This window comes from Patella vulgata, chromosome 4 (assembly GCF_932274485.2).
Source record: "Patella vulgata chromosome 4, xgPatVulg1.2, whole genome shotgun sequence".
Classification (NCBI taxonomy): Eukaryota; Metazoa; Mollusca; class Gastropoda; family Patellidae; genus Patella; species Patella vulgata.
The window spans coordinates 21,371,968-21,609,875 of record NC_065882.2 but is presented as its reverse complement, the minus strand read 5'-3'; the positions used below and the strand labels follow the sequence as shown (position 1 = coordinate 21,609,875).

The 237,908-nt window shown below is 33.8% G+C and overlaps 5 protein-coding genes and 1 long non-coding RNA gene across 17 annotated transcripts; 3 read left to right on the top strand and 3 right to left on the bottom strand.

Annotated features, from left to right (window-relative positions):
• Positions 1 to 35,604: 35,604 nt before the first annotated feature.
• Positions 35,605 to 37,301, top strand: LOC126818383 (uncharacterized). Its single transcript, XR_007679216.1, has 3 exons — positions 35,605 to 35,765; positions 36,577 to 36,737; positions 37,172 to 37,301. It is a non-coding gene; the product is annotated as an uncharacterized LOC126818383 (long non-coding RNA).
• A 13,163-nt stretch (positions 37,302 to 50,464) lies between these two features.
• LOC126819335 (brefeldin A-inhibited guanine nucleotide-exchange protein 1) lies at positions 50,465 to 88,707 on the bottom strand. 4 transcript variants are annotated; one of them, XM_050547311.2, is made up of 40 exons: positions 88,344 to 88,707; positions 87,508 to 87,538; positions 85,745 to 85,898; positions 84,846 to 84,992; positions 83,060 to 83,239; positions 81,986 to 82,093; positions 81,533 to 81,611; positions 81,086 to 81,154; positions 78,541 to 78,684; positions 75,655 to 75,823; positions 75,015 to 75,249; positions 74,479 to 74,578; positions 74,234 to 74,356; positions 73,910 to 74,035; positions 73,445 to 73,634; positions 73,165 to 73,276; positions 72,832 to 72,866; positions 72,462 to 72,632; positions 71,111 to 71,195; positions 69,866 to 70,031; positions 68,918 to 69,072; positions 65,996 to 66,124; positions 65,111 to 65,269; positions 64,835 to 64,961; positions 64,297 to 64,443; positions 62,850 to 63,019; positions 62,289 to 62,440; positions 61,422 to 61,594; positions 60,873 to 61,033; positions 60,529 to 60,659; positions 59,884 to 60,013; positions 59,279 to 59,414; positions 58,746 to 58,884; positions 58,315 to 58,417; positions 57,671 to 57,797; positions 57,077 to 57,219; positions 56,635 to 56,812; positions 56,205 to 56,343; positions 55,845 to 55,962; positions 50,465 to 55,124 (listed from the first exon to the last, which is right to left on the bottom strand). In XM_050547311.2, the coding sequence occupies exons 1-40, from the start codon at positions 88,438 to 88,440 to the stop codon at positions 54,987 to 54,989; spliced, it is 5,376 nt and encodes a 1,791-aa protein (XP_050403268.1). In that variant the 5' UTR covers positions 88,441 to 88,707; the 3' UTR covers positions 50,465 to 54,986. The 4 variants fall into 4 exon arrangements, with proteins under 4 accessions (XP_050403268.1, XP_050403271.1, XP_050403270.1 ...); XM_050547314.2 differs by having other exon boundaries at positions 82,058 to 82,093; XM_050547313.2 differs by having other exon boundaries at positions 85,745 to 85,886.
• A 534-nt stretch (positions 88,708 to 89,241) lies between these two features.
• Positions 89,242 to 98,974, top strand: LOC126819337 (COP9 signalosome complex subunit 5). The gene is made up of 8 exons (XM_050547319.2): positions 89,242 to 89,402; positions 92,081 to 92,315; positions 94,591 to 94,719; positions 95,028 to 95,093; positions 95,666 to 95,751; positions 96,360 to 96,471; positions 98,161 to 98,306; positions 98,457 to 98,974. The coding sequence occupies exons 1-8, from the start codon at positions 89,281 to 89,283 to the stop codon at positions 98,542 to 98,544; spliced, it is 984 nt and encodes a 327-aa protein (XP_050403276.1). The 5' UTR covers positions 89,242 to 89,280; the 3' UTR covers positions 98,545 to 98,974.
• A 3,796-nt stretch (positions 98,975 to 102,770) lies between these two features.
• Positions 102,771 to 128,526, bottom strand: LOC126819336 (uncharacterized). Its single transcript, XM_050547318.2, has 19 exons — positions 128,373 to 128,526; positions 126,781 to 127,077; positions 122,551 to 122,825; positions 121,066 to 121,143; positions 120,524 to 120,618; positions 117,978 to 118,115; positions 117,458 to 117,578; positions 115,941 to 116,008; positions 114,837 to 114,912; positions 114,075 to 114,180; positions 112,587 to 112,680; positions 112,072 to 112,216; positions 111,651 to 111,725; positions 111,085 to 111,315; positions 110,541 to 110,609; positions 109,301 to 109,384; positions 108,886 to 108,999; positions 108,312 to 108,368; positions 102,771 to 107,874 (listed from the first exon to the last, which is right to left on the bottom strand). The coding sequence occupies exons 1-19, from the start codon at positions 128,485 to 128,487 to the stop codon at positions 107,392 to 107,394; spliced, it is 2,721 nt and encodes a 906-aa protein (XP_050403275.2). The 5' UTR covers positions 128,488 to 128,526; the 3' UTR covers positions 102,771 to 107,391.
• A 2,520-nt stretch (positions 128,527 to 131,046) lies between these two features.
• Positions 131,047 to 156,283, bottom strand: LOC126819334 (membrane progestin receptor beta). 2 transcript variants are annotated; one of them, XM_050547309.2, is made up of 3 exons: positions 156,143 to 156,283; positions 147,748 to 147,838; positions 131,047 to 140,942 (listed from the first exon to the last, which is right to left on the bottom strand). In XM_050547309.2, exon 3 carries the CDS (start codon positions 140,929 to 140,931, stop codon positions 139,921 to 139,923), a length of 1,011 nt encoding a protein of 336 aa, XP_050403266.1. In that variant the 5' UTR covers positions 140,932 to 140,942; positions 147,748 to 147,838; positions 156,143 to 156,283; the 3' UTR covers positions 131,047 to 139,920. The 2 variants fall into 2 exon arrangements, with proteins under 2 accessions (XP_050403266.1, XP_050403265.1); XM_050547308.2 differs by lacking the exon at positions 147,748 to 147,838 and having other exon boundaries at positions 156,143 to 156,281.
• A 3,465-nt stretch (positions 156,284 to 159,748) lies between these two features.
• Positions 159,749 to 236,769, top strand: LOC126817852 (focal adhesion kinase 1). Of its 8 annotated transcripts, none has more exons than XM_056100061.1 (30): positions 159,749 to 160,034; positions 190,450 to 190,656; positions 197,344 to 197,519; positions 198,464 to 198,551; positions 198,859 to 198,938; positions 200,514 to 200,631; positions 200,810 to 200,950; positions 202,117 to 202,194; positions 202,444 to 202,657; positions 206,588 to 206,674; positions 211,144 to 211,174; positions 218,857 to 218,912; positions 219,744 to 219,800; positions 222,892 to 222,930; positions 224,155 to 224,252; positions 224,433 to 224,517; positions 224,695 to 224,798; positions 224,977 to 225,092; positions 225,369 to 225,469; positions 226,109 to 226,198; positions 226,352 to 226,556; positions 226,819 to 226,898; positions 227,256 to 227,440; positions 227,772 to 228,047; positions 231,723 to 231,845; positions 232,218 to 232,350; positions 233,190 to 233,245; positions 233,426 to 233,551; positions 233,663 to 233,743; positions 233,964 to 236,769. In XM_056100061.1, the coding sequence occupies exons 2-30, from the start codon at positions 190,576 to 190,578 to the stop codon at positions 234,165 to 234,167; spliced, it is 3,309 nt and encodes a 1,102-aa protein (XP_055956036.1). In that variant the 5' UTR covers positions 159,749 to 160,034; positions 190,450 to 190,575; the 3' UTR covers positions 234,168 to 236,769. The 8 variants fall into 8 exon arrangements, with proteins under 8 accessions (XP_055956036.1, XP_055956029.1, XP_055956030.1 ...); XM_056100054.1 differs by lacking the exon at positions 159,749 to 160,034 and adding an exon at positions 170,306 to 171,095; XM_056100059.1 differs by lacking the exon at positions 159,749 to 160,034 and adding an exon at positions 173,294 to 173,450.
• The last annotated feature ends 1,139 nt before the right edge of the window (positions 236,770 to 237,908 follow it).

Sequence of the window (237,908 nt, the reverse complement as noted above, 5' to 3'; positions counted from 1 at the left end):
TATAACAGACTTCCTTTTGGTCTTTGTAATTCTCCCGCGACGTTTCAGAGGCTTTTAGAAGATTGCTTAGGAGATCTTCATTTGACGATATGTGTAGTGTATATTGATGATTTGATTATTTTTGCAGATTCATTCGAGGAGCATCTACAGCGCTTAAATAAGGTTTTAGAGCGTTTACGTCAGTGTAATTTAAAATTAGCACCTGATAAATGTAGTTTCTTTAAAAGACGTGTAAACTATGTTGGACATGTTATCTCCGAAGCGGGTATTGAACCAGATCCAGAGAAAATTGAGGTGATCCAAAAATGGCCACGCCCATTGAATTCTGTCGAGGTAAGAAAATTTCTTGGATTTGCTGGTTATTATCGTCGTTTTGTGAAAGATTTTTCGAAAATATCAAAACCTTTATCTATTTTGATGCCCACAACGGGTAAGAAAAATAAAAGTAATGTTTCCGTCAAGTGGAAGTGGGATATTGAGCAGGAAAATGCATTCTGTGAATTAAAGGATCATTTGTGTAGTTCTCCAATTCTTACAAGCTGTGACTATACGTTACCATTCGTTTTACATATTGACGCTTGTCAAACTGGTCTGGGTGCAGTTCTTTATCAGAAACGAGATAATTTATTGAAAGTTGTGGCTTACGCGAGCAGAAGTGTGAATAAATCGGAACAAAATTATTCTGCTCATAAATTGGAATTTTTAGGGTTAAAATGGGCCGTTACAGAAAAGTTTCATGATTATTTGTATGGGAACAAGTTTGTGGTGTATACCGACAATAATCCATTAACCTATATTTTGACTTCCGCTAAATTAGATGCAACAGGTCATAGATGGCTCGCCGCTCTTTCTGCGTATGATTTTGAAATAAAATACAGACCCGGGAAAAATAATTTGGACGCCGATTTATTGTCAAGATTACATAAAGAATCGGAATATATTTCACATGAACAGGTACATGTAATTTGTAATTCTATTCAGCCGAGTAATTATGCCGAATGTTTAAGTATATCACCAGAATTAGTGCCGGAGGTAAATTTAGGTCTAAATGGTATGACACCACGTGATTGGAGAAAGGAACAAGCAAAAGATGCCTCTATATTGTCTATTCTTAAATATTTAAGGTCGGGAATAAAGCCATTTGACAAGGAGTTCAACAAAGAGGTCCAAGTATTATGTCGTCGTTTAGAACACTTAAAGCTGAAACAGGGAGTTTTATATCGATCTGTGGAACATGAAGGGGAGATAATTGAACAACTCGTACTTCCATGTCATTATAGGAAATTAGCATTTCAGGCTCTTCACGATGATCTTGGTCACATGGGTAGAGATAGAACTATGGTATTAATGAGGGAACGATTTTATTGGCCTGGTATGGCAAGTGATGTTGAACTTTGGATCAAGAATTGTGAACGTTGTTTGAGACGAAAATCTCCTACAAATATCCGAGCCCCTTTGGTGAATATAGAAACTACTCACCCCCTTGAAGTTGTTGCGATGGATTTTCTAACACTAGAACCATCTAAAGGTAATTATCAGTATATTCTAGTTATTACAGATCTGTTCACAAAATATGCTCAAGCAATACCTACACGGAATATGACAGCTCGCACAACGGCTGAAGTATTTTTCAATAATTTTATAGTTCATTATGGTTTACCAAGTCGGATACATTCTGATCAAGGAGCTAATTTTGAGAGTAAAATTATTAAAGAATTATGTAGTTTAGTAGGTATGGATAAATCCCGCACCACAGCTTATCACCCGATGGGTAATGGGCAGTGTGAAAGATTTAATCGGACACTTTTGAATATGCTGGGTACACTTACGCCGGAGAAGAAAAATGATTGGAAAATACAAGTAGCACCTCTTGTACATGCATATAATTGCACACGACATGAAACCACTGGATTTTCACCTTTCTATTTAATGTTTGGACGCCACCCTCGTCTTCCAATAGATTTAGCGTTTGGAGTGAGTCGAGAAGTGTCTAATGTGTCATTACATTCGTATGTAAAAGCGTTAAAGGAACGGTTACAACGTTCTTATGAATTAGCGATTAAATCATCAGAGAATTGTAAAGAAAAACAGAAGACAAAATATGATCGGAAAGTTAAAGGTATTCGTCTTGATATTGGTGATCGTGTTTTAGTACGTACTTTAGCGTTTCAGGGAAAACACAAATTAGCTGATCGATGGGAACCTGGCGTTTACATTGTTGAGGATCAACCTAATTTGGAAATTCCTGTTTTTGTGGTCAGACCAGAGTCTGGGCGTGGACGATCGCGTACTTTACATCGAAATAATTTGTTATCAATCAATAGCGTTGAACCCGTGTATTTTCCGACTCCAAAACCGAGAAAGCGAAAAATAGTAATTGAGTCTAAAGTAGCTGCGGAGAAATGTGTTGAATTAGATTCAAGTTCTGATGAAGAATTTAGTTATGTGGAAGCCAATGATCCTGTAAATGAGAATTACCCGGAGGTTATTCTTACGGGAGGAGGGGAAGGTGATCATGAAATTATCGAGGATATTGTTGAGGGGGATCACAATACCGAGATATTTCATGGGGCATCTAATGACGCATCTGTAAGTAATGAAAATACTGAGGTAAAATCAATTGAAGTTAATGTTTCAGGTGACGCCGTAGATAATAATCCAAGTCCTCTACCGGCAGATGTATCTATTGAAACAAGACCTCGCCGAACATGTAACCAACCTCAATGGATGCAGAGTGGTGATTTTGTTATGGCTCAAATTAATAATCCGTCAGATTGGTATGAGAAAGCTAACTATATTCATTCATTACATCTTTCAGGTTCTTTAAGCAAAATGGCTCCAGAGGTTAGTACGGCATTGTTGTCGTTAATTACTGGTAAGTAAATGACGGGACGTCATTTTTACGGTGGGGGGAAGTATGTAACAGGGTCATATTTTGGGACTCTGTCAATTAATGTTGGTGAAGAATGTCCTGATCAGTGTCTTGATTGTTGGAAGTTTTTAATAAGTGAGTTTATAGTTTTGGTTGTGAGATAATGTAAATTCATTAAAATGTTTTGGGGGATGGATTTTCAGTTGTATGGGTCTGGAATTGTATTGTCCGGATTATGGTGTTTTATTTTAGTGGTTGAAATGTCTTAGTTCTTATATGGGTTTACTTTTAATATTTTTTGGTATAGTTGAAAGGATAACTCGTTGGACTCTTTATAGTTCTGAAGGTGGTCTCTTTCTGAAATATTGTTTATCAGGTGATTAGTAATTCTTTGTCCTGGTTGGTTATTCAGAAGTTTAGCTGGGATAAAACTAAATTACACGCATGCATCAGTACCACATGTTACAGATTTAGTGAAGGTCAATACCGGCTCTTTTCCACAAATGGGTAAGCTATTTAATTTAACTTTCTTGTAATAGATGACTGCAAGTGGACTGTGAGTTTCATGAGTGTTTGATATATAATTATATATGTAATTCAAATACTGTAAGGTAAAAATTGTAGGATGTGTAGCCAATAGAACTGTTGGTTACGAATATATGGATAATGGCAACTATTGTATTTTCAGGGCCAACTTGTCGAGCATAAATGTATTTTGTGTTATAGTTATGTGTAGTACCAACAGAAATGGTGTTTAATGGTTATGGTGAATTGAAATACATCTAGATCGACCAACATCGACTACGCGCTTACGCGTTTCATTTAATTGTTTTTAAACTGTATCATGTGTCATTTGTGGATTATATAAACTTATTTAAACCTTATCGTGTTGTCAATCAAGAAATCTATTTTCCCGAACTAAGCAGGTTCAATCTATCAACTTTACCACACCATTGCAGGTGATGGAAAGGGTAGGTCTGCAATATTATTTAACCCACATTGTGTGGAGTAAACATAAGAAGATTTATTTGCATAGACTACAATTTATAGAGTAAAGTTAGTCTGATTTATTAGGTTATCCATGTCTTGTTACGAATCTTTTAAGGTCGGCCATCATCAATCACTGCGGTCGTTAGTCATGCAAACGTATGTCCGGTCGCGTGTGGCTTATTATTATCGCCTAATTTCTGCATCTCATTAGCATCATATACCAAAATTAAAATACACACAGATGCGTGCCGGTTTTATAAGGATTAATCTGTGCCGACATGTATTCATTTATAATGCCTAACCTCAAAGGGATTGGTTAATTTGTTTTCTGAAACGTACCAGGAGCTCATCGCGTGTTCACTTCATGCACGAGCTAGTTAGACATGCATGGGTTAATCAGGAAAAGTGATACATTTTTATATTATATCAATCCCGATTAATACCTCAAGAGAACTTTCTTGAAGCAGCAATCATTATTTAATTCTAGAAAAAAACCTAACGGTTTCGCAAGTTATTAGATATTTGTAGTCGCTCATACGGAAGAGACAGCAATGGGACTAACTATGATAATACTAATTTTAATTTAAAAAACTGCACAAATCCCGTGGTGTAGTTAAATTTGACCATGAGGCTTTTTCTAAAAAAATAAATGTACTTCCCTGATATTGATGAATCCAAAATTTGAAGGGAAGGGGGGGGGGGAGGCTGTCAACGTAGCGAATCAAAATGGAGTTCCGGTGGTGTGTCAACTTTGAAACTAATTAACCAATATTTGCAAATTGCTGCCACCCCCCTCCATGTACACACACATGGCCAGATTAAAGCACTGGTCATATATCCTAATAAATCAGACTAACTTTACTCTATAAATTGTAGTCTATGCCGACTTTAAATAGTTACACTTTATGTGCTGCTTGCGGCTGTTATGTGCAGACGTGACAAAAAAATTGCCTATATCCGGACTGACATGGCTTATATCAGGGCAAATTTGCATTGACATAAAAGGTTACCAGACAATAGTAACCGGATTTTGCTTATATTTGATGAATGGATGGATGTCTGTATAATAGGTCCCATAATATATATTGGCCTAGAGCCCCACAAAACCTCACTCCGGCCCTGCAAACACAAACCAGTTTCGATGGCCCTGTAATTTCAAAGATTTGGCATTTTTGTATTTTATTTAAGACCATTTCCCAGTTCGCCCAGAATTGGATAAAACATTAAGTTATTGAAATGAACAGATATGGAAATTAGTTTAAATCACCAGCTCTCTTATTGATCATTTCAGGTTTCTGATTTTGATATTTTCAATCGAAGGCTTCTATTGTATCCTTTTGGGTTTTTTTTTTTCAAGCATCGCCAATTCAGTTGACAGCAACCTTGTATCGACCGGCGACTTTACAATTTCCGATTTTTTTTACTCTTGGTTTTTATTTTGTTTTTAATCATGGTTTTAGTATTAATGCGATCGCTGGTATTCATTTCATATTCTTAATATCTCGTGTAGGTCAGTTGACCTCCAGTATTCTGTTGAAGTGATTGTCGGGATTCATTTCGCATTCTTTACATCTGCTGCAAAAGTTCAATCTTGAATGATCTTCAGCAGAAAAAAAGGAGAATAAGATTTGATGCTGTTACGACTTCAATCATATTTCGCGTCCTTAGGAATCAAAAGATAGTGGAAAAAAAGATATTTATCAGTCTTATATCAATGAGATCCGCGTCTTTCCTCTTGAGGACAGACATCTTTTATGTTATTCAGTAGTGAAATTATCACTGATAAACAATCGTTGGATTTGAAGAATCGAGAAACCATTACATTTGGCAACATCTCAGATATTCAAGACTCCTATCACTTCTATGGGCAATTCTCTTGAATAAATCTGTAGATTGATGGCGAGATACGTGTATTAGAAAATGCAGCAGTGGGGACAGCATCGTCGATAGTCATGCATTTTATTTTCTAATTGCTTGTTATACAAATGCTGATTACCCCTTTCAGACCGACGGCGACTAACTAATAGTAACTTTCTGCTGTGCGCAAGAACAAGATCAACTGTAATATATAAGATCAACTTCAGTCTAATACTAACTATTCTTGAAAAGATGCTAAAAATTAGTAAAAATCGAGAAACAACTTCACATTTTCAACAATCGCACGAGTCATTTGTAATAACTTTGAAACAACTTTAACGAAAGCCCTGAATAATTATAGGGACCATCTGAATAGAAAAACCAACAATATGACGAGCAATTGTCAAGAGTGTGTTTGAGTACGGTAATTCAGTAGCGATATCTTTACCCCATTACTATCTATTCCTGAAAAATAGTGAAGAAAGTAACCCTGTAGACTGGGCACAGTGAGCCAACGTGGATTATACAAGGACAACGACATTATACATTAACATTTGATCGTATAAATCATGTCTGCATTAAAGAAAGGCCGTGGGTATAAAATACACATGTACGTCAAATCCACGATGGTCAGACCCTTCGTTTCATTTATTTTCTAATTTTTACTACATTCTATAATTGACAAGAGGTTTCAAACAGATTGAGCTAATGCTAAGTTACAACGCGTTACAAAAAGCGTCGTTTTTCCTCCTCTGTCATTCTGGTCAGGATCCAAAAACAGATTTGTGAATACCTCGTTTGACAGAATGGCATGTCTGTACACGGATAGAAAAGTCAAGTTTGAATAATTGATCTGTGGTAAAAATGTTTCAGTTGAGTAGAATCACCAGACGACCAATTAGTTTTCCAGGCGAGATAGATGAGGTCTGTTCGTGGTCACTGGCAATAAAGATCTTTGGTCAACTCTGTGGCATGACCTTTCTCATCTTATACTGGAGATATAAAATGTTTAGTCTTAAAAAGACTGTTCTGTGCAATTGAAAATGACAAGAGAATCATTGTAAAAACACAGGAATTGTTTTCCACAGAACTGTTGTGTTTATTTTACAGTTCCTTGCTTTCTTATTTAAAATAACAACACAGTAATGAAAAAATAGAAATTATTGGGTTCGCAATTTGTGTAAATATATTTACTCAGGAAGGTGAATTGAAATAAAGCAAATGTCAATTGAATGCATAGCTATAGAATATCGCATATTGATTTGTGTTGTCATAATGATAAAAATCCCCTATGTTAGTTTGACAAAACAAGAGAATTTGTCCCAGCATAATAAATCCTAATAATAAAATCAAAATTTTGAAAGGTTTCTTTTTTGGCTGAACGCCATAATAATTTATTGGTTTAAATTTCCAGCCCTGGAGATCAATCAAATAATATAAGGAAAGCGGCGTTTTCTTATTACAGACGGTGAAAATAATTCATGTTGTAACTGACCCGGGCGACGGCAATAGATCCAATATTCGCACTTTCTGAATATTCCCTATAACCTCCCATGTGTATATGTCTTTACAAGACCGAATTCAATCAGCGACCTGCGCCCATTTTGTCGAATTAGAGGTCCGAATCGCCCCCATGACAGGAAAATTAATGATGGCGATTATTGATTTAATCTCATTGATAGCTGATTTATGGTCGACAGGTCTGAGATAATCAACTTATTCAGAAATATGGCGTCTTCTTTCTTTCAATGCTTACAAGAAATTATTTGGGTTTAATGATGGAGGTTTGGGTTGACGTGGGGAGTTATTTGGGCGTAATGCATCTTGAGCGGTCGAATGGTTGATACAGAGTAAAACAAGACATTTAATATAAAATTAACCCATCGAGCTCCCTGAATGTTTTATCTTATATTATTACTAGCAGGATACCCGGCTTCGCTCGGGGGTCATAACTCCGAAACCGGAAGTGGTAGACTAACGCCACCTGGCCTATGTTACTCCCCGGTCCGAGCTACCCCTATACCCCAAATTTCAGACTCGGGGCAGACCTAGTGTAGCCGCCAACCCCGAACAGACCGGCTTCGCTCGGGGGTCATAACTCCGAAACCGGAAGTGGTAGACTAACGCCACCTGGCCTATGTTACTCCCCGGTCCGAGCTACCCCTATACCCCAAATTTCAGACTCGGGGCAGATGTAGCCGCCAACCCCGAACAGACAGACTTCGCTCGGGGGGTCATAATTCCGAAACCGGAAGTGGTAGACTAACGCCACCTGGCCTATGCTACTCCCCGGTCCGAGCTACCCCTATACCCCAAATTTCAGACTCAGGGCAGACCTAGTGTAGCCGCCAACCCCGAACAGACAGACAGACAGACAGACAAACGACGGTCACAAATATATATATAGATACTAATATTTGTGACTGTCGTTTTCCTAGTTATATTAAAAATACATACAATACATTAGATTTATATACAAAGGCGATTTCACTGTTTATTGGTGTTGGTGGCGCTGATGGTCTTCCTTGGGTGGTGCTTCTGGTATTCTGGTATTATTGTTTCTGAAGAAAAAAGAAAATAAATTTGAGGCTCTCGGGAGAGAGCCACATTAGTGTGTTTCCTACTACGGATTGGATTTTCTAAAAAAAATCGTGTTTGTTCCACATCACCGGGTTAGGGCTAGGGATTCTTATATCCAATTGATTTTATTTACTAACGGTTAGGGATAGGATTTGATATATGGTTTGTTTTGGGTCAGGGTGGAGACTGGTCTTATTTAATCTAATTGACTGTGCACTAGGATGTCGTTCAGATTATTTTCGGGTGATTTTCTTGGAGATCAGTATAGTGTTTTCTGATGATTTTGGATTCACTTGCTGCTGTTGCGCTAAATGGAACTACAAAAGGAGCTATTGCGCTAGCCGTATGAATATTCAAACCTAGGGGGGCTGTTGTTTTCAATTTGTCAATCCAGAATTTTTCTCTTGTTAGCCTAAACGTTTTAATTTCTTCTGAAGTTTCAAGGTAGCTCTTGGTCTTTTCTATTGGCGTGACAATGAGATCAGAAATGTCATGATTCGGTTGGTTGAAATGAATTGAGACAGGTTTGTCTTTTTTGGTGACTATGTCTGACCGGTGACCGTTAATTCTTTCCCTAAGTGCATTTTGAGTCTCCCCTATATTGCTTGTCACATTTTCTGCATGAAATTAGATAAATTATGTTTGAACTACTGCATGAAAGTTGGTCTAATATTGGGAATTTTGTGCCAGATGTTTTGTTATGGAAATGGTCGGATATGTTTAAGATTTTGCATGTTTGACATCTTGGATGGCCACAAATTTTGGTTTTAACTGCTGATTGTATATTATTTGTTTCTTTGGCGGCAAGCTCAGCGAGAGTGTTGTTTTGTATACGTCGTAGATAGCGTTTGGAGTATCCACTTTCCCTTAGTTTGCTAAATACCAATGTACATGCTGACTCAAAGTCGGTCTTCTGAGTACATATCCTATGAAAACGGAGAATCTGAGATTTTATGATGCCAGAGAATGTATGTTTTGGGTGAAAGGAGCTTTTGAACAATAATTGATGTGTGTCGGTTTCTTTGAAAAATATTTTAGTTTCCAATTGGCCTGTAATTTGGTGTTGCTACTTTTAAACACGGTAGTATCAAGGAAATCTATGCTGTTATGGCTTACATTTGCGGTTAATTTGACAGATGGATGATGATTGTTCAGAATGTTGAAAAACGTCCAAAATTCGTCTAGTGTGTACGTCCAGACTATGAAAACGTCATCTAAAAACCGCCCATAGAAATCTGGTTTTAATGGACAGAGTGGCAGAACTTCCCTTTCCTACTCCGCCATGAAGAGATTTGCATAACTCGAAGCAAATCGTTTTCCCATCGCAGTTCCGGAAGACTGAAGGTATACTTCCACTTTAAAAGCGAAGTCATTCCTCCTCAGACAAATGTCGAGTAGTTTGAGGATTTCTTCGTCCGGCCAAGATGCTTGCGGGTTCCTAAGAAATGCTTTCCTAACTGCTTCAATACCTGTGTTATTATCAATGTTCGTGTACATGCTTTGTACGTCGATGGATATTAAAATGGTGTGTTCGGGGACTCTTAACTGTTTGATTTTCTGAATGAAATCGTTAGTGTCTTTAAGGTAGGATGGGTGTTGGCATGCTAGGGGTAATAAGAAATGGTCTATATATTGGGCGTCCCTTGGGTATTTTATTAGGTATGAACCATTCTGTTTCTGGATTTTTATGTATTTTTGGTAGTGTATAGAGATGTCTTTGTCGGCAGTCAGATTTATTAAAGTTGCGGTGTCCTTAAAGATGGGTTGGTCTAATTTAGTGTAATGTATAGGATTACTTAATTGTTTTTCTGCCTCTGAGATATAGTCTGCGCGATGCATTATGACACAACACGAGCCTTTGTCGCTTTTCTTAATTATTATGTTTTTGTCTTTTTTAAGGGTGTTTAATGCCGTTTTAGTTGCTCGGTTGAGATTTGGTTTTTGTGATTGTGGTTGAATGGATGATATTTCTATATTCATTTCGTCGAAAGTTTTTAGGATGGCTGGTGATAATGACTTTTTAGGTGGTTTCCATGTGGATTTTGCTGTGAATAATTTTTTACCTCTGCCGGGTTTGTTCCTAAAACAATAAGTCAACGAAAGTGTTCTTTGGAAGCGATCGGTTGCCTGGGTGATGGGGTCTATGGATGTTATTGTGGGGGTTGGGATGAATTTAAGGCCTTTATCAAGAATGTTCATTTCTAGGGGGTTGAGAAGTCTGTCGCTCAAATTGACAACTGTCTGTCCTAAAGACGGCTTAGTGTAAAGGCTATAGGACCTGCAGATTTCGTTCACGTCTCGAGATGTAAACAGGGCTAGCCCTAACCCTGGGAGCATAATCTAGGCGGTACTGGATAACAGTTGGTATCAAAATATTTCGCACAATTTTGATGATCCAGTATTGTGCTTAGGTATTCTATTATCCAGTATCCGGATGTCGAAAAGTTAATTTTACACCAACCGTCCGAATTCGTATATATGGTGGCTGTTAGAATGGACGCTAACAGACACCGTACGTATAACATGAAAGATACAATGCGATAAGATGGTGATTTTATTTCTTTCTTATAGTTTGTATTTAAAAATAAATATCTTTTAGAATAAAACAACCACGGTAGCTAAGTAGTCCATAAGTACACCTATATTATACTACATTGTAAATTCGAGTAAACATACTTCTATATAAAACCCCTTTATTACTCTGTATGTAAATTTAACAACCTTATTGTCTGGGAAGTCGAACAACGGTCAGTATATTATTAAATAATAAGCTCATAATATACTGAACTATAATAATTAATATATTAAAACACTGACTTCAAATGATCCCCGCGTGCATGCTTATTACCAAAAGGTGACATAAATGCGTGAATAAAGTCAGAAATCTGATCACCCTAGCCTAGTGAATTATTCATAGTTTTATATAGCCATGGCAGTAGATGATATTATGATATATAGAGAGTCTATACTATATCAGTGATTGGACGTGTGAATTAACAGCACTGAAGATCGTGGTTCACATAAGGTTCACCACTTCACCACATGGCCAAAGAGCAAAGGTTTGAAGGTTCTTTTCAAATCTGAACCGTCGGAACTAAGCAAAAATATCATACAACACTGTTTTGAAGTGTATAACTTATAGAATAGTTTTTATCACCCAATAACACATTCTACAGTAGATATCGCTTGTGTGATAAATGTCAAAATCTACTGCGCGTTAGATGAGCCCTATCGCTTTACATGAATTTGATCGGTCAATTAAAAAGGAACTACCTTTTTTTTATTTTCATAGAACAATTCACTTTTTTATTTTCATAGAACAATTCACTTTTTTATTAAAAGTAACTTCTTTTTTTTTTATTAAAAATGAACTATTTTTATTTAATTGATATTGATGGAAACACCAGGTCAATATAAAGGACTGCACAATGGTTGAATTGCTGTCAAAAAATGATGTATCACTACGAACTAATGTAATCAGGTTCAGGAAATTGAAATCTATAACAAAGAATTATATTTATCTATCACTCGGCAAACCTCGGCAGATTCCGTTACTCTACATATAATGTAGGGTACATGAATCTGCTGAGGTTTGCCAAGTGATTTATCTATTTAAGTGCATGTAAGAAAAGATTGGTTGATAGATAAATTCTCCTACTCGTCATTTTTTATATCAAAAAAGACTCGTAGGAGATTCTATAACAAATGTTTTTTTAAGTTTCACCCACCAAACAATACAAATAAAGATAACATCGTTGACGGGAGACAGAGGCGCGAAAAATTTTCGTCAGCAAAGTACATATTTGCAGAGTCAAATTGTGATTTTATCGATTATAAATGATCCAGCAAATTTGAAAACCAAATCTTTTTTCAAATTTCGAATGTGAGCGACAGATGAATAGATGATACCTAGGATGGAATCTTGTCCCTACGACAGATCCCCTGTTCTTACGGCCCTGGATAAACGCAACGTTTTCAGCAATGAAACGTTTTGCCAGAAATAGCGACATCTAGATATGAGTTACGATGGGATATCCAAAATCCGATCTGTGATTGCTTACCGGACTACAGAGGAGATATCTATAACACGATTTGCTCTGGCTTAAAACACGCATTATCCCATTATCCCAAACAATCCATTTATTCAGTGCAAGATTTAGAATTTGAATGGAAAATATATAGAAATGAGTTTTTTCTTTTATTCATGTTTTTTTTATTTACCACAGTCTTCATTGCGAAACACTCTTTCGATGTATTGCAGAGTGAATCTTTCTCATAATGAGGTAAATTACTAGAAAAAGGTATAAATTAACGAATGGCACCAATAGACCAAGATTTCCGGTTTTTTTCCTCACATGAGACGTCAGGAGATTCTTCCACGGTAGAGCATGGGACAACCTGGTTAAAACACACATCCTATTTTGTTTCGTTTTTTATAGTTCAAAATTTCGTTTTACTTATCTTTAATAGTATTGTAGGCCCAATCTGTTTCACAGAGGATTACGGAAGTCTTCTAATATCTCTGTAAAAGATGACTACCTTCAACACGTGACGTCTCATCACTCGGCGTCAATCATTGGCTCAATGGCGCCACACTGATCGGCAGTGAATATTCGCTAGGCCGCGACAATCACTGATAAGGATGACATCGATGCGACTTAATGAGCCACAAATATTAACTTTTTTCCTCCGACAAATTAAATTCTAAAACATTATTTTGATGTATTAGAAAAATAAATAAAGACGTTTGATGTATTTGTAGGTAAAAATTATTTCCTATTTAGTGAAAATGGGTATTAAAATGAGTAAAAGGCCCCATTCCGCCCGAACCAGTAAGGTCTTATGTAAACAATGCACGCTCCATTGAGCCAATGATTGACGCCGCGTGATTAAAAGTCACGTGTTGAAGGTAGTCATCTTTTACAGAGATATTAGAAGACTTTCGTAATCCTCTGTGAAACAGATTGCAATGGCGCGTGCATTGTTTACATAAGACGTTACTGGTTCGGGCAGAATGCTGTCTTTTACTCATTTTAATACCCATTTACACTAAATAGGAAATAATTTTTACCTACAAATACGTCAAACGTCTTTATTTATTTTTCTAATACATAAAAAAATGTTTTAGAATTTAATTTGTCGGAGGAAAAAAAGTTAATATCTGTGGCTCATTAAGTCGCATCGATGTCATCGTTATCAGAGATTGTAGTGGCCTAGCGAATATTCACTGCTGATTAGTGTGGTGTAGGCCGTCGAAAGTATAAAAAAAAACGAAACGAAATATAGATCTGTATTTTAATCAGATTGAGCATGAGAAAGCTGTTCTGCTGTGGTTTGCAGGTTACACAGAAATGATCAAAGTTGCCCGTTTCATTTTGCCATATGAGAAATACCTGGAGATCAAAATACATTAAAATAAGTTGGTCAATATATAGTAAACAAATTATATACTTTTCCTGACTTATGTAAGAATGGAAAGAAAACAGATTGCTGCCTTAACCTAATTTCAATTCGATCATATATTCTACAATATAGCCAAGCTGGCACTGAGATGGCATATACAACATGCTGCAATATATTTCACTAAGAATTCACAATTTCATTAGGAAGGGGTTTATCGTTCCATACTGATTTCCCAGGAGATAAGGAAATCAACTGTAAAATAGTTAGTTAAAATAAGACACTGTATTCAACTAGAGAGGTGATACTGTATATAACGCCACCACCATGACTCCTCCCAAGAGAATTGGCCATTATATATCCTCGATATCGTGTTTCGTACATCTAGATTTTCTAGTTGTCTTAAAGAAATTAGAAATCAGAATGATAATGGCCAGATTCTTATAGTTTGTGGACACTGTACATGTCACAATTTTTATCCGATTTCAACGAAACTTGAAATATAGGTTTATCTCTCCAAGATCTCGGTTCCTTTCGATATTGGCATGTATGGACCCAGACTAGCAATTATTTGCCCATTGACTTCAATGTTAAATGTAACATCACATGCTGTAGCCTTTTGCTCAACATTCCGTTGGTTCCAATCTTTATAGGCACAATGTGGACCACATTTGGCAATCTCCGCATCATAATTTTGTAAGGGGGGTGACCGTTTAGTTTTTTTGCTACGGGGATTTGATGTTGACTGGGGTGAAAATCTCACATCCGACACAATGATTGCTCTGCAGAAAGACATTTTACACCCCCTATCCCTCCGCTGTAATATCATCAGTATTACCAAAAACTGCTATGAAATTGCAAATTTGATCCCTTTTCTCCAATTCTAGACCAAAAAGTCAACCAAAAAATGCAGGAAGAGGGGAGAAAAAAATTAAAGGAAAAATTGTCTATTTATAACTTCATGGATTATGACCCCTGATTGTACGATAAATCGCGTGTTTAGGTTGTGGAACCTATAGAGGTCACAATTTGTATCTGATTTTGTTGGAAATTTGAAATGTAAGTTTATAACCCACAGATCTTGGTTACTGTCGATATTCGCGCATATCGGACCGTAACTTCCTGAATTATGGCCCCCTGATTGTACGAAAAATCAAGTTTTTCAGCTTGTGGACCCTATGGAGGTCACAATTTTATTCCGATTTAAAAACCGTTTGAATATATCACCGTTACACCTTAATGGTGGTTGAGTTCAAATTTCGAGGCCGCCGCCCCTAGTACGCAGACAGTGTAAAAATATGGTATATCAAGGTTGTGGACCCTCTAAAGCTCACAATTTTGATCCGATTTTGATGAAACTTGAAATACATGTTTATAACCCAAGGATCTTGGTTCCCTGCGATATTTGCGCATATCGGATCCTAACTTTCTGAATTATGGCCCTTGATTGTATGAAATATCGCGTTTTTAGCTTGTGGTCCCTCAAGTGGTCACAATTATTATCTGATTTAAAAAAAAAATCGAAACCGTTCGAATATGTCACCGTTACACCGTATTGTTGGTTGAGATCGAATTTCTTGAAAATCGGAACAAAACTGCCAGATAAAATGCCCCCCCCCCCGCCAATACCCGTACGCAGATAGTGTTAACATCTGGTATCAAGGTTGTGGACCAGCTAGAGGTCACAAATTTGATCCGATTTTGATGAAACTTGAAATGCAGGTTTAGAACCCCAAGACCTTGGTTCCTGTCGTTATTCGCGCTTTCCTGAATTATGACCCTTGATGTTACGAAAAATCGCTTTTTGTTTAGCTTGTTCTCTATCCATCTCTTGCAAAATGTGGGCGTATCCTGCCTGGCAGCCGCTGGTTTTATTTTGTGTTAAGCAGTCAGCCGTTTCAATCAAAAACTAAATTAAACTTGGTAAACTACCGCTTCGAAAATTAAGTTTAGTAGCATAGTTATTGTCACGTCAATAATCGAAGTGAAATATCAAATCAACCGAGAGCCGCGATGGTTCAGTGCGTAAAGACGCTGCATGGCTCGTTCATCAGGAGAAAGTCCCTTTGGATTTTCCGGCGTTGTTTCCCCTAGAAAGGAACTATGTTTCCCCGTGTCAGTGGTGCAGGACGAAGGACTTGACAAGGGCAGCTGTCGAGTCGTTCGGTGCAGAAAAGTAGGACGTCAAGCCCCATTTCGTTCATCAAATCAACCCTTTTATTAACGGCTTACTATGTGACCATAATTAAGGTGGTTCAGCTGCGTTTATGTAGATGTGTGGTGTTATGCGAGCAATAAGACAAGGGAGGTAACTAAGTTTTTAAAAAAGCAGTATTTGGATGCAGACCGCCAATAATTTTCCCTATTGACTTTAATGTTAATTCTCGTCTCCTTGTCCGGCTCCAACTGTTTCCTAGATATTCGTTGGGCTGAAAGGTTTCCATCACAGGCGGAGCAACAACTGGATAAACCAAAGTTTGCTTGAGCTTGACCAAAATTTGAGAACAAATGCCTGGATTACTTTACTTTATTACATGGCAAAGCAAATAACTTGCTATAGCCAACATAGGTACCTAGAATATATATGGCGATTATTGCACAGCAGATAAGGAATATAAGGGACATAATTATAAAAGAAAAAAATGAATAAGAAACAAAATATATATAAGTAGTTTTAATATATATACACACGTGTCACGAAGATAGTACAAAGTGTTGAATTTCATTTTTGGGTGTTTGATAAATGATTACGTAATTTCATACTTTGGTATACATAGATATTTTCCTAGATAATTGATTATACATTTACGTTTAGTATTCGTTGAAATATTTTTGAATTGCCTAATTAGGAACTTAACCGATATAATTAAAAACAGCCTGACTTTAGACATATTAAAATGAACCTTCATCACATGTAAAGATAAATACTTTTATACGTGCATGTCAACTAAGAAATAAATTTGACGTGGCCCAATGATAAAAACACAGAATGATGCGTGGTATCAGGTGTTCAGGCAAGTTTGCAAGTATAAATAACACAAATCAATAATGCCGAAACTAATGCGATAATAATTTGTGCAATAAATTTTTTTTTTACATATCGATAAAACAAAATAAACTCATTTAAATATTTACCAGATATGCTCCATTTGTAATAATCTAGTACTAGAATGGGGGCATCTTGAAAAATAACATTGAACGGGGAAAATTATATTATTTAAGAAGAGTAATTATTAATTTACTTTGATAAAAAAATAATCTCTTTCTGTGGCTTATAGATGAAATAACACACATTTTCAATATTCCATTTTGGTTGATTTTCTCATATTGGGGATTCTGTGACCCCTTTGACCGGGCATGTTTAGGCACAGTGTTGTTTATTATTAATACAACATTTTGAAGTATACCGATATATATTTGCAAGATTATACCCGTTTGTGTAACATGAGTCTAAGCCTAATCTAAGACCTAACTGCTTGAACGCACATCATTATGAAGAGACAATGGATTCATGGATTGTTGGATTTGTTTGGTTTTTAGCTAATTCTATGGATACAAAAGCACAAGAAAAAATTTATTAGCTACAAGTGTTACAGTCGTGGTATAAACAGTAAGTAAGTCTCAACTTGTTAGGCCTATTTCTTTTATATATATATATTACAGAATATTCACTGCTGATCAGTTTGGCGGTACCACGGTATTGTATGGTAGGGGGTACAGTTAACGATCCCGGTGTTGGCAGAGATAATTCTTCGTGATTTTCTGGCGTGGCTTCCCCCTGTCAGTGGTATAGCACGAGGGGCCTGGCAAGGAACGTCATCTAGTCGTTCTGATGGAACGAAAAAATGAGTTCCCGTTTATTCATTGGCGAGCACGTAAAAGAACCATAAGAGTAGACCGAATAGCACACTTCATGGCGTATGTCCGTTTTCATTAGCCCGTATAGGGCAGAAAAGTAGGACGCTAAACCCCATTAATCATTTCATTTTTATGTGTTATGTGGGCGTATTATGTCGTCGCTCCTGTCCGTCGTGCCGTGCCGTCCGTTCACATTTATTTGTAGACACACTGCAGGACACCAGTTTTATCCGATTATGAGGAAACTTAAAATGTATGTTCATACCCCAAATATCTCGGTTCATTTCGATATTGGCATGTACATGTATCTGGTAGTAACTTCGTGGAGTACAAACATCGCGTTTTTTAGCTTGTGGATCCTCTAGAAGTCAAAATTTTATATTGGTTCCTTTGATCAGGCGTATGTCGGCCATCTTGGATTTCATCAATATTTACCGCTTTGTTAAACTCATGAAATGTTATATTAAAGAACACATAAATAAACGCAAAAATTATAGGAGTAAAATCATCAATTGTCATTTAATACCAAGGCTATGTAGCCTCCAGAGGTCACAGTTTTTATCTTAAATGTTTATATCTCGGTTCCTTTCGATATTGCAATGTATCTGACCGTAACTTCATGGATTATTGTCCCTGACTGTAGGAAAAATCACTTCTTTAGCTTTTGGACAGTCTAGAGGCCACAATATTTATCCAACTTAAAACATATGTTTATATCCCAACGATCTCGGTTTCCTTTCCATATTGGCGCTGATCGGATCGTAACTTCTGGGATAACGGCACGCGATTGTCCAGAAAGTGGAGCTTTTAGCTTGTGGATCCTCTAGCTGATATTTGATATTAAAACCGTTCAAATATGTCACCGTTACACCATAATTACGAATGTCGTGAAAATCGGATCGACACTGCCTCTACAAAATTGCCGCTAATATTTGGAACCTAGAAATAGACACAAATAGGTGGCACCGCACATAATAATGTAATATGAATGTATTAAACTGTTTTACATTCAATCTTTTCTGTTTTTACTATAATCATTTCTAATCAGTTATGTTCGGCGAAATATGCCACAAGTCTCAATCGAACGTCAATCTCTAGCGTCTGGTTATTCCAGTCTACACCGATAGTATTTATTGCACATGCTCGCCAGATAAGAATATGACGTCACCGTTTGACATGACTTGTGGAATATCTCTAGCCTCGTTCTTAGAGTCACTGGCCACATATGGCGCTGAAACGCATTCTGGTACACGATTCGTGTACCAATGGTAAATGTTTATTTTGTCTTAAACATTGGATATCAGAAGTCAATCTTTTCCCGGTAAGATCACAACATCAATGTTGATTTAAATTGACAAATAATTCGTGTTTTCAATGTCGAAGACTTTGGATGACACGGAGTTTTATATTTAGCGACTTTACACAAGTGCTCTTCTTGTCACAATACCACAGTCGTGGGCCCTCCAGATCTTGGATGTGTTTGTTTTTGGTGCGCACCGGACCGTCTGTATATTAAACCAGTTTGAATTCAACGAAGTGTAGGTGGGAAACGTTTATACGCTCCGGACAAACATAATGCCTGACGGTTGTTTGCTTTTAAGTACTCTTCGTCCGACCACTATAAAACGTTAAAACACAAATATTGCGATAAGAATGCAAATGTTTTAAGCGAGAGAGCAGGGGACCCAACGTATTGCAAAGGTGGCTGACAGGAAAATATATACATCATATCCAAAATTTAAATGATTTCATAAAAAAAACCTAACAAAATTATGAATAATTGATATTGTGATATAGCGACGTAATACCGTCAATGAGCAACTCGTATAACTTACCCAACATGTATTTTATACTTTATACGGAAACCGGAATATGCCAGCTTCAACTAAGACGCTATCAACATAAAATGATACTTTTCTACAAAATTTTAAATGGACTAGTTCCTAAATATCTAACCGATATAATCCCACCTCTTGTATCCGCCGACCAACCCTACCGTCTTCGTAACTCAAACCAAATTAAGCAAATAAACTGTAGAACATTACTATACCAGAATTCTTTTTTTCCTTCCTCTGTTAAACAGTGGAATGATCTAAGTCATCAAATAAAAAATTCCAAAACTATTTCTGAATTCAAAACTAAATTAAAATCAGGCATGCGCTTAATCGAAACAAATGCTCACTACTATATAGGCGAAAGACATCTACAGATAATACATTGTAAACTACGAAACTCAAAGAGCGACTTAAACCTTCATAAGTGTTTGATGCACATATCGGAAAATCCCTCATGTTTTTGTGGTCAAGGTGTCGAAGACTGTGAACATTATTTCTTACACTGTCCACTATACAATTCTCAGCGAAAAATCACAATAAATAAATTAGGTTTTGATCATAGGAATATTCAAACAATACTTTTTGGAAACACCGCTATTTCTTTTGATGAAAATTCTTTAATCGTTGAAATCGTACATAATTTTATCAAACTAACTAAACGCTTTAAAACTGCCTAGATCATTACTGAATTTCCCCACCCCCTCCAGTTAGCAGATGAACTCATAAAATTCATAAAACTTGATGAACTAATTTTGGGCCTCGGCATCGTCATCGTCTTATTGAATATCTATCGTTATAATCTACTTGTATATGTACTGTTTATTTCCTTTCTAAGGGATCTTTACCTTCTTTACCTTCTTTTCCTTCACCTTCTGCACTCTGTAAAATATGTTAATCAAATACATCCAGTCGTCCACTTCTGAATGATCACTATTTATGGAAGCGATTTTACATAAGCAGCAATGCTTGTTATTGTATCCATATATTGTATGTTAAATATATCTGTGATTCACTAAGAAATAAAATATTGTTTAAACATGTATTTAATACGTCATGTTTTAATAAATCCTAGACAAAGAATATACTCAAGTGGTAGATATATATTTGGTAATTCCTATAAATTCAATGTAGATTATACAAGATATGCGGTTTCATAATGCAAGCGTTCGGTTTTATTTTGACGTAATATCGCCATTAATATTTATCCAAACGTAACCATTTTTGGATATGATACCTACCACATACCCAACATCAGTTGAAATTTTGAATACATATATGCAAATATTTACAATGCGTTCATACACAATTTTAATACCATTTGTATTTGTATTGCACGAAAAAAGTAATTCCATTTTGCTATTGTCAGAATAGGGTACGACTCAGAAGACAGACAGATCCATTATATAGGCCTTGTTCAGACTTTCTGAAAAGATAAAAGCGTTGTTTCGGAAAGTAAGGCCATGAGAAGGATTGAAAATGTTGTATTGTAACATTTTGAGGACTAGGATTGGCTAGAACACGTTAGGATGAGGACGGATTCCTTTACCCCCATCTTTGGAAGGCTGGGCGTGAGATTTCACCTTCCCAAAGTACATCGATGTCAATCTGTTTCACAGAGAATTACGAGTCTCGTATAATATCTCTGTCATAGATGACTGCCTTAACACGTGCTGTCACAGCACGCGGTGAGAATCATTGGCTGAATGGCGCGCGCATTGTTTACATAAGACATAACTGCTTCGGAGAGAATTTTGCATTTTAGTCAATTTAATACCCATTTACACTAAATCGGAAATAATTTTTACCTACAAATACGTCAAACGCCTTTATTTATTTTTCCAATACAACAAAAAATGTTTTAGAATTTAATTTGTCGCAGGAAAAAAGTTAATATTTCTAGCTCATTAAGCCGCATCAATGTCATCCTTATCAGTGATTGTCGCGGCCAAGCAAATATTCACTGCGGATCAGTGTGCATCGATGTGCTTAACACAGTTTATTTCATGTCACATTCTCCGTAGCACGGGTTTTCCCACCGTTATCTACTGAAGTTGAACACAGTGCAGCGGTGTTTTATAATTAAGAATAGCCAAGGACGATCGCACAAGTCATAAATAATTATTTTGCACTTGTAAGCCCCTGTAAGCCCTAGATTTGCCAGTCACGACCTAATTATAAGTTTTGAAACCGCCGGTATGTAAGAGATAAAAATATTCTTTATTCGCAAACCGTACATAAATACAGAGTAGAATCAGTAACATGTTTACACCAACATAAATATAACCTATATACAAATGAAAAAATGATACCCTTTAAAATATACTCTTCAAAAAAAAGTAGGGGATATTCAGAAACAATACAAAATTAGAGGTAACCAGTGTATGTTAATAACAGGTCAATTGCCTACACATGAACATAAACAGTTCATATGGGCGGGGCGGGGGGGGGGGCTTATCTGGCGGCCCCATTTCACTCGCAAAGAGATACACTGTCAAAAGTGAAAGTGGACGTTTTTGAATAATAATGTAAATATTGGAAACAAGTGGCTATCATATCGTTTTGTGGGAGTATTTATGCAAATCAAAACGACTAGACTGAAGAAAAAGCATATCTGAGTGAATCGACAGAGGTTTGATTGCCTGACATTACGAATTGTTGAAAAAAAAACGAGTCCGTTCTGCCAGTCATGGTGATTCCTCCCCACACCATAACAGACCCACGCCCGAATCTGTCATGCTAGGCCCTTTTTCACGAAAACTTAAAGATACATTATGGGAGATAAGATAAAGAGATGACAGTTCTCGCTATAATAGTTAAAAACTAGATAGTGTGAAAGTAATTTGCTGAAAATTTCAGTCAAATTGATCCACTATGAGCCAAGAAAGAAGCGGGTGAAATGTTTGCAAAGTCTCGGTCATCATTACTAAAATCATTAATATAAACAGCATAGTCTCGATTATCCACTTTTATTGATATAATTATCAATAGCCGTTAGCGGCATATAGGAATCTAATCCAGCCAACATCGAAGGCTAGCCTTGACATCGAGAGTTTATTATGGTCTGGATAAGTTAATTAATGTCTAATTGATAATTTAGATAACATTTCAGGCCTAAAGAAAGACTTGTAAGAAGCAGATTTTGCTCTTGCATAATGCATGTTTAAACTAAGATACAATTATATCGAAATTTTAAGAAATACTGCAATTCGATTGGCTGACCAATATGCAAATTGGATATATGCAAAGTGATTTTACTGGTCAGCCAATCGAATTGCAGTATTTCTTAAAATTCCGATTGTATCTTAGTTTAAATTTCGTGAATAAGGGCCCTGTCTGATGTTAATGTTAGCATGACGCTCATTTACACGCCTCCAAACGCGAGTACGCCTATCGGTGAAATCCATAGTAACTCTGGACTCATCTGAGAACATTACACGCGCCCATCGACGATAACCCCAATTTCTACGCTGCCTACACCATTGATTGACGCCTGTTTGCCATGTGCTGGCGAGTTAATGGAGGTGCAACACGCGGTCGTCGCGCATGCAAATGGGCTGCATGTAGCCGATTTCTTATCGTTTGGGGTGTTACTCGAATTCCTGTAACTTGGTACAAGTTTACAGAAAGCTGATTGGCCGTTTGTCCTCGATTTCGCAGGACCTGTGTACGCATGTATCGATGCTGGGCTTGTGTAGTGGCTCTATCATCAACATTGTGTGTTTGTTGGTACCGGTTCCATAGTCTGCTGATCACAGACTGTGACACATTAAGCATGTTGGCTACTGCTGGCCGTGAAGAACCCATTTGAAGCATGCCAATAGCACGTAGACGGTCATCATGTTGAAGACGTCTCATTGCAAATTAAACGTAACACAATAAAGCAAAGATACGCTAAACAGTAAATCTTATGCAAGGACCGATAGGAAAGCAAACATGGCTAGGATAAATCAGCACGCGGCTGTTTTCATCAAGTGTCAAATTTGACAATGAACCCCTCCCACGTGTATGGCGCAACTGCGTGTCGCACTTGCTGCTCAGTGGTTCTGTTGGGGCGATAAGTTCTTCATCTGTGCACATACTCTCAGAGCATGTCAAGTGTCCATGACTATTTATCATATCACAACCTGCATTGGTATTTGCATCTCAATATCATCTACTTTTTTTGAAGAGTATATAATTAAATTAAGTAGACCTAACAGCTTTACGCTAGTGGATTTATCCTTTAAGACAAATGCTGGTTATGTGACACAGTTAGCAGACATAAAAATAAGCCTTTTCTTGCGTTTATGGTAATCTTGAAATTGAATCGACCACACTACGCTTTGGTGGTTGAAATAAAAAATAAAATTTTCTGTTTCGGCCCGGTTGAGTTCAACGTCAGACATCTTAAGGAAGTGCACGCCTACATTTGATTTGTCAATCCATAGGACAAATCCTACGTGAATACTGGGAGCCACTGTGGCTAGGTGGTTAAGATGCTGGCTCGCTAGCCTGTAGGTCGGGTGTTCGATCCCCGCATTGGCCGAGAAAGTTCATCCAGATTTTCCGGCGTGGTTCCCCCCTTGTCAGTGTTGCAGGACGGGGGCCTGACAATGCCACCTTTTTGTCGTTCGGTATGACGAAAAACCGAGGTCCCGTGTATACATTGGAATGCACGTAAAAGATCCCTTGGCAGTTGGAATTCGATATAAGAGTAGGCGATAGTGCCGCTACCCGGGCAAAATTTCCCTCATAGCACACTGTATGGCGTATGCCCATCTTCATTAGCCCAGTATAGGAGCAGAACAGTAAGACGTTAAACCCCATTTCATTTCATTTCCTACGTGACTAGTGCTTGTTCTAAACTTAAGGATTTATCCGTAGGCCAGAAAATCTATAACCAAGACAAATTCTCCTGTTCACATGAAGGGATTAAGCTCATGGATATAAAACCTCAGAGAATCAAAATACGCAAATACAGGTATAGTTCAGTAGACGACCCAGTAAAACTACTAACTAGCCTATGCCATATTCTGAACCAGCAGAAACCTGTCACTGATCAGCAGAAACCGGTGACTCTCAGCTCAGACAACAAATAACCCCATCAAAACATGATTCCGGTAGCTGACAATGACAAAACTAAGTTTATCAACACAAATACATCCTTTAGGCCACATTTATTATATGAAAATTGATTACAAATCGAAAACCCTACATAATCCTAGTTTTATTTTCATGTATAGTAATGTAGTGTCCCTGAGATCAAGTTAGAGACCATCGTCTGTTATAGCTACGACACTACGGATTATTGTTATTAATTATTCGTATTCTAATGTTCTTCTAGTGCCAAGATTGGTGTACTGGTTTCTTCTATTTATTGACCCGACTAACAGTTTTTTCTTCAGTTATACTGCAGGTTTGTGGTAGTTTGACATATACATATATATCCAATGTTTTCCCTTTTTAAAGAGAGGTTGCGGTGGTGGTGGGCGACAACCTAATTATTGTACGGTTTCTGTCTTACTTTAGAAATAGGAATAGGAATTGAAATATAAGAGACACAATGAAGACGCACCACTGATTTATTAAAGTGGTAGGGATACATAATTCAGCTGAAATGTGAATTTTGGCATGATTGTAGGTTGGACATTTACCGACACATGGGGAATAAACAAAAGAAATCGCGGGAGGGGGCGGGGCGGGGCATAACCGCTTTTCCGTAGAGTGACATGTGTCACAAGGGGTAGAAAAATCAGAAGTTAGTAACGGCGTTAAGTCCGAATTGTTCCATCGTAAGACAGTCTATCACAGACCCCTCGCAGTAGCATAATTACCGGATGATGTGCCGATCTTGACGAGACGTTGGCATGTGTTGCCGTCCAGGACTAGATCTATCTAGTGGACACTATTTGATGGAAACCATAGGCCAATCTCAGGATGGTAACGTCATGGAGGTATCCAAATCTTCAGAAGACGGTTCGGGTACTCCCCCCTCTTGAATTAACATAATGACGCGTTGTCGACATATTGCTGCATCTTCCACAGAATTGTAGGAGTTGGACTGACCATAGCTTTTTTAAAAGCCACATTTAATACCCTATGTCTGTACCATAAAATCGTTGTTTTCAATATTCTTTTGAATTCGTTTGTTTTGTGGTCGTAAATAACATTATTCTCACATGTGATCGTTTTGATCTGATGTTGTTACATTTAGAATTGCAAGAATAAAGCGAATCTCATAAACGAGATTTACAAACATTCAAAGTGAGGCGTTTGCATTGCGTCTCAGTATATGATACAAGAATGACAAATTTTAAATTTTATTTTGAATTTAAAATGTATTGTATATTCCGAATGAACACGTGGTAACATGAGTACCGGAGCTTGAAACATTCTGGCAGTTTTATCGGCCCCAGCTCAGAAATTATCTAAAAATAACCAGGAAAAGATGAGTTATATAAATGCTTTAGTTTATTTTTTCTCAGAGATAGTATCGTGTGTGCTGGATGAAGGGTGCAGAAATGGGGGAGACGTTGTTGTGCGCGTCGGTGGATCATTCAAACTAACTTGCTTGCTGCCAGCCAGCGGTGTGACAGTGGAATTTTCAAAAAACAATACGGTCCTGCTTACTGAGAATAATAGTCGCAACATCACCTTGACGTTGGAAAACGTCACTCGGTCGGATGCTGGGACATATTTCTGTGTAAAAGACAAGAAACCTGTAGTCGGTATTGTGGTTAAAATTGGATGTAAGTTGGGCTTAAACATTTGATTGTATTGTCCATTAGATCGCAAAAAGATTGTATGTGTATTTAAAAGTAATGTTCACGTTCCATCTTTTCTTAACAGTGACGGGTAACTCTCTGTAGGCCTCGCACTTCATAGCTGGTCAATCTCTTCAGAAGTGACTTTGAACATCTAATTACTATCCCTTTATCTGTAAGAATACACAGTTCTTCACATGTCTTTGATGTGCTCCCAATGATATACATTGAGCTTGATTCTCCGCCTCACTCGTTCGTCATGCACTACTAGTCCGGTGGCTGAAGGGGGTAATCGCCACCCGATCTGTGGATTTATGAGACCAAGTTTTTCTAGACCATTTTTTAGTGTAGATTCCGAATCTGGGTGGTGATCAGGCGTTTGAGGGGGCGTTTTCGAGATATAGGGGGTCCAATGTCTACAATGGTGGGGGTGGGGTGGGGCAATGTCATTATGTTGACATAATATATTAATAAAACATAAATTTCTAGTCGTCTGCCCATCTTTATATAAGTGTTCATGATGCCCCTGGACAACTGTTTTGATTTGTTGGGAGGTGGGGGTACCAGGTGTAGGTGTGCGTGTGTGGAGGGCAGGGGGGGGGGGTCATTATGTTGACATAAATGATGTTCATGTTATATATTAATAAAACATAAATTTCTAGGACTGTCCATCTCTAAAGAAGTGTTTATGATGCCCCTGGACAACTATTTGATTTGTGGGGTGGGGGTAGCAGGCGTGTGTGTGGGAATGGGGGGGGGGTAAAATTGGCGGGAAATGAGTTCACGTTGATTTAAATGATGATTTTCTTAGAGCTTGGTACTAAAAACATTGCTTTTTAATTCTTAATTCCACTGCACATCTCTAAATATGTGTATAAGATTACCATTGTATGGGGGAGGGAGGGTAAATGTATTTTGTGGGACAGAAACCACTTCGTTCAAAATTGATCTGAAAAGTGTTTTCTTGAGTTTTGGCTCAGTACCAATATCGTCATTCAAAATATTAAACTATAATGGTACTTTTCGAGAGATCTGGAAATGTACATAAAAAACACATGTTTAGATATTAGTTTATTCTTATAATATGAGCGGGATAGATTTTTTCTTGATTGCTAATCAACAACTCGCATATATCCTTTGGATATGCTTCAGATACCCATTCACATTGTAAATCTTCATTCCAGCCTTGTAGCACAGGGTCATCTTGTTCGATCATTGGTTTTGCAGCTTGTCTCCCTATAGTTGCAACATTATTATTGCGTTTTAAGTGCAGCAAAAGACTACTCAGGCAAGATGGTAATACAGAAAGAAAGTTTTGTTATTTTTCATCACGATTAAAATTCCTCCAGAAGATCTTTCTTCTTGTGTCATCTACTGATGTAAGTCGGGTTTCGCCGTACAAGGTACAAACAATTTTTTCTAAACCAGCAAGTACGTCATCAGAAACACCATTTGTCTACCCCAGCTCTTTAAAAATGGTTAGAAAGTTGGGATTATCTTGAAAAAGAAAGACAGATAGTCATTAACATTGAAAGCATGTACCATAGGGCAAAATATTCTTGACACTTTCAATACTAATCTTCATTGGATCAAAAAATATCAAGATTAGTATTGAAAGTATCGAGAATATCCTAGAACTGACAACCAACACGAGGACACCAAAATATCTTACCTACTCCTCTTCGCATTGCAAATTAATGGAGGTGCTGAAACAAATTGTATTTTGCGTTCTTGCTCTTGCGAAATAGACATCACAATTATTCTCTTCGCAAACGATGATCCAAATATACAAATTTTGATCGATAATGAGACGGGCAAAGGTAGAAAATATCGCGAAAGGCGACTTACATCAGCAGATGACGCAAGAAGAAAAGATTTTCTGGGTGAAAAAATAACAGACCTTTCTTTATTACCATCTTGCCGTATACGTGGTCTTTTGCTGCATTGCTGGAATGAAGATTCGCAATGTAATTGGTTTTTGAAGCATATCCAAAGGATATGCGAGCTGTTGGTCAGCTACAAAGAAAATATTTATCTCGCTCATATGAACTTTTGATTTTGAATCTTCTGATGAAGACAAAAAGAGAAATGGGGTTTAACGTCCACCCGACACAAACTAAGTCATTTCGAGACTAACATATGGTTTTTAATTTTATTTTAATAATTCGCTTGCGCGTAGGTGTCTTTAGCAGTGGGCGGAAACCGGAGGACCCGGAGAAAACCCACGAGGTTGGACTGATGAAGACAAAGAATAAACTAATAACTAAACATATCTCTGAGTCACTGTGTTTTTGATTTACATTTCCAGATCTCTTGAAAAGTACCATTATAATTTGATATTTTGAACGAAAACGTTAACGAGACACCACTTTAAGCTAATTTATGAACGAAATGATTTCTGTCCACAAAAATGTCAACATAATGACCCCCCACCCCCATTGTAGACATTTGACCCCCTATATCTTGAAAACGCCCCCTCAAACGCCTGATCACCACCCAGATTCGGAATCTACAAGTAAAAATGGTCTAGAAAAACTTGGTCTCATAAATTCACAGATCGGGTGGCGATTCCCCCCCCCCCACTTCAGCCACCGGACTATACTGACAAAATAGGAGAAAACACGAGGAACTTTCAAAGACAACATCAGGATCAAAACCGGGACCTTCTGGTTAGTGAGCCTGTGCCAAACCCATGCAATGACCACGATGGTTTCCTGTCTATTTTGGTGGTCTATTGGAATAATACTAGATCTTTGTGTCATCTGGAGAATATCTTCTCTAGGGTTAGGGTTAGGGTTCGGGTTAGGTTTATAAATTTCATGTCAAACGTACAAATTGAAGCTGTAACAACGGTGGATTGTGGCTAAAACTATTCTGAAGGGTTAGGGTTATTGGCAGTTGATATAAATTGTTTCATACTATTATCCCTTTTAATTGTTTATTTCGACCTCCTTTGTGTTACTCGCGTTATATTTTAACTAGGAACTGGTTCCATGCAGCTGGTAATCTTCTTGTTGATGTTCTTCTGCTTATTCTTCCTCTTAGGCGATGTTCTTCAGTAAACGGCCCCAGGACGATCAACCGGAAACTTGGCATGCTTGTTTTCCGGACAATTGACAGCCTTCGATTTTTGATCTAAGGTCACAATTTCAACATCATGGTCAGTTTTTTTGTTAATATAGAACGCTCGGTAATTGTTATCTCTCACAGTTTTTTTGGTGTTTTTTTTGTGTGTAATATATTAATGTTCTATTGGCGTTTTTTTATTTTAATATAGCTATACCAATGATACCTGTTTTAGATAATTGTGTAAATTATGATGGTGAACGGATGGTGTGTGTTTTTGATTTGAAAAGTACCAAAGACAAATTGATCAATCCCAGATTCCAAGTTATTTATCGTGTCGGGTAGGTATTGTCCATAGTATTATCTATAACATTCTAATTTAAAAATACGAATTAGAAGTTAATATTGATCCATTTCAACAAATATTGATGTTGATATTTTACCATGAAGAATGGAATCAAAATTTCTAATATTTAAGACACAATCCACATTTTAAAATCAGTCCAGGAATCGTGTACTCTGTGGTTTTGAACGCCATTTGTAAAGAAAAAACATATTCCACAAGACAATTGCTGATTCACAAACAACAAAGTAATTTTTTGAGAAAAAAAGAGAATGGACTAAGCACTAGTAGGTGCTTAGAAATTACAATAAAAAAAATTAAAAACTGAATGTAAATCACTATTATTATCCCATATTACATTAATATGTGATTTTGGACTCATTTTCACAATTGTACAAAAATATACTTTCTAGTGAGGATGGAATATAGGACAGAAAACAGAATACTTCGGAAATTATGAACTTAAAACGCTTGTTAACTTGTGTGGTGCTAGGGACGATAATACTATTTTCCAGACTCAAGACTCCCTTTCTTCTGATTTTAACATTAAGGGCTCATTTACGTACCCCCCCCCCCCCCATCCCAACCCCACATACTTTCAAATAACCATACCATTTTCCTTGCCTTTCAAACCCGACAAGATGGAAAAAGGGTGTATAAAGAGCTTACCTAGGGGTGGTTTTCCAAAGAATTTTAACAAAGTTTTGCAAATGTTGCCATGTCATGTATCTCTCGTTCAATTCAACTTTTAATACGTCTGCATATCAAAACCCTGATCATAGTCAGATTTTTAAACTTCACTGATTATACACAATCAATTACTGATACGTAACAATCGTTGTTTGATAGTATTACATTTCTTTCCTTCTTATGCTCAAAACAGATTTAATTGCTTTTTATAAGTCTAGAATTCATGTCCAGGTACATTGTCTTCTAGCCACCACCGAAAACTTATAATTGTTCTATGTGACCGATTTTCGTTTCAAAGGGGTTGATCAACTAAATCATATATGGAGGAACCCCCATCAAAATTTTTTTATCGCGTATCAATTTTATGTGGAGTTATTGACCTTTTCATAAACGGTCTATAGGTCAGAGATTTTATTTAGGAACTTGTTGGATTTTTGGGCTATTTATAAGGAACCATCCAATCGAAATTCAGAATCGGTCATCAGTTTTAGTCGGAGTCATATTACACCTGTCAATGAAACCTTGAACTTTGGGAGTTTGATGTTATTTTTACACCACAAGTGTATAAGTTTACGGATCTTTACATCACACCATACACAACATACACTGGCGGCACACACTGACTTTGTCAAACATATTCGGTCTTAATTATCCCAGTCGGAGCAGAACAGTAGGACGTTTAACCCCATTTCATTTCATTTCATTTGTCAAACATTTGAATATATGATATCCAAATATGTGGAGTTAGTGCATTAGGACGCCATAGGGCCAGAATGTGTGCTTAGTAAGTAGCACTAAAACAGGTTTTCTTACTACATTGTACTTCCTTACCATTGTTGTAGGGGATCGCGTGGCTAAGTGGGTAAGACGCTGGCTCGCTAGCCTGGAGGTTGGGTGTTCGATCCCTGCATTGGCTGAGAAAGTTCATCCAGATTTTCCGGCGTGGTTCCCCCCTTGTCAGTGTTGCAGGACGGGGGCCTGACAATGCCACCTTTTTGTCGTTCGGTATGACGAAAAACCGAGGTCCCGTGTATACATTGGCGTGCACGTAAAAGATCCCTTGACAGTTGGAATTCGATATAAGAGTAGGCCGTAGTGCCACTGTCCGGGCGAAATTTTCCTGATAGCACACTGTATGGCGTATGCCCGTCTTCATTAGCCCAGTTCGGAGCCCAACAGTAGGACGTTAAACCCCATTTCATTTCATTTCATTTTTTTACCATTGTTGTAATAGTCCGACACTGTGAAATAAGGTTTAAGTGATTTTCCATCTGAGGATGTTGCCATTATGTACAATAAACCGAACTTTAATCAATCCAACGCTTAAGAAACCCCAGAATATAGAATTATGGTGGAATGTTCTTGTTCCTTAAATTAGCAGCATCACCTTGGATTTGGTATAAAAAAAAAAATTAAATTGGATACCAAATTGGGGTTGTAAACTAGTTATTGTTTCTGGGTCTTTTTGTTTGACTTTTATGTTTGGTTTTGTTGCTTTCTTTCTTTTATTTCGGTTATGTCTAAGCATTTTCTCAATGTAAGGATGCAGAGATGTTTTAATGTATTTATGTAGAAATGCAGAAAGAGTCTGTAATGATACCTATGTTACTGGTCAAACACTAACCTGTATTTGGCAGCGTGGTGGGTCCAATGGATTTCTAAATTTTCTAACCTATGAAATCAGAGTGCACACTACAACGGAAATTGGAAATGCTACGAGTGACACCACTATTGTCAACCCAAATAAATATCGTAAGTCGGCCCATTTCTGTTTTTATTGTTGTTTTCATGTTGTTTGTTTTATTTTGATTGTTGTTTCAGATAAAATAGTATAATTCTTTTTGTGTGTATCTAAATTTAAAACTAGTTCAGTGCACCACTATCTGTGTGCTTCTATCCAAGAATCAATAAAACGTCTCGAAATGGTGTAATGTCATTTATTAATTAAAAAAAACAACAAATAAATGACTTTAACAAAATTACAGTAAAAACATTAGTAAATATGAACATTTAAATCAGCAATAGTTAAAATACATTAATCATGTTGCGATAAATCAGAGGCCCCATTTACGCCAAACGCACCCGAAGCTGGCACACAGCACATAGGATATGGTGTAATGCCATTTATTAATACAAAACCAAAAAAATGACTGTAACAAAATTTTACAGTAAAAACATTAATCAATATGAACATTTAAATCAGCAATAATTAAAATACATTAATCATGTTGCGATAAATCAGAGCCCCCATTTACGCCAGACGCACTCGAAGCTGGCACACAGCACATAGGATTACTAGCCCTACACAGGATTCTGCCAGTCAATAAATATTGGAAAACGATTAGTTGGGAAGTTACACACATCTTAACGACCCATTTCTCTTTTTCAGTGAAACCTCCAGCTATAACCACATTAGAAGCAGCCAGTTTCTTCAATTTTTCAGTATTAATACAATGGAAAAGACCATCCAAACTAGCTTGTCTAGTTGTACCATTACAGTATAATGTAACTATTATTGGTGATAATGGCGATAGGCACCAAGCCGAACAAGTAAAAACGTATTATTAGAATTATTAGGGAATGTTTTTAAAGACTTGATTCGCACTTAAAACTTCTGGTCAACTTTGCCGACGTCAAAAATTGTTACATGTCCTAAATTGTTGTCATCATCTGGTAATTATTTTGAATGCAAAAACCCTGCAACAAAAGCTGAAAAGGGTGCTTAGAGGAGATGACTTAGTACGTCTTCAATAGCGTCGACATGAGAAGAATTTAATATCACAATATCTATTCGTGTTTGTGTGTTTCTTGTGAATTAGACGATTCCAGAGTCTTAAACAGCTACAGCTGGTTGAGGAGGTGACGGTTACGCCTGGGAACTCACAAACTGAGAAGGGCAGCTGGAGTTTTACAGCCTCTGATGGGGGTACAGGAAGTGGGGGGGGACGCATCTGACAATTACAATGCTATAGATGCATACAATTGGATCAACCCACTGTTTACGGCCTGGGTTCTACATTCTGCACATGCACAAACTAATTATTTGTTTTCTATTACAGATGACTGATAACTGTAAGTCCAATCTGACGACAATTGTAGGTAATTTAGTACCCCATTCTAACTACACCATATTAATAACATCCAAACCAAAAGATTCTGGTTATTGGAGTGACGTTTTCTCCACCATCATACAGACTCCAACTTCAGGTACATATTGTTTTTCTGATACAGAACAGAATATAAGAAAACCCTGTACCCAAATCGGCAACTATACAGATTATAGATTGGGTGTCATTTTGAATCATGGTGCTTGCAGGAAAAATATTGTTTATTGGAACATTCGATGTTCTCTCAGTTTATTCAATCAATAGGCCAATTTAAATTTCCCAATGTGTTTGCTACCATACTTAATAAAGATCGTTATTACAGTAAAATAGTACACATTTTTTACTTTTGATATACATACATTTGAATGAGTTTGTTGGATATATATTATGTTGTCTTTTTTTAAATTTGCTAGTACCAAGATCATCACCTAGGATAAGTAATAGTTATTATAGCCAGCATGAATTTGATGACAAATATAGACATGTAGTTATATACTGGAAGGTGAGTGTCTGGGATTTATTGAATATAGTACTTTTAGATTTGACCATTTGTTGAATGTAAATTTTAAAGCAAAAACAATCCTGTAATAAAACCAAGTACTCACCCCTGGAGGTAACGCCAGATGGTTTGATTTTTAAATATGTGTCTTGTGGTTCGGATAGTACTAAACCCTTGAGGATAACGCCGACACAGTGAGTGAGACGTTGGCTAGCTAACCTGGGGGTGTCATGTTCGATCACTGAGTAGTCAGAGAAAGTTCATCGGGATTTCCCGGCGTGATGTAGGACGTAGAATCTGGCGAGGGGCAATATATAGTTGTTCGGATTGGATGGAAGACCGAAGTTCCGTGTACACATTGGCGTGCACGTAAAAGAACCCTTGACAGTTAGAATTCGATATAAGAGCACGCTGTAGCCCAGTCGGAGCAGAATAGAACAATGTCAGATCCCATTTCATTTCATTTGAGGATAACACATGATGCATCTGTGGTTTGTGTTATACGATCGATAGTCTGGTCAAATCGTCCTGTTAGTATAGTTAGTATAAAATCCTCCTAGGAGGAAGTGTGTGTCTTGTTGTACTAAATCCTTTGGCGTAACTCTCAATAGCATGACAAGGGTGTGTCTACTATAGTCGTGATAGTACTAAATCCACCGGAGTAACGCCTGATGTCTGATAAATACATTAGGTTCCGTGTACGTTAGTGCTCCCTGGCAGTTGGCATTCAAACATACATAGGCCTAGTCTGGAACGCTGCTGACCGGGAAATGGTCTCCATCCTGACCCTGCAGAATAGTCCGTCAAGGGCGGATCTAGTAAGGGATGCACCCGCCCCCCCCCCCTTCCTATTTGGATCCATGGTGCGCACTTTAGAACCGGATTCTTGTCTCAGATCACTGGAAATGGCATTTCCGGGCTTCTAGTTTACAAAATTTTCCAGGGGAGGTCACCAGGACCCCCTGTTGTAAGCTTTGTGCCGAAGGTGCACTCAGCGTGCGGCCTAGCCGCCCTTGCACCCCTATCTATAGTCTCTAGATCCGTCCTTGTCCGTTTCCAGAAAAGCGAGAGTTCCGTTCAGGTAAAAGATCACATGTCAGATGTAATTCGAATGTGAGTATAAGCTGAAGCATAACTGACCTGGCAGAATTCTTTTCTCTTGTCTCGCAAATGTATATAAAATGACCATCAAGTTGTTTAGCACTGTAGTTTGTCCCTTTTCTGATCACAACAGCCACATTACAACGATACCACATAAGTCATACACATTGCTAAATGAGCCATTTTTTAAAGCGATAATTTCATATTTTTAAGTTATATTTTTAAAATGTATTAAAATAAAGCCTTAAAATAGATGGTATCTATAAAAAGTCCTACCTTGTTAAAGAATAATCCTATTAATCCTATAATTCACTATTGCCAATTGAGAAATTGGCAAAAATATCATTTTCAACTTCAAATTCAAACGTTTGAAAATAGCTATTCCATGGGGGGAATAGAAAAAACAAGGGGGGTACTTGTGTTATTATTTCCAGGGTGAATGATTTTTAAGTGTGAGAATGATACCTATGATCGTATAATAGTGAGTTGACAACCTATTGAGCAAAAGACATAGAAATAATTATGTTTTGACTTTCTTAGAAAATATGAAATTCTCGCTTTAAGTAGTGTTCAACGTTGTTACATTTAGCCATACAATAAGACAGAAAAGGGTGGAGAAATCAACTTTTATAGAATTGCTCTACAAACATCGTCAGAATCCGATGTAACTGACTATTTGTCGCAAGATGTTGCAGGAACAGCCAAGTCTGTGTTGTTAAATCATAAACTACGATCTGATTACCAATACAAAATCTTTCTACAAGCACAAACTAGTGCTGGTTTATCACAAGCATCCACTTTACTTATACCTCAACTATATAAAAGTAAGTCGTTTTAAAATGACTGTTTTTACCCGAAAGCTATCACGTAGTACCCAATTATAGGGGTTTTATCTGTGTGACGTAAATATATGTTTCAACTTCAGAGCGATGTTAGAATCTCCACCAATGTTTTTCTTACACTGTTCCTGGGCTAACCCTAACGTTCACTGTATAGAGAGGTGGACAAATTATAAAGCCTAGACACAGATTTTTTGCCACTGGCCACGAGGCTGATAAGGAGAATTTACCTAGTCGTTTGGATGGGTTGTAAAATATGGGAGGTCCAGCTGTGTACTCATTTGCGGTTCTTCTTCCCTTAAAGACTCGGGTTCCAATTGGAACGTAGTTGAATCTGGTTCAGAATCAAAGAAGAGTTGCCAGACATGCAACTGCAGCAAATTTCTTGTACGTTGAATGGCACTTGAAAGCTCGAAATAATAATTACCACATTATGTTGACGAGACATTATACCCCATTCCATTCAATTACCTCAACCGTGTTAAAGATTTCACATAGCTAAACATAGGGCCTACTGCCCTCCCCGTCGCCACCCCATCTGGAAGGAATTACATGTTATATCGATCTCTGTGACGATGAATAAAATTGTCTGTAGGTAGCGCACATATGATCTGTCGGTCTTTTTAATTTACGGCAGACCAATGGTCATCGATGTTGATGCAATATCACCGACAATTAATTCATAGTGTACAAGTCTTAATATAGGTGTGAACATATGCAACTTCTAATCATGACTCAGTTTTCAAAGAAGAGTACGGGTAATGAACTGATTTGAACAAATTTATTTTTCACTAAGGTTTGGTAAAGGCTACGATGGTAATAGCTGAAAAAATTAATGTAACAGACTACCTAATATCTTGGAAACAAGATAACAATACTCTAGGTCAAACAAATTTAGTTAAACTACATTACTGTTATGGAAATGTCTTCGAGGGATCCAAAATAGTGAATTGCAAGGTGAGCAAATTAATCTTCAAAACGTATTTTTATATCCCGAGCCAGGCTATTAGTAAGAATACATTTTTGTGCATTGGGGACTGACGAAAATTTATTTTAGATCACACACTATAGACCCTACCAGTCTCAGATTTCAAAAACTTTGTCACTTGTAGTGTTTCACGACTTGTGCAAGTAAAGTGTTTAATCAGTATCTAGACTATGGCACAGTGTACAAAAGGGGGCTTAGAGGGCGCACATTCTTTTAAATTACTCAAATTGAAGCAAGAATAACATTTTTAACTTGATCAAAGAAACGCAAAAGAATGGGGGCCTTGAATGTTGCTAACAGTTGTCGCTTCGTCTTTTGGTACTAATACTGGTTTCATTTAGAACTTTACTTGTTTTGTGAAAATTGCGTTTTAAACATTATACATGTGTGTATCTATATATAGACAGGATTAACAGATATCATAATACCTGATGATGAACACCAATATAGATTAAGATTAAAGACCAAACCTAATTCTCTCTGTGAAGATTGTCGTTGGCAGTTTTCTGTATCCATAGAAACTAAGTCCATAAACAGTGGTATGATATGGTCAAAATGTACATATTTATATAATGGAGGTATGTGAAAACGGCCTGATATAATAATCACGCCGACTTTGGGTTGGAAGACAAGTCCATAGATACATGTTCTTTCATAAATCATAATAATAGTTTGTGTCAATGTATTAGAAACGAACACAATTTTGTGTATATTAGTTTTTACACAAGTCCTTTTATGTTGGAAACTATCTTTGAGGTACACTACTTAACACGTCCTCAAAAAATACTTACACAAAATGGTTTTCACCAATACATGCATCAAGCTTAAGTGAAGCCATGAATGATTCTCCATAGTAATTTTTGAGAATACGAACAAAGTCATGAATTTAATAAATACATACGATATAAAAACTACATAATTTAATATTCAGATGTCGACAGGAAAAAACAAACGTTTTAGACTTACAGATTGATGGAGGCAGATTGTCAATCGTAGGGCATCCTCCTTGTGTGGATGGGAACAATGATTGGGTCTATATTTTAGGATCTAAACATCATTGATTTCAGTCAAAATAAAGAATTAAATTGGGATGAGCTGATGTGATATTTCGGTTATTATTATCAGACTATCTCTCAATGGTCGAATTCAATAATCAACATCAGTAAAACAAAATGTAACAATTATTATTGTATTTGTATCTGAATATGTATTGGCGAAGGGTATCTGAAAGGCTGGAGAATTTTGGCAAATAAATACATAATTTAAAGGGCATTTAGTGATAATATTCACCAAGTTTATAAACTGCAATGTTTCGATGTAAACTGTTAATAAACTTAGTGAATGTTATCTATAAAACTATCTGTATTATTAAATACAAAAACTGCGCGAAATAGTGTGCGATGCTGTAGAAGCATATTGCTGCTGTATGTACTATTTATGATATAGACAGGGATAACATATATTCCACAAAATGTTCGCGGCTAGAATACTTATATTTTTATGATCTTAAATGTGTGCTTGTTTTATTTTTCAGATTCAGCTTCACCGGGATTTGACTCAACTGTTATCGGTCGAACAAGTATAAAGTTAACCTGGACAACCAAATGTAACTTAGATGCAAGATCAGCCAGGCCAATGATGTACCAATTGGTTTATTTTTTCAGTTCAGAACAACACTGTGATAATGGTATTTTAAACAATTTTTGAATTTACAATATTTTTGGAAATTAAGGAAATACAGAATAAGCCCCGGTCCCAGTGACGTCAATAGAATATTTTCCTCTAAAAATCCTGTTAACTAATAATTGTGCCCTCATCTCTTTTTTTCAAGATTCATATTCTTCAAGTTATTCGTATATAGACTATTCACAAAGACATCCTTGTACAAGTATTAAACTATTCACAAAGACATCCTTGTACAAGTATTAAACAAAGTCAAATTCGTTATAGACTTTTAAGAAAAGTATATACAGTAGAACTTGCTCCGGCGTGCACTCCTAATCAGCGAACACTTGCTTCAACGAGCACCCAAAAATCCCCCCCCCCCCCGAGCGATTTTTAAGTAATTTAACCTCTACTAAACACGCACCTGTTCAACGCGTGCAAAGGGCATCACGATTAATTCCCCCCGTAAAAATTCTACTGTTTCAACGGTCACTCCTCTAACGCGGCCAGCGGTCACTATTTTACTAATAAATTCAACAAAACATCGCCCATTCAACGGCCATTGTTGAATGATACCATCTTGTCGTTCTTTCTTTGTAACTCTCCCGCTAATCCCATGAGTAGTAGTTAATTAACTGGACCCCACTGATCAGGTAAAAAGAAATGTAAAAATAACAATCAACCCGGGATTATCTGTTAATTAATCTTTTGTTTTATTAAACGACTAACCTGATCATTGTTTTCACGCGTAACAACACATTATTTGATACTGATTGAATAAAATGAAAGTACCGAGTTTTGTCACAATCATCTAGTATCTCTTTTCCATTGCCACTTTGTTGTTAAACAGACGTTTTGGCGCCCCCTATAATATTACATACAGAGTTACATCCCCTGTAAATCAGTGATAAAATCAGCGATGGTTTTTTGTTCATGTGCTTTTTTTGATAAAATAAAATTAATCCATCGATTTTCTTCTCAAAAATGGATAAATATTATCGAATGCATCACAATGGTAGACAGTAGTATCGAAGGTTGCTACAAAATGACAAGTTTACAGAAGTTATGTTCGAGATTTGAGTAAAGAATTTTCGTTCGGCGCAAGATTCAGCGACGGTCAAATTTATCGATGCAAGTATTAATGTTCGCTGCCAATGCACCCAAGCGTAATTAATTTATGTCAGCACAAAAAGCACCAAGATTTTATTAAGTGGTTGGTTATCGCTAAAATAGTGGGGATGGGAAATACTCAAATTCACGGCATTTTGAAACGCTTTTAGACGCTATGATTCAGTATGATAAAAGTAAAAGAAATATTGGGGGGCCAGAGATCCAGTATTACTAAACAAACATGTATACGCGACTACTTTGAATTCACAACTAGATGTATTGTTATTGTTGTACTACATGAATAAAAACATATATGCAATCTATATCTTTATTTTTTGTGGTAGGGGTTGGGGCAATATAAGATACCTCTAGTCAAAGAGCACCTCCATTAAGCAAACATTTTTAAATTTCCCTTTGGTGCTTGCTTAATACAAGTTCTACTGTAATAAAGTTTGTGTATAGACTATTAAGGCAGACAGATATTCGAAAGTACCAATAAAGACAGATATTCCTTTGAAGATTATTTTCAATAACAAAGATTATCGATATACTGGAAAATAGTACACTGGTTATTAGTAATTTATTTTATATACCCGCACTAATCCATTGATCTCTTATTTTTATATACTCGAATTTATTCTTAAACTTATTGGCTTAGCCTTGGTCCAATTGGCCATTTTTGGTCACTTGATGATGTGAGGTTTAGGGCGAGTATATTTTCAATTGTAGGAAGTATATTAAATATAACAGCTGATCAAGACAAATATGAACAGATGTTGGAAAATCTATCACCAACTACTCTTTATTATGTCTGTATTAGAAGTTTATCCAGAGAAGGCTCTTATAACGACTGGATAGTTGAAAATTTCACGACTAGTTCTAAAGGTAAGATCAGGTTAATATACCATGTTTCATAAAAGAAAATATCCGCATAAATATGAATAGTGGAGTGTTTACGGAAATTAAATGAAATATGGTTTAACTTCCTACTGTTCTGCTTTGGCTGGGTTAATGAAGACGGGGAGTGTTTACAAGTTTCCCACGACGAGACCAGTAACATAATTAATTTAAAACTCTGAAATTTAACAGTGCTTCTCTTTATGATGCCCTGTAAATTTCTCAAAAAAATTCTGGACAGCCGACCCTACTCCTTGTCACGTACATGCGGGGAATCAAAACCATACCACTTTACTCAATGACAGACCTTCTTATTCAATCCGCATGCGTTAACCATTCGGCCACCCAACACCCCGCTCACAGTTCTGCTTCCCGGGACCTGATCTGAGCCCTCACTATGCTCATGGGCTGCCAATGGCCTTCCTGTGCTCCTAATGGTCGAACTATGTCATGCATAAGAATTGTAGTGCACTGTAGGTGGATGTGTGGCCTAGCATGACCCATTACCCACCTAGTGTTCCCCACAATTTAATACGTGGCCTAGCGTGACCCCTGCCCACCTTCTGTTCCCCACAATTTTTATGCTTGACCCTAGAGTTTCCACAATGCTTATGCGTGGCCAACTGGGGGTAAGTGTCAGGGGATGGTTGTTAGGAGGTAATTGTTCACAGGTAATTGTCCTAGAACCACTTCCCCGGACCTCAGTGGAGTTGATGGGTCCCAACAGGTGTTTTATTGTTCAGTGTGCTCAACCTGTGATCCATGCAAGTGAGCATATGAGCACATAAAAGCCATTGGCAGCCCATCAGCACAATGGGGGCTCAGATCGATTCTCAGGAAGCCCTACTGGGACCTGGCACAAAAGCGGGGTCTGGGAAGGCTTGGAGCCCGGGAACCCAATGAGATCCCTAATTTTCCAGTGTTTTGGTATTGAGGGTATATTTGGTAACTAGTGTTGTTTTTTCAGTATTTATTGTCTTTTTGGTATTTAGGGTTTTTCAGATTTTTTTTCGTTGATTAGTATCAAACAATTTTTATTCGGTCTTTTTTCAGCATTTTTAGGGTAATTTATGTACTTTTCGGATTTGTTTCGGTATTTTTCGGTGTTTAGTATTGCCCCGATTTTTCGACTACAAGATCATAAATTGCATTCTATTAAAAATATAGGTTCAATTTATACCAATATTTTCAGAAACACCGTCTAAACAGGATGTGACTGTAATTATAGGTGTCATTATAGGTGTAACGTTAGTTGTTGTAATTTGCTGGTAAGTCAGACTTTCCAATTTATTAATTTGTATATTTTATTTTTTAATGGGTTCGAATGATGTCACAATCTGAGTAATTTCATTTACTTTTTCTGATTGTACACTGCATAGTAATCTAACCACCTTGCTATCATCGCCATTATATATCTCATTTATTGTATACCATTCTTATATCAGTCGTTCAGATGAGAGAAAGAGAAATGGGGTTTAACGTCCACTCAACACAAACTAGGCCATTTCTGGACTTACATACGGTTCAATTTTATTTCAACAATTTGCTTGCGCGTAGTAGGCGACCCTACTCCATGTCACATACAACTGGGGACTCGAAACAAGCCAGTTGACTTAATGACAGACCGTGCTAACATCAATACAGCCAAAAACATATTAGGGTTATAATTATTATTATACGCAATTATGTCGTCACCCTATCCATCGGCACGTCGGTCCATCCGTCAACACCTCTTGGGTTTTCTCCGGGTCCTCATGTTTCCTCCCACTGCTAAAGACCCCTACGCGCAAGCGAATTATTGAAATAAAAAATCGAACCATGTGTTAGTCCCGAAATGACCTAGTTTGTGTTGAGTGGACGTTAAACCCCATTTCTCTCTCTCTCCGTCCGTCAACAGTTGGCTTGTGAACTCGATATAGGCTACAGTTTCCAGCGGAATCTTTTCAAATTTGGTTTCAAGCTTTGGGGCCTATCGATATTCAGCACTCTGCAGTGCGACCTTCCATACCAGAGATACACCCTCTCCCACTCTCCCATGTCGAAAACCTTGTGAACATGATAGAGGCTACAGTTTTTGACAGATTTTTTTCTCAATTTTATTTTGTGAAGCATTGTGGTCATGAGAGCGCACACTCGATCGATAGTCACTGTCTGGGGACTTTTCTTTTCCGAAACATTGTAAACGTGATAGAGGTTGTAGTTTTTAACGGATGTTTTGTAAAATGTTGTGGGAAGCATTGGGGTCATGAGAGGATGAACCTTATCAATATCCATGTTATCCTTTCGGATAAGCTGCATTTGAGATAAAGCTGCTGTTTTGGCATATTTTCACACTTTGCATGGCGATCATTAAACTTGCTTTAATTTTAGGATGTTCATCAAGACTTTAACATAATATTGCCGACTGTATCAAAATGACGACACACTCAGTCACATTCCTTTCCCTTCTTAATATATCTTTTATTAGGAGTATTGTATCCGTTACATCTGGATAATGATTATAGGAATTTATATGGAAAACCAAATTCTTATGAAATTTCAAGTGCTATTGAATAACCATTGAATTTTCCAGTCTCGATATCAGGAACTATTGAATATCCATATCACTATATATAATTAACCATACTTTCGTTTGTTATCCAGGGTTTAATAAAATGGGGGGTCGCGGTGGCTCTGTGAGCTGGAGTTCTCAGGTTCGCTACAGGTGTTGGCCAAGAAAGTTCCTCGGGATTTTCCGACCTGGTTTCTCCTTGTCAGTGGTGCAGGACGAAGGACAAATTCAGATGGGATGAAAAACCGAGGTCCCGTGTCCACATTGACATGCACGTAAAAATAGCCTTGAGAGTTGGAATTTGATATAGGAGTAGGAGTAGGCTTCATTAGCGCTGTCCGGAAACCAGTTTTATTCAAGTTGACATATAATTCATGTCATGTTATCATTGTTACTGATTTTGTTATTATTATTTTTTGTGTGAAATGTATAGGCACTTAATTACTTGGTATCTAATAAACCCCAAAATAACGTAGAATATCTTAACTTTATAACTTCAGCTGTTGCCTAGCTGCAAAAGGAAGGAGTGGATTATATAAGCCTTACAGCATAAAGATAAATCAGGTATGATGACAATGCAAAATATTTTTGATCAGGTCAGTAGGACGTGTTTGATTGAATCCTAATCTGGATTTGTCTATTGAAGGATGGGTGAATTAGATTGTTGGTTTTATTCATACAATGAAGTTTGACCAGAAATAAAATTTAGAAGTGGCTAAATTTAAACAACCCGGTCGTGGATTTGCTCTGATTATTTAAGCAATATTTTACTCAGTACTATACGTAACCTTCATGCTGTATGTCATCCGCGGTATCCCCGTTCTATGGAACGATACCACTTGAAACGATACCACTGGGGATACTGAGGACGCCTATATGTAATCTGCAGTATTACCCATAGTGGAAGCGGACATTAATCGCTATAATACTACATGTACTTATAATTCACATACTAAATTTTGAGTCAATAGTCAAAGAGTTTATATGCTAGCCCTTTTAGAAGCCCCCCCCCCACACACAATGTTTTGCATTGAGTGATGAGATAAACACATTTGTAAACCATGCCGCAATCATATTCCTGACGCAATGGTCCGAGAAATCCATCTCTGACCATTGCTGGATTGAATTCTGATACTTGAGCTTTTGAGGGAGTGTGTCTATTCTTCCAAGTTTCCGTTCAATCAAATCTATCCTAAGTACAGCAACATAACCCTTCCTTTAATCTGGGATCTTCCCTAAAACTTTGGACAGTGATTTAAGGTATTAAAAACGGTGAAAGTATTGTTCGTCTCCAAACAGTATTGTTGACCTTGTAGTCGTTTTGATAGCCTCGTTTGGAGCTCTGTTTTAACCCGAATGATATTGTTACGCAGTTAGGTATTGGTTGTTAATCAGACTATTGACCAGCCATAATTTGGAACATAAATTTTCTTTCATTACGGCATTGTTCAGTGGGATTATGTCTAATCAAACGAGGAGTATGTGCCGCAATAGGTAATTACAAATATAGTTAGGCTTATCCAGGCACCTGTCCAGCCTCGTGGGTTTGCTCCAGGTCTCCCCCCCCCCTCAACTGCTAAAGACCCCTACACGCAAGCGAATTATTGAAATAAAATTGAACCATATATGTTCGTCCTGAAATGAGCTAGTTTGTGTGGAGTGGACGTTAAACCTCATCCCTCTCTCTCGCACAAAATTAAACAGTTTTATTCCCTAATACTGTATTTACACTGGATTTATCCTTCAAGTACCAAAATCATTGATCATTCATTAATGATAAATATATATTTTAATTTTAAGGAACAGATTATGACCAGCTATACGTCAGCAGACGTAGAGATTCCAACAGAGTCGAGAACGTCAACAGTTATGACCAGCTATACACCAGTAGACGTAGAGACGTCAACAGTTATGACCAGCTATACGCCAGTAGAGGAACCTCGTGGAGAACAAGTTCCAGGGACCTCCGATTTTCACCAAAGAAGAGATGTAGGTGAACAGTGACTAAATTTAAACAACTCAGTCTTGGATTTGCTCTGATTATATTTTATTTAGTGTTATTGAGTCAATACATAACCTTCATGCTGTATATCATCCTTGGTATCCCCAGTCTACGGAACGATACCACTGCAGGGATACTGAGGATGCCTATATGTTATCTGCTGTATTAATCGCTATAATACTACATGTACTTTATACTACTACATACTATATTTTGAAGTTAAAAGACTGTGTATATTGGGGGGTTGGATGGCCGAACGGTTAGCATGTGCACGCTGTATCATAAGGCCTGTCATTGAGTCAATTGGCGTGGTTTCGAATCCCCGGTTGTACGTGACAAGGAGTAGGGTCGCCTGTCCAACCTCGTAGGTTTTCTCCTGGTCCTCTGGTTTCCTCCCACTGCTAAAGACCCCAACGCGCAAGCGAATTATTGAAATAAAATCAAACCATATGTTAGTCACGAAATGACCTAGTTTGTGTCGAGTGGACGTTAAACCCCATTTCTCTCTCTCTCTCACTGTGTATATTAAAGGAGAAAACATAGTACCGAAAGTATACAAATCAAATGCCAAAATGTAAAGCAAATAGCCTATTTACATTAAGTTTCAGCTCTAAATTTTGAGCCAATCGTCAAAGAGTTTATATGCTAGCCCTTTGAGAGTCAGAGACTTATTTGTAAAAAGTACCATGGCGCTCCAGATTGTTCTTTGAGACATAAAAAAAAAAGGTTCTAAAAGCCTTTCACACAAAGTTTTATTCCCTAATATTTACCCTGGATTTATCCTTCAAGTACCAAAATCATTGATTATTCATTAATGATAAATTTATATTTTATGTTAAGGAACAGATTCCAACAGAGTCGAAAACTTCATCAACAGGTGTGGCCAACTATATGCAAGTAGGCATAGAGGAACCTTGTGGAGAAAAAGTTCCAGGGACCTCCCATTCTCACCAGGGAAGAGATGTAGGTGAACAGGAAAGACAACATAATCAAATAACAATAGAAACAATTGGAATGAAATCTTATTACGTTGCCAATGGATGTACATCAGATCCCCCAGTGCCCCCCGCTCCAGATTCTCAAGAAATCTAGAAAGAAATTTTTCGCGTCACATAGGTGGTGAGTTGTCGCTAGGGTAAAAAAAAAGTACACGGCATAAAGTAATATTTTCTGTGGAGTAGATCCATTACTGAATACAGAAAAATCAAAATCAAAATCGTCTATTGATATCTTTTCGAATAAATGCATTTTTTCTGAAAATAACCGATAAGTTCATCGTTATCCGTCGGATTTGAGCAATAATCATCAACACACTACAATATTTCATCATAAGTGAGGTAGAGACACAGCTAAAGATTTTTTGTACAGCAATAGACGTTTCCCGCCACAATTCCGTGGAAGTGGAAGCTGCAGGATCATGTGGATATCGAGTGAGTATACCCGCACGCACGCGCATTGAGTCGCCTTAAATTTTCCGGGAAAAATAATCTTGCTGACCAAGCCTGGTGATCGCATATATCATATATCTAGATATCTGATCAGATCTATCTAATCCACTTGTGCTCCTCAAACGAGTCTAAAAACTAGTATCAGTTGACGAATTTCCGTTCAACTGATACTAACTAACTTTCACTTTTCCAATTCAGGATGCCTTACAGCGCATTGGACCACGAGCAAAACAGGAAAAAAGTTTGTCTTTATAGACTTTCTTCCAGTAATGGAATTACACCTACTCTTGGGCGTGACAAATCGACTTTACGACCACCTGGACACTGTGCTAACGGAATCTGGCAATAGTTCTCTGTGCGCTCAAGACTGGGCCCACGCTTTGAGCTTGAAACGACCGGAACTGCATTCTGGGAAATTCAACGGCAACCAGTGCCGCAAGCTTTTGAGTAATATTGACAAATTAGAGGACTTAATGAATGCTGATGGTAATGTTGGGCCGGAGGGGCAGAAAGTCTTGAGCGTGTTACGGGATGAATTTGCACGCGGATTATGAAACATCAATCAACTCTTTCGAGGCGTCGTATTCAAGTCTAGGTGCAAATGTCATTCCGAGAACATCAATGAATCATCTGAAGTATTATGTGACCCAAAATTTGTGTGTTGGCTCATCTTCAAAAGTTAGAAGTGAAAAATCCGACGGATAACGATGAACTTATCGGTTATTTTCAGATTTTGATTTTTCTGTATTCAGTAATGGATCTACTCCACAGAAAATATTACTTTATGCCGTGTACTTTTTTTTGACCCTAGCGACAACTCACCACCTATGTGGCGTGTGACAATTCTTCACACCTAATGCAGCGAGTTAGGTCCTCTTCATGAATCATTATCCCGGTTGGTGCAAAAAGCCAGGACCATATTTCATTTCATTTATACTATTTAAGCGACCGCTCGCTTCACACTGCTCGGACTACTCTAGTGTTTGTTGTGTATGTTTGTTGTGTGATTATGTCATGGTATGTTACTCCCCGTTGCCCGTGAGGCGTGTTTATTCAATTATAAAATGTATCTTATATATCTGATATGCCCAACTGTTAATGTGAATGTATTTTTATTTGTAATCGTCCTTTCTGCAGGTCGAACCGTCTACACTTCTTGGCAGCGGAATAGAGGCTACGTTTTTTTCTGAAACTTTCAGGAAACTTGTATTAATGAACTGTCCATAATTCTTAATTAGCGCAATACAGGTTACCGTGTATTATGACAAGACGTATAAAAGTTGTCTTCGGGTCTGAGTCAATCTGTTTCGCATAGGTACGCTGTGTAAGATCAAATGCCTTCTACATGTGACGTCACATCACACGACGTTGATCATTGGCTCGACAGCGCGTGCATTGTTTACATATGGTGTAGTAGCTAAACCTGTCTGTGCAGAATGGTGCCTTTTACTCATTTTATATACCTTTTTACACTAAATAGGAAATATTTTTTATCCAGATATTCTTCAAACACCATTATTTATTTTTCTAATGCTTCAAAAATATGTTCTAGAATTTAATATGAATATGGAAAAAATTAATTGAGCTAATTAATCCGCACCGATGTCACCCCTCTCAGTGATTATAGTTGCCTAGCGAATATTCACTGCTGATCAGTGTGGTAAAGGCAAAATCACATTCCTGAAGCAATTGCCCAAGAAATCCCTCTCTGGTGATGGCTGGATGATTTCTGATTTAAGGTATTAAAAACGGTATTGTTTACATTGTAGCCGTTTTGACAGCCTCGTTTGTCACACAATTAGTTTTTCTGCATTATTCTGCTATGCACTGGTTGGGCATAATAAATTTCGTGAGTCATGACGTAACGTTATGTAAACATATTTGGAGCTCTGTTTAAACCCGAATGATATTGTTACGTTTGTTGGGTCTTCCCTAAAACTTTGGACAGTGATTTAAGGTATTAAAAATAGTGAAAGTATTGTTGGTCTCCAAACAGTATTGTTTACATTGTAGTCAGTTTTAATAGCCTTGTTTGTCACGCAATTAGTTTTTCTGCAATATTCTATTTTCTGCGACCATGTAACTCCTGTTTTATATAATTTACACTGGTTAACCACCTGTTAAATATCGAATTAATTTTAAGATTTTATTAATCAGATAAAGTACTTTTAAAGTCCAAAGCTGTTCAACTAGTCTCTTGTGGTCAGCACTCTTTTAGTCCTGTTTCTCGAAATCTTAACTCAAGATAAAATCCAAATTTCAATAGATACTTCAATTTTGATTGGCTAAGCACTAAAATCAATCTAATATTATCCAGTCAAATTTCTAAAATTTGGATTTTATCGTTGTTAAAATTTCGTGAAACAGGCCCCAGGTTTTTAACTGACTCTGTATACACTCGTTAACATGTCCATAATCTTGTTGTTTATGATTACATTGTCACTTTGTAAAGTGACCCTGAACATGTTATATGAAAGGGCGCACTATAAATATGCTGTAATAATAATAATACTTGGGCGTAATAAATTTCGTGAGTTATGTGAAAATATTTTGAGCTCAGTTTAAACCCGAGGGGGGTGGACACCGAATGGTTAGCGTGTGCGCACTGTTTCATAAGGTCTGTCATTGAGTCAACTGGCGTGGTTTCGATTCGGTTGTACGTGACAAGGAATTGGGTCGCCTGTCCAACCTCGTGGGTTTTCTCTCCTTCTGTTAAACCCAAATGATATTTTTACGCAGTTAGGTATTGGTTGTTAATCGCAGCAGTCATAATTTGGAACAGAAATTTGCTTTCAATACGACAGTGCTTGAGTGGGATTGAGTCTAATCAAACGAAACACTGGGATGAGTATGACGCAAAATAGTGTACTGATATAAATTTTAATTGAGTTATTTGAAACTAATTGGTGTGGCACATTGTGGTTAAGGGAGGACAAACCGTATAGATTCAGGGACGAACCCTATTCACAATCAGCATTCTCCTACAGTTCTAGAGTTACCCTTGCTCAAGTACATAGCCAAAAACCCATGATCACAATAGAGACTACTGTTTTAACGAATGCATTTCAAATTTGTTGTGAAGTAAAGGTATGTAGAAACATGCGTTGGCGGTTAGATGTGAAAAGCAGTAACTCATAAAAAACTCCCCACATCCAACGTGTGACGCATACTCTCTTCTTGCTTAGTATTGTCTCTGGTTATATTTGTAATTCTCTCCTTCACGCTATGTGTTTTTTTCTTTTAATATCTCAGTAGTTAAGACATTTATCTGTCAGGAACAACAATGCAACAGTTCGTTTTAACATTGTATATCAAGCACTGTATACATAGGTTACAAGCATAGATTACATTAAAAGTCATTATCTACTCTCTCAACGAGTTTACATACGGGCTCTTCCACGACCTAACAGGGCATTCTGAATCCAGATGGTGTCTCTTCAACCTCAACGGTATCTCTCTCAATGCGTGTCTCCTCTCTAAGAATCTACATGGTGTCTAAAAATCGCCCACGGCTCAAGTGTTTTAATCATTGGCAGTGGCCTCGAGACAGCTCCGTAAATTATTTAATTGGACAAATGTTACGTAATTAATTACAATGATTGGTAACTTAGCCTAATGACGTCGATAAACACCCTTATATGGACAGTAGAAACTTTCCACCAGGAGTGTCAGACGTGTTATTTTGATATTAACCCAGAATTAAGTGTTTATGAAATTATAACTGTTTTTTATATATAAACCTATCACTCATTCAATTTGAGTAGGTGAGATATGACTTTTCTACAATATGAAACCAATTAGTCAAGGCCATAGTTATTATTAATTTAAAGAGCAAAAATTCTACCAATCTTACTATATTCCTACCTTTCTTAAGATATTTTGCTCAGTATTATTCATATGCAACACAAATTTTCACCATCGATATTGGAAATGTGGGCGTATCTTGCATGGCAACTGCTAGTATTTATTTTTCTTTTTATTGTCCACTGTGTATAAATTGCGATAAAAAAGTCAACATAATAGTAATAATAATAAATATTTCTTTTATTTCATCATGCTACATACAGTACATGTACATTGTAAATATTATTGGTGAAAGCAATACCGTTAATGGCTGATATCTATTTGATCATGTTCATAACATTAATAGCTTAACACAATAGACCGGGAGCCCAGGGGGTCAACCTAGCTGAAAAGGGTACCAATTTTCTCCTATATGGTATCAATGTATGTATATCTGGTATCATCAGAATGTAAGTCTGTCGGGTTTCTGGTGGTGGGTGTGGTATTCCACGCCCTAATTGCCAAGATCCCTCAGTAGGCTAGATTAGCTCAAAAGTGTACCACACGAAAATCTTACTGCAGTGAACCGTACATTTTCAGGTATTACAAAAACACTCTGACAGACATTTCTAGTGGTGGAGTACCCCTGACAGAGCTATGTAATTGCCAGACATTTGTAGTAGTGGAGTATCCCTGACAAGAGTTATCTAATATTTAGACCAAAGCTAGGCTAGATTAGCTGAAATCTGTACCACCTAAAACAGCCACCACAGGAGTCATGAATGACCACTGCCAGACAGTTTGTGCGGTGGGTTACCCCTAACAGACACGCCCCAAAATGCTACGCCCCCAACTAGGCTAGCTTCGCAGGCACTGTTCCCCGGTTCTAAAAAATTAGATTTTTAGCCAGGATGCGTAGGATACTAATACCTAGCACGTATGGAAGAGGCGATAAACTGTGATTGCAGAAAATTGAATGTTGGGCATAAAACATCTTATGGGGCTAAAAATGCATTTTTGAAAAATAAAATTATTCCTACAACCGCAGTTTATCGCATCTTCCATATGTGCTAGGTATTAGTATTCTACGCATTCTGGCATAAGTTTTAATTTTTTGGACCACAGGAACAGTGCCGACTAATCTATCCTAGTTGGGGGTCGTGTTATTTTGGGCGTGTCTGTTAGGGGCAACCCACCGCAAAACCTGTCTGCCAGTGGTCATTCATGATTCCTGTGGTGGTACTGAAAAACTCCAAAGCTGTTTTAGGTGGTACAGATTTCAGCTAATCTAGCCTAGCTTTGGTCTAAATATTAGATAACTCTTGTCAGGGATACTCCACTACTACAAATGTCTGGCAATTACATAGCTCTGTCAGGGGTACTCCACCACTAGAAATGTCTGTCAGAGTGTTTTTGTAATATCTGAAAATGTACGGTATACTGCAGTAAGATTTTCGTGTGGTACACTTTTGAGCTAATCTAGCCTAGTCGGGGATCATGGCAATTAGAGCGTGGAATACCACACCCACCACCAGAAACCCGGCAGACTTACATTCTGATGATACCAGATATACATACATTGATACCATATAGGGGAAAATTGGTACACTATTCAGCTAGGTTAACCCCCTGGGCTCCTGCTCTACAAATTTAAGAACTCCAAACATAATAAACTAAAGTTCTTTCACTGGAAGGCAAAAGACCATTTAATTTCTGTAATACAGCAACCAAAGCACCTGGCTGGTGGTAATGTGTCAGAATGACAATTGCCCTTTGGATTTAAGAATTGTTAAAATTAAGATTCAGGTTTTGGGAATACTTTTAATTCCATACCAATACTCTGACAGGCGTTACATTCCTGTGAAAATATGATTTACTATGGCGGAAACATACCCAAAATCTATTTTATATTAGAGAAATTAGCCTATAAAAGATGTCTATTATTACAATATTCACCAATTTTTGTACAATTTAAATGATCAACACACCAGTCCCACTCTGTAATGGTTAGTTTGTGTATAAAAGACTGCAGACTGGTAAATGATATTAGGTGACAGCAACTTAACATGCAATGATTTAGATTTACATTAATATACATATCACATTATATTCTAATATAGCCAGTAGTTTATTTTATAACTATCTTAATAATATGTAACCAAATAAATTGAAAAATACCAAAAATTTGTTAAATAAAATCATTATTACAGTCCTTATATGGAATAATTATTACAATCCCCATGTCTAACACACAAAAAAAATTGTTACAATCTCTTTGTTTAATATGAAATAATTATTACAATACCCATATAATTAAGTATGTCTAATCGAATAGCTACTTCAGATTTAAATGCCTACTTCAAAAACTAAAGTTTATGAAAAAAACTTGGATTCTACTTGTAAATAAAATAATAATAAAAAAGTATTGTCAGGCAATTAATGCATAAGCCCACAAGCAGCATTTTGAACGGTAGCTCTTAATTTTTCAGGGGCAATAGCTATGCAAAAAAATTAATTGGAAGTCTGAATATTGATATAATAGGTTTCCTTCTTATTGTTAGCCAAACAATCTCAGCAAGTTTGAAAAAGAAAAACTAATAAATTCCCACCTGTAGACTGAATTTTGGTAGTGTTCCTGTTAAGATTAGCTGGACAATCCCAGGAAGTTTGGAAGAAACCAACACTCAAAAACTCTGATCTATAGTGTTGACAAGAATTGTGGACAGACCTACAGCCAAAGTTGACACCAATTTCTACTTTTAAATATCAAATTTTATGTTAGAATTTTCTAAATTCAATCAAACCAAACATTTGACTAAAATGTTACTAAGAAAACATTCCAAGAATTTGGATAAAAAATGATTTGGAAAAATGTAAGCCAAGCAAGGGTGGATGTTAAGTTGTATATTGGTAGATATAAATGTATGCTACCTAGTTATACTGATTTCTATACAATATATTTCTGTCTTTATTATATATAATAATGGATGGCAATATAGGTTTATTCATACTGAAATACATGTATATCACATCATTGCACCACTTAATTACGACACAAATATTATAGAAATGTGAAAAGCCGATTAAATATGAATATGAAAAATATATGCTGAAAATATAAACACCCATATTTACACAAAAATATCAACACAAACTTAACCCTTTAAACTCTTATGCTAACACAATACTCAACAAAACAAATGAAATATTATAACATAATGAGAGAAATACATGCTACTCTTCTAATATATTCAATAATTTAAAAACAATTAATAATTTTAGTAACAGGGAAAGAAAAGAAAGGAATTATGAATTAAATAACATTTTTAACAGTAATTTAAATTAGTTTAATAAAATACATTGCTGTGTTCATACATTTTTTAATTTCTGTCGGTTAATTTCAGTTTTCCATCCAAAGCAAAGATATAAAATTCTGTAAAAACAAAATTCAATATAGTAGGCATACACACAGTAGATCCCATCTGCATGCCTTTGCTCAGTTTACTGTCTGGGAAAATGAGTCAATTATAAAGGGGAATTGAATACAAAATTATGAAACCCAAAATATTATTGTAGTATAAATGTTTTGCTATTCCATGTGGTTGTTTATGCTTTTCTACATCATGAGTTGTAAACTGCATTGTGTACATATCACAGTTTCAATAAAGAAACCATCTCTATTGTAAGAACGCAATGATATACCATATACATATGTTGGAATGTTGCATCATGCTTAGCTATGAATCTTTATAATTTATAAGAAATGGGTTGCTTTTATTGTAAATTATGTCAGAATCTACATCAGAAATAGTTGCCCAAATAAATTAGAAGCTTTTTTTCCATAAATATTATTTCAGAATAAAGTTTGACAAAAATATATGAACTAGCAGGAAAAGCAGAAAAGAAAAGAATGCACAAGTGTGTTAAGAAGAATGACTAATCTGAATATTAATTGATAATATATTAAATTCAATTTATAATTGATATATTAAGTAAACTATTTATACATTAGATATTTAAAGTAGTATATCTAGATAAATTTGTATATAGAACATATTTACATGTATTATGATACATTATGTTGGTTATTTTATTTTATCCAAGTTCTCTTATTGCCACCATTCTGATCCCTTCGCTGAAATACCTTATAATACCAATCACTATAATACTCTTACATCAACCTTTTATAAATTTAGGCTCTATAATATAATCATACAGTTTTCCATTGAAACCCTTATTGTAATATACAATACTATTCTTATTCTTTAATATTAACACCCCGGATTAAAAATCATATTATACATTCCCAAATTACATATAAAACAGGTACATAGGAATGGGTGATTCTATAGGATACGCTGCAAACAATCTTTTATCGATTTCGATTCATAATTAACTGCGATATTTCCAACTGAAAGATCCAATTTTGTATTTTGATGAACACAAATTAACATACCTTAAAAAAAGCCCTGGTTGAAATACCATGTGTTTCGTAGTGGTAAATATAAAATTTGGACATAAAAATTTAATTTTCCATGTGTATTTCTTTATGTTTTTACAAGTTTCTAAAATTATATAACACTACTGCATCAAAATCGTTATTAACAAGACATGATATAAATTTAGGGACAAATAATTTTGTTTTCGAATCAACACTTTTCTGAATATCAGTGTTATTTCTGAATAAGATATACAAACAAGAATAATATAATTATATGACATAATTAAATATATGAAATAAATAAATGTATACTGTAGGACTTTAACAACAGGATACGATGTTAAATGTTGGACCAACGCGCAGTAAAAATTTCTTCAATATGGATCTCATCTCTAATTTTAGATCAAACATAACAGTTTCACAAAGTAGTGGATAATACACAGCTGCATGAACTCGGAACTAAAACAAATATAAAGACATGAAATTAGACAAATATGTGATGATTATGGTACAATACATAGATATTTTCCTCATCTTCACATTGGGGGATGGGGGGTCGAGTGGTCTAATATGTGAACTTTAGACCATAAGGTCTGTCACAGAGTCAAATGGTGTGGTATCAAGCTCAAGCTTGAATGTGACATGGAGCAGGGTCATCTGCACAACCTCATGTGTTTTTTCCAGGTCCTCCAGTTTCCTCCCACTGCTAAAGATAAATTATTGAAATAAACTTGTACCATATATTAGTCCTGAGATGACCTAGTTTGTGTCAAGTGGACATTACACCCATTTCTCTCTCGCTTTCATCTTCAATAATGGGGGCCTCTCTATGCACCTATTACTGCTAAAGACCAGTTTCATTGAATATTACAAAATGAAACCTTAAATCCTTTGAAAAACCTAGATTTACTGTTCATGAAAGGCTCTACTAAAGTCAAGATTGAGGAACCTATTATTTATGTAAAAATCATAACCAATCTACAGGGAAAAATACATATTTGATTTTTCTTGGTCATTATAAATACCACATTTTCTGATAAAAAATCAGTTTAAAGGATCCAATGATGACCTAATTATTCTTGACTAAATATATCTTTCATAACGTTATTTTCTAGAGACATCTATTTCTGGTACAAAAGGAAGATCTGCATTGCTACAAAGTGTTTTCATTCAACTTACTCTTTGATCAGACATTTTAAGTAAACGTGTTAATAGTAATAACATTAAGCTACTCCATGCTTCCCGATGACTGTCTGATTGTAATGATAGAAAGTATTCTAATGCATCTTGACACACACTGAAATAAATTAATATTAATATTGTTTTATTAATATAAACAATGATATATTTAATATGTGGGAATTTCAATAAAAAGGAGAAATTTGACTAAGATATACTCTCCACAACTTTATCAATTCACAGACATGTTATCATGGATTGCTCTATCCAGTTACTAAATGCCTCCAAAGGGTTATCATCCTTTTCTTCAACCTAACAAAACTGACCTTTCTTACAAGTATATAATCTTAATCAACCTACCCAAGTAATTTTTTCTCGACATCTGGCCAAGCATCTCTTCTAGACTCATCATTATACATACGGAATAAAATACGAAACAAGCATGCTAAACTCTGGGTTTCTTGTTTCAATAGATTTGGTTTGGCTTTACCCTTAAAACCTGTTCACAAATAAAATAGTAGAAAACTGTCAAGCAGATTTGGGGAATTATTTATTTATTTATTATTCTACGTAAAGATCACATTATACATTGAATTCATTAGCATAAAGCTTGCTAAGCCACTGCAGGCTACTTCTGCCCAATCATACATTTCCAAAATATAGTTCGTTTGAACTGGTCAAATGACTACCGGTACTTGTAAATATACATAAATCGTTCTCCATTTAATCCCTACTTTGCATTTGGATAGCGATAAATAAAAAATAAAAATGACATGAATAACTCTTTTACCTGCTTTCCACAGAACATTTCTTTGTTCATGATTTGAGTTAAATTGTTTAGCGAATCTGTGTGATTCTAATAAACAATCTACAAGATGTATTAACTGAGCTGAGTTGAGGAATTGATACATTCCTTGATCTTCGTGTTGTTGACCTGCGTCATAATACGGTGAATCTTCGCTTTCTGCCTATAATAATATAAACAATGTCTTAAACAAAATAAACAGAACAGTCAATTAATGCTTTAATGGATTTTTCCAAATTCATATTAAAGCAATTTGACAATTTTTAGTCAAGAAAAACCCCCCCCAACAAATACCTATTGTTCACAACTTGCTTTCATAAGTTAGGTATGTGATATCATTGGATTGTGACTTTTACAGGGATCATAGTATCCAAATGAGATAAACATTTAAGTAGATTAACCAAGCTAGAATACAAAATTAACATACCTGTGCCAGAGCTAAATTTTCAGCATCTTCTTTTTTACTTGTAGCAGGGAAAAATACGATATTATCTATGGTCTGTATTAATTCTAACTGTACTACACACTTTATTAATAACCCTTGAAATAACTTTACATCAGTAGAGATCTCTATAAATACAAATATCTAATTATTACTATACTAAATTATTAAAGATACATTAGTTAAGAGTTTAATGAAGAGTTGGTCATTCTTGCTATAATAATTCAAAAATAGATGATAAAAAAAGAAAATATTGAAAATTTCATTCAAATTACTTCATTCTCAGCCAAGTTATCATTGTTTGTAGTTTTGACAAGATGTGTGCACAGTGGTAACCAGGGCACTGGTATAATCGGGACTTAGCCTCCAATTCCCATTTTTAAATTAAATTTTTAAATGGCGAACCGTTTTAATCTAGTTAAAAACTTGAGTATCCGAGTCTTGTTTTTTAAATGAATGTCTAATTAATAGTTTATATAACATTTCAGGCCTAAGGAAAAACCTGCAATAGGCAGATTTAGCTCTTGCCAATATGTTGCCAATATTACATGGTCTCCGCAAAACATTCAGGATACTTACTTGAACGAGGTATTTTTGTGTCTCTAGAATCAAGAGATATGATACTATTAACACTAACAATACTATCAGCACGTTTTAATTTATTACTATCCATACTAGAATCCATTGAATTAACTGATCTTGCATCCTACAAGTATATTACAATAAGAAATATTAAATATCAAAAGTTTCAGACAGATCATTGAAGTAAGACAACAACACACTTAACATGTTTGATTTGAATGAAATAAAAGTTTCTAGGAAGGCACAATAATTGTGTTGATTTCAATGTTGTTGTTTTCTAATTTAGAAGTTGTTAACTGTCATCTAAAACAGTGGTGTTCCAAACATTATTTCATCCGCAGACCCCTTGTGAAACTTTACAAATCTGCTGAGGACAACCGCCCCCACTATCTGCATGGGCGAGCCCCAAAGCTATTCGCATTTATCTTAAGGCCCCAATATATTTTCACAGACCCCAGAATGTGAAACACTGATGTAACAGACTGTCAGAAGAAATACATATTGATTTCTAATAACTTTTCAAACGTATATTTGAATATGACAATTTGTGATTAGCTCCATCAAATATATTCTTCTAAAATAAGATTATTAGTTTTTCAGAGATTTTTCTAAACCAACTGAATGGCTCACTTTAAACCTACCCCATTCTCGTGATTATATGTTGCATCATTTTCCATCAGAGTATCTTGTTTTACCAGGTTGGGAGATTCATTAGACTCAGATTCTTGGTGCCATGTTAATAAACTATAAATAAAGCAAAATAATTTTACATAAAACACCATAAGTTAATTCAGAAGTGAAGATTTTACTCTGTTGATTCTGTAAACCAAATAAATTTTAGGTTAGTTTAGGGTCAATTACATTCCTCTGATTACCAACTGTTTTCATTAGGCTACAGGAAGATTTGATGTCACTCATTTCTAACTAGTACTAGTATCATCTACAGCTTGTCTTCATGTAAACTGGCTCAATGATGTGATGTAATTACTGTATAGCTAATCAATTGGACATTTCCTTAACTTCAATCCAACCAGTCAATATAATAATCTATGTGTAATAAATGTACTCTTACCTGTGAGGAATGGTTGATTTAAAGATATCTAACATACAAGAGCATGTTTTATCCCAAACTTCGGATGAAAATTTATTACCATTAGATATGACTAAATTCTCCAAACAGTTGGTTCCTGATCTGGCTAACTGTTCATTATCTAAAATCAGATATAAATCATAAAAGACATGTAGATACCCGTATTGTTTTATATATATCATTTTTTTGCCCCATCCAAATTACTACATATACTGTCATATATCAATATACTGTTTACTATGGTTTCAACCTTATAAGAAAGTAGATATATGTTAACATATATGTTGTAGTTCTTCTGCCTTTTTGAGGAATAGATATTGGACTTCCAACATGGAGATTGTTTTTTCCTTTTGCCTTTCGCCCACATGTGACTGTGTAAACCCCAAGGATACGAATATAGCAATACTTTGCTTATCAATCCCACAGGAATTACTCCTGCCTAGTAAATAAGTGAGAATTCTAAGTAAATTGCTGTAAATTGTAAGTGTCTAATAAGTGTCATAAAGTAGACATACCTTGTTGTACACACCAATGTAACATCTGGTATAATTCTAGTAATAGTATATCATGTAAACTATCATAATACTGGGTAAAAACATCTACTATAGCATATAGAGCATGGTTACATGTTGTTGTCATCCATTCAGATTTCTGAAATAACAAATATATGTTCAATTAACTTCACTTCATATAAAGACCTTGATAGAACTAATATGTTGAGGTAATTTGTTTTACAGCTTTGGTGCAGCATCATGAAAACTATCTCCTACATGTTTTAATTTTGATGATAGAATGCACAGAGTGTTTTGATAATGGGGTCTCAAAGTACGAGTTGGTCAGTATATATACAGTTAGTGAAAGATGAAAGGGTGCACTACCTGTCGACACTGGTATGTTAAAAAAGCCAGTGAAAGGATTTCAAGACAGATGTAATGTGTGATGACTGGATATAATCCTGGCAGCTGATATCTGGAGCTTATACAGTATATGATATAATTAGAAGCAGGTCTATTTGTGTTTTCTAAATATTTAATAATATTTCAATCAGCTGATTTTTGTTGTATGAGGTTCATTGTGTTTATCCATTTATTTAAAACAACCAAATCTACTCATAACTTACCTCACTTTGTTGTTCTGGTAATTTCATATTATCAAATATTCTAAATATAATACGGAATAGATCACGCCACCAATGTTGTTGAAACGTATCACCATAGGTTTTCATTATTTCAAACATCACAGTCAAACCTCTGTATTAAAAAAATTCATATAAAAAACACTAAAGATTTGATAAAATTTTTTAATTTGTAACAAAATAAAAAGTTGAAACAGATTATTACAAAAGAAAAATACATACTGAAAAAAATATACATTTCTATTTAATTCAGATGCCTAAAAACAGAAAGCTGTAGATAATGGGTGGTCTTCTCAGGGAATGTAAAACATATCTCTTTATATTGCCTTAATTACGAAAATTAATGCAAAAATCAATAAAAGTTCAACCTTTCGGTACAACTTTAATGAAAATTTACAATACCACTACATATGATCTATATTTAGATCGTCAATTCATCCATTGGATTTTTGTTTCTCACTACATAATGTCAGCATTTTTTTTTTTTTAAAACAATATTTTTATTCAGGTTGTCTGAATGGGATTGGGGAACAGGCTTTGCCTATGTAAAACCCCTCTCACTACATGTCAGTAGTGAATGTACTGCTATACTAATTCTGTTCAGATGTATTTATAAGAAATGATAGTTACCTTGTTCTAACATCTAATTTACATCTATTTATAACACAGGACAGTTCAAATAGGACGGGGAACCAGCCTTTAACCCAAACTCGATCATCTTCTGGTACATTCATCTCTTCACCAGCATGTTCTCTAAACATCTAATAAAATATGTGTATCATGAATTATTTATATTTAGCGGCAGCACTCAAAGGACTTTAAAAATTCCACACTTAATGTACATACTTTTGATTTGAAGCTAGCCATATCCAAGCTCCATGAGCCAATTTTCCAATTTTTCAATGGATGCTAAGATTGTGTTCCTTATATATACTCCATATTATGTAAATTGGAAAATTATATACTGTACTTACATTGGGTTTTTCAGCCACATATTTAGCACAGTTTCTGATTAATCTAATGGCTTCCATACTAGTATCAGGAAAAGCAGCATTACATGCAAACTCTGATAAACATTTTACAGCATCTTGGAATGAATCAATTATAGCAGTAAAATGCTTTTCAAATATGCTCGCTGAAATATAAAAAAAAACAATCACAAAATTACACATTATCCAAACCTACATGAGATTGTGATGTCTTGAATTACATTTTAGATTTTTGTACAGGCCATTAAAAAATACAAGAAATGTCTGACTTGGAATAAAAAAAAATCTTGATTCAAAAGTAATTTTTCTATCCAAAACCAAAGTGACAGTGCCAGTTTAGTGGCAGAGCCATCTACATCTCAATTTCACAATAAAATATTCTTATATACAAGTTTTCTTTTCTCACATTCATAATTTTCCTCACTGCCTGAGTGAATGCAAACAACAGTGATCATATAAATTGGATTTACAGTAAGGTAGTGGCATTACTGCTTTAATGGTAAGGATTTTAAAATTTTATGAAAGAAAACTTACAGATTATTTTTCCAGTTGTTTGGAAAGCAAGTTCTACGATTCCTTCATCATGATCGGAGGCGGCCAGATGAAAAACACTAAAAATATTTTTCCATCCAGATTTAATATTAGCTGCTTGTGAGTTGACCATCTGAGCAACACAACGTACAACCATATCACGAATAGTTGGAGACCTAAACAATAAAAGATGTATTATGAAAAAGTCTTACATGGAATATTTAAAAATGGTCCAAGTATAAAATACTAAACATACTGATGTATGTGAATTTATTTTTGTTTTGATGGGGTTTTTTGATAATCTTATAACCCATTTGAATAACTGTGAACTATTTCAGGCAGTTTTGAAAATGAGGTGTAAAACTCAATGTAAAAAAGACCACTTTTCTCTAATTTAAAATATCAAGTACCATAGTTTGTTTCCATTTTTGGAGCCACAGTGGCTAAGTGAGTAAAACACTGGCTTGCTAGCCTGGAGGTCGCGGGTTCGATCCCGGTGTTGGCCAAGAAAGTTCATTGGGGTTTTCCGGCGTGGTTTCCCCTTATCAGTGGTGCAGGACGGAGGGCCTGACAAGGAAAGCTGTCTAGTCGTTCAGATGGGACGAAAAACCAAGGTCCTGTGTACACATTGCCATGCACGTAAAATATCCTGTGACAGTAGTAATTAGATATAAAAGTAGGCCGTAGCGCCGCTATCTGGGCCAAATTTCCCTCATAGTACACTGTCTTCATTAGCTCAGTCGGATCAGAACAGTATGACGTTAAACCCCATTTCATTTCATTTCATTTTCATTTTGTTTCCATTTTTGTATAAATAAAAACAAAATTATTTTTAGTATGTAACTTAATGTAAACAGTAAAAATACATACCTGTTTCTCTTCATAATATGTTCAAAAGGTCGTAAAAAGTCTTTCTGAAATCTAAAGTTAGAAAATTCTCCTTTCTCAATGAACTTCATTGATAACTGTCTAATAGAATCCACCGCAAAGAAGGCAATGTCTTCATTAGGATTACAGCCTACCTGTAAATTACAAATACATTATGAAAACTTTAAATTCTTTTTTAAATCAAAGATTGAAAGCAGAAGTTGAACAATAGTACAGGTACCAAACAGAGGTCCATCCATGGATACATTGGCATGTATGTGAAAGAACCTGTCACAGATGGAAATCGAAGAGTACAGGTAGGCAGAAAACGGTTGTCCAGGCAAAATTATCCCACTCACATTGAACACAGTGAAATGAAATTCCTATATTTTAGCCTCTAAATGATTTGAGTATTTTGATGATGAGGTGATAAATTCATACCCATTATAAGCCAGGGTTTTGGGCATTGCTCTTTTTAATATTTTCTCCATTAGCTCTTTATTTTGAAATTGTGACTAGTAATACTCTTTTCTACATAATGTGGTAAATGAATGACAAACTTACTTTGTTGAAATGATCTCCAAGATATTGCCATATACGAGACCACTGTAGCCTGATACGTCCCATATTATAATAGGAGATCTCTACTATCTTCTGTAGACTGAACATTCTAGGATGTGATGAACTGGCTAATTCATCTATTGATACTTGACATAACGCTTTTGTAAACTCAACTACAAAAAGGAAAAGTTACATTACAACACGTCAAAATTGTAGTCCAAAATATTTTACTCATCTTTTTTTATTGTTTTGGTTTTATATGTGGGAGTTAAAATTTTTTTTATACATACTGTGGGATGTGGGGGAGGTAGACAGAAATGCATATAAAAATTAACTTGACTAGTGAAGATCCTTAGACAAAATCAAGTAATATTGCAACACAATCATCTGACAAAAAAAAACCCCACCAAAATAATAATTTGCCTCCCACATCAGATTTTTGGGAAGGATTGTCCAAGAACCAGATATTTTTTTTGCACTGGGGCGTTATTCACCAAAAATTAAACTAAGTATACATAATACAGCCTTGGCTCAGTGTTAAAATCCCAGTACAAATGTTAGCACTTGGCCAATGAAAAGCTGCATTCTTAAAATATTCGCATTTAAGATTTTGTGAATAAGGTCCAGAATATCTTCCTTGCATTTCTTTCCTTTTATTCTTCAATGTAGGCTGTTTTAAATTTGTTATATGTTTTTGACTCCAAGATGCAATATAGGTGCATAGAACTTTACTAAATTCACTTGTACAGTAGAATCTGTATTAAGCAGTAACTCAAGGGAATTTTCATGACTGTTTGCTTAATGGGAACGATCTCTTAACAAAATCTCAGTGCTGATTTCCAGAAAAATTTTACGCACATAAAAATGGAGAAAACATTGATACATCAGTAAATTTGTCCGTTGCTGAAACTCGATAAAGGAATGAAAATTCTATAACTCAAATCACCAATATAAATTCTGTAAACGTGTCATTTTGTACCAATATTATAGTTAGTGCCTACCTTTGTTATTTATTCAATAATATTTATCCATTTTAGTGAAAAAAATCGATGAATTATTTTTATTTTATCAAAAAAGCACATATTGCTGAATTTGTCACTGATTTCCAGGCTGTGTAACTCCTTATGTAATTACAGGGGGTGTTAAAACTTCCGTTTAGCAAAATAGATACTAGATGATTGTGACAAAACTCGGTTTAGACGATACATTTCGTTTATTCAATCAGTATCAAATAATGTTTTGTCACGTGTGAAAACAATCTTCAGGATTTGTCATTTAGAGGAGTGACCGTTTATTAAGGACATGAAAGCAAAGAATTTCTATGGCCACTTACAAGATGCCGCTTACAAGGAGTGGCTGCTTGTACCGATTCTACTGTATCTGCAATAACAGAACAAACTGAACAATAGATATCAATTTGAACTTAGGAAACACAATATTAACTACATACCAATAGCATCACCATCCAGTTTAACTGAACCAGTAAATATTCTATCAACTGCAACAACTACACTCTGTGAACTTGTTTCACCTACTGTTTCATGAAAATGAGCCAATCTTTGACGATCTAGATTCTGTATACCTCCTCTAGCTATAACTGTAAAAGTTATGTAATAATTAAATCTTAGAGTAATGTATACGATAATCTGTAGAAATATACACACATTCACCAATCATAGAAAATTTGACATCATTAAGAAAGCTGCTGAATCCTATATAATTTTAACAAAGAATTTAGAAAACCTGCATCTGTAAAACAATCATCAATTAGGAACACATCCGAATAGTAATCATGATTTTAAATATAAAGTCATTTATTATCATCCAAAATATGTTATATTCGTATACACTGTTATTATTATAATTTTACAGGTGTATAATAAGATAATTTCTTGAAAGGATAAATTCTTTTTGACTCTCAAAAGCCAATATCCGTTTAGTTGAAGTGGCTACTGGATGGCTCTATGGAACCAATTTCTTTAACTTACCTTCTGGATCAAAGGCCTCTATTGGATGTCCTGCTGATGTCTGGCTGGCTTGATTAGATATATATTTAGTCTTAACTCCTGTTCCAATTAACTGAGCCAGTTCCAGTTGTGATATACATCGCAAAATCTGTAAAAAAAAAAAAAAAATATGCAAATCAGCAAAATTAATGCAATTGCAATTTATAGTATCTACCTCAAATTAATTGTCATAGCTGGATGATTAACATAAATATTTAATTGAACATTAATTCTGTAAAAAAAACATTTATTAATTACCTCTAACCAAGATTTTCCCAGATAATTGCCATCTGTATGAGCAACAGATATAAGAGTTTTAATGGTATCTATATTTTTAGATTTCATCTCTGTAATTGGTGTAGCACATGTGAGTAATGTAAATCTTGCTAGGGCTTGTACATAAGCATCTCTCTCTAACTGTAAAACATAAATATACACAACATTATACACATTTTTCTAATTCATAGTTCATGTACAAAATTTATCTGTTTCAGCATATCACTAACCTAGTATAGAATGTTGTATATCATACATTAAATAAAATAAGTTTTTGTTTCATTAGATCTAATAACTATTTAGTACTGTAAGAATTACATTAACTCAACGGTTTTTATTTTTCAGTTTTAACACACTGACTATCTGTCAATTTTAATATTTTAGAAATAATAATGACACACACTCAGATTTTATCTACTATTGTCGTATTCAATTGTAATACTTCAAGGCCTCCCAGGTTCGAATCTTGAGATTTTTCAAACCTGGTTTCGACTTATCAGAAGGCTGAAAAGTAACTTGTTGTCTAGTTGTTCAGATGGTACAAAAAAACTGAGGTCCAGTTGGAATTCAGTGAAGACTGAAGAGTAGGTATCAACATCATCCTCATTAGAACTGCACATAAGACCATAGAAACAAAAATATATGCATGCTAGTCTCAAAATGACAAAAGTATTGTATTGACAAGACGTTCAACTCCATTCATTTTTCCTCTTTTTCCAAATTGGCCAATATAAGTATTAAGACCAAAAAAAACCTTGATCTCAATAATAACTTTACTACAATATGTATCCTTTCAAAAGTAATTCAACAATAATTAGTATAATATATCCTTTCAAAATCAATTCAACAATAATTAGTATAATATACCTCCGCATGAAATATACAAGCTATTCTGATGGCACATCTAATACCATCCAAACAATAAGTAGCTATGTATGAATCATCACTATCCTGTAGACCAATACTGAATGCTGCTAAAAATGGTGTCCATGCCATCTGAAACAATCATAATAATTAATGGTGACTTAAGTAAAAGATAGGTTGCCAGGCAACGAAACATACGCCCACAGCAGCTAAATCGTCCGGGCAGTCAACAAGAGTTGTCGCATATTTTTACTTTCTTCGGTAATGAAACATTTATAATACACTAAAATCTGATTAAGAGCAACAACTCAGAAAACCATTAGAATTTGTTTGGTTTTATAAAGTTCTGCCCCATGCTAACGTTTTGTATACAAAACTTTTAATATCATGGATTTAGCTGTTCCAAGTCATAAAAATTCATTGAAAATCAATATACAGTAGAACTTGTATTAAGCAAGCACCCAAGGGAAATTTAAAAATGCTTGCTTAATGGAGGTGCTCTTTGACTAGAGGTATCTAATATTGCCCCAACCCCTACCACAAAAAATAAAGATATAGATTGCATATATTTTTTTTTATTCATGTAGTATAACAATAACAATACATCTAGTTGTGAATTCAAAGTAGTCGCGTATACATGTTTGTTTAGTAATACTGGATCTCTGGCCCCCCAATATTTCTTTTACTTTCATCATACTGAATCATAGCGTTTCAAAATGCCGTGAATTTGAGTATTTCCCACCCCAACTATTTTAACGATTACGCGACCATTTAATAAAATCTCGGTGCTTTTTGTGCTGACATAAATTAATTACGCTTGGGTGCATTGGGAGCGAACATCAATACTTGCATCGATAAATTTGACCGTCGCTGAATCTTGCACCAAACGAAAATTCTTTACTCAAATCTCGAACATAACTTCTGTAAACTTGTCATTTTGTAGCAACCTTCGATACTACTGTCTACCATTGTAATGCATTCGATAATATTTATCCATTTTTGTGAAGAAAATCGATGAATTAATTTTATTTTATCAAAAAAAGCACATGAACAAAAAAAACATCGCTGATTTTATCACTGATTTACAGGGGATGTAACTCTGTATGTAATATTATAGGGGGCGCTAAAACGTCTGTTTAATAAAAAAAAAAGTGGCAATGGAAAAGAGATACTAGATGATCGTATAAAATAATGTGTCATGACTCGGAAAACAATGACCAGGTTAGACGTTTAATAAAACAAAAGATTAATAAACAGATAATCCCGGGTTGATTGTTATTTTTACATTTCTTTTTACCTGATCAGTGGGGGTCCAGTTAATTAACTACTACTCACTGGATTAGCGGGAGTGTTAAAAAGAAAGAATGACAAGATTCTATCATTCAACAATGGCCGTTGAATGGGCGATGTTTTGTTGAATTTATTAATAAAATAGTGACCGCTAACCGCATTAGAGGAGTGCCCGTTGAAACAGTAGAACTTTTACGGGGGGAATTAATCGTGATGCCCGTTGCACGCGTTGAACAGGTGCGTGTTTAGTAGAGGTTAAATTACTTAAAAATCGCTCGGGGGGATTTTTTGGTGCTCATTGAAGCAAGTGTTCGCTGATTAGGAGTGCACGCCAGAGCAAGTTCTACTGTACTTGTTCGTCTCAAGATCTTAAACTCTGTGTATCAATTTGAAGTCAATCGGACGATAACTTTAGCCTTTAGAGCGTCACAAGATTTTGCAAAGTGACCATGGGCCATAACTTTGGCAGTAATTATCTGAAATCGTTGAAAATCAATAGGATTCTTCTTCTCATGACCTTAAACACTGTGTTATAAATATAAGGTCAATCGGATATTAACTTTGGCCTCTAGAGCATCCACAAGATTTTTTGAATCAAGGACCATAACTCTGGCAGTAATTATAGGAAATCGTTGAAAATCAATAGACTTCTTCGTCTCATGACCTTAAACACTGTGTATAAATTTAAAGTCAATCGGATATTAACTTTGGCCTCTAGAGCGTCCACAAGATTTTTCAAAGTGATCAAGGGCCATAACTCTTGCAGTAATTATCGGAAATCGCTGAAAATCAAAAGGCTTCTTCGTCTCATGACCTTAAACACTGTGTATAAATTTAAAGTCAATCGGATATTAACTTTGGCCTTAAGAGCGTCCACAAGTTTTTTCAAAGTGATCAAAGGCCATAACTCTGGCATTAATTATTGTAAATCGCTGAAAATCAATAGGCTTCTTCGTCTCATGACCTTAAACACTGTGTATAAATTTAAAGTCAATCGGATATTAACTTTAGCCTCTAGAGCGTCCACAAGATTTTTTGAAGTGATCAAGGGTCATAACTCTGGCAGTTTTTATCGGAAATCGCTGAAAATCAATAGGCTTCTTCGTCTTATGACCTTAAACACTGTGTATAAATTTAAAATCAATCGGATATTAACTTTGGCCTCTAGAGCGTCCACAAGATTTTTTTAAGTGATCAAGGGCCATAACTCTGGCAGTAGTTATCGGAAATCGCTGAAAATCAATAGGCTTCTTCATCTCATGACCTTAAACACTGTAAATAAATCTAAAGTCAATTGGATATTAACTTTAGCCTCTAGAGCGTCCACAAGCAATTGTGGACGCCGGACGGACAGGGGCGACGACAATATACGACCACATTTCAATGTGGGCGTATAAAAATTATATGGCTGTATTTCACAAAATTTCACATCTCAATTAAGACCACTCTGCATCCTCCCCCCCACCCCTACTCACACCCCCCCCCCCCAACAACCCATAAATCCTTCAAACCCCAGTGGCTCTATTATATTTTGCATATGATAAAAGCAAAAGGGAACAAACAAATTGCATATATCTACTATCAAAGAATCTAGATTGTTTTGTCTTGAAATCAAATATACTCTGATATACTCACTCTAAACATAGGTCGTACGTGTTCTAAATGCATAGCAATTGTAAAATTCGATTTGACATGACTGACACTCTCCATTAAAGCTTTTGCTGCCTGGGCCATACTCTCCATTTCCATGTTGTATAATAATCGTCTCTGTTTATCACTGGTTATATCTTCTACAAGTAAACAATTATCAGCAATTATAACAAAATAGAAAGATAATTTAAACCTTGTTTTTGATATACGAGGTACTCGATTGAAGCACATAAATCAAAATAGTAAAAATAGATTACAGAGATCTATCATTTTTTTATCTATTTACAAAGCTGAAAGCTTTGGAGGAACTATATTTCTACTAGATATCTCTACTTTAAATATCTGACGAATAATAATACTTTATCATGACACAGGTTACTTCTTGTGTTATGTAAATAATATTTTAAAATCATTTTATGTTCTTGTGAAGGGTTTGGTCATTCTCTTTGATTGTGAGAATTGTTCTGTGCTTTCAGTGGTCAGTTAGTGCTGCACTGCCTATATTAATAGCACTATTATAAATCTTGAACAATAAAACTGAAGAAATGAAATGAAATAGGGTTTAACGTCCTACTGTTCTGCTCCTATGTTGGGCTAATGAAGACGGGCATACGCCATACAGTGTGTTATGAGGAAAATTTTGCCCGGGCAGCGGCACTATTGCCTACTCTTATATCGAATTCCAACTGCCAAGGGATCTTTTACGTGCATTCCAATGTATACACGGGACCTCAGTTTTTCGTCTCATCCAAAGGACTAGACAGCTGTCCTTGTCAGGCCCTCCATCCTGCATCACTGACAAGGGGGAAACACGCCGGAAAATCTGGATGAATTTTCTCGTAAAACTGAAGAGCTAAACAAACCTGCGCCATGAGCATACTATTAGGATGGAATGCGTGCAATATAAATATTCATTATTATTATAATACTTACTGGTTACTTTACTCGGTTTTTGGCCACCAGTTTTCATTTTGATCTCATTACCAGATATTTCATCATAGATAGCAACAAGATAGTCTTCTGGTAAATCTTTACTATCATTTATACCACGATTCATTCTGATATACTGTTCTTTTGTCATCTTATGTTCACGTTTAATCTATAATAAAAATAGGAAGATATGTGAATTCTTGTTAAAACACAACTAAGTAATTTCGAGACAAGCATATGGTAAAACAGAGTAAGAGAGAGAGAGAAATGGGGTGTAACGTCCACTCGACACAAACTGGGTCATTTCGGGACTAACATGTGGTTTTAATTTTATTTCAATAATTCGTTTGCGCGTAGGGGTCTTTAGCAGTGGGAGGAAACTGGAAGACCTGGAGAAAACCCACGAGGTTGGACAGGCGACCCGACTCCTTGTCACGTACAACCGCGGATTCGATACCACGCCAGTTGACTCAATGACAGGCTTTATGATACAGCGCGCAAGTGCTAACCATTCGGCCATCCAACCCCCCCATACAGAGTAAAGAAACCCAAAGAAAACCCAGTAGATCAGGTAGATAACCTTTATATACATACGGGTATACAGATAACCCAAATCAATTTTCGTTCTAGAAAATATAGAGAAGAGAGAGAGAAATGGGGTTTAACGTCCACTCGACACAAACTAGGTCATTTCGGGACTATCATATGGTTAATTTTATTTCATTAATTCACTTGCGCGTAGGGGTCTTTAGCAGTGGGAGGAAACCGGAGGACCCGGAGATAACCCACGAGGTTGGACAGGCGACCCTACTCCTTGTCACGTACAACTGGGGATTCGAAACCACGCCAGTTGACTCAATGACAGGCCGTATGATACAGCAAGCACGTGCTAACCATTCGGCCATCCAACCCCCCCAAATATAGACAATATTAAGGGTGTGTATGATTGAAATGGATACTATTCAATTTTAATTTTGCATTCATTCTTAATTCCACTGCAGTTCATTTTATTTGTGGTCAAAATAAAAATTAAGTTCACAATTCTTCACTACAAGAATAAAACATGAAGTTAACTCCAAGGTGAAAAATTCCAACACTCTAAATATAACAAAAATATTTTAAAGTAAATAAATAAATAAGTAAATAAATAAATGAATCCAGATAAGAATATTCATCTAACAAACATGCCCTTGGTATAAAATACAGGAATCTTAAGAAATCAATGATTAATAAAGATTATAATTTTACCTGTGTACTGTGGAGATCAGTTGTTAACATTATGATAGAATATGCTAACACATAAGCTGTATCAGCACTAGCAAATAACTCAGTACTGTAATATAGAATAATATATAATCAATAACAGTTATAAGTTAAAACATGGTCAATATTTTGAAATCCCGATAAAAATAATCACTGTTTAGGCCGAATTAGTAGATAGCTAACTAGAAATCTGGTGAAAAATATGCATGTACTTTGTATTCTATTTGATTTGATTAGTTACTCTGTTCAAGGGGTTTTTCCCCCCATGTCAGTAATGCAGGACGGAGCAACTGACAAGGACAGCTGTCTAGTCGTTCGGATGGGATGGAAAACCGAGGTCCTGTGTACACATTGGCAGTTGGAATTCAATATAAGAGTTGGTCGTAGTGCCGCTGTCCGGGCAAAATTTCCTTCATAGCACAAAGTATGGTGTATGCCCGTCTTCATTAGCCCAGTTCGGAGCAGAACAGTAGGACGTTAAAACTCCATCTCATTTCATTTCTGTTCAAGGGTTTTAAACATCTTTTAAACCAAACTTTTCCACTTAAAGTATTCAGGGAATGTGGCTGTAATTGATTCAATTCCCTTCGGTTATCTTTTCTCCATAATAAATCATAATATTAAAGCGATCAATAATTAGTAGAAGTATGTAAAGTATATGCCAGAAGTAGCCACATCAAACAGGTCACTGATATGGTTTTTAATAATCAGAAAGTAATACATGCTGAACAGATGTCAGCTTATTGCATGCAACAATTAAACATACATTATGCAAGAGCTAAATCTGCCAATTGCAGGTCTTTCTTTAGGCCTGAAATGTTATCTATATTATTAATTAGACATAAATTAACATATCCAGACCATAATCAACTCTAGATGGTTATGCTAGCCTGCGATCTTTAGTGGATTATGAGCCGATTTACTGCATAACTTTCCTTCACGATTTAACGATTAAATGGATAATCGAGACTATGCTGTTTATCATACTGACTTTAGTAATGATGATCAAGGCTAGGCGGAAATTCAATCGCTTTGTTCTCGGTTCATAGTGAATCAATTTGAACGAAATTTTCAGCAAATTGCCTTTACATTATCTAGTTTTAAACTATTATAGTGAGAGCCGCCAACTCGTTATCGTATCTCTCATACGATTCTAATTCTTATTCAGAAAATGATGCCATAGATTTCTTGTTATTAATGATGGCAAAACACACTGTTCCTCTCAAAACGTCAAAATCTGTTAATAAAAAAAAGTTTAAAACAGTACATTTATTCAATAGCTATCTGAATGGAATCAGAGAATATGCTGTCTTAAAGAAGTCTTAATTAAACTTACTTTTGGTTACATTCACAATAACGTGAAGCAAATTTTTCCATCAATCGATCAATTTTCTGAGCCTCTCCAGGTAATCGGAACCCTTCCAGGAATTTCCTCAAACCAGATACAAAGTCCATCTCACAGAAGTTGATTTGATCAACATAAGCATACATAACTTCTTTATTAAATCTGAAATAAGGATTTAAAATTACCCATTAAATGTCAGTTTTTTAATTTATATTTCACTACAAAGTTGTTTCTAAGCAGATAAAATGTAGTACAAGCTATTTTCACTGTTTCACACAATAGGAATCATTTGATCTGACTCAAAATTCATTTTGAAATGAATTCCTATTTCATATACTTGCAATAATAAAGTTGTTCTTACTTTTCATTTTCTCCAAGGAAATCTCCAATGGCAGTCTGAAAATAAAGGGATATTGATTTAACACTGCACTCTCTGCTGTATTTAAACATTTAAAACAGTGCATTTCTATTATAAGAATATTGGCTGTGGAAACAATATTGCTACTCCACACTACTCTTCTCTCCGTTACCTGCATCAATTTTTTTCCATACTGTTCAACCTTGTAGTGACCCACTTCGGCCCAAATGGAAAGAAAACTAATAAAACTATAGGGCAATTTTAATTACCTAAAACAATATCAAGAATATGTAATTTTAATGTTGGGCTAATCTCAACTTTGCTACTAATACCAACCTTATCTAATCTCTCTTCAGAGTGAAATAACTCTGCAATGTCGTCTGGTGATTTCCCCAGCATGCCTTGTTCTTGTAAATAGGCTAAACCTTTCAAAGGTTTTTTGTGAAATCTAACAAAAGAAACACATGAATTTTAACATAATTTTTAAATGTTCGCTTCATGAAATAAGCCAGAGAAGTTGTTACAAAGCAATAAGTTTCTGAACACACTTGTCTCTTCTTACTGCTGGCCTCAAATAAATAAATCAGAGAAACAAAGAGAGAGAAATCAAACTTACATTTCTATTCCATTCTCCATGATTTCTTTCTGTTGTTTAATCACTTCAAATTGTTCTGGGTTGTCAGTGACATGTACAGCTGTAGATGGTGTACTATTATTAGAACTAAGAGAATTAGAACTACCATAACTAGTCATAGTACCTTTACCAGAATCACTGTCTGTTTCTGTATATGGTTTATTGTCTTGTCCTGAAAATAAAATAAAATACAAATATATCTGTGGTGCACTCTAGAGTCTCGACTAAGCTCATGGCATATAAAGGTGAACAAATGATCTGTTTTTGTCATTATAATCTTATTTTCTGTGCCACAGGACCTGAGATCACTTGATTATAACATAAACAAAAAATGATGCATACGATTTACTTAATACTAGTATTACTATTTGAATATTCTAAGTCATTATTCAAAAACTATTGGAGGTTTGATTAAATTTAAACGATCAAAATAAGCTTGGAACTTACCAAGATTGGATTGTGAATGAGGATTAATATAAAGATCTTTACTCCATTCTACCATACATTTTAATATCGATACCAAACATTCTAATCCTTTTATTCTCATACTCTTTTCTTGGTTTGGTGTAGCTCCTGGAATTTTTTAATTAAATACTTGTATAAGGCAATCAGCATACTTTACTACATCCAGTTAAATGCAATCGATTCATTATTTGGTGTATATTTGTAAACGAAGAGAGAGACTTTATTCAATTTATTGAATTTCTCTGTCTGTGAAAACTCAGATGTTCGTTCAATAGCTGAATTTGGTATTCTTTGATAAATACTTACCAAGTTCCATGGCATGTCTACCTTGCGCTATTTTGGACAGATCATTTACCAGTCGTTCAAATATATTAGCTAATGCTAAATCACAATCATAGTTCAAATATATATCTACAACACACTGGGCATCTAAAAAGAATACAAAAATATATTTCAGTATTCCATAATCAGAGATTATTATATATTTATTATTACATGCTATGCTAAAATCAAATAATAGGTTTTTCCCCAAATATACAATGTGTACTCACCAGCACATATTCTTGTTAGTGCCTGAATAACCATCCATTTATGTTCAAAAGAGCTGCTAGGAGTTTCTAATATATACAAAAATATCTCCTTGAAAAATACCTGAAATAATATCAAATTTGAATATGAATTTATACTAAATTTAAGATAAATTCAATCAAAATATTAATATAAATCTATTGTACACTGTAATACAAATTTATTGTAAACTTTAATACAAATTTATTTGAAACTGTAATACAAATTTATTGTAAACGTTAATACAAATTTATTGTAAACTGTAATACAAATTTATTGTAAACTTTAATACAAATGTATTCTAAACTTTAATACAAATTTATTCTAAATTTTAATACCAATTCATTCTAAACTGTAATACAAATTTATTCTAAACTGTAATACAAATTTATTCTAAATTTTAATACAAATTTATTCTAAACTGTAATATAAATTTATTCTAAACTTTAAAAACCTTTAGTCTAAGTAAGTATACATGAATTATTCTTTATGAATACTTAAACAGAGTGATCTATCATACCTCAATCTGCATTTTCAAGTGTTGTTTAAAGTTGGAGAGAAGAGTTAAGAAAATGGCTAATGACAGCTCAAAAACATCTGGAACAGCACTGACACCATTTTTAGACAATGCTACACAAAGATATTGTTTTATGGCATTAATAAACATCTCATTAGTACGGAACACTGGACCAGCATTCTGCAGTATTGATAACAGAAGCTGTAGTGACAGAATCTTTGAGCGCAATTCATGAGATCTGAAATAAAGGAAAATGGTAACTATATTCAGTTTAAGTTTTTTGAATGTAGAAACAAAGCTAGAAGAGATGTACATGTACATGTATGCACTAGCTAAAGGTTATCACTTAGGGCATACATGAAAATATTTGAAACTACAGTAATGGAGATAAAACCCAAATCTGGACATAGGATGTATATGATACTTAATGCTCATAATGCTGAATGGCTAACATCCTTGGTAATCTTATTGAGTACTGAATCAAATACCACCCCTGCCTTTATTATCTTTATTTTCAAGGAACTTGAAGGAAGTACAACAAAACAATCTCAAAAACTAAATCACAATCTGTATCACAATTTTTTACATTAACATTTAATGGTAGACATTTAGTTAAAGAAACACAACTGCAATAAATTCTTACTTTGGATCAGGTGGGCCATCTGCTAATGGTTTCATGGATAATTTACACAGACTTCGGAACACAAGAAAAGCATCTTTTTGTAAAATATGACTAAATGCTCCATGCATTTGATCTGGACCTTCAGAGACCTCTACATCAATATTATCATCTGATGTCATCCTCGCTAACCCTGTAATCAGAATTTAGGAAATATGATACAAATTAAGGAATATCGGCATAGATTCTTTTAGGATTACTAGAAAAATTAATAATCTCATATTTTTCAATTCAGATCAATGCAAACATTTCTAGTGCATGCTTATTAGTTTCCTGCCTTCATTTCTATATCAAAATACAACAACAGTATGAGCACTTTTAAAAATGAAAAATGAAAATATTTTCAAGAGTCTATAGTATAACTAGAAAAAATGAAACCTAAAACAAGGCTCAAAAGGTATTATTTCTATTTCAATTAAACTTAAACAAGATACTACTATGTAACTATTATTCAAACATTTTATTGTAATCTGTTGAATAAAATACATGTGTGCACATAGAAGCAACAGAAATAGAAATTGAACATCTAACTATTGCTATCTCCACTTAAAGCAATACATATACTAATCCAGCATCAAAGCCTAGCAGTTAGTCTAAATAATGAACATATATCACAATTAATTCTAGAAAAATTTTAAATATATTAATAACAATTATCATAATCTACAGATTTCTAATCTAATTAAAACAGTTTCATTTCATTTATTTTCACCCTACATTTATTCACTTCCAAATCAAGTTTGTCCAGTGACAGTGCACACTCACACTTACAATGTGGGTTTTAAAATTCCCATAATTCCCCACATATCAAAGCTCCATATATCAATACAGACAATTTGATTGGTTAAGAAATTTACATGATCAGAAGACTGTGTTCCCAGAAGGTATTTCAGATGTACGTAAAAAATAAAACGAAATGTAACTGATTAACCTGACGTTCTTATAAAACCATAGTCATGCAAAATATACACAATCAATATACACATTTACTACACAAAAACATTTACTTTGAAACAATGAGGGAATTTTGATTTTAAGATCTCAAATTTTCTTAATACCTTGATCGGTATAAGCTTGAAGATGTTTTAGCATAGAAGAACGAGTTGAAACTAAACACATGATACATAGGAGATAGTAGATGTACAAATTTGAAGATACATGTAGTCAGAAATAAAAACGCAGTAAGTTTAAGTAAGTTATAACTAGATGTAATTTAACTAGATCAAATGTAATGAAGATATTCAAACTAGGCTATTTAAAAAATCAGGAACTTTCTGCACTAACACCAATAAAATCATATTGTCCAAATATTATTAAAGACAGTAATATCATCTGATGACTCCATACATATATATATATATATAGATAGTTCCAAATGAAGAATTGAATAAGATATAAGTAGAGATGAAACAATACATTCCAAGTTGAATTAAATGAAAAAATATCATCTTTCGTCTGTATGTAATTATGATGTCTGCATTGCAACAAGTCCTATATATATGATTAAACATACATTATGCAGGAGCTAAATCTGTCTATTGCAGGTCTTTCTTTAGGCCTGACATGTTAACTAAATTATTAATTAGACATTAATTAACCTATCCAGACCACAATCAACTCTAGATGGCATCGCTAGCCTGCGATCTTTAGTGGATTATTGGTCGATTTACTGCATAACTTTCCTTCACGATTTAACGATTAAATGGATAATTGAGACTATGCTGTTTATCGTACTGACTTTAGTAATGATGATCGGGGCTAGGTGGAAATTTCAATCGCTTAGTTCTTGGTTCATAGAGAATCAATTTGAATGAAATTTTCAGCAAATTGCCTTAACATTATCTAGTTTTTAACTATTATAGTGAGAACTGCCAACTCATTATCGAATCTACTAATATCTTTAATATTAGTAATGAATGACATTGTTAGCCCAAATTTTGACTGAATAATATTATAGACACAGCTAAAGTTAGATACAATTTAAGAAGACACAGAAGGCAATAGCAGGCCCGTAGCTACCGAAAACCCCCTTCAATTGGACACAATATGAAGCCAACGACCACCATGTCCATATCAGTATGGGGCTGGGCACCTTATATAGCTGGGTGACAATGGTTGGGCTGCCCCCCCTTGCCCCCACGCTAGCTACGGGTCTGAATAGTAGGGCGTCAATTACATCTATTTACTGTCAGATACTTTTTTTTAAATAGATAATTAATCAAGAGACAACCTCGGAATAGCTATTTGGAAATAACTTGACTCACTAGAAAGATAAACATTACGCGGTTGTCATTCCCCTGCCAGTAATTACCACACATTGCCAAACCAATCCCAAAAAGTCTACTTCCTTACAAAGTGTATTCCTTTTATTCACTTCCATCATATATAAAACTGATAAAATCTATTTTTCTTTGGTGGATGTTAATAACAGTGATAGGTTAAAAAAAATTATGACTTCCCAGATCTATATGAAATGGAGGCCATTGAAAGTAAAAAAAGATCACATTGATATCTGTACGTATATTCAAAAGCATTTGGCTATGTGCAATATATTAGTTAGGTTATATTGTAAAACAAGAAATTATGAGTTAAATTTTGAACATAAGGAAATCACATGAAGTTCAATATGCATTTATGTTCTGTATATAAGAAAATTATGCCTGAATAGTTACTCCCTAAATCAAACCGTTTCAATTGGAAATTTTTTTTAACACAAATAAATTTGTTGTTTTACATTATAGTATAGATTAGACAGAATGGTAACACATATCTATTATGTAAGCAATAACACAAGACAAGCAAGCAACAGGACAAGCTACTAGGACAAGAAATGTCTTTCATCAATATTACCTCCACCTCTTGTTGGGTCTGAAGGAAGAGGGGTAGTTGGGGTCACAGGGGTTGTTGCCTTTGGGCTTTCTTGTGATGTTTCCTCAGAACTTTTACCCTCTGGAGAGACATTTGAATCTTTAGAAGAAACCTCCTCAGTTTTGGCTAAATAAAAGGGATAAAATGGGACCCATCAATCAATCCAAAAAAAACCAAAAACCAACAGTGGGGCCGATGTTCCCCGCCGTAATCCCAAAATAAATAGATGGTACATATTAATTAATTGCCCATTTATCTTTTTGAAAAGTATCGAGCTATCAAACTGATTAGCTATACTTAGTCTGAACAAAAAATGTTCACAATCGAACTCGGTTAAGGTTTTGAAGTACCTGGTAGAGAAACTATACACTAAGTTTACATCACTCTCCATAAGTTAGAATCAAAGTTGTATTGTCCCAAAGCATCGACCAATGAAATTGCTTAGCTCCGCTTAGCTTTAGTGGAAAATGTTAATCATTTAACTCAGTCAAGACATTCACCTAATAAACATCTACACCAAGTTTAAACATTCTACCTCAAAAGCAGAGTTGTTACGTTCCGAAGTCTTGACTAATCAAATTTCTTATCACTACTTAGCCAAAGCAGAAATTCTCATCATCAAACTTAGTCAAGGTATTGATTTTTAATGAATCTATATGAGTTTCATCACTCTCACCAAAGTTGTCATGTTCCAAAGTCTCAACCAATCAAATTGGTTATCTCTGCTTAGCCTTAGTGGAAAATGCACATGATCGAACACTGTCAAGGCATTCACCTAATAGAGACCTACACAAGAGTTTGAACATTTTACCCTAATCAGAAGGATAGTTATTAATGTTCCAAAGTCTTGACTAACCAGACTGAAGTCTCTACTTACCCACTTAGCCAGCGTGGCTCCTCATTATCGAACTTAGTCAAGGTATTGAAACCATATACCAAGTTCCATCACTCTCACTTAATTAGAACCAAATTTATCGTGTCCCAAAGCATCAACCTATCAAATTGCTTAACCTAATCAGAAAATGCTTATCTCCGAACGGCGAACACCATCAAGACATTCACCTAATAAACAACTATATTCTAGCTCAATTAGAAGGAGAGTTATTGTGTCTCAAAAGTGTGACGGACAGACTCATTTTAACAGTCCCCTGCTTTCTACGAAAGGCAGGGGGCAATAAAGAAATTAAATTAATAAAAAGGAGGATAAGTTTTCTACACTGAATTTCATAAAACTCATTCAATCAAGTGTGGTTAATTTGAATTAAAATGCTTTAATGCTGCAAGGAAATGGTTTTACATGTGCTCACTACATGCTTATTATCAAAATCATCTATATCAATAAATTATTAGTTATCAAAACATAGGTTGCCAAGCAGCAAAACATACGCCCACTAGGACTCATCATGTACATAGGGCCTCTGTGTGCAAATCATTTCAATAATTAGACATTGTTCCTTGCCAGGCTCTCTGTCCAGCACCAGAAATGTCCTGCCCCAAAAAGTTCAAACCAGATTTAAAATGATGGCAGTGATTATTGAAAATCAATAGAGAACCCATATCAATTTCAGACAGATATGAATTATTGTAGCCTTGAGATAAACAGACATGTAACAACAGATGGACGGACAGTGTGACAGCAATATAAGACCACATCAAAATGCAGGCATATAAAAATCATCACAGTGAAAATCATTCTATCACTTTAAAAAAAGAACAAAGATAGGTTGCCAGGCAACGAAACATACGCCCAAAGCAGCTAAATCGTCCGGTAATGAAACATTTATCATACATTAAAATCTGATTAAGAGTAACAACTCATGAAGTAAGTATCAAAAAACCATTAGAATTTGTTTGGTTTTTATAAAGTTCTGTCCCATGCTAACATTTAGTATACGAAACATTTAATATCATGGATTTAGCTGTTCAAGTTATCAAAGTTCACTGAAAATCAACATACTTGTTCATCTCAAGACCTTAAACTCTGTGTATCAATCTGAAGTTAATCGGATGATAACTTTAGCCTCTAGACATCGCAAGATCTTTCAAAGTGATCAAAAGCAATAACTTTGGTTATCGGAAATCGCTAAAAATCAATGATTCTTTGTCTCATGACCTCAAACACTGTGTATAAATTTAAAGTCAATCGGATATTAACTTTAGCCTCTAGAGCATTTACAAGATTTTTTGAAGTGATCAAGGGCCATAACTCTGGCAGTAATTATCAGAAATCGCTGAAAATCAATAGGCTTCTTCGTCTCATGACCTTAAACACTGTATATAAATTTAAATCAATCGGATATTAACTTTAGCCTCTAGAGCATCCACAAGCAATTGTGGACGCCGGACCGCCGGACGGGGGCGACAACAATATACGACAACATTTCAATGTGGGCGTATAAAAACAAAGCCAGATTCACAAGATAACATAGTAATAATATAAATTGTAAAAAAACCTAAAAAAATTACAAAACTGGAATAAATCAAGTGATTAGTTTGTAAATGTGTAATAGTGTAATATATAACTTACCATCTGTCACTTGATCTATTATATCATCTAATATACAGCGTACTATATCTTCACTACTTTCTTCTTCTTCTAAAATATATAATATTATTATAGTAAGAGTATGAGTAGATACCTATATCTGTTGCTCAAATGATAGAAAATATATTCTCGACCTTACAACTGAATACCCTAGTATATTGTTTACAAACACAATGTAACTAAAATCTTCAATTTGAAACTAATAATGGAAACAGAACCAACTACAATAGCAAATTACTATTATTACATGCATTGAAGTAACTATATAAGCACCAGCTTTACGAGATAAGTAGTTAGAATTATGTTGTGCATTCCGATCCATATCCAGACAACCACTTTAAGTTTAATCAAATATTTTTGATGAAGTGATTTCTATATTAATTGTTGTAATGACAACAGGCTCATATTTATTGTAAATAAGAGGCCTACCTTCACCATTCTCAGTTTTTTCTTCACTCTCTCCTTTGTCCTCTTCATCTCCTGTTTTATTGCCATCATCTTCAGTTGTCTGGAATAATTAATCAAAATTTATACACTAAGAATTATATCATATAGAGTTTTTGATAATAATATAGATGATAATTTGTGGTCCATTCTCATATCTTCAATGATATTTTACTCTTAAACATACCTAACAAGAGGCGTCATTAAGTTTGAAAGTATATATAACCTCCAATTTGATCTATATTCCTTAGTATTTATTTTGAGAAATTTTTGTATAATAATGACTCACGAAAAGAAATGTGAATGACAAATGGAGGGACAGACAGGGGGTGACATCAATATAAACTGTGGGTATGTAAAAACTAAAATTGTTCCTGTCAAACTATGTAAATATAACATGTTTAAATTCCTGTTATATTGTCAGACAAACCCATCTACCTTTATTTCATTAGAATCTGGTTCTTTTTCAATATTGATTATAGGTATTTCTGATGTGTCTTTCTCACTTACACTATTTGTCTTCTCTTCTTCCTTTTTATCATTTTCCTTTAAAAAAATATATAGAGAAATCATTACTGAAAAAAATATTTGTAGCTAACCCCTATAGATTTCTAAAGCGCACACGTTATGACCACCCTCCACGCCTGTTCTTGTATGAACTTTCTTAAAAATTACAACAAAATACAATGCCTACTAATTTACATTTCATTTGAACAATTCCTTGAATAGTCGGTGTTCGATCCCTGCATTGGCCGAGAAAGTTCATTCAGATTTTCCGGCGTGGTTTCCCCTGTCAGTGATGCGGAATGGAGGGCCTGCCAAGGACAGCTGTCTAGTCGTTCGGATGGTACAAAAAAACAAGGTCCCGTGTACACATTGACATGCACGTAAAAGATCCCTTGGCAGTTGGAATTCGATATAAGAGTAGGCCGTAGCACCGCTCCCCGAGCAAAATTTCCCTCATAGCACACTGTATGGCGTAAGCCCGCCTTCATTAGCCCAGGTTAGGAGCAGAACAGTAGGACGTTAAACCCCATTTCATTTCATTTCCTTGAATAGTGACTTCTTTTTCACACACAGTAAGCTCAAATATAGTTTCAACCTTCAGTTAATGAAGGTCTAATAGAGAGAGAGAGAAATGGGGTTTAACGTCCACTCGACATAAACTAGGTCTTTACGGGACTAACATATGGTTCAATTTTATTTCCATAATTCGCTTGCGTGTAGGGGTCTTTAGCAGTGGGAGGGCACCAGAGGACCCAGAGAAAACCCACGAGGTTGGACAGGCGACCCTACTCCTTGCCACGTACAACCGGGGAATCGAAACCATGCCAGTTGACTCAATGACAGACTTTATGATACAGCGCGCACATGCTAACCATTCAGCAATCCAACCCCCCTGAAGGTCTAATAATTATCCAGATGTGGCATTTATTTCAAATACACTGATTTCCTTTACTGTACTAATAAATTATAATTTATAAAGAAAAACTGAATTAAAGCATAACTTACAGCTTGTGATTCCATACGAATAAATATTACACTTAACATCTGAGTTAGAGTCGCTTTAGCCGTGGTCTGGTTAACCAGGTTTTTACTAGCAAGATATATATTATAACATGTTCTAACGGTCTGGAGAACAGTGCCTTCATGTATCTCACAATTATTGGATGTTACAACTGTCAACAATGCCTGAGGAGGAAAAACAAAAACAATGAATATTATTAGAAACTAATAAACAATCCATCATGCTGGCAGTTCTGCTGTTTGTAAAAAAATCCCTTACCGTTGGTGATTTTTATTTAAATAACAATTTTTTTTATTATCAATGTTCAATTGTTCATGGTAATGTTTTATGCTTAGACTGTGGTTAATTAATTGTTTGTTTCTCATGACCTGTGTTTGTGAACTATACATGCTACATGAGGTAATTATTCATTATTAATTGAGATGGAATTTAAAATTTTTGAGTTTAATGCTGTTTCTATTTCAGCAATAACTTATGTTGGTTACTTGGTCATTGAAAACCCAACGGTAACCGGCGTTCGCGATTTATTCACATTTAATAAAAATTTCATAAATTAAAATATATGTTGCACAATAGCCGGGGCATCGGAAGACTTGATCATAATAATAGGTCTAAATTATTAGTGATACGCTTCTAAGTTAAATGTTCGTTAATTCATTCATTCTTGGCATTTCATTTCTTTATCTTCCTCTACTTTGACAGGTTACAAAATGACCTGTTCCAATCAGGTTGATAATTTGTTCTGACATAAATGTTTAAAAGCATACCTTTGGATTTTTGAATACAACATAAGTTAGATTATTTAACATGTCAGTCCAAAGAATTTATTACACACGTTTTCGTTTCTCTAACCGTGAAGTAAGATAGTACCAATAACCCGTATGTTAATTGTCTTCAACTTTGACCCCATCGGCACAAGGCATTGTGATAATATAAATACTTATCTTCATCAAAGTATTCACATTTATTAGTATCTTTGTGTCCTTTTGAGACTGTGTTTATAAAGTGTTGTGTTTAATAAAATACCGTGAAGTAGTGTCAATCAGTCGGTAGACTTACCTCGTGATCGAGGCTATCTCATGGCAGCAGTTTTGGAACCGTTGGTCACAGAGTGCTAGTCACGTAAACAAAATATTTTAGCACTAATTTAAAAGACATTTATATCTTTAAGTGAATTTTATTACAATTGACAAGTGCCTTATGAAGTATGTATGTCGTCTTTGGTGAAAGAAAATGCTGCAGGATGACAGATATGATGCAGCTTTTTTTAACTTCCTGTTTCACATATGGACCTGTATATTTTTTTCACATTCTAGCCTACTAGACTTTACTTATCACCTACAATGTCATGTTTATCAATAAATAGTCGATTTTAAAGCGTCAGTTCATTGTTAATATTTGAAGGCAAACAAATATAGTTTTACAAATTTTACAGGACGAATTTGTGACTTCCCTAAATTTAACCAAATAATTATGGGAAGTACGTAATTATTACGGATGAAAATGGACATGCAGGCGGGTCATGCAATACAAACAATTAATTAACTGCGGCCTTATGTAAGAGTAAGTCTGTGTTATAGATAATGTATTACTAATGATGCTGCTAATTTCATACAGACTAAGAGCACAATTTATCTCATTGCAAAAACAAACACAGTTATTTTTTGTTTCTATTTTACTTAATATATTCACTATCACATGTGATCGTTTGTTGTTATGTTGTAAGTTTAGACTTCGATGTAAGGAGAAATTCATTTCCATTCATACTACCTTTATTATCTGCAACTGAACACCTTCATCTGTCTGTGGACCGTTAAAACAACCACATATTGTCTCTACAATCCTATCTATCAACCTTTTATTTGGAGAAGTACTGTCAGGAACATTTCCAGTCAGATGTCCATATGCTATTAATTTCTACAAGATAAAAAACATCTACATTTATTAATCAGCCAATTCATTCACAATGCATTCTTTCAGAAAAAATACAGATAGAAAATGAGTTTTATGGCACTAACTCGAAATCAATGATAGACAATAAATGTAAATTTCAAAAAGATAGGTTAGTAATTGCAACCTATAAAATCATACAGGATGTCATAAAAAAGTGGTATATATTTGAAGGTCATTTCAATGAGATGACAACCCCTTGGGCTTATTAATTTCAACAACAAACTGAGGCTAATATCTCCTGTCTTAATCTCAAATAAATAGATGACACTTATTAATTACTTGCACATCTACACCAAGTTTGTACATTCTATCTCAATTAGAAGCAGAGTGATAGTTTGCATTTTTCTATCTCAATTAGATGTAGAAGGCAGAGCTATTGTGTCCCAAAAAGTATGATGGACAGACACTTGTCAGGCACAAATTCAGGGTTTGTCAGACATAATCCTTATAATGTCTATAATTTGCCTGGCACAGAAATTTCTCTTCTTTCTGCTTTGATTGATATTTGTATGTGAGTGAGAGACAGAGAGGGAGAGAGGAGGAGTGTTTACCTCCCACAAAATGATAATCAATAAAATGTTTCCTAATAAATATGGAATATAATTTGGTAACATAATAATTTAGCAGGAAGCTTCTGTGTAATCACAGCACCCAAACATATAAGTCTAGGCCTATTCTTTTAATAAATCTAAATACATGTACATGTATAAGCATACCTGAAGGCAATCCAAGGCTGTATTTACAATACGAGAACATTTTGATTGACATGCTAATTCAAATGGTAGGAAATATTTATCTGCAGCTACAACTCCCGGACGTTTTGGCTGAGGAAGAGCAGAAGATGATTCAACTTCCGGACTGAAATAAACACTATAATAGTTGTATAATTAGAAATCAATGAAAGCATGCATTATGTAAAAAAAAAATCAATTACAGGGTAGCAAGAGGGGTGGATGGGGTCTAACAAAACTACATGTAAATCATTTCAAGACTTACACATGGTACAATTCTATTTAAATAATTTGCTTGCTCATAGCATAGGGGTCTTTAGCAGTGAGAGGAAAAATGAAGGACACAGAGAAAACCCACAAGGTTAGGCAAGAGAGACCCCACTCCTTGTCATGTACATGTACAAGCTTGGGAATAACCATGCCACTTGTATCAATTAAAGGGAAGCAGTAGTAGATGTATTTTGGTGGATAACACTGGTTAATTTAGAGTGAAAGGCTCTTGCCAACCTTTAACCTAGCCTTGTGCTATTATTGAAGCTCTGTGATACTTTTTCAAACTTTCCGTTTCCATAACCTGTAAGTGCCTGGATAACCCTGTCTATATATTTGCCAATGCTTTATATAGGCTCTGCCTGTTCCCCAATCCCCTCAGTTTCTGAATAAATATGGTTTATATATAAAAAAATGCTTTAGTGCTAAGTAACTGTCACAATTATCAAGTCACTCATACACAACTGAAGATTGTGTGAAGACAGAAATTCCTTGGAGGAATTACCTAACTCATTAAAGCAAATCTAGCGATTTATTCTCCTACATGGGTAAAGTGGTTATATCTTCACATTTGATTAAATATTAAAGTAATGGTAGCTAAGTGTTTAACTCAATATCATTCACAGTCTTCGACATTGAAAACACGAATTATTTGTCAATTTAAATCAACATTGATGTTGTGATCTTACCGGGAAAAGATGGGCTTCTGATATCCAAAATTTATGACAAAATATACATTTTACCATGGTACACAAATCGAGTACCAGAATGTGTTTCAACATCATTTGTTACAAGGGACTCAAAGAACGAGGTTAGCCATATTCCACAAGACATGTCAAGCGGTCATGCCATATTCGTATCTAGAGAGCATGCGCAATAAATACCACCAGTGTAGACTGGAAAAAACAGATACTAGAGATTGCCATTCGATTGATACTTCTCGCGTATTTCGCCGAACACAACTGATTTGAAATTAAAGTAAAAACGGAAATGGTTGAATGTAAATCAGTTTATATACATTCATATCACATTATTATATGTGTCACGACCCATTTGTGTCAATTTCTAGGTCCCAGATATTAGCGATATAGCTCCTATAAACCCCCTTCTATTTGCATATCCTTTGAAATCTGGAACAGCCCTGTTAAACAAACTAGTTAATACAATTCTGTGATGGTAAGTGTGACAAATTGGAACTATAAGCTTCAATATCACAATTCACTGTAGGCATTAAATATCATTGTCTTGATTAACACATCACAAATTTGAGTACCTGTAGCATATATATTGTAATTTGTTACTTCAACAGAATGGTTTAAAATTAATGCACACAAGACGTGTATTTACTTTCTGATATTAGCCAGTTATCTGACAAAGATATATCATTAACATATTTGATTTAACTTTTGGGACAGGTCTAGGGTCTAACTATTCTAAATGTATCAGAGTAATGACTTTTTAATTTGAAATTTACTTACTTTTGTACTTTAGAATCATTCTTCACTTCATCTGAAAATAAATTGTATTTCTAGAAATGAGACATGTATTGACAGTTGACACACAATAATAATTAAAAATCAGAATAAGAAATTTATTGGGATAAATAATACAGTATCCTTAGAAAGTCAAAGTACTATCATTCATTACCTTTTAAATCATGACACTATTATTAATCAGCTTATTAACCAATCAATACTGATGTTGTGGTTTGAAACAGAACATGATTTGGATCAATTTCTTGTGCATGAGATTCAAGTGAAAAAGTACCGTAACACGAAAGTAGGCTATCTATTTTGTTCCCTGTCTCCATATAGAAACCATTCTAGAACAGCCAAGAATTGATTTATCAGGTCGCATCATTATTGTTTTCATTGTAGTTAAGGTTTTAAACGATCCAAATGTTTATTATTATTAGCCCTTTGGAATGATGCTTTTCAACATCCCTCTCATGTAGATTACAGGACTCCATGGTAAAAGGATTCAATACCATGAAACAATGTAAAAATAATTAGATATAGGACTAACTACCTAATAAACGTTCAGTTCTGTAGAGCAATCTTGAAATATTTCAATGACTACAATTTATGGATAGACTATTTGTGCATACACTGAGGATAACGATCGTTAAAACACCGAAATAAATCTGATCATATCAATTGGAGCACTTTTATACACCTCTTTGCAAACTCAAAAACTAGTCACAATAAGTAGTGTAATGTGATTAACTCACTCAAATTGATGTTTGTTACTCGTAAAGTCATTCAAATTACAGGCAATATAGTGTATTATGTCATGTAAGGTCTACCATACTTACCAAGTGCCACCTCACAAGCCTTTTTCAACTGGGAATGATGTGCCTTCTTTATTTCTTTATCAGATAAAATCTTTTCTAAAGCTCTGGTCAAAAACATTTTCTTTCAAGAATTAATTTCACGCTAAACATAAGAAATTGGGTTACATTTTAGCCTAAACGATGTATGTCACACCTCCAATTATTTATTTGTCCACCGCAACATCCGCCATGCTGGAGGTCACGTGACATTTATGTGCATTTTGCAATGGCAATGCAGCATCTTCCCACAATCTAGACCCGTGGACACGATGAACCGTTACATTTACAAGTATAAGTTCAAACCAACTAAAGAGTATTGGTGATTTTCAATCAGTGTAATACATAAATAAAAGACAAGTTCCAAGTTGAAATGTTTTTATTTGCATGTAAAGCTACTAGCAACCGATTCCCAGGTGGCGTTCTGAGATACCAATTTCGTCCCGCGAAGCAGTAATGGGTCGTACGCCATGTGCATTGGGCTAATTTTTGTGCAACTGTTACATAATATAACCCATAGCAAATCCCACATCGTCCTCTGTGATTTAAATAGAAATTCAATAAAATAATATACCGGTAATCAAAACTGAATAGTATGTTTACCTTTGTTTGAAAGGAAAGAGAATACAGCACAAAAATAGGGGTGGGGTGGGGAGTATAAACCAGGATTAATCACATGTAACCAAAATGTTTAATAATATTTTACTGCTTTCAGCTTGTTTTGGTTTTTTTTTTCTTTCTTTCTTTTTTCCTTCTTTCATTCTTCGCACTATTAAATTTCTTCTTTGTCAACCCTTGGGCATATAAATGGCGGTTTACTATTTCAGAGCTGTAACTTTCACGTCGAGAAATAAATGCGGGAATAGTGACTAAGTGAGGAGTTTATTAACGACTGACAGTTTTACTTCCGGTTGTTGACAAGATGGATGCAAGGAATGCACAAAAGTCATGGGAATTGGCAAATAATGTCGAAATTGATGACATTTACCGTTACGATAAGAGACAGCATCAAGATATTCTGACTGCTAAACCATGGGAGAAAGAGTAAGAAATTGTTATGTTAATAATAATAATCAAAACGGCCATCAGATAGGGCAGTTACAATTTACTCAAGAGTCAAGTCAAATCACCGTTATTCTTCCTTATTAACTTACAGTAGACTACTACTATAATAAGTAGAGATGAAAACAAAAAATTCAACTATCCCGTATGGCTTCAATTCTTTTATTTCTGGATAGGGCTTTCCCTAAGCTTTACAATGACACCAAAATGAGCTTGAAAGGCCCTATATTAATGAGGTTAGTTATGCCGAATTAATTGTTGCTAATTAAAGGAGCTAAATCGCTAACATTTGGGACCTAGAAATTGACAAAAGTGGGTCGCAACGCATATGATACTGTAATATGAATGTATATAAACTGATTTACATTCAATGGTTTCCGTTTTTACTCCAATTTCAAATCAGTTATGTTCGGCAAAATAAGCCAGCAGTCTCAAGCGAGTGCAAATTTCTAGCGTCTGGTTATTCCAGTCTACATACGCCGTTTGATTTGGTGCAATGTGTCTAGCCTCGTCCCTCGAGTCTGGGGCTGAAGCGCATTATGGTACACGATTCGTGTACCAATGGTAAAATGTTTATTTTGCAATAAATATTGGATATCAAAAGCCCATCTTTTTCCGGTAAGATCACAACATGAATGTTGATTTAATTTGACAAATAAATCGTGTTTTCAATATTGAAGATTTTGGATGATACTGAGTTAGAGATTTAGCTACTTTAACGCCCTTTTTTGTCTAAAGTAAAGTGAAGAACAAAGTAGGAAAAGTGAGGCCATCACGCGCAGTCGCTAGCGGTAAAATTCCACTAATTTTCTTACATGGCGGTCACGTCGAAACTGGATCAAAAATTTTCCACACTACATATTTTGGCTCCGCACCTACCGATTTCATTGGAAACTTGCAGAATTAAAGTTTAATATATTATGTATTTTCAAATCAATATACTGTATTATTAACCCTATCCGTCCCAAAAATCATGTTTTCTACTTTCATTTTGAAGTTAAGATTTCTCTGCACTCGGAGCAGCTAGAGTAAAGTAAAAATTCGAAAATGAGGCGAAAAGCTAGTCTTTTATTTACGAAAATAACCACATTCGAAGCCACAGTTTCGCACCAATGGACAATCCGATGAGGAAGAAAAGCCAATACGCAAATTGCACTGGCGTATCTGTTGCGTGACTCGCGAAGACGAAATTACGCCAGCGGTTCACCGCTTCATTGGCGTACCTACTATAAGTATAAGCACTGCAGTGCAAATCGGCTATAAGTTTATGGATTGTGTTTAATCATTTAATGTAACAGCACTTATCAGTCAAATACTTTGACAGCTACAGGGCTTGCCACGAGACGCGAGTAATTACTCGCGCGCACGCTACGCTCGCGTAAAACCAAATTTACGTGAGTGATTAAGTACTCGCGCAAATATAAAAAATAATTTAATCAGAAATAATTGAATATCGTAATATAAAAAGCCGTAAACAATTTGTATGCCTTCATATCGATGCACTATTGCGCACGCGGCGTGTCTTTCCAGTGCCAACTGTTGTTACTAAAGGGCAGGTCTTTTCATCCCAAATCCATTTTACCCTAGACTGTTTCATCCCAAATTTACATGAGTCGTTTCATCTCACTAATATATAAGGTTGTTCCATCCCATAAATTAAAAAAAAGAGTATTAAGAGTTAACTGACATTTGCCCTACGTATAGTTTATTTTGTGATATAACTATAACCAATAAACACAATTTATTTAATATTTTTGCTTTCACATTGCACTTTTGTCATCTACCTTTTGTCATTCAACATTTCACATTAGACATTTTAAAATTTCAACAACATGCCTAACATAAGTCATTAAGTGACCCAGAACTTTAAACTTCGAACTCTGACATCTTCTCATTTGACACATGCACAGTGTATTTTTTTCCATCAACATTTGTCTTTTGCAACATAACTTTTTACATAGAAGATGAAATCAAGCCACATATAATAATAGTTATATACATATCAAGGCGTAATATATATACTCTTCAAAAGAAGAAACGCATAGTGACATTTCGTTGTCGGTATACCCTTGCTTCGTTGCAACAGGAACCGTGACTCGTCGTCGCTGAACCAAACTGTTCCCCAGCGTTGATGTGGCCATACCCTGTGGCTGTGTGTCTGAACTCATTGATGTCAGATTTGCGAGTGTCAGTGTATTTCAAAACAGCATCTCTAACGGGACTTCTGGCTCGTAATCAGGTTTCACATAGGCATTTACGAACTGCTTGGTCTGAGATCCTACGACATCCAAGAATTGCTGCTGCAGTAGAGGTCGCTGTTGTGATCAGTTTCTGCGAATGACGTAACCCAGATGTGACAATTCAGGCCTGAGTTTGGGTGGTTACATGTTGAACTTCGCTGTCGGTAACTATCCCAAAAGTGAGAAATTGTACTCTGGGAAACATTCAGCAGCCTGGCTACATCTGTCTGGGATTCACCTGCTTGTAACCGACCGATAGCATTGTTGTGTTAGTCCCCGTTAGTACCTTATCAAGAGATGAATAGTAATATCTATAAGCTAGAGGTCAGATTTCTGTAGTCAAAACAGCCCCCTAGAGTAGTCTAGGCAATAATACAAAACTAAAATAAGAAAAATATAATTGTCTATTTTTCATTTCAGTAACCATCATTTCAAGCACATTAAAATTTCAGCTCTGGCACTTCTAAAAATGGTGATGCATGCTAGATCTGGAGGTAATCTTGAAGTGATGGGTTTGTTGCTAGGCAAAGTTGATGGTAATACAATGATTGTAATGGATGGTGTGGCTCTACCAGTGGAAGGGACAGAAACAAGAGTTAATGCCCAAGCACAAGCATATGAATACATGGCTGCCTATACCGAGTCGGCTAAACAGGTTTGAAAATTTTACTATTAAACTTTACTAGCTTTTCCTTAGTTGTGACAGATTAAACTATTTTGCCCAACGCTCTAATGGCATTCTCACCAATATTCTGTCATCTATTTTACTTGATTTCAATCAGATAATTGTCCCCCGCCTTTCGAAGAAAGCAGGGGACTATTAAAATGGGTTCGTCCGTCTGTCTGTCTGTCCGTCTGTCTGTCCGTCACACTTTTTGGGACACAATAACTCTCTTCCTATTTGAGCTAGAATGTTCAAACTTGGTGTATGTGTTTATTAGGTCAATGCCTTGATGGAGTTCGAAGATGAGCATTTTCCGCTTAGGGTAAGCAGAGATAAGCAATTTGATTGGTTGATGCTTTGGGACACGATAACTCTCTTCCTAATTGGGCTAGAATGTTCAAACTTGGTGTATGTGTTGATTAGGTCAATGCCTTGATGGAGTTCGAAGATGAGCATTTTCCGCTTAGGGTAAGCAGAGATAAGCAATTTGATTGGTTGATGCTTTGGGACACGATAACTTTTAATTGAGCTAGAATGTTCAAACTTGGTGTATGTGTTTATTAGGTCAATGCCTTGATGGAGTTCGAAGATGAGCATTTTCCGCTTAGGGTAAGCAGAGATAAGCAATTTGATTGGTTGATACTTTGGGGCACGATAACTCTCTTCCTAATTGAGCTAGAATGTTCAAACTTGGTGTATGTGTTGATTAGGTCAATGCCTTGATGGAGTTCGAAGATGAGCATTTTCCGCTTAGGGTAAGCAGAGATAAGCAATTTGATTGGTTGATGCTTTGGGACACGATAACTTTAGTTCTAATTAAGTGAGATTGATGAAACTTGGTGTATAGTTTCATTACAGTAATACCTTGACTAAGTTTGATAATGAGCATTTTCTGCTCAGGGTAAGCAGAGCGATACGCAATTTGATTGGTCGAGACTTTGGAAAACAATAACTCTCCTACTTTGATTGTCCCCCGCCTTTCGAAGAAAGCAGGGAACTATTAAAATGGGTTCGTCCGTCTGTCTGTTTGTCTGTCTGTCCGTTCCGCTTATGGTAAGCAGAGATAAACAATTTGATTGGTTGATCTTCGAATTGAGTAAATGTTCATGCTTCATTGTCCCCCGCCTTTCGAAGAAAGCAGGGAACTATTAAAATGGGTTCGTCCGTCTGTCTGTTTGTCTGTCCGTTCCGCTTAGGGTAAGCAGAGATAAACAATTTGATTGGTTGATGCTTTGGGACACTATAACTTTAGTTCTAATTAAGTAGATAAACAATTTGATTGGTTGATGCTTTGGGACACTATAACTTTAGTTCTAATTAAGTGAGAGTGATGAAACTTGGTGTATAGTTTCATTACAGTAATACCTTGACTAAGATCGATAATGAGCATTTTCTGCTCAGATTAAGCAGAGCGATAAGCAATTTGATTTGCTGAGACTTTGGAACACAATAACTCTCCTTCGAATTGAGTTAAAATGTTCAAAATTGGTGTGTATGCTTATTGTCCCCCGCCTTTCGAAGAAAGCAGGGGACTATTAAAATGGGTTCGTCCGTCGTCTGTTTGTCTGTCTGTCCGTCACACTCCTTCGAATTGAGTTAAAATGTTCAAAATTATTATAACCAGGTATTGATAAAAGCATCAATTGAGCAATTCCAATACAATCCAATACAATGAATATAGGCAAGGTAAATAAACAAATAAATGGAAAAAACAAATTGAAAAAGAAACTATTATAAATTAATTAAATATGTAGTATGCAATAATGAATTGACATTTAATGACAGAAAGAAAACAGTGAACTTTGCACAACTTGCAGCAAGATGGAAAATAGACCCGTTGATACAACCAAACTCTAGATCTGTAGGCATAGAGCATGTTTTCCCCTTAATATGCTATAATTATTCCATCAAAAACATTGTATGCTTAGACTATAAGTAAAGATATACTGTTTGATTGTTCAATACTTTGTAAAAGATAATTTGTGATAAATTTATATGTGTCCTCTAATTATTTTCCTATTTCGGCGGGGGACATCAGCCTCACTGTTGGCTTGTTTGTATATAACAAATAGTAAGGTCATATGCTGGACTTCATAAGTATTCATGTTTTCTTAAACTGAAAAAGAACTGGTGCTCCAGTGAACAAATAAAATAAAGATTTATTCCAATATTTCTTCCAAAAGAGCTGGATTCCATTTATTAAACCCTATTTACTTTACTCCCATATTTATGTAAACTGGCAATATGCAATTTTTTATTTGACTAGGTTGGAAGATTAGAAAATGCTATAGGCTGGTATCACAGTCATCCTGGTTATGGTTGTTGGTTATCTGGTATTGATGTCAACACACAGATGTTAAATCAACAGTTTCAAGAACCCTTTGTTGCTATTGTGGTTAGGAACCATTTTATCAATGCATTTTTATATTCATGCCAGTTCTATCTTTCAGATTTTCACTTTATTCTATAAATAGTGAAAATAATAACATATAATATACCCTGCACGGTAACAGCATCGAGAACTCAATCTCCCAAATTTTTTTTTTTTTTTTTCTAAAATTAGGATTATTAGCAAAGCGAACATTCAGACATACCGTTTGCCATTCAGGGTAAAAGCATCAAGAATTCAAAATTCTCTCATGCTGCATATCTTGAACATGATTTTAATGGGCATTTCATTTAATTTGTATGGTTTTATTTTAGATTGATCCAGTTAGAACTATATCTGCTGGTAAAGTTAACATTGGTGCTTTTAGAACATACCCTAAGGTAAGATTTCTGTCCCAGAGAAAGTAGGGAATTATTAAACTGGGTTCATCTGTCTGTCTTTCACACCTTTTGAAACATAATAACTCTGCTTCTAATTGAGTTAGAACGATCATTAGGTGAATGTCTTTGACAAATTTCCATAGTGAGCACTTTTCACTTAGGCAAAGCAGAAATTAGCAATTTGATCTATCGATGCTTTGGTAGATGATACAGTCATCTATTTATTTTAAGACTGAGTTCTATGTTCCAGTTGGTCACTCTTTGATGTAGTAGTAGCAGAGTTGTGTAATGCAATTCACCCTCCTAATTAGACTAGTTTTAACTAAAGATTTAAGTGCTCCATATTAGAATGTTTGATTTTCCTAGAATATTTGCTTTGAGTATCAGAATATTTTGATATGTCAAAATACATTTATTTACCGGCACATTTGATTGGTTTGAATATTTCTCTTACATATCAGAAAATTTATTTTAAAATCTCAGATTTATTCTATACATCTCAAAATATTTGGTTTATTATAGAATAGTTCTCATTAATATTTTAATAATCATATATCATATTGTATTTTTAGGGTTATAAACCACCAGATGAAGGACCATCAGAATATCAATCAATTCCTTTAAGTAAAATAGAAGATTTTGGTGTACATTGTAAACAGTAAGTATAAACTGCTATGATCATTCATAAATTATTTGTTTTAAATCAGTTATATGTACAATAACTAGTCTTAAAACCTGGTTCCTTATTGTATATTAGATTAGAATATAAAAAGATACTTCCTAATTGTATCGTATGTTCACAAACTTTAAGAGGAGATAACTAGATAAAAATATCTGAATCTGTAGAGCATTAAAACAAGAAATTGCAGGTGACAACAATATATGACCACATTAAATGTGGGGATATAAAAACAGCATCTGTAGTCTTTTTCGAGATAACTGTACAAGTCCTTCAAACTGGTACTTTGTGGAGTTTGTTTTTCTGTCAGAAAAGTGTTTTATTGACAAAGGTTATAAAAGAGAGACTATAAAATTGTCTTTAACATAATCCTTATAAGACATATAGAAATAGATTTCACAAAATAAAACACTTGTATCGATATACTACTGAATTTTTCAATACACATACAGGTATCATTATAAAGCACTTGAAACGTAGCATGTTATTAAAATTCAGATGTAGTATATTCATACAAGTGTTTTATTTTATAAAATTGTCTCGTAAAAATTTTACTCGTTTTGATTGATAAATGTTTTATATTTCAGATATTATTCATTAGATATATCATATTTTAAATCGGCATTGGATAGGAAATTATTAGATTCTTTATGGAATAAATATTGGGTGAACACATTGAGTTCCTCTAGTTTACTTACAGTAAGTTGTTTCATATTTCATTTTCATCAAATTGTTATACATTTACACAGAATGTTGAATGTTAATACTGTCGTCCACAGTTCTTAGTTATTAACACTTCATTTTTATACGCCCACATGGAAATGTGATATAAAATAATTAATAGAATACAGTATCAAAAAAACATCGTTTTATCCAACGTTTCATCAGTAAAAATAGTGTATTCTATTAATTATTTTATATCAACTTATCTGAATATCAAATGCATCATTTTGACTTAGTCAAAATTGATCCCATCAAACCGTCTGTATTTGGTTTGTGTTTCTACTGATTGGAAGTTTCACATGGAAATGTGGACATATATTGCCATCACCCCTGTCCGTCCGTCGGTCTGTCCAAAAGTTATTATCCGATTGTTTTAAAATTGATATATGTGGTTTAAATTAGTGAGATGAAAAAGCCTATTTAATTTCAATAATTTCTGTTCATTACGTCTAGAGTTATGGCCCTTGTTTCACTTTGTTGAACCTTGTGAATGCTATTACGCCAAAAGTTATCATCCAATCTTTCTGAAATTTAAATGCATTATTTAAATTAGTAAAACAAAGAAGCCTATTAAATTTCAGCAATTTCCATTTATTATGTCTAGAGTTATGGCCCTTGTTTCACTTTGTTAATGCTCTAACCTCTAAAGTTATCTGCCGATCTGTATGAAATTTATATGTGCCATTTAAGTTAGCAAAAAGAACAATCCTGTACGTCTAAAATTATGGCTCGTTTCACTTTAATGAACCTTGTGAACTCCAACGCCGAAAGTTATTATCCGATCTTTGTGAAATTTATATGCATTATTTGAATTAGTGAAACCACGAAGCTATTGAATTTCATCAATTTACAATAATTACTTCTAGAGTTATGTCCCTTGTTTCACTTTGTTCAACCTTGTTAATGCTCGATTGATGAAAGTAATCATCCGTTATGTTCGAAATTTATATGCATCATTTAAATTTCTAGAGTTATGGCCCTTGTTTTACATTGTGAACGTTCGAATGAAAAAAGTGATCATCCGATTTGTACGAAATTTACATGCATTATTTAAATTAGTAAAACGAAAAAGCCTGTCAAATTTCAACAATTTTTGTAGACTACTTCCAAAGTTGAGGCCTTTGTTTCAGTTTGTAGAACCTTGTGAACCCTCAAGACAAACGACCAAAATTATAATCTGATCTGTATGAAACTGTCTTATAAAGGTCCCCAATTACCTACAAAGGAATAAATATGCGACAACCCTTGTCAACCGCTCGGACGATTTAGCTGCTGTGGGTGTATGTTTCGTTGCCTGGCAACCTATCTTTTTTAAATTGCATTTATTTTTATTTCTCACTTAACTATATTACAGTACTTTATGCATAGTGATCGGATTAGCATCTGGATATTGTCAAAATTATGCTTTATGTTGATTTTTTATTTATCACTGACCGAAGGCTCACCTCTGTTGCTAATGTAAGGAAAGTGGTCTCTTTTCACTGGCTTGAATCGACTAGTCACCGCACAAGGTGATAGTGTGTGTATCCAGAGATAAATAAATAATTAGTAGTGTATATAAAATGGTGCCATTCTAAAGAATATAGTAGCTAGTAAATAGATGTTTTGGATAGTTTCAGTGTTAGATATTTGAAATTTCAGCTGATTTATCTAATCTATTTTTAGAATGCTGAGTATACTACCCATCAGATCTTTGATTTATCAGATAAGTTAGAACAAGCTGAAGTACAGCTTGGTCGAGGTAGTTTTATGGGAATTGATTCACATGAAAAGAAAACAGAAGATAAATTAATGAAAGCTAAAAAGGATGGGTATGTAATTCGAATATATGTGGATTTTGTGCACTTTAGCACCTTTAGTGATTCTTAAAAAAAAAAAACCCAAAAAACCCTGATTATTTTCTCTTTAAATATAAAACATAATTTTAATGCTAAATGTAATTTTTTTTATATGCATTCCAGATGTAAAACAACAATTGAAGCCATCCATGGATTGATGTCACAAGTTATTAAAGACAGACTCTTTAATCAAGTACATTTGAATACATAGATAAATTAATTATTGTGTAAAATTTCTTTTCCCTGTGACTTATTTTCATCTGGCGTTTTTTTTTTATATATGATTATTAATTTATGTTAAAAGTCATCAAAAAGAATGTAAGATGCTACTTGATATAGCTTAAAGTATTTTTTAACTATTATACAGACACCCAGAGATAGATAATATTCAGATGAAATAATACCGTAAAATAAGAAATTAATGCATCATTAAATAAAAGTAACCTAAAGTGAGCCATATCATTAATTTCTTATTTTACAGTATTTATACATCTCTTCTTATTTCGAAACATAAGACTTATTTTCACCCATGTTAAAAAATAAAGATTGTTGTCTAAAATAGAAGTTGCTGTAAATGTATGTAAGATTGATGGAAGTGCTATTTGTTTATCATCATATTAAAACATTGTATTCTTGTCATATTTTTTTTTTATGTTCTGAAATTTAGTTTTTAATTAGTAACCATTGCTCTAATATTCAAACAGTGAAAGTAATGCACTGAAGAATTTATTCACCAAGGTATTATAGTAGAAACAACCAGATGCTATTGATTAAGCGGGAGACACACCATATAATCAATCACAGCCGAGAAAGTTCATCAGGATTTTCGGGCGCAGTGTCCCCTTGTCAGTGGTGAAGGATAAAGGGCCCAACAGGGACAGCTGTCTAGTCTTTGGGATGGTACAAAAAACCAAGTCTGCCATGTACACATTGGCGTGCACGTAAAAGATCCCTTGGCAGTTGGAATTCGATATAAGTGTAGGCTGTAGCGCCGCTGTCTGTGGAAAATTTCCGTCATTGCACCCTGCATGGTGTATGACCGTCTCCATTAGCCCAGTCGGAGCAGAACAGAAGGACGTTAAACCCAGTTTCATTTCATTTTTATACCCCCACATTTTCATGTGGACGTATATTGTCATTGCTCCTGTCCATCTACAATTTGTGGACACTCTACAGGTCACAACTTTTATCTGATTTTGACAAAACTTGAAATATAGGTCTATCTCCCAAAGATCTCGGTTCCTTTCGATATTGGCATGTATCGGACCATAACTTCATGTGTGTGAAAAATCACGTTATTGGCTTGTGGACACTCTCGAGGTCACAACTATCATCTGATTTTGACGAAACTTGAAATGCATGATTATAACCCAAAGATCCTGGTTCCTTACAATATTCCCGCATATCGGATCGTAACTTCCTGAATTATGGCCCTTGATTGTACGAAAAATCACGTTTTTCGCTTTCGATATTCACGCATATCGAACCGTAACTTCCTGAACTCAAATAGTGTAAACATATGGTATATCAAGGTTGTGGACTCTCTAGAGGTCCCATTTTTGATCTGATTTTGACGAAACTTGAAATACATGTTTATAACCCAAAGATCCTGGTTCCTTTCATTATTCGCGCATATCAGATCATAACTTCCTGAATTATGGCCCTTGATTGTACGAAAAATCACGTGAATATATCACCGTTACACTCTGATGATGATTGAGTTCGAAAGGAACTGCTCGACAAAAATGGTCGTTCTTTGTGCGCAAAGTGTGTAAAAGTATGTAAGATTTTGATGAAACTTAAAATATATCTTTATATCCCAAAGATCTCGGTCCCTTTCGATATTTGCGCATTTCAGAACATAACTTTCTGGATTATGACCCCTGATTGTACAAAAAATCGCTTTTGTTTTTAGCTTGTTCTCTATCCATCTCTTGCAAAATGAGGGCATATATTCGCCTAATGTGTCCAGTTCACTGAAGACAATGCCCAATTGTAGAATTCATTAGCCAATTACTGATGTTAAGAAAGTCACATCTTTTTCTGAAGACAAATCGGTGACTATCACGGCTTCATAACCGGAAACGTCTTCCTTGGCCAACTTTCGACTGAGATTGTTAAAAAAATTACTGCATGTCTTGGCGACGGATTCAGGTTTTCGCCGAGTCACACCTATTCTCCCACCTCTTTCTACAACCAATGCATACAGCGAAACTTTTTTTTAAAACCCCACCGCTACAGTTATTTTTTTTGCTATAATAGTTTAAAAAGACATAATGCAAGATAAACATGTGCCCTCAGCAACTAAGTGGTCCGGGGTGTCAACAAGGGTTGTCACATATTTTTTTCTTTTGTCAGAAATGAAAAAATTTACAACACACTAAAATCTCATTACAAGTAACAACCCATTTGGCTTCTATTTCTGCCCTATTCTAACATTTAGCATAAAAAAGCATTTAATATCAATTTCCATAATCATCAGAAATAGTTGAAAATCAATAGGCTTCTTCGTCTCATGACCTTAAATACTGTGTATAAATTTAAAGTCAACTGAATATTAATTTTAGCATCTTGAGCTTCCACAAGATATTTCAAAATGATCAAGGGCCATAATTCTGGCATTAATCATCTGAAATAGTTCAAAATCAATAGGCTTCTTCGTCTCATGACCTTAAACACTGTGTATAAATTTAAAGTCAATTGGATATTAAATTTAGCCTCGAGAGCATCCACAAGATTTTACATAATCATTGGAAATAGTTGAAAATCAATAGGCTTCTTCGTTTCATGTATAAATTTAAAGTTAATCAGGTATTAACTTTAGCCTCTAGAGAATTCACAAGATTTTTCAAAGTGATCAAGGGCCATAACTCTGGCAGTAATTATAGGAAATCGTTGAAAATCAATAGGATTCTTCGCCTGTGTCCTTTAACACTGTATATAAATTTAAAGTCAATAAGATGTTAACTTCAGCCTGTATTATTCATGACCTTATGACCTTAAATACTGTGTATAAATTTAAAGTCATTTAGATATTAACTTAAGACTCTAGAGCATCCACAAGCAATTGTGGATGCCAGACGACGGGGGCAACAACAATATGCAACCACATTTCAATGTGGGCGTATAAAAATGAATATATTGAAAATTTCAAATTACTTTATATTGAGTTATAAGCGTTTGAAGTCTGGCAAGAAATAGCAAATTGTCAAATACCATTGCCATGATAATAAAACTAAAGTATTTACTGTCGTTTCTTTTTATTATCAACATCCTAATTAATGTTAAAGATACTTTCCCAGAAAAGTATTTATCGAGTGTTTATTTACAATAAAAGTATGGCAATTTTGGTATGGAAAGTAGAAACATCCAATCTTACTAGAAAAATACTGGATTCCATGAAAAAAATCCATGGAGTGCATACAGGGCAAAAATGTAAGGGTTTCCCTAACCGGCAACCCGACAATTAGTGATGTCTGCTCGAGTAACGCCAAAGGTAGCACAAAAAGATTGCCTAATCTCCCAGCGTTAGTGAGCACTTGATGTATATGTTGATAAACTTGATGGTGCAACAGTTTCTGAGTTAAAAAAACATGGAAAAAAAATTTGTTATAAATAGTCAGCGATTAAAGACAACATCGTCTTGTGTATATGCAATGAATTCTCCTACGGCTTCGCATCCGTTGCTAGGTATCGAGAGAGGTAAGTTACGTGACACAAACATGACCTCTTTTGATCGATTTTTTATAGCAGGGTTATTCCCTGACAATTACATTGTTTTGCGAAGGATTTGAAGCAAAATTATTAATTAGTTTGAATATGTTTTTAGTCCAAATATATCATCAAATCACCCAGTTTGTACGCGTGAATGTTTCTTTAACAGATCTGGAATACATGTTACTTAAACATACATTATGCAAGAGCTAAATCTGCCTATTGCAGGTCTTTCTTTAGGCCTGAAATGTTATCTAAATTATTAATTAGACATTAATTAACTTATCCAGACCATAGTCAACTCTCGATGTCATCGCTAGCCTGCGACATTTACTAATTTAAATACATTTTGTAATGGATAATTTATCGTCAAAATGGTTAATCGAGACTTTGTTTTTTATTGTACCGACTTTAGTAATAATGATCGAGGCTAGGTCTAAAATTCAATCGCTAATATCTTGGTTCAGAGTGGAGCAATTTGACTAGAATTTTCAGCATATTCTATTTACGTTATCTTTTTTTAAACTACAGAATCAAACTGTATTAAAAATCAAAGTATTATAACTTTTAAACCAACACAGAAATATTAGTTTTTAAAACAATTTGCATGTTGATTTAAACAGCATAAAATATCAATATGAGAAACTATATTTTGGAGAGGGGTGCAGTTCTGCTTATAAGAATAGTCACCAACAATCCGGATTGATGAAATTACTGAAGACATTTGTTAGAAAATTTTATTTTAGCAAATGTCAGTGTGGTTCTTTAAAAGACAAGGATATACATTATTCATTAGATAAAAATAATGTACACTGAGAACCTTGTAATGTTTAGTAAAGAATGAAACTATAAATATATAATTGTTATATTATTATTTTGGGTGAATATTGAACTGAGGTAATATAATAGGCATATATACAATATTAAAAGGCACTAAGCTTCATACTTAAAATAAAGGACTAGATAGAATCAAAGCAAAATGCACACAAAAAAAAAAACAGCAGTTACCAGGCATGATACGCCCACATTTTGCAAGTTTGGGTCATATTTTTACGAAATTCGGACTCAACCTTCATTGATGAGTAATGGTGATATATTTAAGCGTTTTTTAAAATTGAATACAAATTGTGGCTTCTAGCTGGTCTGCAAGCTAAAAATGCGATTTTGCGAACAATCAGGGGACAAAATCCAGGAAGTAGTGTTTGGATATGCACGATTATTGAAAGGAACCAAGATCTTTGTGATATAAACATAAATATATAGTTTCGTCAAAAACGGATCAAAATTGTGGCCTCTAGAGAGTTCACAACCTTCATATACCATATATTTACACTATTTGCATACGAGAATCGGCCATTTTGTCAGGCAGTTTTTGTCCGATTTTCATGAAATTCAAACTCAACCGACAATATGGCGCAACGTCGATACATTCAAACGCTTTCATAAATCAGACAATAATTGTGGCCTCTAGAGGGACCATAAGCTAAAAACCTGATTTTTCGTACAATCAGGGGCCATAATTCATGAAGTTATGCAAATATTGAAAGGATTAAAAGGAACCAAGAAATTTGGGTTATAAACATGCATTTCAAGTCTCATAAAAATTAGATGAAAATTGTGACCTCTAGAGTGTCCACAATCTAAAAACTTGATTTTTCAAATAATCAGGGGCCATAATCCATGAAGTTATGGTCCGATATATGCCAATATTGAAAGGAACCGAGATCTTTGAGAGATAGACCTGTATTTCAAGTTTCGTCAAAATCGGATAAAAATTGCGACCTGTGGAGTGTCCACAAACAAATTGTGGACAGACAGACAGGGGCGATGGCATAATATGTCCACATGAAAATGTGGGCGTATAAAAAACAAAACAATTAAGAACACCCTGCTAATATCTAATAATATAGTAAAACAAAATTATAAATTAAAACAAAATTATTAATTAACAGTTGACTCTTGTGTCTGGTATTTAAAAATTGATTAGAATAAATCTAAAGTGTATGTACTAATAATGAAAAAGAGCTTTCTTCAAACGGTGAGAGACAAAACAAATAGAATACACTCTTCAAAAGGTGAGAGACAATAACAAACAGAATACACACTATGGATAAGTCAAGTAAACCAACTTGTAAATCATGACTTGCATAAAATGAATTATAAATAACATATTTTTTTTAAAATGTATAAATAAACCAATGAGCAGTATTAAATAATATAAAATATGAATGAGCATATAAATAAAAGACAAAAATTAAGTCGTTGCTATTATAAACAAAATTTAAAATCAGAGAATTATATATGGGAATTACTTTGGGCACTAATTTAACCAGGAGAACAATTAATGAAGGTAAATAACATAATATCTGATTTGTTTCCAATTCTAACCAGTTGGACTAAAATCGCTGATATTTATAAACTAATAATGAGATAATAGGTATTTAAAGATGCATTATGTAAGATTTATATAAAGAGCTAGGCATTCTAACTATAATAGTTCAAAATAAATAATGAAAAATGAATATATTGAAAATTTCATTCAAATTTCTTTATTCTGAGTGAAGTTATGACTGTTTAAAAATGTAGCATATATTGTTTATTATTGTAGCAACAGTACTTGACAACCAAGACTAAGTCTCAATCATCCATTTTATTGTTAAATTTGTTCTAATCCATGTAAATCACGGCCATCCGATCTGATGGTCTAGCGAGTTGATGATAAGCTTGTCATGTGATTAAATCTCTAAATAATAGTTTATACAACATTTGAACCGAAAATAAAAACCTGCAATAGGCAGATTTAGCTCTTACATAATGCATCTTTCATAACTGTAAAACACATATTCCCAATACAAGTTAAGAACAAATTATTGCTATTATGTAATGTCTTGGAAACAATAACTTATACTGTAAGATCTATGTTTGAATGCCAAATATATTTAAAAACTATCCGGAATAATATTCCAGTATTAAACTATAGTGTCTAATGGTCAATTTTGACAAATCCTCTGGTGTGACCCTTTACATAACAAAAATCAACAATAACAAATAATAAAAAAAGCTAATATATAAACAAATAATACATAAATATTTATCACTTCAAGAAGAACTCCAGTCATTGCCATTTGTTTACTGGTATATATAGTTTATTCATTATCTAATGTTAAAATAGTTTCAACACTTGTTTGCCATTCAAAATATGCCTACATTCTGTAAGAGAGGGACAGAGAACAAGCTATAAAAGCGATTACGTACAATAAGGTGCCATAATACAGGATGTTACAGTTCGACATGTGTTAATATACAAAGGAACTGAGATATTTTAAGTTTCATTAAAATCAGATAAAAATTGTGACCTCCAGATGATCCACAAGCTAAAAATGCAATTTTACATACAAACAGGGGCCATATAATGCAGCAAGTTATGGTCCGATACATACCAATATCAAAACTCGAAAGTAACCAAGATATTTGGGATATAAACCAATATTTCAAGCTTCGTCAAAATTGGATAAAAATTGTTACCTGTAGTGTGTCTACAAACAAAATGTGAATGGAGAGACGGGCAGGGGCAATGACAATATACATTTACATAAAAATTGGGGCATATAAATATGCTTCAACCAAGAATACAAATGATTTTGACTTTAAGTAGCAAATTAAAACACCAGTTGTGACAATATGAAACAGACAAAGTCTTGCAAGTTGTGATAATATCCTCAGTTTATAATTCAGCACATCCTAATTTAGTCAAAGACTTCCGTATACTCACACAGGGCAGTGTTTACAATTTACAATGTGTGCAGAGATAGCAGCTATTATATCAAGAACACATGGATTTGTTTACAAATAGTGATCAACATTAAATACTAATTTAAATTGAAATAATTTGTTTTTCTAAAAAAATATTTTAATGCAACAAAATGAATAAAATGAAAACAAATGGCAATGGTTGGAGTTCTCAATTAACTATAGTCAACAGTCTATAAACATGCATGAATATGAAACATTATTGTTTTTCTACAAGTATAAATTTTAATAATTTTAGCGCTAAATTGGTCTACAATTATAAATCTGGACTGTTTTGATAATTTTAACACAAGTATAAATCTGGACAGTTTGGATAATCGTAGTACAAAATTGGTCTACACATTCTAAATATATACAATGAATATTAGAGGTAGAAGTAAGTAACCTGAAGAAATCTGGAATTTATTCGCTAATTATAATCTTTTATTATATTGTAGTACCCTATTCAATAAGTATTGCTGTCTAATATTGAAAACTAGCTAAGATTTGTGGTTGCTTGTTGTTATCAACAAATATATCATTATTGCCATAATTCACCTGTGTACACGTTTTCTTTTATCCTGAATGTGAGGCAACCATTGAAAAGGTTAGGCAGGCACTCTATACCCTTTCACATACAAATGTGGGATAGAAACCACAACACAACACTTAAATCGATGACAGACCTTCTGACCTAAGACCACTCATGATTGAGTTGGTCAGTAGAAAAACACAGGATGTACAAATATACTTGTTGCAAGCAAAGTTAATTATTGCACCACATATATAGTTACTTCATTTCATTTAGCTCTTGTGCACTGAAAATGCATTAATATCTATAGACTTTGATCAGGAATTTAGGTTTAGACATGATCAGACATATTTTTAAAATTAATTTAGATTTTATATGTTAGCAGTTTAGTTCATGATCTGTTTCTGTGACTTAACTAGTTTTCAAAATCAGAGAGCTATACATTTTAAATATGGTTGTACCTTTGTGGTTTAACATAACATGAACATGTTTAAATCTATCACATACATAATCAGTCAGTCAGTAACTGATTGAGACATATTTTGATAATACAAATATAACAACAACATTATATACATTTTATAATATATAGCCTTCTATACATATTAATAATCCATTCCCTGAAACCCTGCAATTTTTTTTAATACAAATATAATTTACATTTTGATCAAATATACAGCTTATATATTATAAATCAATTCAAATAAATCATTTTAAAATTCAAGTGGGCAATAACTTAACAATAAATAAACAAATACAAAACAAATTAATTTGACTTCATACTGATACACAGCCCAAATACCGAAAATTTTAAAAATCTATAGTTAGCAAATTAAAGTTTCTATTAATTATCCCACTAATTACTTTAGATTTAGTCATGTGATATGATATACCTGACAAAATACATTTTGACTTAATATAAACCATAGAAGTAAATCTTAAAGATTAACGGTAAAAAATATATAATTACATGCTGCATAGCATGAACATGGTGTATATAACCATTAATTAGAAATATAAAAATCAATTTTCAATATTTTTTTTTTTTAGCAAAGTTTTTGTAACATCATCTTCTTTGGTATCCTGATCATCTGTGATCTCATTGTTAGCGATATCTGTTGAAATATTTTCAGCGTTTGTTAAACTATCATTGGATTTTGAAGGGGTCACTGCTAGCTTATCTGAGTCACCTTTTTTAGTCTGTTCCATAAATTTGTCAAAATCTTTCAAGTGTTGTAAATCGTTCGCTGAATTAAATTTTTGGTCTGTTTCTAGCGATTGTTCTGGTTCTTCTATTTTATTGTCTTCTTCAATTACTTCAGTTTTAGTCGACTCATCTTTGTATGTGGACACTTCATATTTACGTTGCTGGATAGGTTTTTCAGGACCAGATGTTCTTCTAGCTGGTACAAACATATCAACTTGTGACGATATAGGTTCTAATGTAGGTTTAAATCTGACTTTGCCTCTCAAATCTTTATGTATATAATTATCTGCTATATTCCTCTGAAAATAAGTAAGGAATATAATATGACCTTAAAATTCTCAAAAATATAGTTGTATGTAAGTGTTATTAACACTGCATGGAGGTAGAATCAAGGTAGTTCAACCCGCCACACAATATATAATTGACCACATTATTACTTGACCTCTGGTCATGTCTGCCCAAGATCGACTCAGCAGAGGTTCAGAAGTTCACTGTGAATATGATCTCATACCAAAATGATACAATAAACACACCCTTTCTACTACATATGATGTACAGCATGTGTAACAAAATGGCCACATGCAACAAAACAGTATTTTGTTGAAGTGACAGAAATATCGAACTTTGCCATCCTTGTCACTGAACATAATTTTTTATGACAATGTTAATAATTCTTTAATTGGGAAGAATGTTAAGTCTTTTCAATTTATCTGATATTGTTAAATGGCCTTCTTACCCTGCTGCTATTTGTAAAAGTTATAAAGTCTTGTACATCAGGACTTTCACATACATCCTAAAATATTTGAAGAAAAGACCATATAAAGATAAAGCTGTACATTAAAAAAAATATTTTGGTTTTCAGATACTGGTTGCATCACTTAAAAAAGATTTTTTAGATTTTCAACACTATGACATGCTGAGAAAGAAACAATTAAATATTATACTCCACGGTGACAGAGAGAAGAAGCAGCATTCTGTGCCTTGTCAATAGACTGAGACAACAATTAGTTAACATATAACCTATTAAAAACATTTTGCATGTCATGATATGGGTGTTAGCTGTCAGACTTATTTTTTTTATTAAGGTTTGTTTGAGAAGGATATTTTTGTATTGCTCAATATCCAAAAGCATTCGCATAAGGTAGATAACTCTTCTATATCCTATTACCTCCTCTTATACCACAAATCTTCTTGAATTTGACTATTAATTATGTGTAAACATAAATCTATCTGCTATTTTATTTGTTTATGGCTATGAAATGGTCCATTGTATTCCAGGACAAAAGATATATAGATATGGGACTACTTACACGAATTGTTTCTGTAACAGTTCTATATACCCTGTCTTCTTCAGCATCTTCATCATCTGATGTTTCTCCTTCCTTCTCTTTTTTTCTCTTTACTATTTTTGCTTTCTCATGTTTCTATAAATAAAGAAATGACAGCACATCAATAATCTTGGAATTAATCATGGTATCTCTTTTACCTAAATCAAAGAGATTTATCTCCTTGAAACACCATACAGAATTTGTCAAAAGATTTCATGAGCAAGGGCAATCAAAATTGCAATTCTGAATTACATTTTCTTCTTTACTGTAACAAGACAAAAGATTTCAACCCTTTAGAAAGAGTATTTAAAACATTATGTTCCGGTATTAAGTCAAGTATCATGTTTAAATTATGTGTATACTAGATATAGTTGAACAAAATAAACTGTAATTTTACCATTCTTTCTTGCATTAACTGTTGACATAATTCCCTTGATTCATTTGTGTTCTTCTTATGAGTCATATAAGACTTTCTAGCTATCTAAAACAGAAAATAAAAACAAAATATTTAAACAAGATAAAAAAATATTTTGTAATGTAACCAGAGATGCCAGGCAAGATACACCCACATTTTGCAAGAAATGGATAGAGAACAAGCTAAAACAAAAAGCCGTAATCCAGGAAGTTATGGTCTGAAATGGGATATAAAGATAAATTTTGGGTTTCATCAAAATCTGATGAAAATTGTGACCTCTAGAGTGTCCACAATCGAAAGGAACCAAGATCTTTTGGAGATAAACCTATATTTCAAGTTTTGTCGAAATTGGATCAGAATTGTGACCTGTAGAGTGTCCACAAACAAATTGTGGACGGACGGACTGGGGCGACAACAATACACGTCCACATGAAAATGTGGGCATATAATAAAAACATTACTGAATCCTACATGATGTGCTGCTGGGGTGTACAGGTGCATTTGTAGGGTTAGACATTCATGTAAAGTACTGGAACATCAGAATTATAGTTTGTTAAAGTTACAATTTCATATTTTTAAATTATATTTTAAAATGTATTAAATTAAAGCCCTAAAAAAGATGGTATCTATAAACAGCCCTACCTTGTTAAAGAATAATCCTATCAATCCTATAATTCACTATTGCCAGTTGAGAAATTGGCAAAAATATCATTTTCAACTTCAAATTCAAACGTTTGAAGATAGCTATTCCATGGTGGGGAATAGGAAAACAAGGGTGGTAAATGTGTTATTATTTCCGGTGTGAAGATTTTTAAGTGTGAGAAAGATAACCTATGATCGCATAATAGTGAGTTGACAACCTATTGAGCAAAAGACATAGAGAAATAATTATGTTTTGACTTTCTTAGAAAATATGAAATTGTAACTTTAATGTTTTTGTCTCCAAAGCAAAGATTACGCTGGGTTAACTTTGATCTCAATCACGCCTGCCAATTCATCAACTAATAATTAATTCTATATTTCAGTAAAAATCTATAATGTGTTCGAATGAACAACAGCAACTTCTAAATTCAATTCCGAGTTAATATGTATAGAAGGGTATGAGCAAAACTAGGTAATATTATTTATATGACAATTAAGGAAAATTGAAAAAATCTAGGAACTATGGTTTATTGTCATCTCCAGTTTACACATATACTAGATTAAATGATAATAAACCTACTGTTATGTCTGTGTGGAAGAAATTTTTCAATGATGGTGGAGTTGCAGGCATAGGAGCCACTTCTTTAAGCTGAAAAGAGAGAGTGCAACAAGTATTGATAGAAGTTTGGTTCACTGCCATCATGAATAATTATAAAGATTCCATGACAGTCAAAAACCAAAAAAGACTATAGAACATCACTGCAGTATTTGTTTCCCTGTTTAGGCTCAGAATGAACTAAATATGCACTAGAATGAAACAAAAAGAACTAATTGTGTTCCAAATTTATCAATAACTGCATATGAATGCCCAACAAAAAAGTCTGTATCACTTATGCCCAATCAGAGAGTCGTCGCTTGAAATGATGAAAGTACTCTTTGGACACAATTCTATATAGTATAATTTATAGAGCAATGACCAAAAATTAAACACAATCCCATTTCAATATGAATTTGTAGACCAGTAATGATAATATCCATTAAAGTAAATATTGAACTTGTAATAACTTGTGTCTTCCAGAATACTGAATTTGTGATAACTAAGTTGAACTGTAGCTATTATTCACCTTTAAAACGCCTACACCCATCAATATTATACATAGTATATTGAGAATAGCCAAAATGAGACTTATTAATCCTAAAATAGCTGCTTCTTTCCACATCTCACAATAAAAGGTTGGAATGTAAGTATTATCTACAAACTCTGGACACATACGTTGAGCAACCAATAATGTGTTTGTTGTGTTAATCATATCTGTAGCATTCATAGATGTAGCATTTGCTGTAATATTGACATTCTGAAATAATAAGAACAATTTTTTTTTCCTCATTTTTAAATAATAATACAAAACTACATGTTTTCTATAAAGCATTACCTAAAAGAAATTTGGTATACAAACTCTGATCATTGCTTTTGGCAGTGATGTTTATGGAGAAATAATGCCTCAATGAAATTAAAATGCACAAAGATATGCCTGATTAATTGATGCAAAATAGACAAAAATGATAAATATTTGCTAGTTTACAAATCTTCATAATGTAAATGAATAAAACTACAGGACATTTTGGAATATGAATATTTAATATTGCTTTCAACCAAATAAAAAAAAAATGAAGGGAGCCGAGAACTTACCACTTCTACAAATTTATTTGGTATTGTTTGAAGAGGATGTATTAAAGATAAAAAACTTAAAGCCCAGAAAACACCCTGAAAAAAATAACAACAATAAATTTAACAGGTGGAGAACAACAATGTGCGAATGCTATAATAGCTAACCATAAACGTGGCCATTATTGGATCAAAGATTATGACACTCCCTTGTGTATGGACAGTCAATGACATCACAACACATGTTATTTGTTATTTAAAGATGAAACGATTTGTAATTAGGGCTAAGCATGGTTAAGTTATTTCAACACTACATAATGAATAAAATATAAACAATCTGCAATGGCTGGATTTTCTTTTACATGATGGGTAAAGACCTAGAACATACATTTAGTTTTCCACACATTTTGTATATCTATGTTAGACATAAAATCAGCATACTTACAGCATTAACAATAGGTGGTAGAAGAGAAGCAGATATAGCTACACCAACCAATGATCCCATATTACCACCTAATACAGACAATGCTACCCCAGCACCCGATGGTAATGCTATTAACAAACCAATACCTAAACTACGTGGCACACCCCTGTCAATTATATACAAAACATATTTAAAGATACATATTTCATAAAGATATTGCTACAACTCTATTATGTTCTCGTGGTAACTGGGGTTGTGCATGATTTAAAAACAGCTGATAACACTTATAAAATTTAACTGAGACAGATGTTGTGAAGTAGGCAATTCACTTTATCAGGCATTTTTTTGGTTTATTACACTGCAACATTTCAACAAGATTTCACAAATTGTTATCAAGCATATCAACATTTGCTAAAAAAATGTTCATGATTACCAAATTTTATTTTACTAAAGTTAGGTAATGGAAGACTATGGAAACTGTTCATTACATTTTTTATGCTGTATATAATTTTTAAGAAAAATGAAAACCAACTTACCTGGAAGACATTTCTATGGTTGGAAAATCATCAGTACTACCCCAGTTAGCACCATTTAATGACATTCCACCTGGAACAAGACCAAATACAAAACCTGAAATAGAGAAACGTAAAAATGATGGATTTTGTGTACACAAAAGTTAATAATCAATACCATTATTCCAACCACATCCATCACAATATTTAAGCTGGCGACGAGTCCATTGCTATTGAGCGGTAAAGGGCACTAGACTTTGACTGGTATGTTCTGTGTTATTCCGAATCACAGTTCAAGTCCCATTCCTACTTGTATGTGGTAGCGCCACTGAGGTCCAGTTGTGTATACACTGACGTGCTCGTAATAGAATCTATTTTGAAAAAAAGGCACAAATCCTTCTGTTAGGGCAAAATCCACTTCCTGAGTATTGCACATGACCACATGTTAGTCTCAAAATAACCAAAGTATTGTGCTGAAAAAATGGTAAACTTCATCAAACATTCCGTCTTATAACTGACCCAAAATAGGATTTTATTAAAGATACATTATGGGAGATTTTAATAGAGAGTTGGTCATTCTTGCTATAACAGTTCAAAAATAGATGATGAAAGAAGAATATATTGAAAATTTCAGTCAAATTACTTTATTCTGAACAAAGTTATCCCTATTGTAATTTTTGACTAGAAATGGGAGTCAATTCTCTCTTCACCGTCTCCGAGAATAGACGATCGTTTGATTGACAAGCGTTAACTCCACCTACATAATCTCGATTATCAAGTAACGTTTTCAATGGCTGTGGTTTGAGACGGGGTTGCAATTCAATACGTATCACATTTATTTTTACTACAAATTAAAAATAAGACTTTTAATATATAGATAAGAATGGACCAAACCAATGAGGCATAATTATAGCCGACTTCTTGTTAGCCTGCGTGTACTCTTGTACTGTAACTGGTAGGCCTGCGTAACTCCCGAACAGTGATCCAATGGAGTTGCAATTCAACTGGGGTGATGTTAGCTGCGACGTTTATCAATTTCTATAATTTTTCTGTAAACGCAAGTAACAAAAGAGCGTAGCCTATAATACCGACATCCAAACTCTCATTTTAACAACAACTAACCATAATATCAAGGCCGTATACATGTATATCGAACTTTCAATCAAATTGACTGACATGCGGCCTCGCTCAACAGCGGTCTCGCTTCGTACAATCTATCATTTAGCCTCGATCTAAAATTATTTCCGGGAGTATGACGTCAACGTAACGGTTAATCTCCGCTTACGACGCCATTTAAAAATTTAATCAATCAACGAAATCCCGTTTAAATCCAAGCCGAATCCAAGCCATCCGTGGGTCTACAGAGTTGATTTTGTGCTTGTTGTGTAAATAAAGATCTAATTTATCATTTCTATGACATCCAAAGCCTAAATAAAGACTTGCAATAATCAGATTTAGCTCTTGCATAATGTATGTTTAAGTTTCAAAATGAACTAAATAATTATTTCATACCAATTATAATACACATGAGAAGACCAATCAGTTCAGTTCTTAAACCAAGCTTCCATAATGATCCATTTCTAATTACAATTCCAAATACTATAGCTAATATTGGACCCTGTAATGCAAAATAAATTCATGTAGCAACTTAAAAACAAAGATTCTTAATAGACCTACTCCATTATGACGTAAAATGGATCTTGACATACGGAAAGTCACATGATGGGGTACAGACAACTACATCCATCATGTGCAGTAAATTTGGTTGAAATACAGGGCACATCATATAATTAAATTCATTTAGTATTTTAGAATGCTTTCAAATATTTTTTAAATAATTAATCTTATTAGGTATATGATGCACATTTTTTTAAATATATCTGATTGAAACTGGTCTATGTGATCTGCAACATACATTACAAGATGAAGAAACACAATGTCAAAGGTGAATGAACAGATTTTCGTGGGAACTGTTATCTTACAAGCTATAAAACACTAATAATTATAAACATTTCTTAAGAGGCAGTAAATATTATAATGACCATGAAATCGATTTAACAACCTTTGAACTGTTAAATCTGTGTGGTTTGATGGTTGACACCATTAAGTAATATATTGCTACCGAACAAGGACACTATCCTGCACGTGCATTTTAATCAATTCGTCACACAAGTCCAATATTTCATCTAGTATAAATAAATGTTGCCCGTACTATTATTTGAATAAATGGCATGCCAACTTCAAAGGATGACATCACATCTGAATTTTACTTACCATTAATGGTGAAATAAGCATACTAGCTACTATAACTACAGAACTGTTCTCCACTAAACCAGTAGCAGCAATAAGACTAAAATATAAAAGTATAGATTTTTAAATATTAAAAGTAATAGTGAATCTTACTGATCATAATAAATGAATAAGATAGCCATGTAAATCGTTGAAAGAAAAACTAAAGATGTTGACAAAATTTGATATTTCTGCAAAGGGGGGATAACTCTGGATGTTAGTCTTGTCATGACCACAATGCTTCACACCAAGTTTGCAAAAGAATCTGTTAAAAACTATAGCCTATATTTCATTTACAAAGTTTGTCCTCCCATGACCCATATTATTCCCACCAAATGAATAATGATAGGGTCTGTTCTCTCATGACCACAATGCTTCACACAAGCCAATTGTTGATATAGAGAGAGAGAGAGAGAGAGAGAGAGAGAGAGAGTGAGTTTAACGTCCACTCGACACAAACAAGGTCATTTTGGGACTAACACATGGTTTAATTTTATTTCAATAATTTGCTTGCATGTAGGGGTTTATAGCAGTGGGAGGTAACTGGAGGATCCGGAGAAAACCCACGAGCTTCGACAATCGACAGCGTGACGATATACTACAGCCACACTGAAATGTGGGCATATAAAAATATCAATGACGCAATCAAAAACAGAAGTTTTCCTTGATAACAGAATGAAATGGGTTTAACATCTCGCTGATATTTTATCTAGGTCATTTTGAGACTAGTATGACTATTTTATACACAATGCAGGGTAGATTAATATTGCCCAGGCAGTATTGCCCAGGCAGATGCATGTTTGTCTAACGGTTGTCTTCTTCAAATCCGAAATGTCAGGATTTTAACAAACATTCTTGAACCTCAGTTTACTCATCTTAATTAACAAATTATTTCAAGCATTTTTAAATAAAATTTAATTTTTCATAATAAATGTACTTACCTGGCAAGAAGTACTAATATCATATAATCAAACGTAAAGAGAGCATTGTTTCTTACTGACTGTACAACCTCAGTTTACTCATCTTAATTAACAAATTATTTCAAGCATTTTTAAATAAAATTTAATTTTTCATAATAAATGTACTTACCTGGCAAGAAGTACTAATATCATATAATCAAACGTAAAGAGAGCATTGTTTCTTACTGACTGTACAACCTAAAAATATACAGAAAATTACATAACTTATTAACTGTATCCAAATTCATTTGAATCGATTTGAATGAAACTGTTCTCACATTAATATGACTTAAGTTAAACAATTTCAATAGAAAATAAAAAAGTTGATCTTAATCAGCTTTATCCATTATATGGCATAATGCAACATACAGAGGAGAAAAACTATAATTTATCATTTATCAACTGCAAAATGTCACTCCCATGCAACTATGCAAGATCATTCATTCTGAATGAATCAATATTACTTCACTTTACCAGCGGCGTTATACGCCCACATTTTGCAAGAGACGGCCATTTTGTCTGGCAGTTTTGGTCAGATTTTATGAAATTTGAACTCAATCAAAATTATGGTGTAACGGTAATATATTTGAATGGTTTTTTAAATCGGATAATAATTGTGACCTTTAGAGGGACCACAAGCTAAAAATGCAGTTTTCCATACAATCAGGGGCCATAATTCAGGAAGTTATGATCCGATACGCGCGAATATCGAAAGGAACCAAGATCTTTGGGTTATAAACATGTATTTCAAGTTTCATCAAAATCAGATCAAAATTGTGACCTTTAGAGGATCCACAACGTTGATATACCAGATGTTATACACTATTTGCGTATGAGGGGCGGCCATTTTGTCCAGCAGTTTTGGTCCGATTTTAACGAAATTCACAGTCAACCAAAATTACGGTCTAACAGTGATATATTTGAACGTTTTTTTAAATCGGATAATAATTGTTACCTCTAGAAGGACCTCAAGCTAAAAACATGATTTTTCGTACTATCAGGGGCCATAATTCATGAATTTGCGATCTGTTGTGCACGAATATTGAAAGGAACCAAGATCTTTGGATTATAAACTTATATCTCAAGTTTCATCAAAATCAGAAGAAAATTGTGACCTCTAGAGGGTCCACAACCTTGATATACCATATTTTTATGCTATTGTCTGTCAGTTTTGGTCTGATTTTTACAAAATTCTAATTCAACCGTCTTTTTAAATCGGATAAAAATTATGACCTCTATTGGGTCCACAAGCTAAAAACGTGATTTTTCGAACAATCAGGGACCATAATTCAGGAAGTTAGGGTCTGATATGCGCGAATATCGAAAGGAACAGAGATCATTGGGTTATAAACTTACAATTCAAGTTTCAACAAAATCGGATAAAAATTGTGACCGCCAATATCGACAGGAACCGAGATCTTAGGGAGATAAACCTATATTTCAAGTTTCGTTGAAATCGGATAAAAATTGTGACCTGTAGAGTGTCCACAAACAATTGTGGACGGACGGACGGACGGACGAACAAACAGGGGCAACGACAAAATACGTCCACATGAAAATGTGGGCGTATAAAAATTCAACAATTTTGTTTGGCAATCGCTTACACATGTGATTGATATTTCAGAATCCAAGCCTCAACAAACCTACCTGATCTACAACTAATCGTGATTTAATGGACTTTTTAAATTCCTTGTTAAATTCACTCTCTTTTTCCTTCTTATCTTTCTCTTCTTTCTCTTTGTTCTTTTCTTCTGTTCCCTTGCCAGAACTTAAAGAGACATAAAGCCAAAACACTACTACAACAGATTTTTCACTTAGTTGTGGATCTGACAAATAATTATCTATGCAGAAATTAATAAATGAAGGGGGAAACCTAAAAAGCATTACACGGTTTATTAAAATATCCATGTGCACGTAACTAAGGACCTAGTAACATCAAAGGCAGCAATGCACCTTAGTATAAAATGTATTCTTCTCAGCAACTACTGAACCAATTTAGATAATTTAAATTTTAAAATTCATTAATAAAACATTTTGAGTGATTACTTGTTAAAAACATAAAGATACATGATTGTTGATAAAAGATTAAGTTTTTATTTTACATAGCTCTATCCTCAAACTCCATGAGAAAAAAAGGTCATTTTATCATCAAAATAAATATATATACCCTTCATTTTCATCAAATGAAACTTTCTTTTCTCTCTGGCCATCATCCTCACTTTCATCCTTATCCTTATCATTCTCTTCATCATTACATAAAGATTTTAGTGTGTGCTTGTTAATGAGGATGCTAAGTGGGATGACACTTTAATACAACAAAATTTAAATAGTGTTATAAAACAAATTGTGAACATTTGAACTTCTATTCAATTTTAAAAGGTATTTACCCATAATTTCAATATGATCAACATACAAGATAACATGCTAGTAATAAAAATATCCTGTTAATCCCACTCTTAATACAAGAAAGGGCAATACAAGCTGTAGCCCCAAACTTGTGACACAATAGGATGTCAAACAGACAAGTCATTTATCATACAGTATTAGAGTTTTGAAAGAATAGTTCTAAATTATTAAATTTTTTTATCTATTTTGAAATAGGCACAAGCCAGATTGTTCATATATATTTCATAGTCAAAATTTGTACTATTTAGAAGATAAATACTTTCTATTAGAAATTCAGAGGATTATTATTGTTCATTTGATACCGCCTCTAATGAAACATTTACCATAAACACGCCACCATATATAACATGCAACCCCTCTCAGATCCTGGGAATTCACTAAAAACTGATATTCCCTATATAAAATGCAGGTAAAATTTACCGTCAAGTACAGCACATGGATTATGCACTTTATAGACCCATCGGAAAGGAAATATTCCCGATGTATTTATCCCGTGCAGTGTTGGTCGTAAAAATAATCAATCATCTAATAAATTATCAATGCATTTAAAAGGGGCAGCAGTGCTATCTATATGTGAAAAGAAATCTTACGGTTCTTCGATGTTTCAATCATTGGCATGTTGATTGTAATTATTAACTATTGAAACCATTTCACACAAAAGACATCATTAATAGGTTAACTTGTTGTCTCTTGTTAACTTGTTTATTGGTAAATATTATTAATTGTTCTATAATGACAGTAAAGATGTCTCAATAAAAAGTCGTCTTCAAAGGCATGTTAAATGCGTGAAATCAGTGCACATGTGCAATCGGTAACCCCTGTTAACAATGTCAATAGAGTTTTCTCACACATGTTCAAAATGGATATTAATCACAGTGAATCTTCAAATTTGGATTTATGACCGGATAAGTAATATTTTTATAAACAAGCCAACAGTGAGGCTGATGTCCCCCGCCGAAATAGGAAAATAATTAGAGGACACATATAAATTTATCACAAATTATCTTTTACAAAGTATTGAACAATCAAACAGTTCAACCAATCAAATTGCTTATCTCTGCTTACCCTAAGCGGAAAATGCTCATCTTCGAACTCCATCAAGGCATTGACCTAATCAACACATACACCAAGTTTGAACATTCTAGCTCAATTAGGAAGAGAGTTATCGTGCCCCAAAGTATCAACCAATCAAATTGCTTATCTCTGCTTACCCTAAGCGGAAAATGCTCATCTTCGAACTCCATCAAGGCATTGACCTAATAAACACATACACCAAGTTTGAACATTCTAGCTCAATTAAAAGTTATCGTGTCCCAAAGCATCAACCAATCAAATTGCTTATCTCTGCTTACCCTAAGCGGAAAATGCTCATCTTCGAACTCCATCAAGGCATTGACCTAATCAACACATACACCAAGTTTGAACATTCTAGCCCAATTAGGAAGAGAGTTATCGTGTCCCAAAGCATCAACCAATCAAATTGCTTATCTCTGCTTACCCTAAGCGGAAAATGCTCATCTTCGAACTCCATCAAGGCATTGACCTAATAAACACATACACCAAGTTTGAACATTCTAGCTCAATTAGGAAGAGAGTTATTGTGTCCCAAAAAGTGTGACGGACAGACAGACGGACGGACAGACAGACGGACAGACAGACGGACGAACCCATTTTAATAGTCCCCTGCTTTCTTCGAAAGGCGGGGGACAATAATGGTAACTATATTTAGTATAATGTTATAGCTTGGATCATTATATGAGCTGTACTGATGTTAAATTGTAAAAAAAGGACATCAATCTTTTGTGCATTTTATTCCCCTAAATAGCATGCACCCCAAGTTCAGGGCGGACTGACCAAGGTAAAAGATAGACACCAAATGGAAAGAAAAAAACACTTCAGTAATCACTGCAATCATTGAAAATCTATAGGTTTTTTCATATCATAAACATAAACACTGTATATAAATTTCAAGTCATATCAACTTTAGCCAAAGTGATCAAGAACCATAACTCTGAGAGAAATCATCAAAACTCATTGAATAGCAAACCGCTTCATAAACATATACAGTGTATAAATAAACAATATAAAGTGATAGCCTACATATTGCAAAAAGTCGCTTGTACAGCGTATATTTTACTGGGTATAAGTCGATGTGGAGTTTTACTCGATCTGTATCTACAGATCAGTCAAAGCTGTGTATAGTATAAATGTTTTTAAACTTGGTAGCAATCTTTCATTGAGTTACGGGAGTGTTATCACAAAACAAGTTGAGGTACGCATTACTAATAATGAATACTGATGTAATACCTGATTGAAGAACCATCTAACTGTCCAACACCAGCTGTTTGTAAACGTCTTAATATATGTTCACATCTACTTCCTGATTCCTCTATAAATGTTATCTGAAATATCAATAGTTATCTGAACAAACTTAAAAAATTATCATAATCTAGCCTTGCCACAGCTAACATTTTTGTCCTGCCACAAAATTAACTTCTATGAAGTAGCTTCATCTTTTGAAACTTCAAACCATTGCACCTTTTATATATCTTTGTCTTTCTAGAGGAGCAACAGTGACGCAGTGGGGAGGGTGCTGGCTCACAAATTGGGAGGTCTCCCGTGTCAGAAGGTTTCCCTTGTTAGCAGAAAAGGACGGAGGCCTTGAAAAAGAGCCACAACCAATGTGGGACGACATACTGAGGTCCTGTACACTCTTTGTTGTGCACGTAAAAGATCCTATGATAGTTGGAATTCAATGAAGAGTAGGCAAAGATACTGTCGGAAGGGCCTGATTCTCCCCTTTTTTTTGGCACACAGTAAGGCCATCTTTTAGTAATGTAATCAATCACCTTGTAATATCTATTATCATCACTTTTTGTCCATGCACAATCTTCTATTTCTAAATCTTCTATTGCTCTTTTCACAAACTAAAGAATATAAAGGTTGAAAGAAACTATTATAGTTAAACATGCATTATGCAAGAGCTAAATCAGCCTATTGCAGGTTTTTCTTCAGGCCTGAAATGCTATCTAAATTATTAATTAGAAATTAATTAACTTATCCAGACCATAATCAGCTCTCGATGCCATCGTTAGCCTGCGATATTTAGTGGATCTGATTACATTTTGTGATGGATAATTTAACATAAAAATGGATAATCGAGACTTTGTTTATTATCGTACCAACGTAAGAATGACAATCAAAGCTAGCCTAAAACTGAATCGATAATATCTCAGTTCAGAGTGAAGCAATTTGACTGAAATTTTCAGCATATTCTGTTTTCATTATCTATCTTTTAACTATTATAGTGAAAACTGTCAGCTCTTTATCTAATCTTAATGCCCCTTTAAGGCTTGCATACATCATGGATTACAAAGTCTGACAGATTGTCTCTGGAGTTATGTGTGGGACATTGCTAAATGCACACTGGTTTTAAGAGATGTTAATGGAAGCCACTAAATCTAGTTTTGTGTAAACCAATCTTTGTATTGGTAAACACATAAAAAACATGTAACATGTGTGATGGGGAATTTTTGTGGACGACATACCATTGCAGACGAACCATCAGTGATTGGGAATCGGTGTGGTGTCTTCCCTGAAAAGTGAGTCAAATGGTGTGGTTTTGATTCCCCACTTGTATGTGACAAGGAGTAAACCCTACTCATGGGTTTTCTCTGAGTCCATAGGTTTCCTCCCACTGCTGAAGACCCCTACACACAAGCAAATTATTGAAATAAAATTTAACCATGTTAGTCCCAAAATGAGCTAGTTTATATCGAGTGGATATTAAACCCCATTTCTCTATCTCTTTCTTCACTGAAAAAGTGGCATTGGCGAGAAATCAAACTGTCAGCAATAAATGCTCTTTATTGTGCAAAGATATTGTAATTTTTATTAGAATTGTGATGTTTTATATTAGTTCAATTGTCAAAAAGTAAATGTCATTCAAAGATAAGGTTGTCATTGAAATTGGAATAGCAGCATTAAAGGACAATATTGGTGTCAGTCATAATTACATATGTGATAGAACTGGTTAAATACATTCCAAATATAATTTTAACACAGAGATCATTGTTACGGGAGATATGTAACAAGCAGGTGAAGAAACGGGATGTGACGCCAAACATGACAAACACAAGTTATCCTTCTATATATCTGACTGAAGTAACGAGCGATAACAGACAAACGATTGAATTTCATTTCACTGATAATTCCGTTGAAGTTGAAAAGTTATTATATGGGACGGTGAGAGGGTATCTCACAATTCAAAAATAGAATTGGCTGTCACTAGATAAGGGAAAACGAGAAAAATTTCTACACCTTGATCCTCTCACCTCTAATGCTGTGTATTTGGGTACAAGTACCACTAAACTTGATTGGGTTTCTAACGAAGGTCTCCTTTCATCTTTTGTCGCAGAAGAAATGTTTTCAGCTGCAGTAGTATAGCTTTCGACTAAAGAAGTATCATCTTCAGCTGCAGAAATATCGTCTTCAGCTGCAGTAGTATTGTCTTCAGCTCCAAAAGTATCATCGTTCGTGCCATCTGTTTGCTTATCATTAGTCACCTCTTCATTATCTCCGAGATCAAAATTCACATTTTTCTCTGAATCTGAATATACCATATAAACATAAGATATGTTGCCAGGCAAGGAAACATACGCCCACAGCAGCTAAATTGTCCGAGCAGTCAACAAGAGTTGTCGCATATTTTTACTTTTGTTGTTAATGAAACATTTATAATACACTAAAATCTGATTAAGAGTAACAACTCATTAAGTAATTATCAGAAAAACATTAGAATTTGTTTGGCACATGCTAACATTTAGTATACAAAACATTTAATGTCAAGACCTTAAACTCTGTATTAATTTAAAGTCAATCAAAACGATTATATATAGACATAAACCCAGTGTATAAATATAAAATTCAATATATATCTGGACACAGATCACCAAATATTCCTACGCCGTCACCCACGAAACAAGGGCCAAAGCTATTTTTAGTCTTCCTCTCCCTTTTCCTTTTTCCCCCTTTTGCATGGCGATTTTTGTTGACTTTTTGGTGTAGAATTGAGGAAAAGGGTTTGAAAATACATTTTCTGCCAGGTTTTGGTGAATATTCATAATTTTGATGTGGAAGGATACAAGAGTTGAGAGGTTGGTTACGTTGAAATGTAGGGCCTGAAATTGCATGTTTACTTGTCTCTACTTCCAGCTTGTGTATCTCAAGTTTTTCATGAAGAACCTCATACGTGCTTTTGGGCAAGTGGTTGCCACATGTTGCTCCATCTGTGGTAGAAAGCGTTCTACCCAACGAAAATTTGGGAAAAAGTTAGAGCCGGTCTAAGATACGAGAATTAACATTGGAGTCAATGGGGAAATCTTTAGTGATCTGTGTCCTGTCTGTGTGTGATAAGGCTGTCACTGATATGCCTTAGTTTTGAAAATATGAACATTAAATTCTCAGAAAATATGAATAAAATAGTTTGGCTACAGAAAAACTAAAAAAAGTTAATTAAAAAAAAAAAAATCAAAGTTTTGAAGAAAAATTGTGATTTTACTGCAAATTTCTCAATTTTCAATTTTTATTGAATTTTTAACAGTAAGTAAAATATTCTAATGCCCAATGTTGGCTTATTCAGTCTCAGAAAGCACAGATAAAATGAACAGTATTGAAATTTCACCAAATTTTCTCTAAAAATCAGGAATATTCACAAAAAATCTTGAGATTCCCCCCATTTGGATGTAGAAATTAATATTTTCATGACTACTAAAATGAGTCAAAATGTCTAAAAATGCCCATATTTTCTTTGCTAATATAACTTAGATGGGATCTACATGTTTGTCAGGTTTAGAAATAGCTCCAGCTTTCCTACAGAAAATTGAAAATTGGTGACACTGAGTTAATAATGTACAGCAGATGGGTTTGTACAAAATGTTCAAAACAGGGGTTGGCTCAATTTTGCCACTATTTTACCCAGAATAAGCATTTTTTTCTTCTTTGAAACATTCAATTCTTGCATTTCCTTCATGTAGGAAGCAATATCCCAGCCTTTCTAGACATTTTTTACTCCATCATTCTGTTTAGAGAGGCAATAAATGCCCCACCCCACCCTTTTCTATTAATGTGTTTTGAGGGATTTAAATGCACCTGTGTTGACATGTAAATGATCTTAATTGGAATTTGTGGTTGAATTACAGCTAAGAATGTTATTTTTCACCCAAAAATATTTTTTTTGTGCATTTCAAGGATTTCTAACCCTTATTTGTTCAGAGTCAAATGTAGAACCCTGAGGCATTTCAGGCCAATGAGACCAGACCCAGATATAAAACTGGTGTAGATGTGTAAATGTCAGTTTAATGTTCAATATTTTCTTATCAAAATCCAGCATTTGTGGTGTTTGCTGCATTTATGTTGCCTATAAAACAATAAAATGTTAATTTTTCTCCTTTTCAGGCCTCTTTTTATGTTGTCAAGTCTGTCATGACTACTTTTTTGACTTCATTTTTTCAGGAAATTAATGTAAAGTTCCAGACATCTTGCTTCAGCACAAGGATTGCAATACAAATTTGTAACATGCCTCTGAGGTTTGAGATGTTGGAAACATTGAAATATTCCCAAATTTGTGAAAATTGTGTATTCTGTGACCCTTCTGTTAGAGAGGGGTGATCATAGACCAAATATGGCATTTTTTTCATTCATCAAGGCCTATTTTTAACCATAATTCATATTTATTGCACCTATTTTAGTTTATATGTGCATATGTTAGCCAGGGATGGTAAAACATAGCTGTTAGACAGATTCCTTTGGTAATGTAAGTTCTGCAACCATAGATTAGATTAATTCAATCAGTGGCATGTTCAGGGGGTAGGCATACATGTTTCAGTATAGATCTCTAATATTACAATCATTGCAACTGGTTTGCATTTTTTCTGTTTGCATATTGTCCACAGATTCTAAAAATATATTTCTTGTCCGTCCGGATATTTAAAAAAGTGGAAAATTATTGGTATTTTGAGAGATGCTACATGTAAATTTTGTACATTTTTCATCACATGGCAGTAAAAAATTATATTTTTGAAAAAAATTCCAAATTATGAGTGTTTTCTATGTAGTTTCTTTGTTACTTGTCTAATTTTTTCACAGAACTCAGATACTGCCTTTAATAAGAAAGATTTTTAAATTTTAGCACAAAAGGCCTATGGACCTGAGATGCACCAGTGTACATAAAGCAGCATGTGTACTTAAAGGGCCATCATTTTTACAGTTATTCTTTGATTTTGATTTTCTTTCACCGGCATGTTGCCAGAACACATGGGAAGGAAATAAAAAAGGCCTTTTGGTGATCCCTGAAGTTTCACCCCTATATAGGACACAGATCACCAAATATTCCTACGCCGTCACCCACGAAACAAGGGCCAAAGCTATTTTTAGTCTTCCTCTCCCTTTTCCTTTTTCCCCCTTTTGCATGGCGATTTTTGTTGACTTTTTGGTGTAGAATTGAGGAAAAGGGTTTGAAAATACATTTTCTGCCAGGTTTTGGTGAATATTCATAATTTTGATGTGGAAGGATACAAGAGTTGAGAGGTTGGTTACGTTGAAATGTAGGGCCTGAAATTGCATGTTTACTTGTCTCTACTTCCAACTTGTGTATCTCAAGTTTTTCATGAAGAACCTCATACGTGCTTTTGGGCAAGTGGTTGCCACATGTTGCTCCATCTGTGGTAGAAAGCGTTCTACCCAACGAAAATTTGGGAAAAAGTTAGAGCCGGTCTAAGATACGAGAATTAACATTGGAGTCAATGGGGAAATCTTTAGTGATCTGTGTCCATCTATGATAACTATCGTCTCTAAAGCATCCACAAGAATTTTCCAAGTGATCAAGGGCCATAACTCTGGCAGTAATTATCTGAAACCATTGTATTTCAATAGGCTTCTTTGTCTGATGACCTTAAACACTGTGTATAAATTTAACTTTAGCCTCTAGAGCGTCCACAAGATATTTCAAAGTGATCAAGGGCCATAACTCTGGAAGTTATATATAGACATAAACCCAGTGTATAAATATAAAATTCAACATATATCTATGATAACTATCGTCTCTAAAGCATCCACAAGAATTTTCAAAGTGATCAAGGGCCATAACTCTGGCAGTAATTATCTGAAACCGTTGTATTTCAATAGGCTTCTTTGTCTGATGACCTTAAACACTGTGTATAAATTTAACTTTAGCCTCTAGAGCATCCACAAGATATTTCAAAGTGATCAAGGGCCATAACTCTGGAAGTTATCAGAAATTGGTGAAAATCAATAGGTTCTTCGTCTCATTACCTTAAAACACTGTATAAATTTAAAGTCAATCGGATATTAACTTTAGCCTCTACAGCATCCACAAGTTGATTTTTTGATAAATGAAAGGGTGGTAGAAGCAACGTTTAACAGAATATGTCCTTTCCAGTTGGTCTTCAACCTTGCAGGTCAAAAATTACTGAATCCATTCTTGAAATAGACTATGCATGTAAACACAATATCACACATAATACAAATAAAACAACACAACTAACCAATATCTGCATCTTGTTTTCCAGATGTCTCTTCTTCAAAATCCCATTCAACATCTTCATATTTCTTTTCATCTTTCTCCTTAACACTTTTTGCATCAGATTTGCTTTTACTTAGGGTGATTAGGTCTTCTTGGTCAACTGCACTTCCATTTTTAACTAATATTTTTGGGCTGTCGTTTCCCTTATCATTGTCTTCAATTTTCAATTCATCTTTTGATTTTTTTTTCTCAGAATCAATAAGATCAGCTAATCTAATGGTTTGCACATTTTCTTGTGATATATCAGTTTCATCTGTGGCTATAAATGAAAATACATACATTTTGTAATAATTAAAGGACTTGCCATCAACCAAGTTTACATAGGTTAAACAGATTTCAGATATAACTTAAAAGTCAAGATCTTTGCAATGGTTGATCCGTAATGTCTACAATCTACATGCAAGTATTGGATGTGATGCAAATAGTGCCAAATACAGGCGACTATTCATTAATTAGAAGTAGACAGTGGTTACACATATATAGCTGACTTTCAGCTGTCTAGTAGCTCCTTTGCAGATTTGTAAACTGAATCTGGGCTTACAAGACTGAGATGTCATTTTACAACTCATCAAATTAAAAGAGTACTAATGTCAACTGTGAACCTTTCCCCACACCCTACTTAAATCAGTATTGAATAACTGTGATTACTCAATAATTTGTGAAAATATAATTTATAAAACATTGCAGTGGACGCTTACGGCTGGCCCCCCGGATCCATTCACTTTATTTGATATTTGTTTATTCCTTGCATCTGTATTGTCCGCAGGTTTATCTTGTAGATTTTGTTTTGTGTGTAGTGCGGTCCTCCTGCACTTATTAGATTAGAGTTTTAGCTCATTGTAATGTAGAATGTTCCTGTTGCAGGGATTTGCTTCTGATTGCTCACTACACTTTATTATTTATTTTCTTAGCATTTTCCGAGATTCTATCGTTAAAATTGTTTGACATTCGAACTCATGGCATCAACTGGCAGACTATTCCCATTGAATGAAGAGACAACCACTGTTACATCTTTCTTGTATATAACTGTTTTCCAATTTGAGTGAAGCATGTACCATTACAGACCCGTGACTGTACAGCACAGTGGACACTAAGACTAAGGATGGCTTGCCCCTGGATCCATTCACTTGATTTGATATTTGTTTATTTCTTGCAAGTCAATGTAGTCTGTTTAGTCCACATACCGTTTTAATTGTAGATCCTGTTTTGCGTAGTAGGCCTACGGCAGTGCTCCGGCTGTTACCATACGAAGGGATACTGAATTCTATAACGGGTGGGGGGGCAAATTAAAACAGCAGGAAATCTTTACCAAGAATAAACAACATTAGAATAAATTTTAAAAATCCAAAGAAACAACTATCAGTTTATGAAGTCTTTTTTTTTCTCAATAAATCAATATAAACATTACTAAAATAACTAAATTTCATTTCGAACATTTCATCATATCTAATCCTCGGCCTATCACTGTGTGTCACCGTTACTTACTCACTCAGTCACTGTAAAAGTTTTAGTCGACTTCATAAATTTTAAGCTAAGAATTCAAAAGGCGTCTACCTTTTTTAAACTTAATTGATAATCTATCTTTGTTGTCAACTGATAAATCTGCAAGTACCGCTTTAGCTTGTTCCTTTTCAGTAGGAATCACCACTTCAAACAACACATAAGACATCACTTTGTCGGGTCCAATTTGATCACAGCCCACACGGCTCACCTCTCGACCTTTAATATATATGTGTATAGGCAAATAGACCCCCCCAAAATTTAGTCCATTTGACCATCAGTTCAGTATCAAGTTTTACAGAGAGAGAGAGAGAGATGGGGTTTTACGTCCACTCGACACAAACTAGGTCATTTCGGGACTAACACATGGTTCAATTCTATTTCAATAATTCTCTTGTACGTAGGTGTCTTTAGCAGTGGGAGGAAACCGGAGAAACCCACAAGGTTGGACAGGCAACCCTACTACTGGTCACATACAACCGGGGAATCAAAACCACGCCAGTTGACTCAATGAAAGACCTTATGATAATCAGATGTACAGGACTTTGACTTTTAAGCAAGCAAACAAATGGAAAAACAAAAACCGTGACCATCAGAGCACAAAATATCAAAGTGGACTGACCCAAGCCACTAATAGGTGACCACATTCAGAAAAGTCACAGGTTTTCTTCTACTTTACAATCAAGTGTATTTTTTTTTTATTAATTTATACCACCAAATTTTTTTAAAAAACAGTACTCTGCATACTACCGGGCCCTCTAGGCTTTGGGCCCCTGAGGAAGTGACCCAGTTGTCTCCCCACCCCCCTCTCACGGGCCCTGCTAATGGCCCTCTACGAAAACAAATTATAGAAATAAAATTGAATCATGTTAGTCCTGAAATTACCTAGTTTGTGTCGAATAGAAGTCATCCCACCATCTCTCTCTCTCTCTACAAGAAGCCAATTAATAGTTAGATCCGCGTGTAGATTTCAGAATCCACAACTACTACTCTCCCAGCAAACTAAATACTAGGCCTACCCACTGAATAAAATAAGCTCTTTAATAAAATGAGCTCAAATCTGAACAAATTAAGCTTTAATACACACATCTCATAGGACATGTAATAGTTTTGTTGATAGGAAATGAATATCAATAAAATATTTGATCATTAAAGATCTATGTGAAGATTATATTGTAATTCACATGATTTTATAATAATACACCAGGACCCTTATTCACGAAAACTTAAACTAAGTTACAACCGAAATTTTAAGAAATACTGCAACTTCATTGGATATATGCAAATTGATTTTACTGGTCAGCCAATCGAATTGCAGTATTTCTTAAAATTTCGATTGTATCTTAGTTTAAGTTTTCTTGAATAAGGGCCCAGAATAAATGTACTTGCCTGTGGTTAATACTAGTTCAATTATTTATATGTATCTGTGGTAGCACAAAATCCATAAAGTAGACAGGAACTTAAAGTATTACTGAATAAGCAGGAGAATTAAAATGTTTCTGTCTTGTTTAATTTGTAGGATATCTTTACTTTATATGGTAGATATGAGTACACCCTGTAGTTATTTTTTGTTTTAAAAAAAGAAAAAAATAGTATGACTTTATTTATAGAGCTACCAGAATAATATAACATCTATTCATCTACAAATAAATTTTCAATGAACTGAAATTTGTCTGTGTAGCTGTTACCACTCTCTAATTCAGTCTGAACGATAAATGATTCCGTTTTGTTTATGTCATTTTTAGAATATTTGAATCATCATGGTTACAGATGATTAAGTGGATGGTGATCGTCTGATAGTCTGCCAAATAATGTCTCTTGGCAGCGGTTGTCTGCCGGATGATGTCACTGAATTAGAACTTTAAAAAATGTTAGTTAACAACAATAAGGGCAATAATTTGGTTAGAATTTCAGATGAGCTTTAATGGTTATAATTTATAACTAAAGAATAAAATGAAATGACTCAGACCATGGCGGTGAAACAATACTCTTCTTTGATAATTATCAATTAATCTGGATAGTGTACTGTAAAGTATTTGTAAAGTAAAGTAGTGAGTGGTCTTCACAATAATTATATACATTGTATAATGCCATTTTCATCTAAATAAATGCACGTTTTTAGGTCTGTGTTTCAATCCCCAGGTACATCTCTTCATTTTATGGTGATGATTTTTGACAAACAACAATGTTATTGGCATTGTTTCCCTACTGTAATAGTTTTCCTCCATTTGGGGATATGCTTATTTAAAATATGGTATAGAACTGTTTTTAGTTGTCATTCATGAGAAAGAATATGCCTTTTCTTTGTGGACATTAATATCTTGAGAACATTTGTCTGAAATATGCAAGTGAAAAAGGCGGAAAGTGTGTAAATTAATCTGCCTTTTGATAAAAAAAAACAACCCTACTTAGTTGTAAAATGGTGACTCTTATTCAATAACCAGGAAGTATAAATTTCTCACATTTCATAAATTTCATTTCCCCACAGAATATATTTTGTGTGTTTATTTCTAAATGAAATGAGGTTTTTAACATCCTACTATTCTGCTTGTTCATTTCTAAAAGTATTGTGTATTTGTAACCTAGTATATAGGTTACTTCCATAAAACTGGAACAACTGTATAATCTGGATATGAATTTATTTAACTAGCAACACATTATAGTCTACTAACAACTAAAAAGGAATGCACAAGATGATGTGCATTCATTTGATAAAATAGATATATCTCATAATGAAACTTGAGTGTAATTTATAATTGGTTGTTAACACTAATCTCCAATAGTTTAAGTTTAGTTTGTTAGCCAATAAAAGATCATTAAAATGTTGCCACTAGTGACTCAAACTAAACCGTTTATTAAAATAGTAAATAATGCTAGATTTATAAATACAATAGAAATGGGTGTAGAAGGAGCACATGCAGTTCAATACTAAATCATCAAAAACACCGAGACATTGAATGCATTTAATTTATATAGAAGTGGGAAATTAGTGTCTGAATCTAGCTGTTACTTTTATGGTCTACATTTAATTTAGAATATAACTTTTAATGCAGACGACAATATTCAGTATATAATAAAATGATTATAATTTATGAATGGAAATCATATAAATATAATGTACAAGCATTACTTTGAAGTGCTTTATTATACATTCTTGAAGAGACATAAACAGTCATAAAGATTTATCAACTTAAATTACCCCATGCTAAAATATAATACTACCAATAAAGTGTAATAAAATATAATACTACCGGTAACGTGTAATAGATTAATCTGTATTGAACATGGTATCAAACATTATCCAGCATATTGCTTATGAAATGTCTTGGTTTTCGTATGTACTAGAAAATGACTTTTGCCTTTTCTTCAATACTTTATAATAATAAAAACAACAGAAATTTGAAATCTATAACATTTATTTCATTATTTATTAAAAGATTCTTCAAATACTATAGTGTGAAAGACATGTTCAATATATTTCCTAATATAAATTTTCAAAAACCAGAAGCAACCATTCAATCCCAATACATGTATACATGTAATATAAGTGAAAGATAAAAATAATATTTTTTTTAAGTTTCAAAAAATCTTGTTCTATTGATTTTGTTGGCACAAATTGGGTATTACTTAAAATTTTGATTCATTTCTTTATTTCAAACTTGAATTTTCTGTTTATTAAAAATTTATGTTTTCATATGTTTTTATATCGGTTATAAATAGATTATAAAACAGATAAACAAATATAGGCATTTTATGATTCATTAGGTGTTGTCCACATTACAGTCTATAGTGGTTTTTAAGAAGTTCCAAAATCATTTTTTGATTTTTGATAATTAGAAGCGTCTAGGGTTATTTTGGAAACAACATTTACATCTATTTTCATGTTGAAAGAGATGATGCCTCTTTAATATGCCCCGTTCAATGCATCTTCTGTCAAAAAAGAATACTGAGGGTCCAAGGAAATATTTGACCTGTATTGTATCACCTTAGATGTATCTATATTACCCAGTGGGTCACAAATTTTACAGATTTGGGGGCTAAAAATTCCATAGAACAAGGTTTTTTGGAGGTGTGGCCTCCATGTGAGGAATAATACTTTCTCAAAAAAAAGATAATATCCTTTAAATAAAAATGGGAATACACCTATTTAGTATTTGTATAATTTTATCATTTGGGGGCTAAAAATTCCATAGAACAAGGTTTTTTGGAGGTGTGGCCTCCATGTGAGGAATAATACTTTCTCATTAAAAGATAATATCCTTTAAATAAAAATGTGAATACACCTATTTAGTATTTGTATAATTTTATCATTACCTGACAATAGAAACAAAACAAAATGAAGAATAATTCAGACCAACAAATATTTTATTAACATAATAATATAAGAAACACAAGACCAAAAGTATACAATCAAAATATTTTGTATACAGCTGTTAATTATGACTGATCAATATAAATAAAACCATACACTCTAAATGACATATTAAAAGTTAATCATAAATAAAACCCTGCTATTAGAATAATTAGTAATAAAAAAAAATAAAAATACAACAATTTGTATAAAGAAAGACTGCCAAACAACATAACATTTGTCCAAAAATGCTGATAACTGGTAGAAATCAAAATGTTTCTCCATAATGAATAAGACAGCAAAATTTTATGAAAATAGGAAAGTCATCCCAGTTTATTAGATTTTGTTGAATTATCAAATGACAGAACTGGGGATATTTCCTCCACCAAGATATGCCAAATATGCATTAAGTTCAAAATGATCGAACTCTTTTGACAAAATGTAGATGCCAATGGAGACACAATATACAATCAAAATTTAATGCTAGAAAATAAAAACAGTTATTTCTTTTTAATATTTTATAATACATAAATCATAATCAGGAAGCTAAATGCTTATTCAATGTACATTGAACTGTCTAGTTTACATATATTCTGATAGATATAAAATTGTGAATTATTAGTTTACTAATACTAACCATTTACCAGTACAAAAAATCACATTACACAGAGCTCATGGGACTCATAACAAGAGTTGCACATCAGATCAGACTATGAATAATGCACATAGATTGTACACATAGCTCACGGCCAATTCAGATCAACATTTACATAATGCATTACGATGGAGCCAATGAACACAAGAGTAAAGATACAAAATAGCTTAATAGTGAAAGATATGGAGTTGAAGTCATCTTGAGACTAAAATGTGGTGTATTTTATTTGTTTTTAATTGGGATTACCTAGACAAAGCCCACAAAGTTAGGTACCATAACCTGGTTTAGTCTTTTGAATGGGACAAAATTCTGAGGTCCTGTGTACACATTGGAATGCATGTAAAAGAACTCTTGACAGCTGGAATAAGAGTAAGCCATAGAACCGCTGTCCAGGCAAAATTTCCTGCAGAGCAGACTGCATCACATATGCCCGCCTTCATTATTCCAGTTGGTGCAGAAAAGTAGGACATTAAACCCCATTTCATTTCATTTCTATTTGACATGACCAGCTTTTTTAAGACTAGATGTCTCGATCAAGGCATTGCATAATATATTGATACAACACTCAGGATTACGCCCTCATGCAGTACCAATATATTACTTAATGTCACACTCTCAACCATTTAACTACTATATCTCCATAGCAAGGCATTCCATAATATATTGATACAACACTAAGGCTTACATCCTTGTGCAGTACCAATATATTACTCAATGTCTGTCTCAACAATAAAGCCACACATACTATTTGAAATATCATACAGGTTCAATTAAATTCAACACTTTATATGGACCTAAATACAAGAGGTTTTGTGCCTTTAAAATAGCCCAATTACTTACTGAACCATAGGGTTTGTCAAAAAGATAGGCTAAAAAGCTGTCAAATCAATTATCCATAGCCAATTATCACATTTTATGACTAAATATAATAGCAACCAGCAGTTGCCGGGCAAGATAAACCTACATTTTGCAAGAGATGGATAGAGAACATGCTAAAAAAAGAAAAGGAAAAAAAAAAACAATTTTTCGTACAATCAGGGGCCATAATCTCAAAAGTTACGGTCTGAAATGCATGAATAGCAAAAGGAACTGAGATATTTGGGATATAAAGATATATTTTAAGTTTCATCAAAATTGTGCCTTCTAGAGGGTCCACAACCTTGGTACACTATTTGAGTACAAGGAGCGACCATTTTGTCAGCCATTTTCGGTCCGATTTTCATGAAATTCGAACTCAACTGTCATTAAGGTGCAATGGTGATACATTTCAATGTTTTTTAAAATCGGATACAAATTGTGACCTCTTATGGGTCCACAAGCTAAAAACGTGATTTTTCGTACAATCAGGGGCCATAATCCAGGACATTACGGTTCGACAGAAACCAAGCTTTATTTATGGTGGGGCACATACATACATTTTTAGTTCAATCAAAATTGTGACCTCTAGAGTGTCTGCAAGCTAAAAACTTGATTTTTAGTACAATCAGGAGCCATAATCCATGAAGTTACGGTCCGATATATGCCAATATCGAAAGGAACGGAGATCTTTAGGATATAAACCTATATTTCAAGTTTCGTCAAAAACGGATAAAAATTGTGACCTGTGTAGTGTCCACAAACAAATTGTGGATGGACGGACAGGGGCAACGACAATATACGTCCACATAAAAATGAGGGAGTATAAAAACAATATAGGTCAACATATACAATAACTGCAATAAAAGCATATAGTTTGATACCAGCAATATCTTTAGCTAGTAATTTGGATAGAATGGATGAGAGCTGTGCAATAATAATTTCCAGTTTTTGGGTGACCTGAACATTAACAGCAAATAAAAGGAAATGAAGTGGGGTTTAATACCCTACTTGTCTGCACCAACGGAGCTAAGTTTTTTTCGACAGTGGCGTTTCCACCTACTCTTCATCAAGTTCCAACTATCAATTCTTTTAAGTGCATTCCAACAAGTACACTGGACCTTGGTTTTGTGTACCATCCGAACAACTGGATGCTCCTTTGCTGGCCAACACCGGGATCAAACCCAGGACCTCCTGGTTAGTGAGCCAAAGCCTTACTCACTGAGTAACCATGGCTCCAACTTAAAAGGCCTACAGTATCTAAATAAATGCTATTGGCATAGTTCAATATCAAAATCTTCAGTTTATTCAGATCGTTTGCATGTTGAAACCTACTTACTGCACTTCTCATTTATCTTGCCTAATTAGTAAATTAATCAATGTAATAAAACATGTGGAAATTGTATTATTTATAAGCTGGTTGAAGGGATAATTACATTAAATTCAAGCTTTTTCTAAATCTATGACAAGTAAAGAAAACTTCAAACAAAGACTACTTGCAAATGGCCTTTTTTCACTGATGATCAAAATCAGAACATTTGCAATTCTCTTTCAGAATTTTTTTTGTTTTTTTTTATTTTCCCCAACTCTGCTTTGAATAACCAATCGTAGGTTTGAACAAGTGGTTAATTACATTCCAGGCTTTTTATTATTGTACTGTTTGAACCTGATTAATTCTGTTTGTTTCATACAGAAATCATTATACTGTACCATAATTATGGTGTAACAGCTTGAAAATCTTGCAAAGTTTGCAAAAGCTAATTACTAATCTGTAAATATAAATGAAGGGAGTAGAAGCTATTTCATGATACCATTAAATATTTCATTCTTTTACCTATCTATAGGCTGTCTGTAAATGGATACATGATATAAAAGAACTTTTATTATGTTGGATGGTAAAATATTTTGAGCTTACTAATTTATAATGTGTAGTTTAAGAGCTTAAAGGCCCGGTCCCACTGCACTTACAAATGCAAAGAGGATGTAAAATGGGGAAAAAAACGTGCCCTCCGTTTGAAAACGCCATGCATCCATTGTGTACTCATTGCATACATGTTTCATACGCACTATCCATCGAGTATCCGTTCACTTTGATTTCATCCGCGCAAAAAGTTTTGAGCTGCACAAAACTTTTATAACGGATGAACTTTCTGCCGTGTACGATGTAAATGCGCGACATATACAAGCACAAAACGTTCCATGTCCGTTATCATCCGTTAAACGTCGACTGTATCCTCTCTGCATCCTCTGGGCATCCTCGCAACTTACATCCGCTCCAGCTGAAAACGGAAGGAGGAAAGATAAGGTACATGGAACATCTATACATCGTTAGTAACACAGAAATAGAAAGGATGTAAGCGTATGAATCTCGTATATAAAGTTTTCAAAACGGACAAAGGGTTTGTAACTGGGATGTATCTGGTATATTGAAGGATGTCTGGAGTTTGCCTAACCCCTTCGGAGCTGTCATCCACTTCCATCCGCTTTCATCTGCTAGGCTTCCGATGAACATCCATTTAACATCCCCGCTACATACTTCCCACGTTCTTTTTTTCCGTTCTGTTTTCGCAAATTTTCGTCAATTTTGTCCATTTCTAGAGCGGATGGAGCCACCCCGAAAGTTTGCTCGTCCACTGTGTCCTTTTTGCATACGTTTTGTGTCCATCGGCCACTAGGACCGAGCCTTAAGAGTATGAGCAAATTTGCATTTTCTAATCCATGTATCTGAATCAGTCTGTAATCTGTATGAATAAAATACAGCTTTATACAAAATAATACTAAAAGCTGCTCAATAAATGATTTTACAGGATCCAATGGTGCGTAATAAATGTTATTTTGTGTCAAATGGAAACCAGAACTATTCAAAATAGCCAAGCCATTGAGACCTGATCAAGTTTTCAACCATAAAAAAGCAATACCAATATTGAACAGGGCTACTTAAAAATACGTTCCCGCATACAAACTGGGTGATTTGATGATGTATTTGGACTAAAAACATATTCAAACTAATTAATCTATCCAAATTTTGCTTCAAATAACCCTACTATAAAAAATCTATTAAAAGAAGTCATGTTTGTATCACATGAATTAGCTGACATACTACCTAGCAACGGGCACGAAGCCGGAGGAGAATTCATTGCATACACAAGACGATGTTGTCTTTAATCGCTATCCATAAATCATAAATATCGAAGCCTAATTAAATTCTCAGATTTTCTACTGCCCACGTCCTTTTCCATGGTTTTTATCTCATAAAGTGTTGTATGTTTAACTCTTCATCAAGTTTATCAACATATACATCAAGCTCTCAATCTTCGCATGCTACCTTTGACGTGACGTGAGCAGACATTCCTAATCGTCGGGCTGGTGATTAGGGAAACCCTTACATTTTTGTCCTGTATGCATTCCATGGGTGTTTTTAAGGGAATCCAGTATTTTTCTAGATATTTCAACTTTCCATACATACCAAAATTGCCATATTTTTATTGCAAATAACCACCCGATAAATACTTTTCTGGGAAAGTATCTTTAATAATTGGTTCCAACATTATATTATACGATTAATGTTTAGACAGGATCTGTCCTCATAATTTTAGTCTATTCATCATGATAACAAAAAAGAAGACTTTTGAAACGCACCCTCAAACTGATGTCTTAGAACGCACCCTCAAACTGATGTCTTAGAGCAGTATTCTCAACCAATATGCTGCAACAGGTGTGCCACAAGATCTTCCTAAGTGTGCTGCGAAATTTTGAACGGCACACTAAGAAAATCCGAAAAACCACATGATCCCAATTGAGTATTCACTGGTGTCTACTGGTAAGTTCAGTGATTCTCAACCAGATCTTCCTAAGTGTGCCACGAAATTCTGAACGACACACTAAGAAAATCTGAAAAACCATGTGATCTAGACGGAGTATACACTGGTGTCTACTGGCAAGTTCATAGCTGTGTTTTACTTTATTTAGTTTGCGTCATTCTATGTGTCTATGACTAGTCTGTGTTCAATTAATATTTTTCATATATATTCATTCAGGTGTGCTGCTATTTTTTTCATGTGTTCCAAGATGTGTCGTAGACAAAAAAAGGTTGAGAATCACTGTCTTAGAGTCATGATGAAGCAAGCTCAAAATGTCATCTCCGAAATCTCATATTAAATACTGCATTACCTTGAATCAGAGACAACAGTTTGTGTGTGAGCTTCGGTGATGTTACATAATATAGGGCAATCATGGACTCATACAGTGGCTAAAACTAGAGTTTGTATAGAATATAGCATTGTATAGTAAGTCTATGGTAAATACAATCTGATTAAAACACAGATCCAATTTCGTTTCGTTTTTATAGTTCAAATTTTCGATTTTACTTGTCTTTACTACACTTGGATCTGGAAGTGTTGTTATTTAACTCATGTTCTGCTTGAAATGAGGGGTCAGCCAATCAAATGGTCTGTCGAATCGAGCGTTTGACCTTTTTGCGCGGAACTGTGGGTAGACATTAGCGACAATAGAAATCAAAACAAAGCAAAAGTAGATAAAAAAATACATGGCGGTCGCTAATTGGTTAATCGAATGGCTGACGTAATCGGGTCAAATGTCGCTTGCTTGGTACCTGACGTCATAGAACGTGAACTCCCACTATAACTTGTTAGATCTACATGTAGTGTAGGCCATCAAAAGTATAAAAAACGAAACGAAATATAGATCTATATAGATTGTGGTAAATATATTTTAAAACTTAATATTTACTATGCATTGTAAAATACAACAAGATCAACAAACTGATTATAGTTATTATTTACATATAAAATATGATGAAGCTCATTTATGGAAGCCCATATTACCATCTACTATTAACAGCAACATGATACCATATATACATGTAGTTATTTTTGCTACAGGTAAAATACTGATTTATAATGTCACTCACACATATGGGTAATGGGCAGTGGATTTAATGAGTATTTAACATAACTGTCAAACGAACTACACGTATCTTAAATACCATTTTACACATTTAGCAAGAGGCAATAGATTTGTAACATTGATGGAAGAAGCAATAATTATGGTTTTACAATTACCATGGTAACAATGCTAGGCTGTAAAATCCTACAACAGTATACATAAAACTGGAGATTGGTCCTAAGTTCAGATCTATTTAAAATCTATTTTAAAAATATAACAATTTTTAAATTATAAATGTTCAAATAATGGTCACAGTTAAATGGAAAGGCTTCACTTATCAATATAACAATTTAATATTATCAATAATTAACAAAATATATGTATCTACATAAAAATATTTACTATCATATAAAAAAAATGACAAAAAAAAAACAAATACTTTAATGATTTGTATAAACTTATAGAAATAAAAACAATTCTAAGGCTTTTTTTGTTATGCTCTATAAATTTGTAGATCATTTCTTAATTGGGGCCAATAATAACAATTTTCATGGTGCAGCAAGAATAATTGGTCAATTGTCTGGTTGGTGTAAATTACTAAAATACCCTCCAAAGTCGTGTGTCCTCCTGGTTTGATACTTTGGAGTCAAAGCTATGGACCAATGAAGGCTAGGATCACTAGGTCTTTATGACGACAACCTGAAGGTAGAGGGTTACACAGCATCTTATTTAATACAAATTGCCAAAACCCTCTTATTGAACACAACCTGGATAATCACTGAAATAATAATACTGGTAATATATTAAAATATATAAAACTATTATCACTTATTTCTTTAATCCTTCGGACTATCTTTAATTTTTCTAGTGGCTACGGAACGGAATATTACAACAGTAACTGTGTTCAAAACAATAGTGATCAACACTGCCCCAAATGTACTCATAAATGTTGGAACTGGTATACCACGAATTAATGATGAATACATTTTTATATCTTCATAGACTGCATCTAGCTGTTTGTAGGACGTCATTAATATACAAATATGAAACAACTGATGACTGTGTCCTAGAAAGTCACATTTCCCAGGACAAAACCTCTGTGGTATGTCTGATCCAAAAAAGAAGCCTCCAAGGAAGAACCAAAACATTTGATGAATATGGTGGCCCAGACCAGAATCCCACTGATGATTGAATAAATACAGCGATACTCTGTAAGCTATTGGGTAGATCAACCATATATAAATACCTAACGTGGAAGATAACTGCCAAACTCGCCTGCTGTAAGGATAGGGTCGAGAATAGCGTGTTTTAGAGATGGAACAACATATGGTCACAAGTAACCCAAGGCAGACTCCAATCAGACCAGAATATCTATGTGCCCAGGAATTAACCATATTGTCATGTAAACAATACGCATAGTGAAGTAGAGTACTGCCGACACCATACAGTCCTATACCAGCATAATCTATCATAAAACATGTATAGTGTATTAATTCAGATTTGTTAGAAAAACAATGAGCAAAACTACTACATATGTAAAGAATAATCATGGTAATTAAACCAGCACACAGGGGCCACATGTAGGGATCACCAATTAAATCAAATTCCTGATGAAAGCTATAAGTCCTGTATAAGATTGCCCATAGCGCCACAAGATGGGTCCACGTATTCATACACTCATTATGTACTTGAAACAAACTAAAGAAGTAATAACTCCACGGCTGGTGAAGATGGCGAAATCCAGTCTCAACATGTGGTTCATGAAATAGTTTGGGAACACCATGTTTGGAGGTGGTTGGTTTCAAGGAACCTAACATTCTTCTAATTGGCATCATCATCACTTTCATGTTTAACTGTTCTGAAAGTATACAGAGAAAAATATCTATTAAAAAAGGCACAGCATTCCAGATTAAAAGCAAATATAGATTTTAAAACCATACAGAAATATAAAGTAGTCTGAACAAAAAGCAAATTGTTCCAAAATCAATCGATTCTAATGTAAATTGTGGCCATGTAAATCTCCCATTAGTTTCCACTGATTTCATATCATCATTTCTTTTTTATCTTAGCTTGTTAGACAACGCCAGAAAAATAAAAGATTATTATCCCTAACATTGGAGCTATAACCTCATCTAACCACCTACTTCTCTGTAATCATCTAAATCACTATCTGAAAAACACTTTTCTGCCCAAGTTTTTATAAAATTTCAAAATAACACATTTTTCTTTAAGGTTAATAGAATCAGAAAATCAATCTCATCATTCCTAGAATTCCTTTCAATTATAATAACAAATTAATTCTTAATTGTTTCCAAATTTCTAGAACTCCACAAGTTTGCATCTTCACACTAAGGCTAATCATTCAATTATGTTACAATATTTATTTATGATACTGGTAATAATCTTACATTCTAAACCTCAGTCCCAAAACTTCTAATTGGTATCAAAAATTTATATAGACATTGTTAAATTAAATATACAGAGTCAACATTTATTACTTAAAGAGGCATTGCAGCCTGCAGATCTTCTTCGCGCTTACAAACAACCATTCTGATTAAAGGGAGGAGTTACATCTGGTAAACGTACATGTACAAATTAGACTATATATATTTAAAATCTGAGACAAATCTATTAATCATTGCTGAAATAAGAGATTTTAAGAGTCATTAACAACACAGGTTTACAAAGGATTTTCCAAAAAGGGAGGAGTGTGGGTGTGAATGAAAAGTGCAGCTATGCAAAAATAATATTTCAGAGAAAACAAACAAGACAAAGTCAACTTATAGTCAGGTTGAGGTCAGTGGTGAAGTTGCGATTTCTCCATAAATACAAATATGTTTTCTCTACGTTTTTACATTATGAAGGACAAGCTGATTGTATCTTCTGAAATTTTATAACATATTGGCTACTCAATAGTACAAAAATTGTATATTTCTTGTGTGCTTACAGTTGGGGCAAAGCTATTATATATAAGCAAATTAAACTTCTTCAAAGCCTGATTACAAGTTGATATGGATGCATTTCATGGTTATATGGCTATGCATAATAGACGACCAAGCAGAGCAAGTTGAAAACTTTTTTTCTTCCTTAAAGATACATTCCCACGAAAGTATTTTTAGGGTAGGTATTTCTAATAAAAGTATGGCAAATTTGGTGTATAATGAAGAGAGGCCCAATCTCGATTCCCTAAAAAAACACCCATGGAGCAAGCACTGGGCAAAATCGTCACTAACTGTCAGCACTATGGCTTATTGTCTGCCAGCTTGACTTAGGGAGCGGGTGTAATTTCTTGATCGATTGGTTAAGTGGTTTTGGGAACATTGAGGGGTTTAGACATACAACAGACAGACATACAAACTTACATTCTGAAAATAGACCCTCCCTCAATCAAGTTACTGTACTTGACAAACATGACTTCTAAAAATAGATTTTTTATATCCTGGGGAATAAACTCTGGAAGTAATTTACAGAAATTGTTGAAATTTGACAGGCTTTTTCGTTTTACTAATTTAAATAATGCATATAAATTTCATACAGATCAGATGATAACTCTTGAAATTCGAACATTCACAAGGTTTATAAAGTAAAGCAAGGACAATAACTCTAGAAGTAATTGACGGAAATTGCTACAATTCAATAGACCTCTGTTTCACAAATTTAAATGATGCATATAAAATTCATACTATCGGATGATAACTTTCATCAATCGAGCATTAACATTATAACAAGGTTCAAAAAAGTAAAACAAGGGCCATAACTCTAGAAGTAATTATTGTAAATTGATGAAATTCTATAGGCTTTGTCATACTTTTATTAATCTAAATAATGCATATAAATTTCATACAGATCGGATGATAACTTTTGGCGCAAGAGCTTTCACAAGATTCAACAAAGTGATACAAGGGCCATAACTCTAACAGTAATTAACAGAAATTGCTGCAATTCAATAGGATTCTTCTTTTTACTAATTTAAATGAAACATGTTAATTTCATACAGATTGGCAGATAACCTTTGATGTTTGAGAGTTCACATAGGTACAACAAAGTGAAACAAGGGCCATAACAATATATATAGCCATTTTAAAACAATAGGATGACAACTTTTGGCATTAGAGCAATTACAATAAATTGTGGACGACAGACGAACCAACAGACGAATGGAGGGGGGCGACAGCAATATATATATACATCCACATTTCCATGTGGGCGTATAAAAATGAAGACACGCTTAAAACTATGTTTCCGCCTACACTTCATCAAATTCCTACTGTCAAGGGTTCTTTTACGTGCATGTCAATGTTTACACAGGCCCCAAGTTTTCAACTCATCCTAGCCAACCAGACAGGAAAATCCTGAAAAACTCTATCATCCCGGGTTCATGGACCTGTTATAAGTTCAACCATAGATGATGGTTTGTATGTACAATCTAGTTGGTTGTGTAAGATTGAACATATAATAATTGAAAAAACTTACTTTTTCTTGATATAATTCTCTGAACTGGTAACAACACTTATAACAATAATACAAAAATGACCCACAGGCTAGGTAACTTAATAAGGAACAGCATCCAATAAATGACTTATCAGAGACACGCTCTTCAGTATCTCTTCTTGCCTGCCTGTGGTCTTATAAGTTCAACCATAGATGATGGTTTGTATGTACAATCTAGTTGGTGGTGTAAGATTGAACATATAATAATTGAAAAAACTTACTTTTTCTTGATATAATTCTCTGAACTGGTAACAACACTTATAACAATAATACAAAAATGACCCACAGGCTAGGTAACTTAATAAGGAACAGCATCTAATAAATGACTTATCAGAGACATGCTCTTCAGTATCTCTTCTTGCCTGCCTGTGGTCAACTTTTAAAAGCTTTCTTTAATATACAATTTTGAGGTCTTGTATACCTTTAGCATTGTTTCCTATTAACAACAACTTTATAATCCTTAATACATTAATGTCTAATGGATTAACTGTACAATAGAATGTAATTTATGAAACAATGTCTCTCTAAATCTAATATAATTACAGAGCTGACATAGATTAGGCCTCTGGTTTTTCTCTAAATGGCTGGCCATGGGAACTTAATCGAGCAATCAAAACTTATTATCTAATCTTAGTCTAAGAAGAAAATGTTCACCATCGAACTCAGTCAAGGTTTTGAAATACCTGGTAATGAAACTATACACTAAGTTGTATCACTCTCCATCAGTTAGAATCAAATTTATCTTGTCCCAAAGCATTGACCAATGAAATTAATCATTGAACTCAGTCACGACACTCACCTAATGAACATCTACATGTACATCAAGTTAAAACATTCTACCTCAATTAAAAGCAGAGTTGTTATGTTCCAAAATCTTGACCAATCAAATTGCTTATCGCTACTTAGCCTAAGCAGAAAACCCTCATCATCGAACTTGGTCAAGGTAATGATATAATGAATCTATACTCACTGAATTAGAACCAAAGTTTTCGTGTTCCAAAGTCTCAACCAATCAAATTAGTTTCAACACCAACACTCAATTAGAATCAAAGTTGTCGAGCTCCAAAGTCTCGATCAAATTGCTTATCGCTCTCCTTAACCTGATCCCAAAATGCTCATTATCGAACTTGTGATGAAATTATACACCAAGTTTCGTCCCTCTCACTTAATTAGAACCAAAATTATCGTGCCCCAAAGCATCAACAATCAAATTGCTTATCTCTGCTTACCCTTAGCAGGAAATGCTGAACTTCATCAAGACATTCACCTAATAAACACCTTTATAGCCAAGTCTGAACATTCTACCTCAATGAGAAGGAGACTTATTTTGTTTCAAAGTCTCAACCAATCAAATTGCTTATCACTCTGCTTACCCTGAGCAGAAAATACTTAGTCAAAGTATTGATGTAATTAAACTATACACCAAGTTTCATCACTCTCACTTAAAAAGTTATCATGTCCCAAAGCATCAACCAATCAAATTGCTTATCTCTGCTTAACATAAGCAGAAAATGCTCATCTTCGAACTTCATCAAGGCATTCACCTAATAAACACCTACACGAAGTTTGGACATTCTAACTCAATTAAAAGGAGCATTATTGTGTCCCAAGAAGTGTGACGGACAGACAACCAGACAAATGGACAGATCCATCTTAATAGTTGCCAGCTTTCTTTGAAAGGCGGGGGACAAAAAGCGATTTTTTGTACAATCAAGGACCATAATACAGGATGTTACAGTCCGAGTTGTGTCAAAATCAATATAAACCGAGATCTTTGGGATATAAAAATACATTTTCACCATCATCAGAAACGGGTAAAAATTATGACCTTTACAGTGTCCCCAAGCTGAAAACATAATTTTTTGTACAATCAGGGGCCATAATCCATGAAGAGAATAATCCATAACCCATAATTCAGTTGAAAATTGAATGCTGTAATCCTATTTGCTGTCACATCCAGACTGGAGAAAAATTCTACATATTATCCTAATCTCAATTTATAACAAACAAATAGATTATTTCCTAAACTGTTGTGTCACTGTCAGCTATTTCTCAATGTGAACACAAAAACATAAACAATTCTTTCTTTAAATCAGCTTCCTGGAAATGGATTTAAAAATCCCTAATTATCAGCATCAGCATCATATTCATGTAATTTGTAAAGTACTGACGTGCCAATATTCTACTAAAATATTCTTTATATATTTAGTAGAATTCCTTTAAATCATTAATCAACTTCAGACAAATTTAGTGATTTTCAGATACAGTAACATTTAATTGACAGTGTAATGAACAAAGAGGCACTAAACTTTTCAAAATGATAGACTGATAATGTGATACCTACAAAGCCAACAAGTTCAAAAACCCCATAACAAAAATTAAGATAGGTTGCCAATCAACAATACATACGACCACAGCAGTTAAATCGTGTGAGGTCAACCAAGGTTGTTGCATATTTATTCTTTTGTAGGTAATAGGGAGCATTTACAAGACAATTTCATACAGATCAGATTATAATTTTCTTCGTTTAAGGGGTCACAAGGTTTTACAAAATGAAACAAGGGCCTTCTGGAAGTAATTAACGGAAATTGCTGAAATTCAAAAGGCTTCTACATTTCACTAATTTAAATGATGCATATACATTTCATAAAGATCGGATGATAAATTTTGTTGTTCAAGCGTTCACAGGGTTCAACAAAGGGAAACAAGGGCCATAACTCTAGAAATAATCAACAGAAATTGCCAAAATTTAAATTATGCATATAAATTTCATATATACTCTTCAAAAAAAGTAGGGGATATTGAAATGCAAATACCTATGCAGGTTGTGATATGATAAATAGTCATGGACGTGGGAGGGGTTCATTGTCGAATTTGACACTTCAAGGAAGGGTTGATAATAACTGCCGCTTGCTGGTTTATCCTATCCATGTTTGCTTATCTATCGGTTCTTGCATAAGATTTACTGTTTAGCGTCCGTTGTCAACGGACAACACCACAAGAATTGGCTGTGGCACTGCAAGAGGAGAAGGTCAGATTGCCCCAAATCGTGATTGGCCGGTTGATTAGGAGCATGCCACGACGAATTGCTGAATGTCTGGGGATTGGTGGAGCAATTACTCTTGAAATCGGGCCGTCAGATAAGCCGCCCACATGAACTGTTTATGTTCATGTGTAGGCAATTGGCCTGTTATTAACATACACTGGTTAGTTACCTCTAATAAATACAGCGGTGCATTTCCGCAGTTTTGTATTGTTTCTGAAAATCCCCTACTTTTTTTGAAGAGTATATATCGGATGATAACTTTTGGCGTTTGAGCATTCGCAAGGTTCAACAAAGTAAAACAAGGGTCACAACTCTAGAAGTAATTAACGGAAATTGCTGAAAATTCAATTGGCTTCATTGTTTCACTAATTCAAATGATGCATACATGTATATAATTTCATACAGATCGGATGATAACTTTTGGCATACGAGCATTCACAAGGTCCAACTCTAGAAGTAATTAACAGAAATTGCTGAAATTCAATTGGCTTCATCGTTTCACCAATTCAAATGATGCACATAAATTTCATACAGATCAGATGATAATTTTTGCCATTAGAGCGTTCACATGGTTAAACAAAGTGAAACAAGGGCCATAACTCTGAAAGTACTTAATGGAAATTGCTGAAATTCAATAGGCCTCTTCGTTTCACTAATTTAAATGATGCATATAAATTTCATACAGATCGGAGGATAACTTTTGTTCATTGGGTTCAGTAAAATTAAAAAAGGCCATAATTCCAGCATATATTAAAAGAAATTAAATAGACTTCTTCATCTCACTAATGTAAACAACATACATCAATATCGAAACAATTAGATTATAAATGTAGTCTGTAGACTGTTCACAAGAAATTGTGGACGACGGACAGACCAACGGTGGGGGGGGGGGGGGCGACAGTAACATACGACCAGATTTCAATGTGGGTGTATAACAAAATGAGACCATGATAGACCATGATAGACCTATAATAAACTAAACTGTATGGTCCAGGATGAGACATTATGAAAATAACATACGGAAATTGAATTCGGAAAAAAAATAATACATTTATACTTTGCCTGATAAAGGCGAGAGATATAAATGTCTAAGTAATTCATATTCCATTAACTGTGTCATACCTACCTGAATTTCAATAGCCACAAAACAACTTGCCTTTCTGCGGATGATAGAGCATCTAATACAATTATTAGAGAGCGTTTTGGCTTGAATCCAGCTTCAGTAAAAGAAAGAAACATAATTCATCAAGTCAATAAATTGTGATCATGTGAATCAATAAAAAGCTTTGTATGCTGATGCTGTACACATGTATTTACCATAATAAATCTACTCTGTAAATCTTCTTGTCCTATTAACCCCTCCCTTGCAGAGAGCCTACAAGTGATAATTTCTTAGCTTTTCGAAGTTGTTTCTTAAAATGTAGGATTATTGATTGCAATCTGATCCTCAGAAAAGTAAAAACAAGAAGCAAGTGAAAGATCTGTGTGAATAGTTCATAGTATGAACATTATACTAAAATCTGAAAACCTGGTATGCAATCGTCATGACACCATTATTGACAAATACATTTATGCATTAAGAATGATAAAATACCGGCAAATAGTTGTGTAAACTCAAAAAACTTGTGTGCGATATGTAGGATTTACAAGCCTGAAGAGTTCACATAGAACGAAACTAGTAGCCTCATGAGAGAAATCTAGAATGGTTACCTGCCACCTACAGATTTCCAATATGATTAATGGGACGATGGTTGAAACCTGGATTAAAAATTTCAGAATACCAAACTTCTGACAGAAGACAATATAGAAGCCAAATGCCACCAGCCAATGGCTAAATGACAACAAACTCCTACAATGAAAAGGGGTGTCAGGTGTGTTCTATAAGTACCGTACATTACTAATACTCTACTTACTACGTACATTTAAAATTAAAATCAGTCCTTACCTAGGCTACATGAATGTTAATAACTTTATGTTTGGTTGCAGACTAATTGAAATACTGGATCTTAAAAATGTTATAACGGCCAGAGTGTACAAAAACACATAATATCATAAAATACCCACAGTTTTTTTTTTCATAGCAAAATTAATAAACTGTCAAACGACTGTGTATCCTAACATTTAATTACTGGTAAATGAGTTGAATGACCTGAACTTATTGGCTAAATAGACCACTTCCAATTGCTTGATAAAGTTGAGAGTTTCCTGGTCGAAATGTTGCATAGTAATAACTTAGTAATTATGTATTTATAAAATTGTATCTTGTGTTAATATGTTCAATAACTTAATTCCCTGAAAAGAAGTTAAACTAAAGATATTTCTGGGTTTTTTTATGTATAGCACATATGACATTTTTTTTACATCAACTATGGTACTGGTATCTTAATAGACCTTGTTAATGTGGCGGTTTTGATCAATTCATTATACACATATTGTCATCCTGAAACAGGACATTGTATGACTTGAATGATGTTTTACTCAAACGATCATAATTAGCAAGTTTAAACAGAAGCCATTATCTGATTTCAAGCAAATTCCATATGGTTACATTACACTGTTACAGGTCATAGTTTTCCTGCTATTCTGGGCGAATCATTTACCATTATCACTAGATACATGCATTTGTTTTTTCTAGATGTTATTCCATAACAGCTTTAACATAAAATAGAAATGAAATGAGGTTTAACATACGGTACTACTTTTGTGCACCAACTGGGCTAATGAAGACGGGCATGGCATAAGCCATACAGTATGCAATGAGGGAAAATTTCCCTGGAGAGCGGCACTATCGCCTACTCTTATTTTGAATTCCAACTGTCAAGGGTTCTGTTATGTGCATGTCGAAGAGTACACGGGACCTTGGTTTTTTATATCCTATCCAAACAACTAGACACTTTCCTTGTCTGGCCCTCCATTTTGCACCACTGACAAGCGGAAACCACACCGGCAAATCATAAAGAACGTACTCAGCCAACACAGCAAACCCGAGACCTCCTGGTTAGCCAGCAAGAATCTTACACACTTAGCCCTAGACATCCCGCAGACCATGTGGTGCAGACCATGTGAAAATACTGTTTACCAGACTGCCATAAAGCAGCCTAGTTTTGTGAATAACCTTCTGTATTGCAGGACCATATTATTATTATATTATTATTAGTTCTGTGTGGCACATGTGAAGCACATGAATGGATTTGGGGCGGTCTAAGAATCATTAGTTACAGCCAGTTTCGGACAGTCCAAGTGCTAAGGGTTATATTGCTTTGTATGCTTGACTCTTTAGCAATGGGCAGAAACTAGACAACTAGGGATATCTCATAATAGATGATAGATGATCACTTTAAGAGGACCAATTCTTCAACCATAATGCAGGAAGTAACAAAGATCCTGGCAAGAATGCTTTGATTTTTAGTCCACAAATCTGCTTGTGGGCCTGTGTACTAATTTTGAAATCCATCAAGCAGTGTGTTGGGTCAACAAAAATTGAAAAAAAAATTGCACCTTCAAAATTTTTTTTTAAGGATTACCAATGCCCTAAAAAAAAAATCAGCATAATATACATTGTAAGCTAAAATATATTTTTCAAGGCCAGTCAATCAGTTGGCGAATTGTCAGTACCAGTAGGTTGGCTAAGTGCAACCAACTTCAACAAATGTAGCTCTGCATTGTGAATGAAATCAGTTTATTTATTTGGATAGATCTTATGAAAACAGCACATTGAAGATATATTTTTTGATGATTAACTAGAGTAACCAAGGAAGGAGTTATTGTATAAATAAGTTTATAGAGCTACTATAACTTTCAAATGTTTTCAAGATTTTTTTTTAACATGGGGCACAAAATTTCAATAAGCTTATTCTTCTAAATTCTGGCAAAATACTAACCAAATATTTGGCTTTATTGTTTGTTTTTTTTATGTTGCACGCATTTAAAAATAAAATGAAATGAAATGGGGTTTAACGTCCTACTGTTCTGCTCTTAAACTGGGCTAATGAAGACGGGCATATGCCATACAGTGTGCTATGAGGGAAATTTTGCCCGGGCAGCGACACTATGACCTACTCTTATATCGAATTCCAACTGCCAAGGGATCTTTTACGTGCACGCCAATGTGTACACGGGACCTCGGTTTTTCGTCCCATCCGAACGACTAGACAGCTGTCCTTGTCAGGTCGTTCGGATGGGACGAAAAAAGATACATGACAATGATAGACCAAGTGCTTATAAAACAGGATAGCTTCTCTAACACACAATGAAGGTCCAGGATGACAGCACTAGTTCCAAGAGCAGTACCGGATCAACAATGGGAGCTGCCACAAACATCAGTTGAGTTAACAGCAGTGAATGTAGGCTAGGGATTACACTTCCCATGATAATTTTTTCCATTCATCAGTAAGGGGACGGCTTGTGAATGGGGCCCCCACAGTTTCAAGGCAGCAGTGACCCAATCTGGCCCTGTCTGGATGTAAGAGTAATTTATTAATAATAGAAATTTAAATACAAATATTTTGTATCATTTATAAGCATTTCCCATATTGGGGAGGGGGGGGGGGTGCTTTCACACCATTTTCGTCGTGGGAGTATCAGTAAGGGAGTGAATTTAATGTTAACCATGGCATCCAACATCAGTGAAATAGCTTCTCTATATTTATAAGCATCATTTATAAGCATTTCCCATATTTGGGAGGGGGGGGGGAGGGTGCTCTCACAACGTTTTCGTAGTGGCAGCATCAGTGAGGAGGTGATTTTAATGTCAACCATGGCATCCAACATCAGTGAAATAGCTTCTCTATATTCGCTCAAAAATGCCAGAAATATATAAATTGTAAATATGTTCCCCGCTCCCCCAAAACCAGGCTCTTCGTCATTTTTATAAAATAGAGCTGGCAGCATTATTGAATAGTCCACAGCCTAAGCTTTCCAAAAATGCAATTCTTTTTAAATTTGTCATATCATCTGGATTTGAGTTCAGCTCATTCACAGCAACAAGAAGGCATACAGTTTATGATTTTGTGCCTGTAGTGGCTGTAGTACAAAATGAAGTTGTGCGACAAGCACCTGGTTTGGTGGGAGCGGGTCACATAAAAAAAAAAACCATCCATTGCGGACAGCATACAATATAAACATGTACATAAAATTATAACAATATGACAAATAATATATTTAAAGATAGGTTGCCAGGCAACAAAACATACGCCCACAGCAGCTAAATCGTCCGAGCGGTCGTCAAGGGTTGTCGCATATTTATTCCTTTGTAGGTAATTGGGGGTCTTTACAAGACAGTTCCATACAGATCAGATTAAAAATTTTGTCGTTTGAGGGTTTACAAGGTTCTACAAACTGAAACAAGGGTCTCAACTCTGGAAGTAATCTACAGAAATTTGACAGGCTTTTTCGTTTTACTAATTTAAATAATGCATATAAATTTCATACAGATCACATGATCACTTTTGTCATTCAAACGTTCACAATCGCCATAACTCTAGAAATTATTGACAGAAATTGCTGAAATTCAATAGACCTGTTTCACAAATTTAAATGATGTATATATATATAAATTTCATACATATCGGTTGATAACTATCATCAATCGAGCATTAACAAGGTTTAACAAAGTGAAACAAGGGCAATAACTCTAGAAGTAATTATTGTAAATTGCTGAAATTCAATAGGCTTTTTCGTTTCACTAATTTAAATCATGCATATAAATTTCACAAAGATCGGGTGGGTGATAACTTTTGGCGTTAAAGCGTTCACAAGGTTCAATAAAGTGAAACAAGGGCCATAACTCTAGACGTAATAAACGGAAATTATTGAAATTAAATAGGCTTCTTCATCTCACGGGGGCGACGGCAATATACGTCCACATTTCAATGTGGGCGTATAAAAACAAGACAAATGATAATTTTAATCTAGGTTACACATTTACTAAAAAGACAAACAGTATGATAATCATCTCAGAATACACATTTACCTCGAACTGGTCTGATAATGACACAACATTCAACACAGGTATGTTGAATGGGTATAAATATACTCTTCAAAAAAAGTAGGGGATATTGAAATGCAAATACCTATGCAGGTTGTGATATGATAAATAGTCATGGACACTTGACACATAGGCGTACGGGCTGGGGGGCGGCCGCCCCCCCCCCCATTTTGGGCACCAAATGCTGGGAAAATTTGGGCACACAATTGTACTTTGTAAAAGTTGTATAAAAAAATATTGTTTTCTTGAATGCGTCCAATTTAACAGCGAATTTAAATTCAGAGTGTCTATAGTTAGGCAATTAAATAGAAATCTTAAGACTCAAACCCTCTATTGTTTGGAGTACAGTAAGCCACGAATTACAGTTACATAAACAACTGTTTTTAGTTGTGTATATTACAAGTAAGTAAAATTTAGTTCTCTTTTATTGATGATTTAGAAATTAAAAACTTATTCATCGCAAAAGAGATATTATGATTATTATGTAACATACTAAGAACCTAACTACATTTTTGGGGCACCAACCACCACAGTAAGCCACGAATTACAGTTACATAAACAACTGTTTTTAGTTGTGTATATTACAAGTAAATAAAATTTAGTTCTCTTTTATTGATGATTTAGAAATTAAGAACTTATTCATCGCAAAAGAGATATTATGATTATTATGTAACATACTAAGAACCTAACTACATTTTTGGGGCACCAACCACCACCGCCCCCCCAGTAAAAAATCTCCCTGTACGCCTATGACTTGACATGCTTTGAGAGTATGTTCACAGATGAAGAACTTATCGCCCCAACAGAACCATTGAGCTGCACATGCAACGCGCAATAGCGCCATACACGTAGGAGGGGTTCATTTTCAAATTTGACACTTGATGAAAACTGACGCGTGCTGGTTTATCCTATCCATGTTTGCTTTCCTATCGGTTCTTGCATAAGATTTACTGTTTAGCGTATCATTGCTTTAGTGTGTTATGTTTAATTTGCAATGAGACGTCTTCAACATGATGAACGTCTACGTGCTATTGGCATGCTTCAAATGGGTTTTACACAGCGAGCAGTAGCCAACACACAATGTTGATAATAGACCTCGTTCGGGTTGTCCTAGAGCCACAACACAAGCCCAGGATCGATACATTCGTACATACATTTTGTAGCTCCTGCGAAATTGAGGACAAACAGCCAATTGAAATCAGCTTTCTGTAAACTTGTACCAAGTTACAGGAATTCGGGTTACACCCCAAATGATTAGAAATCGGCTACATGCAGCCTATTTGTATGCGCATTGACCACATGTTGGCCTCCATTAACTCGCCAGCACATAGCAAACAGGCGTCAATGGTGTAGGCAGCGCAGAAATTGGGGTAATCGTTGATGGGCGCGTGTAATGTTTTCAGATGAGTCCAGACTTACTCTGGATTTCACCGATAGACGTGCTCGCGTTTGGAGGTGGGTAAATGAGCGTCATGCAGACGTTAATGTCAAACCAGAGGTCGTGGTGGATCAATTTCGAGTTGCGTAAAAATATGCAGACATTCAACCATTTTGCGTTTTTTGCTCTCTACATCTGCTTGATTTAGAGTCTCTCAAAATACTCAATAGAAGCAAGTAAAATCGTTACGTGAACAACCCTATTTTGAGCGTCCTTATTTCATTGATATTATATTTAGTCTAATGACGACTGAAGGTTGACGGCATATCTATGGTTGACCGCACAGTTATTTTAATCATTCACTTCAACAAGAAGTAAAGAGCAAACGATCGCTATGAAAGCCAATATTTGATTGGCTGAATGTAAACAGTTTATCGTGTTCTAGCCAATCCAAAGTCTTGTATTGCTTTTAGTGCGGCAAAATCGGGGGTCTCAGAATAGCTACGTATAGAAGGCTTACTGCCATGAACTTTTAAACATTATGAACAAAATAAGTGGAAATATAAAAACCTATTGAGACTAGGTGCAGTAGTGGTGTGTAAATGCCGCCTGAAGCACGGAAATTGATGACGTAGTGTACAAACTACGAAATAAAATAATCTAATTATTCTCACTTCAGGGAAATTTTCTGCGTCAGACAGCATGACAGATTCGGGCGTGGCATTGATAGTTCTGCCCTTTGCTCAAGGTGCAGGTTGATGTTTCATCTTTCAAGATGATAATGCCCGTGCCCACCGCGCTCGTGTCGTGAATGACTACCTCCAGCGTCACCATATGCCTTGGCCAGCCATGAGTCCTGACCTTTCCCCTGGGATATGATCGGGAGACGTGTTCGTCGACGTCAACGTCAACCGACAACACTGCAAGAATTGGCCCTTGCAAGAGGAGTGGGTCAGATTGCCCCAAATCGTGATTGGATGGTTGATTAGGAGCATACCACGACGAATTGCTTAAAGATACATTATGGGAGATTCGATAAAGAGTTGGCAGTTCTCACTATAATAATTAAAAACTAGATAACGTAAAGGCAATTTGCTGAAAATTTCATTCAAATTGATCCACTATGAACCGAGAACTAAGCGAATAAAATTTCTGCCTAGCCTCGGTCATCATTACTAAAGTCAGTACGTTAAACAGCATAGTCTCGATTATCCATTTAATCGTTTAATCGAGAAGGAAATTTATGCAGTAAATCAGATCACAATCCACTTAAGATCGCAGGCTAGCGATGCCATCTAGAGTTGATTATGGTCTGGATAAGTTAATTAATGTCAAATTAATAATTTAGATAACATTTCAGGCCTAAAGAAAGACCTGCAATAGACAGATTTAGCTCTTGCATAATGTATGTTTAATGTCTGAGTATTGGTGGAGCAAATTACTCATTATTAAGACAAAAATCAAAAACGTCCATTTTCACTTTTGACAGTGTATCTCTTTGCAAGTGAAATGGGGCTGTCAGATAAGCCGCACTTATGAACTGTTTATGTTCATGTGTAGGCAACTGGCCTGTTATTAACATCATGCAATGAAATATAATAATACATGGAAATATAGATAATAATTTTGATACAAAAAGGTAGTGATACATGTAGCTCTACACAATTTATTTTTAGATTCATTGCATGGAATACAAACCCACTAACTGATTTTGCAACTGTTTTGGGTGGGTTAAATAGATTTTCTATCAATAAAGTAGATAATTGTCTGCAAATGTTGGGTATATGTGATATGAGGAATTAAACTGAAATAGTAAAATCCTCACTCAGACTTCACACAAAATTGATGTCTCTTTAAAATTTATTATTACCTGGAGTGGAACAGTGGAACTTGACATTGGCATTGGAGTAAATATTTAAAAAAAAAAAACATCTATTAATCAACTAGACTAAGATATAACATTGTCACTGAAGTAACCACAGTATCAACTGTCAATATGGAAATAATTACCTGCACACGTCTTATCCGGAGAAGGTTAAAAGTAAAACTAAAAGGTGAAATTATTAGGAGGATTTACATTTCATTTAGGTCCAAAAAGTACTGTTTTCCTGCAACAGTTTGGAAGTGTTAACCATACTTAATAATTAATGTACTTACTGTTTACAAAGACAATATTTTGTTACGCGGGACACCAAGACTGTCTCTTTATGTATCCAAAACAACGATACCAAAAAATAAAAATAACAGTATTATTTTTAGTTTACGGAAAATTTACCGGTACATCGACATACTGTTTATGCCTACCGCTAGCTGGCGCAGTTGTATAAATCGGTGAAACAACCAAAAGAGCCTAGTGAATTTTGCCCTTTGGCCAGGCTCGCACTGTGAAAAAATAAATATTAAATTTAAAATATAGTCGATTTGTCTGCGATATTATTTAATTTGAGAAGCCAATGGTGAATAAACCTGTTTTACGCGTCATTTAGTTTACTGAAACTGCAGGTGGTAAAATATGAAAGCATAATAAAGGCAGGACAGATTATATTGAATGAAATGGGGATTTAATGTTTAATGTCCTACTTTTCTGTACCAACAGTGTGCTATAAGTGAAATTTTACCCGGACATCAATTGTTTTTTGGGGTTTTTGGGGGTTTTTTTTTACGCCAACGTTGTTTTGTACCATCCGATCCGAACGTCTGGCAATGGGTATAACGACGCTGGAAAATCCGGGGAACTGGCTCGGCCAACGTAAGGGTCGAACCCCGGACCTCCTGGTTTACCGAGCCGAATTTAAAATGACCGCCGATTATCACCATATCTTTTTAAAAGAGACTGTAGACACCTTGAAATTTTAATAAACATAAATAATGACAAAGTTAAATTTGCATGCTTTTCAAACAAAATGTACAAAAAAATAAAACATTAAGCCAATAAAACTTATCTTTATTATATACAAAATCAAGTTAGTTATATTAATCATAAAACGCTGCAACCACAGATTTTGTAATGACCTATTCATGACAATAAAAACGCAATACATAACAAACTATTAAAAAATAATAAGACATATAATGCATAATAACTATGCGATTGCCAAAAGGGCATTTTCGCTGCCATGGTGTTCTGAGGCTCGTAGGGTTTCTTGTAATTAGTCGGCTGTGCTTTGCTTACGACGGGATACTTTCCATTTTTCGATGCAAAGATATTATTGTCATGAATGTTACGTCATGCGATTTTCATTTTCATGTTTATTCCATTTTTGTATCATCTAGATATTCTCTACAAATTATGAAGATTGCAAAACAAAATTTTGAAGAGATTGCAAACAAGTAAATGAAAAAAGCTATTGGATAGATTGGTATATGGATGAATAATTAATAGATAATGCAAGATAACTGCACCAAAACAAACGATATATTAGTGACTTTACAAACACAGAGAAAATATATCAATTCAATTCAACAGAAACAAAAACTGAAATAAGTAAACAACTGTGCGTTACCTGTTCAAATTGTCTCAGTGTTAATGAACAAAAATTTCCTACCAGACCTTCTTCGAATTTCAGCGATTCGGCTTTTTGTCCCATCCGAATGACTAGTTACATTCGAGCCAGTAAAATAAGTCGCCCGCCCCCCCCCACCAATATTTCAAGGATATATAATGACCTCAAAGGGCAGTGAATTAGTATCACACGTGTCAAATTTGTCTCTTTTCATATTAATTACCCTGTATGTGGGTTTTTATAGGTTATGTGATTTTATACTTTGTACCCTTTGTTTCGTATTTTCATATATGTGTCATGCATATGTAGTTTTATACTGTCTATTTATATAAGTGCTCTGAATTTATGCCCGTCCATGTTTTTGTACCCGTCCAAAGTTTTTGTACTTGTATCTAATACTTTGTATATTGTATGCTGTCCTCAAAGGACGGTTCGATGCAATAAAATTCTATATTCTATTCTATTTTATAGATATCAATACCAAGCTGAGTACCATAATTGTCTTTATTCAGCCCCTTAAACATACATGTATCATACGTCAATTTGAGACCGGTCTACCAATCCATTGGTCGGGAAGATTTAAAAATTGTTACGGGTCGTAAAGGTTTGACCTTTCGATAATAATTAGCGACTATGGTGTTATTTCGAAAATGATATTATATATAATCAATTACATTTGTTATCCTGTTGAAATCGATTAACTAACAGCTAGAGGCGTTTCTTCTTTCTAGAATATGATCCTAAATGTTTTATTCTTCTGGCAAAATATTGCAACGTATACGGTATTCATACCCTTGAATTGAAGAAAGGGTTGATGCATTTTGTAGATAGAAACCATGTATTTTGATCCATTTATGAGGGTCTCAGTACTCACGGTGCCAATATAGAGTGAAGAAAGTCGTCAAATATTAATCCTAATTATGCTCATTTAATTATCGAAAACCCTGGCACTGACCTAAAAACGTTTGTTGAACTCCTTTAAAACCATTGTAAAATGTGTATGTCTGCGACTCGTAACTGGTGTCTTAAAACCTGATGAACTTTAAGTACCGGTAATGAAAACCTGGCTGGTGTCTGATTTGTCGCACACTTTATAACCCGAACATATCAGAATAAACTGCCAAATGAAAATTGTTGCAGCAGAATAAAATATGGGTGGGAAATTAACAAATTCCGACCATTTTCCGTATATTTCAGCTTCGTCGTTCGCACCTTTTCAGCGCTTCAAAGACGGCGGTACCTTCACAGTATGAATCTGTCGCCTCTAAATAGGCGCGAATTAACTTTGATAAATATATAGTATGTATGATTTCCATATAAAATAGTTTTTAATTATCTTTTGTTTTTTATAGAATAGTCTATTTTACCTATAGGGATAGTATTAGTAGAGATAATAAAATCAACAAACCACACAATCTGTTGTTATGCTGTATTCGAGTTGAGCCGAAAAGGCAGAGGAGCTCCAACCTTGGTCCATGCAAAATGTTCGTTTAATGTTAACATACCGTACTTACTTGTACGATTAACAATATAAACTAATTTATCATTCTATAATTCTATAGCCGAAGTCTATTTTACAATTTGTGTATTTATATTTTCAAAAGAACTACGGAATTCGTAAGGCTTTACCGACATAAGCAATAACCCACGAAACCGAGCTAAAAAATAAACAACCAATAAACGGAATTAGAAACCGTTTAGCAGTAAAAAGTTGCCCAGTAAGATTTACTGGGAACTGAAATTTTTTCGACAAGGAATCAATAGGCGGGTTCCTGAACGTCCAGGGCGAGTGTAACGAGAACTCACGTTCAGACTATTCAGAGCTGAACTATAGGCCATACCTAGTTTATAATTTCTGGTCTCTACGGCGTTGGTTTTAAGAATAAGAAGTGGGCGGATTGACAAAGGTAAAACAGTATGACAACATGATTTGGGTTTTTTTTTTTCGTGGTAATGCAAAAAGTATAGTCATAGTCCCTATTAAAAAAAAAAAAAAATTCAACAGATTGAATAATTATAACTGGTGTCTAAAAGGGGTTATCTCCCATGAACCGTGTGTCCGTAGTTCTCTTCCGATGCATTGTATTTAAAAAAAACAAACAAAAAAACGTGTAATATTTTGCTTGAAATCAGATAAGCAGAATTTTTTGTTACAGCTCTATGTTAAATAATTAATTTGCACCAACTACAAATGTCGCTCGAACCCAGTATTCACCTTTGTATTTATTTTATCCTTATTGGGACAAAATGGGTCGTCACCGCCTGAAAGGCCCTGTTGCTTTCGTACACTTTTATCATTCATATTTATAATGCCATGCCATGTTAGTTCTCTTTGATAAGGATGGACTAAGTGTTATTTTCAATGATCTTTGGACATTGAAGATGGTTTTATAATTGTTTTTCGAAGTTTAGTGAACCTAGGTATACGTTTGGCTTTTACTTTAATCTTCCGCCATTTGCAGAAGAAGTTGTGTGGGAGGGATTTTGATTGACAGGTCGGTGCTCTTTGGAAACTTCAAAGGTAGAAAAGGTGCGAAGTACCCCAGGTAAGTTGATTATTCCAGAATAAGTCATTCACACTATTTTTGATAAGAAGGGATGATGAAAGTTAATGTCTTTTGCCTTATCAAATATTTAAAACACCATCAAGGCCTATATCAAAAAAAATAAAGAAGAGAAAGTCTCAAGACTCTGTGGGTCTAGATCAGTAGATGACAATTTTATAAGATTGCATTAAGTAATTAAAGTTAATAATGTGGCATTATCACTTAAATAGAAGTATTAATATTTAATCTTATTATTATCACTCAATAGCCTATGAGGTATTAATAATAATCCTAGAGACTAGGCCTACTACTACTAGAGTGCTAGAGAAACATTCAATTAATCAAGTACTGAAGTAGGTCCTATTGGCCTAGATCTACTTTCTTTTGGTTACATTGTTAAATTTAATGAAAAAAGTAAAATATATAAAGGGCAGGTTTTGATCCATTCCAATTTATTAATTTTAATATGTAGAAATAATGCATGAATTTCACATACATATACATGTAACTATTTTTGTGTACCATTTTTCAAACAAGGCTGTGTGTCAATGGTCAATAGAATAATGTGGTTTTAAAGCAACTAGTTCAACTTTAAATCTTTCTTACATATTGTCTTATTCCCTCCATTAGCGGATCTAGAAGCTGTGGAAAGGGGGGGGGGTCGTTTCAAATCTCGGGCACCATCCACAATCCCACCCCACTCAACTGTGAATGTCAACAAAATACTGGCTATAACACTGAGCGTCCCGGTAGAACATAGACGTATTGCCAATAGTTGTTTGCCGATCATTATCTCACTGGAAAGCAGTTTTATTCAAGTTGACAAAAGGTTCATGTCATATTATGATTGTTATTGATTTTGTTAATAATTTTTTTTTTTTTTCTGGGGGGTGAGGGGTCACGGTGGGTAAGACGCTGTGGGTAAGACGCTGGCTTACTAGCCTGGATTTCGGGTGTTCGATCCCTACATTGGCCAAGAAAGTTCATCCTGATTTTCTGGCATGGTTTCCCCTTGTCAGCGATGCAGAACAGAGGGTGGGCCTGACCAGGACAGCTGTCCTGTGTAAACATTGGCATGCTCGTAAAAGATCCATTGACAGTTGGAATTCAATATAAGAGTAGGACATAGTGCCGCTGTCCGGGCAAAATTTCCCTCATAGCACATTATGGCGTATGCCCGTCTTCATTAGCCTAGTTCGAAGCAGAACAGTAGGACATTAAACCCCATTCATTTCATTTCCTTTATTAATGTTTTGTGAACCTTAAGGGCAAATTTTAGTCAATTTCCTGGTATTTGAGTTCAGTGGGGGGAGCAAATTCTTGTGAACAAGGATAGGAAATGGGACAGAATCTCGAGGCTTGCCTGTCAATTCTGGCTGTTTTGTGCGAGTTGACAGAACATTTGTACAGTCTGTCGCCCCCAAGACCCACTCACTAGTGGTACTACTAACTGGGTGATTTACTATAACCGTGAATATGGTAGTGATGAGATAGTATAAGAATACAGAGGTGCGAAAAAAATTTCAGATAGCAACGTATAATACTGAGCTTTTAATTTTTTGGGAATGGGCCTAAGGGGAATTCGTCTCATGGGGGCACTTACTTCGTCTCATTCTGTAAACAACCACTGGTTGCCATGCAAGATATGCCCACATTTTGCAAGAGATAGACAGAGAAGAAGCTAAAAATAAAATGTAATTCTTTTGTACAATCAAGAGCCATAATCAAGTTACGGTCTAATGTGCACGAATATCTTTTGGATATAAACATATATTTTAAGTTTCATCAAGATTGGATGAAAATTGTGACTTCTAGAGGGTCCACAACCTTGGTATTACATACTTTTAGACATATTTGTGTACATGCCAACCATTTTGTCCTTCAGTTTCGGTCAGATTTTTTTTACGAAATTCGAACACAACCTTCATTGGGGTGTAACGGTGATATATTCAAACGGTTTCTAAAACTGAATACAAATTTTTTGTACAGGAAGTTATGGTCTGATATACATTTCGAAAGGAACCAAGATGTTTGGAAGAGACCTATATTTCAAGTTTCGTCAAAATCAGATAAAAATTGTGACCTGTAGAGTGTCCACAAACAAATTGTGGACGAACGGACAGGGGCGACGACAAAGTAAATAAATATAGATTGTTGGCCAGTCATAATTGAAATTTACAGTATAGTCATGAAAACCTTTAAAAATTAAAGGTCCGAATTTGTTTTGGTTGTTTGTCTTTACTCGTGAAAATTCAGAATCTTACAAAGATTTTACTTGAAAGCCTGGCAAGGGAACAGCATTGTGTATGAGTATTTCATTGAGATATTACCCTATTTATGGAAGTCATTTTTATACGCCCACATTTTCATCCGTCCGCCCACAATTTGTTTGTGGACACTCTACAGGTCACAATTTTTATTAGATGGTGACGAAACTTAAAATATAGGTCTGTCTCCCAAAGATCGGTTCCTTTCGATATTGGTATATATCGGACCATAGCTTCATGGATTATGGCCCCTGAATGTACGAAAAAACATGTTTTTAGCTTGTTGGACACTCTAGAGGTCACAATTATCATCTGATTGATGCTTGAGTTTGAATTTCGTGAAAATCGGACCAAAACTGATGGACAAAATGGCCACCCCTTGTACGCAAATGTATATATGGTATATCAAGGTTGTGGACCCTTTAGAGGCCACAATTTTGATCCGATTCTGATGAAACTTGAAATAAATATATATTTATTACCCAAAGATATTGGTTTGCTTTCATATTCGCGCATATTGGATCGTAAATTCCTGAATTATGGCCCTTGATTGTACGAAAAATCACGTTTTTAGCTTGTGGTCCCTGTAGAGGTCACAATTTTTATCCAATTGATTATCCGTACGCAAATAGTGTAAATATATGGTATATCAAGGTTGTGGATCGGATTTTGATGAAACTTGAAATATATCTTTATTATGCAAAGATCGTGGTTCCGGTCGATATTCACACATATCGGATCGTAATTTCCTGAATTATGGCCCTTGATTGTACAAAAAATCGCTTTTTGTTTTCTATCCATCTCTTGCAAAATGTGAGTGTATCCTGCCTGGCAGCCGCTGGTTGCTTGTAGAAATTGTTTGGTTTCTTATTTTAATCTTAGAATACAAAACCCCTTGGCAGTTGGAATTCGATATAAGAGTAGGCCGTAGTGCCGCTGTCCGGGCAAAATTTCCCTCATAGCACACTGTATGGCGTATGCCCGTCTTCATTAGCCCATGTTAGGAGCAGAACAGTAGGACGTTAAACCCCATTTCATTTCATTTCATAGAATACAAAACAGTAATATCCACTGTTTCATGTTATTAAATCCTACAAAACATTTAATTGTGAAAATGTGTGGTGGGGGTGTCATGATAAGAAGAAAACATTTTGAATATATTCTGATCTTTGTAGTATGGAGTACCTGAAAACAGGCATGTTTTTGATAATGATGGTGTTTCTATGACAACTAGATACACACAAGTAGAAGGGTGTGAGATGTATAATGTGTGATCTTTTATACAGCTTGCCAATGTTGCTATAAAGATGCCAAAAACAGGGATTATATCACAACAAAAATGAGGTTTATGTTATTGTAACTTTTTTTTCTCATATTAATGTGAAAACATCATTATCCTACAGACTGATAAAGATGTAACACAAATGTTTGGTTGGAATATTATTCACCAAATAAATCCTGATGTCTGTTGACACTCTCTGATCATTCTCAGATAGACCACATGGACCTCTATGCATTTCTGCTATGTGGAATGATTTCTAGAAGAAAGGGTTGTCAAATTTGAAAAGGGACACATGTAACTAGAACATCTGTAGGTGACCATTAAACTGGTTTCCAACCATCTGAATATTGATAAAATGTATATATATATATGGTTATATAGGAAATACTGCCATTTCAGATCATTTATTTACCTCATAGGGCAAAGCACAAAGCAATAAAAAGTAAAAACCCTGTGTACTTGGACAATTTTCTTCTCACTTTAGGGTGAATTAGGATTAAGGCCCTTGGGCCACTCGTTTATATGACACTTTAGAGAGGTCATTATGACAGTTAGTCAATATGTCACCTTTTAACCATATTTATCACACCTGTGTTAAAAATAAGTTAACAGTAGGTCTATGTGATGTATTGTAAAGTAAACAGATTAGTGCAACACAGTGTAGTAAAGTTGCCTTATTTCTGTCTGACAATGACATTACTTTTATTTCTCATAAATTGGGACTAAAATGTGAGCTGATGTAGTCTTAAAAACTAACAGACACCAGTAAGACAAACCCACAGACAGAGACACAACACATAGACATTGAAAGCAATAAGTGAATGAATCCAGGAGCCGACCAGAAGTGCCATCTGCGCTGTACAGTACCGGGCAGGCAATACGATCCACGAAAAAAGGCAATATTTCTCAAACATTGTATTATAGTGTATGTCATGATGGTGTAAGCACAAATTAAGTACCATTTTAATTATAAAAATTAACATTCTTAGGTTCAGCAAGGAATTGTTATGTCATCCAAATTGAAAATTGCATACCTTTCATACTACATGTTCTTCTATTTTGAGGAGTTCACATAGCTAACATATTTATGTAATGAATGGTACATTAATGAGTTTGTCTGACTGGAAGCAGTAAAGTATCACGAATCCCCAGTGGCAGATGATACCATCGATTGCCATCATATTGCTGTCACCATACTGGACCATTTTTCTCTACACCGAACTACATTTGATCAGTCTGTGGTGACTATGTCAAAAATGTCAAACTACAAGTAATTAAGCCTCTTGAATAATCATGTATGTTGATTTATTACATAAAAAGGTCTTATATCTAGACCCTCTACACTGTACCTACACATCTGTTGAAGAAACACATCAATCTATTTGTACCAATTCTATCAGAAATTATTAACCGATTTCTTTCATCTGGTCGTTTTCCTCCCAAACTACCAAACATGTTATTTTGTTGAATTACCGTCCAGTCAGTAATTTGTCTTACATTTCAAAACTACTAGAGAAGTGTGTTCTAGTTCTACATCAGTTAAATGATCATATTTATTCCAATGACCTTGAAAATCTAAAGTGTGTTCTACATCGTTTAAATGATCATAAGTTGCATTCAATACCCTCAATACCGAGGATCTTCTTGATGCATTGTGGTGTGAAATTGGCTTGCGTGGATTAGAGATTCAACATCCGACGATATTACTATGCTTTGTGGGGTACCGCAAGGTTCTGTACTTGGACCTGTACATTTTATTATCCTCACAAAACCTATTTTCACTAAGATTGCTGAAGGCTATGGGCTAAATATTCATTTGCTTGCAGACGACACCCAACTTTATATTGAATTTGACACAGACTCTCAACATTCCACGATACAAAATATAGAACTTTGTCTCACAGAAATTCTTGCATGGATGACAGAACATTTCTTAAAATTAAATCCAAATAAAACAGAACTGTTAGTAATTGGACCTAGCAACAGCTCCGAAAAATGGATCAAATGCTAGTTAATTTTGATAAAGAAATAATTTCAGGAACCCCAAAAGGTCAAAATTTTGGTGCTATATTAGACTCAAATCTATCGTTTAAAGATCATATACTAAGTATTTGCTCCACTGCTTTCTATCATATACATCAAATTGGAAAGATCCAATATGAAAATAAAAAAATACTCATTCACACATTCATCTCAACTAAACTAGATAACCGCAATGGTTTACTATACGGCTTACCAGACTATCAGATTAACAAACTACAACATGTTCAAAATTCAGCAGCTCGACTCCTCATTCACACATTCATCTCAACTAAACTAGATAACCGCAATGGTTTACTATACGGCTTACAGACTATCAGATTAACAAACTACAACATGTTCAAAATTCAGCAGCTCGACTCCTCATTCACACATTCATTTCAACTAAACTAGATAACCGCAATGGTTTACTATACGGCTTACCAGACTATCAGATTAACAAACTACAACATGTTCAAAATTCAGCAGCTCGACTCCTCACTAAAACGAGAAAACATCAACACATCTCCCCAGTATTGCAATTCCCTACATTGGCTCCCAATTCAGCAAAGAATTAAGTTCAAGTTACTCCTCTTTCGTCTGCAAAGCATTAAATGGTCAGGCTCCATCTTATATAAAAAGTCTTGTAGAACCCTATACTATCAGTGGAAATCTCCTTTCTCAGAAAAAAACATCTTCTATAATCTCCAACTATTAACTTACAACTGGGAAAATGTGCCTTTCTTATGCTGGACTTTTTCCATGGAATAGACTACCATCAATGAAACAATTATCGTCTGTGGGCCATTTTAAATCTCAAACTCAAAACATTCTGGTTTCAAAACCCTGATCTGTAAATAATCAGTGAATATTACAACCAACAGCGCCTGAGAAACTGTTTTTTCAGTGTTAACGCGCTTTAAAAATGACAATATTTTTATTATTAACAACATATTAAATATTAAATTATACAGTGAGACAAGCGCTTGTATTACATAACAGGGGGTTGGATGGCCAAATGGTTAGCGGGTGCGCGCTATATCATAAGGTCTGTCATTGAGTCAAATGGCGAGGTTTCGAATCCCCGGTTGTACGTGACAAGGAGTAGGGTCGCCTGTCCAACCTCGTGGCTTTTCTCCGGGTCCTCCGGTTTCCTCCCACTGCTAAAGACCCCTACGCGCAAGCGAATTGTTGAAATAAAATTGAACCATGCATTGGTCCCGAAATGACCTAGTTTGTGTCAAGTGGATGTTAAACCCCATTTCTCTCAAATACTTCCATCAAATACAAAGTAAAATATAGCACCATTAAATTTCTTGTAAAAAGTTGAATATACTATTAAGTTATTTTAAAATTAATAATTTCAATCGTTTTGTTACCTACATGTATAGTGAATAAACAAACTTTCTTGATAGATTGTTCATGTACCCTGTATATAGATTTTCAACAGACATGCATGTAAAGGAGTAATTGTCAGATATTAAAACCATGCTAAAAAAATGTTTCATCATGTTGTGCTTAATATTGGTAATAAATATTCATATATCTTTTCATTTGTAAATGTAATCTTGTATTTTCAAATATATTAGATAATTGTATTTTAATTTTAACTTCGAAACTGACAAATGTAATAAAATATAATATGATCAAAATTATTCATGAAAATAGTCATTTATATTTTTATATTTGGTCTAGATGAAATACTGTACTGTACTGTACTGTGATAAACAATAGTATTTGTAGTAACCTGGGTTTTTTATTATTTTTTGTTCAATAAAGTATGTTAACAGCTGTCACTGTATTATATTCAATAGGTGGATTTAATGGCTTTTAGATAGCTTCATACATCATACTCATGTGTATCATACAATTATACACATTGACATACTGCTTCTCATAATGATGTCTGCTTATTGTCTTTGTCTGTCAGTATACCAAATTTACAGTGGGTTTAAATACATGGATAATCACTTCAAACACTACTAATGGTGATATAGTATAAGACAATGAATGAAGCTGACCATCTTTATGAACTGGATTTGGTTCATATAACTGCAACGAGTTGACAAAAATAGACACGCTTGATTGACAATCACCCATTGTTAGAAATGAGTGTAACACCTTCATAAAGTTACATGTACAGCAGAACAGAGACACAGACGTTCTCCACTGATTAATACAATTACTGAATTAGAGAGCTGGCTGAGTTTCTGAATTTCTAACATGGGCTTAAATCATTGTTCTGTATGAATGGCAGTCTCTGATTTTATTTTGGATAAGACAGAATTGTGATTATTTTATCGAGCTAAAGTCTTTGTGATGTGATCATTTATAATTATGTTTGGTACAAAAGAATATATTTTAGCTGTTAGAAGTATGGTTTAATATCTACCATAGCACTGAGCAGCCAGTTATTGTTCTGTAGGATGACACAAAGCAGAGTTGACCGAGAAATGACGTTTTATTATTTAGTTTCTGTTTTATTTGGAATATTAATGTTTTAAAAAGTCTGCAGTCCTGAAGATTTGAATTTTACAAAGACTTATGGGGCAAGGCCTGGAGATGAACGATTTCAGTTTGTTGGAAGTATTTTCACTTTTTAACAATTGAAGTATTGAATTTAGAATTTCAAGAAGACTTGTGCTTATTGACCAATGCCAGAAAATGGAATTGACACATTGTGTGTGCAGTGTTTTGATCCTTTAAAAATCATTCTGATTGTAATCATATAATTGGCATTGTTTCATGCGAGAATATTTGATATTTTGTGATAAACATATGGATATATATTTAAAATGAAGTTTGTATCAATGTTGTTTTCAGCTGTTATCTCTAGAGAATTGATTATCACATTTAAAACATCTGGTCTGAATTAAAATTTAATTATCAGTATCACTCAATAGTACTCTAGTGTAACTGATAATTTCAAATTTAAACTAGTTTAGATAGAAGGTCAGGCAGCTTTCTGATTGGTATATTGTTATCAAAAATAAAATTGGAGTCAGTGTCACAATTAAATGTTTCTGGATAGGACTATATACAACAGAAGGTAAAAATCTTAGATAAGAACTAAAACGTGAGTGACGAATGGTGACATATATAAATATACACCGGTAACCTTATTGTTATAAAGGTTAATCATGTCTTATGGAGATGATGTTATTATTTTTAAATAGATATGAAACTCGTTCATCATCTTTTATTATGATAACTATAATAAGAAGTTATTGATGATCATTAGGAAGATAATGATGTTAATTCAAGATCAGTCATCAATATTTTCAGTAGTAGACTTTACTATCATTCTCGGACAGAAGGAATTCAAATGTTAACTTAAGCTATACCTGACAAATAGATTTAAATTGGAACCAACTGTTAACTGGAATTGTATATAATTTACAAAGATAAAAGATACAGCTTTAATATAATTGTATGAATAATGTATTAAATGAACAATCTACTAAAAGACAAAGGATGAACAAATATTTTTGAAATGTTGATTGATGCTGAAATTGACATCAATTGGGGATCATTGAGAGGCATTTTAATAAATTATTGTGACAAATTGTGATAAGTGAGCCGGCCATCAGACACAACCTATCATCACATTTAAAAATAAGTGTGACAGCACAGGATGCATTGAAAATGTCTGATATTTTGGATATTTTAATTGTGTTGGTTGGCTGTACTCCCCAACAGAATATTTGAAAGCCTGAAGCTGTTTAATGAATGGAAAAGGATTAATAAACGTCTTTGAATTATATATTAACCGTTAGGTTAGTTTGAACTGTAGACATTGATAAAATAAAAAAAAGATCTGAAATTTTTATTCTGGTGCGGAAAAGGTTATTGCTGTGTTTAGAAGATGGGGGTTCCTAGGTCATCGAGATCTATGTGTAGGAGTGCCTGTGTCAACTGAAATACTCTCTTGTTACATGTATATTGATGTGATATATATAGCCTTTGTGGACTTAAATATGAAGAAATTAAGATGATGTGCACTGCTGTCAATTTTTATTGCTCTGAAATACACACACCGAGATGTACATGTATTGAATTCATTTTAAATGTCTTTTAGATGTTTTTTTTTTAAATGAACGATATTTTAGACTCCTTCAATTATGTGAGGAACTATGCGATTTCGGGATTACGATGTGAGTTGACTAAAATAATTTCTAATAACTACCGCAAAGTGAAATACTGTGAAAAAAAACTTGTTTTGTGACAAAATATATTTTTGAATTTAAATTTGCTATGTACTTCCTAATTAGAGAGAGGGTCTAAGAAAATATAATGAAAATATTCAAGTTTCAAGGAATGAACAAGCAGGAATGATCACATTTTCAACAAATTAGTAATGACATGAATTTGTAATAATGGAAAATCAATGATTTAAAAAAAAAATTCATGTACCTGTGTGGATGTGACATACATTAATTAAAAGAGTGTAAATTATGTAGGTGGTATTGATGATCTTAAAGAAATTCTTATGATGTTTATCACAATGGAAAATTCATAATGGCAAAATCCATTACAAAAGAGGTGTATCAAAGTGAGTAATAAACAATATTTTTCTCCCTGAGTAATATTGATAACTGTTAGTTCAGACCTTCCGCTGGAGGGCACAGGATGACTTAAATAATAAATACATGTGTGTTGATAGTAGGATAATATTACAAGTCATTATATAATTATGTGTATATGTAATGTCTTAATGAGATTTGTAAAATTAATCTTATGACATGCATAACATTAATTCCTAGCCTGACCTGTTTACTAATCACTTGTTTCAATAATACTGGGGTCATGGTCTAGTCTAATAAACTGTATGAGTGACTTGTGAGTGCAGTCGAACAGGTAAAAAGTAAATTTCTGTCACTGAAATTAGTTTGACTTCGTCACAGATTGGATTTAGCTCAACTGAATGACAACCAGATTAGAGACAGTTGCTTCAATTCAAGAAAATCTGTAAGGACACATCTGTGGTCATGTTTGTTTAGATATAATGAGGAAAAATTCTCAAGAAAGAATTATTCATCACTCTTTGGAGTGAAAGATCACAAGGAAGTTCTTGAAAGATAGTGTGGAATATTCTTCAAATTACTGTTGAATATGAGATACAAACTCATTAAAATGACCTTTGTCAAATTTGTGAATTTCTGTTATGCTGGGCTCATTAATCATCTATGACAATTAGAACTGTTGCTCAGTTGTAAAAATTGCTCACAATGAACTTTAACAAGCACATATAGGTGTGATTTATATTTACTGCTTAAATCATTCACAATGTCTGTTACAAATTCAAATACAAATTTGGCTCATATGGTCTTCATGAATGACGATGGAGGATTCAGTAGTTTGTGCGTTCAGTCTACATGTGTGGAAATACCTAGGAAAAGAAGTGCTTGGTTTTCTGTGTGTTGTGGATGTAGTCGGAACTCGGAATACAGCCGACACAAAAAGAGAACAAAAATTGATCACAAGATTAAAGGGGTAAATTTTTTTTATTCAAATATTTTAAGTTTCAAAATAATTTTTGTTTAGTGTTCATTTGTTAGTTTTATTAAAATGGATGTTTATACAACTGTCTTGATAGTTGTGTACTGATACAGCTACAAATTATCTAACATCTATTGCTACATAAAGTTTTCAGCTCAAAGAGACATGGTTGGACTACACCATCATACAGAAGCAACATATATCAAAATACCCTCCCTATTATTAGAAATACCATAAACCTTATAGAAATATGAAACACTAAAAAGCAGGACCCCATATTAATTCATGAATAAACTTGTAGCTGTACATGTAAATGTTATATCTTTTTCTAAATGCTTGTATCTTCTACAAATCTATCAAAAATGGAAAGGTATTTTGCACATAGTTAGATATGAGCATGTTCAACTAATGATATAATCGATTCCTGATAATTGAGTCAAAAAAAAACAACAAAAAGGTAGATCATAACAACCAAATAAAGTTAAATAAAAAAATTTGTGTAAATTTTATAGAAAATTACTGAAAGATTTTTTCATTACGATAAACTTTCTCCTTAAAACTACAAATAACCTACACAAACTCTAATTTTCATATGCAAAATGCACTTGAATGGGCAAATTACTATTACTATTAACCAACAATCTGATAATAGATATGTTATCTAATATCAATCATTGATATGATAAACAAAAAAAAAAAATTTGCCGAGATTTAAACTTGATTTGAAATTTTGGCCTTGATATCAAGATGTAGATGCGCTCAAGCTTCAAATTATCAGATTTACCTGCACAGTGATGACGCTATTTAAGTATGAATTATCAAATAATAATGCCCCCCAGGCTTTATATATTTGATGATTTTTAAGATTGAGGAAGGAAAGAGGAAGGTCAACCTGGTTTCTTCTTTGTAAACTATGGTTTGAAATGGTTCTAGTTCACTGACTACATGTATCTTACACACCTTGATTATTATTCAGTTTAGTTTGATAGCTGTTATTATTACAAGGCCACTATAAGTAAATTATTTGCATTACTCAATGAAAAATAACCACAAAAAATATGAAACATAAAATTGAAGATTTTCTAACCAGATCTGTCATTCCAGGTTATTCTTGAAGAATTTCTTTTAGGGAACCAATTATTGCAAACTGAAGTGTACATCTAAGCTACAAAGCTCAAAATATTAAACAATCCTATCTCTTGCTAGATATATTCGGGGTAGGAGGATATATTTCAAAAGTATCTAAAAACAGCAGTTAGAAAATCATATTTTCAAATATACATAACCAGTGTTGAACCTTTCCTATTTTCATCGTTTACTGTTTACCCTAGAACAAAGTAGTGCAGCTTTACGGTTGTGCTAATATTTTCAGATAAATATATAGATTTATATAGATTAAAGTGGATAAAGTACAAGAGAGAGGGAGAGAGATAGGGTTTAATGTCCACTCGACACAAACTAGGTCATTTCGGGACAAACATGGTTCAGTTTTATTTCAATAATTCGCTTGCACGTAGGGGTCTTTAGCAGTGAAAGGAAACCGGAGGACACGGAGAAAACCCACAAGATTGGACAGGCGACCCTACTCCTTGTCACGTACAACCGGGGAATCGAAACCACGCCAGTTGACAGACCTTATGATACAGCGCACACGTAACCATTCAGCCATCCAATCCCCCTAAAGTACAAGCACTTCTATATTCTATGAATGGCATTTAGTAATTGGAAGTGCTTGATAACGACTTATGTGATCTTGTTTAAACGTCGCAGTGAAATAAATCATAGTAATTGTTATTCCATAAAAGTGTGTTTTTGAGTACAAACACTTCTATATTTATGGTAGATAAAAACATGAAAAAATATATATATACTTGATGGCTACTGCATAGGTTGAGTGAGATCTCAGATCGTTAAAAATTGGATCATTCATTATTGAATTGAAATTTTATGCTGGAAGGCTTTTAGGATAACATAAAGCTTAAATCAGAATGCATCCATTGCCAAATCATTTACATTTCTTATAGTATTGTAACTTTGTTCATTATGTTGGATTTTATGATATTAATAATTTGAATCAAATGTGGTTTTTACTGTGTCCTTCTTACATGTCTGTTATCTCATTGTATTATGAATGACTGACCTGCCTTTAATAGATATAGACCATGTGACTGAGCTAATACAGCTCTTCAGTATTTTTGTTGAGCAAACTGTCATTATAATCTAGTATTTATTCAAATCTTATGTGGAGTCCACCATGTGTAGTGAATTGACTAGGATAGGTTTTAAAATACAATAATGGATAAACTTGTTGGACCCAATCCTATGTCCGATGTTTTTAAACATTGGCAGGTTAGTAGACTGTTTACCTGTGTTTTAGTGTAGGTAAGATTGATAATGTCATAATAACACTTTAAATTACTTAGAAGCTAGGTGTACATATTTCCGATGTATTAGCTTAATAACATTTCCTTTTACGCACAAATGTGCAGTATGTCAGACAGTCTTACCTTCTTGACATTAAGTTTTTGACATTTTTTTCCCTGTGAAATTATTTTAAAATGGTCACATAGTCTTTTTGTAACCATTTCCTTGTTGTAGTCAGTCAATAGTTGCCAAAGTCCATTATGTACATGTTTGTCACATGTATTCAATTCATTTCGATATTTTTTTCTTCTCAAAAAATATAGGTCACCTTTTGTTAACTACTAAGAGAGATTAAATTTGCAACTGTTTGAATGAAGTTACTTCTTTTCTGAGTTTGAAATTTATATTATGGTGGATTTTTGTAATGGGAAGGCTGAAGTAAACTGTGCAGTACAATATAAACATATGTTGCCATTTAGTGCAGAAATTCGTTCTGTAAATATACAACTTTTGGAAGTCTTAGAGGCTTGTGCCAAATGTTCATAAAGAATTAAGAACCCATTATGATTTGTCATTGATTGGGATCTATGGTAATGAAATAGTTAAATAGATTTAGCTTATATTAAAATGTTTCTTGATGTACTTGGACATTTTTTGCATGTGAGTAACCAGTATACATGTCTGCTATCAACGTACATGTACATGTAGATTGCAATGATAATATTATTTGAACAGGCTGTATAATAATTTTGATCTCTATTGACCCACCTAATAGGTTACCTCCCTTTACCCACATTAAGACAAATAAAAATAACAGTTTGTTTCATATTAATAACAATCTGAAGTTCTTTTTAGTATGTTTCATATATTAATTCAAAGGTTGAAATAATTAGACAATAAAAATAATTTTGAGATCTTAGAGTAATGGTATGTTTGAGTAAAATACACCTTTTTTTGATCGTTTAAATATATCACTGTTACACATCAATGCAGGTTGAGTTTAAATTTCGTAAAAATCTGATCGAAACTGACGGACAAAATGGCCGTTTTTTGTACGCAAATAGTGTAAGAGTATATCAAGGTCATGAACTCTTTAGAAGTCACAATTGTTATCAGATTTTGATGAAACTTAAAATATATGTTTATCTGATGTCATAAAGATCACAGTTCCTTTTACTATTTGCGCATATCGGACCGTAACTTCCTGGATTATGGCCCCTGAGGTCACAATTTTTATCCGTCTTTAAAAATCATTAAAATATATCACTGTTACACGATAATGCTGATTGATTATGAATGTCGTAAAAATCGGATCGAAACTGCCGGACAAAATGGATGCGCCTTGTATGAAAACAGTGTAAAAGTATGTAATAGCCTACCAAGTTTGTTGAGCCTGTAGAGGTCACAATTTTTATATGCTTTTGATGAAACTTAAATTATGTTTATATCCCGAAGATCTAGGTTCCTGTAGATTTTCACGCATATCGGACCATAACTTCCTGGATTATGGCCCCTGATTGTATGAAAAATCGCTTCTGTCCATCTCTTGCAAAATGTGGGCATATCTTGCATGGCAGCCGCTTTTTTCTTTTCAAATAAATCTGTCATTGATTTATATGGTCTATTGTTTGGGTATTCTTTTTTGTGTGTAAGTGTTGACAATTCGTTTATGTGATGTATTATCTTCATTGGCCAAACATGATTAAAATTGTGGGGACCGGAAGAAGCATTATAAAAGTAGTTATGGGAACAAGATAATTAATTAGAATAAAGAATTTTATCTTGTCCTGCTATACAGCCATCTGTTGTTAGAGTGGGAAGAAGGAAGGCAAAAAAGGAAATAATAATTCAATAGTGGTTAAGAGTTAAGACAGTAAGATGATTGTGAAGTGAGTCATGTCATGGCTATAACTTGGTATCTGATGATAAATATGTACATGTGGATCATACAAACACATAGATATATAATATCACAAGTTATTTGTACCATTCAACAGCTTGAAATCCTATTGATGGAGTAGTAGAATTGAAATTAATACAGGTGTAGTTGGCTTTAAACCACCAGATTTACCTAAATAAATGGACAAGAAGCCACAACCCAGTTAACCAATGTTTATGTTTGTAGTGTTTTCTTTCAGCTTTCTGCCACTGTAATGTCTTGAAGTGAAGGACTTCGTCAGAATTGAAATAAAACTCATTTCACAACCACTAAAATAGTTTTCCAAGTAGTTCTGGAAATAATCCAATGGATTAAAATACTCTGAAAGCAACATCTTCGACTAATCAGTATACGTAGACAACAGATTCAGTTGATTCACAGCTTTCTTGGGCCACAAATAATTCTCTGCAGGCTAATTGCATATGAACACAACTATATTGCAGGTTATTCTTCAGGTCACATTTACATCAGTTTGATGTTTCTGATTTTCTCAGCTCAAGTCCCTCTCAGATGTTGGTTAAATATATCTGGTCAATTGAACCCGAATTGAAGATAATTATGCCCTTCTAGCTTAATAAAATGGCAGTAGACAAAACCAACCTCAAAATTGTTATTAATTGTCCAAAATATCTTAATTTGTGTAACCCCATTATTACCTCCACATACAACAGCATTAGAATGGTTCTTGCATAGGTTGTGTAAATGGATACACTCTATTGAATTTAATCAGGTACTAGAAACCAATGTTTTACAGTGTGGTTTATTGAGACCTCAGTGTAAAATGGGGATATTGTTCAATTTTAGTAAGTGTGTGTGTAAAATGGGTATATTGTTCAATTTTAGGAAGTGTGTTGTTTGAAACCTGTTGCTACATGGAGTTTTCTGTTGGTTAATATTTATTTTGAAACTTTTTAAGAAGGAAGAATGAACAGAAATATTGAGAAACCAGCTATACATTTACTGATGTTCACCTTGAACTTGTTGAAGGTCATTGTGCTGTCCCCCAATGACAACCATTCTACTTCCTTCAGCTTTTACTTCTTTTTCTTTTGTGATTCAATTCAAATGAAATCACCAGACTCCTATTTCCTCAAATTTATTTGGGGTTTTTCATCTATAGAAATAATGGAAGCCACCATTTCATATTAAGGGAATAATTGTGTTATTGTTTTGGTAAAAAAAAATATGACCTCGAGGAAACAGCATTTGGCCACATGGTGTTTATAACATGTGGATATCTTGGTCTTGTTTACCTTTCTAATATGGCTTCCATCAGTAGTAAGAAGAATTTGTAAAAAAATCAACATTGTTAACAGGTTGATACCTCTTGATGGATAAGCTTTTCTATGAGTCACTGAATGTGACAAATTTGTAAACTTTACCCAACACAATGTCTTAGGACTACCAGAAACTGTAAGCAAGACTCTATAACCAATGGGGAACTGAAATATAACAAACCGATATTAACACAAGCAAGTTTTGGGTATGAAACTTGAAATCAGACTTTGCTTCGTTTGATAATGTGTTTCACACTGTGAGTACCCAAATTTTATGCATCTAAGATGTTAGCAACTCTTGGTATTAATGGAGATACATGTATTGCAGATTTTCAAGACGGAAAACCATTGCAACATTTTGATTCCTGTGTAACTTGACAAATTAAATATAAAGTTTGGCAACAATCTCAATTACCTAGAAAACCAAGTTGCATCTTTTGTAGGCCTATCGATTATTTTTAAAAAATCTTTAGATCACTTTGCTCAATCAACACTGTGAGCCATTTACTTTTTGAATCAGAAATGTTGATGTACTCCAAAACAACAATAAACAATTTCAAGACCTTTAGATTTTGGTGTTTTCTCTGAATGATAAAAATTCATTTCATGATTAAATATATCCACAAATAAAAAAAGTTGTCTCTTGCATGCAACAGGATATAACACCCATGTTTCAAAATTGTTTGTTGCTCAGTGTTAGTGTTACCGGTAATTGAAATCTTTTGATTCAGAAATTAGATGGCTAAGACAGTAGTGGTATAAAGATTTTATCAATTTTTGAACTTGCTATGTCCATATAATCCTAGTTGATCAATATAAAGTATGGTTAACTAATTTAATAAAGAAGGTGTTGATTTTTTGGGAGTGTGATGTGAATTTAACAAGGATTATTGAGTTATATTCATGAGCCATGTCCAGCCCATTGGTTTTCATGAAGAAAAGTAGACTGATTTGATAAAAGTCATGTTTCACTGGTAGTTTTTATTGATGAACAACTTTTTATTGTGTATTGAAAGGTCTAGTGAAGTTTAGGTTGATTGTGGTGTTTTAAAATTGTAATATATTTTAAACCCTGTTCTTTTCAGCAGTGTAGCTTGGGTCCTATACAGTATAATTCAGTAGTATGTTTCAAACCTCCGAGTAGCTTGTATTGCTACATAAAAAAAGGAAAATTCAATCATCAGGACTATTTCATGAAATTCAAAAAAGTAAATTGCTCTGATGACCTGGGTCAAGTAGAATTATTACTCAAGGGATGCCCCACGATTTAAGCCATAAGATTTTATAACAGTTTTGAATAATAATAGAGCTTTAATAGAAAAGGTCTGCACACCAACTTGCTATCAATCATTTGGTATCTGCAGAGCTTTGGTTGAATTAATGACAGAGACTTTACTCTCATTGCATGATAATGTGTATTATAAAGTATGACCTGATCATTATTGATATATTATTGCACAATATCAACTGCTAGTGTTAAGGTGACAATTACTCTGTCCTGACCAATGATCTAAAATTGATGGCACACAGAATATTAAAGAGCTAATAATTGTTTTGTTTTTTAGCCATTTCATACCTCGATCTAATCTCAGTTCAGTTTTCTCTAGTCATATTTTTCAACGTATTGAACATAGTTCTTCGCTTATGGGTAATTTAGAGAAAATAAAACGTCTTACATTATTGAAATATTGATGAGGACTTAGTTGTTTTATCTATTTCGTTATGAAATAAAAGAAAAGCAAAGTGCACTTATTTATTAAAGGGGAATGTGTGGCATGCTTGACGTGCTGAAGCTTGTGGGTATTCTGGCTTTGTTCCACACTTAAAGATACATTATGGGAGATTTTAATAGAGAGTTGGCCATTCTTGCTATAACAGATCAAAAATAGATGATAAAAGAAGAATATATTGAAAATTTCAGTCAAATTACTTTATTCTGACCAAAGTTATCACCATTGTAATTTTTGACTAGAAATAGGAGTCAAATCCCTCTTCACCGTCTACGAGAATGCAGGCCGTTTGATTGACAGGCGTTAACTCCACCTACATAATCTCGATTATCAAGTAACGTTTTCAATTTGTATCACATTTATTTTTACTACAAATTAAAAATAGGACTTTTATTATATAGATAAGAAGCGAAAGTTTTAAAGGAATGGACCAAATCAATGAGGCATAATTATAGCCGACTTCTTCAATCTTGTTAGCCTGCGTGTACTCCCGAAGCAGACAAATTGAAATAGGAAACATTGATCCAATGGGGCTGCATGGGCTGCAATTCAACTGGGGTGATGTTAGCTGCGATGTTTATCAATTTCCATAATTTTTCTGTAAACGCAAGTGACACAAGAGCGTATAATACCGGCATCCAAACTCTCATTTTAACCACAAATAAACCTAATATCAAGGCCGTATATATCAAACTTTCAATCAAATTGACTGACATATGCGGCCTCGCTCAACAGCGGCTTCGCTTCGTACACTCTATCATTCAGCCTCGATCTAAAATTTCCCGGACTATGACGTCAACGTAACGGTTAATCTCAGCTTATGACGCCATTAAAAATTTAATCAATCAATGAAATCCTGTTTAAATCCAAGCGAATCCAAGCCATCCGTGGGTCTACAGAGTTGATTTTGTGCTTGTTGTGTAAATAAAGATCTAATTTATAATTTCTATGACGTCTGAAGCCTAAATAAAGACTTGCAATAATCAGATTTAGCTCTTGCATAATGTATGTTTAAATACCCCTGCCCATAAGTGAATTATTTGAATAGAAAATATGCCATGTTAGTTAATAGGGGTTACATAACTATTTTAGAGTGCTTGCAACTGTATTTCATATCGTTAATAAACTTTGCCAAGGAAATTAAAACATAGAAATAACTTTTAAAATTTTATTACTAGCTAGAAAACCACACAAACCAAAGGAATTGTGGGAAGTTGGAACAACACACACATCTTGAGTCATAGGTAGATTTATCCAGATGACTGCTAGTAAATAAGTTTGCCTCCAACCCATCCTGACCTGTTGATTTTGGTATATCTTTAAAAACTAACTTAACACAGAACTTCAGATCGTTGCAGAGACTAGAATAAATGGTTCTAGAGACTTTCAATCAGAATTCAGTAACCAGTTTAATAAACTGAAATATATCTTAATTAATGCCAAATGAATTTTATGCTATATGCCTCATTATATTTTAATATTATATTTATTCAAAAACAGTAGAAAAAGCTAAAAATGTGATCAAAAAGCCACAAATTGTTTGAAAATTTGGTTCTACATTTGTTAGTTCCACTGATTTTAGATTATATATATTGTGTACCTCTGTGAAATGAAGATGTTATATATTAACTGATTTATTATATTAGACTGATGAAGATTTTAATTTATTGTTGAAATTATCTACATATGTTATATTAGTTACAAACATATAGGGCCAACTAATACAAAAATACACTCATTTCTAAGTAAATAGTTTTTTAATGGATAGTGAGTAAATAATGTTAAATTACACGGACATAGTCTTAAATGTGACAACATTACACAAATATATAGTGGTAGCTAGACATACTTGTACTTGAAACTGTGTACAATACATGGAAGCACTACTACTATTAGTTGTGGTATGGTAATGTTGTGTGTAGTTTCTACTGTGGTAGCTGAATTTATAATATAGGACAGCTTCACAGCTAGTATTCAACTCACTGGCTACAGCCTGGAAATGTAATTGAACCGTGTAACTCCACACATGAAGAGTCTGGTCAGATGTAGGGTTTCGTGTACATAACTGTACTTATTGATAACAAACCTAGAAAAGGTTAAACTGGACAGTTCAAGAGGTTTCCAATTAGTCCATCCTGGCACATTGAAAGGAATTATAGCCGGAATTATAGCGTGTTAGCAGATTTAGAGTTGAGAAGAGAAAACTTGGTGTAAATTTTACACTAGAGAGTAGATAGATAGATAAATGTGCTTTTTTTTTAAATCTTCATATATTGCTTTGCTTCTTAGTATTAGTATTTTTTTGTGATATGTATACATAATGTGGGATCTTTGAGAATAATTTTAGAAAAACTGCCAAATAACTTTTGACATTTGTTCACTTGATGTCTGCAGCAGACTATATTTCTTTTATGATTGAATTGATGAGACAATTGCAAGAATATTACAAGTTAAACAGTGCGGTTGTTTATGCTTGTGAAGCAGGTGGTATTTAAGAGAATTAGATAGCATCCCTTGAACTAGGATGATTTAACAGTTTGTTGGATTAACTATAACAGGGTGATATACACAATGTTTGTAGCTTCACTTAGCTTTTTATTGTAAGTGTATTTATAACTAGAGACAGCCACAATTTGCTGTTTGATATCAATCTCAAACAGGAATCATTTGACCAGTGTAGTGTTTAAGTAGAAAGTCTGGTGTGTTGTGGTCTGACTTTAGTACACTTGTCAGACAATGGACAATAAACAATATAAAAACTTGTGTCTGGTAAAGTAAAGTGTATACTGAAGTATTAGTCGGTAGTCTGAGTTAATTAAGAGGAATATTTCTAATATCTTTGGGTTGTGGTCGTTACTAAATATAACTTGGTGATTGAAGAATGTGGACAAAAATAGGAATTGTCCGTTCAGACATAGGATGTGTTCAAGATAGTGATTAAATGTTTATCGTGATTTATCCTACGCTCACTTTTAGTATCGAGGTTGGAAGTAGAAGCCATTATTCTGCTTGGAGAATTAACTCTTCCTGCCTTTAGACATATATTGGTATTTTCTTGTGGAATTGATCTTTTAAATCTAATGACAGCCTTGCCGTGAATTGTCTGGAACTCTTTGATATCATTGATCTATTTTCTTACACCCGTCCTGAACAGGGAATTTATTCTATGTTAAAATTGATTTTTATTTACCGGGAATTATCTCAGTATTCCTTTGTTACTCAAAGAATAAGGGTGTATGTAGATGCAGACATGTGTATGCTGAGAAACAGAGTAGTACAATAAGACTAATGGTAGGCCTACCAATATAAGATTGTAATCTTATATACAAACATTATAAAAAGTAATTGTGGCGTGTTGATATTATCCTGATCAGATATCATTGAATTGAATGATTTATTCCTTAGTGATTTATTGCAAATGGTGAAGTAAACAATCCACTATTTGTTTTAATTAGAACTGAAATTAGCCCACTCAGCATCATAACCTTTACTAGTACCGGTACAGTTAGTAGTACTGCTGCTGTGTTGATGGTTGGGTTCTTACATGTGTATAGGAATAAAATAACTTTTGTGGTTAATAATGTTGTGTTCATTAGTCGTGGAATTTGATTTTAAACAGTTTTTGACATTTAAAATGGGGATGGTATTGTTTTCAAGGATGTACTAGCCTACTTGTAATAAATGTAGAAGGCTTATTAAGCAGACAAACATCTGATGAAGATGATGATGTAAACTACATACATGTTGAAGCAGAAGGCAAGTCTAGTCCATCCACTGCCAAGATATAAATAACAACCAGATAGGATGTCGAAAGTTCATTACGCATAACATTTGTCATAATCTACAATATACATAATACATACACTACAGTCCTACACATGTGGAAAGAAGGAGTCATTAGGGATGGGAATGGACTTCTGTTTATTATAGATTGTTTCGTGTGTGTATAGTTTACGAGACAAACTAACGAAGCTAATTATAAAGGATACTACATATTATGACTGCCTGACCAAAGGAATACATAGTATACATAAAATTTGCAAATAAGATTTATCGTGTAAATCAAACTGAAGAAAAGATTTCCTACGTGAATTTGGATTTAGTTTGATTTGTGGTAGTTTTTGTGCAGATATAATCTCAGACATTAAAACTGACCAAATTACTTATTTGATATCAAATAGTGTTGGTAGCTTTTCATAAGGTATGAAGTGTAGCGTGTGTAGTGAAATAAAATGTCTAATTTAGAGACAATACATGCAGGGTATGTGTTAGATACATGTGTTAACACTAACAGTCCACTTCTGACAGACAAACCACCAGGATCGTGGCATCGGGTAAAGTATTTTTACTATTCTACCCATTATAAAACTAATAATGTTTTAATGTAATGTATTTTATTTTATCAGGATAACATAACTCACAAGATCATGAAATATTAATGTGATTGTTATTGCTTGTATTCCACCTAACTGATTCCAACGAATACACTGATAATTTTAGAGTGCATTTGATAGTTTTTGTCACATGGTGCATAACCGATTTTTTTATGAAATTAATTCTAAATAGCTACTTTGGGATTCGTGATAAAATGTAATATTTATAAGACATTCATACATGTATTTGTATAACATAACCGTAATAAGGAAGTTTAAAGCAAAAATAGGTGGAGCTCTTCTTAATATATTGAAATTGATGTCAGAGCAAAATTATCTTAATGTCAAATTGAAAGTGATGGATTCTTTAATCTGTGATGGTTCTTAATGTCTTCAAGATTTTTCAAGGACAGCTGTTTTTGAAATCATACAGTTAATTTGAGACAGATGTTAATTATTTCAAGGAGACCTTTATATTACATGTCAATGACATGATTTATTTCTTATTTAGACATTTCAAGTTTTAGTTTGTGTTTTTGAAAATGTGTTCAATTTACCGAGCTTGAGTAAATACAGATTCTGTGCAAATCGGTGAAAATTTATGGAATTTTAATAAATTTAGGTCATCACTTGAACTTAGGAATTTTTGTATATCAATCAGCTAGAAATTGACCCAATACATCATTTCCTCTAGTAGGAGAGGTGACCCATTTTTATTATGTTAACTACACCCACATATAGTAGGATGATTATTAGATAGTTATTAGTGGATAACAGTAGTCTGACATCTACACTGACAACATGGTGCCACATAACACACAGTTCTATGGTTTCTAAATCCTCCTTTTGACACATTGCCAAAATATTTCCTGTTTAAACTGTGATGGTGGTGCTGGTAAAGGTTGTAATATGATCTGACATTTTTAAAGATTACAAGCCAACAGACATTACTCATACTCATGTAAGTTCAGCTGACTTCTAGCTTTACAAATTTCTGTAAACATGGTATTTGATGCTTGAAGATTGGGATAAATTTATCAGAGTACCAGTCATGCTTACCTTTACTCAGTCCATTAAGCTTAGATTTCAATGGGATTGGCAAAGATACTGTACTCTAGATTTCAACTAGATAGTCTTGTAGAGGAATCCTTTCGCAAGGTGCCAAAAAGTCAAAGGTAAATGAAATGAAGACTTTGCTATAGACAATAGGGCGGGGGGGGGGGGGGGATAGCCGAATGGTTAGCATGTGAACGGTGTATCATAAGGTGTGTCATTGAGTCAACTTATGGTTTCGATTCCCCGGTGTATGTGATAGGGGCACCTGTCCAACCTCCGGGACCTCCGATTTCCTCCCACTGCTAAAGACCCCTGAAACATGAGTTAGTCCCGAAATTACCTGGTTTGTGTCAAGTGGATGTTAAACCCTGTTTCTCTCTCTCTCTCTTGTTATAGACATTTTGAGTGATTTAATTTCAACAAGTTAAATTCTTCATGATTCCTTTTAGAAATAACCAGGGTATAAAATCTAAAAAATGATAATGCATTACCATTAAAAATACATTATGTAAGATTTAGATGAAGAGGTAGCCATTCTTACTATAATACTAATAGTTCAAAAATAGATAATGTAAAATGAATAATGTGAAAATTTCATTCAAATTACTCTATTGCGAGCGAAGATATTAGCCTTTGAAAGTTTGACAAGACGTGTGCAATAATTTCAGCACCATACTGGTTGTTCGAAGCTAAGTAGCACTCCTCCATTTTTAGCTTAGTTGATTATGACCTGGATAAGTTTATTAATGTCTAATTAATAATTTAGGTAACATTTCAGGCCTAAAGAAAGACCTGCAATAGGCAGATTTAGCTCTTGCATAATGTATGTTTAAATTATTTTAAAATTCTTGGTTCAAAAAAGGTAGAAAAAACTTTATATCCAATAATTGACAAAGAAATATTGTAATAATTATAGATAAAATTTGTTAGTACTTGAAAAGTGCAAGGTGCTCTTGTAAGTGAAGTTGGTAAAAGTAAAGAGTTTCTTTGAAGTTTGATTTGGTAAAGATTGTTTGTGAACTGAAGGATGTGATAAAGACAAGTTTTCTTATCTACTTGATTTTGTTATTCTGTTAGTAGAGTGTGTATCTATTGTTTATAAACAGGCTACCACCTCATGCTTTATCTTTACCTAATCGTAAGAGCCAGTGGAGGTTTATCTTCAGTCTATAAATGTTAGGATATGAAGGATTGTTAGGATGGGTCTTACTGGAGATCTTTGTAGAAATCACATTCTGGAATCATTTATAGATTGGCAACATTTTTGGGTTTTTAAATTGAGCCATACTGGTTATCACAGATATCAGATGACATACCAGTCCATAATAGTATTTTATCTCCTTGAGAAAATGATTTTACTACGAAGAAACACCCTAGATATTTTTAGAATACAAATATTTCCCAGTCTCAGTATAACTAACTGAATTCTTCATCCTCTGGTCCTTTTTATATGCCCAAATTTTCCTGTCAACGTATATTGTCGTTGCCCATATCCGTCTGTCCGTTCACAAATTGATACGATTTTGACGAAACTTGAAATATAGGTTTATATCCTAAAGATCTTGGTTCCTTTAGATATTGGCATATAACAGACCGTAACTTAATGGATTATGGTCCTTGATTGTACGAAAAATCATGTTTTTAGCTTGTTGACCCTCATTGGGTTCCCAATTTTGATGAGAGTTCAAATATGTGTTTATGTCTCAAAGATCTTGTTTCCTTTTGTTATTGACGCATGCCAGACCTTAAATTCTAAATTATTTCCCCAGAATGTACGAAAAATTGTGTTTTTATCTGACTTTCCTGTCCATCCCTTGCAAAATGTGGGTCCATATTCTTCCCCGTTAAATTGTAGACTTTACTTCTTGCTTGTTTTTCTTGACAGAATCTGTCAACAAAACAGATACATTTCTCTTAAGTTGAACTTGTGGTTATTTTGTATCGGCAATTACATAAGTCTGTTTATTGTCGGATGACATCATAATATTTTAATATGTCTGTTGCCATCTAAACGTGTTTGCGAAATCTGATTGATAGGCCTGTTTTTAATCTGATATTTTGATTTTGTTTGATTAAATATTAAATGATCAATCTGAGTACATATTAGTGTGGATTATTCTATTTAAGTTGTTATTGTTAGTAGTTTAGAAAGACAATAAGATGACGGTCATATCCCTAAGTTGATCATATCTTCATTTCCTGAATCCTTCACAGGACCATTTAATCATTGTTCATCATGTATTGATTGTAACAACTAGTGGGCAGTATAAGCAGGAAATAACTTGACCTTCCTCAATATACGCAGACTGACCTTAATGGACATTTTTATACTGATGGCACATGAAACCGATAGTATGTATGGTTTCTAGGACTGTGTTCACATTAAGATTAGTATTCACCTTAACTTCAGCTAAAAATCCTATTGGTGTATGTGATTGCCTTAACTTAGAATTGTATAGAAAACTGATCTTACAATTCTGCTCCAATGGCTTTCATAAAATCTCAATGCGAATGCATTTCCTAAATACACATTATTTGGATTAATATTTCTTACATGATCCTGTAGGCAACTGTTATTGTTAGTGCCTGATCACAAGTTTTGATCACAAGTTTTGATTACATTTTTTTGTGTTTGCCTGCTGCCCCCCCCCCCCAAACTCTATGTTGTATCTTAAAAATACTTTGTTTAACAGATTAAGTGTGAATCTAAAAGTATAATTTCTGTAGTAGAGTCAGATATTTATTGGAAAGTATTACTTGTGCGTAATAATTTACAGTTAATGTTTAATTCCTATTTTATCATAGACAATAGTGGTAATATGATATAATTTATAGATTTTACTATGCTCTACATAAATCTATCTATTAACATTTTGTTGACTTGTCGTTGGTAGTTGTCATTGATTTTTAATCTGTCAAGTTTCTGCATTCATCTATTAATGATATTTTTGTGTTTACCAAATCATTAATCGAGGTATGTAATGCCAAATATCAATTTATACAGATTAAAAGGTCATCTGTCAGTGGTATTTTGCTTTAAATCTATTGAAAACAATAAAAATCATGTTCCTGTTTGATGGAATTAAAGAAAATCTAATTTGTGAGTCCTGACAAAGGCATAAGGGAACCTAAACACTAGTGATTGCTATATTTTTAAATAATACAGAGTAATTCAGATAGATTTTAATAAACATTTTGCAGTCTTTCACATAGAAGTAACAAGATTTATGCTTTTAAATATTTCTTGCATGGTTCTTTTAAATGGTGATCTATATTTTTCAAGGTGTATTTTCATTTCTTTTGTTTTGTGTTGAATAAGATATTGTATGAAAAATTCTGAATTCGAATGTTGAATATTTTGATTATGCCGACGTCATTGCTACGTGATTGTTGGCCAATCATGGTATGTTTTTGTAAATATTGTAATCCCTTTGTTTTAAACAAAGTGATGTCATATTATTTCATCAAATAAAAATGTAGGTTACAGTATGTAAGTCAGTACAGGTAAACTGTGTTGTTTAAGAAGATATACATCTGCTTTTCTGATTGGAATAGTAGATAATCTTCTTGTATGCAGCTGGCACAACAGAAATAAACATATTGCTTCAACATACAACCTATGATGGGAAAATTCAAAAAATGCAGCTGTTCAATGTTACATCATGCATGCATCACTTTTCTGAGTACCCCTATTTATTCTCCTCTTGCCAATTTTGGCTTTTATGAAATTGAAAGGGCCGTTGGTAATTTAAATTTGTGTATTAAATTAGTTAACTAATAATAAAAAGTGTTATCACAAATTGGGTCTAGTATACTTCGCCTGAATGGTGATCTGAAATATCACTTAAGATATAAAGTTGTCAAACTGGTATCCCTATTTGGAGGTAATGGTGGTGCATGTCTCATAATTTTCAGAGTAATTATACAGTTCCATTTTATTATACATTTCCATGTCTAGACTATCATCTGACCGTACAAAATGATGATTCCCTGATTTTCATTTCATTTCCATCATATTAAAGCCTCAGTTATCAAATATGGTATAGAGAGATCCAAGGAAGTATGCGTTTATACAGTACTGGTATATTTACTGTAATGGCCACATATGACATCAGTGGTCACAGATGCAAAATGGGGGGTGGGGAGGGCAGATATCAAGTGCTAGTCTGGTGGAGGGTGGGGGGGAATCGCCAGGCGTTTCAGCTGGGGGCGTTTCCGAGATATGGGGGGTCCAATGTCTACAATTTGGGGAAAATGTGATTACGTTGACATAAATGATGATCATTTTATATATTAATAAAACATAAATTTCTAGGATTGTCCTACTCTAAAAAGTGTATATGATGCTCCTGGACAACTGTTATGATTTGTGGCGAAGTGGGGTGGAATAGCAGCTGTGCGTGTGTGGAGGGAGACAGGGTAAAATTGGCGGGAAATGAGTTCACATTGTTGATTAAAATGGTGATTTTCTTAGAGCTTGATGAAACATCTCTAAATATTCATATTGTGTGGGGGTGGGTGCCTGTGTGTGGGTTAGCTGGGGGGGGGGGGGAAACATGTATTTTTGTGGACAGAAATTATTTTCTTCAAAATTTACCTTCAAATCGCCACCCATATTCGGAATCTATGCATAAAACTGTACTAGAAAGACTTGGTCTCATAAATTCACAGCTCGGGTGGCAATTCCCCCCCCCCACCCAATCTTCAGCCACCAGACTATGCCTCGCTCTTTGCTAGGCTTGATCACAAACCATGATATTGTCATGAATAATCAAACCCTTAACACAGTAAATGATTGATGAGAGCACACATGGAACCATACTATATGATAAACATATTATTTTGTTTTGCCTGAGAGAATGTTGGGAATAGTTTAAATTTTTGTTTTACTACAGTAAGCTAGTCAGAGAAAGCTATCTCCAGACCGGAATGTCTGGGAAAATACTTGTAATTATTGTGAACTTTTGATTGGTTAAATAAACAGTGTTTTTGTAGTTAAATGTGTATAAGGATTATGATTGGATACGAACATCATATAAGTATGTGGTACATGTATAATATATTGTACTAATTGTATTAAGAAAAGCATGAAATTCATGCAATTCTTTCTCTACCTGTCTGTCTGCTGGCCACATGTGCACTACAGTCAGCCATATTTATATCATGTATGCTACAGTATTGGCAGTCGTCTTTCATTCTAGACTGGTCTTGGACAGTGCTGAGCCTGAGCATTTCCAATGGTGAAATTTCCAAACTGTTACAATTTAGGAACCATAATAAATGCCCAGTAAAATGGTTCAGCAAATTTCTTGGGGGAAAATGAAGTAGAATCGAGGCTAGCTTCAAAATTGTCAGCTTTTCGTGTTCGGCATTTAAACTTATATCGCATTACTTGTTAACTTTTTAGTTTTAATTACCCTGATTAAAGGATATTATTTAGTTCAGGAAAGGACAGTCATTCGAGCAATGAAGCCATTTGCTAAAGAATTGTTATAAATTTACAATTAAGCATGTGTACAATTCTGTGTGTGATGCTTGAAGACTAAGTGGGAATTATATTTCTCATAAAATATTTATCCAAAAGAAAACACGGTATCTCAATTTTTTATTTTATGTATTTTCATTTATATATATTTATTTGGCGATACTCCCACTGTACATCTATACTGTATTCATTTATTTCCTTTTGATAAATACATTTACCCAATATTTATCCTTTAATCTGAAGATTGCCAAAGCAGAAGTTAGTCCTACATGTATGTGTTTATCTAGTATGTAAAAATGTATACCCCAGAAGCTATCCTGGTAATTTGATAGGACTGTTGTCTATGGTTCTCTCTCTTAGAGTTGAAACTTGATACTGTTGTGGATTATTGTCTTGATTGGCATGTTTAGTTAAGTATTGTTTTACCATTGTGTGGTATCATATTATATATTGAATTTTTTTTGCTCTGGACATATATTGTACTGTATTCAGATAATTGGACAAAAAAAGTGAATTGTTGATGCATCCATGTCATTGTACAGTCTTGACGTTTATGAGAACCACATTTTGATAATATCACTTCTTTATTTTTCTCTTCTAAAAGTATATGCTGGTTCATCTGAAATGTTTGCAATATTCTGCTTAGAAATATAAAGTGATGTGCTAACTTTAGGATAATAGATTTGATGACTTACCATTAATTTCAATTATTAATAACAAGCTGTTTACATTTACATTAACAGTTCGGTTATTAATAACAAATGATTAACTGTTTGTTTTGTTGGGGTAAATTAAAAATTATGATATAAAAAAATACCTTTAAAAGTTTTCAAAAAATTTGTATGTGTATTTGCAAAAAAAATATTCTTAAAATGACTGTTCTTTCAAGATATTGCTATTTTGAGGAAATTTGGTTCATAGTCACACGAGTAAGGGTCTTCAGTTTGTTAGTCAGGTATACACAATAAAAAAAAAATGCTAGAAAATTTTTGGGGGAATCTTTAATAAGACTGGCTTGCATAATCTTATAAAAGGATAATAAAAGTTTCATTTGAGGTTGGTTCTGCAATGTGCTCAATTGATCCTAGTAAATTTGTATTTATAATTATAATATCTATTTTCAGATTGCACGTTGGAGTAGATTATGGCGTTTTATACATGAGGGGGAAAGTGAAACCTGTACAGAAATAATCCTTGATCCTGACCTTGATCCAAGCTCTGAACTTGACCCAAGGGTTAAAAAATTCCTCATGGATCGTTCCATTTTAAAAGTTCACCTGCCTAATGGAGGTTTTAATATGGTGAAATATGGAGATGCCACAGATATAAAGGTAATGTCTACTAAACATAATTTTCAAGTACATAATAAAGCTGCACAAGGTTCTCAAGATTGCCATTCATTGTCTTATATTATACACAGGCACTTTTCAAATGATGTTACTTTTGTTCATGCATTACTGCCATCACCTATGAAAATCAACAGATTTCCCTGAAAATTTACTACATGTAGGTAATGGAATTGAATTATAAAATGTTCTATGATGTAATTAAACTCGGTCTGTGGCACTTCCAGAGTACTGAAAATGGAGTTGACAGAATTAGCCACACTGTTCAATGTATCATATTGTGTGAGTTGTTTGTCAGTTCATCCTTTTCAAGTCATACTACCAAATCTCAGAAAATTGTTGAATATGTTGCTAGGGAATATATTTACTGTTACCATATGATAACAACAGGTGATACATGTAAGTGAGTAAGCTAGTTAAACCTGATTGAACCTCATATAATCAGAGTGAATATCATTTTGTTAATTATCTCCTTAACAGCATTTCTATCATCAAGATGTGGTGTTTGAGAACAGAAGTTAACCTTCCTATAGCTGGTTAACGAGAAATCTTTCACTTGTAATACCTGTTAGTCATAACTAATCACACCCTTTACAGTTCAGCTATTCTCTGTAGCAATATAAAATCAGATTATTTCCCATTGGACACAAGTCCAAAATACACAAGTCCAAAATGAGAATTACTCATCATAATAAAACATCTGGAAAACACCCTGTGATTGGTGAATATTTTGGAAATATGTATGGTAATAAATGTTACAAGGCTGAACATACATGGCAAATTCTAAATTGAATTTTGCAGAAAAACTGTCCTCATCTGTTTTACCCACTTTGTTTCGAACCATCTCTTAGATTATCAAAATAACACACTGCCTTTCCCTGAATATCCATTGCGTTGATTTCTGTTACAAATTGGGTGATCTGTTTACCCCTTGGTCCTCATTAATGATTCATCATTGAATACATTTAAGAAACCTTCATTTGCAAAATATTGTCCTGGTTTTTGGTGTTTAGGTGATTGTGACATTAAAAAATGATCACATTATCTTGGTAAAAGCGATTTAATACTAGGGTATCTCATATGGCAGTTTTATTCAGCAGAAAGAGTATGGAGTTACATTGATGATCAATGCAGATTAGCCTTCATAATGCCCAGAACAAGATCGAACTTGGCTTCACAAATGATAAATGGTATAGTTTTTTTTAATCACTGTGAAGGATCTTTCCTGTGAGCATACAATTGACAAAATGATACAGGAAGAAATAGTGTATTTAAATGTTTAACCGGTTCCTATGTATATCTAAACTAGGCTTTTTTTATGTGATACTTATGTGTGTTATGATAACAATGTTATGGTTATATTTTTATGCTTCAGTAGAAATAACAAAGAAATAATTCATTTTAGTATCATAAATAATTCTCTGAACTAGCAGTATTTAAGCTTATTATGATCAAAAGAATTCACCTGTTAGTCACCTAGTGTGTCTGCTACAGTAGTCTGTGTCTAATATAGTTAATGGTCGACCGCCAGGTTTTCATCAGACAGTATTTCTGCTCAGACTAATCTTAATAATTCATCCCATCTTTATTATTTGTGTTTAGGTTGCCTTTCATCATGTTGCTCAAAACCAATCAGAAACATAATACATGCAATCAAAAACACAAATATACTCAGGTTAACATAGAGTGAAGTTTGCTGTTGATTTCCATTTTATTTGCCACATGTTCTGAGCATAATTGGCTGATCATGGATCAATTCTATGGCACATGGTCTTTCTATTCATCGAGTACAACAGTTCAAGAAAAATTGGTATCAAATGTTCCAAGAGACTAAACACCCTGACTCTTTTATTACACCATTCCCAAACTAGTGTAACAGTTTTGACAACTTTTGATTGCTGTCACATTTTCTTTTCTAATTTATTTACAAGATTCACACCTATTAAGGTATTATGACTGAATGTCTCATTGGTTCAGTTGCAAATATCTAATGAACAATAGCAGATGATCTTCTCATTCTCCAAAGAATATGAGACATGATGAATTGAACGTGTTACATGTGCACACATACAAATTTGTGTGTTGCTGTGGAGGGAAGAGGGTGTTTCCATTATTTTGATCTGAAATATTTATCCCCACCCAATACATGGGTATGGGTAAATAATACTATTTTAACCATTTACTATTAAATTATTCTGCAGTTTTTAGCTACGGTCATAACCAACGGAAATGGATTGCATGTTGTAATTTAGAAATTGCTTGTATAACAATACATGTATTATATCTCTGCATATCATAAAAGGGAAAAGGCTATTGAAGAAATACTTGCAAGTAACCTGATTCAATTTGTATAAAATCAGGTCAAATATGGATATTATTATTTCAATAGGAAGTTATTAAGTATTTTGACATTTATAACTACATGATTGATGTAAATTAACAATTATTTATTATATGATTAACTCCGGCCTAATATCATATACTAGCATCATGTAAATAGAATAGTAATAATTGCACAGTTTATAATGTTGACTTTGATCAAACATAACAATATAGTTCAAAAGGAAATTAAAGTAGATGTATTTATGAATTTTAGATGAATAACAATTAAGCTTAATGTATTATATTGTAATGATATTTCCTGTTATGAATCACTGATTAAATAAAGATACAGTAAAAAAATAATGTTAAGAAATCATTCTATCCACCCTATTTCTATTTTTTTTGCAGCAGCAGCATATTACTACTTTGCACAAAATTAGATATAGGCCCACATTCATGTCAAGCAATAGAAAATACTTAATTGTGACTAGGCAGCTGCTAGGGTGTCACATATATATTATTAATTATTTCTTCCCAGTGGATGTCCCTGGCATACAGTGATTAACATGGTATACACTGGATTTTAGTTTTTGGAATACAACATTTTACTGAACTTCCACCACACTGTCGATTCACTGAATTGATCACTGAATGTTACTCTTAAAGTATCAAGGCACAATTACACTCATTTGCATTATGATATAGAATAATAAATACCAATAATTTTGAAACTGTAGGTTATTTTAGATTTAAATGCAAATTATAATGTTTTTGTGGAACCAAAATGTTTGTGCCATTTTTAGTAATTGAGAAATATAATGGATGTGACTGATATAATTGAAAAGATAAATTGATAAACAGTGTAGGAAGATAGAAAGCTGATGTTGTATTTCCACTAAATGATGAATAGATGTTGTCTACAGTAGATCTGAGACAGATCAATAACTTACTCACATTGTATCTTAATTATACTCATACTGGCACCACATTTTGACATAATCGCTACCAATAGAATGTATAGCTTTTGGACCTGTTATACAATTTTGTTTGGATTTTTGGTACCAGACAGTATAATAGATAATAAATATCTTCTGTCGTTTACCAAATTGTGCAAATTTAAGCAAACCACACTATTGGATAGACTTACCCAAAAATTTTTATTGAACTTTGATGATGGTGGTGCAATTTTTATGAATTAAAAGCCGAGTTGCCAGGCAAGATACGCCCACATTTTGCAAGAGATGGATAGAGAAACACTTTTTCGTACAATCAGGGGCCATTATCCAGAAAGTTATGGTCTGATATGTGCGAATATCGAATGGGACAGAGATGTTTGGGATATAAAGATATATTTTAAGTTTCATCAAAATTGTGACTTCCAGAGAGTCCATAACCTTTGTATTACATACTTTTACACTGTCATTAGTGTGAAACGGAGATACATTTAAACATTTTTTAAAATTGGATAAAAATTATGACCTCTAGAGGGTCCACAATCCACAAGCTAAAAATATGATTTTTTGTACAATCAGGGGCCATTATCCATTAAGTTACGGTCTGATAAGCGCAAATATCGAAAGGAACCAAGATCTTTGGATTATAATCATACATTTCAATGATTCAATCGGATAAAAACTGACTTCTAGAGGGTCCACAACCTTGATATATACCATATATTTACACTATTTGCGTACGAGGGGTGGCCATTATGTCCGTCAGTGTTGGTCCCATCTTCACGAAATTCGAACTCAACCGACATTACGGTGTAACAGCTAAAAACTTGATTTTTCGAACAACCAGGGGGATAATCCATGAAGTTATGATCCAATGCATTCCAATATTGAAAGGGACCGAGAGTTTTGGGAGACAGAAATATATATCAAGTTTCGTTAAAATCGAGTTTCATTGGAAAATTTTAACTGTTTGGAAATGGATGTTAAAACAGTTTATGCAGGTTGCATAACTTCTTTTAGAATGGTTGCCTTCCATTTTTATACACACATAATGAAATGTAGTTGTATATTATTGTCATTGGTCCGGAACCACAATTGCTTGAGAGGCTAAAGTTAACTGACTGACTTGAAATTTATACACAGTGTTAAAGGTCATGAAACGAAGAAGCCTTTTGATTTTCACCAATTTCCAATAATTACTGTCAGAGTTATGAACCTTGATCACTTTGAAAAATCATGTGGACACTCTAGAGGTTAAAGTTAATATTCAATTGACTTATGCACAGTGTTTACGGTCATGAGACAAAGAAGCTTATTGATTTCTGAGAACTGCTGGAGTAATGAGCCTTAATCACTTTAAAAAATCTTGTGGACACTCTAGAGGCTAAAGTTGATATATGAATGACTATAAATTTAGACAGAGTGATTAAAGTTATGAAGCCTGTTGCTTTTCAATGATTTCTGATAATTACTGCCAGTGTTATGGCCTTGGTCACTTAAGAAATCTTGTTGATGCTCTAGAAGCCAGAGTAAATATGAATTTATACACAGTCTTTAAGGGCATGAGAAATGAAATGGAATGTTTTTTTTTTAATGTCCTACTGTTTTGCTCCTACTAGGCTAATGAAGACGGGCATATGCCATGAAGTGTGCTATAAGGGAAATATTGCCCAGACAGCGATGCTACAGACTACCGGTACTCATATTTCAAATTCCTTTTGCACGTCAATGTGTACATTGGACCTCGGTTTTTCGCCCCATCTGAACGACTATACGTTGTCCCTTGCAAGGCCCTCTGTCCTACACCACTGACAAGGGGGAAGCAAGCTGGAGAATTTGAAGGTCATGAGACAAACAATTCTATTGATTTCTGATTATTACTGAATGGGTTGTTACTCGTAATCAGATTTTAGTGTTTTGTAAATGTTTTCCTTACTAACGAAAGAAAAAAATAAGCGTCAACCCTTGTTGACTGCCCAGAAGTCTTAGCTGCTGTATGTGTATGTTTCGTTGTCTGGCAACCTATCTTTCATTGAGTGACCTGTTTCATGCTGCTGTTCATTACCTTTTTTAAGCTTCCTAAGAAGTAATTAAAATCCAACAGTTACAGGCCAAATTATATATAATAGGTTACAAGTGTACAGCTTTACTTAAAAATAAAGATAAAATCATGATTTCTTTATTCTTATGTCTATCATGACATAGTATATAAAAATTGTAATTGACGTAGTATATTTGAAAGTTTAATCATTGTAATTAATGATTCGTAGAAGATTAATACCATCCTGGATGATGTAAATAGAGACTATGTTTAGCATTAGACTATTATCCTACAGATCACCAGTAAAGTGGTGCACTAATGACTTTTTATCTGTATTAACGAGCTAGTAATCATCTAGGGTGGACTGTGTAAAGAGATGATAGAGAAAGATGCAGTTATAAAGCATGGTGATCAATAAATGGCAACTTGTCACTGGTATCATATTCTGTTCGAGTCATACATAAAATTTTCAAATGCTCTTCACTTTATAGAACTCGACACAGAGTGCTCCTACAAAAATAGTTTTCTACTTTAAATAAAATTATTCTACCACTTTGCTCTCAACTTAGATATGAAGAGAGAATCCTACAAATTAGGATTTGTACAGCCACATGCAATTTCTATAGTTACAATGGCGGAGGTAAATGGCCTCAAACAGTGCCATGTACAGTAGATATAACTGAATGTGATTTCTCTCCAAGAATTGGGTCACTAAAGGAGGCTTATTTGACCTTGTGGGTTTTCACTGTATAAGGAAATTCTTAAAGTTACAAAAGTTGCTATTTTAATCCTGTAATATCCTAGTTGTTTGGAATAAAGATTAAACATCATGTCTCATTTTATTTCTATAGTGAAAAATATGCATTGGCCGAGAAAGTTCATTCAGATTTTCCGGCGTGGTTTCCCCTTGTCAGTGAAGCAGGACGGAGGGCCTGACAAGGACAGCTGTCTAGTCATTCGGATGGGACGAAAAACCGAGGTCCCGTGTACAAATTGGCGTGCACATAAAAGATCGCTTGGCAGTTGGAATTTGATATAAGAGTAGGCCGTAGCGCTGCTGCCCGGGCAAAATTTCCCTCATAGCACACTGTATGGCATATGCCCGTCTTCATTAGCCCAGTTTAGGAGCAAAACAGTAGGACGTTAAACCCCATTTCATTTCATTTCATAGGGACACACGATTGAACTTATGGACAGAATCTTGACTCCAGATTGTAAATAACTTTTGCTTGTATCTGATAATGATTTTGACTTAGATTTGTTAATATTCACATTTATTTGGATGATGTAAAATAAAATGATGATTTTACTTAAGCATCAAATATTTGCAGTCTGGTATATTTTGTTTATTTTCAGGATATTATTAAACTGGTTGTCGGAAGATTAGCTGCTGGTGTCAGATTTTACGCAAAATGTTACGCATTAAAACTTGTTCATACCCAATCCCGTGAGAATTATTGGCTGCATAACAACCTCACAATGTACCAAGTTCGACAGAAATATGAAGCTAAACATCCCCCTGAAGAATGGAGGTAGGTGCAATATGATATTATTGACATTTTTCCTACATAAATATTTTATCTCTTTGAAATATAGAACTGTGGTTATTTAACTTATGGAATAACATGTCATTTGTCTATGGGGTTAGCATGACTTTTCTCTGTGTTAATATATTCATAGAGTTCCTGACAAAAAATTAAATGATCTCTTGTGTGAAGTAGGAATTGTGTATGTAGAATGCACAATAAAAAAACTAATAGGATCTCAGAAAATAATAGAGATTTTATTCCATTCTTATCAGTAGGATTATTTCTTGTTTTTTTTTTAACCGCCTTTTAAAATCAACCTGTTATTTAAGAAAATCTTTTTTTGTGCAAGTTGCACATACATAGTACTGTAAGGTAATTGGCAAAAATCTTAGGTTGCGATCGCAATGTGAGGTATCTGTCAAGTATCTTAATGTGTTTAGTCTTTTCTATCCAAGTGTAAAATTTGAATTCTACAGGCTTTGTTTAACTCCAACAAATCTTCTTTTGAACATGTTATCATTAATCAAACTGTAGGGAATCCACATATGGATACGGGTGCTATCAGTATTGGAGGGTTGATTGGCCGAATGGTTAGCGTTTGTGCGCTGCATCATAAGGTCTGTCTTGAGTCAACTGGCGTGGTTTCGATTCCCCGGTGACAAGGAGTAAGGTCGCCTGTCCAACGTTGTAGGTTTTCTTCTGGTCTTTCGGTTTCCTCCGCGCAAGAGAATTATTGAAATAAAATTGAACCATGTGTTAGTCCTGAAATGACCTAGTTTGTGTTGAGTGGAGTTAAACCCCATTTCTCTTTCTCTCTCTCACTATCGGTCTTTTACCAAATTGTCACTGTCGATTCAATATGCCTGGTGATTGCCAGCCCTGACGAGATAAACTGTTCATAATTAAACATCATCCAAATATTATAAGTTATTAATTACTTATTTCAGGACAGAGTTACGTGTTCGATACCTTCCTAAAAACTTTCAGGATTTATATGCCAAAGATAAAGTTACATTCTACTATTTATATGATCAGGTAATAAAAAAGAAAGCTTGTACATGACAAGGAGTAGAATCCCTCTCCAGTCATGTCATGTGGGTTTCAGAGTTCTACATGTTTTTTTGGTTTCCTCCTACGAAAATATCCTAAAATAAAAATCTTAAATTAGAACTTTATGTTGTTTTGTGTGGGCACTAAGCTTCATTTCTCTCTCTTTTAATAGTAAATCTCAAGTTTCATCTTTATGATTCATCAGTTTGCACATTTACTAATTGTTTTACTTGTGATGGTAATAGAACTTGATATTTACCTCATTGATTAAAAAATGTGTGTATTTTTCTAGATACGGAATGACTATATGAGAGATATAGCAGAACATATTGATCATGATGTAGCTGTTAAACTTGCTTGTATAGAAATGAGGTAACTATAAGAAAATACTTATCGTGATGAATTACATTAATGTGAAATCTGATCAGATTGACACCTGAATAAACTAGCAATTCTTGACATACAGAATATGTCAAATCAGTATTTTTTTTATCAGACAAAGCTGACAGAAATTTAAGATTATGTTAACTCTGCAGGCCAAGTGTCAGAAATGAAAGCAACCATCTTTCAACATGTAAATATACTACCAGTAAACAACTGGCCATTTTAAGTTTTGGTTTAAGTTGTTACATAGGTGTTGCACTGGCGTACTTGAAACACCAACTCAATCCAAAGAGATTTCCAGTCACTCAGTGTTGGATATAACATGATTTTATCAACTTGGCCATGTATTCTGCTTAACTCAAACCTGGTCTGGTATTATTCTCCAGATTTAACTTTCTTTTATTTAAAAATCAAAATATACACAAATGTGGATAATTATAAAAATTATAACACAATTTTTCAATTTTCTTCACACAAAATCAAATTTAACAGCCACCATGTCATTTTTTATGTGTTGAATTACATGAATTACATCTACATCTAGTCAAAGAACAAATTGGTGACCTGATGGCCAGGACTATAAAAATCTGGATTCTGCATGTCTATCACTTTGTCTACGATATCACCTTAGGTGGAAGTGGACGTAAAACACCAGAAACGAACGAACGAATGTCTATCACTATGCACCAATCTGATTAAAATACAGATCTATATTTCGTTTCGTTTTCTTATACTTTCCATGGCCTCTACTATATGAAGATTTGAACATTTGTAAAGGGAGGTTGCATCAGGGTGGGTTCAACTGCCGTGGTTTCGATTCCCCGGTTGTACATGACAAGGAGTAGGGTCGCCTGTCCAGCCTCGTGGGTTTTCTCCGGGTCCTCCGGTTTCCTCCCACTGCTAAAGATCCCTATGCACAAGCGAATTGTGGAAATAAAATTGAAATGACCTAGTTTGTGTTGAGTGGACGTTAAACCCCATTTCTCTCTCTCTCAGGTTGCGTCAGAGGTCATAGCCTATGACGTTAGACATTTGATTAACCAATCAGCATTGATGTTTCTAGTGGGTTACCTACAGTTACATGTAACTCACGTCAAAAATAGGAATAGGATCTGTTTTAATCAGATTGACTATGCACATGTATTGGTTAATATAGCAAAATGTGAATACCTGATTTGCTCAGTTTGAAAAAAAGTGTGAAGATCTGAGTGGAAATGTAGTCTATATAGGATATAATGTAGGAAGAATAACTTCGTCCGTAACTGACAAGCAAGTCAACTTGACACTAATGCAACTTTAATCGACCAAATGTACACTGATGGTGTTTTATGTATATTCAGTATTTATATCCCAAAATATAACCACTGTCAGTTCCTTTGGGCTTGTATTATAAAGTGATTACATTGAATGCTTTTGGACAACATGCTATCATCTTGAAGAACTACATTATATTTTCATCTGAAATTAAATTAACTCTGATATTGCAGAAATAAAGCTTAATTTCATATTGCATGTATAATTAACCATACATTTTAACTAATTTGATATTGTATTATATTTCAGACGCTTTTTCAAAGATATGCCACAGGTAGCATTAGATAAAAAGTCTAATTTTGATTATTTAGAAAAAGAAGTTGGTTTAAAACGATTTTTACCGAAGACCGTTATAGATACTATGAAGGTATGACATAAATTATTATAAACTGTATAGCTTAATTTGTATCTCCGTATTCCATCTTGATGCTAGTTACTGATATTTATTACATATATTAAATTCTTGTTAGAGGCTTATTCTTTAAGATAATGTAGGTCCTATTAGATCTTTTCTGATTCACGGTATCTCTGTTATTATTTTCCAGTCCAAACAGCTACGCAAACTTATACAACACCATTTTCGTCAATATGCACAATTAACAGAGTCAGAGTGTGTGTATAAATTTTTTGAAACATTGTTTATAGTTAGTAAATTTAATCAGGAAAGATTCAAGTGTGCTTTAGGGGTGAGTAAAATTACATTTCTTAAAATTAAACCAACTTAAAGAGAGATAGAGAAAAAAAAAGTTTCAGTATTTGCTAATGGCAATAATTTAAGACTAAATTACTGTGTATATACAGTGGTTATTAATTATTTGACTAAGTTAAATACAAATTGCAGATTAAGATAACATTTATGCATATTCATTAATATGAGATTTCACTACACTACTGTCACGAACAAGCCTATTAAAACAGCAAGTTAGAATGTAGGAATCCAAATGAAATGGTGTACATGTATTGTGGCATTTAAAAAACCAAACTTCACTATTATAACCAATATTATAGTGATATGAGTTCTCTATATAATATTGAGGGGGGCGGGCAAATGGTTTGCATGTGCGCCTTGTATCATTAGGTCTGTCATTGAGTCAACTGACGTGGTTTCGATTCCCCGGATGTACGTGATAAGGAATAGGGTTGCCTGTCCAACCTTGTGGGGTTTCTTCGGGTCCCCCTGGTTCCTCCCACTGCTAAAGACCCCTACGCGCAAGCGAATTATTGAAATAAAATTAGTCTGAAGAAGGTCTTCACCACAAATAGCAGGTTTATCGTTCCATTAATCAATACCTTGACAAATATTAGTTCAATAATGAGTGATAAACTATTTGATTGTATAAAAAGATATGAGTATCAGCTATTTATTTGGGGATTGAGGCAGGGGATGCATCAGTCTCAATGTTTTTTTGTTCATAAGGTCTGTCGATGTGTAAAGTGATGTACATGACAAGGAGTGGGATTGTCTACCCAAGCTCATCGTTTTACTATGGGTCCTCTAGTTTCTATCTCGAGCGTGCACCTGACAAAGAGTATTGTCACCTACCCAACATGGCGGATTCCTCCCATTGCAAAAGACCCCTACACAAAAGCAAATTATTGAAATAAAATTGTATATGTTAGTCTCAAAATGACCTAGTATGTGTCGAGTGGATATAAACCCAATTTCTCTCTCTGTTTCTTATTCTCTACCCAAATGCTGCAAATGGCATAACATATTTTGCAACAAATATGTTATTCTAGGTTTAATCTGTCATATGACTGATTAATTGGCTATTTTAATGATTAAGATAAATTAATTTTATTTGACATATATTTTCTTAATGATTTATATTATTATTTTATTATTTTTCAGTCTGGGTGGAGTATTTATGTTGAAATAGTTGTTGGTCCGGACTGTGGTATTAGTTATCTTACAGAAAAAGCCTCATCGGTAATATTTAAAATTGAGTATTTGTTGAGAATTTCAGATTTTTTTTATTTTTCACCAGTTTTCTTTTCTTTTTATATTCTGTATTTTAAATTTGACCATACTAGGATATGTGCCAATGGTATTTAAAATTTAAATTGTTCGTAATTCCAAAGATGTTATGTCTTTTGTTGCAATTTTGATGACTTTTGGATATTTTATAGTATGGTTGATCACAAATTTAAAACCAAATTCTTCCCTTTTATTTTTAAGCCAACACATATGGCTGATTTTGCTCAGGTTCAGTCAATACAGACAGTAGGTAGTGAAGATGGAAAGGGAATATTACAATTGAAAATAGCGGGAGCTGCTGAGCCTCTTATGATAACATGTGTTACATTAGATATAGCGGAGGATGTAGCAGATCTAATAGATGGTTATTGTCGTCTAGTTCATGACATGCAGGGAACTTTATGGACTAAAAAAGGTGAGATAGTTTTCATGTTACTTCTAAACAATACCCCCTATCACTTGTGAATTGTTGTTTTCCAGAAAGGAGCACCACAGAGAAATGTCTTGTAATCAATGTCTGCACATTATACTTCATTTAATGATGTACAAAACCCACTTAAATTTCTTCTTATTAGTATGATGATTATCCCTTCTTTTTTTTTTTGGTTTAATTAAACAAGATATTATATATTTTTATATATAATATTTATATATTATCTTGTTTAATTAAACCAAAACAAAAAAGAAATACATAATAAGGTGTGTAAACTTGTAGATGGTAATACATTTTTATACGCCCACATTGAAATGTGGACGTATATTGCCGTCGCCCCCGTCCGTCCGTCGTCCACAATTTCTTGTGAACGCTCTGACGCCAAAAGTTATCATCCAATTGTTTTAAAATTGATATATGTTGTTTACATTAGTGAGATGAAGAAGCCTATTGAATTTCAATAATTTCCGTTTATTACGTCTAGAGTTATGGCCCTTGTTTCACTTTGTTGAACCTTGTGAGCGCTCTAACGCCAAAAGTTATCATCTGATCTTTCTGAAATTTATATGCATTATTTAGATTACTGAAACGAAGAAGCCTATTGAATTTCGGCAATTTCCGTTTATTACATCTAGAGTTATGGCCCTTGTTTCACTTTATTGATCCTTGTGAACGCTCTAACGTCAAAAGTTATCACCGGATCTTTGTGAAATTTATATGCATAAATTAAATTAGTGAAACGAAAAATCCTATTGAATTTCAGCAATTTACAATAATTACTTCTAGAGTTATTGCCCTTGTTTCACTTTGTTAAACCTTGTTAATGCTCGATTGATGATGGTTATCATCCGATATGTATGAAATTTATATGCATCATTTAAATTAGTGAAACAGGTCTATTGAATTTCAGCAATTTCCGTCAATAATTTCTAGAGTTATGGCGATTGTGAACGTTTGAATGACAAAGGTCATCATGTGATCTGTATGAAATTTATATCCATTATTTAAATTAGTAAAACGAAAAAGCCTGTCAAATTTCAACAATTTCTGTAGATTACTTCCAGAGTTGAGACCCTTGTTTCAGTTTGTAGAACCTTGTAAACCCTCAAACGACAAAATTTATAATCTGATATGTATGGAACTGTCTTGTAAAGGCCCCCAATTATCTACAAAGGAATAAATATGCGACAACCCTTGACGACCGCTCGGACGATTTAGCTGCTGTGGGTGTATGTTTTGTTGCCTGGCAACCTATCTTTATAATCTACATTGTTCATTTGTAAATAAATGTTTATTTGAAATTGTGATAGATCTATACTATATTGTTTATCTGTGTGTGATGTCTTTGTACTGTTTTATATATCTTGTGCAGTTGTAATATGATATAAAAAGACAAGAGAGCTTTGTAAAACCTGACTTCTTTGAAATAAGATAAAAGTTCCAACAAGTGTGTACATAGACTAATACTAGAGAATGCACCAAATAACTTGTGTGATTATAAAACACATTATAATAATGATGGTTTTGTCAGTGATCGGGTAAGGAAATGATTCCACCATTTTGATTCAGATGAATTATTCATAAACAGGAAGCCAACCATTCTTCCTGTTGGAAGAAATTGGTGTTTGACATTTCACTCGCAATCCTGTCGAGTAATGTTTTATTTTATTCTGAAGCTTGTGAAAGTTTGGTATCTGTGAATGTAAACCTGTTGTTTATTCTATTTTTAATACACAGGTTGTTTGTTTTGATACATGTTTATATTGGAGCCATATTAAATGTTTTTCATACTGATGGACTTCACTTTTGACATTTAGTAATATGATTGCTAATGTCATCCACCCACTATCCCCCTAATAACTATGTATAAGGTCGTACAAATCAAATGTTAACTTACTCTAGTATTTCTCACATGTGCACTTAGGTAAATCGAGGGTGGTCAGGGGAATAAATATATTAATACAATGTTATAGCATGGGATTTAATGTCTAAAGCCCATCGCAGACCAGCCAACATTTCTTCGCCGAACAATGTTTTCCAACAAAAGTTAGCCGATTTCAACGCAAACATTTGTTGGCCGAAGATTGTTCGTGTGGGAAATTTAAAAAAGGTTTAAAACTGGGCTTAAAGGACACTATTTTCAGCTTTGGTCATTTTAGAACAAAATTATGAAGCGCTAGTTTTTTTTCTGTTAAGAGAACTGTGACTGGGACAATTTTTATTTCCACTGACCATACTTTTGTTAAAATTAAAACTATCTAAGGCTACTTCACAAATGATACCAAAGTTGTTAACCCATCCTATCAACTAGGCAGATATCATTGTCATGTATCAACAGACTATTTTAATACTTACTTAAAACTTTCATATATAATTGTCTACAAATTGACTGCAGATACGTTCTTTTATCATGCCTATATATGTAAAGCTAATACTTATCAATATAGAAAGTTAAACATTTACCCATAAAACAGGATGCACTTAGATGTAGAAAGTTATGACCTTTAACCTTTATTTTGGGTGTGATCAATATCAAGTTATTAAAGTAAATAATGATATTGTTATGGATGTAAGTTCTGTGTATTATACAGGGTAATGTAAATAATCTGTATGATATTAATACATCCCATAGGTCAAATTCTTGTCCTAGAATCAGATAATATTACTGAAATTAACTTGATGAATTCTGAGAGAATTATTAAAACCAAAGCCCTTATTTATAAAGGATCTTATAGTACCTTTTGTACATGTCTTTCGAGTCAAGGTCTCAGACATATGCCTACCCCAAATTCATAATAATTAAACAACTAATTAAGTACATTAGATTCAATGATATAAGGTTAATAATTAAGAAGATTAGTCGTGGAACAGATATAATTTCAAATTGGATTAACACTGCATAAGCAAAACACTGCCCTTTACCAATATTCATTTTTATACACCCACATGGGAATGTGGTCATATATTGCCGTCGGTATGTCCATCCATCGTCAACAGACTACATTTATTATCTGATTAATTCAAAATTAATATATATTGTGAGACAAAGAAACCTATTTAATTTCAACAATTACCGCTAATTACTTCTAGAGCTATGGTCCTTGTTTCACTTTGTTTTACCTTGTGAACACTCTTAACAACTAAAGTTATCGTCTGATCTGTATTAAATTTACAAGATTAGTGAAACCAAGAAGCCTATTGAATTTGAGCATTTTCTGTTTATAACTTCTAGATTTATGGCCCTTGTTTCACTTTGTTGAATCTTGTGGAGTTCTCTCGACAACAGTTATGATCCGATCTGTATGAAATTTATATGCATTATTTAGATCAGTGAAAGGAAGAAGCTATTAATTATTTCTAGAGTTATGGCCATTGTTTCACTTTGTTGAACCCCTTATGAATGCTCTGATGACAAAAGTTATCATCTGATCATTAGTAATTTAAAATGCATTATTGAGATTAGTAAAATGAAGAAGCCTATTGAATTTTAGCAATTTCAGTTCTACAGTTATGGCCCTTTTTTCACTTTGTTGAACCTTGTGAACATTTGATCTGTATGAAATTGATATCAGTGTCTTTTAAATGCATCAACTACCTACAAACCTTGTCGAACAATTTAGCTGCTGTGGGCATATTTTTCGTTTCCTGGCAAACTAATTACCTCTTCTGTGCACTATTCAAATCAGCATTTGGTTGTATAGTGCATCTTTAATAATACAATGATATGTAAGGCAAATAAAAGTTGAAAAATAAATGTTTTTCCAAAATTCTTCTATATGTATTTTGATCCTTGTTTTTGTGTACAAAACTGTATCTTTAATGACTTTTATTTAAGTATTCCTAGTGACTTAATCACCATTGCTAACTTTAACTTAATAAATAAAATCTAAAATATATTTGTGGTACTCACAGATGATACATTGCCATTGCGTAAAGCCTACATAAGTTTAAACTACGACTCGGATGACGAAGGAGAAGATACTAGTAGTGACAGTGAAGGTAATGCAAGAGTTATCTCCCATTCCCTTGTTTCAGATTTTAGTTTTTACCTAGCACCGTGACTTCAGTTATTGTTTATTCTTTTATTTGTTTAATTTTTTTTTAAAGTGAGTTAATTACATGTATTAATTGATATAGTAGGGTCATTTAAATTTCAGATTTTGAATGATTTAGTGTTCCGTCATTAATTTGATAATGGAAGATTTTTTTTTTATATAAAAATTGGTAAAAAGGATTAATGTGAACTGCTATCATGAAATTACCAATAAAGAAAAGTTCTGAAATTTTAATGATCCAATTTGGAATTATTATTAAATTAATATGAAAACAAATAGTTTCAGCATGTTGTTCCTTTGAAAAGGATTTTAGTAATAATTATTTTATAATTTATGTATAATTAATGACAATATTAAGATACCTGTAAAGATTAAAGAGATTCATAGTTTTTAAGTTGTTTTCACTGAATCATTGATTCCCCTTCACATTGAAATCGGATACAGTACAAGAGATAAAAAATTGATATTATGTATTATGAAGCATCAAGCACTGATAGCTCATGATATCTGGGTTTAAAATTCAAGTCCTTGTCTACCCTGTCAGATGAAAAAGTTTAAAAATTATTTAGTTATCAAGATACTATTAGATTTCTGCAGGAAAGACTGAAGTTTATAATTTGTCACATTTGTTTCTAAATATAATACTAATTTGCATGAATGGGAAGTTTGTTTAATTTTAAGAAGTTTTGTGAGTTTAATGCTAATCTTAAAATCAAAGCATTATTCATGTGATTAGTCATCATTTATCATGTTAAAACACATTATATTTTATACTTTGCAATGTCTGGTCAATTCTGTGAAACTAATGAAAATTTGGCTGATATTAAATAACATACTGACAGCGTGCGACAAAATATTCCAGTGAATGTGACAAAGCTGTTAATATATTTTAGGAACTTAGACTTTGGTAGAGGAAATTTAAGTTTCAAACTATATGTAGACATCAATCTCAGAATAAAAGTGCCAATGTATAATTGAGATCTGACAAAAGCATCACATCTCTCTTGAAGGATTGATTCTCACAACATATCAATATGCCATGTGCAGATATTAGGTATTTTTCAAGAATCTTTTTAGTAAAAATACCTTAATTAAAAGTCTTTCAATGTGGGGTGGGGGCTAAATAAACACTATTGCTCTCAGGATTTATAAGCTACTGATGAAATCATGTTCATAGTATTAAGATAGGTTGATACATTTAATTTGAAAGCTAAAATGTAAATAAATAAATGTTTAAGGGCGTGAGTGAAAGGAAGTGTCCATTTGCTTAAATAATGCAAATTAATTGGTTTTCTTAAGACATCATGTGGACATGAACTGTCCCTTGGGGTGCCTTTTAATGCCTTGCTTAACAACAAAATCTATAAGTGCCAATTATGGCCGATTTATTTTAGGATGCCAATTTATCAAGAAACATGCAAGGAGAAAGTCTTAGTGCGAACATTGGCATAATGGACTGGTTAGTATTCGGTAGTTAACTAGCCAATGGTCATCTGTTTCTTCATAAAACTGGGGTGCCTTGATGAAATTTGTCACTCTGAAATAGCTTATTGATTGTATGGTGATTAAGATTTGTATTCTCGCTTTGCAGATTTTACCATGAAGATATTAAGATATCAGTTATAATTTGATGAAATTAAAGCAATTACTCATTCAATTCTATCTTTATTTATTTTCCATAATCCACAAATCTAATAAAGGCGGCTGCTGTTGCAGTGATCCTTTATAGAGACCTGCATCTCTAGGACGGAATTGTGAATCACAAGAGTGGATAAAATCATAAAATAGTGATATTTTTGCAAGATTTTAGTATCATTCTTGTATGAATCATGAAAACATGCATTTGTGAAAAAGTTCTATTTGTCACTTCAGATGAATCTCTTGAGATTTGGCAAATAAAATATAAAAAAAATTCCTCATATTTGTAGACTATTTAAAAAAATACGGAGTCAGAATTTTCTCAGTATGATAATAATTATCAGTGACAATGGTGTTAGTGTTATTTAAATCAAAAAAAAATATGTGATCAATAAGTATTACTGATTAAATTATGAAACACAATAAAAGAACTGATATCTCTTAATGCACAGCCTGTTGTCCTATAATTTAAATACAACTTATAAAAATGACAGGGTATCATAGCCAATATTCTCAGCTGGATTTGATCATAATCCAACAGAAAATTGTCAAATATTGATTTGTACATGAAATGCTTGTGCAGAACTTTCGCCAATAAAAGCTTAATCAAGGCTCATTGAACCAGCCTAGTCGCAAATTGATCTAGTTTTTACGTGCACGTGCATGGCCTGACACAGACACCAGATGAAAGCATTTTGTATCGATTCCATTGTTCAGACTTGCCAGTGATATTTGTAAAAAATCTCAATGATTGTTCTCCGAACAGGAATAAAACCATTTTATGTTTATATTCAAAACACAGAGTTACATGACTTTAGTGTGTATTTCTTTCAACTCATGCCATTATCTGTTTAAGAACACAATTTAATTATGGTTGTAGTAATATGTTATTGTCATTACACAAATACATGATAAACAAAATACTATTAAATGAGCAATCTTTATTTCATGGGCAGTGGAGCAATACATATCAAGTAGATATACAGACTATTTATGTGTCAAATTTCATAATATATTATTTAATTAAACAATTTTTAAAAAAAAAGAAAAATTTAAATGATTTCAAATAGATATATTTTTTAATATAAATAGGATTGATATTTTTTAAACTTTTGAAAATGATCATATGTGTGAATAAATCATTTAGTTTTAGACATTGTTAAATAGATAACTGTCAAATTTATTTCTTCAAAAAACGAAACAATCAACAAACAATTGATTTCATTATCAACAAGTGTTATGATCCCATGTTTTACTGCTATTATCCTAAACTGTTAGAAGCTTTTTATTCATTAGGCTCCAAATATCCTGCTAGGCAATTTCCTTAGATTGACACTAGCAACCTGATGCTGACCTACAGGTCAGCTTAATTTCCTTCCTATTGATACTTTAGTGAATTCCTGCAAATTTTCAAAATGTTTTCATTTTGCTGAATGGTGTGTTGTTAAAACATGAGATGTTCAATATTGCAATTTTCTTTGTATTTGTCGGTTTGCTGGTATTCGGAAACTGTTACTTGATCTGGACAAGATGTTTAAAAAATGATCTTAATACAAGTGTAAAGGAAATATGTTTAGTATAATACATTTCATAATTATGTAACTTAATTATATAAATAATCAGTACAATATTGAATATATTCTTTTGAAGTATCAGCAACACTTGGTTGTACCATTGTTTGTAGGTCTGAAATTTCTCAGATTATACCTTTCACTAGGCCAAAAAAATTGGCAAATAAAAAAACAAATGTCTCTGTATTGATTTGTCATCTCGTAAATTAAGGGTCCAAATTTATCCTTTAATGTTATATGACATGGAATTTCTGCTACTGGTGGTACTGGGAACAGAATTCATGCACACACGCATTCATTCATCCCTCAAGAGACTTGATCATTGAATTAATTAGATGCCAACACAACAAAGAATGTGGACATTGTCTCATTAATTCAGATGAAGAAAAAATTGTACAATATTGATCACTGTGACCTGCAACAACTGGTCTGATTTTTAACTTCTAAATAATAAATATAACTATCACTAGAGGGCAGGATGTCTGCTAGCCAAGGATGTTATGTTTAGGCTATGCATGTCTGCGCATTTGATGCATTATGTCAAATTTATTATTATGCATTTAAACCAGAATTTCACTTGAAAGTCTTGCACGGGTTAAGAAATTACGATTACAAATTGTTGAAGATTACAAATTGGTTGACAACAATATAAGCAAACTCTGATCAACAGTGTACTATTAAAATACCATTGCTGAATTTAGAAAGGAAATCTAGCATTGTTTTACCTACAATAAATTTATCTTTGCAAAAATTGATATGAAAATATATGTATAACATTCATTATTGTACAAGATATACATTGTTTACAATATTGCCCTAAACTATAATACCAAAACTGTGTTATGTTAAAAAGTTAAATGATTATGATGTGACTTTATTAAATTTATGGTGTTAACATTGATAATTTTTGTTAATTATTCAAGAATTTGATCACAATAAAAGACTGCCAGTAGTTCTATCATGTTTAATGTCTTCAGAAAAACAGTATTATCAGCCTCAAGCAGAATCAAGATTCCTGCTACTTATTGATTTTTTTTTTCAATGGCATGTGACCGATTCTACTCTGTATGGTGCCTTTGTTCAACTTGTGGATAAAAGCTGTTTAATTCTACTGGTGTTGGACTATAGTATGAGAATTTGTGCCCATGTGTAGTTATGTGGGCTCTTTTTGCTAAATCTTATCGTGGTTTTAATTCTTTTTCAGGGGACACCATTCCAAGAACCCCAATAGCTAGGTAAGTAGAACTTTTACTACATATATGAAAAATGTATTTGATAATTCTTTAGTCAGATTAGCTATATGATCAATGTTACATCTAGGCCACGATGAATGAGGACAAATTTTGATGGATGACATTTTGTAATCAATTTAGAAGACAATATTGAATGGCTTGTCAACTTTTGTATTCTTGAATTGAAAGTATAAGATCTTCAGTACTATCTTTTCATAATAGCCCCAAGAGGCCTTTGTGACATCAAATGATGTATATAGTTATCTTATATATTTGAACTAGAATTCGTGCCATGCCACTGGTGAACAACAAGTTAAAGATTTTCATGTGTGGTAGTTTCTGACCCAAGTTGTGTTTTTTTTTTCTATCAGTTTGAAAATATTTTCTTCATGAGTCTAAAAATCATCTTAAAAGATGATAAATGATATTAGATATATAGTAAACTGAATATAGGTTAACTATGAAAGAATGTTATCTTGATATATGTTGTTGGACAGACATGAAAAGTTAGTGCCAAAAAATCATAACACTTGTCTTTGTTTCTTACATTTATGATAAAATGAATGTTATTTGATTTCAAACATGAAGAGGTTCACAATTATATTTTAATCAACAAAGAGTTCTTTCTGTGCATTTATACAAGTTTGTTAAACTCATGTTCTATGTACATATATACCTTGTCTGGGTACATTTTATTTATATGATATTTATAAGTTATACATGATAAGTTATTTTATGAAGTAGTACTATGATCTTGTTTCTCTATTTTTACTGGTTTTCATAGTGTTGAGTGTATAAAATCGAGTATATATTTACGATAAATGTTGTGTAAGCACATGTAGCCTATAATTCAGACTGAACGAGATGAGTAGAATGTTTATGGTTACAAAATGAACCTCTACATACAGAAGAGTAGGAAGCTTCACAATATGATAGAAACCACTGACTGAGTCACACCATAGTGTACTATAGGATTAAACTAACTTAATTTGCGAGTCAGGATTGTATTTGGAGTAATCTGTGGTTACATTTTCTACATGGAAGCATGGCGTTTGCGAAAACATTTGTTGAATCCAGCCAGACGGACAGAATTACTTGATTTTGTTTTAAGAAGATTTTTTCGATTTCAGATAAGGTTTGGGTTTGATTTTGAATTATTTGTATATTAAGGTATATTATATGTAGCTCTAATATCCTGGGGTGTCAGAAGTGATTGCTAATTTGAAACTGAACTGTCTGCTTTTTGTAGAAAGTTCTTGTATATTTTGAACACCTTTTTTCATACCTAATTTGGTATGCAGAACATGTAAAAATAAGATAAAGATATACACATGGTGTATATATATATATACTTGTCGAAATATATTATACTGAAGTTTTTTTACATCATTTTATCTGCATGGAAGTTGATATGTTAAAGGTCATTCAAGATTTTACATGGGGGAATCTAAATGTCAAAATAATATATCTCATGTGTGTTCTCATTTATAGTTAGTGTATATAGGTAGGTAAGGTATGCAGAAAGTCAGTAAATTCTTTCATTAGAAATTTTTTTATTCCAGATTTAATTTGTTTAATATACACAGTCTGAAACAATGGCAGAATATTCAATAATGCAATAAAAAAATGAATTGTAAAAACAAATTTAACATTGCCCACTGTTTCCATCCCATAACTGAAAGAACTGTAATAGAAATAGTGATATAGTTAACGATAAAAATGGAAATTCTTTTCATTTCTATTTGTTTTAATTAAAAATTTAACCTCGTTATAAATCCCGATATGAGCTTATGCATGTAACAGATGTTAAGAATTATTCATTAAATGACATTCTAGTTTCATATACTCTCTCTATATATATGTTTATACTTGATTACACATTTATCTCCAGGAAAAACACCCAGTAAATTCAGTTTATTTTTATCTTTGTTTTAAGTCTCCTAATTGTGCCTACTAATAGAAAAGTATTTCAATTATTTACTTGAGTGTCTGATAACTAAGACTTCAAGTTCTTTTACATTGTACACAGTACACACGTCTCTTTAAAATAGTTTAGTGCATTTTGTAGGTTATTAAGACAGTTCAACCAGTAATTAATATATAAGAATGTTGTTAGTAGCATTTTTATTTTAAGTTTTAGTATTATAGCAGAAAAATTATGATATTGGACTTTTTTTTGAAGATACCTAAGAAATTTTCCTGTTACAGAAACATTAGCTTACTCAGTCAGATGAAGGCTGAAAGATAAAGATTAGATTTTGATTGCTTAGAGAAATAATGGTCAGATGTTAGTATAATTTGTAGACATTATCCAGACAGTAGGATGTTAAACCCCATTTCATTTCTGACATTCAATACCATTTAGATTTATGAATGACAATTTAAACCAATCATTATTTAGTTATGTTTCCTAATAAGTCACTATCACTCGGGTAATTCATAAAAAAAATAATTTTCTATTTGAACAGGTATTTAGAATTTTCTTGTTAAGATCAGATTGTATGCATTTAAGACAAATATTCCAATGAGTTACCAAGTCAGTAGCTTAAAGGAGCTAAATCGCATATAATAATGTAATCTGGTTGTATATGAACTGATTTACATTCAACTGTTTCCGTTTTGCCTCTATTTTCAAATCAGTTATATCCAGTGACATATGGCACGAGTCTCAACCGAATAGAAATTTCTAGCGTCTAGTTACTCCAGTCTATTGCGCATGCTCTCCAGATAAGTTATGGCGTCGCCGTATGACATAAGTTGTGGAATATGTCTAGCCTCGCCCTTTCTGGTCACTTGTTACAAATGACGATGAAAAGCACTATGGTACACGATTCGTGTACCAATTGTAAAATGCTTATTTTGTTTTAAATATTGGATATCAGAAGCCTACCTTTTCCCGGTAAGATAACAACATCAATGTTGATTTGAATTGACAAATAATTCGTGTTTTCAACGTGTAAGACTTTGGATGATATTGAGTTAGAGACTTAGCTACTTTAAATGGAGATAGATTTCACATGTGAACCAGTAATTAGATTCTTTGTGAGTCAAAGGTTATTTTTGAAATAATTTGGTGGTAGTGATAATGCTTCTTTAATTAAGAAGGTTACATTATAATTGCTTTGAATACATGTTTTCTGTAGACTAAAGTACTTGTTCTGTCTGAAGCCTCCATGTCAATGACAAGTAATTTCTGGTTTAAGAACTTGTTTTTACTCTGTTATTTAGTTCATCCTTACATGTAAATGGCCAGCTTTATGTACTTGACAAGATTACAGGTACTTGAGCGAGAGTGAAAATCGAGAAAAAGCTTCTTTGCGTAATTCTAGTTCTTAAAAATAAACATATGGTCAAACTTATAAATTGGATACAAAATGTATGCACATATGTCAGTGGCTTATAGTTATAGAATTATATTAATCATATCTTAAAATGTCTAAATTAGCCCATGCAGAATGCAAGCACATGGTGTCAGCACCTTCACAAAATACTGTTTCACATTACCAGTACTCGTCTCCTGTTCAAAAATATCCAAAATATCTATAAGTTTACAAAAGATAGATAATTAGCGAATGAATCATTTTGGCTGAATCCTGACATATGAAAGGTAAAATGGTATTTTTATACATGGCGACTTGTTTAGTGTTTATTATAATGTAGGTACATGCTCGTTCTGACATTTAAGGAAAGCAATTCAAGATTTGGTGTAACTCATTCAATATGGCCAGAATAAACTTGTGTAGTTGCCAAATATTTTTTTGTGGTCAGCTGAGAGACATAAATAACTGTGTTACTGATATCCAGATTGTATTTATTAAAGTATTACATATATGCTTTGGGCAGTTTCATGGTTATACCACTGTAAATATAGCTTAAATTTGGTAGTTAACCGATAAAACCAAAGTTATATTAGTGCAGTGCAGAGTGTGCTGAAAGGTATTCCCTGTGAGAAAGTTTACAGGCTTTATTACAATATTGTCCAGAGATGATCTCATACATCATGATCATAATTTGTTGAGGGTTTTTTTTTTTTTGCAATGATAAAATATAAATGCCGGTAGTACTGGACACATCAAATTTGGGATACAAAACTAGAGCCAGAAATGTTTTTGCTGTGTGAATGACTTAAATGAGAATAGGTAACAGATGTTCTAGAAAGAGTAAACAATAATCAGTCAGAAATTACTTGATAAACAAACAATGTAGATTTTATGAAGTCCTTATTTATAGAAGTTTGAAATTGTAAAATGTGAAATCTAACAAGAATTGAGAGTAAATTTTTGAACAGTTGTTGTTCATTGTGCCATTTAACCTCGCTACTTTGTAACAGCAGCTAAATGTATATGCAATGTATTGAAAAATATACTGTATGGCACTACCTGCAAGTAAAGTAACATATAGCCCGTTCAGACGCTTAACCCTTTCACTGCGTATACCCGGTAGTACCGGGTATTATAAAATGTCGGTAAAATGCGCGTACCCGGTATTACCGTGTACTCAGTAAAGCCCTCGATAAAATTAGTACCGTAACTGCAAGTGCCATCTATTGTATTTTCTATACACTAGAACATATTTCCACGTGTTTCAAAGCGGCAAACCGTAAAATGGCGGAGTGCATAGTGACAACGTAGACGATGCACTCATGACGAAGTCGTGAATGACATCTTGCTGACCAACACGTGGACAATTTCGAGGCGGGTGATACACATAATTCGTTTCCAGTTACTTGATAATGATAGTAGTCAGGACAGTGATTGGTATTATGAAGTGTGTGATTTGTTGCGCGACGTTCCGCCCATGGCTAGCTATGTCTCCCGTGCATGACGAACAAGCCCAATGTGAACACGATAGCCCTGTGTCTGCAGTAGATTCTGACAATAATTCTGATGTTGATAATAATGCTGGCCTGCTGGATCGTAAAAGACGTAGGCAATTCCTGAGTCCCGAACGTGTAGATCTATTGACTGACTATATTGATAATGATATGGGACTTGGGGATGAAAGTAAAAACAAGGTATTGCAATCCGCACGTGGTCATGGCAGCGGGAGACGTGATGCGCGTGTTCGTGCGCGGCATTGCTCATGACTGCTATTGATATTTTTGTTCATTTTATATATCTTTATCAAAATCCAGTGAAAAAAACAATATCTTTTAAGTATTTCATGGAGAAAAATTCGTTTTCGTGTTAGCTTTAGTGAGAAATGAGAAATCCAAAATGGCCGCCATGACGTCACGTGACTACATTATTATGCAAATTTCCAACATTCTATTTTTTCCTCTTAGCCCAACCTCATGCCCATCCCAACAGACAAAAAGATTTTTCATAAAAGCTTCCATAAGTACTGCTTGGCATTCAGTTCCAACCTCCCTTTTTTCCTCAAAAAAGGGTCTAGCACAGGCAGTGGATTTACGTCTAGCATTGAAAGGGTTAAGTTGAACTGGTTTAAAAGCCCTGGGGATCGTTAAACCAATTTAACTTTGTCATCTATAGTTTCCTTGCATCATCCAAGATTAAATAGATTCTAGGATGAACTTATTATCTTCAAAAATTATCAATTTGTGAAAAGGAAAATGTAGAATATACTTGAGAGAGCTTTTATGAGATTGTGTAATCACTAACTTGCATGTTTACAACAGTATGGCTGTGTCAGATTTGATTTTGTTGGTTAAATTAAAGCCAGTTTAGAAAAGGTCTAGATAGTATGACATCAACAATTACTGGAGAGGTGATTACACAGGTGTATGTGATAACAACATAGTGAGGTATTTTAGTAACATTATTAGATCTTCCAGTTTAACACACCATTGGTTATCATTAGTAATGTTCACCTTTATAGAGCTGCTCATAAAAGTTATATAAAGAAAAGGTTAAAGCCACAAGAATGCAAACATAGATGTCCAAATATGTTTAAGCAGAATAGTTATGATCATAAAATATATTCTATAAACAATTAAATGTTGATAGGAAATTTGGAAGGCCTGAAAAAATAAAATTGTAACTGTAGTCTCTACAACATTAAAAAAAATGTTGCTAATTTGTCTTCTTGACAATGGCAATTGTTTCAGTTACAAATACTTTTCCAAAATAATATACATTTTTTAAGGCAAATATGCAAAATTTGATTGTTCATTTAAAAGGGAAGTCCCATATATATTTCAGTGAACAGATATATTTTAGTGAAAAAAAAATATTGAATTGGATATTTTGGCACCAAGAAATACCTGAAGCTTGGTGATACGGTTTCAAAGAAACATAGGGTGATGGAGGTTGAAGAATGCTTCTGGACTTGCAGTCACCTTGTGCCCTTTCAACAGTCCACACACGGGGAGTGACATCTTTCCCCTATATTTTTGTTTTCCAGTAAATAATAGAATTTTGTGTTTTACTACTGATCAGTTTCTGTGGCATATATTTTCAGCTTTTCTAAATAGTCGTGTTTATCAAGTCACACAATGGAAAAACAAAGGCTTTATGTGTGTCTATAAACAGCAAAATATTTTGAGCTGAAACTTTCAGACAAGTTACACAAACTATATCTTTACATTTTGGCATTTAATTTGGATACTTGTGCATACATTTAGATATCATGAAACTCATAGCATGCACTTTAGTCTTCCAAATTAATTTGTATCCCAGGGACAAGCATTTGGTGATGTATTGTTGATTTATCTTTATCAGCTCACCAGTACCACATGTGGATGTAACTGTCACACACTGTGATCCTCTTTACACTAATTCTCTTTAATTGGGTACCAATGTTGGTGACTCTGGAATAATTCTGGTTTTCCATTAGTAGAAATGATGATAGAATTTTGACATGTATTGACAGTGAATGACTAATTATTAACATCATTTAATTTGACAGTTTATGGTTGAGTAAAGAAATCTGATTGATGCAATTAGTTTAAACTAATAACTACAATCAGAGGCTTTAGAAGTGATTGTTGTATTTGAATTTCTATTGTTATTAATGTTAATGAAGAATTTTGGCTATGAGAAGAATAATGGGAACACTGTAATTATTTTGAGGACATTTTTTGTTGATAATGTGTCACAGCATTGTCTTCACATAGAAAGTATATGCATTGGTATGCAAGAATGATAGGTATAGAAATAAATAATCTGAAAATTTAGAATATGTAAAGCTAACCAGAAAAGTCTTTACTAAATATCCTGTTCAGATGTAGTTAGTCACCTTTTGAAACACCAGTTAGGTTAAACTAGTTTAATTTTGTTTCTTAAGCAAACCATGGGCAAATCAGCTAGATTAAATTTACCTGTACCCGAAGTAGCTTTAAAAAGTTAGTAAAAAATCTTTAAAAAGTTATGCTAGGTTAACTTTACTGTCTGGGTAGGTTAGTTTAAAGTTGCCAACTTATACCTACCTCCTCAGTCCTCACATAAACTTTTCATCATGTTCTGGGATAAATGACAGATAATTATTTGGCTGACAAAATTTGGTCAGATAATATAAACTGGCTTGGCTTAAAAGCTTTGTAAATGCTACACTCTCATAGATTATAATCTGAACAATAGATCATGCATTGCATACACACAGTACATTTAGGTGCAATATGAAAGCTATGTGAGAACTGATTATTTTCTTTGCACATGAAAAATAGAGTTTCGTCAGTTTGAATAAAAAAATTTTGTAACTTTAAGACGATCATCTTTTTTTTTCAGTTTACAAAAATATGCAATTACGGAAAGAGTGGAGGAACCACAGAGTCCTAATGAACGTAAGTTAAAATGTGATACTGTTTAATTCTTTTTTTTTACTGTTTTAGTTTGTTTATTTTGTTTTACATGTATTTACTATTAATTCATTTATTGACATTTGGTTTGTTGTGAACAAACAGTGGCCATCTATAAACTTAAAATAAACATGAAGCTAGAACTATTTTGTCAAAGAAATTTATCCTAATAATGCATTTGATGTTAAGTATTGAAACACACTTTAAAGAAATTCATAGAATTTATGTTTTTGATGTAAAAATAGCAGATAGATCAGTTAAATATGAAAAAGTAACGACGTCATCAATGAAATAGAAAAGGATACAAGTATAGTAAGCTGTTCAGTTTAAAATGATGCTTCTTGAATTTTGTTTTAAAAAGTGGTAAACAAACCCACTGAAATATTGATTAACATGAAAATATTTATTAATAATGATGAATATGAAGGCCACTGTTATTAGCATGATTATTTATTACCTATTTGCTTTTGAGTTTAGACATTTGTATTCTTGCTCATAGTGCATACATGAAAATCTTTTTGTTTAAAGATGATAAACAATATTGAATACACCTCAATAATTTTGTAAGTGTTTTCCTTTCCAAGTATATTGGAATTCATTTTTAATATAAAAATTCTTTAGATCTGTAGAAATAGTTTTATTTCTTTTCGAAATAAATGCTGCATAAGTTTCATATCTCACAGACATTTATTAAAAGCTTTGCAATAAATAATTATTTGCATAAGATCTTTTCAACTTCATGGCTGCCAATAAAATATCTTTTGATTGGTTTGAAGTTCTGCATGTATTTCTAAGACTAAACATCCTTTTTATCAGGAATTTCGGATTATGCTGAAATTGTGGAAGATGAAGGGGACTATAGCACACCAGATGGTAAGTTTTTCTAGCAAAAAATGGAGTTTTCTTTGTATATTATACTATTTATGATTAACCATATTTAAATATCTACATTTACCTTAAGACATAGGCCATTATATTGTTTGTGAGTAAGATATGCTTTATGTCATTTATTGAAAAGATAATGATAAAATTTATAATGAAATAGATAATTTTGAAAAGTTATTTAATTTTGGTTACCAGTATTAGCTAATTTACATACTTGTTTAACTCATAATTATTGGTACATGATTTAATTTTTGCTTCAATAACCATATTTTTAGCAATGCAAACTAGGCCATCCTTATCTTTCAAATATTAATCAAAATATATTTAAATTTAATTCAGACGTTCATGATTTTATGTTTACAAATCCTATCTGAAAATGTGTGAAAGTAGAATAAGATACAGTATTGAAAATTAAATAGTTTGTATTATGTGAATTCAAGGAGATTGTCTTTAAGTATGCATGATGTCATAAAAGAGTTTTGGGAGGTTTGAAAAACGAACTACAATTAGCAAATGTCAGAATGAATCATCAGAAGTTGTAATGATTGTGAGTTGATTAATACTGATCGACCATGCTGCACATAAATACATTAGCATAACTAATGCCAGAAAATTGAAAAAAAAAAAAAATCAAAACAGAATATGATCTTTTGCTCTAAAATACAATACTTCCAAAAGGAAAATCTATAAAATCAACACAGCAGGAAAAAGGCACATTATAACAAAAACAAGATTATATTTTCTATATTTTTAAGTTACATTGAGAAACAAAACAAATTTTGTCTTTGTTAATGATGTAATTTGAAAGCAGTCTAAAATAAATGTTAGCATTGGAAAACTGAAATCGATATGGGTTACATAGTCAGTCATATGGTACAATATAGATGCTGATAGTCTCTCATTTGGTAACAAATCCACAATGAAAATTACATAAAGAAATTAGTTGGTTGTCATGGTAACAAAATTTAAATTTTGCATGTCAACATGGTTAAAACTGTTAAAATTTGAGGAAAAAATCAATTTCTTGCTGAATTTTTAGACAAAGAACAAATTTATGACAATAGGAGCGGAGGAAGTACTGTGTTTGACAGAGAAACCATGATGGGTGAAACTTAATTTTATATTTAACTTTTTTTTTCTTTTCTTTCAATTTAGACCAACCTTTATTTTGATTTTGACAAGATATTTCGTGATTTTTTAAAAAGATATATCATTCAAAAAGAAATACTGTTTGAAATTTTAAAATTCTAACAATGGAATTCAAGATAAATCTTTTGTGATTCGTGATTTGAATACAATAAAGCTTATCAACATTTTTGCTTTCTTGTTAATAAAAACATGATCATTACAATTTGATTAAAAAGCTATTTAGCATAATGTGTATATTTTGAAATTCTAACTTGATATTCTTAAACTTAGATTTTATAAGTAACTGTTTAAGAATAAGGCTTCAGCATTTTAAAAGATAATTTAATGGGCACCTCCATCTGGTTAGTATTTTTTTTAGTTTGGTTCCATGGTAAATGGTGTTTCCTGATATTTTATAATGACTTTTATCAAAGAGTGCATTTTTCCCCCTTAAAATAAACCCAATACAATTGCACTTTTAAATCTCCGGGTTTCTCATTTTGTGCAAATGTTTTCTTGTACATTTAGGAGGACATCTTTGATATCTTTTATACATTATTTAACCTTTAGTTTTCCAATTCTATTATTTCATATTTATGGGCGTAGTTAAAACCATAGTAAATGTCAAAGTGATAGTAGGGCATCTTTTCCAAAGTACACCTACTTTCAGTGAAGTAATATTTGGGTCATACCAACCATGTAGTTGAATACATATGTACCCATTAAAATTGAACTATTTTATTTGCTATAACATATATATAGCCAATAACAGTGTAAGATATAATAGTTCATGTGTTTGTATTAGTGGAACTTAGAACCTTTGTACTGATTATTTTAATGGAGGAACCAAAAAATCAATAAATATTTAATTTGATAAAGAACATGTTTTGACAAAGATGTATTGACAATGTAATTTGACGCCATCTGTATCAGTTTAAAAACTACTTTTCTAAGCATAAGTAGAATATTATTCTGGAGAATGTTTTTCAGGCCCGTAACTAAGCCCCTCCCCCTCCAAAAAGTTTCGCCCAAGTGAAAAAATTGTTGACCATAAAAACAATAGATATACATTGTCCATCAATTTTACAGAACCCCTGAGAACACTTCCTGCCCCCCTCGTTGCTCTGGGCTAGTTACAACCCTGATCTTTTTATTTGTTGCACTTGCACTATCATAAAAGATACCATTTTTATACATACCCACAATACTGAATCTTACTATTTATTTATTACTGAAAATTTAAAATGACAATTTTACATATTTGCCTTTGGTGGTACCATAGATTTTGACAGATTGATATTGTTAGGTGTGTGGATATGAATGAGCCATGTATGGAGGAATGAACTTAGATAAAATGAGAATGTATGTGATGGTGTATTAGGTCTATTGATGATATAGTCAAAGTTTATTGTAACATTAAGTATATAAATAGTATTTTATTTTAAAACTGTATTGGAGGAATAGGTATATAGTGCCAAAGTGGTGATAATAATTTGGATGGTACTGGGTCCTGGCCATCCTTTTTTCCCTGAAAGCGGGTTAAATGATTCAATTTGAATTACATTAGAAAGATTTACGAGTGAAAATGTCCAATTTTATGATGACATGGGAGAGATTTAGCTTGATTACCAACTGGTCTGAATTGAGTGTAAAATAAACGACTGCAGTAAAATAATCAAAATTATTGATATATAGTTGTTGCTGATATTTCAGAATATGGTTTCAAATTGAATCATTTTATTTTGTCTTTTATATTTTAATCTGCATCCACATTACATTGTACAATACAAAAGGATTAGACAAAAGTTCTAAAATCTTAAAAACATCTTCTCCTTAAATTGTATTACCATGGATATATTTTTTTTTTACTGATAAGTACAGTGTTCTATTTTAATATTTCTGTTCTACTTGTTTTATGTTTTTGAATTATAATGTGATTATCATATAACAGGAAAATCAAATACATTGAGGAATTCCAAGAAAAGAAAATGTAAGTTTCGCGATGCCGCATGAGTTACGACAGTGAGATGAAAAATAACCAACTGATATACCGCTTGAAATATGGAATTGGAATGTCCTCATAACTGCATGCTCTTTTGAACTTTGACCTATGCCTCCACAAAAATTCTTTCTGAATATTATACTGATGATTTGATATGATTTCCAAATGTCATAGAATGTTTCGTCTTAGAAGACTAATATCATACTTTATTACTTGTTAAATTTCTTTTGGCAAAAAGGTTTGAATTTGATATGTAGTAGGATCAAATACCTGTTTCAAGTTTGAAAACAACAAAATTTGTCAGAATTGAGAACTCTGCCCCTTGCAACTGTTTTCTTATGACGATTTTGTTTCCCTATAAAGTATGATAATTTTAAGATGAATATTTCTTTTTATGATAAAATACTGCATATTGCTAAATTTCTGTATACTAAATACACACCTCCGACAATATAATATGTAGCTTTTGTATGCTGAATGAAGTAGAATTAGTTCAAATGAAATATACAATGTATAAGAATTAATTACTTGAATCATAAATGTAATAGCTTATATTTAGATCATATATAATGTACGTAAATCAAAATTAATATAGAATGCACAAGGAGTTCGAATTTTTAAAAATTTGTGATTTTACAGAGTTGGATTTTTGTCACAAATTTTGTTTCTTCCTGATCTTGTGGAAAATATATAATATAAATATAAAAGCATTCCTCCCATAGCTTAGAATAACTTATATTTGTGTTGTTAATAATTGAATAACTGAATGTAAGAATCCCTTGTACATGTAGTATGATTAAAAATTGACTGGATCCAAACATTGAAATTTGAAATTGAAAGATTGTGCTGAAAATATATGGCAGATTAAAATTTCTTGATGTACATATTGTAGAAATAATAATAGATATGTTACTAACAGAGAGGAAATCTTTCCCATAGCAGTCAAGAAAGGAAGCAGATCACTTTCTTTAATTTTGATGCTTTTTGGGGCTTTATTATTTTATTAGTTGGGTCTGCTTGGTGCGGTAGACAGAATTGAAATATTGAGCAAATTAGAACTGACTTCAGTCACTCTTAAAATCCAATCATTGGTACTTATATGTTATTTTTATAGTTTTAAAAAATGTATTACTATTTGAATATATTTAATTGCTTTGCGCTTTTTTCGTTCTTGCTTAATAAATATTATTTAATATTTTTCTCATATTGTAGCTCGTGATTATGAAATTATCCGAGATGCTATAAAGTTAGTAGAGATACTAGGTGAAGGACAGTTCGGAGATGTTTATAAAGGAATCTTTTTAGATAGGGTGAGTTATTACACAATTATGAAATTCATGAAAAATTTTATATGCAATTAGACTTTGTGCTTCAAAGTCTGATTGATCAAATCTTAATTTTAAGTGCTTAGATAATCTTAAATCACCTTTAGCATAGACTGGGTTAGATTCTAGGTCATACCTCTATTTCATTGTTATGTTGTTTTACAGGAGAAACAACAAGTGCATATAGCTGTTAAAACATGTAAGGAAGAAAATGAAGAATCAATGACAGAGAAATTTTTAGAAGAAGCTTGTAAGTAAAATTTAATTTTGTTCAAAATACTGTCAGATTATAAATACGAGAGAAAAACTGTGAAATGAATTTAGTATTTCGAAAGAGTATCAGATATTTAATCTGTAAACACATCTTGTAATTTATGTAAGCATCTTATGAAAATATAATATAATACATGTATTCAATGTTTTTCAGACATCATGCAGCAATTTGATCATCCACATATAATTAAATTGATTGGTATTTGTTCGGAAGTAAGACCTGTCTGGATTGTAATGGAATTAGCCAAACACGGAGAGGTGAATGCCCACTTAAATTTTTTAATATTTTATAACCAACTTAGCAATTCCAAGAAGTAGAAAATGTTTGTAATTTAAAGATTGTCTTTTAATAACTAATTTAGTTGACCATGTGATTTCTGAGGCTTTGCTAGATACCAATAATAGAATTATAGTATAATAAATTTTTGTATTACAGATGAGAGCATATTTACAATCTAATAAACCACAGTTAGATCTAGTTACACTTATTATGTATGCCTATCAACTAAGTACAGCTCTGTCATATTTAGAAAGTAAAAAATTTGTACATAGGTAAGTCTCTTCAAATTTTTTATTGTTCTAATCAGAAATATGCGCATTAGAGTTTGCAAAATAAGGACCACCCTAATGCGCATACAGTAGATCTAAACATTATTTTCAACGAAGAGGGTAATCTTTTAAAGATTTTGGTTCTGTGGATGTATGGATGAAATATAAAGAAAATAAACAGATGTCCAATCTTTTCAGATCTGTAAATTAAAAATGTAAAAATTTTGAAACTTGGGCTTTGTAAGAAAATTTTGTTATCGTTTATTTTGTGTTTAACAGAGATATTGCGGCTCGTAATGTGTTGGTATCGTCACATGATTGTGTTAAATTAGGTGACTTTGGTTTATCAAGATGGGTTGAAGAACAAAGTTATTATAAAGGTGAGCTCAATATTTTACAAAGAAGAAGTTTCTAGAGTAAAAATAAACATTTGATATCCAATTTTTCTAAATTGTCCATTTTTGCAAATATTTACCCAAGATCAGCAGTGAATATTCGCTAGGCTGCTAATATCACTGAGAGAGATGGCATTGGTGCGGGTTAATGAGCTTGCAATATTAACTTCACCGTCTGCAAATTAAATTATAGAACATTTTTTTGAAGTAATAGAAAAATGAAGAAAGGTGTTTGAAGTATATCTAGATAAAAAATGTTTCCTATTTAGTGTAAATGAGTATATAAGATGACCAGTCCACTTTGTGTAAACACTGCAGGAGCTATCAAGCCAATGATTGACGTAGCGTGATGTGACATCACATCCAGAAGGAATTTGAACTTACATAAAGGTCATGATCAGCCATCTTATACAGAGGTATTGCGATTACAATATCTCTGTGAAACAGATTGATACCAGATCTGTTTTTCAGACCGTGTAACAAATTTTGTCAATGTATTCAGTCAGTGATTTGCACTGTAAACAGTAATTTTCAAAAACATCAATATTATAGCCCTGATACAATCCCTGTTCAATTATCAAAATTGCACAATTCTTCTAATATATTTATTGTCTATCTTACCAGCATCAAAAGGTAAACTTCCAATAAAATGGATGGCACCAGAATCTATCAACTTTCGACGTTTTACTGCTGCTAGTGATGTGTGGATGTTTGGTAAGTTACACAAAATTGATGGGTGATTATTTTGGGGTAATTTTTAGATTTGAACTCACATTGTTATTATAAATTAAAAAGAAACTGTTAAGGGAGATATTTACAGAATTTGATATAAATAATTATGGTCAATGTGAATGTATTCTTTTTCAGGTGTTTGTATCTGGGAAATTTTAATGTACGGAGTAAAACCATTCCAAGGAGTTAAAAACAACGATGTCATTGGTAAAATAGAGGCTGGCGAAAGATTACCACTTCCTGTAGAATGCCCACCATCTTTATATAATTTAATGTGTGCCTGTTGGCAATATGAACCTTCTAAACGACCTTCATTTGCTGATCTCAAAACATGGCTATAGTAAGTACTGATATTGTAATAACTAGTAAAGATTATGTAATTACTAAGGTCATATTCTATGTTTCACTAAAGATTTTACTTCCTTATAAATACTCTTAGTTTGTATGGTAGAATAAGTAGGGAGAGAAAGGAGATCCATTTGACTTCAGAACCAGTTCAATAAGTCTGTAACTGAACAAAAACATTAAATAGTTAAGCGATTTTTACACCAATGTGATGAAACTGGTGTGTATGTATCTAATCTTTACAATTATTATTGCAGTGAAATTGTGGATGAGGAGAGATCACGTCAAGTAGACGAAATTCGTCGTGGTAACAGAAGAATACAAGCTATTTCATGGGGTAAGAATTTTATCAACCTGTTAATCCAAATACAACCATAAAATATCCTAAAAAATATACCATACTTTAACAGAGGGAGCTTATTATGATAAATTCTTGACAATCATTATTAAACCTCAAATAATCTTATTCAAACTCAAACAACTGCTCAAACTGGGCAAACTTATTTTGACCAAAAAAGCTAAGAAGAACTTATTACAGTTTCAAGAAAAAACAACCAGTGGGCTTAAAATTGGAGTAGAACAATTATTAAGTCAAATATGGTACCGGTTTATAATAGATTCTAGAATCTAATTGATTGAACAGGTAGATTTCTATATTTATTCTCAGATTTACTTTAACAATCAATTTTTTTAGGATCAAATGGTTCAGATGAAGATCCACCACCTAAACCAGCTAGACCTAATTATCCTAATGGATCAAACGCTAACCTCAATATGAATGCCAGTGTCGCCTCCATTCCAAATCAATGGAACAGTAACTCCAATCTACCATTGGGTCACAGTACCCCTGTTTCAGGGCCATCTCCTAACACAGACCAGGTAAACTGAATTTATTCCCCACCAGAGTTAAATTTAGGACTGTTGGAAGAAAGTAAAGTAAAAAAGACAACCACTTATCTTTTAAGCATCTGCCAAAATTACAATTGAGAGACTTTATATCATTCCACTAAATATGGGATGAGAGAGCTTTTTCAGGTTTCGGGTGGTTATTTAAATGTTGGCTTGCACAGTGATCCCCTCATTACTTGATTTTTTGTGGGGTTTCAAATCAATTTAATATTTTGTGTTGGGTTTCTGAAATAATGGATCAAGTAATTAAAATCTCATGGAATAATATGGTAAAACTAGATTTCTTTTTCTTTTCTGACAGATAAAGATGAGAGGGAGGGGTGTAGAACAATTTGGCGTGTCACAACAACAACAACATGGCTACTTTCCTTCTACTACTGGTTATACTCAGGTTTCTACGGCTAGTAACCCTCCAGGCTTTTCTATATCCGGAATTACCTCCCCTTATCAAGAAAATCAATCCCAGCATCTTATCGCTAGTGGTCACTATCAAGCACCTTCACAACGAGATTCCCCACAGCCAAGAGAATCACAAGTGCTTGGTCCTATTTCACCCAGCTTCCCACCACACAGTCAGGTACTTAATCATTCACTTACTACTAATTAAATCATTATGAAAAAAATATTATTTTGAACTTAATTGCACTGATCATTGCACAGTAATGAACTTAATGATTGTTTTAATAAAAACCAGCGGGCACAGACAAAACTGCAAAAATTGTAATTGCCCTGTAAGATTCTGATACTCTTAGTCTTATAAACATAGTTACAGATTGTTCCAGCACATCGAGTGTGTTATCCACATTTTAATTGGTAAGAATTTTACTTGCCCAGATAAAATAGCAAATGCTTTAAATCTGGTCATGAAGTAAAAATGTAATCATTAATAAATACTACAGAACAGAGCATTAATATTGTTCTAATAAAATTTGGGTTTCCGTGTCATGAAATCCTACTAAATCTTTTGATGTATTATATGTTGGTCTAAACACACATTTAGCTCTTTCGAATTCAGTAATGTTTCTATATTTAATTTTATTTCTTTACATTTCTAAGATCATGATGTCTGTATATATTTCAATTTATTAGATTCATTCTCATGGACACTATTGCTTTCCAAGTAAAATGACAACTGATGGAACTGGATGTAGCTCATGGTGGATACTTGTGTATTGTGTTATTTTTACAATGATAAGCTTTAAGATATTAACCCTGTTCAAAGAGCTAATTTGTCAACATAAATTTAATAATTTGAATGGAATAAGAAATGTTGACTTACTTCTACAATCTGCTTGCTCTCAGTCCATATAAAGCATACACTACTGCACTGTCTTCTCTTGAGCCGAACATACAAAACCGGTCTTTTCTTTTGGTTCTTTCTTCTTTTTCATGTTGATTTCTAACATGGAATTTCTTACCTTAGTATGCATTGTAGCAGTGGCACATTGTATAAATCCTATATAGTACTTACATAACATATAAGTTCAACAGGGCTTTGTTATAGGCCTACAAAGTTAAATTTATGTGTGTGCAATTCTTACAAGTGATTTGTGCAACAGAGCCAACTTATTTCAGTTTACCTGTAATTTTTTGTTGCATAGGGTACCTTAAATGTTCATGTGTTTTTGCACATCCCTGACATAGAATAGGATATATGATTTTTTTTAAATATTGAAAAAAGAAAACCCCAAAAATAATGAAACTAAATTCAATCCTTTAATTACATCTACCGGTACTTCATGTTTTTTTTTAAAAACTATTGAAAAAAGAAAGCCCCAAAAATAATGAAGCTAAATTAAATTACTTGATGGTACATGAAACCCTACATATCTCGATCTATCACGCTGATTGAGAGATAAAAGAAAGATTCACGCTGACCACGATTGATCTCCCTCTCTATCTAGAAAGCCGTACATGCATAGGATCGGGTGTAACTAGCATCCATAGCGGGGACAGACCACCTCATACATCATACACCCGCCAAATGACTGGATGATCAGAATCCCTAAGATGCGACTCACTGAACATATACGTGGAATCTTCCCCAGGATTTCATAACACCATCAAGTCCTAAATAAATTAATGCTATTGTGATTCTGTTGGAGTTTGCATTCTGAATTGAGAAAGTTACAAATTATAAATGGCTTGGAATAGTTCTTTTTATAAAATAGGACTATTAATAGAAATATGAGTGCATTTTAAAAACATGAATATTGAAAATTTGAAAGGATATTATGGTTGGAGTGTGTTCTGTGAATTTATAGCCAATAAATAATTCAGTTTAATGTTTTTGTATCAATTTGGGGGCAGAGGTGGAAAATTTATTGGGTGAAGCTTAGTTTTTCAATACTTTGTTTATTTTTAGAGATCATCTCTTGTAATTGCTTCATTGGAGAATGATATTCTTTGCACTATCAGCTCAAACTAAACTGATCTTCAGAATTGAGACAGAAAGTAGTAGACCTACCTACCTTTAAATGCTTTCAGTGCTCAGACCATAATATTTTACTGTTATTCAAATTCTTTCCTTTAGCTTTATTTTTTTTTTTGTTTACCTCAGTCTATAATTATCTACTGTCATTAAAATTAAAATCTTAAACTTTATTTATTTTGTTTAACTGAAATACCACCAACAAGGGCAAAGTCCTGTCATGGCACATGTGAACAGGCAAATGTTACCAAATATGGTTATGCCCCCTGCACATGCATTCTAGCAGAAGTCAATTTCTGTGAGTTGAAAAAGGGCGTGGGTGGGGGGATAACTCTAATTGATTTCTTACTTTTCTTCACATTTTAAAGTAAATTGCACATTATTTTTCCACCATCTGTTCTTAAAGTGCTTTGGAGTTGTTTTCACTGAATAGTTATGAATTAAATTTAATTTCACTGTTATAGGCCCTACTTATTCTAATGACAGTCTATACAACAAGTAGCTAGGCTAGTCATGTAGGCATATTCATAACAATTTCAGGACCTATCTACAATATTTAGTTAGTTCATAGTTGAGCTTCAGATACAAATATGTGTGGTTATAGATCATAATTTCCAAATTAGGAAATTGGTGGATTTACTGTAAAACAATTTTTGAAAGAAATTAGGCCTATATCTATGGTACACATAATATATCTACTGTTCATTATCAGTGGCAGATTAAGCTCCACCAAGGCCTGAGGCGGTAGTTGCTGGAGGGCCTATTTAGTTTTTAAAGTTAGAGCCAAGGTAGTTGCTAACATTATAAACGACATTATAATGACGTCACGTGGATACAATATATTAAGCAAGACATAACCGAAAACTTACAAGGATTTAACGTACATTGTAGGCCTACGTTTAAAAAATAAGATCAGATCTCCAAACAATAGGGCCTATTTAAAATGGCGTGGGCCTAATTAATTTCGGGTCAGGGCCTATGTTGATTTCCGTTGGGCCTAAACCCCACCCCCCTAACATTCATTGTCTATGCGTTTTTAATCGTATCAGACAAGTCTAAAAAAATTTTTTTTACAAAATCTTTGGGCCTGAGGCTGCAGCCTCATCAGCCTCACTGATAATCCGCTACTGTTCATTATACTAATTCTCTCAGTCATAGTTTTGTTGAAATTCTTTTTTTTAAGCATGGAAAGATATGTCAAATTTCATACATAGGGCCTACATTGGGTTTTTATATGCCCATATGGAAATGTGATCGCATATTTCTTGTCAACACTCTACTGACTACATTTATTATTTGAGCAGTTTGAAATTTATCTATATAGTTTACATTAGTGAGAAGAAGAATCCTATGTAATCTCAACAATGTCCGTTGATTACTTCTAGACTTGTGGCCCTTGTTTCACTTTGTTGAACCTTGTGAACGCTCTATAGACAACTGTTATCATAAGATCTGCATGAAATTTATATGCATTATTTAGATCAGTAAAATGAATAAGTCCTTGTTTCACTTTGTTGAACCATATGAACGCTCAAACGACTAAAGTTATCATCCGATCTGTATGAAATTTATATGCATTATTTATATGCGTATGTTCAGTTTCCTGGTAACCTATCTTTTCATTGAGTCAAGGAAAATTTAATAGTGATCTCTTATTTATTTTGAGACCTATTAACTAAAGGGATGTATGTTCATGTCCTTGAGGATCCATTAATGCAGTGTATGGATGAACCACATACTATTTGAAATAGTTTCAACAGATATTGGCAATATTGAATTGCCTATTGCTTTTCTGATTAATAAATTTATTTTATTCCATAGGATGTTCGACCACACAGTCACATCACAGAGGTAGATGAAAAATTCATAGCTGAAAAATTACGTCAACAACAAAGAGATTCAGAAGTAGATGCAAGATGGCTTCGATCAGAGGAGAAAAATCTGGTACGTTACATACAATTAAAACTGGCGATCTGTATTATATTTTGGGCTATGATATATGATATTGTGATTTAGATTCATCAAGTTTGATTTCTGGTGTAGGCAATGAGGAATTTCGAAATTGTCAAGAATAATATCCAAGGACTGATAGGAATTTATAAAATTTGAGACAATATGTATATACATATATAGATCCGTCTCAAAAAGGACCAATACATAATTCATGAGACATTCCATTCTTCATATGGTACTAGTCTAAATTGGGTTGTTGCCTAAATCCTGGCCCCATTATAAATGTATTCATAATTTATCTGTTAGAAAGCTGGATGAATTTCCATTTTGTGACAATTATTAATGATAAGTAATGTTTTACAGAGAAGAGAGAAATTTGCAACTCATATGGTACAAGGTGATGAAGATAGTGATAGTACTAAAGAGAATTCGCCACCAGTACAGCCAGCATATCAAATACGTCATGCACCAGTTAGAGTTGCCAGTCAATCTTCTAGTAAGTTCATCATCTTGTATCCTTGAAATCTATTTTGACTGGGAACTGTGATCATACAACTGAACGTGTTCTGTATCATAAATTATCATAACAAATATATAAGCATCTAAATTGTCTGGAAAATTAAACTCTAGGGCCTTATTCACAAAAACTTAATATGTATTAGAATTTTAACTCTCAACCAATGAAAACACTATATCCTTAAAATAGTGTGAATCACACCCCAGATCAATACAGCATGGAACAATTTGTTGAATGGTAGCCAAAGGTTTTGCCAATTGACAATATATGACGAGTCCTGGACTCCTGGGGAAGAACGATCTAAGTCACATTTTTGTCTTTTTACATAAAAGGCAAAACAGACTTTTGGACGAGAATGCTTGACGCGAACAGAACAACGAGTGGGTTTAATTACAACTTCAAAATGATGTTTAATACGAATCATAATTACCAGTACAACAACTGACTTCCACTTTTCAGCTAAATTACGGTCAAAAAAAGGGTACGGTGGACGTATTTGTCCGGGAGGCCATTTCAGAAGGGCTTTGGTTCGTTGTGATTCCAATTGTTTTTACCTGAAATTGACTGTTCCACAAAAAGCTTATACAATTACCAGATGGTGCCATTAACTGGGTTTCATTGAAAAAGTGATTTAGACCGTTCTTCCCTGGGGCTCTTCATATACTAATTACAGGGGGTCATAGTAATATAGAGAAGTGGTCTATCTTCAATCCAGTTTCTATAAATATATATTGTTTCAAAAAGAAATAGTATTAGAATGCTAAAAAAAAAGATGAAAATGATTGAATATAGTAGCCTAACTATTGAAATATTTACAGGTAGGAGCAGTAGTACAAGTGAATCAACTGATTTAGGTCAACAATTATCACAAAGGGTATGTATTTGTTTCATATTCTCTGTCTATCTAAAAGAAATAATGAGAAGTTATCTAAAAACTATTTTTAAGGCCTATTTTATATACACACTATTAAATTTAAAGCCAGGTTGCCTTAAAAACAATTCAGTAAATGGGTGCATGTTTATCTGACAGATATTTATTGTATTGTATTTGTAGGCCAGTGATATAGATAGATCAAATGATGGTGTATATGACAGTACAACAAGTGTAGTTAGATCTGTTATGAGTATGACTAAAGAAGCTCAGACTGCTAAATCAGATGAATATGTAGATTTAGTTAAGGTTAGTAGATGTTAAAACCCTAAATATAAATACACTGACCATTGTATGGAATGTTTTTCCTTCTAAACTCAAGCATTATAAATTTGCAATATATATTTTGTATATTTACAGAAAGTTGGATTAGATTTGCGAGGTTTATTGGCTAATGTTGATTCCCTACTGACTAAAATACCATCTGATAAACATAGAGAGGTAAGTTTATTAACAAGAAATTCTGACAGCATGAATGATAAATCTAAGACAATTTGGGTATGAAATCCACAAATTCTGATATATATATTCACTGTTTCTTTTTGTCCTGGTTATTTAATTGAAAATCCTTCTGTGGATGGACAAAAGGTTAAATTTTGCTAACACATATGATATCTTACAGTATATAGCATGATTAAAGATAAAAATATTTTATTTTCAGATTCAGATGGCCCAGAAAGTTTTAAGTACAGACATGGGAACTTTAATAAGCACCATGAAACTAGCCCAACAGTACAGTAAAACAACCATGGATGTGGAATATCGCAAAGGAATGCTCAAAGCCGCTCATGTGCTCGCCATGGACTCGAAAAATCTTCTAGATGTTGTTGACCATGCTAGAGTTGAATCAGGTGTTTTCAGCTGATAGTTTAAAGCAACAATACTAGTATTTTAGAATTTTCTCATCTAAAGTGGCAGCAATGAGAGGGCTTTTTTGATTGGTTTATATACAATGATACCAGCAACAAGTGCCAATAACAACAATGAAAAATATGCTAAGGAACCAATCAAACTGAATGTTGAAATAATCATGTGAATATGGTGCAAATGGAAAATTATTTGTTTATGATTTACATGTGTAGAATTCAAGAGAAAGTGTGTTTTAAGAATTAGGACAAAAAAAAACATTGTAAAAATAAAAAAATAGTTATATTTTCTTTGCATGGCTTTTGCAAATTGTATACTTCAAAAATGAAAGTAATTTTCTCATTGCTTTTGGTGCTTAGACATATCATGCTAATTAAGCCATTCATGTGCATGAAAAAGATATTAGCTTGTGCTATCATAAAATGATAAGTTAGAATTAAAGCTTTTGTATTCTAAAATAAGAGATTCATAGTTCATTATAAAAAAGTCATTCTGTCATGGGTGACTGAAAGATATGTGTTTGGAATATGTGTAAAAAAAAAAAAATTCCTGCTAAATATGAGAATATCTGATTCGGTATGTTATACCAAACATAGATGACAAAGATTGAAAAATGGCTTATCAATGAGATATTTTAATACTATATTTGTTATATACATGTAGATGTAGATCACATAAAGGATAAAAATAACAATATATTAAAAATAATGCATAGAAATATTCTAACTCTCTCCTCGAACTAATAAAAGTTTCAAGGGTTTCATTTTCCTTTCCCAACAACAACTTTTCATCCAACTTTATCTATTTAAAATATTATGTTGTTATATTTGTGTGTATAATGTTATTTGTAAATAACTGTTTTGTTTATTCTTATCTCCCTTTTTTAATAATTGTTCATAAGTCATTCATCAATATGTATATTATGTTTTTAGTTTGTTTTTAAGTTCCATAGAGATAGAGATATTTACTAGCCTTAGATCTCTTTTGTATATTTGTTTTTATTTTTTCAAATTAATGGGAAAAAAACGATCTTCCTTCTAATTTTGTTTTCTGTAGAAATAATGTTAAAATTTTGATTTAGAATTGAAAATAGTTCTATTATATTTAAATTATTTATTAATATCCTTCAAATAATGTTATTCATATTATATATATACAAAAAAAAATGAAGTCCCAGTATATTTATGTAAGGTTACAATATTATATAATAGAAAATACCTAACTCAAGTCATTATACATATAGAAATAATATAGAAATAATATATATTATCAATTTTATAACAGTATTAAACATAGATATGTGCAAAGAAGTCTTTGGGATTAATATCACCCATTTGATGACTTAAATTCTTTATTCATTTTCTAAGGGACTCCGCTCTAAAATTAATCGGTTAAATAAGAAAGTTATTCTGCAACATCACAAAATTAATAAACGCAGTGGAGTAATGGATTCCGTGGAAAATTTCCTTGAGAATAAGGGATAAAGATTAATTAACTAAGTAATAAATAACATTGTATTATCTAATCAAAATAACTGTTATATCACTATTTCTCTGTTAAAACTTCTATAGCTTATGGTTTGCTGCCTTCAAACTGTGAAATCTAGGTTGTGAAGAAAGAAAAAAAAAAGGGCTGATTTATATTTTTAAATTAAACGTACATGTAAGTCATATTTTAGTCTGGAAATATATTTTGCTACAATATTTTTGTCCAGTCTTGTTTGTATTAAAAAAATATGTGTTATATACTAGTACCAGTTGTCAATACTCCTCATTATAACTCTACTGGTTTGTTTTAACTCTTCCAACATAGTCGATGTTGCACTTTTTGGAAGCTCTGTGTAAATTGTAGCTGTATTTTTTCTCATTAGCTGCAAATATTTCCTTTTATCTTATTAATGGATATAGAATTTACCTCTTTTTTATTGCAGAAGGAGAAATTGTAACATTTGCTGTTCCAAGTCACGATTTTATATTACATAGCTAAAAATTGCAAAAGACGAATGTCTTAATTGATTTTGACTTGTAGTAGCAAACATTACATTGCAAATGGTTAATTGTTAAATGTTTTTCCTTTGATAGAAAATCTATCTTAATTTAAAGATTTCTGCTTCATGTAGTAGTAATAGCAGATAGCTGTAGTGTTTTAAAAGAAATTATACATCTTTCATCAACCATTGCATTATCATAATTTAGTATATTAGTATGGTTAAAGGTGTATTTGATAGAATATTCTGGAAGTCTATTCTCTCAATCCTGCGCACAATGACATATGACAAAGAATGTACCAACAGATTAAGAAAATATCTCTTCCAATCACCACTGCTGAAACATGTTGGTCCTGATTATGTCACAATTCTACTTGCACTGCAGCTGTTTAAAGGATTGACAGAAATTTCAGACCATTCAAAATGTTCTGGATTTGCAACTGAGCACCCCTTTCAGAAATTACAAAGATTTGAAATATAGTCTATACACAGAAATCACAACCAATGTACACTGTATTTTATAATTAATTTTGACTTTTTAAGTTCAAATGTATTTTGATGTTGTATATAAAATCCAAAGGTTGAATAAAAAGAAAACTTTGCAAAATTAAAATGTTTTTCTTTTGATCTAAACTTTATGCAACCAAATTAAAAGCACCAGAAAAATTACTATCTACTTTAGCATAAGATGTTCTAAGTCATGTTAGCTCCATTTGTTTCATTTGGCACAGGGAGGGACTAGTCATCTAAGGCATGCGCTTTAGATCATAAGTTCTGTAATTTGAGTTAAGTGGCATTGTTTCAATATAAAGCTTGTATGTGACAAGGAATAGGGTCTTCTGGTTTTCTCCCACTCCTCAAGACAACTAGCTTCAAGCTAATTATAGAAATAAAACTAAACAATGGTAGTCCTGAAATGAACTAGTTTGTTGGACACTAAACCTCATTTCTCTCTCTCTCACTTGGTAACTAGTGGAGACATTGTAAGTTCGAAATCGAATATCCCCACTGAGAACAAAGTGCCACAACACCAGAAGAAAGTGACAGAGTGGAGGAAGAAAAGCATTACCTATTTGGCTACTTTTAGTAAAAACTGTTTGCCTTCCACGAAAACTGTATACAGTAGAATCTGTATTAAGCAGCCACTCAAGGGAAATTTCATGACTGGCCGCTTAACGGGAGTGACCCCTAAATAAAATCTCAGTGTTTGTTAGTGCTGACATCAAGTAAAGCTGTATACACTCTATATACATTTCTCTTTCCCAGTCAACCTAACGAATTTGTAAATTTACTACTCATACAAAAATATTTTCAGTAGCAGACCAATGCGATTTGACAGAACATTATTTTAGGCCTGTAACTTGTTCAACTGATTTGATAAGTGTGTAAAAATTATGTATCCATAAGAAGTGACCTCTTAAGAAGTGACCTCTTTAGTGGCTGTCGCTTGCAATCGGATAGAAGAACTTTTTAGGCCTAAAACTCCATTAATGAATTTTGCTCTGCCATGAAATCATTGATCAATTTCAAAACCTGATAATTTATTCTGGATGCAACCAGTATGTTCTTACCTGTATATTATTATGAGGTCATAAATGGAATACTGCTGTCCTCACCAGTGGCATCCACATGGAAATTCGGCTTCTACTCTAAAACTAATAAGAAAGTTACCTCTTGATATCGGGCCTAATTTTCAGTTCATGTTTTCATATCAGTCAGCTTTCAAATGGGTGTGGTAATTTTTACAATTCT

Excerpts from the sequence above, each read along its gene's own strand:
- LOC126819336 (XM_050547318.2), bottom strand. The coding sequence starts at position 128,487 with ATGTCTTATGTGTTGTTTGAAGTGGTGATTCCTACTGAAAAGGAACAA. Across the intron at positions 117,579-117,977 it reads TCATTTGATGAAAATGAAGG|TTCTGGCAAGGGAACAGAAG; the intron begins GTATATATATTT and ends TGTCTCTTTAAG. Across the intron at positions 109,000-109,300 it reads AGTTAATGCAAGAAAGAATG|AAACATGAGAAAGCAAAAAT; the intron begins GTAAAATTACAG and ends CTTTATTTATAG.
- LOC126819334 (XM_050547309.2), bottom strand. The coding sequence starts at position 140,931 with ATGAAAGTGATGATGATGCCAATTAGAAGAATGTTAGGTTCCTTGAAA.
- LOC126817852 (XM_056100054.1), top strand. The coding sequence starts at position 170,889 with ATGTCTGTTACAAATTCAAATACAAATTTGGCTCATATGGTCTTCATG. Across the intron at positions 222,931-224,154 it reads GAATTCCAAGAAAAGAAAAT|CTCGTGATTATGAAATTATC; the intron begins GTAAGTTTCGCG and ends CTCATATTGTAG. Across the intron at positions 224,253-224,432 it reads AAGGAATCTTTTTAGATAGG|GAGAAACAACAAGTGCATAT; the intron begins GTGAGTTATTAC and ends GTTGTTTTACAG.
- LOC126819337 (XM_050547319.2), top strand. The coding sequence starts at position 89,281 with ATGGATGCAAGGAATGCACAAAAGTCATGGGAATTGGCAAATAATGTC. Across the intron at positions 95,094-95,665 it reads CTTTTAGAACATACCCTAAG|GGTTATAAACCACCAGATGA; the intron begins GTAAGATTTCTG and ends TTGTATTTTTAG. Across the intron at positions 95,752-96,359 it reads TTTGGTGTACATTGTAAACA|ATATTATTCATTAGATATAT; the intron begins GTAAGTATAAAC and ends TTTATATTTCAG.
- LOC126819335 (XM_050547311.2), bottom strand. The coding sequence starts at position 88,440 with ATGTTTTTGACCAGAGCTTTAGAAAAGATTTTATCTGATAAAGAAATA. Across the intron at positions 65,270-65,995 it reads CTTGTATATTTCATGCGGAG|TTAGAGAGAGATGCTTATGT; the intron begins GTATATTATACT and ends TATGTTTTACAG. Across the intron at positions 60,660-60,872 it reads ATGTGGCTGAAAAACCCAAT|ATGTTTAGAGAACATGCTGG; the intron begins GTAAGTACAGTA and ends ATATTTTATTAG.